General features: G+C 37.8%; 1 long non-coding RNA gene across 1 annotated transcript; it reads left to right on the forward strand.

Moving 5' to 3' along the window:
* The first annotated feature begins 18,582 nt into the window (after positions 1-18,582).
* Positions 18,583-131,309, forward strand: LOC109455350 (uncharacterized). Its single transcript, XR_012494376.2, has 4 exons — positions 18,583-18,780; positions 55,288-55,433; positions 127,818-127,909; positions 131,106-131,309. It is a non-coding gene; the product is annotated as an uncharacterized LOC109455350 (long non-coding RNA).
* Positions 131,310-288,358: the final 157,049 nt, after the last annotated feature.

Here is a 288,358-nt window from a genome sequence, read left to right on the forward strand (position 1 = left end):
TATGAGTATTTATAACAGAACCAATGTGGTAAGAGGAAAATTGTGAACGGAGGTACTAGAACTGGAAAGAGGGCAGCAAAAAACTATTATTCATGGATGAATTGGAAAATGTCCATGGAGCTATGGCCAGACAGTGCTTAAAATAGGAAGGGAGGCTATATTCTATTTCTTATTTCTGTGTCTGAAAGGATCCTGATGAGTTATGGGGTGATCCCCTTTCACCTTCCTTTTTCTTCCGGAGATATTCCTGACCTTCTTACTTTCCACAAAGGGGGAGTAAAGAGATAACTGTAACAAAAATTATTAAGTTTTAAAAAGTTAGTTGTATGTAGAATTCAGAAAAGCAAGTCAAAGTAGAGGTATTATAAGCTGTTAAAAAAGAGAGACAGAGCACCATTTGTCCTTGGGTTTTCTTTTTATTTATTTTTTTCTGTATAGTTGGTATATATCTTTTAATTAGCATTGCTCATACAGCAAATGACCTGCTTTCTTTTAAATTTATAAGCATGGTATTGCTTCATGGGAATCACACAGCCTTCCACTGGTATTTTTAATTGTTTGTTCCTAGGCCTAATTTATTCTCCAATACTATATACTGAAATGGCTAGCTATCTTTTCAAATAGCCACAACTACACCATAATTGGAAATAAAACAGCAAGTACTCCTTAGGGAGAGGGCTGAACAGAACCTGTAGACAATCACGGATAATGGTCATGACTGAAGTTTATATATATCAGTTTGAGTATAACTTATTTTGTCTTCCCAACTTTATGACAACATAATATCAATAAATAGTCTTCATTATAGTCAATCCAGAAGAACCTTGGTAAGTTTAGAGCAAATCTTCCTGGGAGTTATCATAGCTGCAAAGGAGGCTGGGAAAGAAAGCTCAAGGCATTTTTATTTAGTGTACTAGTAGTGTATTAGTCAGGGTTCTCCAGAGAAACAGAACCAACGAGATGGAAATGTGTGTGTGTGTGTGTGTGTGTGTGTGTGTGCGTGCGTGCACGTGTGTTACTAGAGTAGACAGCTTTAGGTAAAAACTCAGTGATGTATATTCAATCCTGCAAAAATGAAAATAAAGAGTCATTGACAAAGAGAAGATATGTTTGTTCCAGAGTCACATAATCCCTGACTATTATCCTCTACTAGGCAAAAAAAATTTTATTCCTCGTTGTTTATTTAATAGAGGATATATAAGGTTATTTAGAGTAGCTGTGTTCATGCTGGGCTCAATTTAACTACAGTCCGTAAAAAAAATAAAATAAATAAATATGCACATTATGCAGAAAGAGATCACCTGAAGTAATGATATTGTTCCCTTGCCCCAGCATAAAAATGGATAGCTCCAACTTACTGGACAGGAGGTTTTGTCATCTGACATAGCATCAGTGCTTTCCTCAAATGAGAGCCTAATGTACCATCCGAATCATTGCTTTGCTGCAAATAGAAAGTTAAAATTGTGCTGATATTTTACTCCCTCTGTACTTTCCATTTTGGCAGCTTGGCTTTCTGGCTGGTTACTTTAATCATTTTAAGTGCTTGAACTAAGAACCCATTTAACACTTTCCATTAATAAAGAAAAATGTGGTCCAGGAATACCCAACTTAGAATCGTGGAGGTCATATAGTTTAACCTCCATTCAATTCAGGGAACTCTGCATCACTTGTCTGACAGAGGTTATACAGGATTTGCTTAAAACCTTCCAGTCATGGAGAGTTCTGTAACTTCACAAGGCAAGAAAAACTCCAAATGTGGTTAAACTAGCAGAATCAGTTCTAACACCTCAGCGTTATACATCTGTATCTGTTAGGATAGGTTCATAGGCAGGTGACAGAACATCCAAATGAACAGTGGCCTAAACACACCAATACCTTTTTTATTTTATGCAAAAGAAAAGACAAAAATGTCTGGCAGTTGGAAGTGAAGGGCCATTATGGAAATTCCAGAAAGTCATCAGGGACTCAGGGACTTAGGCTCTTTCAAATCCAGGCTGCCAAACCTAGGCCTTTATTTGGCATGGATCCAGATGGTTTGAACTTCAGCTATCAGGTTTAATTTCCAAGGAGCATGAAGAGTGGAGGGGCTATTTTTTAAAGAAGATTTCAGAAAGCTGAAAAATCATACTTCTACAAATCTCACCAACCAGAATGTAGTCACATGAAATGCCTGATGCAAAGAACACCAAGAAACAGTCTTTAGTCTAGGCCCATATGCCCAGATAACAGTTGTAGGTCCTATTACTAAGGAAGATGGAGAGAATGTGAATTGAGTAGAATAGGGGTTGACAAAGTTTATCTGCAAAGGGCCAGAGTGTAAATCTTTTCATCTTTGTAGACTCTATGATCTCGAATGCAAATACTCAACTCTGCTGTTGTAGTGCAAAGCAGCCCTAACCAAAATGTAAGCAAATGAATGTAGCTGTGTTCCAATAAAACTTTATTTGCAAAAACAAGGAGTATACCAGATTTAGCCCAGTTGCTTACTTAGCTCTGGGATAAACAAATAGGAAGCTGATTAATGTAGCTGAAGACATTTATTTTGTTGATAACCGTTGTCTTCTTGTTTGGTCACATTCATATGTAGGCAACTAGATCCTTGCTTCCATTTTACATGAAATGCTGATTAAGCAGTGGTTTTATTTTATTTTTTTTTTAACTTTACATTTGGCTTTGATATCCTCCATCTTTTCTGCCATTGGTAAATTTGTTAAGGAGGTCTTCAACATCTTTCAAACTGCTAAGGAAAATGTTGAACAGGATGATAGCAATATGCATGTTCCAGAGATTTCTTTCACAGTTCAACAAATAACTATTTATTGAACCTCTATTATATGCCAGACACGAAATCATTATTAAAGCTATCAAAGCACCGAGGATGGAGCACGCGCCCAGCATTATGCAGTACAATTCAGGGGTTAAAACTTGCCAGCAAATCAGATTCATACAGGGAGCTTGATCAAAGTGTAGATTCCCAGAGAAAACCTGGGGTAACTTTAATTCATTTGACTAATGGTGGGTGAAGGGTCAAGACATCTTTATTTTTAGTAGAACACCCTGGTGATTCTGAAACAATCCATGATTTGGAACCTAATAGCTACAAAGTTTTGAGAAAGACTGTCATTAAGACCAATTCCTGTATCTCACCTACAATGATATCATGAGAAGCTTTATCAAACGCCTGGCTAGCCAAGATACACTCTATGTCTAGCCTCTGATTTTCAAGATTAGTATCCTATTTGTTACTGCTGTTGTTGTTGTTGTTTTACTATGAGATTAATGAGATTAATTGGTCTTCGCTTAATCTTAGTAAATATTGATTACCTTGTTTCCTTCTAAGTAATAACAAATAATAGTGTTACTAGTTACTAATGCTTACTCTGTATCTTGGCATGGTGCTAAACACTTTATACATATTGCCTTATATAAATCCCACAATAATGTTATGATATAGTATTATTATTAACCACATTTTACAAGTGAATAAACTGAAGCATAGAGAGATAAATAATTACCCAGGGTCAAAACTCTTACAAGTAGCAGAACAAACATATAAACCCAAGTTCATCCACTTTCAGACACATGTTTTAAACCATTCTTCCCTACCACGTCTCCAAATCAACTTTTCAACATTTCTTTCTGGATTTCACTAGATTTATATAAGATTTATTAATCCATGTGATCTGGACTCTACCCTTTCCTCCTTAAAAAGGCATCTCAAGCCAAACACAAGAATACATACTGAATGATTTCATTTAATATAAAGTAATAAACAAGTAAAACAAATCCATGCCAATTAATGTCCCAATAGCAGTTACTCTTGGAAGAAGGCAGGAGGGGTTTTCTAAGATGCTGGTGATGTGTTTCTGATCTGGCTGCTGTTATATGAGTGTGTTACATAAAAATGAACTCACAGTGGAACATGAATGCTAACTGCTAAATAAGAAGATCAGGTAATGAAGAGCATAAAATGTCAGAGGAAGGAGCAGTCTGTTCTTGTAGCACAATGCGATCTTTCTTAAATGCAAATTTCATAACGACCCTTATATGTTTAAAGTCCTTTACCTGCGTTCAGTCAGTTCTAGAGCGGTACACACACTCCTTGGTGAAGAACATGAGGCCCTTCTTTATCTCAAAGGTCTTTACTGCTCCAAGCCCACACCCGCCAGCCCCATCCAGTCCATCTGTTTCTTTTTCCAGGAAGCCATCTCTGATGGCATAACCCCCAATATACCTAGTTGGGGGCACTCATAAAATCTTGGGTATATTCCTCTCATGGCTCTTATAACACTGAATTAAGTTTTCCTTATTACTTATGCACTTCCCTTTCTGTCCAATTTTGTAAACTAAAATTCCTTCCAAAAGACACTTTTAGTAGACACGGTAGGCTGCCCACTCAATACCCATTAACCCAGTCTACCTTGTCAACACAAACTAGCTTTATCTAAGTATCCAGCTTCCAGGGAAAGTGACTGTCTTCTCAATCCAGAGTCAATCCTAGATTAGTATATTGATTTAATGCCAGTAATTGGTTTAGGGATGGAAAAGTGACATAATTCTGGCCAGCAAGACATGAAAGGATGTCAACTGGATGGTGAGAAACTCCTGGTAAGATTTCTTCACATTTAAAAAGTGACAGAGAAGAGCAGAATTCTTTCTTGGGACATTGTTATGTCTGGAAATTCCGTAGGAAAATGTGGCAGCAGAAATATATAAAGAAGCTGAGTTTTCTGGGTCTTCATTAAGTGAATAAATTAAAATCTAGAGCCACCCTGCCTTGGGGCTTTTTTTCATGTTATCTATTGCTAAAAATACCCTAAATGATACAAAATTGACTTTTTTATTTTTTGTATGCTCTTCTGTATAAACAAACTGAGAGCTCAAAACGGTTGATTCTCCACCTATTCACCAGGTCTGTGTTTTTCAAACAATAGTTTGTGAACATTCAGAGATCTAACATTATTCAGGGAGATATTAAAGTCAGCAATGCCATATGTTCTAATTTGTACATTTTTAAATCAAACAATGGAAAATATATATTTTTTATTTAAAATGGAATAGTTGGAGAACCTCTGAACACGTATGAGATGAAAATTCACAGCAGTTAGGAAAGCCTAAATGAAATGAAGTTTCTGATGACTTAGTTATTTAGTCGGTCTCTTACCCAATTAATGTTGATGCCATCATGATCATTTTCACAGTAATATGTTGGTTTTGTTTTTAATAATATTATTTAATTAATACCTATGATGAACAATTGTATAGATCAAAGAGAAATAAGGAATTCCAGTGCTGAAGTACAAGTTGATGAGAGGTATAAAAATTATAACTGCAAATTTGTCTCAAAGTGATCCACACAAGATCCAGCTCCATAAGTTACATTTATCAGTTCAAAATTCTGCTCAGCATCAAAAGATGCCTCTAGTACTTTGAAAATTAAAGTTAAACAGATAGAATCTGTGATGATTATATCTAATTTGGCTTTTCATTTATGGGGAATAAAAACTCTCCACACCCACAATCTGTTACTTGAAAAGAAGAGCTTATAAACTGCAGCTTAAAGCCTTCTCTTTTATCTCACCATTAAAAAAGAGGGGGAAATTATAGAAATAAGCCCGTTGATTTTTGAAGTGTAAAACAAAGAATTCGAAACAAGGTCACGAAAAGTTCTGTATGCTTTTATGTCATTGTATATTTTTAATGGAATATTTAGAATTGAAGTACTGCTTTTGTCATTTAAAAAATGTATAGAGATATCATTTTAGACTTACAGAAAATTTAAAAAGTAGCACGGAGAGTACCCAGTATGCCCTCTACCCATCTTACTCTTATCTAACCACAGAACAATTATCAAAGATAAAAAATTAACATTGGCACAATACGACAAATTAAACTAGAGACTTTAGTCAGTTTTCACCAATTTTCCACAAAAGCCCTTTTACTGCTCCAGGATTCAATCGAGGATCTCATATTGAATTTAGTTGTCAAGTCTCCTTGGTCTCCTCTAATCTGTGACAACTCACCAGTCTTTCCTTGTCTTTCATGACCTTTAATTTGGGTTTGCCTGATGTTTTCTAATTATTAGATTGAAGTTACACAGTACTGGGAAAGATAACACAGAGGTGCTGTCCACCTGTCTGGGGGTAGATGATATCAATATAATACCCGGTAATATTATCTTTGATCACTTAGATTAGGTAGTGTCTGTGAGATTTCTTCACTGTAAAATTACTATTTTTTCATTTGCAATTAATAAGTATTTGGGGCAATATGCTTTATAATTAAAAAATATTTGGGGGAAATAGTATTATCCTGTTTCTGCTTTCACTCACTAATTTTAGCAGCCATTTGGTAGAACTTGCTTGCAGCAATTATTACTGTGTTAGGGTCCCTTCTCCCCACTGGTTTATTTATTCGGTTTTCTGTTTATGTCAGTATGGACTCATGGGTACTTATTTTATTCCTTGGGTTATAATCCAATACTGTTATTATTTATTTTATTATTCAAGTTGTACCAATTTAGGCTATCTTGAGCTCATGCTGATACCTCCAACTCTAATCAAGAATCACCCAGTACATTCTGACCTTCCCTCCTTGCTTATTTGAAACTTCTTTCTCCAAGAACTTCACGATGCTCATTATCACAGCATATTTACTCATTTGTTCAAGTCTAGTATATGTATAGTTTCAGACCTGATAAACAACACTTCTGTGAGAAACACATTTACCAACTAGAATACAATGGTAATGAAAATTATATCTGTCTTTAACCTTACAGAATCTAGTCAAATCACTTTTTATCAAACTTACTTACCTGAACTCTCTTTATTCATTTGTAGTGTAGTTACTTTTATTTGTCACAATCTGTATTTCATCTTTACTCTCCCATCCTGGCTGTTGTTTTAAAGATACTATAATAAAATATACTCATTGCGGAGTATACTTTTATGGGTTTTAACAAACGCATGGAGTCATGGATGCACTACTATAGTTCCATATATAATATTTCCATCCCCTTAAAAATTCCCAGGTGTTACTCTTTGTTTGTCAGCTCCTTCCTCCATCTTCTAATTCCTGGAATCCATAATTCTGTCCTTGGTTCCTAAAGATATGTCTTTCCCAAAGTACCATATAAATAGATTCATACAATATGTGACCTTTGAGGTCTGCCTTCTTTCACTTAATAAGTTCATTTAAAATTTATCTATTTATCTGAACAAACATTTCTCCAAAAAGGACATATGGAGTCTGACAATTAAGTTAGCAAACTTATTGCAACAATGTTGCTAACCATTTTTGATATCAGAGGGATTATTCATTATGAATTTGTAACAACTTGACAAAGAGCTAACCAAATTTACTATTTGGAAGTGCTGAAAAGGCTGTGTGCAAAAGTTATACGACCTGAACTTTTTGCTAACAATTCATAGCTCTTCCATCAGGACAATGCACCCATTCACACAGCACTGCTTATGACAGAGTTTTTAGCCAGTAAACAAATAACTGTATTGGAACACTCTCCCTACTCACCTGATCTGGCCCCCAGTGACTTCTTTCTTTACCCGAAGATAAAGGAAATCTTGAAAGGAAGACATTTTGATGACATTCAGGACATCATGGGTAATACAACAACAGCTCCAATGGCCATTCCAGAAAGAGTTCCAAAATTGCTTTGAAGGGTGGACTAGGTACTGGCATTGGTGCATAGCTTCCCAAAGGGAGTACTTTGAAGGTGACTGTAGTGATATTCAGCAATGGGGTGTGTAGCACCTTTTCTAGGATGAGTTCGTGAACTTAATTGTCTCACCTTAATTGTACAGATGGCCAACAAACATATGAAAAGATGCTCCATATCACTAATCATCAGGGAAATGCAAATTAATACCACTATGAGATATCAATTCAAACCTGTCAGAATAGCTATCATCAATAAATCAACAAACAACACGTGTTGGAGAGGATGTGGAGAAAAGCGAACACTTGTGCACTGTTGGTGGGAGTGTAAATTGGTACAGTCACTATGGAAAACAGTATTGAGGTTCCTCAAAAAATTAAAAATAGAACTATGTTGTGACCCAGCAATTCTACTTCAGGGTACTCATCTGAAGAAATCGAAAACACTGATTCAAAAAGATATATGTATCGCGATATTCACTGCAGCATTGTTTACAATAGCCAAGATATGGAAGCAACCTAAGTGTCCATTGATAGACGAATGGATAAGGAAGATATGGGACATATATACAACGGAATATTACTCAACCATAAAAGCAAATGAAATCTTGCCATTTGGGACAACATGGATGGACCTAGAGAGTATTATGTTAAGTGAAATAAGTCAGAAAAAGAAAGGCAAATACCATATGATCTCACAATGTGGAATTTAAAGAACAAAATAAATGAACAAACAAAGCAGAAACAAAATTACCGACATGAAGTGAAAATTGATGATAGTCTGATTGGGAGTGGGGGATGTGTGAAAAAGGTAGAAGGGATTAAGAAGTACAAATTGCCAGTTATAAAAATAGTCATAGGGAATATAGTCAATAACATTGTAATAACTATGTATGTTGTCAGATGAGTACTAGACTTACCAAGGTGACCACTTTGTAAGGTATATAAATGTCTAATCACTATGTTGTACACCTGAAACTAATATAATATTGTATGTCAACTGTAATTGAAAAATGCATTAATTAAAAAAAGATTAATCTATATTGTTACGTAAAAAATATTTCATTCTTTTTGATTGCTGATCAATATACAATTTTATGGGTATAGCACAGCTTGTTTATATAGTCACCAGTTGAATGAAGGATATCTGAGTTGTTTCTATTTATTGGTGATTTTTAGTAAAATGACATTAAATGTTCACATAAATATTTTCATGTGAAAATAAGTTTTCATTGTGTTTGCTTTTAATGTTTAGGAGTAAGATTGCTGGGTCATATGGAAAGTGTATTTTTAAGTTTATAGAACACTGCCAAACTATTTTCTAAAATGGCAAAAACATCTTGCATTTCCACCTGCAGTGTATTAGAGTACCAGTTGCTCTGCATCCTCACCAACACTTGTTATTTCCTCCTAAAAATCATTTTAGCCATTTTAATAGGTGTGTAGTTGTATCCCTTTGCAGTTTTCATTTGCATTTAATTTGAGTTTCCCTAATGACACATATTTTCATGTCCTTATTTGCTATCTGTATATCTTCTTGGGTAAAGTGTTTGTTCAGATCTTTTGGCCATTTTTCAAATGGATTTTTGTTTGTTTGTTTGTTTTCTTATTCTTGAATTTTGACAATTCTTATATATTCTGGAAATAAGGACTTTGTCAGATATATAACTTATAAATATTATTTCCCAGTTGTGCTTTTGGTTTTTATTCTTTTAACTGTGTTTTTCATAGAGAAATAGCTTTTCATTTTGATAAATGAAAAGCTATTATCATAAAGGAGAGAATTCATCATCTTTTTCTTTTGAGGTCAGTCCTTTAGTGTTACATCTAAAAACTCTCTCTAACCCAAGATTTTCTTCTATATTTTCTTCTTAGAGTTGATAATTTTACATGTTAAATTTAACTATGTAATTTATTTTAAGTTAATTTTCTTATAGTTAATGTTCATATTTTTGCATATGGATGTCCAATTTTTCCAACCATAATTTTTTGAAGAGACTATCCTGTCTGTATTTAATTACATTTGCACTTTTGACAAAAATCAGCTGACTATATTTGTGTACATCTATTTTTGTTTCTTTGATCTATGGGCCTTTAAAAAAATCCTTTAATCAATGTATTTTATTTTTAATATATTTTGTTAGATTTATAGCTAATACTTTGGAAGGTGTAATTTATATGATTTAAAGCATTTTTTGAATTTGATTTATTGCTAGTATATAGAAATAAAATTGATATTTGTATGTTGATCTTGTATGCTACAATCTTGTTAACTCATTTTACGTAAGGACATTTTTATAAATTCTGTGGTATTTTCTATATATTATTGTTATTTGTGAATAAAGACAGTTTATTTCATTTTTTTCAATCTGTTTTTTTGTTTTGTTTTTTGTTTTTTGTTTTTTTAATTCACATAGGACAAAACAACAATATGAATGTCACACAACTTGTTAAGGCTGAAGCAACCCTCCGGAAAACAGACAGAAGGACCACATCAGAAGGGTTCGAGATGCACTTACACTCTGACCGCACTGCCCCTCACCCAGGAGAGCATACTACTGCACCAGGAGGGCTCCCCACCAACCCCTGACAGGCCTACAATTTCTCCAATGGGAAAAGAGAACCCAAAGTAGACAACCAGCTTTCCTAGTGTTACAGGATGCTTCTCAGGAGGTTCACTTGGGTCTAACCTCACAGGGATTACTGGGGAAACCTACTGAGTTTGACCACTGGGGATCAGATACTGACAGAGAAGGGAGGTGGGGCTTATAGCAAGCAGTGTTGGACCTGGGCTGACCACATTCCTGCTTGCAGTTGTGCCAAGCAGAAGTCCCAGCCAGAGAGCTACAGACCAAGTCAGTGGTCCCATCTGACTAAGGAGCTTGGTTGTCAGTTCTGCCTGAGTTAAATCCCTACCCAATGGGCCATATGAGCAATGGAGCCCATTCTAGGGCCTCATCGGAAGGTCCAGGGAGCCCTTCCAATGCTGAGCATAGCCTCTAGTCCTGCCCCACCAGGAAGCGTAGACATAAATGCCTGGAAGCATAGCCAGGAAGCATATCAGACAGCCTGCCTGAACAGGGAGCTAAGCCAGAAGCCCTGGCAACTGTTGAACATAACTATTGGCCCCGCATAAGCAAAGAGTCTGAACAGTGAACTTTAGCAGCACTGAAGCCCAGCCTACGGCATTGCCCAGCTGCAGAGCCTAGCCTACAACCGCACCCTGTGTCAGAGCACTTAGGGCCCTGCCTGAGAGCTGAACACAGCCTAAGCCTCACCCAGGCAGGAATCCAGCCAGTGACCCCACCCAACTACAGATCATAGCTTCTGGCCCCACCAGACCAAAGAGCCTGGACAGCAATCCAGCCCACTGTGAAGCAACGTCTCCAGTCCCACCAAACTATGGGGTACAACTAGAGGCCCTACATAACTAGGGAGCCTGGCCAGTGACTTGACCCAACAGTGAAACATAGCCAACAGCCAACAGCCGACCTGATCACACATCCCAGCCAGTGAACCCACTCAATGTTGAGTCACAGCCCACAGTCCTGCCTGATCACAGAGCACCCCCGGAAGTCTGGTCTGACCACAAAGCCTGGTCTACGGCCATATCTCAACACAGAATCCAGCCAGCAGCACCACCCCATTGGAAAGCCCATCCTGAGGCCTCACCCAACCAGGAGCAATCGTGGAGCATGACCTGGAGCCCTGCCCAATCACAGAATCCAAGCAGCGGCCCCACCTTGCCAGGGAACACAGCCTGCAATTAGTGGACCCACATGACCACAGAGCATAACCAGCGGCCCCCCTACTTAACTGCAGAGCCGAGCCCGTGGCAAATTCCCCTACCCTCTTCTGCCCAACTTCAGAGCAGGGGTGGTGGCCTTGCCCAACCAAAGACACCAATAACAAACCTGGCTCACCTGTGGATGCTACCAGCTGACCCATCTAGTAAATAAATAACACATACATATATTAAGAAATTAGGAAGATCTTAAATAAACAATCTAACTTTACATGTCAATGAATGAGTAAAAAGAAGCACAAATTAAGCTCAAAGTTAGCAAAAGGCAGGAAATAATAAAAGCTAGAACACAAATAAATAAAACAGAAAAACAATGACAAGAATTAAAACTTAAGAGTTGTTCCTTTAAAAAGATAAACAAAATAGGCAAACCTTTAGGTAGAGTAACCAAAAAAAGAGAGGGGACTCAAATAAGTAAAATTGTAACTGAAATAAGAGACATTATAACTGATACCACATAAATACTAAGAATCATAAGAGACTATTATGATTAATTATATGCCAACAAATTGGACAACCTAGAAGAAATCGACGAATTCCTAGAACATACAACCAACCAGGACTGAATCCTGGAAGTATAAAATATCTGAACAGACCAATAACAAGTAAGGAGATTGAATTAGTAATCAAAAACCTCCCAATAAAGAAAAGCTAAGAATCATATGATTTCACTGGCAAAGTCTACTAAACATTTAGAGAAGAATTAACAACAATCCATCTCAAATTCTTCCAAAAAATTGAAGAAGAAATGCTCCGAAGCTCATTTTACAAGGCCAGCATTACCCTGACACCAAAGTCAGATAAGGATACTACAAAAAAAGAAAACTACAGGCCAATATCCTTAATTAATAAACTTGTAACAATACTCAGCAAAACACTAATAAACCAAATTCAACAGCTCATTAACAGGATCAGACACCATGATCAAGTGGGATTCATCCCTGGGATGCAGGACGGTTTAACTTTTTGCGTATCAATAAATGTGATACACCACACTAATAGAATGAAGGATAAAAATTATATGGTCATCTCAGTAGATGCGGAAAAAAGCACCTGATAAATTCAACATCTTTTATGATAAATAGTCTCAACAAATTCAGTATAGAAGAAACATACCTCAATATAATAAAGACTGTATATGATAAACCCACAGCTAACATCATGTTTAATGGTGAAAAGTTGAAAGCTTTTCCTCTAAGATCAGGAACAAGACAAGGGTGCCCACTCTCAAGGGTACCACTAATTGTGGTAATTATTTCACAATATATACAAATATCAAATCACCACATTGTGCACTTTAAACCTACACAACATTGTATGTCAATTATATCTCAATAAAGATTGGAGGAAAAAGAATTTAATGTCATCAGTGTCCCTCTACTCACTGCTTCAGTTGCATCCCTCAAATTTAGAAATGTGGTATTTTAATTTTGTCAGTTCAGATATCTTAACATTTTCACTGATACTTCCTCGTTGACTCATGGTGCATTAGAAGTATGTGGTCTTCCAAACATTTAGGGGTTTTCCAGATATTTTTCTGTTATTTATATTTCTAGTTTAATTCTGTTATTATCCAAGAATATACTTCACATTTTTCTATTATTTTAAATTTGTTGACGTTTTATGGCCCAGAATGTGGTCTATCTTGGAGAACGCTCCAAATGCCCTCCTAGTAAAGAAAATTTATTTTACTGCTATTCAATGGATTGTTCTATAAGTGCTGATTAGGTCTAATTGTTAGATAATGTTCTTCAGATCTTCTGTATCTTTACTGATATTTTTTTCTATCATATTTTGTTGAAAGCCAAACATCGTATATAAACACTGGAGACTGAGATAAATCATTTTTAGGCCTGGAAATAAGCACACCTTTCTTTCTGATAGCACTTCAGTGTGGGGATTTGAATGTAGTATTATACTTAGGAGTTGGTCTGGGTTTAGGTCTCTTATTGTTATGGTTTCCCTCAGAGCACCACAGACATCAAATACCTGTAGTGATTTTGTTTGAGAGCCAGGGAGCTGGTTTGACAAAGCAGTATCTGCTTCACCCTTTAGGTCTTCCCTTTGAACTGTTCCTCAGAGAGGGTCTCTTGTAGGTCTCTCAGCAGTATTTGGCTGTTACTTGTCAGTGAAAGGGAAGCCACAGCATGAAGGGGAGAGCATGGGGAGTATTCTCTGTTATTCTGATTAATCCTGATGCTTAGGCAGACACCTGTCCCTGGGTCTTAAGGGAGTGCCATTTCAGTTCTCCCCCACCTGCCACTTGGCCCTGGGCCAGACCTGTATTCCTGCCCCTTCCCAGGGGGTAGACATTTTTTCTCCGTTGCTTTTCCCAGAGTCAATGAATTTTCACCTGGGCCGTATGGGTGAAAATGTTGACCTTCATTCCACAAATTAATGCTTTTGTTCATAGGGAAATTAAGGGGGAAAAAATGGTCTAGGTGGAGTCTTGTATCCCTCCTGTGTAAGCTGCTGCTCTCCCCAGGTCTTCACCATAACTAAGGATTTCTTAGGGCTTATTATTATTATTATTATTATTATTATTACTATTATTATTATTATTGTTTTCTGTGAAAGCATGATAGGTTCCAGGAGAAAGAACATGTAAGAGGGTGATGAGGGAATCTCAGTATCTGTCGCTCCCAGGTCTTCACATTCTCCTGCCAGCCCACATTTGCCCTTCACTAAATGTTGATCAATTTTAACTAAACTCTTCTTATTGGTCTCAGTGGCATCTACTCCAGGTAAGTGAATATTCACATCTCATCAATCTCTAAGGTACATGTGTCTCCTTGAATTTGGGGCCAGCTTATTGCCCTGTGTACCCTGGTCCCAGTGGTTTTGAAAAAAGTCATGAATTTGCAGTTTATCCAGATTTTTAACTATTTATTTATATTTATTTATTTATTTATTTATTTATTTATTTATTTATTTATTTATTTAAATTATGAGGGTGAGAGAGATGCTCTTTCCAGCTTTCTACATCCTTCAGTAAAAACCAGAAGCCACTTCGGAAGGGTTTAAGGGGCAACACGGTTGAAAGCAGGGGGCATGGATCTATATAGCATTTTATTTAAGATTAAGAAATCCTTTTTTCCAAATCAGAGAATAGGGGAGAAGGGGAAGCAGCTAATGGAAACTGAAAAGACAGCTGATGACCTATTCCCATCCTATACCACCACTTGGTCACTGTGACCAAAAGTCAAAGCTACCTAACTATCTCTCTGTCTCTCTGTCTCTCATCCCCCCTTCTGCAGTTTCTGTCTCAGTATCTTTTTCTCTGTCTTCCCCCACCCCACCCCTTAATAAAACGGCTAAAGCAGAGCCTCTTCTTTCAAATTTTATAGTAAACTTGCTAAACAATGGGAGCGAAAAGGGAATTCTATCCCTTTCGTGAGGGTATGGTTGATAGTCTTTTATCTGCAGCCTTTAGACTCCTTGTCTCCGTTTAGTAATCCACACAAGGGTGATAGCCCAGTTCCCCTTTTAGCCCTTCTCCATTGGAATCCTGCTGGATGGCACTGTACAACATTGATGGAATCACTTCAAAACTTTTCAGGAGGTTCACGACTATGTGTGTGTGTGTGTGTGTGTGTGTGTGTGTGTGTGTGTGTGTGTGTGTGTGTGTATATATATATATAAAACTGTGGAAAGATTTGTGAGTTACATAATAGTAGGCTTGCATAGGCTGTAGGCAGATGTGCATTGATTCTCTCCTAGTTTTGGCTCCTATTGGCTTATTCTGAACCTTTCTGCAGTAGTCTGACAACCCTACACCTGAACTTTAGCTGCACCACAAGCACTTCCCCACTGGTGTCTTTCATGTCTGTGTGCATGGTGTACTATTTTCCTTTTGCTCCATAATGATTTCTTATTTCCATGTCGTAGATTCATAGGTCACTCCTGCCCCTCTCCATAATTGCACAGGCCTCCAGAAACCTAGATCAAGTTCAGAGGTGTGGTTTCTTGTAGTCTGGGAAAAGAGTTTGGATATCACAGCCTGCCCCATAATACACACTCTGTAAGAGAATGGATGGATGAGTGAACAAAAGAACAAACTAACAAACTAGCTGGAGTCCTAGCCATGAAAGATTTTCAGAGAGAAGTAACTTCAACTAAGTTTTGAAAGATAGTTATATCTGAGATTGGTAGTGAGGTGAAGTAAATGCACTAAAAATGTATCTAAATTATCCCTGTTTGTCAACACTTGTTTTCTACTGGCCTTTCTAAAGTGCAGCAGAGGATGGTGATTATTGCACCCAAGTCATACACTGCTAGCGGCAATGTCACTGTCATTTTTCCTCATCTGATCTGTTCCTTAATTCTCAAGATATTTTAGTATTGTCTGTGTTGGTTCTTCAATACTGCAACTTCCTCTGTGTTTCCACTTGGCAACGTCACAATGCTCAGTTCTGATCCCACATCAGCAGCCCATCCACTGATGTATGCCTCAGACCTTTCATATCATTTTCATCTGTTATGATTCATTCTATCACATGCATGGTACTTGCTCTTGAATGCTGTGGAAACTTTATTTTTTTCAACCTTTCTCACTTCAGCCAAACCATCTGTTTCTCCCATGATTCCAGTTTGGGGTGCTTCAATGCTGAGTAACTGGCACCGTAGAATCATGAACTCCTCAGTAAACTGGCTACAGCAGGTTATCTCAGGAATACCCCATTCCTAAATCATTTCTGCCATCTTCTTTGCATCAGCACCCTGGCCAAGGAGGTGTAGCTAGAACACAAAGTGGTACGCAGCTCTGTTGACATAGTTCACCAAAGTAACAGTATATGTTTCTTACTCATCTACTTTACAGGAGACATTCTACCAATGAATTCATCTTCTTATAATTGGCTTTCTTGATGCCCCAGTATCCTTTTATTTATCTTTTATGTGTAGCAGTGGTTCCAATTTGGGAAATTAAACTGCATTGACCATAGATTCAAACATGTAACAGTGAATCCAGGGACTGAGGGCTGGGTCAGCCAAGAGTCTACATGTACAAACCGCTGAGCCGACTCCTGGGGGTAAAAAAAATCAAAATAGTCCACGGCACTCAGGCACACTGGCTTATTCTAAGGTCAAAGCTCTGGAGGCTGAGGAGGGGTGATTCTAATCATAACAGTACATCTGTCATTCAGATTATCTTCTCTCTTAGCCCCAGGGGCATAAGCCTAAATCAAGGAGGGAGAAATCTACAATAAGAGAGCCAGTAAATGCTCTAAATCACGAGGACACTACAGTCACGCAAGGCTTAGTGATGTGGATATATTCTGAGGAATGCTCTGGGTGAGTCAGTGAGTGAGCAGTGAGTGAATGTGAAGGCCGAGGACGTTCCTGCACACTGTAGACTTTCTAAACACTGTACACTTAGGCGCCACTAAATGTGTAAACCAACACAAGATCAAATCAAGCACAAGAGAAAATCATGCAATCAAGAGACAGTAAACAAGAGATATATGAGGCTGCTGCTGGTGTAACACAGCACACTGTTTTACAGAAAACAATATTTTTTATAAGTAGAAAGAGTACACTCTAATATAACAATAAAAGCATACGAGGTAAATACATAAACCAGTAACATACTCGTTTGTTATCAAGTAGTATGTGCTGCACATAATGGCATGTGCTGTACTTTTAGTTAACTGGCAGCACAGGAGGTGTGCTTACACCAGCGTCACCACAAACACATGAGTAATGTGTTGCGCTATGACAATATGATGGCTAAAATGTCACGAGGCAACAGGAAGTTTTCAGCTCCATTATAATCTTATGGGACCACTGTCATCTATGCATGTGGTCCATCGTTGACTGACTTGTCATTATGCAGCACATGACTAACTGCGAAGTGGCAGCAGGTCTGCCTACACAGAAGCTTCATAGACTACTTAGGGCATCACCATCAAGGCCTGTGACTTCATTTTATACATACAAGTGTAAGCCCCCTGCAGCACGGAGGAAACCTTCATAGAATTCTTTCACACTGTATATGTATATCAAAACACCACCTTGTATGCTTTAAATATATTACAATGATATTTGTCAATTATACCTCAATAAAGCTGAACGAAATTATATCTGATTTACATTTTCTGAAAAGCTTCCAAATATCTCTAGCAAGGCAAAAAGGTAGAATCTCCATGTTCAAATTTGTTGCAAATGTTTACAAAGACATTCATTTTTAACTTGAAGGATATACTTTAAAAAACTGAATTTGTAGTTCATAGTAACAAGCAATAATGATGCTTTGCCCACCACTCTTTGTTTGTTTGTATTTTGTTTTGATTGATTAATTATAGAAATGTAGGTCATTTGTTCTTTATTGATTACTCAAATGTATTTTTTAATTTGCATTATCAAGTAAAATTTATACACAGTGAAATGCACAGATCTTTTGAATACTGATATACATGTACACACACACACACACACACTCACACACACACCTGTGTAATCACCTCAACCAAAATATAAAATATTTTCATCACCTATCTCAGAAATTTCACTTCTGTCCTTTTCCAGTCAATCTTATAAAGACTGAAGTGTTCTTATTTCTATCACCACCGGTTGATTTTAATGATCCTGAGTGCCATACAAATAAAATCCTATAGTGTTTACATTTTTATGTCTTGCTTCTTTTGCTCAATGTAATGTTTCAGGGGTTGTCTAATGTACCAATTAAATCATCCTTTTTAACATTTTTGAGTTTTCCATTGTAATAATTTACTGGAATTTGTTTACCGGGTTCCTTAATGAAAAATGTCAAGAGTTGTTTCTAGTTACGTGCTATTCTGAAAAAAGATGTTCTAAACAATTTGCACAAGTGTACCATAACCATGTTTCCATTTCTTTTAGATAAATACCCATAGTAGGCAGAATAACGGCTTTTCAAAGATGTCCACATCTAATCCCCAGAACCAGTGAATAAGTTAGTTCCATCACAGCGGGCAATTCAAGTAGCAGCAGGAATTCATGCTGCTAAGGTTGACCTTAAAATAGGGAGAATGTTCTGGATAGCTAAGAGTGCCCAATGTAATCACATGTCCTTAAATGTGGAAGAGGGAGGCAGGAGAGTCAATGTCACAGTGATGAAATGAGAGAAGGACTCGCCTGGCCATTGCTGGCTTTGAAGATAGAACAGGGCTACAAGCCAAGAAATGTGGATGACCTCTAAAAGCTGGAAAAGGCAGAAACAAAACGCTGAATTTTCTCCTCAAGCCTCCAGAAAAGAATGGTGTCCTGCCATCACCTTGATTTTAGCCCAGTGAGACCCGTTTTGATTTCTGAATTCCAGAAAGGTAAGATAATAACTTTGTTTTAATGTAAGCTACTAAGTTTGTGATAATGTAGAGCAATAGTATCTGTATTGTTATTTATATGTGATACAACATCAATAAGTGGAAATGCTAAGTCATATGGTACACGTATAATTAACTTTATGAGGAGCTAGCAGATTTTTCTGAAGCACACCATTTTACATTCTCACCCATCAGCAATACACAAGAATGTAGTTGCTCCACAACCTTGTCAGTATTTAGCGTTGTTCATCTTTTTTATTTTGAACCATTTTTTTGGGGAGGGATAAAATATTATCACACTATAGTTTTAATTTGTCTGATGATTAATGAATTGAACACATTTTCATGTATTTACTGTCCATTTGTGTATCTCTGGGAAATATCTGCTCAAGATCTTTGCCTGTTTTTTAATTGTGTTGTTTCTCTTTTATTGTTTACTGTTAAGAGTATTTAGTATAGGCTGGATATATCTTTTGTCAAATATATGTATTATGAATACATTTCTCCCATTTGTGTCCTATCTTTCATTTTCTTTACAACATCTATTGTTGAGAAGACTTTTAAAAAATTTAATTGAGACAAACTTATTTTTTTAGTTTAATATTTAGAGCTCTTTGTGTTCTGGCTAAAATATCTTTGCCTAACCCTAGGTCATAATGTTCTATCTCTTATCCTAGAAGTTCTATAGTTTTAGCTTTTAATTTTTTTATGTAATGTAAGGTGGGGATCAAGATTTATTGTTTTCCTTACTTTATTTAGTTTTTGCAACACTATTTGTTGAAAAGACTTTCTTTTCCCCCATGAGTTACATTGGCATCATTGTACCACATACATAGGTATTTATTTCTGCATGTCCTATTGGTTTCCGTTGATCTATTTGTCTATTCTTATTCCAATGCTACACAGTATCTCAATTATTGTCACTTAATAGTAATTCTTAAAAATTAGTGTAATAACTCCAAAAATCTTCCCTTTGTTAAGGACTGCTTTGTCTATTATAGATCTTTCACCTTGTATATGTTTTAGAATCAGAGTGCCAATGTCTATGCTATGATTTTTTTTTTTTTAATAGCAATTGCCTTGAACCTATTGATTTGGAGAAAATGAGAATCTTAAAAACATTGAATTTGCAATTTATGAATATGATAGTCCTCTCTTTTATTTAGGTTGTATTTAAATTTTCTCTTAACAAAAGTTTGTCATTTTTAGTATGCAGGACTTAAAGTCCTAATTATTTTGTTTTGTAGTGTGATTAAATAGTATGGCTTACTAATGTTTTTCAATTATTTGCTAAGATATTAAAATCAATTGATTTTTCCTATATTGACCTAGTATCCTAGGATCTTTCTCATTCATTACCCATAATATCTTTTTTAGGTTTCATAGAATTTTCCATATACATGAACACGCAATCATGTCATCTATGAATAAAAACAAATTTATTTCTTTTGTTCAATCTTTACAGCATTTATTTCTCTTTCCTTGCTTTAGTGCACTGAGTGGGAGCTTTGGTACGATGTTGAACAGAAGTGATAAGAGTTCGTACCCTCACCTTGTTTTGATATTAGAGGGAAAAAGTGTTGTATATAACAATATTAACTGGAGGCTTTTCTACAGCTGCCATTTATAATTGAAATGATATTCTATTCTTAGTCTGAGAATTTGTCATGAATGAGTGCAAATGTCATTAAATGTTTTTTTGTTGTTTTTTTTTGCTTCAATTAAGATAATTATATGATTTTTACTCTTTATTTGTTAATGGGACTTAAAATTCTTGTCACAAGTTTAAAATCCTAGGATAAACTGCATTTGAGTATTATGTTATTCTTTTAATATAACATTAGATTCCATTTGACAATATTTGGTTAAGGATTTTTATAAGTATGTTCATAAGAAATATTGGTCTGTAACTTTATTTTTACTTTAATGTCCTCATTTATGCTGTTTTATGGTTATGCAGGCCACTTGAAAAGACATAGAAAATGTTGCCATATCTTATATTTTTTCTAAAATAGTTTATATAACATTGATATTAATCATCATTAAATATCTGATAAAATTCACTAGTGAAGTTATCTGAATCTGATGTTTTCTTTGTGGGAAAGTATTTACTTAGGAATTAGATGTCTTTAATAAGCAGAGAACTGTTCAGATTTTCTTTTTATTCCTATGTCAGTTTTAGAGAGTGTGTTTTTTCTAGGATTTTTATCCATTTCATCTAATTTGTCAGATTTATTGGTATAAAGTTGTACATAATATTTCTTTTTAACTGAGTGTGATATGCTTACAATGTTGTTTCTAGACTTCTCTTATTTGGGATTTATTGAACTTCTTGGATCTTTGTGGTATTGCTTTTTTAGCAAATGTGGGAATTTTCAGTTTCTGTTTACTCAATATTTTTTCTGATTCTTTCTTGATATCTTTCCACCCCCCACCCCCAACCCCATCCCCGTACTCTCTATGTTTTATCTTTGCTCAGTACTGCCTACAGGTCATTGAGATTTCGTTGATATTGTAAATATTTTTCTCCCCCTTCTTTAATTTGGATAATGTTATTAACCTTTTTTTCTTGCTCTTGTTTAAACCATCCAGAGTAATTTTGTTTTTTATTTCAGAAATTTTGTTTTTCAGTTCTATAATTTCAATTTGTTTCTTTTTATTGTTTCTATTTCTTTGCCAAAATTTGTCCATTTTTTCCTTTAAATTCTTGAATACATTTCTAATAGCTGTTTTAAAATCTCTGCTAAACTTTATATCTGTATTTTTGTTTGTTTGTTTTTGTCATCTGTTTGCATTGGATATTTTTTCCATGGTAATGGCCAACATTTTCCTGCTTCTCCTAATAACTTTTTATTGTATATGTTCCTTTGTAGAGAGTCTCATGTATGTTGTCCTCATTTTAGTCCTGTTAAGTTTTGTTTTATCAGACAATTAATTGGTATAGATTATCTTGATCCTTTTAGGCTGAGTTTTGTGCTTTGTAGGGTGGGTTGATTTCAGGGTTGGTGTTTTTTGTTGTTGTTGTTTGTTTGTCTGTCTGTTTTTAATTAGGACTAGGGTATTTTTTTTTTTTTTTCCTTTAAGACATGGGATCTTAACTGGATGCCAAAATTGCTCTATGAGATCTCTCGACTGAGCTGGCCCAGATTCTGACTTCTTTTAGCTGTGTGCAACCTCTAGCACTCAGGCACTGCTCTTAGCCTCCTAGGAGCCACTCTCTGTCGGCTCTGTGGACTCAGTGACCTATGCATGAGCACCTTAGCCATCAGCCAAGGACACAAGGTGAACACTCATGCAAACTTCTGGGGTGCCTTCCCTAGACAGCTACCTCATTTTCTGTACCCTACCACTCCAGGTCCAGCTGCCACAGCAGCTTCAAATTCTAATCTGTACCTCCTCAGCTCAGTAAGATTTCTGCTCTCTACTGGATCCAACTTCTTTCTGCAAAGTTACGGAAAGTCTCCCAGTCAGAAACCTGGGGATAATAAGAAGCTTACCTCATGGGTTTTCCTTTTCTCAAGGATGATAGGACTGTTCTCTTTGCTTCCAACGTGCCTGAAAGTCATTGTCTCATATATTTTGTCCAACTTTTGCAATTCTTTCCATAGGAACGTAAATTCAAAATAAGTTACTTATAGTTACAAGCAGCCAAAATCCTCCAGCACATTTTTGAGTATTACTATGTATAATCATTATGGAGCACAAATAAATAAGAAAACACATTCTCATCCATTGGAGAGAGATAAGAAAGGTGTATATATGACTAAAATATAACACACGTTGGCTCTTTTCGGTTCCTGGAATGCATCAAGGCCTTTCCCACCTCAGACTTTGCAAATGCAATTCCCTCTGTCTTGAAAATTCTTCTGTCTATTCCTGACCTGAATAAGTCTTATTCATCCATCAGTTCACAGGTAAGATGTTACTTCTTCAAGAAAGGCTTCTCTTACCTTCCTCTCCAAATTATTTTTGTTAACGTCATTTTTTCTCATGGCACCCTGTAGTTTTCCAACATAACTCTTACCAGAATTTCTCTTTATACATATCTGTGATGATTTAACTATATATTTCATAAGTGCAAGATTAAGTACATTTTGTTTACTCCCATGTCACTAGAACTCTCACAATATTTAAACAGTGGCATAAAAACTAAATATTTCTTGAATAAATAGTGTCACAATCAGCATAGAAAATATTCATGTTTTTTCTATATGATACTTTGTACTGGGTTGATTAGAGAAGCTCTTAAGAGATGGAATTTTAAGGGACAGAGATGGGACAAGGGGCTTTCTAGGCAAGGAAATGGCATGAGTTTAGAAGGTACAAGTTATATTTCAGGAGGCAGTGACTGGGCCTGTTTTGCAGGAGGATTCATTACGAAAGCAAAAATAAATAAGGCTTAGAAGGCAAATTAAGTTTAGATTCCTCATCTTACCAGCCTAATAATAACAACCAATTTGTAAAACGTAAGTCCCTAAATAATATTACAAATTAGTGCATATAATTCTTTTAAAGATGTCATTTATTTTTAAAAAGCTAGGTATCACATAAGAGTTTCCACCAATACCTTCATAAGAAGACACTTGGCTGAAAAAAACTGATACCCAAGATTTTCAGTCCCTACTATTTGAAGTTCAGCTTTGTTCAGAAGGCTGCCCGAAAACATATTTTATCAACTTCCCTGTGTGACCTGTGTGAGGCACAATAAAGAGTAAACTTTTCTTCCGATGTTTCATAGCCAAATTTGTATTAAATAAATCATATGACATTTGAAGCAACATGGAGATGGCATATTTATGAGTGTGGGCTAGAATAGAGTTCTTGAAAACCCACTGCGGCTCACTTCTTATTCCTGTAGGAGAATGTTTAGAACCATAAGTGAATGCTTACGAGGGTTCCATGAAAATAGGGAGAAGTGTAAGTCGGGTGGGTACTGGGAAAGGGAAGCTATGTGCCAGACCCATCTGAGACTCTTGGTATGTGCACGCTCCAGTTATTTTCTCCATTTGCAGTTAAGCGCAGAAATATAAATGTGTGGTCTACCCACTGCCTCATGCTGTTAATTCTCAGAATAGTTGCAGTTGAGGCTTTCTCCGAGGCAGTCAAAGCCACCTCCAGGAACCAATTAGTTTCTTCCTATTGCCCTAGTCCTGCTAGTGAAACCCACTTAGTCACAAGAGATCATAGTCAACTCCATTAACAGCACCCTCCCCAGTTCACTTAACAGACTATATACGATTTCCCTCAAGTCTGCTTTCTCAAAGTGGTGTCCTACCATTTGAAAAGCTGAGCGACATGATACTTGATTCATGCAGTGCGTGTGAGGAGTTCTCCACATATGCCTGTCAGTAACTAACCACACTACAAGACGATTTCATCTCTTCTGACACCACTACAGTGTGGAGAGGAGGAGGTGTTACCAATAAGAAGCTCACTGACCTGGTGCCATTAGGTGAATTTGCTGCAAACTTACCCTTAACTTAAAAAGTTACCATCATCTCAGTTCTCAAAAGCTGAGCTGACTTAGAAAGATTGGCTCTTCTTTCCAAGCAGCTAAGTGCTACTTGTCTTATCAAAGAGCCATTTCACTGGAAAGCCTCCCCTGTGTCCTCAACCCAGATCCAGTTTGCCTTCTTGCTGCTAGCCTAGCATCATCACAACAAAGGGTGGTAGTGTATCACAGTTAAGAGTGTGGCCTCCCTGGGAACCCAGCTGTGTGACTTTGGACCCCAGCTCTTCAAGTTATTAGCGTATGACTAGGCCAAGACGCTTTGTCTCAGTTGCTTGGTATTTAAAATAGAGACAGTAATGGAATCTATATCACATGGTTGTTTTAGGATAAGGTAGTGTTATTAAGTTTATATGTGAAGCCCTTAAAACAATGCCAGCAAATAGTGATTGATATTTATGTCAGCTATTATCACAATTCTTATACATTTATTTTTACTTGGCTCATTCATTATACAAGGTTGCATAATTAAGTTTGCAAACTCATCCTAGAAAAAGTGTTACATACCTCATTGCTGAATATCACTAAGGTCACCTTCAAAGTACTCCCCTTGGGAAGCTATGCACCAACACCAGTGCCTAGTCCATCCTTCAAAGCAATTTTGGAACTCTTTTTCTGGAATGCCCATCAGAGCTATCATCAAATTACCCTTGATGTCCTGAATGTCATCAAAATGTCTTCCTTTCAATATTTTCTTTATCTTTGGGTAAAGAAAGAAGTAATTGGGGGCCAGATCAGGTAAGTAAGGAGGGTGTTCCAATACAGTTATTTGTTTACTGGCTAAAAACTCCCTCACAGACAGTGCTGTGTGAGCTGGTGCATTGTCGTGATGCAAGAGCCATGAATTGTTGGTGAAAAGTTCAGGTTGTCTAACTTTTCATGCAGCTTTTTCAGCACTTCCAAATAGTAAACTTGGTTAACTGTCCAGTTGGTACAAATGCACAACAAATAATCTCTCTGATAGCAAGAAAGTTTAGCAACATTGTTGAAACAAGTTCGCGAACTTAATTGTCAGACCACATACACTCAAACTATTTATTGAATGCCTGCTATGTGCCAAGCTTGCTACAGGATATAACAGTGAACAAAATCTCTACCTTTAAAGGGATTACATTCTAGTGAGAAAGAAAGAAAATAAATAATACAAATAATAAGAAAATTACATAGTATCTTAGAAAGTGATTTAAAATATAGAAAAAAAATAGAGCAGAGTAAGGAGAATTGGGAGTATTCATAGATTGGATCATAATTGTAAATTATTATGATGGTCGCCAAAGGCATGACTGAGAAAATGATCTTTGAGCAAAACCTTGGAGCAGATTCCTGATGAAGATCATTCTTACCACAGAGGACTGTTGCAAAGGTCCTGAGGCATGAGTGTGTGTGGTCTGTGGAAGAGCAGACAAGCCAATGTAGCTGGAGTAGAGAGAGCAAGAGAATTTGCAGAGATGAGGGCCAGGACCCTTTGGGCTATTGCAAGGATTCAAGCTTTTGTTCTCAGCGAAATGGGAACCATTGCAGGATTTTTAGCAGAAAGATAACATGGCCTGATTTGCATTCTGAAAACATCCCTCTTGCTGCTCTGTTGAGAACGAATCTTGTGTGAAGGCAACAAGACTGAAAACAGGGAGATCTGTTATGAAATTGTTGCCCAAACCCACATGTGAGAGGAGAGTGTCTCAGACCAGGGTGGTAGCATGGGAGAGGTTAAGATGTAATCAGATTCTGGACACATCTTGAAAAAAGAGATAATGGATTTGCCTGATGGGATGTTGGCAGGGGCCATAAAGAGAGGATGATAACTATCTTCTTCACCCACTAGAAAGTCATGCATTAGAACATGACTATGGCTGTTGCTGCTTATTGTTCTATCTTTGACAAGCAGTAAAATACCTGACGCATAGTTGTCATTATTGTTCGATAAAAGAAGGAAAACAATATTCTAAGACATTGAAGTTTATACTAAAATATCAATTTATTTTTAATCAGAAATCTCTCTGTCTCTGTCTCTGTCTCTCTGTCTCTCTGTCTCTCTCTGTCTCTCTGTCTCTCTCTCTCTCTCTCATTCTTAAGCAGAGAACTTCTATCTCAACACTTTAAAACCTAGAAAGCCTGTTAGTAATCAGTAGGTTGAATGGTAGAGATGAAATTGGAATATAGGGAGGTAGAGTATTTTAATAGATAAAAAGACAAGTAACTCACCCTGCACAGTACACCTCCCTGGTGGCCTGAGTCACTGATGTTGTTTCCTGTGTCTTGTTTTATACACATGGATACTTACAGCAGTTCACATTCTGCACGAACCAACCTGCTTGTGCATTTATTGCACATACTCAAACTCTTCAGATGTGCAATACCATCAGCTTGGCTATCAGCAAGTTGAGCTCTTGAAGCCACTCCATTTAAAATGGCCTTTGCATGTACCTAATGTCACTAATTTTATATTGGTTTTCATTAGTAAGTCATTGGAATGGACGAGGAATTTACATCTAAGAAGGGATATTTGTTTAATTGTTTTGCCCCCTTTTAATCCTTGTACCCTGCAAATGTATCAGCAAGGTTCGGGAAGGTTCTTTCTACCAGCTAGAAATGCTCTCCTGCTTTTCCCATACTTTATACCTACTTAAAATGTATCATTTGAAAGTGCAAAATGTTGTCAGTTTTCAAATTTTATTTGTAAGGTGGTATGATGCCTGTTTGACAATAAGTAGAATATGTGCCTTTATGATTTTTCCAACAATAGAACGGACTTTCCTTCCCTTAGTCACACTGAGATATGGTTCTCCTGGTGACTCCAGCACACAGTTACGCAATTTGAAGCTTGGAGTGGAAGAAGGGAACCCAGGTTTAAGCAATAAATTTGGTCTCATTAGCTCAGTACTTCCTCACAGCTGATCAGAATATTTTTTAGTTAGCTAACACATGCCATAAATTTCACATATGCTACTATTTAATGAAAATCTTTATGTCCCATAGAATATTTTTTGAATGATTCATTATAAAAATAACTTTGAGGATTTCAAAATTCCAAACAAGTTGAAAATGTTGCTTGTGTGACTAAGCTAGCCAACTGATCACAGATTGTCATTAATGGTAACTGGTAAATAAGACCGATTTAAAACCTATTTGATTAATTTGAAACTAAATTGTAGCTATCTCACATAGGGGAATCTGGCATCTTGTAAGTGAGTAGCTCTTGGGAAAAAAAATAAATATGTTTAATAAATTCACAAAACTGTTACAGCTCCAAGGAACACTGGATAGCCTGTGTCTGAAGTGACTTGCCTCCTACACACATGCACGCACACACACATGCAATCCTAGACTGAAACAGAGGGACATAAAATAGCTGTATGCAGAACTACCCAAAGCCTTTTCAAGAAAGAAGGGTCATCCATGAAATTATATCAACTAGAAGCAAACACATCGATTAGGTAGAGTGTCATTTGGGGGGCTATGTATTTCCAACTTCTTAAATAACAAGAGAAAATGCAATGGCAAAACGCAAAACTTATCATTGATGGGGTAAGAGGGATATTGTGCCATAATGAAAGAAATTCTTGATTAAAGACAGCACTGCCATGCATCAATAGCATCATTAGCTGTTAGGCTTCAGGATTTTTAATAAGGAATCAAAGACCAAAATGAGAATGATTTAGAATCTATTATTCAGGAGGCAAGAAATTGGAATCATAATCATATCAAATGAGCCAAAAATAAAGGATTAAGAAAAGGTATTTAGAAGTGAGTAAGAATAAAATATACAAATTTAAGCCAAAGCAAGCTAATATTTCATTACAATGACTTGACATTTAAGGTAGGCACACAACAATTTCAAATCCAACCCTATAAAAAAATCATACTTTGATTATTAATGAAATCTACTAAATACTTTTTCTGGTTGTATATGAGTACATTAGAAATGACTGATTAACTATTTTGAGATCTAAATTTAAGCAACTTTCCCATAAACAGTTACTTTGCAAAGCAGCACAGTACAGACAGGTGAAAACATGATGACATTTTTCTACTAAAAGTCGTAAGGGATGACACATACCTACATATGTACCAATCTGTCTATTTTTCCACCTACCTAGTTATCTAGCCATTCAAATAACTTACATCTCTGTACAGTGATATATACCCACGCACCAAAAGAAATGCTCCCAAACTCTAAAAATCTCCTAACATTTTTGAGCATAGATGCATTGGCAGAAACCCTCTGTGGATCTGTGATGTGTGGGGCTTTTAATGCTTTGTTCCCATGCAGTACACAGGGAGTAAATCTAATATTTCCAGTACTGGACATTAATAATACCCCCCATTCTCAAAGGAGGACCCTCTCCTAATGGAAAGATTACTCTCCAAACCTCATCAGCAGTGCCAGCCTCAAGGTGACTCACTCTCCCACCTGAACCTGCAGCAATTTCTTCCTCCACTGCTCTTGCCAGACATTAGCTGTTGCCATCCTCCACAAAGGGACATTAATAGTCTTGAAGGCAATATGCTGTTTTTGTGCTTGCTTCCTTATCCCCTCCCTTGTTGCTCATTAACTTATATCTGCCCTCTAGGAATATAACTAATAATCATCTAAGGTGAGGGAGAAAGCTCTTGCAACTTCACAGATAAAGAATAGAGGGAAAAGATTTTTTTTTTTTTAAGTAAATTATTTAAACCAAGATAAGTCATTATTCATGAACCCGAGATCCGCTACTTCAAATGTCCTTAGTGTTGGTGATCGTCCAAGTCATGTATTAATACATTTTAATTCATTCTGGATTCAAAGTGCAATTTACAAACACCACTTCCTCACCTCTGAAAATGTATATTCTATTGACTGAAAACACACACAAGGTTAGCAGAGATGACAAGACATTTTGAGATAACACAGAAACAGCTTGTCCTCTGGAGAGTTCAACACGATGCCCTATAGAGCGTAAAGGGGAGAAAACCTCTCTGCTTCGTGAAGGAGATACTGGCTAAATTCAAGCGTATAATAAATTCAGGCAAATAAATACTTGTCTGGAATTGGAGATACTAGTCTTCAAGAAAACTAGCTTAAGCGCCTTTCAGGGTTACTTAAGGAGTTAAGACTAAGTTCTCAGAATCACAAAACAGGGAAAACGGTCTTGGGAGGGCATACTGGGGTATACAAGCCAGAGGCATTCCTTTGCAGTAAATTTCCTATGCCTTGAGGCGATATGTATGGTTCATGCTTGCAAAATACCATGTAGGACTTTTCATTTCCTCTGTCAACAAGTAAAGAATATTTGGACAAGTTAAGTAGAAAACTACTTTTCTAATTCCTGTGTTAGATACTGGGGTCAGTGTTCCCTTTTGAAAAACCCGCCTTTGACTGCCCCAGCCATGACACAATAGGTCGCAATTGAAACTCCACTTCACACACAGAAAAGAAGATAACCTGAGATGCTCCAATGTGTGTTGCCTGGGCTATAACAATGATGGTGATTCAGCTAAGGTTTGCAAGGGATATGGACATTCTTGGAAGAAGACCTTTGAAGTGCGCTGCACAGGTCTCCTCAGAAATTCAGATCCTTTCCTTGTGCAAAGTGACTCTCGGGTACTTCAGAGCTGTGGTCAAGTTATGCTTTGGAAGGCAAGGAAAGCGTTTTCTCTCACGCTCCGGGTGGCACAAGGAGCACGATTTCTTGATGACTCTGACAGGTTTTTCAGAGTTTCTAAATAGCGGGTCCACAGGAATTCTATCTGAAATTTTCCTGTTGGGAAAAATTAATAATGCCACCCCACCTCTTACACAGGCAACTACACCTAGTTTCAGGTTTCCCCCACAGTCCCATTTCTCTAATGAGCACAGAATTCCTTTCAAACTCAACAAAAATTAGGTGCAGACCAGAGTAATGATTGGGCAGGAGGGCTGATATTAATTTTGGGGTTAATTATATTGTGGAATATGCCTTTTATATAATTTATATAACGAAACCTTGCTACTCAAAGTTTGGTCTTCAGATCAACATCAGTAGCATGACCTTGGCCCCTCCCCACACCTACTGAATCAGACCTGCATTTTAACAAGCCCTCTAGGCAATGTGTGTGCCAGGTGACTGCTGGAAGCATCGGTAGTTCTCCAGGTCAGCAGGGTTTGGAGGATCTGGGCAGAGGTTGCCTTTCAAAACTAGAGCAAATGGCTAGATCATAAAAGATTCAAACTACATTAAAAAAATTTAAAGTTTTGGTGGCGATGACATTGACAAGTAGTACATTGCCACCCAGAAATTATATTCCCAAGGATTTATTTTTTTTAATTTCAGTTCTCTTCATCAATGCTACTCTAGTACTGTCAGGACGGAAAACATATACACTTTCGAAATACTTTTAAACATTACACTGCATGCCCCCTAGATAGTCTCCATGCCACTAAAAGTATTTCTCTTTTGAGTATGTTCTAAGGGTATGTTTTTCCTCAGTTTGAGAAATTGAAGAAAAATAAAATCTAATATCATTTTTAGTCATTCTTTAACCTTAAAAACTACAGTATTGTCACCTAGAACTAAGCTGCCACTGTGTGCTTTCTCCTTTAAGTCATGTGTCTTATCTCTGCACTGTAGCAACTTCTTCCTACTTTAGGACAAGTCCACAAGCACCTATACCACTTAGCATCTTATAACAAACAGCACCTGGAAGACCTCTCTCTCTCTCTCTCTCTCTTTCCCCCCCTCCTCTCTCATTCCCTCCCCTTACCCTCCCCTTGCCCTCCCTAAATCAGAGGTTTAGTGTGGGGACAGAGCCAGGAGTGCAGTTTCCAGGCCCTCGGCCTCACGTGGAAAGGTGCTGGCTCAGGTAGTAAATGGCCATCAGCTGTGGCTAGTTGGCCGTCAGCTGTAACCAGTGAGCCATTGGCCACTAATATAACTGCTGTGGCTATGCCAGCAGCAAAATGGGGGGGGCTAGCAAGAAGATGGTGGCTGGCAAGAGCGGATTGCAGTTAGCACGGTGGCTTGCAGTTAGTAACTGAGGTTGCTTGGCAGAGAAGCGGACGGCGGGTTGCTTATCATACGGCTCCTGCTTCCTGTGTCTCCAACCCAGCCACCAGCAAGACTATAGTGGGATGACTCCCCTACCTATGGCCCCTTGGGTGTTCCTTTTTGGCCTCACCATATATTATGTGGGGAGCGGGAGCAGAGACCCCACAGGCCACCCCGCACGACATTTAGTTTACATTGTCTTGGTCCTGAGATGTCTTTTGCTCTCAGATACTATTTTCCATTCTCTGGTTCCCTGTTTATCTCCACATCCCACACCTGCAAACAAACAAACAAACAAACAAAAAAACAGTTCTCCTCAAGCCTTGAGCCTAGCCCCGGCTCAGAAACCCATTCTCTTTGTTGGCTCCCACCTCAGATTCCTCACTTGCACAGTTTAGACCCTTATTCCAGCAGTTCTTCCTTACCCAGTCCCTGTGTCCATGCCCCAAAGGCCTGGCCTAACATACTCAAGGGTTTAGAGCCTCTTAGACTGCCAGCTGTAGTAGATTCATGCACAGCTAACTACAGTTTGTCCTCGGTTCCCCACACCACCCTCCTCAGCTTCCGGCAGCCCCCTTTGTCCGCAAACTACTGGTATTCTAGTAGACACCAATCCAAACGAGTACCTGGAACTGTCCTCAGTGCTTTCTGATACATGGAGCCTTACAGTTACTGTTTCCAATTCTGCTTCTAAAAATCATGTCTAAGAGTCGGGGAGTTTACCTCTTTCTTCCCTTTCAAATATGGATGTTCTAGGTTCCTAAGCTAATCAAGGGAAAAGCAGGAGATAGAAAGCATTTGGTATTCTGCCTTCAGAGTGTTATTCCAAGATCAATGGCTCTTTAATGCAGATCAACAAGATTCCATTTATCAAAAGCGAGGTTATAACCAAAACTTTCTTCCAAGAGGCACATGACAAAAATGTGTACTCATTTTGACCAAGGCTTATCTAAATAGCAGTTTTCATTTCCTCATTACCTTTCTAGGATAAAATTAGGTTGTGGGCTTGGCAGATGTTTGATTTCTTAGAACAAAGATCAGTGGGAAAATGTATGTGTCCATAATGAAGCTATTTCACAGTGGTTTCTTCTTATGGGAAATAGAGCTTTCTCTTTTTGTTTGTTCACTGAGCTGCTCATGGAGAGGTAAATGACCTGATAAAGGGCTTTGACATTAGCAAAAAAAAAAGTATACCTATTTGGGATTATAGATTTCAGTGAGATGTGGGAACAAGAAGATGATGGGAACTCTTTGCCACCATGATTAAGAATAAATGTCTTCCTACAATTAAAACATTGATATCACCACAAAGTTGGCAAATAAGGATTCTACTCCAGGTTAGGAACTGTGGTGCAAGGGACCCTGCTCACAGCGCCATTTGTCATGCAAGGCATCCGGCGGGTTTTCTGCTCCCGCTCCCCACATAAGAACGCAGGATGTGGTGAGGCCAAAAAGGAACACCCACGGAGCCATAGGTAGGGGAGCCCTACCGCTATTCTCTCACTGGCAGCTGGGTTGGAGACACAGGAGGCAGGAGCCACACTATCCACAACCACTTCTCTCTGCCAACCAACCTCACTTGCTAGCTGCAATCCACCTTGCTAACTGCAGTCCGCGCTTGCCAGCATATCACTATCTTCTTGCTAGCTCCCATTTTTCTGCTACCATAGCCAAAGCAGTTATATTAGTGGCCAATGGCTCACTGATTACAGCCGACGGCCAACTAGCCACAGCTGATGGCCATTTACTACCTGAGCCAGCACCTTTCAATGTGAGATCGAGAGCCGGGAAACTGCTTTCTGGGGCTCTGTCCCCACACTCCACCCCTACAGGGTCTCGCCTCACAATCTACATGACAAGAGTCTTCCCACAAGGGGCCCTGTGTGAGGAGCCTGGAGGTGAATGCAATATCCTGGACACAGCCAGGCTCTCTGGGCACAGCAGGTCACCACCAGTCCTTCCTGGGCTTCGTAGGGTACCACCAGTCTCCCCGGGCACAGCCAGAGCCTCTCAGGGCACTGCCACTCTCTCTAGGCACAGCCAGACTTCCTGGACACAGCCAGGGCCTCTCAGGTTACCGCCAGTCTTCCTGGGCACAGCCAGGATTTCTCACATATTCTCAACGGCGGCCGGTCGAGACACAAAAGCAAACATCCACCAGTTCCACTACATGGTGGTACGTTCCCAGGCAAAGAGTCAAGCAGTCCATCAAATCAGGGATGGAAGGCAATTCCCCATAGTCCACAGTCATTTGCTAGGGCTGCGTGCTGGCTTCACAACATGTGCATTCTCCACAGGGTGAGGGCTCCAAGTCCTCCCCAACCTGGGGGTGAAGGACGGCCTTGACCTCACCCGCATCTTCCAGGGAGGACTCAGCAAGGGTTTCCTCCTGGGACTACAAGTCGGGCATCAGGGCTGCCTCAGCAAGCACTCCCCAGCCCACATGGCCACAATGATCTTTGGTCTTCCTGAGGCTAAGTGTTCATTTCCACAAACTGCTCCACCACCCTTCAGAAAGCTTTCACCAGCACTGTACCCTGCACGCTGTGCTATGTGTCATGCAGGGTCTCTGCTCCCGCTCCCCGCACAAGAACGCAGGATATGGCAAGGCCAAAAAGGAACACACACAGAACCACAGATAGGGGAGTCATAGCACTATATTCTCACTGGCAGCTGGGTTGGAGACACAGGAAACAGAAGCCACATGATCTGCAGCCTGCCGTCCACTTCTCTGCAATCTGCAACCCGCCGTGCTAACTGCAATCCGCGCTTGCCAGCATATCACTATCTTCTTGCTAGCTCCCATTTGCTGCTAGCGTAGCCACGGCAGTTATATTAGTGGCCAATGGCTCACTGGTAACAGCTGATGGCCAAGTAGCCACAGCTGATGACCATCCAATCACAGTTGATGGCCATTTACTTCCTGAGCCAGCACCTTTCCATGGGAGGCCGAGAGCCTGGAAACTGCACTCCTGGCTCTGTCCCCACAGGGACCTAAGCAATACTAGTGACATAGAGGGCCTCGTCTTCTAGGAAATGTCTGGACTGTGGGTCTCCAACCAGAAGAAGTTGAGGATCACAGGCTAGCTAGGAGAGCAGTGACAAACAACATCCAGCTCTTCTAAACAATTTCCTTTGGAACAGTTCAGGTAGGTTGGTCTTTCAGACCACAGTCTTAGTGTCAGATAAGAAACTAACCTGCCACATTATATCTAGAAGAGGTCTTTCCAGGTCCAAGGACATGTGTATTTTTAAGGCTATTGATAAATATAGCCAAATTGCCCTTCAAAGATTTTATGCCAAATCTTTATGCCAAAGATTCTATGCTAAATATGAGAATGTCTGCTCCCCCATAACCTGGTCAAAGACCTTGGAGATTAACCTTTAGGAGACACTCAGAAAGGCCAAGGACTAGTCAGAGAAATAGCATAAAAAAAGAGATGCCATATGGAATTGGTTTCAATCTCATGAAGTCCCCCTGCCCATACTAGAAACTCAAAAGAATAAATGCTATCTGGAGCCTAGCAAAATGAGGCAAGTCTTGATTCCAAAGGTTTTTCCAAGAGTAGTTTTCTCTTTCCACGTGAGCCCTAGCTTTGGCATCTCTTGCCCCACCTAATCCAAAGAACATTCACCTTCTGTTCTACTTAGTGGCAGACTCCCAGGTATGCTGTATCCAGGTTCAGAATCGAGCCCTCATGGGAGACTTCAGGTTAGAAGACAAATTGTGAGAACTGCTGTCTGACTTGGACTGTGCCTGTTGTGGGGGCAGAGCCCCAGAAAGTAGTTTACAGGCTCTCGGCCTCACGTGGAAGGGTGCTGGCTCGGGTAGTAGATGGCCATCAGCTGAGGCTGGTTGGCCGTCAGCTGTAGCCATTGAGCCATTAGCCACTAATATAACTGCTGCGGCTACGAAGGAGAGCCGAGGAGAGGGGAGGAGAATGAAAGAGAGTCGTCGGTGGGTTGCAGACAAAAGGGACAGCAGGTCACACGTCCAGTGAACCCAGCCTCCAGTGAGACCGTAGTGGTATGACTCCCCTACCTATGGCTCCGTGGGTGTTCCTTTTTGGCCTCACCATATCCTGCGTTCTTGTATGGGGAGCGGGAGCAGAGACCCCGTCGGACGCCCTGCACGACAAATGGCGCAGCGAGCAGGGTCTCCCCCATGACACCTGTGCACATTCGGACCATCTTTGCAGCAAACCTGAGGATGCTGGTTTGAAACATCAGCCAGGGCTGAGAGGCAGTGGGATGTGTGTGTTTAAGGGTGTTTCTAAGCTTATAGGTGGGAGGGGTGTCTCTGAGTCTTGTTAATTCTACCCTTAAACTAGGCCTTGTATCTGTCTTCTGTTCTTCTTCTCCATTATCACAGCTTAAATCCAGATCCTCATCCATCAACTGGGGCCTGAAATGTTTCAACAGTGTCCTTAGAAGTTCATTTCCAATTCTATTCTACAATCTACCTTTCTGAGCTGATTATGTCCTACAGGGGATTAACAGTGTTTCACCTAACTGGCTCAAGTATAAACTATATTTCATTGTATTTTTATTCATTTGCAGTCTGGCTAGTTTAAAATAGAGGAAAAAATTTTAATGGCAAAACTCTGTACTTTTATTTTTTTCTAATATAGTCAAATGTAATGCCACAAAAGCTTACTGAATTACCATCCACATTGCTTTCTTCCCTAGAAGAAAGATTCAGAAGCTATAAAGCAAGGCAATTACAACTCTTGTAATTCACTATCGCTTTCTAATACATATACAACATCGGTAATACATAATTATTAACCTCATGTCACATTAAAACCAAGAAGAGCTGAAATGGCCCAGATGTGGGGGATAACCAGCTTCTATGTACTTTTTGTTAGTCTCTGATGCTCCTCTCCTGGTCCCTCCATGTCTACACAGAAGTTTTTCTTTATAATTTAGGTAAAAACATTTGTGAAATAAGGGGCATAGCTTCAAATGTTCTATATGAAGAGATGAGCAGTGTCAATATATGATTCCTTCATACTCAAACTGATACCCCTCTGGGACAGAGAGGTGTGCTGGCATCTGAGATGTTCTGGGTTGAAATCCTTACGCAGGAGACCACTTGAGGTGATATTCAACCTCACTCCATCTATTTTCTTTCCATTGCTATCTCACCCACATGACTATTCCATTTTTCTCTATTCTTCATCTTAGCTCAGGTATCACCTTGCATATTCAATCCACTCTCTTTGCTTTTTATGGTTCCTCTGCTTTGTTTAATATATTGTACCCAAATCACAAAAATATGACTTGATAGCAGTTTTCTTTCAAAAATACACACTTATTTAGGATATACTGGAGATGAAACAGGCCCTTATGTGTTTGCCTGGAAAATATTCCTGAGGGAAAACAAATTCAAAGATTCAATACCTAATTACAGATACAATGTTGCAATGCAAACCACATGTAAGTTCAAGCATGCTAAGTGATTTCTTTAAGGCCCTATTGCTCCTGCAAAGAAAATACCTCTGTTGGCATATCCCTTCACCAATTAGGTACATGTTCAGAGTTATATTAACCCTAACACTTTTTTCAGGGAATATTATTGCAAGAATTCTAATTGCATTCATAAATTCTTCATTTATTTAATAAGTGTCTAGCAAGCATCTGCCAATATGGCTGGCAGTAAAAAACAAATTAGCTCAGCCCTGTGTACATTTTCAAATCATGGTCCCCCCACCCCCTATAAAAGGGGGCAACATAACAAAATATCTGGAGTGGACAATAACTGAATACATAATTTGGAGATTCCAGGCAATTCTGATACACCCATCCATGCCCATTTGAGAAGCCCTGTTCTATACCCTTTCTGTTGGAAATCTTATTCATTCCCATGGCTTCAAGTAACTTTTACATGCAAATAACTTTTAGGTAACATAGTTTTCTTCCCTGAACTCCAAAATCTTCTGCTTCTGGATTGCTTCCTTAAAGTGGTTCCTCACATAAACGTCTTCAAACCCAAACTCAGGGTCATGTGCCCTACATATGGACTTTCCCTGGGGTTTGCTATCACATTAGTTATTGCGATGCACGTAGCCACTGATGCTGGAAAGTTAAAGTCATTCTTGTCTCTTCCCTCTCCTGTATCTTAGAACTTAACATTGTATCTGTCTCAGAGCCTAGTTAATTCCTTACTCAGATTATCTCTAATCTGCACCCTGTTCTCCACCTCCAGTATTACTCCCTACAGATGACACCTTTACCAACTGGTGTTTAAACATATTGCCAACTGTACTATTGCAATTCCATCCCTGGTACACTTCTTCAGTTACCATTCTAAAACAGAAATCAGATAATTTCACTCCCTTCCTTAAAAATGTCGAAGGTATCTTCATCACCTACCATATTAATTTAACCTATACTGAGGGATATAATACTCTGCAAAATTTAACTTTAGGTATTTCATAATCTTTCTCCCTTGAACTTGAAGCCCATAAAATTTCTTTAATTTTAAAAAACATTTCCCCTCCAGTACCTCCACATATTTGAAGCTGTTCCATTTAGGACAATTTGAACTTGAAATGCAGCTTAACTCTCTAACCTTAGATTCACAATGTATAAATTGAGAATAGCAATAGCTACCTTGTAGATTTGTTGGAAGATTATTAAATGAGGTGTTTATAAAGCCTTGAATACATATCCTAGTACAAAATTAATGTTCAATAAGTGGTAGCTCTTTAATACTGTTTGTTTGTATCTGACAGTTTTAATTTAGCATTATATTGTGAGTATTTCTCCATGCCATCAAATAGTCTTTGAAAATACGATTATAAACTGCTGCATAGTAATAAATCACATGAATATACCTTAATTTATTTTACCCAGTGCCTACTGGTGGACATTTATATTGTTTTCAACTCTTTACTCTTATAAATAACACTGTAATAAGCATCATAACACATAAATCTTTGTAAATACCTCCAAATATTTCCCCAGGATAAATTACGAGAAGAAAACATTTTAAGGCTCTAGAAACATGTTGCCAAATTACTCTCCAGAAAGGTACCAAGTGATGTTCCCACTAGCAGTGTATGAGAGTTCCTTTCCCCTGCATCCTTCCTAACGCACATATTCTCTTTTTCTCCCCTTCCTCTCTTTATCAGTGCAATGGTAATCATGTTCTTGTTACGCCTAACTCTCCTCCATATTTAACCAATTAGGTTCTTTTAGTAACAGAGAGGACAGAAGCCCTTTTTCCCTTGAAGAATCTTGGGAGGTTTTGTTGACCTCTCTTTGTCTCTTGGTCTCATGAGAGTAGACTCTGTACATTTCAAGCATCATCCAAGGGGGATACCTTATCTTTATTTAACTATGTCTTAAATAAATTAATAAATCACTCCCATGACCCTACTTATCCCCAATCACCACCAACAAAATATAGAAGCCAAACCGCCCACATTGGAGCACTTTATGATTCCCTGACATTCATCCCTCATGCTCTGCCCTTAAAACATAAAAATCCACATCCTACGATAAATGGCAGGGTAATTATTAGGAGTAATAGAAGAGATGAGACTACTTAACCTCAAAATTTTCCAGCTCAATCAAGGCTGTTTGAATCACTGGTATAAATGGTCCTTATCCCATATCAAGAGATCAGTTAAACACCAGAAATTACATAAATCCTACTTATCAACTGGCAAAAGAGGAGATAAAGGCAAAATTACTTTGTAAACTGTTTGCTAGCTAAGGAAGTGCAGGATGATGTAAGGCTATATCGTTCAATAGGATTATGTCTGATAGCTGTTGTCTTCCCCAAGGTCAAGCATATTGTAATCACTCAAAACAAAAAAAAAAGTTAAATAAAAGAATGAAAGAAAAAAAAGAAGACATATTAACCAGATTTGACTCTCAACTACTTTTACTTAAGCAGGAAGTCTTAGAATAGCTCTCAAAATTCTGATTAAACTTCCTCTCAACAGGTTTAATTTGCATTTATTGAACGATAGTAGACAAACATGATTCTTAATTTCACTATTAGCCATTTGTATTCTTTTGTGAAATATCATAACATGATATGCTATCCTTTGAGCCAGCAAGTCTGTCTGTGGTGATTTAACCTAAGGGACTAAACATAGATTTTCAGAAATTGAAAAATGTATGTTAAAATATTTATTCCAGTATGTATTCAGAAAGACAAAGGAAAAATAAATGATGCATATATTCAAACATATAGAATTAATTAAATGCACTATGGAACATCTACATATAAGGATACTATTCAGCCATTAAAACTAATGATATAAAAGAATATTTAAGCACATAGAAACGATTTATAATATGTAGTTAAGTGAAAATATTAGGTCACACAACTATGTATGGAATTATTTCCTAACTCCCTGTTCTCTGTTGAAACTATTCTCAATCCTTTCAACAAACCATATGAAGGTTCCTAACGACCTCTGTGTTAAAATCAAGTGCTCAGTTTTCAATCCTCTTCTTACTTGACCTATCAGTATCATCTGACCGTATGATTATACCCTCTTCCTTGAAATGGTTTCAGCAGTTGGCTTCAGGTAAATCATGTACTCTTGGTTCTCTTTCTTCACTGGTCTCTTAGTTTTCTTGGTTGGTTTCACCCCATACCCAAATCTCAAATTATGAGTTCAAGTCCTCAGTCCTTGATTCTTCCTACTCTGTCTTTACTCACCCCTAGATGATTTCATCCAGTCTTATAACATTAAATACCATCTACAGATACTGATGTCTCCCAGATTCTATCATCAGCCTGGATTTCTGCTCGGAACTACAGACTCTGCAGTTGGTTGCCTATTTGACATTACCATTTGGATATTGAATAAGCAGTTTTATTAAACACATAAAAAATGAACTCCTGGTGTTTCACCTTCAAATCTATTGCTCCCACAATCTTTACCATGTCAAACAATGGCTACCCTATTCTTTAAGTAACAATAATGGAGTGAGGTGCGATAGGGCCCTGGTAGATGGAGGAAGGGAGAGTTGAAAAGAGAAGAAATACTTTAAAATTCTGTTCTCTCAGTTTTTTTCTAAATTTGTTTGAATACTAGACAGGTCTTCACAAGCTTAATTTTAGGCCTCTGTTTCTACAACCTTAACAGTTAATATTTCTCAACAAATGTGATTCCTGAATTGACATAAAAATTATCTAGGTGAGTTACGAAATCCCAGTTTCAAAATACTGTGCTTATTTACAGTATAACTTCCACCAAATGGTGAAATGTTAGAATTCCCTTTCACTTCAAGAATAAGATGAGGATTTCCATGGTTGCCTCATCTACTCAACGTACTGGAACTACAGGATGGCATTGTAAGGCAAGAAAAAGCAATAAAGGTATAAGGATTAGAATGAAAGAAGCAGAATGACTTTTCACAGATGTTTTCCCTGTATTCAAACCCGAAATAGTATATGGACAAATTATTTGAATTAATAAGAGACACTGGCATATTTATTGAATGAAAGATCAATAAGTTAAGGGGAAAAAAAGTCAATTATGTTTCTATCCACTAGGATAAAGAGCTAGAAAATATAAAAATGTTTACATGGATAAGGAGAGTAAATATACTAAAGATGTTAGTTCTTTCAAATTTCATATAGATATTCAATGCAGTTGCAACATTAATCTCAACAAAAAATTTTAAATTTATGTGAAAGAGGCCAAGAAAAGTGATATTATTGAAGAGGATAAATGCAGTGGATTAATGACTTAATGTAAAAGGCAAAACTTAAAAATATGTTTAAATAATATTCTCTTTACACTTTTGAGAAGGGATGGATTTACTCAGTAAAAGTATAAGAGACAAAGGAAAAGATCAACAAAATTAACTATGTAAAATTAAGAACTTCTGGTTCACAAAAGAGACATTAAAAAAAAAGTGTTAAATGTACAACATAGGAGAAGGTATTTATTACACAACCTCAAGAAAGTTCATGGCCAGAACATACCAAAAAACCTCCTAAAAATTAATAAGAAAATGAAAAAAAAAAAAAAAAAAAGAAGAAGAAAAACTAATGCCTCCCAAATGGGCAAAATAAATTAAAAAGTTTTACATGGGAGCAAACAAGAAAGAAAAGATGCTCAAACTCATTAGCAATCACAGACCTGAAAACTGAAAAAACCACAATGGGATAACCTCTCACATACACCGAGATGACAAAACTTTGAAGAATGACATGGCTAAGAGTTGGTGAGGATGAGAAGCAATACAAACTCTTCAACACTGCTCTGGGGAGAGTAAATTGAGACAAAATTATGGAATTATCTAGTAGAGCTTAAAATACACATATCTTCTGACCCAGTATTACCAATGCTAGATAACATATCTTAGAGAAACATTTGCACATTTGTACCAAGAGACATAAATAAGAATATTCATAGCAACTTGATTTTCAACAGCAACAAACTATAAACAATACTTGTGTCTATCAAGGGAGGATGAATGGATAATATTGAAGTAATCATATTATAAAACATTCTATGACAGTGAAAATAAATGAACAATAGCTCCATGCAACAATATGGCTAAATCTCAGAAATAACTTTGCATACATTCTCTTGTATATACTACGTATTTCTTTTATATGATAACAGAACTTTTGGTCTCAAGTTTGTTATAACAAAACATGATAAACTTTGCTATAAATGGTCAGTCGTTGCTACATATATGTCCTACTGCCTTTATTCTCAGGCAAGGGGAGGCTTGGATACAGCTAGGGTGGCTCACTTACCTGTCGCCTCCTTCCAAATCCTTCGTCTTCTTCAAATGCTAAGTGAGATTGCGATACCTGGTACCTTGCAGTTACCCCTTCTCATACATCCTTCTATCTTCCCTCTGTTCCCTGTTACAGGAGGGTGACCTACATGGGACACATGAATGCATTTCCATCCCCTTTGACTTCTGGCTGGTTCAGTAAACCGAAAGCCCAAAAAGGTGATTGGATGGAGAGAGGACAGTGAGATCAGCATATTCATCCCCTTCATTCCTTCTTACCAAAATTGTATCCAGCTGGGTCTATGCCCCTGCATCAAATGCTTCTCTCAAGCCTATCAACATTACATGACTTCTCCTTCCAGGTTCTGATTAGCTCCTCGTCCTTTCAGACCTAGAGGGCCTAACAGTCAACCTCAGATTAAACCCTGTACGACTGCACCAAATATGCAGTTCCATAAAACGTATACATCTGTAAACAGTCCCTTCAGAAATAAATCCTCTTTGAAGTATTCTAATTTGAGTGTGCCATCTAATTCTTTTTGGGACATTGCCTGATATAAATGGAGAGGAATGGAAAGAAAATTAGGGGAGATGGCATATCAACGAGTTAAAAAAATAGCATGCAAAGGGAAAATCGTTTTTTCGTTTGTTTGTTTATAACCTGGCAACCATTTTAAACTGGAAAAAAAAGGTGGGGATGATAAGGGTCTTAATTGAGAGAGATTTAAGCTTATGAATGTGTTTCCTCATTCAACAAGGAAATGGCACGATGACCAAGTTAGAGGAAGATGGTTCTGGTAGTTTTATGTAGGATAAACTAGAGAGTGAGGTCCTGGAAATCAGAGGTCGATGACTTAGCAGGCCAGAGGGAACTCACTTGATCAAGTCTATCTTAGAGGGGACATCCCGGTGCGATCCCTGTACGTTCCTAGCCCCACATCACAACATCCAGATCCTGATCCTGTCTGGCATGTCTCATCCGTAAAGTCAATTCTCTCTGGATGGCAGGCGAAGGGATGACATGACATGAGAACCAAAAATGGGAATTGAGTCAAAAAGCTCTTTTTTGCTGCCAATAATATTTGAATTGGTATTCTTATCAGTGGTGATTGTTTTCTATCACCCTGTTCAAAGCCTTTAGCAGCATTTTATAATCCACTCTAGGTGGGTTTTGAGCCTTTATTGCACCAAAACAAATACTCATTAGTGTTTTGTTCTGCCTCCTTTTAAACCCAGTCTATTTATATTGTTACTTTCCCCCACAATGGACTCTGAAATGTCTCTGTTTAGCACCATCTGCAGATTTAATTAATGTGCTGTTTTGCTCATCTCCTAGATGATTAATAAAGATGTTGAATAAAATCAAGTTTAATACCATAACATGAGGCACCCTGTAGCCGCCTCTCTCTAAATGAACTCAGAAGCAGTTTGCTTTCGTATCTGTTCATGATCTTTTATGATATTCTCAATTCATGTGAAAAGTGTCCTTCTGGAATCATACCTGGGTTTGCAAATCTGAATTGGAAGTCTCCCTCAGAAGAAATACATCCTCCACGGATGGCAGTGCCTGCACCATCACCGACATAATTCAGTGCCGTGTGCAAGTCAGGTTGATGCAGATTTCTACGTGATATGACCTACCTTTTTCTAACACTACTGAGAATCTCAAAATGTCCTCACAGTTACTATGTAATTTGGCCTTTTCAGCAACCAGTGACTTAATCAAGCACATTCTATATTTCTCACGAGGAACCTGAGACTCGGAAATTAATTTACAGGAAGCTAATGACAGTTCCAGCTCCAGGATGCTGGAATTCATACTTGCTGATGCCTAATTTGGTGTTCTAACTAGTTGAAATATGCTGAGTTTAAAAATTAGAGGTTTTGAGGAAGAACCCTTGTTACCATAGTTTCAACTCAGAGTTTGGGAGCGAAAGTTAAAATGATTTTATACATTCCCAGCAACATGAATTTAAAGATTTCTCAACACTTTTGCTTGTGGTGGTTCTTACTGATGTTAATCCAGATATTAAAGGTAAATAAATGAGAAAATGAAAGATGGGTGTTGGAAATATCCTGACCTGATAGGCAGGGCATACTCATAGATGTGCTCATAGATAAATGCATATTATTGTTGGCGTAATAGAATGCACACAATAATTCAGAGTCAGCTAAACTGTTATTAATACTGATTTATTACTTATGAGTGGGTTGTTCTAGCAGACTTCCTGCTTCATAGGAGATGTTTTACTACCCTCCCTTAGGCTAGGCCCTCTCCGTTCCACTAGCCAATGATTGAACCCTTGAATTCCTCCCAAGGCCACAGGGACCTCTGACCTCTATTAGCCAGCACTCAGTTTCCTCTACAGAGAGAAATGCCAGGAGCTGACAGCATATTCTTCATTGCTCTTGCCTCTGGGATGATTGGTAGTGGAGGGTTTCTCAGCCTGGCTGTGCTGCTCATGTCCAACTCACTGCAGGGTTCCTTTGTGCAAGTGGGCTGTCAGGAGCTCCTGGGCATGTGCGCGTGAGGGACCTCTCCGTGCTTAGACCAAAAATAATGGTAAAGAGCTGGAGGTAGAATGAGAACCAAAACCAGCAAAGCTGAGCATTTCTTCATTATGTTTCCGTCTCTGGCTAATTCTTATGACACTATTAAAATCAGTTGTGTGATCCTTGGGCAAGTTACAGATCTTCAGTTTTTCTCATTTATAAGGATAATAATGAAAGTAGAAACTTCAACTGCCACAAAATATGTAATGTACCATAAAGTGAAATGTAGAAATGCTTATTTTTGCATGCTAGACCTCCTTTCCTCTGTCTCATAAACCATTGCAATTCTGTACTATAACTTATTCACCAAATTGTTACATATTGTGAAGGCACACACCTTCTTAAAAAAGAAATTACTGTAGCACAACATAAGGAAACAACAGCTATTTTAGGTGAAGTTTTCACATATATTTGAATAATAAGCAGAAAGTAAAGCATGTTGTTTTTTTTTTAGCTTTATGTTAATAAACTTTTAAATGAAAGTCATTATTAACTAAAGATAAAAATAGAAAGAAAATGCCTCAAACGAATTGTTCAAGGTACAAAGTAGGCTTTGGTGCATAAATCCTAACAATGTTTTCTCCCTCCATAGCCCAAATCCTGCTCAGAGGGTCTGAACAAGAGAACTGAATCAAATGAAACTCAGACTTCAGCTTGATTGACGACAAAGCTTGATTGGAGAATGTGTCAGGGACTTAAGGCCAAAATGAGATTTTCTTCTCCTTCAAGGAGGCCAGGCCCACAGATTTAGTCAACCTGACCCGGTTTTTTGGTTGTATTTATCACCTGGATACAGGTGAATCACTGTACCTGAGGAGAAGTGATTTCCTCCTTGGGGTAGGGTGAGTAAGAGTGGGCTGGGGAAAGGGAAGTCAGCAAAGGAGAGAGAAAGAAAGTGGTGGGAGTTTCTTCCGTCAGAACTTCTGAGAGCATCTGAGTGTTGGGTGGTCATTACTTTTCCATAGTCAGAGATATAAAGGTAGGTAAAAAAGGGTGCTCCTTATATTAGCACCTGCCACAGTTATAGATTTGACAAATTTCTTGAAAAAGTCGGTGTTGGAGCTCTTCTTGGACAAATTGAAGAATTTTCCCCAGCAAGAACATTAATAGAGAGCCCATCCTTTATTTAAAATTCTTTTAGATATTCAGTCTCAGGAGTTAATGAGAAAAAGTGAATACTTATTTAGCAGCAACTTTATACCAGGCAATTTACATCTATATTATCATATTTTCTTCCTATCCAAACCATAGATACTATTACAAATATTTTACTGATGAGGGAACTGACACTAAGGCAGTGACACAGGTCTTATAGATGGAAAGATGTAGAAGTAGGTTGAGATCCAGCTCTGACTGATCTCAAAGCTGGCATAGCATGCTGCATATGTCCAGTTGGTGAAAACAAAAACATGGAAAAACAGACATACTTGTGTGCTTATAATTTATACTCAAAACTGTGGAACTGGGAACTCTACTCACAGAAAGAATCCCATTTGTTTTTCAACAAATATTTATCTGGTGCATCTGCCATTCAGTGGCATCTCTTCATGCTCATTTCAAATTGTTATTTTTTAAACCAGATTTCACCATCTTTGCCAGATATGATCTGATGATACGGAATACCACTTATACCTTTCTAACCTCTCCCATAAAGAAGCTAAAAATCCAGGAAAGTATATTTCCAGACTCAGTACCAGCTAAGAACAGTTGTAACAGTGAAGGCAGGCCACTGCTATAGACAGTCAAGATTACCTGCTTACTTGGGGCTTCTGCCCTTGGGCATATTCTGAAAGTCTACAAAGCCCTCTCTTCTTTTCATTCCTTTCAGCTCTTCTAATGCTTGTGTAAGATTCTAATTTTTTGATTTATATTTGTTCCTGCTTGAAATACCTAGGACGGCAGCTTAAAAAAGAAAATTTGCCCCAGGGATTGGTAAACTGTAAGCCATGGGACAATTCTGGCTCATGGTCTGTTTTTGTAAATGCAGATTTATTAGGACACAGCTACTCCCTTTGATTTACATATTGCCTGTCCCCATTGTTCCTCTACAAAGTCAGAGTGGAGTAGTTGCAACAAGAGACCAAAGGACCCATATGATACACAGAATAATGGCCTCCAAATATGTCCCTGTCCTAATTCTAGAAACCTGTGAATATGTTAATTTACATGGTAAAAGACATTTTGCAGATGTAATTAAATTAAGGGTTTGAGATAGGAGAATTACCATGGGTTATCTAGGTGGGCCCAATGTCAGGGTCAGGAAAGGAGAAAGATTCAGAGATACTGTGCTGCTGGTTATGAAGATGGAGGAAAGGGCCACAATCCAAGGAATATAGGTGGTCTCGGAGCTGGAAAATGCAAGGAAACAAATTCTTCTCTAGAGCCTCCAGAGGGAGTGCAGGCCTACCAATATCTTGATTTTTGGACTTTAGTCCTCCAGAACTATAAAATGATAAATCTGTGTTGTTTTAAGCTACTAAGTTTGTAGTAGTTTATTACAGCAGCAAAAGGAAACTTAATGCAACAGTAAAGCATAAAAAATATTCACATTCTGGCCCTTACAAAGTAAGTTTGCTGACTCCTACTATTCCAAACATACCTTTTAGGGATGGCTCTGGTTAATTATAGAATCATTTTCTCTGGGGCAAAGAACAAACATGGTTCTAATTGGGCAAAATTTGCCATGTCTTTAATGTAAAGACTTGAATATTGTCACTAGTAACAAGTACCTAAATCTCTGGGAAATTGTGAAAGCATTCTGAAAAAACAGGTATCTGGTTATTTCTACTGAATGTTCACCATACATACTCCTAGTCCCTTTTACATCTGTGTAGTTACCACGTTTTCATCCTGGGCTTTCTCCACCACAACATTTTCCTTCCAATCTAATGAGTTCAGATCATCTTTCTTGCTCAGGACTTTGGTCAGGACCCTCCTACCATTTGCTCCCCTTTTCTCTTTGCATAAAATTCAGACACTTCATTGGCCACACAGTATTACTTTAAACCAGGGGTGTCCAAACTTTTTTCAATGGTTTTCACCAAGGGCCATATGCGGTAAAATACACAAACAGCCGGGTCACTCACTTGAGGTGAAGTACGTTTTGCCTCACCTGGTTTATTTAAGTAAACTAAATATATTTTTGGAATTTGCTGTGGACCAATTAACAATGGATTGCTGACCGCAGTTGGCCCGCGGGCTGCAGTTTGGACACCCCTGCTTTAAACTATATTCCTGTCCCTTACCTCCTTCCTGCACCTTTTGTTATGCATGATGCTGTATCCTGTTAACTTTTCTACTCACTCTTGCTCATTCTTCCAAACGCTTCACAACTTCCAGAAAGCCCATAGTACACAATTTAGAATAGTATGTACTTGTCCCCTCTCTGACCGTTCCTTTTCTGCTAACTTCTCTATTGGCCATAGAAAAGGAAGTGCTTGGGTGACACATCTTGGAATTGTACAGGACAGCTTGGCAGGTACCAAAATTTTTTTACGCATAGATTGATTGTCTCAGACAATTCTAAAAACACTTCTGTCCCCAGTGATTTAATTTGTTTGATAGTAAATCCATTGTAATCTACTCAGATAACAACTTGCTATTTATATCAAACTAGTATCCAATTCTGAGATGTTAAATATAGGATTCTCCACATTTCCTGACACTCATTTCTAATAAACCATGGCACACGCAAGAATGAACATTTAACTTTATAGAGAATCAGCTGCAAGGCAAAAGGGTTTAAAGCACCAGGTCAGATAAAGCCACAAGAAAGGCCTCTATTTCTAAACTAAATAGAGCGTTAAAAAAAATGTCAGAGCTAGAACAGTCCTTACAGATCATCCATTGCAATCCTTTTTATTTCAGAAGTGAGAGAACTGACACGACTTGAGAGCTCAGGTGGCTCATTGAAGGTAACACAGCCTGCCAGGGGGAGAGTTAAGCTAGAACCCAGGGCTATTAACTCCAGCCCACAAGTCAATGCTCATCCTGCAGCACTCTCCCTGATGCAGTACCCGACAGTTCATTCTGGACACCAAGAGTCCCACCCATTTTCTCAAAACAGATGGATTACATTTGGAAACTCATAAGAACATGTTGTACTGTATTCGTTAAGTGGACATCCCTTAAGGGCTCATCCGTTAAGGGCTCATACTGATGAGCCCTTTTGTGTGGGAAAGGGTGTCTGTGGGAGGGAGTGCCAAAATGGTCTTTGCCCCTAACTTGAGAACTGGACTTTGGAATGTGCAGAGAAAAAGTGTCTTTGTTTTATAAAGAGGAAGTTTATTCCAGCAAAATTTCAAAATCCAATATTATAGATGATTAGCCTAAGATGGGGATGTTACAAAGAAGAATGAATTAGCCCAGGGTCTCGTGGTTGTTGCTTGTCTATTTACCCCAAGAGTCTTTGCAAAGAGACATGTTTCCTCCTGAACAAGTGTCAGCAACGGGAATTAAGGGAAACTAGGGAAGCAAAAAGAAAACTGTATCATAAACTACCATTCACATGTCTCCATATACTATTCCACTTACTATGGTCAGCTACTGAATGTGAACACATACGCATAACAACAAGAATAGAAATCACAGTGTTAGAATAATTTCACATCACAAAATGCCATCTGAGTAATTTTATAACCTTACCAGTTACCTTTAGGTCTAAGAAATGTGGTTCATTAACTGTTATCAGTTATTAATTGAAAGATTCGTCCCATGTAAGGAAACGACATGCTAGGTACAAAACAATGTGATAGAAGCCACACGTCATTAAAATGATAGAATGTAATATTTTGTATTACATATTAACTCTCTAGTTATACTGTCATCTTAATAAAATTGGTGTTGAGACCCTACTCAGTATCTTTAAATTCCAGGGTCTGATATTATATAAGTTGTTTAACTATTTGTTGAAAAATACTGAGTGAGGGTTTGTTACATGCCTATCAATGTGCCACGCAATAGATGTGGTCCCTGCACTCAGGAGATCCAGCAAATCCTCTTTCTGCAGATTAAAATCATGATCTTTTTAAGGCTGAGTCCAGCGAGCAGAAGCCTCCACTGAAGGCATGATGGCAGGGAAGGGGTCTGGCCAAGAGGTACTGGAGTCGGTCTGCTGTTCGTGTCGATACATTACACTTTACAGAACAGGTAGATTCCATCCAAGTGAGCCAATAGCTCCGCTTTCCACAAAGTAGATCTTATTCTCATAATTCTACATTTCTCTATAAGTTAGAGCTTCTTTTCCTTCTTACCTTGTATACTTAGAAAGGGATCTCCTCATTAGAAAGAAAGAAAGAAAGAAAGAAAGAAAGAAAGAAAGAAAGAAAGAAAGAAAGAAAGGAAGGAAGGAAGGAAGGAAGGAAGGAAGGAAGGAAGGAAGGAAGGAAGGAAGGAAGGAAGGAAGGAAGGAAGGAAGGACTGAAATTTGGGTGCCTAATAGATTAATATGCACGCACTACAAAGTACACAGTGTGGGTAGAAAAATCACTGGCCAGGGAAAGGGAGACTTGGGGGCTAGTCAAAGTGACCATCTAATTTATAGTCCATACCAGGACACTGCAGAGAGTAAAGGGGTTTCTACGACTAAATATTTGAGGACAGTATGTGCTATGCAGGACTGTCCCTGGAAAATCTGGACACACATTCGTCCTAGTTCTACCCCTAGGTCTGCCATTTCTAAACTCTATTCACTGTTGAGTGGTCAGGTGAAGACACACACCTTCTTAAAATGCTCCACTGGCTTCCAATCATTCTTAGAATAAAATCTGAAGTCTTTGCTCAGGCCTGCATGCTCCTAGGGGATCAAACCCTGGCTAGCACTCTCCCTTTCACTTCCTGTCCTCCTTGGCGTCTTTAGCCTGCCGAATACGTTCAGGCTCAGAGTGGCTGAAGGTGCCTCAGCCTTGTACACTCTTCCTGGGGGGCTGCATGGCTCCATCCTTCGCTTCAAATGGGACCTTGCAGATGCACTTTCCCTGACAGCCTGTCTGAAATAGTAGCTTTTCTCATACAATTTTATTACTTCTGTTACCCTGTTTCATTTTTCTTCCTAACAATTTCACTGCTTGACTTATGCTACATATCTGTTTGTTTCTTTGTTTATTGTTTGTCTCTACCCTAGAATGTTAGATATGTATGAGGTCAAAGACTACGTCTTGTTTGCCATGATATCTCCAGGGCCTACAAGAGCATCTGGCATATTAGCAGCCTTGGTAAATATTTGTTAAATGTTGAATGGATGAAAGTATTCACAATGTCTCTGACCCTAAATCCTTATGCTATATCAAAAAGGAGTTCTAAATATGTGTTATTTAATTTTCAGCCTGTGACATTCTTACATTAAAATGTTGGCATTGAATTAGGCACAGTATTTATAGGACCCTTAAGAGTTTGTCTAGTATTACCTGCTTTCTGATTCTTTTCTCAGCTTTTTCATCTCCTTTCTCTGTATTCTCATAGCCTGACATGTACTTCAATCACACTCTTATCAAGCTGGCCATCACAAGTCAGAAAAAGGAGTATCAAGATCTGAGAGAACAAGGCGTACTTTGGGAACTAAATGGGAAGTGTGATATGGGCAGGATGGGGTCACCTGTCAGTGGAAATGCAGGCAGATGTCAAATTTTGGAGGCCAAGTTTTGTAAAACGAATTAAGCAATTTGTATTTTATCCTAAGGCAATGGGTAGTCATTAAAGAATTTTAACCTGAGAAATGACATGGTCCAAGTTGAATTTGTGAATGATAAATCTGGCTGGCTTACAAAGGATAAAGCACAGAGTAACAAGGCTGGCTGTGGGGGGTCCTCAAGCACTCATTGCAGTTGTTCCATCCAGAAATGACCAGGGACTGACTAAGGGTGACAGCTGTGGAGAAAAAGAACCCTGGATGGGTAAACCTCTCTGCATCGCTCAGATTTTTCATTTAATAATTTTATTGCCTCTCTAGGTTAGGATTCAGCTATATTCCTATAAAAGGGAACACAAAATACATTGCAGTTCTCTGCAGATATACCATAACATAGCCACTGCTCGATTGAGTAAATTAATCTAGACTCTTCCTTCCCCAATTGTCCAAAATTACCTTTTTCTTTTTCTTTTCACATTAAATTCTTAGTGAAAAATACAGATATATTTAAGGTAGAAGATAAAACAATGCTATTATAGCCCAAGGTAATCAGCTGACCTGTAATTTTAGTAGTTTGTGAACGTTCTGATGCCCATGGACCTATTACGGGGATCCAAAGAATGCTGTTTAATAACCTCTGCTCCAAGATAAAAGAAAGATAATGACTAAATCCTTAACTCCTAAGTAGATGTGTTTAACTTTAAAAAAAAAAAAAGTCATGATACGAATTATACAGGACATGTGGTTCAATTTTTTATCTCAGCAGGACTGATACCCTATGATGCCCAGTTAATAGCCGGTGGGTCCCAGCTTGTTCCTGTTCTCTCTCTCTCTCTCTCTCTCTCTCTCTCTCTCTCTCTCTCTCTGTCTCTCTCTCTCTGTCTCTCTCTCTCTGTCTCTGTCTCTCTCTCTCTCTCTCTCTCTCTCTTTCTCTCCCCCCCTTTACACACACACACACACACACACACACACACACACACACACACTGTGTGTGTATATATATTTACATGTATGTATGTGTATATATCCTATTTGGAGAGTGAGTTACTGTGTTATCTCTCCAGAACAGAAGGATGACACATGAAGTATGGAATGATTCAGGGAATGTGAGAGTTATTCTATTTCCTGAAAGCTCCTAGTATGTCTACCATTTTCAGAGTTTCTTTTCTTGTCAAGACAAAATGGTAGCAGTTAAAATGCAAATGATTCTGGAGGGCTAATCCACTAGCACTTTGGCTCAAGTAGTTATTATATTAATTCTGTCATCTCTGGGTAGGAGGGTTTTAAGGATAAGTGATGTACAGTAGGTAATTTTAAACAATATAATGATACATGTTCACTATAGAATACTTAACAAACTCAGGTAAATAAATAGAAGAAAATTTAAATCATTCATAATTCCATCACCCAGATATAAACACTTAATATTTTAATGTACTCTATTCCTATTTTATATTTTATATGTGGTCTTTAAAGATTATTCTAAATGGCAGCAGAATAGTCCTCTTTCTGGACATACCATAGGTAGGTAATAAATCCCCAAGTGTTAAAACTTTAAGTTGCTTTCAATTTTTAACTATCATAAATAATACAGCAATGATATTTCTGTAGTTAAATATAAATGTGGAATCACTGTATGAAAAAATTTATGCACTGCAAGATTTTTGATACATATTTCAGACTAGTATCTCTTTAGATCTCACCAGCAAGTGACCATTTCATCAAGTCTTTGTTATATTTGGGGATTTTTATTTTAAAAGGATGCTTGCCAAGGTGGTAGATGAAAATGGTGCTTCGCTTTTCTGTTTTTAATTTAGTTTCTCTCATGGCTAGTGAGTCTGAACATATTTATCATAACATGCTAAGATGGTGAAGTAGCAGAATAACTGCCTTCTTCCTTCAAGAGTAAGCTGAGGAAGATACCAAGAAATGTAACACAACTGCACGAAACGCATGGGTTGAAGACAGGGATGTTTAGAACTGGTGTTGAGGGATGCAGCTTTGACCTGAGACAAGGAGCAGCCAGGCAAAGATGAGGGGGGTTAATAAGAAAAGAATTGTTGGAATTCACCTCTTCCTTCTCCTTTATCTTTGCCTTAAGACAAAGAAGTGCTTGGTGACACACCTGTGTCTCCATGTTGGAGAGATTGTGGATCCACACAATCTCTTAGACATTCTCATTGACCTGTAAATTAGTGAAACCACTCTGGAAAACAGAGTGATGTTATATGTTGAAGTTGCACATTCATACACTGTAGAACCTAGCAATTCACCTCCTAGGTATACAGATCATGCCTTGTAGATGTACCACCGGAGATATGCGCAAGAATGTTCACAGCATCACTGTTTACAGTGGCAAGAACTTAGAAACAACACAAATGCATATCAGTAGAAGCCAAAAGAAAGAAATACTGCAACAAAACATGGCATCTTTTCCATAAAGTTAAAAATAACTAAAATATTATGTTTTTAGGAATATGTGTAAGTGCCATGAAATAAAACACTATGTAGAAGGGAAAGTAGGAAAATGATGAAGACAAGATTCAGGATGGCAGTTCCTTCAGGTGGTGGTGGGGAAGCAGGGGAATGGGATCGGAGGGAACAATATGTACGTTATTGTTAGGTCTTATTCTTCATTTTGTGTGCTGGGTTCATGAATGCTTTTACATTATTGGACATAGCTATCTTATCTAAATAAGAGAAAACATATCACATATGGGTCAATGATGAGGGTATGTCATAAACTTATGATTACAACAATTCACACACCTGAAATATGAAAGGAAAAATATAAATTTTTTTCATGATTTGAGTGCCAGAAAATGGTAAGGAAGCAAAAGGGCATGGAGAACTGGTAAGGTATCGAAAACAAACTTTTCATACGTCTGTCTAGTATTTACCCTACATAGAGCAGCCAGGACGTCAATGAACACAGCGGGGCTGAGAGTGCTACTGACTGACTATCAGTGAGAGAAGGAGTAGCTAGATCAGTCTCTCCTACCCTTACTCCTCATCTCAAATAGTACGTAAAGAAATATAATATGTGAAACATTTGGGAAGGCTGAATATCACAGACTTGAAAGGTGCTATAGATAATTATACACTCTTCCATTCACTAACATATCCAACAAACATATATTAAAGGAGAGCTCAGTATCCAGATATAGTTGAGGCACTGGTGGTACAAAGATGGACGGAGACAGCCCATGTTGTAGAGGGGCCTTATTATGCAAAGGAGACAAAATGGTGACCATCATGGTGGAACCGGAAACTCCTTTATTTTAACTGGGTTGAAGTATTTAAAATTGGAACTTTTCTAGAAAATTCAGATATATACATCATCAATGTAAGTTACACCAGAGGTAAACTATATTGGAACATAAAAGAAAGAGTGACTACTTAGGATAATCAGGGACTACTTCATGGAAGAAGCGACATGTTTCTTTGGAATTCACATTTTGGTTCATTGATAAGATACACTCTAAAGAATAAATGAGGTTGGTCAACCAAATAAGAGAAGAAACAATATGTATAAAACCATGGAGGTGTGACAGTATGTGGTGTATCCTGGGAAATTTAATACTCTCTTTGGTAAAGACTAGGTTTCATGGGGGGAAGTGAGTAGTGAAAGTTAAGTTAGTTATGTTGGCCCTTTGACAGTCTGGCCCAGCATATCATCTTGTTTCAAAATAGCTTTCCCATTAGTAACACGAAGATAGACAGTTTCGTATATCACAGGCTTACTCTCAGCTTGGCCCCTGCTGCTAAAATATTATTTTTCCCCAATTAAAGTATCATTGATCATCCAAATGCCTTCGGAACTATAATGCTGTGGATGAAGTGTCTTCCTCTTTTTCATATCAACTTCCCAAGCTTTTCCATATTTTTAGAAACATATCTTACCTATTTGGTAAATGAAAAATCATTTCTCATTACTGCTTTAAATTCAGCACTCAAGTTTAGTTTCATCCAGCAAAAGACTTGATGTAAAAACAACCTCTGATAGCCTCAAAACCAGCTCATATTTGAGAGCATACATGGGTGTAATCAAGTGGCGACTTCTAACAAACCTATTCCCCTCACCTATGCAGGAACAAACCAGTGGCTACTGAAATACGCTGCACAGGTCACGGACAGCTGTACATCATTCATTGCCATGCCCCTTGTGACTGGAGGCTGCTCATCCACTCCCAGAACTGACCTGAACTTGCCTAGCAACAGGACGTAGTTGCTAATGGTAACCATTCCATGGGGAAATATTTGTGCTGGGTGTCTGGGGTCTTTGTCTTTACAGAAACATAACAGTTAGATAGACTTTGTGAATGGCAATGTCCCAACCCATTCCATTCTTTTTCCTCCTGTGCATGTCCAAATATGGACATTTTCTCAATAGACGCCTAGTCTCCTTTTGAGAATTGACTTTACCCTTGATTCGAATATCTACACTATTTTTTTTTTTTTCATTTCATCAAAAATAGATATAAGTCTGACCAAGTCTTACTGGGAGTAGATATAGATTCATCCTCTCCTACGTGGGTCCCACCTGTGAGGTATGGCCAAACTAAGCTATGTGAAACCTGAACTCTAAACAAATTTTTTAAAAATCACTAATTTAGACAGCAGTAAAATTCATTTGAAAATGTGTTGTAAAGGTATTTATAAATATGTTGAATTGAGGTTGAAGGATATTCAGTTTGAACCAATTTGCTGTAGAACAAGGGTTTTCAAGCTCGGCACTTGGCATGTGGACTGGATAGCCCTTCATCGTGGACGACTGTCTTGGGCCCTGGAGGATGGTTAGCAGCATCCCCGGTCTCCACCCACTAGAAGCAAGTAGCAGCCCGATGCCCACTGGTGATAATGAAAAAATGGCTTCACATATTCAGACTCGTTGAAAACTACTAATTTAAAGTACTCAATTTAAGGTAAAGACAACATTCAAAAATGCATGATTCTTAGCCAAAAAGCAAAGCAGGCATCATTGATTAAAAGATGAATGAGAATCTTAAAAATTATAAGTCTGAGAAAATGGCCACAAACATCAAGACTCAATTAAATCTTCGATATTGCTTATAAAGTACTAAAAAATGGCCAATGTGTGGGAAGCTAGTGCTTAGAATCACATTGACAACTTTTTTTATATATATTTAGACCAATTTATTTTTTTATTAGTACATGTAGAATCAATTTTCATCCTTTGATTAAGTCTTGTTTGTAATTCCAGCTGTGACAAATTCTGATGATTCCTGTCACTGACTGGTCAGTAGTTTTCTGTATCCTGCTATAATTTAGGTTTCTGACAAGAAGTTTTATATAACTAATCATATGGGGAAACTGTGATACCCTCAGAGATTAAAATATAATGCTTCCGCAATTTCTTAGTACACATATCCATATTATGGTTATATAGGAGAATGCCTGGGATTGTAGGAAACACACTAAAGTATTAGTATGATGGGGTATCATGTGGGCAACGTACTCTCCAATTATTCAATTAAAAAATTATTTATATGATAATTGCAACTTCTCTGTAAGTTAAGTTTGAGATTATTTCAAATGTGAAAATTCCACTCTTTAAGTATGCAAAAAAAGGAGGAGGTACAAGAATGTAAATAGTGCAGGTGACTCCTTCCACTAAACAGTCTTAGCCTTTAACTGAGCCTGAGCTGAAATACATGATTATTCTCTCGGTAGGTTTCAATTCCTACATGCCTCTTATAGTGTGAACATCTGGACACATTTACATTTCATTAGCAATTTCAGTATTTATCAAGGGTAACTTCATAATATTAGGTTGTGCAAAAGTAATTGCAGGTTTTGCAATTATTTTTAAACTTTTAAACTGCAATTACTTTCACACCAACCTAATGCATGCAAGTTTTTCTTTATCGTTACTTTTAGAAGTTATCCCCATAAGGAGATGCAACCATGTAAGAAAGAAAACCAAAACTGAAAGATATTAATGGAAGCTAAAGGAGGACAGAGTTTTGAGAGGGATAAATGTGTATTAAATGCTAAAGGGTTAAAATGAAGACTGTGACCCATGTGGACCCAGCCTAATAGTAGGGCAGAGCTGGTCTGAAACCAGCTGGGCTGGTGACAGAATAAGCTGTTTAGGGGAAGCCATCTATCTAGGGAAGAGCCTTCCAGAGGCCTCAGGGTACATAGTCAGGTCTCCTTTTATTAGGGGTTGCTGACCACCTCCGTGGATGATGACGAAGATGATAAGGGTACCAGCAGAGCCATCAACATAAGGTTAGGACCTTTTACATTAGTCACTAAAAGGGTTAGGGCAATTCCAGCGGAGCTGTGGCAGTGGTTGGTTACAGAGGTAAGAATGTAGAGACCTTGCATGTAAACAATTCTTTCAAGACACCAGGTTGGGAGGGGGGGAAAATGTACATGGTAATACCTGTGGAAGGGCATAAGACGGACAGGAATTTATTTATTTATTTTTTTTTAAATGAGAGAAGCTTAAGTGAGTGAGGTGGGAAATAAATCCACAGAGAGTTAGTAGCTTTGGCCACAAGTAGTTTGGTAGAATAGCAAGAGTCAAAGGAATAGAGGTCTTGATGAGGCTGAGATCCACTCCCAGAAAGAAGCAAGGAGTGAACAGGCTAAAAGAGACATGCGCACTTCTAGTTTTGAGACTCAGGCACTTATGGGTGAAGAAATGACCCCATGGAATTCTATTTTAAGTCAAAAGAAAGGAGACGTGGTGATATGGCCAAGGAAGTGAGTGACTGAAAAGGGGCATGGAACTGAAAGTATAAGGTGTGGAGTGGGTCACCTACAAAGCCATTGATTGTAACTCCTAGGTGTGACTTCTATGGCTGAGGTGTGGTAAAGGAAAACTTGTGATCATAATTTAACTGTCCTGTGGGAATTTTATGTATAGAGTCTCTACCATATTCTATTCCCTTTGTGCAAAGTGTTGGCTACCATTTTGTTTGTTTCAGATATAATACTCTGCTATGTCAATTTTTCATGCTCAGGGCAGGTCTCTAATTTGATGTAGTAGACATTTATTAAGCTTATTCAGCTTAATAAATTGCAGGTTCCCACCATCACCACTAACATCTACAGACCAGCCTTGGGAAGTCACTTAGTTCTATAGGTTAACAGTTTGGGAAGCCATGTTTCAAGACATAATAGAATCTAGTTCCCACATTTCTGGGATGTAGTAAATATTTATAGTCAACCATTCTTATTTTATATCTTACATTTTTATTTCCTTACTAAATTCCCTTTCAATTTTGGTGGGTGGAGCCTCAGTTGAGTGGCTTGCAAAGCTAAGGGCATAACTTTCCAAACTGGTGATCCTTGAGAGGGGCTATTTTGAGGCAATTGCTTTTAAAATGGGATTTTTGTAATGCTGCTGACTCTAGTGTTTTAAAATCTGTACTTGTGCCCTTTGGCAAAAAGTATATAGGATGTCGTTTTATTGATCTAAATAATAAACACAAGGAGTCCTTTTGCTTTGCATTAAATAAATGTGCCATTTCTGCTTGAACATATATCTCAAATTCAAGTAAACAAATCAAACACTAAGGGAGATTCAACTAAAGACAAACAACAGTAAAAATGTCCAAAGTGGCTAATGATGAGCAATGAACACACTGCCTTTGAGTGCTTACAAGACTATAAAACACCCACACTCTTATCATTAGACTCCGTCCGCACACTCCTCAGTGAAGTTGGGTGTTGTGCCATTATCTAGGGAAGTCAAATTTGGTCTTGCTGGAATTAAATTTGTTCTTTGGGTCCTGACATTTATCAATACAGAATGTGTTCCCTAGAAAGCCGATGTCAGCACTTCATGGCCCGGCTGCATTGAACAGTTCCACTTTCCTATGAAGCACTTGTTCATTATGGCTGATGTACAAGGAGTGATAATGGAGCTCATGAACACAGCATGGGGGTGACTGATGGAGGGAGGAAGCGGAAGAGTCTGAAAAATCCAAGGACTCACGGAGAAGATAGAAATCGGTTACCACTACCTTCTGTAGGTGTGAACCAGTCACCTTCTCCCATTGGTTACTGTGTTGTCTTACTTAAATTCCTGACCCACTGGGTAGAGAGTGTAGCTTCTTAATATTCCATTCAGAGTCTGCTTCACAGTTGGCATTGAATAAATACTAAAGAACAAACAACAGAACACTATATAGAGACTCTACTTTCAAAAAATGAGGTAGAAATTGGCATGTTGAATCTCCATGCTAATGGCACTGGCTTTTGATGACTTTCCCCCCCTCCCAACACTGTCTCTTGCTGGTGACAGACACATTGCACAGTCCACAAAGCAGCTGCTATTAGCTAACCATCCTGATCTTCTGCCACAGGGTCAGGAGGTATAGGGCTCTTGGAGATGAGAAATCCGACACTTGCTGACACAAAGCCAACAACAAAGCCACTGCCCTCAAAAGAGAAGCTCTGATCCAGCCACCTGAGGTCAGCACATCATCACCTCTGGCACGTGCGTCACCCTCTTGAGCACAAAAGTGTGCTGGAGGGTGTGTGAAAAGAAAGATCATGGATATGTTTACAGCTCTTTCTGGTCACTAACAATGACCAGCGAGTTAGCCAAAAGTTTGTCTTCCAATCAGCATTTGCTTGAAATGGGTTTTTAATGCTTTTTTTCTTCTTTAAAGTAATCTTCATAAGATTTCTTCTTATTCCAAGTGCCACTTGGCAACTGAGAGAGAGCAATTTAGCTTCAAATTAAAATAGTTGCTGTCATTTAGAAATTAACTACAGGGCCAGTGGGCATTTTTTAATTGAAGATATTAACAGATTTTCTTTAACTAGATGTAAGAAAGGGAAATGCATATGTGGGAGGGAGGGAATGAAGGAGTCTGGGGAAGCAGAGGAAGATAGGAAAGAGTGGGATGTGACTTGGGTTCAGGGAGAAGTATAAGAGGGCAGGATGAGGGAAAGAACACCAAGGCTTTTTTTTTTTTTTTTTTTTTTTTTTTGGCTACTTCTTTGTCTATTTTACCAGCTGTGCTTAAATTGACTTGGTGTTTGGAAGAATATAATTCATCCCAGAAGGTTTTCTAAAGGGCAAAACAATACCTTTGTTTATGTTAAATGTGGTAGAGATAGATAAATGTTCTAATTTATATTTATAATTGACTCTTTACACTGGCAAATTTTAATTCCAGGAGCATGGGGTGACCATTTCAGCAGTGTGGGTACTCCAGCAGGCTTTGCCTTAATCAGAGGAGGGGGTCAGGAGGCGGGCATGGCTGAGTCTCAGGAAGGAAAACTAGCACTGTAGAATAATAATAAAATCACTGAGTGTTTACTCCATGCTAATTCCTGTTCTATCTAAATGCTTTACATAAAATGACTTAAATTCTCACAACAAATGAAAGAGAAGAGGGACTAATACTATTCCTATCTTACAGAGTAGGTAATTGAGACACAGAGACATTAAGTAACTTACCCAAGTTCACAGAATGGTACCAGAATTTTAACTCAAATCATTTTGATCAGAAGCTGTGTTCTCAACTAAGCAATCAACATTAAAAAAAAAAAAAAAAAAAAAAAAAATCAAACAGTTTACATGCTTAGATGTAATTATATTAGTTATACCGATTCCGGCAACATAATAGAACTAGAACCTCATGTGGCTGTTCATTAACCTGCAAGATAAACTCCTAATGTCTTACCAGGCACTCCACACTCTGCGCCTTGAAGGTCTTTCAAGGTTTAGCCACACCCTCCACTATTAGCGTCATCTTCAGTCACTCTTCACAACCAAGCCTCCAACCAAACTATTTTATACTTCTTGCTGTTGCCATCTTCCCTCATGCCTCCTCACCTTCTGCAAATACTCGTTCCTTGCCTATAATTCCCACATCCCTCACTTTCTCTCTTCCCTATTCATCTGATAGATTTGTCTTTTAAAAATTAGCTCAGACTTTGTCCACTCTGAGACGTCATCTCTGAATTCTCCAAGCAGGTTCAATAATTCCTTGCTCTGTAATCCCACAACACCTATATATTCATGCTTTGCAGCACTTACCACATCGCCTCATTAGTCCATTCCATATTTCACTCTGTCATTTGAATATAAAAATTCAAGACCAATACAATACCTTATTCATGCTTATATATCTGAGGTCTCTAAAAGCACTTGTAAGAGGAATTCAATAATTGTTTGTGAAGGAATGTTATTCTCAGGCTCCTTTTCACCCACCAGGTCTCAACCTGAATGTCAATTCCTCAGAGAGTATTTTTTCTGACCATTCCCTCCATTTACCCTCTGAAGTAAATTAAAGATTAAGTTAATTAAATTACTTATTATTCCTCTCATTAAGAGGTTGGTCTAAGCCTTTCCCTTGAACCTGAGTAGATTTGGGGCTCCTTAGCCAATATTACAGCATCAATGATGCTTTTCTAGTACCAGGTTCAGACTATCAGAAACCGACAGCTACTCCTTCCTGTCTATTGAAACATGTTCTCAGAGGTTCCAGCTGCCATGCTTGGCAGTGCTGCCAAGGCAGTACCATGAAAAGGCTCACGTGGAGAAGAATAGCCAACAGCCAGTACCAACTTGGCAAGCCATGTGGGTAGAGTGACCTCAGCTGACACCCTTTAGAGTAGGCATGAGCTGCCTCAGTTAAGCCCTGACCAAACTGCAATTAGTCAGCAAAATAAATAATTATTGTTGTTTTAACCCATTAAGTGTGGGTTGGCTTTTTTTTGCAGCAATGGAAAACTGGGACGTCATCTAACGCATCATGGAAATATAACATGTGTTATTTTACTTTATATAATATGTCTCAACCTGCGAGGGTCATATTTATCATCTTTTTTCCTACCAGTCACCTCCCTGCAGTAAATGTGAACTCCATGTCTGTTTATCCACTTCGACAACCGGTACGTGGTATAGAAGTAATGCTTAGTAAATACTTATTGAATTACTAAGTTCTCCATAGAACTTGTTAGGGAGTTGCCTCATTGATGAAACCAATGACCTTTGGATAATTCAATGAAGTAACCTGTCTTACATGGAAAATTATGGTATATTTTCTGTTTAAGATAACTGTATTTCAGGTTTCATGGTATAGGCAATGATAGTTATGATAATGGATTTACTTTATTTGGGGTAAAGTACATATTTTTTGTGCTACTAGATATTTCTTATCTTAAACCAGATCTGTTCTAGTAAGGAGGGGATGGGAGACGAGAGGGTGTGACATCATAGTGGAAGAGAATGGCTGTGTTTATAGGCAAAATAATTTACAAGAAAGCCTGAAGGGTTTAGATCTCATTTTTTCTTAGAAAACCATTCTAGAGAATTTAGTGTTAATATATAAGTTCTGTGAAATAGGGTTTTTTTAAAAAAATGAATGCCCTCAATAAGCTATGTTCTCTTAAAAATCCTGGCATGCTTTAATTTAGTTTTAAATAACTACACACAGTCCTTCAAAGTACAGATCATAAAACTTAAGAAAAACTCACTTTATAGAGGTCATTTAAATAAAAGAACAAAAAGATGTAGAAGTTTTAATGGTATCTTTCCCAGTAACTGGGCACTTTCTTATAAAGAGGGGAATTTTTGTCTTAGTACACTCAATCTCAGCTCCATAACAAGTGGGGCACTTTAAGTCCATGCAAGAAATAAAGTATCAAATGATCAGCAAGCAGCTGAACTTTAAATTTACAAGTGCACTTTCAATTCCTATGGAAATTGCACGTTTTTTCGAAATGTGCTTAGATTGTCATTGTCTAGTCAAATACAGTGAAAATGCAAGCTGAAGGAGCATAATGAAGGTTAAAAAAAAATACAAGGAGAATGGCTGTCTTTCATGAAGTCTAATCAGCACCTTGGAAGTATCTGCGGGCACAGAATGGTCAGACACATTCTCCTGAACCACTGGTCCTCAATTATCATCATCTATGTCTTGTTATGTAAGTATAGGCACTATTTCAGTATCTTTGCTTAGGTAATCTGGGTGCTTGTTTGAATAGAAATTTCCTTTGAGTAGTCTCCTTCAAATCCTATTTCCTAGTTCTATTTCTTTGATTTCATGCAGCTTGTCAAGGTATCAATAAAGTAGAAATACTTTCTTTTTTAGAGACAGAACTTTGGGCAACATAGTCAGTGAATCCTAATGTTGGGTTTAAAGAGGAATTTTAAAGATACCAAATATGCTGTTCTATTTCCTCTGCATCCACAGAAATAGGAATAATAGAAATGCCCCGATAAAATAATTAGTTTTGCATAGCTAAGACTCCAAATGTCAAGCCTCTCCTACAGAACAATGTGAAATATAATTAAACGTGAATCCACAAGTATTTATTATTTATTGAACATCTACTAGGCTCAAGGCAATGTCATCTGTTCTGTAAAGGACAAAGGGAAGTGAACCTACAGTCCTGACGAGCAAGTAGCTTTCGGTGTATGCTAATAGCCCACCACTTAAGAAAATAAACATCATTTTGTAAAAATGGATTCAAAGATTGCAAAAATGTGCCCAGAAATTGATGGGGGAGGTACACTTAGATCCTCAAATTCTATTTCCCTGTGGCCTTCTTATATTGGGACAAACAGAAGTGGTCTGGTAGCCATCGATTGAGAATTATCAAGTATAGGCCCATGAAAATAAGCTCAAAGACTCAGAAATTAGTTAATTTTATCCCTGACATTTTTCACTGGAATATTGTCAATGTCACGTGATAGCCAAGAATTTTAATATAATTTTAATAATGTAAAATGGTTACAAACTTCCAATGTACTGTCTGCCTATGTTGCTTAGAAGACACATGGCTGACTCACTTATTTTTTTACTTTAAGCTATTTCATGAATTGAAGAGGCAGGACACATCCCAGAGGAGGAGGTAATATTCAAAAGAAGATATTTTGGATTTCAAAATTCATCTAGGCCATAAAGAGGACGAGAGATGTCTCAATCCTATCTTCCTACCCCTCCCCACTATTTTTCTATTGCAGAAGTAAGTAACGGCCTATTTTATTTTATAAAAATGATTTGAAAGGTTTTTTTCTTTCTTATCTATAGAATCAAGTTCACAAAATTAAATTCCGTGCGATTGGTAGGTTTGCAGTCATTGAGCTCTTTCATGTCCTACTCCTAGAATATAAGTCTGATTATTTCAGATACTCATTGACCGTAGTATATAAAATGTCCTGTGCACTTTTCACATTTGTTTCAAGGGCAAATTTCCTTACAGATATACCTCAGTAAAATCCTGTTTCAGGTTATCACATTCAAATCCAAACACGTAGCGTTAGTGGCGCTGAACGTAAGATCGTAAGATGATAAAGAATCACGCAGGCCATGCTAGGAAGTTTGGATGTTTTGTTTAGGTAATGGGAACCCGCTGAAGAATTCTAAGCAGAGGAATGGTATGATAATATTTTTAGTTAAAATGGTAACAAGAAGCAGTATGGAGAATGAATCAAGAGGAAACAAGATTGGAGAACAAGATATCCTTTGCAATACTCTCTAAGAAATGAAAGGAGTCTGCACTGAGGTGTAGAAATAGAAATGAGAAGAGAAATAGAAATGAGACAGGTTCAAGAGACATACAAAGTAGAATCCATGGGACTTGGTAAGTATGAGAGGAAAGCAGAGGGCATAGTTAGAATTCTCGTGGCTTCTGGCTTTGAGAGATAGGTAAAGATTGATACCATCTAATAGAATAAAAGGGCAAAAATAAAGAAGTAGCAGTTTGGAGTTGAGAACGATGAGTCAGAGAATCTTGGAGGCATCCTCCCAAAAACAGGCTTGGAAGAGCTGTGTGAGATATCTAGGTCTGGCAATCAGGAGAAAAAGGTTGGATGGCTTTTTGTACTCATTTAGTTATACCCTCTTTGTTCCAAACTGGTGCAGGGAACTGTTAACTGGCGTATACATAAGACTTGTAAATCATTGGTATATAGGTGGGTAGTTGACAAGAATGCTCTGGAGGGTAGGAGGTAGAATGAGAAAAATAGAAAGTGGAGATTTAAACCTTTATTTAAAGAAGGGTAGGTAGAATAGAAATCTGCCTATCTGATGAAGGAACATGATGAAGGAACATGATGAGGGAACATGAAGGAAACAGAAGGACCAGGAAGGAAAGCTATCCTAGAAGCCAAACAAAGAAAATGTTTCAAGTATGACAACTATCAACAGTAGCAAATGTGACGTGAAAGTGCACGTGCTCAATCACATTACTGTATATACGATAATGAACAAAATCATTTTCCATGAAGAGAGTACTCTCTTCACCCCACTTGGTATCTAATACCCTGTGCAGGACCACCCCCAAGCACTGTGCTTGGGCTCTGACACCCCTCACCATGCTGCCTTCCGATGATGACATCCTTCTCACCTGGATCAGATTTCAGTACTGTACTAGGATCTACCACAACTCCTCCCTGCCCCGAGCAAAGAGGCTCCACGTGTCTTGCCCTATTTAATGTGTTTAGGAAAGAATTGTGCATGAAGGGAAGGGAAGAAAAAAGAAAGACCAAACTTCTATAATTTAAATGTGTCTATGATATGAATCCTCTGGCCTCAAGCTCCAGTATGTAACACCTGTTTCTTGTTTATAGGGAACCCTGGGACCATCCAGATGTGGCAAGTGTGATAAGCTATTTTGGCCACCCAAGAAATATCAAATGTTCATTAGATCTGTCAATAGGAGATTGTCACTGACCTTGGTTAGAACAATTGTATTCTTTCTTTGTCTGCATTTTATGTTTCCACTGTTGGCCTTTATTTCTTCTCCCTGATATATATTTTATGTATATCCTTCACAAACTGTGTTCTCTAAATTGATAGCTACAATTCCCCAATTATACTCTTCCATAATTCCCAGATTCCTATTTACAACTATTGTGTAATCTCCATTAAATGCATCATAGGTAATTAAACATGTCCAAAATGTAACTACTGTCTTCCCCCCAAGAAAACCACTAATCCTACTGTGTTTTCTTTTTCATGAATGGTATCTCTCTTCTACTGCTCATCCATGTTAAAAATCGAATGCCATTCTATAGTCTTTCCTTTCCCTGATTTCTCAAACCTAGTGTCTAAACCCTATTGTGTCTACTTCCTAAATAAATCACAAATACACCCCCTCTTTTTCATGTCCATTATGATTGCCTTACTTGGATGTTTTGGTTCACAGCTCAGATTCAAATTCAGGTTCAAGGGACTCATTCCCTCCATCTTCCAGGACGTTGCCTGATGATGGCTCACAGCTAAATCCCCTCCATCCAGGAATTTTCCTCAGTCAAAGAGAGCTGCCTTATTTAAGGTTATATTCCCTCCCCAGGGGCCACTCATATCTAATGACTAGTGGTTGGTGCAGGGGTACAAAGCCCTCGTTCCAGAAGCTGGGACAACTATGAACAACCATCCAGTGCCCAAGTCCCCCCATGGAATGAGCCCAGGATTAGTTACAATTCCATTGCAGTCCAACTTCTCCCAATGCTCATTCCTTTATTCCCTCACAAATGTTGTTGACAACCGCACTCCTGAATAAACTGCCATCTTATAGTTACTGTGTGTAACTCTCCGTCTTACTATTTGTTTGCTTAGGAATCTGACTGAAGACTGAAGACAGTCTGATGCCATATTTAGGCCAATAACAGGAACCTTCTTATCTTAAAAGCCATTTTGTCTTGCTTTGTACCTTGCACCTGGAGGCTTGTGTTTGCCTTCGGCCTGGAGAAGCTGCCTAGAATGTAGAAACCATCTTGTCCTGTCTTGTTTTATACTTTGTTTGTCTCCAGAGGCTTGTGATCAGTGGGCCTGCTGGACAGTCCAGAGGCCTGGGGGCCAGGGTGTGGAGCTGGAGGGCTTGGTCATGCCCCGAAACCCTTTGTTGCTAGAGACAATGCAACAAAAACCCCCTGAAGCACTGAAGGGGGAACAACCTCATTTATGCTCTCCTATCAAACTCCATACCCCGTTTTGCTCTGGGAGGTTATGGTCTTTTCTAGCCTGGCCTCCCGCAGCTCAAACATGCCAAATAAATTCTAATAGATCAATTTTGGTCTCCCGTGACTCATTCCTTCAGCCGTGCCTAACAGATGCCAAGAGTTGACCAAGGAAACAGAATTTTGAAACTGGAGTATCTACCAATCAAGTGGTAAGTCTGGCAAGACTTCTTACCATTGATACTAGTCTGATCACCTCTGATAAGTTGTACTGATTCAATTGTTAAAACGTTCCCTGGTGGTAAATTCAAATTGTACAGTTGTAGAAAGGAACACACTAGAAAATGCAATGGCTCAAGTGTTTAAGAGATTGAAAGTAAATAATCATAATAAAGAATGAGATTGGGTGGCTCTTGCTGGTGCCATTTATTCACTGAAGAAAACAAAATCTTCCACTGATCAATCATTAATTTAAGACAAAGTGTTAAAATCAGAGCATCTCCTTAGCAGCTGATAAGGGGACTCTTATCTCTTGTAGCTTAAGGGCAGATAGTCTTTGGATCAGCTTAGGATCAATGATAAAGATAATAGTTCTTCAGAGAAAGTTGAATTCCTAGCCATGGCAAGTCTGCTATGCCAACATCAGGGCACTGGCTGGGAAGCAGTGGGGCCCTGAGACTTAGGATAGTAACGTGTAGTTAATACACTCAAATATCTTGAAGCTCCAAGTTCCCCTAACCCTCTGAGGCTGCAGAAGTGGCCCATTCCTATCCCTTAGAGGCTAGCACTCTCCCTCTCTTCCTTGAAAATGATGCAGAGAGCTCTGTCTTTTAAGGAAAACATGCACACACACCCCAACCCAGGATCTATCTCCACCTCATCTCTTTGCCATTAAACCAATAACTAGTGTTAAGTCACAACAATACCTAACCAGGGAAGCTGGGTAAAGTAAGAAAGGGACTGCATCTGAAGCAGCTGGACCTAAACAACATGTATCAACATGAGCTAAGGAAGCATATAATGAGATTGTACCTGAGACCGGATAGATCAACTAGGGCAGAACATAAAGTTGGATAAGGGGGAGTTCATCAATAGAGAAGGGCTCTTCCATGATGAAGTATCTAATACCACCATGGAAGAGGCACTGAACAGCCAAGTAGTCAGAAGAATGGCTTGACCAGTTGATGTCAGCCAGCCTCTGCCAGCAGTTACTCCAGTACTGACAAATTGGATGCATGAATGGAGATGCCAGGAGTCAGACAGAACAGACTCCCACTCATCAAAGATGATTTAACTATTGCAACTGCCAAATGTTCAACCTGTCAACAACAGAATCTGTCACTGATCTTCCAGTATGCCACCATCCCTCAAGGAGACCAAGCAGTGGCTTCTTAGGAAGTTGGTTATATTACACCCCTTCTACTCTAGAAGAGGCAATGGATACATTTTGAATGGAATTGACACATATTTCAGGTATGAGTTTGCCTTTCCTGCCCACACGTCTTAGCTAACACACCACATCAGTAAAAAAAAAAAAAAAAAAAAAGTAAGTACAAACAGTTGTCCTCACAGAGATCACATTACAGCAGGGTGGAAAGGAAAGGGTTAGTAATAAGTTGATCTGTCATCCATGCTTCCTATTCTGAGGATAACATGGGGTGGGAGAAAGTTAAGAAAAGTAGGAGATGGCAGAGGAGGGAAAGGTGGAGGAGGGAGAAGAAAGAAGTGGCGTGGTCAAGTATCTTTACAAATATGCTAATCACATTTCCTGGTGGTATTTACTAATGGCAGACCCTTATCTATGGTATGCTGTAAGCAGCATGGTACCTGGCATGTCTAGGTTTGCTAATGGTAGGCCAGTCAGGAATTTATGGATTTATGAGGCATGTCCCTCTACAAAATATGGGGCCAGCTGTGTAACTACTGGAGCATAAAATGGAAAAGTGTAATGAACAAAACAGTCCTTTTGTGTACATCAGAGGTCAGCAAACTATAGGCCATGGGTCAAATTCTGCCACACCCATTCTCTTCCATATCATGTATGGCGGCTTTCACTCTGCTATTATAGAATAGAGTAGTGGCCATCGTGACCATGTAGCCTGCAAAACTAATACTTATTATCTGACCTTTTTACAAAAAAAGTTGATGGATCCCTGGTATAGATGATGCCCCAAAAGCGTCACTCAGAAAATGCATATCTTAAAGCTGTGCCATGGCTCATCCTAATATAGCAAACAGGGATAAAAGCCAAAATGGTATCGTTCCTGTAAACGAAAGGAAGACAGTATTTCTAGATGGAGAGAGCTTTGCTCATTCAAGTTTCTTTTTATTAACAGAGCTACAAATCAACCCCGCTATGATTTATTCCAGGTCAAAGTTCTCCTTAATTCCTCAATCAGAAAGTAATGGGGATCTGACAAATCAGGAGACCTGCTGTCTTTCCCCTTTATCGTTTCCTGACTTAAGTGGACAAGTGGTGCTCGCCTTACTGAAGCGGAGTAATACTGCAATATTTTAATATTGAACAATGTTGGACATGCACTGCAGAGTCCCTCAAGGTCTCCTACACCTCTTTGGGTAATGATTCATTCTCTACTTTCCTTGGTAGTTAAGCTGGTCATTCTTCAATGACGGTCTTCCAAATTCCTTTTAAAAGATACCTCATGTTTAGAATAGGTCTTCATAAAGTTAAAGTTTGAAAAACTCTAAATGAAAGAGAAGGTTAAGAAACAAATGTAACTTTACTAACAATCGTCACCCCAATAAAGTTTAATTTAAAAAAAATCTAAAAAAATAAATAAATAAAGAGAAAGAAAGAAAGAAAGAAAGAAAGGAAGGAAGGAAGGAAGGAAGGAAGGAAGGAAGGAAGGAAGGAAGGAAGGAAGGAAGGAAGAAAGAAAGAAAGAAAGAAAGAAAGAAAGAAAGAAAGAAAGAAAGAAAGAAAGAAAGAAAGAGAGGGTTAACGGTCTACAGCCCCATCCGGTCCTTCCCTGTGGTCCCTCCTACAGTGACCACAGAACTGAGTTTCTTGGAGTCCCTAGAGCTCAGCGGATCAGACTGAAATATCACTGAAACAGATAATAGTAAGGTACCTTTCAAGACCAATTTATTATGACTTTTAAGTCTCATATCTTGGGCTAAAGGGATTCTTTTACCTACTTTATCAACTCTCCTTTTCTTTGATAGAAATACGTCTCACAGATTCAAGTGTGCCAAATGTTTCATCATTTTCAAAATGGGTGCCCTGGTTTTCCACCATAGTTAACTCAGAAGGTACCTCTTTCCTCCACTTTTTCATCTTTGTCCATAAAGGAAGAAGCTTCTGCTAAAATGTGTGTCCCTTACAGGCTCCATCCCATAGCAGGAGTGACCAGTCTGATTGGTCAGAGTTCAGGGTATTCTCCGAACTCTATTTCATCAGCATTCATGGTCTCCCATTTTAAAGGCCAGTGGGACTTTGCCTGTTCTTTCACCTTCTGTGCCCAGGTACATACAACTACTTCCTGTCCTCCTGAGTTTGCATGCCCAGATAGCACCCAGGGTTTGCCTCCTGGAAATCTGTGGTCCATATTATTGTATATTTCAATGTTAAAGGGACACGTAAGTTCAAAATAATAACAAGACCCCATAATAACCTTAGCACGAAGCTTCTCAGTCCAACAAAATTTAATAGAAGTATTGCATTTAGGGAGTTATTAGACATTTACCTGCATCTTAATAAAAACATTATGCACTAATGATCACAACTCCAGAAGGGAGGAGAGATGAAAAGTACCCTCAAATCTTCCATCCTTACTAGCATTTATGAACTAAGTGACTTAAGGGAAGCAATGCCCCTAAGACCATTATGGTAGTAGGTATCTGCCGGTACTGAAATGGATTTAGTAGGCATGACTTGTGGTAGCTAGATATCTAGCCTTCTATGGCTGGGTCTCTGGGTACTGAGCCACAACAGGGCTTAGCGCAAAACAAAACAAAACAACAGTCATTTTAGGGATAGGAGACCAAGCTTATTTGCCAGAATCACAAGCAAAGATTAAGGTTTCTTGGGCAGTGATAAAAGATTTCTTTCCTGGGAACAGGAAATCAGAATAAAGATGAAGTTTCTCTTCTCTGGAATGTTCTGCAAACAGATGCTTTTCATAAAGAAAATACTTTTCATAAGACACAAGAACTAAAGCACGTTTCCCAACTCTGGGGCACATTAGAATCACACAGGGAGTTTTTAAAAATATATGTTTGATTCCTAAGTCCTACAACTGACTAATTAATAACAGAAGGGGTTCAAGCATCTGTCGCTTTAAAAGTGCCCCAGCTGACTCTAATGTACAGTCAGGTTTGGGAATCACTAGGCAGTGTAAATATTGCAGAACTATAGAAGGAAAGATTTTTGTTGCACTGAATGTTGTAAGGCAGAAATATAACAAGTTTTGCTATTTGTTTTTGTTCTCACTTGTTATATAGTTCAGCCAGGGCTGAGGGACCGCCAGAAGGAAAGGTCTTTGGTTGTACCAGGAAAACAGATAGAGAAAATGGGTTTTTGTGCTGACAGAGGGGTGACGGTTTAAATTTAAAAAGCTGAGGAAAGGCAAGGTTTTGGAGAGTCAGGCTCATAGGAAAGGTCTCATTTGGATTTTGAAGAAATGGAAGTTGTTTTGAAGGTTAAAATGACACGGGAGAGACTAACCAAGAATTTTGGTAACCTTCATATTTATTTAGATTACCCTTACATCTAGCATTTACTGTAGGTGTGCTAATGAAATAAAGAATATTCTGAAACCTTCCTACTTCCTTTTTCTGTTCACTTCACATGGTTAACAGTGCCACTAGGAAAACTCAATTTTTAAATTTCAGGTCCAGCCAAATCATTAAAATAGCTAGGGTGGCTTAGTGGCTTCATAAAAATTAAATCAGGCACACATTTCGAGTAAGCTCATTATGGAAATAAGAATCCACAGAGCCATTTTAAGGTTGATGCCTGATCCAAAATCTTGCTATTATCTTATATGTGTGTGTCTATATGTGCTGGAACGTCCACTATGTGGTTATATAAAAATGCCTGATGGCAGCCCCTCTGCTTTTGCCAATGGATATTTTGATTTATACTGCTTCCAGCTTTATCCTACTTTCACTGATTAGTTTGCATTTACATTTTCATAGCATCCAGCTGCTCAGCATTCATGATTTACATTCATCCAATGTAATTAAAGTATTTGTTGTGGGTTTATAAGCTTTTTAATGGTCTATATTTCTGCATTTTGTGTGTCTCCTTTTCCAAATTTATTTTATTCATCAAGCTGTGTCCTAAAAAGCAGTAGAAACAATTACCTCTGAAGTATGTTAGTATACAGCATGAATAACGCTCATGCTGGATTTAACACTACCCTCACTCAAATTACCAATTCAGTGCTGAAAATAAATGTCTCTCTCTCCAGAAATTAGAATCTAATTATGTACAATAAACCATGTTAAATAATATCAAGGGTCTAGCCTAAACCAACAAAGACTCAAACATTCCCATAGAAAGCTGGAATGTTCCTTCTCACATTTGCTCTTCAGGGCCAAGGCTATTTGGAGAGGTCTTTCACACTGTTGAGAGCCTGTCCAGGTTTGAACACCAGGGAGTTCAAAAGCACATTCAGGAAGAAGTAGCCTGTTTCTCTTGCCTCCTACTCTGCACAGTGAATTTGGTAAACACTTTTATTTCAGTCCCCTGTAATTAACAGGTAATTAGCTGTGGCTCTGGGAAGTCACAGCAAAGTGACAAACCATTTAGACTATTACTACAAATGCAATAGCTCAATGCAGTCAATACTTTCCTATGATTTCAGAAGCTGAAATAATCTCTAGGATTTAAATTCCCATTGACCTCAAAATCAACCCTCACAGATAAGTTTCTTTTGTCATTAATGCCACCCCGCATTTGCTTTCATCTTCGGATATATGCCTATAAAACCCTAGAATCAGCCAACCTTGTCTTCTCTGCTTAATTCTTTTAGCCACCTCTCATCCTTTTTTCAGGCCTATAAAAATTTCACCAATTTACCATCTTTTTAGATGCTAACAGGTCTTTCAAGTCATAGGTCAATGCTAACATTTTAAAGAAGCCCTGTCCAGTTATTACCAACAATTTACCCTCAACTTCTGAGTCATTACAGTTTTAACACATTGAAAGAATAATTTTAGCCTTGTGTCTGTTTCTCTCTTTAGTATTTATCTGTGTGGTTTTGACCATCTCATCTCCCATGTTTGGTTGAAGATAGAGGATTAGAGATTATTCCTTTTTGAATTGGGGCTGAAAAAAACATCTTTGAATGATTGTCAAAAAAAAAAAAAAAAAAAGAAAGTGGGTTTTGGTTGGGAGAAGAGGGAGGAGGGATTTGGTAATAACAAAATGGAACTTCATCCCAACTGATTTCTGTTTGAAAGAAATAGAAAATGTAAAAGGAGATAATTATAAATACCTTTGATATGGTAATTAGAATGTTAATATTCATTATCCATAATCTTTGGCATACTGGCTTTTAATTAAAATAAATTAAAAATAGTTATAAAACATGCTCAGTGCTACATGTCAATGTAGACTTTTATTGAGTAGCCTACTGAGATTCTGATAATTACCTTTTAGATTTTATGACTATCCTATGATTTTAACTAAAATCCCACTGCTGGACATTTATTGAGACCAAAACAACTAAAAAGTTGCTCTCATCTTAAGAAATATCTACCAGAACCTTTTTAAAAAGTTTACTTTAAAATAATTCCAGACATATAGAAAAGTTGCAAGAAAAATGCAGTGTATTAGTTTCCTACTGCTGTTGTAATAAATGACCACAAATCTCGTCTCACTACGCTAAACTCAAGGTGTAGGCAGGGCTGTGTTCCTTCTAGAGTCTCTAAAGGAGTGTCCAGTCCCTTGCCTTTTCCAGCTTCTAGAAGCCACCTGGATTAATTAGCTCCTGGCTTCCTCCTGCATCTTCCAAGCCAGCTGGGTAGCACCTTCAAATCTCTCTCTACCTCCAACGTTCTTGCCTCCCTCTTTGCACTTTTAAGGATGTTCGTGGTTATATTTAGCCTACCTGGATAACTCAGGATAATCTTCCCATCTCAAGACCCTTAACTTACTCACAAAGTCCCTTTTACTATGTTAGTCTACATATTTTCAAGTTAGGATTAGGATATGCACATGTTTTGGGGGTAGGGAGCATATTTCTGTAACCACAAATAGTATAAAGAATTCTTATATATTCTTCATCTATAGTCCCCAAATGTTAATATTTACCACATTTGCCCTATATGTTTCTCTTCTCTCTATCTCTCTTCTATATATATTATTTCTTACTGAATTTTTTGAGAATATATTGCAGACACGATGTGCTTTTATCCCTAAATTCTCAGTATATATTTCCTAAACAGTAGCTCATTCTCTTATATAATTACCAGAAAATTTATCCAAATCAGAAAATTAAGACTGGTTAATTTAAAATTTTTAAAAATATCATTAGCTAATCTACAGATCTGTTTTAGATTTTGCCAGTTGTCACAATAATGTCCTTTATTGCAAAAGAAAATCCCAGATTATATGCTGCATTTGCTAACTATCATGTCTCTTTAGGCTTTTATAATCTGAAACAGTTCCTTCTTGTTTCTTTAACGACAAGGATATATTTTAAGAGTACATCAGTTATTTTGGGAAAAGTCCCTCAATTTGTGTTTGTTTGATGTTTTCTCATGATTAGAGTCAGATTATGCATTTTTGGCAGAAATACCTTAGAGGTGAAATTGTGTTATTTTCAGTGCATCATATCAGGAGACACCAGACACTTTTGCTGGATCTGAATTTTAGTCTCTCTTTAATAATAGTAAGGCCCAACATTTATTTAATTCTTACTCTATGTGTGGGTCTGTGCTAAACACTCTACACATATTATCTAATTTAATTCATCATATTTGTTTTTACTACACCTGAACAAGAATTCAGACAATTGGTGTGATAAATATTCAGAATTTGAGCCCCTCATCTTTTAAACTCCAGATATCATGCTTTTTCCACTTTATTTATAATAAAGGGAGTTGTTAAGTTTTCATATTTAAAACTTACCAAGACAACCTTAATGCTCCCTTCCTTCAGCTTGACTAAACTTCACATACCAGCTTCCCTGAAAATAAGACCTATCTGGACAATCAGCTCTAATGCGTATTTTGGAAGAAAAATTAATATAAGACCTAGTATTATATATTATATTATACTATATTATATTATACCAGGTATGGTATTATATCATATTATATTATGTTATATTATATTATATTATATTATATTATATTATATTATATTATATTATATTATATTATATTATATTATATTATATTATGACCCAGTCTTATATTAATTTTTGCTCCAAAAGACGCATTAGAGCTGATTGTCCAAAAAGGTCTTATTTTCTGGGAAACACAGTAGGTTCTGCCTGACTATAGGCCCCTGCCCTGCATTTTCTTAAGAGCTTTTACTTTAGAAAGCTTGAAATTTTTTGTGAATTTTCTTTCTGACCCATTGAGATGTCCATCTTGTCCCAACCTCTTGCTAGGTTTATAATCCAGAAATGTCTTTCTCAAGGACCTGGGAGCCATCCCTTTGAAATGCAATCCTCAAGCAAAGCAGCTCCCCATCTCCCAGTCTCTGAGGGAAGGTAGGGGCTTAACTTCACTAAGTGCCAGTTAGCAAACACATTGACCAACCTCTCCACCAATGTCCTCCTGTACTTTTCCACTAACAAACTCACCCTAGCACTTAAGAACTTTCAATTTTTGTTTCAGGGCAGTTAAGTTCAATCTTTTTCTCCTGTTGCAATAGTCTTGCATAAAGTCTTTCTGTCCAGTGCTATATTTATTTTACAAGTTTATATAAAAAATAATTTGAATTTATTAAAGTACCCCCCAACAATTATAAAGTAATTAAGCATGACAACTATAGCAGTTTTAGTTATTTTTAATGACTCCTGAATCACATACTATTTGAAAGCTCTCAGTTTGACATAGCCATGATCTCGTTTTAAACAGAAAATTATACCTTCCTGTTTTGTCATTGAAATGAAAATTATACCCTCCTGTTTTGTCACCTAAGATTGCCTGCTACCCATTTTCTAGGAATAGCTAGCTAGCTTTTCACATGAGCTAATGGGAGATGCCAGGTTAGTAGCATGCAACATATTCTTGTTTAATCCCTAAAACATTCCCCCTCTCTGCTTAAGGAATTGGGTTGCTGTCCTTTTCAAAGAAAGGAGTTCTATTAATGTTCTCATCACCTAAAATGTATTTCTACTCCTGCCTTGGAATGTAAGACCTTTGGAGGTACATGTTAAAGTGTTTTGGCTCTCCCGAAACTTTAGAGCAGATGTTGTGATTTAGATTTCTGCGTCCTCACTTTTGGGGCTCTATGCATGGGGTTAGAAAGAAGGAAAGGGTATTCATTTTGTGTGTGCGTGTGTAAAAGACAGTGATTTTGTTATCCCAGTAGGAAGTATCAGCTGAATATATTTATTAGTAATCCTGAGATTCCAATTCAATAATTGCCTTGTCTTGTGTTTGATTTTTTTGTTTTGTTTTGTCTTCCATGTATCCAATTTCCACAGTTACTATTTTGCAAATGAAATAGCTTTTCTTATCATCCTGAGAACATTTATACTTTCTCTAAAGTTCTTTCTACTCCTTGCATTGGCTCTATTTCATCCAACTTTCTTTATTATGGTTGTCTCATACATTATAGAGTCTTTTTCCAACTAGCTGGTGAAAACTGGCTCCCCAGTGTAAATGAGAGGTACAAAAAAACTGTTTAGTGTGTGAAAATTGTTTAGGGTGTGGCCGTAGAGCTTCCCATCAACTGAACTTGCCCATTTCATTGAAGGGCTTCTAAGGAGCATTATCTTCAGTTTTATTTTATAAATGCAGGACCCTACAACTTCCTGCCTGTGGGGATAAGCCTGGGGGCAGAATTCTGGGTACTGAGGATAAGATTGCGCCTAGGGAGCTAGGAAACTCAGGATTCAATATATAGCTTGATTTGATCCCTGTTTTCAGTTTTCATTTCACCTGCCTACAGTATGTTTAATGCTGCTAAGTGCACATCTTCTCTGGTTCCATGTTTCCAGCATTCTATGGTTCTGTCTTGCCTTTGAGTGTGTGTGTGTGTGTGTGTGTGTGTGTGTGTGTGTGTGTGTGTGTGTGTCTGTGTGTGTGTGTGTCCTGGGGGGTGGGTAAAAGGGGAAAGGACTAGTTATATGTTATGCAAGAATTGGGGAGGAGAAAGAGGAGCCTCTAATGCTTTTTACACATACTTTTAGCTAGTTCTCTCTTCCCTAGTATCTCAATTTTGGAATTTTCCTGGAGTTCTGCAGCATAAGCTGGCCCATTCTTGTTGTTTCCCACTTATACAGACACCTTGTCTCTTCTTCCATTCCTCTTTGTCCTAGTTGGTGGATAATAATTCTAGAAATACTTTACATTCATTTTAATGGATTTTGGGAGGGTGCAGAAAAAAATGCAATATGTTTAACTGTTGGTACTATTCATTTTTAAATTTAGATTTCTCTGCTTTAATGCCTACATCTTTATAGCATCTCTTTTCTAGCTAGATTTAACCTCCTGGAGAGCAGGTATACTGTCATAAGTTCTTTGGAATATGGTATGTATGAGGTCAGACAATTAAGTTCGCAAACTTGTTGGAATGATGTTGCTAACCTTCTTTTGATATCAGAGGAATTATTCATTATGAATTTCTACCAACTGGATAAACAGTTAACCAAGTTTACTATTTGGAAGTGCTGAAAAGGCTTCATGAAAATGTTAGACGAAACAACCTGAATTTTTCGCCAACAATTCATGGTTCTTGCATCACGACAATGCACCAGCTCACACGACACTGTCTGTGAGGGAGTTTTTAGCCAGTAAACAAATAACTGTATCGGAACACCCTCCATAGCCACCTGATCTGGTGCCCAGTGACTTCTTTCTTTACCTGAAAATAAAGGAAATATTGAAAAGAAGACATTCTGATTACATTCAGGACATCAAGTGGAATATGACGACGGCTCTGATGGCCATTCCAGAAAGAGTTCCAAAACTGCTTTGAAGGGTGGACTAGGTCCTGGCATCAGTGCATAGCTTCCCAAGGGGAGTACTTCAAAGGTGACCATAGTGATATTCAGCTGCGAGGTATGTAGCACTTTTTCTAGGATGAGTTCGTGAACTTAATTGTCAGAAACCATATGTATGTTATCTATGTATATGTGTATGGTATTTGTTGAGAGTTTTGTAATTGTACTATTGGCAAACATTCATAGAGCACATATATTCGCCAGGGACTGAGATAAGCACGTCACATGGATTAACTCATTTATGCCTCATAACACTCCTGTGTCATAGACATTATTATTGTATCTGATACAGATAAGAAAACTGAGATGCTCACAGGTTAAGTAAATTGCCCAAGATCACATTGCTATAAAACTGTAGAGCTGTGATTCAAATGCAGGCAGTTTAGCTCAAATCTGTGCCCTTCTCCAGTATACCACATTGCCTCTCAGTTATGTTGCTTACATGTCTGTCTGTCTGTCTGTCTGTATGTATGTATCTAAACTCCCATTTATCTTATGTGTGCTATCTGTTATGCACAGAGGGAAAGGGTGCCAAATATAGATATAGATATAGATATAGATATAGATATAGATATAGATATAGATTTAAGAAATATATACATATATACATTTTAAGAAAGGAAAGAAACTATATTAAAATTGTAATACTCAATATATACTAATAAGAAAAGATGAATACAATTCATGTGCATACATTTTTTGGTGCATATTGTTGAGGAGGAAAATTTTCCTTCTTCTCTTATAGGTTCTTCGGCTGGTTTAATAACAAAATTGACATAAAACAGATTCATAGGAGAAAAACAAATTTTTAATTTTGTACATACAAGAGCCCCATAAAAAAGTCAGAGACTCAAGGGGAAGTCAGCAGTTGAGGTTAAGATGCCATCCTGAGCTAAGGAATGGGATAAGGGCTTGGGGCTTCCAAGGGGAGGAGGGTCATTCACAGGAGAATAAGAAGAACAGATGTTTGGTAATTGGATGTTTGTCCTGCCATACAGATAGGTCATTCAGATAAAAGTCATCTCTGGTAACAATCTCTTTTGGAACCAGGCCCCTCTCTCTAAATTATTTTAGGTAGTTAAGGTAGAGGTAAAAATTTTTCTTGAGTGTGTTGGGCTTCAATTGCCTGCAGCTCAAAACACTCCACATGCCAAAGCGGCATATTTTGAGGAGGCTCATCTGAACCCCTTCACTATGTTTTTTCCTTTTATTTGTATGGTTATTACAGTAACGAGGAATACTGTTTGCCTTAGAAGAGATGTTTACATCATTAGAGGACTGATGTCATTCATTGATCCCACCCTAGCAGCATGCTTTGTCCATAGAAAAATCTGAATGAACATGTATTATTTCACTTTATTCTGATACCCACACTCAGGTACTTTTATTGGTAATTTGGACTTTATAAAAGTTCTTCAATCTGCAAATATCCTTGCATCTAGAATTTAAGCTGTTTTTATTGGGGGGTAGGATAAATAGTTCTCATAGCACCATTATTTATGCAAGAGTTTTTTACTTTTAGATTGAAATGAAAAATCTATTATACAGCCCAATTGTTCTATTCCTGAAACCACTTTGCATTTAGATGTAGTCTATTTAGAGTGCACTGTACATGATTTAAGCCATTTAGTATTAGGTGGGCCCTGGACTGATCTGATAGAGAAAAAAGACAAATAAAACCCTTTTTAAAAGAGAGAGAGAGTTAAACTTCAGGATATGTTATGCAAATAAAAGTTGTTGTGGCTTTCTTTCCACAAAAGATAGAACCCTAAGTACTTGGCTTATAAAGGTGTTTATGTATGCACCCTCCCCTCTCCCCCAACCCCCCCCCCCACACACACACACACATACACACTCTTCTTTTCAGGTTTGAGGTCAGAGTCAAGGCTATTTTTCAGCTTATGGAATGATAACAATGGGGAATAAATTCTTTTTCATTATTGGGTCCTGTCATATGTTCCTGATCTACTTCTTCCTTCACCTTGCTAGGAAAAAGCCACTGTTTTAAATAAGAAAGCAGTGTGATTCTTATCTGTACATTGACAAAAGACTCAATTAGTATCAGATTTTTCACTGGCTAATGATTTGTATTCACTTCAAAATAGCCTCAAGCCACAAACTTCCTTCACAAAACATACCTGAGGACTTGCGGTAGGCAGGGTTTCTGTCATCGTTACTGAGCTTTCTATAATTCTAAATAGAAATTGTACTTTACATTCTATTCCAAATTCCTCTGCTCAAAAAACCCCAAAGTTTTCCTACAAATGATTTGGATTGTGGTATATATACACAATGGAATACTATTCTGCGGTAAGAAAAGATGATATAGGAACATTTGTGACAACATGGATGGATCTTGAGAGTATAATGCTGAGCGAAATAAGTCACAGACAGAAAAAGCAGAGAACCATGTGATTTCACTGATATGTGGTATATAAACCAAAAACAACAAAAGAACAAGACAAACAAATGAGAAACAGAAACTCATAGACTCAGACAATAGTTTAGTGGTTACCAGAGGGTAAGGGGGGTGGGGGGTGGGAGGTAAGGGTAAGGGGGATCAAATATATGGTGATGGAAGAACTGACTCTGGGTGGTGAATACACAATGGGATTTATAGATGATGTAATACAGAATTGTACACCTGAAATCTATGTAATTTTACTAACAATTGTCACCCCAATAAATTTAAAAAAAATGATTTGGAACTATCTATGTGCATTCTTATAAGAGAAGATTAGAAAAATTAGAACCAGTGACATTCTGGGTAAAGTGTCCAAACAGATTTAGTTTACTTTTTATCTGGACTTTGACGATAATGTTTGTATGTATGTGTTGGATGTGTGTTTTCCTTCACAGTCAGTTTGTTATAATTAGATGATATACAGTAAACATGTTTTTCAGTGTTCCAAGAAAACAAATAAAACAGGTCTTCCTTAAATTCAGTAAGTGATTTCCAATATTTTTCAGCAGTATTCAAAGTAAGTGGTCATAGGCATATTTAAATTTAGCTTCTGTTTTATTGTCTTTCTTGCTGTCTCTCAGCTATGTATGAAACTGTTATCCCTTTCCTATTTTCTCAGTACATTGGTTCTATCTCCCCTATGTCCCTCTTGGTTCTTTCTTTTACTGTGGTATATAATTAAATTTCATGAAATAAATATGGATTCATCCTGCTGAATGTTAATATGTTGAACTCTGCTATTAGCGCTGGCCATTTGGGGAATGTTGTAAAAGTCTTTTGGAATTTTCCCAGAGCTAATAGGATTCTGAAAAGAAAAATCCATCAGTTTACTTCCCAACTTTGTTCATTGTTGGTTTCTTGATGAAAGAACGTGACCTTTCCTTGATGAACTGGCCATTGATCAGACTGAGTTGAGGGGCCTGACTGGAAACTCAGGGGCCACATGACAAGCAGATGTGAAGCAAGAATCCAGTGTTCATTCTCAGAATCCACTACACACTATTCTTATTCTATAAGGTACAATTTCACTTTCTTATCCTCTCCTGTCATTTAGGAAGACGACTACCTAAACACATGTGAGATTTGGGGCATTAGAAGATACTGTACTTTTAATACAGAAATGTCATTTACATAATTTCCTTTTTCCTGCTTAAGAAGTTTTCTCTTCCCTCTCAGTGAAATTTGCATCTCAAAAACACTTACATCACCGTATTTCTAAAAACATAAAAGTTGTGATTTGACTTTCCCATTGCCTGTTTATCCATTGGATTAGTGATTTTCATTAACCTCGGGAATTTAAGGAGGTAAAGCTCCAGACTAAGAGTAGATTTTTATCATGAAATCAAATTATCAGATGAAACCTTAATTAGGATTTGCACTGCTGATCAAAGGAACAGCCAAGGGATTATGTAGCAAAAAAGAAAACTCAGAATCCCCCACTGCCAATGGATGGATTTTTTTCTGTGATGCTTTTATGCGTACTACAGCAAGTTTTTGGATATATGGCCCACTAATAAACTAGAAATATGAATCTGATATTTTTAAGTGAGCCTACTAAATTCATTATTTGAGAATTAACCTAATGAGAAACATGAAAGTTATCCAAATAAAATAAATCCTATAAGACCTGTAAACTTACTTAATTTTATCTGATAGCACCAACTCTTCCTTTATTTCAACCTATGAAATCCTTCAGTACAGACAGGGCTTGTAAAGGATAAGACAGCCAAGGGAAGGCAGTCCAAACAAGCTTGCAAAATTCAGCATGGACCAGGGCCCAAAGAAGGGGCAAGTCTCTGTGTTAGTTTTTTTCTGGGGCTAAGCACAAAGGAACCAAAGTCTAAAGTTAGGTCTGAGATATCAGCTTTTGTTCTGAAATCAGCTATGCCTGCCTGTGCAGCTTTGGCAGGCTACCAGGGCTGACATCTTCTAGTTACAGATTCAGTCTCTCTAAGGGCCACAGCCAGTGAGAACCAGGTCTCTCATTAGACTCATTATCTTCCCACCAACAGTGAGTTTGAAATGATCCCCCTGGAACTCATTTCACTTATTCAACTAATATTGGTTGATCACCTTTATGTGCCATCTGCTTTGAGAGGTTCTGGAAAAACAACAGTGTAAAACATACCGTTCCTTCTTTTAAAGAATTTACAGTTCACTTAATGGATCAAAATGTAAACAATTGTAATAAAATATGGTAAGTGCTTTGTTGGAGGTAATTATGATAGAGGATGCAATAAGAATACAAAGGATACCAGAGCCAGTTTTGTGGGGAGGGGTCAAGAAAGACCTTCACTGGAGCATAGAGGGTATGAATAAACTCTGTGGTGGGGGAGTAAGCTGTGAGGTTAGAAAGGTTGGCAGACGCCAAACCAGGAAGGTCGTTGTATTCCACACTAAAGAGGCTAGACTTCATCCTTAGAGCAACAGAGAATAAATAAAAGGTTTTAAAGCACAGGCATGATGACTAAATGCACATCTTAGAAATAACTCTTAGTTCACTGTGGAGCATGTTGTGGAGATGAGCAAGGCTGAAGGCAATCACTTCGTTCAGAGGTATCAAAAGTCTGAGCTCTGAGTGTAGCAGAGGGGATGGGACAATTTCAGGAGATGTTAAAGAGGAGAATTATAAGATTCAGAGATTGATTGGATAAGGGCAAGGGAAAGTTAATGAGATGTAGAAGGATAACACTCAAGTTTCTTTTCTTTTCCTTTTTTTTTTTTTTTTTTTTTTTTTTTTTTTTTTTTTTTTTTATTGGGGAAGGGGAACAGGACTTTTATTGGGGAACAGTGTGTACTTCCAGGCCTTTGTTGTCCTTTCAATCATAGTTGTGGAGGGCGCAGATCAGCTCCAGGTCCAGTTGCCATTTCTAGTTGCAGAGGGCTCTGCCCACCATCCCTTTCAGGACTCGAGGAATTGAACTGGCAACCCTGTGGTTGAGAGCCCGTGCTCCAACCAACTGAGCCATCCCGGAGCTCAGCGGCAACTCAGCTCAAGGACAGCTCAGCTCAAGGTGCTGTGTTCAATCTTAGTTGCAGGGGGTGCTGCCCACCATCCCTTGCGGGACTCGAGGAGTTGAACTGGGAACTTTGTGGTTGAGAGCCCACTGGCCCATGTGGGGATCGAACAGGCAGCCTTCGGAGTTAGGAGCACGGAGCTCTAATTTGCTCAGTTAGGAGCCTGAGCCACCAGGCCGGCCCAACACTCAAGTTTCTTGACTGAGCAAATGGGTGAATGGTGCTACATTTTACTAAAATAGAGATTACATGAAAAGTAGGTTTTATGAAAGCAGTTTATGGTAAGTTCAACTTTGTATATATTTAGTGTGAGGAGCCTACAGACATCCAAGTAGAGCTGTTCATCATCCAGTGGTTACAGGAGTCTGGATCTCATGTTGGAACTGTAGGCATTTGGGGGTTATCAGCAAAGAGATGGTGAGTACAGTCATGAGGCTTGAGAACACAGACAGGAGGAAACTGAAAGGATGTGCCGAGAGAGACGAGCCCTTCTCAAGAAAATGAGCTGCATCTTCCTCCACGCTCCTTCCCTGTGTGCCCTTGCTGTATGATTTGTCTCTTAGTTCCTGCTTCCCAGTCCAGTTCCCTGCTGAGATGAGAGCCCTGCTCAAATTTGTCTGGGTGATCACTTTATTGTCAACCAGAAAAATTTGTGAGACTTTCTTAGCAAGCCCGTTTTTAGAGACGACTAAACACTGTTCTTTACCACCAGCCAATGACCGGAGTCGTCCTACAATCTAGTCATTTTATCCTGGGATGTAGCAACTTCCAAACTGTTTCCCAAATCTCCTAGTGTTTGGTTCCTTCCATGTACCAGATAAGACTCACTGGATGTGAATACCATTCCAGATTAAACCCAAGGCGCCCACGTTTCCTTGGTCTACTGGGCACCTCCTTTTTGTATTAAGCTTATTTTAATTGTGGAGTTAGACAAATTCAGTTTAAAATCTGACTTTACCACTTACTAACTTTGTGATGTTTAACAAGTTGCATTTTCTGGGCTTCATTTTCTATATCTGTAAATGGGTTAATAATTCCTGCCTACCAGAGCTATTTTGAGGCCTGAATGAGAACACGCACATAAGTTCCTGGCACTTCTCTGTGAATTGATATGTTTTACTTCTTTCTATATGTTCCCCAGCATGATTGTAAGTAATGTGAGAGCAGTGTGACACAGTGGAAATAACATCTGCATGTAGTAAATGCTTAAATGTATATTTTTAGAGTCCTAAAATGGATTTCAAATTACTTTACTTCTGTGTAAGTGGTTTTATGCATGCCAGTTCTCTTTCTGAGCTTCAGTTTTCTCATTTGTAAAATGAGGATAATAATACCTGTTATTTACTTGACAGTTGTCATGAACCTCAAAGATAATGCAGGTTACAGCACTTTGAAAATTAGAAAGTTCTTTTAAAATGTAAAATATTATCTTAAGCACTATGTTTTACTCATAGGAGATATTAACAGACTTTTCTTTCTGAAATATCTAATGTGGACACATTAGATAGTTCAAACTTGTGACCAGAAAGTATTATTTTATTGCTATTTAATTATTGAATTGCCTACAAAATGCCTCACTTAGAAAGACTCAGAAGATTAAATTGTTTTATTGCTATGGGTCTTGATTAGTCTACAAACCTTTACTGAGCACTTACTCAGTGCAAGGTACTGTGTTTGATCCTAGGAATACAAGGAGGAAATATCCAATCACTGACTTTAAGAAGTTTGAATCCTAGAATGAAGGTAGTCAAATAAACAATTACTATACCAACTGATAAGGTTTGTAGATTTAGCAGATATGTACCCAGTCAAGGCTGAGGCGGTCAGGGAAATTGTCATAGAGGAGATGATGGCATGTTGGGTTTCAAAAGATGATTTGGAGAAGTTAGCCCGGTAACCGTTTATAAGTGGAGCTTTTTGAGGCTATACCAGGCAGAAGGAGCAGCAACAATAAAGACAAGGCATTGACACATTTGAGAAATCAACAGGATTTTAATATAATTGGTTTGCATTTGTTTGTAGATGAATTATGGTGGAGAGGGAAGCAAGAGTAGGTCCACAGAGTGAAAAATAGGTAGGGAATAGCCATATATGGAAAACATGCCATTGAAATGTGTTGATTACTGGCCTTCACATGATGAGGATAAAATTTGCCTTGGATATTCTTTGGAGTAGAGCAACACTGGGGGCAGGGAGAACAGTTGGGGTGGAGGGATTATCGAAATGATCCGGGTGAGAAATAATAAGGCCCTAATCTAAAGTAATGACAATGGAAAAGGAGAGAGTGTATAGAGTCAAGCTTTATTAGAGGGGAAGACTTGATCACTGATTGGACATAGCAAGAGGGGGGAAGAAAAAAACTAAGATTATATTATTCTTATTTGTACAAGAGAAGGAAGGTGTTAAGCTATTCAAAAAGATAGAGGCTTAAAAAAAATAAAAAATAAAAAAAGCAATACTACTGGCCAGGAGAAAAGATAAAGGGAAGAGCATGGAATATATTTAGTTTCACACCTCTGGAGTTGGTAGGTAGCAAACTCAGAGAACAATCTTTATCACGGGGCAAGTCCAAGGAGAAGAGGTTTACCTTTCCCTTAGATACACTATCATCCCTTCTCTCCCTCATCTCTCAACTCATGACCACAGCTTGATTAGCAAGAGAAAATCTGAAATTCCTTTTAAATATACTTCAGAAAATTTCCCTGACGGTATATTGACTCAAGTTAATTGTTTGGTATTTCAAGTCCTGGTAAAGGGAGGAAATTCAAGACTCTTAAAACAAAATGCATGACAATTCTTAACCTTAAAAGAATTTCTAAAAGGAAACTATTAATCCTTACCCTATTAGGATTAAGTTTCCCTCCTTCTTTTATAACCTTTCAGATGTTGGCCATGTTTTTTTTCATGCTGTTGTTATTATTTTGGAAGTCTTAGCATAGTCTGCCAAGGCCCCTTAAAATTATCCTAATCTGAAATCCCTGAATCACCGTCAGCAGCAGCAGCATTACCTCTTACCAATCATGTACTATGTGCCAGGTTTAGATGCTTTAAATATATAAATTCATTTAACGATCACATTACATGACAAATATTATTGGGACTCTATTTTATAAATAAAGAAAATTATTTGTATTTTATAAATATGAGAAAGTTAAATGACTTTCCCAATGTCATAGAGAGAATTAGTGGAAGAGCCAGGTTTCAAATCCAGGCAGTCTGGGAGAGAAGGCATACATTTAACCTACTCTGAAAGGTGTGAATTATAGGGGAAGGGACTTTGTGACATTGGGTGAAATGGCAACTCTGGGGCATGACGCTTGCCTGCTATAGGGTCAAGATCCAAGATTTACCTTATATATATAAATATATATGAAAAATATCATATGACATTCTGATATAAAATGTATAATCATATATAATATCATATGAGATATATTCATTCAATAATATATTAATATTGCATATATTAAAAATATAAAGGCAAAATTCTCAGCCGGGAATTTAAAAAATAAAATCCCACATCCCACAGCTTGGGTTCCTAGCCTAGCTTGGCTTAGGACCTGAAGTGCCTATTTTTGAATGCCTACAAGTTAAGTGACTATGGACCAGTTAATTTCTATGACATTACCCCTGTGAGATTCATTTACTAGGTTGTAAAGTAAATATAACATGACTTTTCTTACAGGGCTAAGGTAAGGATTCAATGAGAGAATGTACCTGAAACATTCAGCTCACTTTTATATTGCACTTACTGCGCCATCACTGTTCTCAGCACTTTACCTATATGAACTCATTTAAACCTCCCAACAAGCTTAGGAGGTAGGTACTATTTTTATCATCATTCCCATTTTACAGATGAGGAAACTGAAGGACACAGAGAGTAAATAATTTGTATAAAGTTATACATGTAATAACTGGACAGCTTAGGCTGGTCTGGCTCTCAAGTCCCTGCTCTCGTCCACCACCGGGCTATGCTGCCACTCTCAGCACAGAACACAGAATATGGGTATATTAAGACTGTTATCTTCCCGCCTAAGTGCGTGTGGTGCTTTTTGTGTGCAAAGCGATTTCACTTCCCTTTTCTGATATGATAGGAATAGCCCCTGAAACTCAATAGATAACAGATTCATGAGAAAAAAAATCAGTGAAATGGAAGAATAAAGGATTTAAAAGGGAAGCTATGAAAGGAAGGATCTCCCACCTCAACACTTGATTGGAAATCTCCCCTGTCCAAGAAAGCATACAGGTTGTCTTCATGATAGAGCTAAATGTGATGACCCAATCTACTACTGATCTTAGTGCAGTTATTATTTCAAAGAGCAATTAACCTGAAATAAACATGTTAGCGTCTAGCTCGAGTAACAAAACTCTTGATAAGAAAAAAATGTCAAACCTCGTTTTCTTTCAGTGTGGGGTTGAGTAGTATATTGATGTAAAACTGCTTAGGAATGATGTCTGACCACCACTTTCTGGCCATGTGATCTTGGCTACTCAGTCACTTGACCTCTCAGTTTATCCACTTCCCAGGACTGCTGTAAGGAGTAGAGATAACGTTCTTAAATCCCTAAAACCAGAATTAGCGCTCTGTAAATGGTGGCTATTGTCATTAGTATTTTAAAAAGCCACTAAACTTTCTTAGAAAAACCTGATCCCTAAGACTTCTTTTCCTGTCCATATTTATCATTGATCTTTCTATTTTAAAGCCAATGATCATATTCCATTTAGAAATCTAACAAATTCTAATCTCTCAGAATGTTCAAACAGTATTATCATTCACTGTGAATTTGAGCAGTCCTTCTTTATACTTTGCTGACATTTTGGTTTGAATTAATTTCATTACAGCTGCATAGCTTTCCTCTCTCAGCTGTTATCTACACAATTGAGAGTTATGGACCACACAGATCAGATCAATGAAAAGTTCGAATTGTGCTCCACTATCTTCCTTACACACCTTCCTTTATAATGCAGTAACTCCAAATGGGATCTGCAGTCTCCATCGAAGAACCGCTGGGTGACTCAGCCTACCCATGACCCCAGCCTCTCTTTAACTACTCAAATGGTTAAAAGGTGAACCTGCCCAGAATGTCCTTTGTCTCTAAAGAGAAGCTGTTTAAGGGCTTCCCTAAGTAAAAGCCCACAGTGCATTATGTAGAATGTATTTCCCGGAAAATAAAATGTTTAAATCCATGGACTGAAAATGATCTTCACATATAAAATGAAATCTGATCAGTTTACAGCCCGACATGAACAGAACTCTCAAATTAGGCACTTCCAAATTCAGCACAGCAAACACTGCCAGCTGCCAAAGGAATTGGAGAAATCAAAGCCCCTCTAAATCTTCCTTCCATGACACATAAAAGATTCAGCAGAGTAGAGGTCAAAGAATATGAGGGGGAAAAGGTATAAAAGAGAAGAAAAATAGCTGATTTCTTTTTTTTTTCTTTTCTTTTTTCTTTTTTTTTTTTTTTTTTTTTTGTAGTATGAAGGGATAGAACCTAATTATTCTTTTATGCAGAAAATCCCTTTGGCTGTACACATGAATAAGAGCACTCAAGGCAGCAACATTTTTCTTATAATTAGAAGAAATTATGATGTCTCTCTTGAAAGGCAGAATTTTCCTTATCATGAAAAACAGTGTTCTTTATCATCCTTACTTTTTATTAGAGCCTTCAAAATGAGGTTTTCTTGAGCCTCTTGAAATAAATCCATTCCACTTTGAACTGCCGGAACTAACTATTAAAATGTGGCCTGATTCATCCTGAGAAATGGCCACATGCCCACTTGCCTGGGATAATAATGACTGTTAGGTAAGTTATAAAGAACACTGAATTCCTTTATTCTACAACCTGCCTTCAGATGAAAAATATATTGATCACTCTTGTTAATAGTCTGGCATGTCTCATCTTTATAAGCATTTATTTATTTTTCAACAAGTATACATTAAGTGACATTATGAGCAAGGCATTGGGCAAGGGGCTGAATTTGCTGTGGCTGCTTTGAAAATTAAGCCAAACGAAATACTACACATAAAAGAAGATAATCATCAAAGAAATTAAGGGGATTTTTTTTTCCAGATAGAGCATTTGGAAGCTAACAATATTTTTTAATTTCATGTCAGCTTTTCACAGGACATAGATTGCACAACTCTAAGTTGTTATTGGCAACTGATAAAAATATTGGCACCGGGCATGCAGAATCCCAGTGCGGTAGCTTCTCTGCTCTCCTGTCCTTGCTGAGTTCTGAGGGAAGAGCTTCTTTCTAGGGCACATTCCACAGGAATCTAGAAGTTTACCTTTCTACTTGGGACTAGTTCACTCCCTCCTGCACACACTTAATGTGTGCTGGTCTCTCCAGGGTCATTTTCTCTGCCATCCTCCTTTTAATGTTTCCCTTATTGTTTTTCTTTTACTGTTTTTTTGTGTGTTTTTTTCACAATTCCTTCCCACTTCTGTTTCTCACAAGCCTGAAGCACCGTTAGAAGGTTTGGAAAGAAGAGGGAAATAAATTAAAAATATTTCCAACACATGTGCTTCTGTGATTTCCCATTAAAGACTGTTTATCCCCAGTATGTTAATGTTTACATTGAATTGAAAATGATCAGAGTTATCAGCCTGCCTCCTTCTGTCAGACAGCAAGTGCTTGGAGAGAAGAGGCTATATTTTATGTATTCATATAACTTTAACCATCTAATCACCATAGTGGGTGCTTGGAAATAATTTATAAATGCATAACTAATGTCTTCTTTGTCCCACCTTCCTTAGATCTATACACAGATTATATTCAATTTGTTTAAACTCACATCTTTATGAACTTTAGCCGTGTACAAGACTCTGCCACATGCTCCAAGAAAAGCAAAGATGAGCAAAACATTGTCTATCTTCAGAACGGTCTAAAGGGAAAATAAAATGAATGTGAACTAACTCTAATAAAGGCAAAAGTTTAGGTTTTAGGGGTAGCTAAACACACCGAGTTGGAAATGTCCATCAATAGGCATAAGAATTACATTATGAGCCCCTTCATTTTCCTGCGTAATTATAGACAAATAGATAAAAGACAACATTGACAGTCACCATAAAGAGAACAAATGCTGACCATGATTGCACCACAGGCATATGAGCTATAAATGTGTAACGAGAAGGTTTTAGAGCTCAAAGTGAGGGATGGAACCCATGTGGCTGCGAGAACAGGAATGGCTTTCTTAGGGAGATATTATTTTAAATGGGCCTGCAAGGATGGGTAGAATGTCATCAAGAAAATATAGGAGAATAATATCGCATGTGGGGAAAAAAGAAAAGCTACTACCACCAAAGTTTAGAGAGGAATATGGGGGAAGGGCTCAGTGCCTTGAATTGTTAGTTTGACCAGAAGGGTGGAGCAGAAGATTGGTAGGACTTTATCAAAGCTAGAGTCTCAGAGACTGAACCACCGTCGTTTCTCAGAAATGAATATCTCTGCCTAGATTTTGTATGGGAACACCTGCATGACACTGATAGGAATGGTTAAAGACCCAGTTGGGTCTCCTTATAAGAAAAGAGTTTGAGTCAGTCGTTTCATGTCTCTTGCATTCTTCATAAATGAGGAAATTTAAGTTACATACTAAGTGCTCACTAATTATTCATTGACAGACTACTGAACCTTAAAAAACACCCTGAACTTCAGCTACAAACTAAAAATAATAGTACATAGCATTCTCTGATATTTGCACATTAGCCCACAGAAACAGAGCTTTTTAACTCCCAACAACCATCTCGGAAACCTTATCAAAGTGTATGCAAATGGTTTTGGAAAAGTTTAATATTTTTTCCCTAAATTGTTCTTTGTGTAAAGATATCTAGAAATGTGTGATTTTACTGTGTAATTAAGAAAGCTGTACTACTTTAAGAATACATAGTATATTATCCCAGCTATTAATTAGCTATACTCTAATATTTATTTATATATTTATTCAAGACGTGTATACTGATGGGCAAATATGAGTCAGGCTCTAAACAAGGTTGCGGTGATTGTGGAAACAACTGAGGTAGGATTCTTGCTTATAAGGTTTCAGACTTTTGGATTCAACAAAGAAAAAGGACAGTAGAAGAGATTTTGCCACTAAAGAGACATCAATCCCTTCCCCAAATACTGACATGAATAACATTGAACATAAGTAATTATTTATTTTTAATAATAATAGAGTCTGATAGATCAAATTTTCTTTTAGACAAATTATGTATTTTTCCATTTAGTTTTTTATTAAAACATTTATTGATTTTGTAATAAGAAAAAGAGTAATATTTTAAATTACAATGTAATCATTGGGCCTAAATGATAAAAACAAACAATTTGGTTAAAATATCTAAAAAAAGATTTTAATAAAGCAATCAATGGAAATATGTGGAGAGACAAATGATTTTAAGAATCCTAGTTCCTTGTCTCTCAAAAATGTCATAGTAGAATACAAGAGTATGGTGTTAAATCATAGGAATAATTAAGAAAAAAGGCTAATTTATATTATATTTATTTTACCTCAATTTGAAATAAATCCAGCCTATAAATGATCTGGTAATTTACTTTCAAATCTAAGTCAGAGGATTTAAAGATCACTTTGATTGTCCATATCCCCATGATCGCCAAGAATGAAGATACCTTTAGAATCACTAAATGTTCATTTCATATATTCTCTTCCCACTTTTAATGGTTTGAGTTCTTTATATGGCCACACATATAAGGCACATATGTGCCCAATTTCTTTCAAACATTTTTCAAAATGCCTGTCATGTCCGATATGGAATGAATGGTATTTAATTACCCACAGGGTAAATTTTTTCCATCATAATTTCAGTGCAGGTGAGAAAAATGAGAATGCCATTGTTTCTTGCTATCGTTTCACATCCACAACTTAGAGATTTCAACAAAGGGTCTATATAGTTCACCCTTTTGGGCAAATGGCTGGATCATAAGGAGTTAACATAGTTTAAGACTTGGAAGAGAAAAATGTTCTTAGCAAAGAAGGCTTACAGCAAAATAATGAGTGCCAAGGTTGAAACTGCTCTTTCCTGCTTTAGTGCTAGAGCTGCATTAGTCACAACTGCCAATCAGCTAATCTGAAAAGAATTTGTTCTTTACTGCATTTCTCCTTTGTTGCTCCCACACCACTGGTCTGGTGTACATTGCCTCCAGCGAGGAGGGTTTAGAAATAGTTCCTAAACAGACAACAAATGCTGGGCTGTGAATGGAAGAGCCGTAGACACTGTGGAGAGAAAGGGCTTTTACTCACTCTCATTTCCTTTCCACATTTAGCCTTTGCTACTGCAGTCCTGACAAGCTCAGGCTACTGCAGAAGGACAAATGGCCTGTCAACTTCTGAAAATTCTACACTGAGTTTCTACTAAAGATTCGGGGTGCAGGGCTGGTTGCAGCTTCCTGAGATATTGGTGGGAAAACTAACAAACAAGTAAAAACAACTTTTTAACTCTACAGGAAATAAATTTTAACAAATTCTATGGTCACTGCCTAACCCAAGTACCATTACGTGTGAAGGGAGGAAATTAAACATCACGATTTACAAACAAAGAGCCCCACAGATGAAGATGAGATCCATGTTCTGTCAATTACCCCTACATTGACATTCGCAGTGTCCTTACAAATGCTTGCCATGCTATTACGACAAATGTGTGTGTGCGTGCATGAGCAATATTAGTAGACATATAAAAATAGATAACCGTATTTCTCCAAAAATAAGACATAGCCAGACAATCAGCTCTAACATGTCTTTTGGAGCAAAAATTAATATAAGACCAGGTATTTATATTATATTATATTATATTATATTATATTATATTATATTATATTATATTATATTAGGCCCGGTCTTATAGTAAAATAAGACTGGGTTTTATATCAATTTTTGCTCCAAAAGTCGCATTAGAGCTGATTGTCTGGCTAGGTCTTATTTTCGGGGAAACACAGTATATGTGTAAATAATTGGAGATGTATCTTTTAACTGAGCAAGGAGTAGTATCTTGGCAAATTCAATTAGTGCCCGAGGGTACTTTTTTCCCCTCGGTATGTTCATGAAGCATCAGTTAAGAATGTTGGAATTTATGTAGGTCTACTGGGGAGTAATTATCATTCAACACATTAGCAGTGAAAAATCAGAGATTGTTGCCAGCTTTCCACACTTCCAAAGCAAAGCTAAATATTCTCCCAGGTTGAGTCAAGTGGCCTTTGTTAATTTCTTGCACTAATTCACGAAGTAGCAATGAAGGAGTGACATTGGCTGCTGTTGCAGGTACTTCCATTAAGTGGAAAACATGGCTGTGAGAGGCTCTTCATTCCAAACCAGAAATTGTTGTGTGCTCCAGACCGGCACACACCCAGGGGAAGTTTAACTGGCAGGCTCACAGGTAGGTACAGGAGGTGTGTGTTAGGCCTGATCTGCTTCACTTGTGCTGCTGTTGATTCCTGAGCTGAAGTGCGGAGATCCACTCAGAGGATTGGCGCAAGTGGGGGGCAGATGGTCAGTATGGCTCACTGAGATGCATGTGCTATTATACATACTTCTAATCCCACATCAGTCCAGTTAGAAACTGGCGCTTGGAGCTTTACCTCCAGTCCCAGCATCGCTGTCAGTCCTGGTGACAGGCCCAGCACTCCATCTCTCAACGGACCCCACTGAACTGCCAACCCAGCTCCTCTTTCACTGCTTCCCTGGCACATTCACCCAGGCCTCTCTCATCTGCTTACTTCAAACCCACTGATCTGCTTCCTGCCACACTAATCCCAACCTCTCCATGTCATTTCAACCTCCTCAGGAGCAGTGGCAGCACAAGGCCACCAGGCAGTAAGTGGCATTGCAAACCACAGGTCATGGTGCAAAGAGTCAGATACAACTCAGCTTCAAGTCAACCAAGCCATGGAGTAACCCTGAGAAATGGGGCGAGAGTCTACATAGGTGCAGCGTCCAGTTGTCCTAACAAGGAACAGTAATTGAATCATTTAAGAGACCCAACGGCCCTAAAACAATGACATAAACGTTATGTCATGTTATTGTTTGGTCAGAGACAGTTCATGTGTTAAGACACCAGTGAGAATACAAGGGATACATCCTTTCAGCCTCCTGAAGGAATATGCCTCCCCCCATGGTGATGTATACATATTACCAATATAATCTGGTTTTGTTAGACATGAACTGTATCCCCGTGACTCAAGTGCACATGCATACAGGTCTGTCTCTAAATATTAAACCCAGCGAGGTAGAGAGGGAGAAGAGAGGGGTAAGGGTGGGGGGAGACAGCTCGAAAGCACAAGTGTGTGCACTGTACTGAAAGGGGAAGAGAAATCCAAAGGACTCACTGCCGTGCAGTTTTACATACAGGCCCTGTAGGAGCAACTGGAATGTTATTAGACCATAAAAGCACATCAGGCTGATTTATGGTTTCTGATCAAGGTTTCTGTGAAAATTACTCTGCATCACCGGCTCAAGGTGACTGCTACCATTAATGTGTGGAAAATAAATGAGATGGGGAGGCTGATAGCGGGGGAAGGGAAGGAAGCGCTGAGGCAGTTTATACAGCACAGGTTCCCCATTTTGTTTTACAGTGCAGAGAAGCCTGTCATCAAAATGATTGCTGTGGGGCAGGAAAGGCAATTCTTGGTAATTAGATCTTATGGCATGTAGCTGGTGCTTTCTTATAGCGAATATACCAGGATAGCTGGATGAATGCCTACTTTCTGCATCCTCTTTTCTGTTTTCTGCTCATGTTCAGATACTGTAGTTTGAATTTAGAAGAAAAAAAATCATAATACCGTTTTCCTGACTCTGTTTGTTTCTCATAGTTTTCATCTCCTCAAATAAATATCTTCCCAATTTGAGGCTTTCCAAGAGAATTGATGTCTAGAAATATTTTTCTGTTACCTGATTGCCACAAAAGATTTCCCCTGGCCTTTCCATTCCTGCCCTGTTTATAATTCATCACTGAAACATCTCGTAGATGGAATGCTCTGCTGCTTGCTACAATGTAAACACATACCATAGATCCCAAGATCTTCATATAAGATAGTTGCTGCAAAAGGTATAACGCTGTTTAATTGAAAAATGTCCTTCTCCTCCTCCTTTTCCCTTTGCTCTTTTAGTCCCTGTCAACTTTGGTTAGAGCATGTGCTTGTATTGGGTATCTCCATATTGACAGAGTTGGGAATTAGAATCTATTCCAGGATTTTGACTCTATACCCAGGTAAAGACCTCCACATTTGGGAATGCTTGACATGAAACTGAGTAGATTAAAAGATTTTCAAATCTTCTTACTGCATCCCTTTCCCTAGCTGTTAAAACTTGCCCTCTGGTGCATCTGTGTAGCATTCCACATCTGGAACAAAGCTGGTGTCTGCTCTCACAGCTGGCTTCTGCTGTGGTGATGGCCATTAACACACATGGCTTCAAGGAAACCCACAGGCCAGAGAACACTCAACCAATCTAGCCAAGAAAAGACAGAGACCTGTATTCCCCTCACTGTATTTCAAAGTGAGGTTTTCATTTTAGTGACATCCCCCTCTCAATGCCAATCTTTATATTATATCAAGGCTACACTGAGACTTTTATCCCTATACATGCACACACACACACACACACACACACACACACACACACACACCCTGGAATAATAACTGGGACAAACTTTCAACATTGGTACTTCTTACACATGTTGTCAAGGATTCTGTTTCAAAAGCTCAAACAGAGTCACCACCCTACCTCCAGAATACAGACTACAGAAAGGTTTAATTGAGGCAAGGGATTCTAATATCCATAGTTCATTTTAAATGCTTCAGAAAAAGCTTTCACTTCCATGATACCATTTGATCATAACAACAGTGCCAAGAGATCACTAAGATTGTCATTATGATTTCCATCTTACATGTGGAAATGCAGGCTCAGAGAAGCTAAGTGTTTTGCCTGAGTAGATTAATGATGGAGCCCGCTCTCATTTTCTTTACCTTTACCTAGACTGGCTACTTCATAATTAAAAAAATAATAATAATAATTGTCCTGGGAGAAAACAGACTGCTGTTCTTATAGCGAGTCTGCGACGAGCAAGAAGCATGACATGAGGCAAGTCTCCTAAATTCTTTTGCTTCTTTGGTTTGCTCAAGTTTATGTGGACCAGCAATTTTTTTATAGTACCTTCTAGAACTATTTATTTTCTTTTTTCAAAATCTTCCTTATGAAGCTCACTATTTAGGGATGAATAACGTTCAGTCACTATCAACATCTTAGAAACAAAGAAAGGGTCTCCCATCCCAGTTAGTGCCTCTCTCACCTGCAACACACGTATACACACATGTGTGCCCCCCCCACCATAAACACACACCCAGATAGCATTCTGTTTGAACGAGAACATTTTAGAACAAAAGAGAAGCCAGCAATTCTTACGAGTATATGGGTAACCTGAAATGCCTGTCCCATTTTAAGATTAAAATTTAGCTCTGAAAATAATTGTTAAACTCCATACAGAGGAGAGGGCACATCCAGAAGTTCCAGAGGGATGTGAGCCAAAGCAGAGCGTCATCTGAGATGTTGCCAGCTTGCTATTGCCTGATGGTGATGGCACAAGCTGAATAGATCTAATATATCTCCCCTCATATGGGGTCATCCCCCCATTATGCAGCTTCATTTATTTTGGCAGAAGCTACATTTTATCGCAAAAGATTCTACAATTTGCAAGTTTCTTTAGCTTCTAAAGGATTATTTCGTTGATCTTCAGGAAGGTCCATTTATAAACTCAAGGATAATGGCAGGGTATTTGGAATTCAGCCACCTATGAGGATATAGGGATGTTATGGGGGGAAAAGATAGTTTCTGACTTTAAAAAAGGAATGTTTGGCTTGAGAGATAGAGTTGATTGATCATGAATCTTGCACATTCCAAAAAAATATATATTTGAGAAATCTGTCTCCTTCATGACCTTAATATGGTTTATTGAATTTCTATGGCCTGTTTCAGCTATAAAATTTGACCAGTGTTTCAGTAACTGCACTAGATTCAGTGGAGACTTCTGAGTGCCAGACATGGTAAAATCCCTTCATCAAGTCTATCTTCCCCGATGAAGCCTCAACATGTCCAACTCCCTGTTTTCCTCCCTGCCTCCTAAAAGACGAAATATTTAAGAACCAAAAGAAAGCCAGAAACGTTACTGAGAAAAAGGACTGTAACTTTCAGTTGCACAGAAAATATTTGGGAAGGCCTCAGGGTGCGACCACACTGACTAACAGTCACAAGGGGGAGGGAAAAAACACAGAGCCCAGAGACCAGCTGCTCTGAAGTCAGCCAGTTACCCTCAGGATTGCTCTGGGTGGATTAGAATCAATTGCTTTTGCTAATAATCATGAACACTGCATATCTGACTTCCCTCAGAAGGTACTAAAACCCACTGCCTGGCTGAGAGAACCACGCAAGTGTCCTGGTGACACATATGTATGTGTGTTTTAGAGAAACTAGTGAGTTGAAGTGGGGGCAAAAGATGGGGACCACCTTTCTTTCCACCAAAACTTCAGGTATCTACTTTCCTTTGCCCCTAGACTAGAAGCAGAATAGCTAAACTGCTTAAATCATTATTTTTCATAATGCACAGAGCAGAAATTATCTCCCACAACAGAAATCTTGCCTTTTCTTTCAGATAACTGGCTAGAAATAAAAAGCTACACTTTTTCTCCTCCAAGGGAACACATGGTGGGTGTGTTTAAATTTAGGGCAGTGGATGGAAACAATTTGCCTCTCAGCCCTTAAAGCCCAAATCCCCAGGCCCATACATTTCCTCAGAGAATCAGTGCTTACACAGTGACTTCATGTTTTGGCAATTTTGCTGTAAAAATACCCAGCAATTTTTTTAAGTACTATAATTTTGAAAATTTCCATTTATTCCAGAAGATATCATCTAGTGCCCAATGAGACAAAAGAAGTAAGAAGAATGACAAAACCTTTAAATAAGCAGATCAGAATCTTTCCGAACTGTACATGATACACATGGAAGATTTCATTTCCCTTGTGTTCCTTACTCAGTTTAGTAAATCTTTACAGAAAACTTTTCTAGCTTTGTAGCTCTTGTGTGTATCTCAAAACGCACTCTCTTCCACAGAATATGAAGACAACTGACTGCTATTAAGCATTTTTTAGGACAACTTATTGTGACAGCTTATACATTTTCAAGGTTATTTTGATACGGAAATTAAACTTTACTTTTCTTCCTTTGTCTCAGAAGTTTAACTTTAAAATTAAGTGATCCTTGCTTTCAAGGAGAAGGAAATTTATTTTTTGGCTGATTAACTTTGGTTATAAAGACTCAACAAGATCTGTTGCAAAAGAACCTGAGGAATGATGATATATTATGGAAAAGGCAAAAGAGAAAGGACCTGTGTACTTACTAAATATACTGGATGAAAACAGAGAGGAAAGGAGCTTCCCTGTCAACCTGTCAAGAAAGAGATTCCGCCTGGTTCTGGAAAGGACAAGAAAGCCAGTGAGTTGTGGTATATCTAGGAAAATAGGCAACCTTGGTTGATGTCTGCTTCACCAGCATGACCTGTAGGGAGCACTGCATCTTCCTGAAAGACAATGCTTGAGCACTCAGAAGTTGTCTGGGAGCTAGATCAACCCAGCATATCACCCAACTATCACAGGCACCAGGTGTCAAGTTGGTGTCCTTTGTATTATTTCTGGAGAGGATTTCCCTTTACTTCTAAACAACTTGCCCAGAGGTGGCCTAGCTGGAGTGATACTTGGCCACTCCATGAATACACTGGATCACCACTAGACTTATCCTGTGAGAACCCTCACCATTCTCTACACATGCTACCAACCACCTACGGGCTCAAAGCAAGAAGCCTGGAGTCATGACATATAGGAAGATAGCAATGAATGGTACCAGGTAGAAACCCACTCGAGCTAAGGCAGTGTTTTCTTCTCTCAAGGAAGATACATTTTAGAATTCACAAGCAGTCCATCCCATTTGTCAAGGTAGAAGAACGGGTTGGGTTTGGAGAACCAAGAACATTTATTTATCTAGAGAGTCTGCTGTGCATATCTTCATTGGAAGCTCACCATCATATCAGGTTAAACCATATACAATTTCAAATGTTCAACCACTTTGGCCTATGGAAATGATCGCAGAATATTTGGGAACTTGGGAAGCCAGCCAATGATGGCTACAGAATTTCTATATAAGAAGGACTTGTTATTCTGGTGGAGGAGGGAGGAGACATATAAGGAACTTACAATGAAGCTGCATTTCTTAGCAAATACACTGATTTTACTTAGATTAAATATTTATTTGGAACGCTCCCTTCTCCTTGTTCTCCCATAGTCATCCTTGCAACCGTCACTGATCCCAAGCACCATTCTAGCTTATGCTATCACATACATGACTGAAAGCTATGTGTAGTTTTTACTTTTTTTTTTTTTTTTTTTATTTTGCCTTCAGACCCTTTTCCTTTCTGTATGCCTCCTTTTCTATCATAATGACTTTATCACACCAAGATCTGAGATTCCCAAATCAACATAATTGTCACCTGTCTTCCTCAAACACATTCCTTCAGGCTTTAAAGAAACAAAAAAAATTATCATTAAGCTCAACATGTCCCATTTTAAACTCTCTAGTTTCTCACTTTATTCAAGCAGAGTAGTTCAATCCAGCCTCATTACATGGTTCTCAAACTATTTTTTTTTTTTTTTTTTTTTTTTTTGTGAGCTAGGTATCTCTGAGTAGAGCTGTGTTCTGATTGCTCACATCACTCCTTTCTTAGTCACCCAAGTGTGGAACTTCAAGTCACTTGTGATTTCTCCCTCACCATGCCCTGCACCTTGTTACCAAGTCCTGAATGATTCTTCTTCCACAAAGCTCTCTCTTTTTAAATTAATTTAGCACTAGTAAGGGCTTTGTATGTGCCACTCTCATTCCTAGCTGTTCTTTCCATTCTTTCCTTTCCCTGGATGCTGCCACAAATGAGGGCCTTATTGCCTTTTACTTAGATTTCTGTATTGCCTTCCAAATTGTTTATCTTTAAGGCAAACCATCTCCTACACTGCTGCCAAATTAATATGTTTTTTTATCATTTTTACACTTTATGAATCTGACCCAAAGATGAATGATTGTTTAACAAATAAAATGGAAAAAAGAGGAAGAACAATGGAGCTGGTATGAGTCTGATCACCAAAAGCAAGACTGAATACCCCAGTTATTGAGAAAATCCTAATGTCCATAGTGTGCCAAGGTCATGGCAGGCTCAGTCAGGTTCCCAAACTGATGCATTAGAAATAAAAATGGGAATAATTGGGTAATTCCAGGGGTCATAAAGGGTGGCCAATGCTAATATCGCCACTGGATTCAGGGGTAGAGATGCTGAGTCTGTTGAAACATTCCCTGCTTTTTATTTAGTCTTGTATGAGAACTTGGGCAGGGTTGTGTTTTGAGGGAAGAATTTAAATAGGTCCAGTCTTGTAGAACAAGGAAAATAATGAGAGGTTGATAATCCCATTATTTCTCTGCTCAAAAATACTCACTGGCTCTTTATTGCCTTTAATTGTCAATGAAACCCTCCCCATGTCCCCCAACCTGCCTTTCTAGCCTTGCCTTAATCATTATATATACCTAGTAATCCATGCAACCTTCAAAATGCATATACTTTTCATGCCTTCATGGTTCTCTCTGTCTGAAATGTTCTTATTTCCTCATCTGTGCTATTCAAAATACTATCTACCACTCAAGTGCTGGTTCAGATCCCACGGTCTCCCAAAAGTATTATTTAATCAGATAGATAGATTGAATCAATTCCTCCTTGGGACTTTGCACTTCTCACATTGCATGCCTTGTTGAAACCAAATGCTAAGTGTCTAACTAAAAGCGTGCACATGGTATACAGAAAACGTACATTGATTTATTTTTGTACTCAACATTATACTATGGACATTTTGCTCTCATCTAGCTCCTTCTATAAAACTATAAGCAGCTTTTTATTTCTTTTTTCTCAGAGGCCATATACTAACTGATTAATCCTTTATGGTACCTATCATATTGACTTGTACAATATAGGCCTCAATCAAGATTTATCTAATTTATTAAATTATCTAATTATATGTTAAATTGTGTAGCTCAAGTATTGAACTTTCCCTAGACAGTGAATATAGATGTATTGACATTAATGTTCACATTCAAATATCAAAGCTCCCAGCTCCCACCTATTGAAGGAGGTGGGGGTCTTTTACAGAGTTTTCTTACACCAATATCTCTGAGAATCTCCAACAGTACTGTCATATGTCTATGAATCTGTCCTGATGGTCACTAAATGCAATTGCTTTCCAGTAAGGATCAGGCAGCCCAGGCACCACTGCCCTACTAGGGAGCCATTCAAGGCTGCATTTCTACTCTTCATTTTATTGCTGCCACTGCCATAACGGGGAGATCAGAAATCTTTCTCATTGCTTTTTGAAGTGAGAAAAAGAAATCTTTTCTGCATTAGGCTTAACTGATGTGAGTGGAGGTGGGGGTGGGAGTGAACCCTTTCATCGGGCCACAGAACTGCAAAGCTTTATAGCAGCTATCAATAACTTTCACTCACTGTCAGAGCTAGTAAAAACCACTGTGGTGCAGCCCAGACTTGGTTAGTCCCCCAGATATGCCACCCATATCTAGCTGTCTGTTCTTGCTGCTGCTTTTAGATGCCTGATTACCTTAAACCTTAGCACCACTGCTGCTGTCACCACTGCTGCCTCCAGCACTGTCCCCACCACTACCATCACAATAGTGGCTAGAGCTGGTAAGCCCATGATACCACCAACACTGCTACCACCTTTGCTGGGAAACTTACAGTCATTGAGTCCATTTGATATGAAAAAGTGCTACTTAATTAAGCTGCCTTATTGTACTACTGTAATGTAGCTCTCTATTGTTGACCTGGGCAAAGATGATATGGAAAGAAATCTTATGATTGTTCTCTTTTATATTCCCTTAGAATGTATTCTCAGCAAAGTTGCTTAAGCTCAATTTTGTTCTTTCAATTTGTACATGCATAAAGCTACATTCTCCCAGGTATTCCTGCCATCCTTGCTTCCCACTCCTCATCCCATATATGACGTGACTGGGATGGGATGAGTTCTGGTATCAGTCACCTGGCTATACTAGAATCAATACTCCCTACCTCCCTTAGGCCTACTTCGTCTGGCTCACTTTTTCAGTCTTATTCTTTTATCATGAAGTATCTCTCAAGGGTCCTATTCCTTTACAAAAAGGCCTCCATTAGAGTTACAGCAGTCCATTTAATATGTGAGTGTACCCTTGAACCTCATTGGTTGTCAGGTCCAAGTCTTGTATTTTATCCCATGAGGTCTTCTATCCCAATATAAATTAGTGAATGCAAGTGATATGTAGTAGAATAAGAGGCTTTTGAGTCCTTTATCCTGACCATCTGGGACCTCTGTAATCACTATATATCAGAAACTATTTTAAAAGTCTTCTAAATTCCCTGGAGAAGGCCAAGAAATTTTAAAATTTAACTATTACCATGCTTGGCTGTTCAGTAGAGTTTTTGTCTATACATGTGTATGTACATGTGTATGAGTTAACTACCTGAGGCTAGAGAAAGAACCACCCAAAAGTATTAGAGGGAACAGTGCAGGATACTCAGAAAAGACTGATAATAGTGTCTGTTCATATCAGCCAGACTGGAAACTCTCATTATTCAAAAGCCAATAGTGTAAAACTCAAAATGAATGCCTTCCTATAAAAAGATATGAGACATGCAAAGCAGCAGGAAAATACAACCCATAATAAAGGGAATTCTCAATTAAAAAACAGGCACAAAACTGGTACATATGTTAGAATTAACAGAGGACATTAAAATGGTTATTATAATTGCATTTCATATGTTCAAAAAGTTAAGTAGACATATGAAAGCTATAAAAAAGATTCAAACAAAATCTCTGTAGTTAAAACTATAATATCTGAGGTGAAAATTACACTGGATGGGATTAATGTAAGATTAGACATCGCAGAAGAGAAGACTGAAAGATTGATGACCTTGAACAAATAGCAACAGAATTTATTCAAAATGAAACACAGATAAAAGAAATTTAAGTGAACAATAAGCTGTGGGAGAACTTCAAGTGATCTAATATATGGATGACTAAAATTCACAAAAGGGAGAGAGAAAAAAACTATACATTGGAAGAAATAATGGCTGATTTTCTTTTTCCAAATTTGAGGGAAATTATAAACCCATAGATCCAAGAAGCTCACTGACCCTCAAGTACAAGAAACATGAAGAAAACTGCACCAAGAAATATCAAAATCAAATTGCTCTAGACGTGTACTTAATACAAAACATTAGCAATTTCAGTGGGCAGAGGCGGTGGGGAGAGGGAAATGATGTATTACATACAGAGAAACATAGATATGAATAAAAAAAGATTTCTTGTTGAAAACAATATTAGTAAGAACAAAGTGGAACAACATCTTCATAGTACTAAAATTAAAAAAATAATAATAATAACAATAACTGCCAACTAAGAATCCTATACCCAGCAAAAATAAGTTCAAATTGTAAGTAAAATAAAGAGTTTTTCAGCAATGCAAAAGTTGAAAGAATTTATCACAGCAGACTTTTACTATAGGAAATCTTAAAGAAAGTCTTCATGCAGAAATAAAATAATCCCAGATAGAAATATGGACCTACACATAGTAATAAAGTAACTGGAAATAGTAGCACAGGGGAAAATATATGAGATCTCCTTCTAACTATTTAAATACACTTAAAATATAATTCAATAATTATGCAAAAATATTAATATTGTGTGGTATGTATAACATGTATAAAAGTAAAATGGATGTAAGCATGGATGTGTGAAGAGGAGAAATGGAAATGCACTATTCTAAGGATCTTATACTGATGTAAAGTTGCATGACATCACTTGAAGGAAAGCAGTAATAAGTTAAAGATGTATACTATAAATCCTAAAAAAATAAATAAATAAAAAATAACTAGAATAACAAAGCAAAAAGTACTGTTATAGCTAATAACCCAAAAAAGAAAATAAGGTAGAATTTTAAAATATTTGTTTATTTTAAAAGAAGAAAATAATTGAGGAAAAAAAAAACAGATAAAATAAACAGAAAGCACATAACAAAACGTAGATTTAAACCTAGCTGTGTCAGCAATCATGTTAAATATAAATGGTCTAAACACCCTAATTAAAAGACAGAGATGATCAGGTTTGATTTTTTTTTGAAAGACCCAATTTTACACTGTCATAAAATGCTGTATGTAAAATATAAAGAGACAAATATGACTTAAGAAAATAAAGGAATATAAAATAACATGGCATAAAAACAGCATAAAAAGTTGAGAGTGGCTATATTAATAATAGACTAATTAAAATTCAAAACAAGGACCATTATAAAAGATTAAGAAAGATATATTTTAATGATGGAAGTATTGCTTCATCACACATAACAATACTAAATGTGTATGTAACTAATAACAGACCTGAAAAGATAAGCAAACAAACATTTATATTTATATATAAAGAGATTTCAATAATGTACTCACATGATTGTTGGGGCTGGCAAGTCTGAAACTTGTAGGGCAGGTCAACAGGCTGGAAACTTGATGTTGCAGTCTTGACTACGATGGTTCACAAGGGAATTTTTCAGGTTGATAGAATATTTTATATTGTGATTAGAATGAGATTCCATGGGTAAAAATATTCATTAAAGAGCACCAAACTCTTCATTTAAAGAGCACATTTTACCATATGTAAATTGAACTGTAATAAAATTAAAGTCCATTTAAAGAAATACATACTCATTGTAACAAATCAAATAGAAATGTATAAAATATTTAATAATCCACTGCACCCACAATCCACTTCCCTGGAGTAAGCAGTGGTAAAAAGACTCATCTCAGTTGAATTCCTTGATACTAATCTTTTCTTATTGTTTACCAGCAGCCCTCTCCATGTTCTTCACTGGCAATTCTGATTCTGCTAGACCCTAAATAGCAGTGCTTTTCAGAATTTTGTACTAAATTATTTCCTTTTATTTCTCTGTATATTCTCCTTACTTGATATTACACTTATCTACTACCTCTAAAAAGATTTCCAAATTGAGTATCATTGACACAGTTTCTTCCTGAATGCTAAAGAGCATCTCTTCCTAAATGTCCCGCAGGAATCTCAGTGAACATGTTATCATTCCCTAAATTTGTTGGTTGCCTGCGTTCACTTCCTTGTCGAAGGACACTATCATTAACTTAACTTCTTTGCCAGAAATGGGGAACTACATTTAGAATATAATAGACAAAGAGCAATAAACATTTGTATTCACAGCAAACCCTGCCTTCACTACATGCTTTACAGCCTCCTTCTGGTAAATGTTTCTTTGACTTGAGAGAAAATGATCTAGCTAATTTCAGCTGCAGCAACCTGGTATGTCACCCACACAGTCTATGGAGAGGAGGGTTATAAAGAAAATCATCATGCCCTTGAATGATCACTGTGGATTTCCATTAGCTGACAATCCAACAGTTCCCTCCAGCTCCATCATTTCTTACCAAGCTATTAAAATAGTTTCTTAACTGGCTTCCTGGCTCCAGTCTACAAATACTTGATTCACACACCATTCCCTATATTGCTGCTAAGTACACTTTCAAGAAGAAAAAAAAAAAAAAGTACCAATGCTTTGGAATTGTATGTGAGGCCCTGCTTTCTGATAGACACAGGATCTCTGCTAGATGCTCAAGTCATATGCCTCTGTCCTACATTATTCTCCAAATTTGATATGCTGGTTTGCTGTCCAGCTTTTGTTTCATTCACTTCTTCAGCCTACTTCACCCCATTCCTACATAATGAGAAAAATGCCCAATCATTTTTCAAATCTTAGACAAAGCATTATCTCTTCAATGAAAATTTTATGACATCTTTCCCCACTCCAAACGTAGTATAACTCATTTTATGTCCTCTGTATCCTAACCACTATTGCTTTATAACACCTATAACATGTTTTTACTTTATTTGAATAAATATTTTATGCTTTTACAACTCTTACACTCAAGACCCAGCATAGGATATCTCAATCTTGACACTCCTGACATTTTTTGATCAGATAATTCTTTGTAGGGGGATGCTCTCCTGGGTACCACCAGATGTTTAGTAGTATCCCTGGCCTCTGCTACTAAGTGCTCCTCCCACCTCAGTCATGACAATAAAAAATGCCTCCAGACATTGCCAAGGTCTTCCTGGAGAAAAATCACCCTGGTTGAGAATTACTGGCCCAACAGATTTCAGGGCATATAAAAGCATGTGGAATAAGAAAAATGTATACTGCTTTTTAGTGGTGACAAGCTACAGCAGGAAAAAGTAGAACTTAACATACCCCACACTTAGCTTTGAGAAGAGAGGTATGCTGTGGGTAGGGAGTGGGCCGCAGTAGAGACTACAATGTTGGAGCCTGTAGGAAAAAAAAAAAATAGGAGTCCATGTGGAATCAAAGCAGGACCAAAACATGAATGTGTCCTCTCGCCTGTTCTCTCTACAAGAGAAGTCCAAGCTAATAAGTAGTGGAACCAAATTTTGAACTGGTCCTTATCCTTAATCAACACCAGGTCTCTGGATTCTTGCACATCAAAATGATTGGAGCCGGCCAATCTGAAGGCATAAGCAAAATGGGGCAAGAATATGCTCCAATATTCTCACCTAAAATGCTAATAGATTTTACTGGTTCACAGAGGTGAACAATGGCGAGGTATTTCCCCAAAATCCCGTAGGCCTCCTGGAAACCTGAGAAAGCATGCTGAACACTCCACTTCAGTGGGATCAAAATGAGGTGGAAATCCCTCCCCTCCCCAATCTGGATTTAGTCACCAAGATTTGGAAAACACAGTCAGAAAGGACCATAGACGGATTCAGATTTAAATAAGCAGGGTTTTCAGGACAGGTCAAATATATTTTTGCACTGGAAATAAAGAACATGTGAGAGTCATCATAGAAATGCAGAAATCATAAATAGCAAACCCAACGCCAACACAGCAGCAGTGCAAGAGATCAGCAGCAGAGGCATGACTGAATGTTAAAAATAAAATAGGTCTGAACAGACATACTGAATTTTTTGTTTGGTTTTTTTAAAGCCAGTGTAACAAATGATGGTAATAGTAACTTTGACAGGCTGCTAAAAAGCAGGGTATCTCAAAAAATGATTCTTTCTTCCCTAGCAAAAATAATATTAAAATGAAACGGGGATATTTATTTCTCCTTTTAACACAGCAGGGATCACTTACAGCAAATAAGTCTAACAGTGCTCCACTGGAGAAGCACTACGGCTGTTAAAGACGGACCATTGTCATCATCCACACAATGCATTGCCTAACAAGTCTGCAACCTCTGCCTTCCTACCTTCCAAATGCCATTTCTTGTTCTCCTTAAATCTTAAACGAGGTTATTAAACAGTTATTAAAGGAAGTTCCTCAACTGTTGTCTCTCTCACCTCACCCTATGCTGACCGCCAATGCCAGAAAGAAAGTAGACCCAAAATTCAGCATAAAGATGAGGCTACTGATGTGGAAGGACTTACCAATTAGGCAATGATTTTTATTCAGCACCTCCACTGTGTCAAGAATTTGTATCAGGTTCTGTGAAAGTGAAAAAAAAGAGAGGTGAATAAACATTTTTTTTTTTTTTTTTTTTTTCTTGAGCTTGAGAATTGTTCAAAAGAACAACAGGCCCATGAAGTAACTGTATGTTTACAAAGCAGGCTGCTTACATCAGACAGCAGAGGCAAAGGAAGTCTGGGGATCTTCAAGGAGCCTCAATCAATGAAGACTTTCGGGAAGAATATTTAATTGTTAAAGGGTGCATGACAGACACTTAAAAGCAGAACAGACCCTTATCAACCTGAGAGAAAATTAGATTTAATAGTACTTGAAATCAAAGGGGTGAATTAAAGGGCATTAATATGGCTGCACTTGCAGCCTTGAGGAAGTGGTTCCATCTCTCTGAGTCTCATTTTTCTCACTTATAAAACGTTGCAGAACTAATTCTTTCTTCATAGGTTGGCTGTGAAGTTTAAGTGAGGTAAAATACATTGTATGTGCATAAGCAAAGTAACTGTTATTACTATTATTGCAATGACTTCCAGAACCATGAACTTATAATTATTGGGCAGGAGAAAAATGCATCAAATTGAACAAAGGCAATTGTCTCTTGATACTGAAATGAGAGGTGAACTGGTTTCTTTCTTTCTACTTTTCTGCTTTTTCTACATTTTCTATAATGAGCATATATTATTTTATAATCAGTAAAACATCAGCACTTAAAACAGATTTTAAATTTAAATTTATTGAATGAGTTATTTAGCAGGATAATGTTAATCCAACTCACATAGTCAAGTGGCTTTTGAATGTACAAATCCTTGATTATACTGAATACTTAAATTATGCCAAACATTACATACACAAATGGTAAAGCATGCTCCAGGTCCGCAGGGAGATCGGTCTTGTGAATAAATGTGTCCTTTCCTCTATCTCTCTACAAAAGCCATCCAAATAAGTTGCTGCTAGGTACATAGACCTGTGTGAAAAGGGAACCAAAGTCCAACTGTTAAAGGTTCAAGTCTGGGAATTACATGATGGGAGCTCAAACCCTGGTTAATATTTAGCAAATAGTAATTGTGCTGGACATTTTCTAGGCATAAGGAAAACAGCGGGAAACAAACAAGTGTATAGCCTTAGAGATGTTTTGTTTTTAATTTTTCTGTCCCCATTTTTTTACCCTTCCAACGAGAAGGAGTAAATGAGATAACACCGAGTGTCTAGTATAAAGCAAGCACACAGCACCCTTCTGTACTGAATCTGACTCATCAGAATTCAAGCATACTGGTAAATCTCTCATTTTCAAAATAATAATAATAAAATGTCTTTGATCCCACATCCACCTCTAGTTACCAACTCATTTTTCTCCTACTGTTTCTCCTACTGGCCACTCTGCTGGTAAGAGTTGTCCGTAAACACTGTCTCCGATTCCTCCCCTCCCGTTCTCTCTTGAACTCACTCTTAACAAGCATTGGCCCAGAAACTGCTTGTGTCAAGCTAATGTGCCTTTGTGCAAATTAGAAAATGGTGTCCCTCTGGGTGGATGAATTACAAATCGCTGTGCCCTCCATATGGACACAGCAGAATACAGGGAGTAAGTACTTCACTACTACTCACCCACTCGCATGGGCACCTTTGTACAAAGAGTAACCGGCACGGCCACAGTGGTCCTGCTCCTTATGACCACCGCTGGCTTCCAGGTAGTTAAAGCTACTGATCAATTCGCAGTCCTTAGTCTCCCTACAATATCAGTAACATATGCCACAGTTGATTACTCCCTCCTCTTTGAAGAACCTTCTTTACAACACTTTCCCATTTTCATTCTTTTTCTCCTTGCTGGCTCCTCTATTTTTACATTAGATCTTCTAAATTATTCATCTTAGAACTGGAAGTTTGTTACCTTTGACCAACATCTCCCCATTTCCCCCAACCCCCAGCCCCTGGGAGTAAAATATTGCATGGTCTCTCTTATATGTGGAATCTAAAAAAAAAAAAAAAAAAGTCAAACTTACAGAAACAGAGAGTAGAAAAGTGGTTGCCGGGGGCTGGAGGTTGTGGGAAATAGAAAGTTTGATAAAAAGGTACAAGCCTTCTGATATAAGATGAGTAAGGTCTGAGGATCTAATGTACGAGTCAAATGTGGTAACTATACTTGATAATGCTGTATTGTATAACTGAATGTTTTTAACAAGAAAGAAAGTGTTTGTCTCTGTCTGACTTATTTCACTTAGCATGATGCTTTCAAGGTCCATCTATCTTGTTGTAAATGGTAAGATTTTTTTTTTTTTTAATGGCTGAAGAGCCTACTATTGTGTGGTGTGTGTGTGTGTGTGTGTGTGTGTGTGTGTGTGTATACCACATTTCTTTTTTATCCACTCATCTATGGACACTAGTTTCTTAGCTATTGTGTCTTAGCTATTGTGAATAATGCTCAAATACCCATGGAAATGCAAATATCTCTCCAAGATACTGACTTCATTTCCTCTGAATATATATCTACAAGGGCAATTACTGGATCATATGGAAGTTCGATTTTTAATTTTTTGAGGAACATTCACGTTGTTTTCAGTAGTGGCTGTACCAATTCATATTCCTACCAACAGTGTACAAGGGCTCCCTTTTCTCTACATCCTCACCAACACTTATTTCTTATTTATTTTTTTATAATTGCCATTCTGACAGGTGTGAGATGATACCACATTGTGTCTTCGATTTGCATTTCCTGATGATAGGTGAGGTTGAGCGTCTTTTCATGTACCTGGTGACCATTTGTGTTGTCTTTGTCTATTCAGGTTCTCTGTCCATTTTTAATCAAATTTTGCTGTTGTTTTTGAGTTGTATGAATTCTTTATATATTTTGGAAATCAACCCTTATCAGACATATGATTTTTAAATATTTTATCTCATTCTGTAGGTGCCCTTTCATTTTGTTGATCCTTTTGCTATACAGAACTTTTTAGTTTGATGTAGTCTCACTTCTTTAATTTTGCTTTTGTTGCTTGTGCTTTGGTGTCATATGAAAAAAAAAAAATATTGCTGAGACCAATGTAAAGGAGGTTGTTCAGAAATATGTTGTTTAATTTGCACATATTTCTCAATTTTCCAGTTTTCCTCCTATTAATGATTTCTAGTTTCATATATCATTGCTGTCAGAAAAGATAATTGGCATGATTTTAATCTTCTTAATTTTGCTATGACTTGTTTTGTGACCTATCATATGATCTATTTTGGAAAATGTTCCATGCATGATTAAGGATATGTATTCTACTGCTGTTGGATGGAATGTTCTGTATATTTCTGCTAGGTCCATTTGGACTAAAGTATATATATTTCAAGTCCAATGTTTCCTAATTGATTTTATGGCTGGATGATCTACCCATTGTTGAATGTGAGATATTAAAGTCCCCTACTATTATTGTATTGCCATCTATTTTTCCTTTCAGAGCTATTAGCATTTGCTTTATATATTTAGGTGCTTTAATGTGGGTGTATGTAATCTTATGATTGCTATATCGTCTTAATAAATTAACCCCTTTATCATTATATAATAACCTTCTTTGGGTCTTGTAACAGTTTTTGACTTAAGGTCTATTGTGTCGGTCATAAGTATATCCACCCTGCACTCTTTTAGTTTGCATTTGCATGAAATATCTTTTTCCATCTTTTTACTTTGAGCCTATGTGTGTCCTTGAAGCTGAACTGAGTGTCTTGTAAGCAGTATATAATTAGCTCTTGTTTTTTGTCTATTCAGCCACTCTATGCCTTTTGATTGGATAATTTAATCTATTTACATTTAAAATATTACTGAAAGGTAAGGACATATTACTGCAGTCTTATTAATTGTTCTCCCTCCTTTCTTTCTTCCTCTCTTGCTGTCTACTTTTGTAAATTGATTCTATGCATGCTTTTGATTTTCTTCTCTTTATCTTTTGTGTATCTAATGCAGGATTTTGCTTTGTGGTTACAATGAGGTTTATATAAAACATCTTATAAATCTAATAGTCTATTTCACACTGATAACAATTAACTTGAATTTCATATAAAAAGTCTACTCTTTCACTAAACCCATTTTATTGTTTGATGTCACAATTTACTATTTTATATAGCATATAAATTATTAACAAATTGTTATAAAGCATTAGCAAATTACTGCAGTTATAGTTATTTTAACACTTTTGTCCTTTAACCTTTATACTAAAGTGGTTAATATACCACCATATTACACTATTAGAATATTCTGAATTTGACTATATATTTAGTTACCAGTGTGTTGCATATTTTCATATGATTTCATGTTTTACTATTTATCATCCATTCATTTCAGCTTGAACAACTCCTTTCAGCATTTCTGATAAGGTGCCCTCCCATGAATTCAAACTCCTGTATCCAACTGCTTCCCAGCCATTTCCACTTAGATGTCTAATGCGCATGTCAACATTAACAAGCCCAAGACTGTGTTTCCAACTCTCTCCCGTCATCTTCTCATCATTTTAATTATTCAGACCAAAAACCTTGGATTGCAGAATTCCTTCTCTCTCATATCCCACATCCATCTATAAGTACATTCATCAGCACAACCTCCATATATTGAAGGAATCCAACAATTTCTTCCACTACTTATTACTTGGTCTAAACCACTACCATCATTCATCTATTATTTCAATTGCTTCCTAACCGTTGAATTTGGTTCTGTTCTGGTCACTTTTCAATCTATTTCCCACATAAATCACAGTGATCTTGTTACTATTAAATAGATTATGTCACATCTCTGTTTAAAACCTTCCAGTGGGTTTCTATCTAACCCAGAGAAAAAGCCAGTAATCGCAATATCACATCAGCCTCCCCATAGCAGCTGGCTGCATTGCCTCTCTGATATTCTTTTCAATACCCCCTGTCCCTCAACATGCACTGTTCATTCCTCTCCTGCCATATATACTGATTTATTGTTCCTTGAGCACACCACGCACACACACACCTACCTCAAGGATCTTGTACTTGCTGTTCTTGTCTCCTCAAATGTATTTTTCCTCTGCTCCCCATTCACGCCCTACTTTCTTCAGATGTCAACTTCTTAGTGATGCCTCCATGACTACCATATTTAAACTGCAACATTCCATTTTCCTTCCCAGTTAATACCTAATAATATAAAATATATGTTATTTACATTTTGTTTATTTTTTGTCTCCTCCCAAAATTATAATACAAGGCCCACAAGGGTAGAAATCTTTCTTTGTATTACTATTTTATCCCTTGAACCTAATCCAGAGCATGAAAATTAGCATGTGCTCAATAAATATTTGTTGAATAAATATATTCAGATGTATGTATATACTAAATAATTGAAAGAATATACAGTAATTATAAATAGTGGCACAATCTTTTACTTGATTATTTCCAAATGGCAGCACTACAGAAGATTCAGAAAGAGGAGAAAGTGAGTCCAATGATTCTGAAAGTGACTCACCAAAAGCCTGCGATGACAAGTAAAGGCAGTAGCAATTCCCATTTGTGAAATTTACCAAGTTCATATTTCTTTTATTCTCAAAGAAACAAATCAAACTCAGGTGACTGTAAACGGAGTCCTAAAGAGATGAATGAAATAAATTACACAGGTCAGAGAGATTTAATGAGATTAAGTTGCAATTGTACAGTAACGAAAGATGCACGTGCAGACATGTTGAGGTTCATTGTTGTCGCCAGTATGCTATTTTCCTCTCCTTTCTTGTCAGATCCTTGCAGCTATATATGGTCATCTGATCAGCTCTGGCCAATGAAATGTGAACAGCATATCCACTTGCCCTTACCTGTACTTAGCAGTTTTCTTCGTATTTATCTTGTTTGGTGTTCTGTTCACTGTGAATGTTGAATCTGTGAGATGTCTTTTATCTATTTTTTAAAATTCTTAGCCATTATCTTTTCAAATATTATTTATGTCCCATTCTCTCTCGCATCTCTTCTTGATGCTCCAGTTATACTCATAGTAAACTATTCATCTGTATCCATTATGTCCTTTATGCTTTATTTGTTATTGTTCTTTTTAGATGTTTTCCCTCTATGTTTCCATTTGAGTATTTTATTCACCTACCATTGAGTTACGTAATCATGTATTTTGCCTTATTCATGCTGATGTTAAAATTCATTTAAAATCTTAAATATTTTAGTTCCAGAATATTTATTCTTTTTATAGGTTACAATTATTCAATAAAATCCTCTACCTTTTTATCCTCTTTGTCAATCTTTTCTATTTCCTTAACCTATTTATAGTAGTTATTTCATAGTCCTAGTCTGTCAATTCAGTATCTGAATATATGTGGGTGTGTGCTTCTACTGATGATTTTTTCCCCTAATTATTGGACACATTTTCTTGCCTCTTCACAAGTCTTTTACATTTTTATTGTGTACTATATATCATATGTAAAATAAAGAGTCTAAAATTGATCTAAGCTTCTCCAGGAAACGGTTTACTCTTTCCTGTGTGGAACAGATGAGTTGAGATGCTGATCCCAACAGTCCAATCAGGAATTACACTTAGTCAAAGCTGGGTTTTAGCTTTAATTAGAATTATTCCACCTCTAGTTTCAAGTGTCTCAGGGGGGAGATGACAAATCTCCTCCCTGAGACACTTGAAACTAGAGGTGGAATAATGTTGTAGGCCCCTCCCTCTAGTGGGACTCTTCCTTCAAAGCACCATGAGACTGTCGGGATTTTACTCTCTCTCTCTCTTTAGTACAGCCCCCAGCGGTCCCCATACTATTCTATCACTCAAATATCCTGTTGAGAAAACATGCCAGCAATTTGGGATCCCTCTAGATTACAATCTTTCACATTAGCTCATGTAGCCATCAAAAATTCTGTCGGTTTCTCTCCCCCAGTTGACGCCTTCTCCCTATGGCAAGCTCATCTTCAGCCCATCTCCAGGCTTGACAAATTCCCCAAAGAAGAAAATATCATGTGAACAAAATTCAAGAAGGAAAACCTCCAGCTCTAGAATTTTAGTTCACTTGTTTTTCTCTTCTAAAGCTCTCCTATGTTTGTGAAAATATAAATTTTCTGAACACTCTGATTTTTCTTTTCTTAGTTGTTTTAACAAGAATTATAGCTTGCCATGACCTGTTACTGTCATAATTACCAGTGGAAGTCAAATTCTGTATTTAGGTTTTTAATCAGATAAACCTGGACGTAGGACTTTATATTTATCACTATTAAGCTTTAAGTCCACTGATCAAACTTCAAAATGTTATGTTATTCAAAACATTAGAAATTATTGCCAATTCTATCTCATTTAATACTTTCATTAGCATATATCATCTATATCTTTAATCAATGAATTAGTAAAACTAAGTTAACTCTGACTAGGATTAACTACAAATCTTTCTAGTGAAATATTAGAAAACTTTGCGTGAATTGATAACTCCATCAATTAATACTCCTTAAGCAAATATTCAACTAGATGTTAGATCATTTTTAATTAATGCTCCAGGCATTTCTTCACCTATAAGAGAGATTGTCAATGGGAGTTAAGAGAGGAAACACACTCTAAAGTAAGCGTAGCAGGCTTGCTAAAACCGAAAGTAGCAACAGTTAGTTGAATTGACTATAAGTTAAAATTATAACTCTAAATAGTTGTAATAGCAGCTTAGAAGTGATTATTCAGAATATTTAAAATCCCTGAAAGCTGAATATATAAAGCATCCATCTTAAATTTGAAAGCATAAGTCACTGAAGGAAATACAGGTTTCAGATCTGAGACATAACAGAAATTCTAAAAAATCAGCACATAAAAGGAAGATGCTCTGGAAGTGGTATTCATGAGAAAATGGTAAGAAGTAGTTTTCATCTCTACAGACATAATTCCTTTAGTTGTGTTAAGTTATACACCAATTTTTAAATTTTTTATTTAGTTTTATTTCAAAATAAATACACTTTTACTATGCTTGTAACCCTACAGATGCAGGGTTTTCAACACTGATTGTATATTAGGATCACCCAGCTGTTTTTGTTTTAATGTCCACGTGGGGCCTAAGCATTAGTATATTTTAAAGTACTAATATCAGAATGCATGCAACATAATTTTTTTAAAGGAGCCTAGGCAATGTCATTTTTCACACTATTTTTTAGAACAGCTTTAAGTTTGCAATAAAATGGAGAGGAAGGTACAGAGATTTCCCATATATCTACAGCCCCCACATATACATAGCCTTCCCCATTATCAAGATTACTCTGCAGAATGGCACATTTTAAAAATCAAGAATGAACCTACATTAATATATTACCATCACCCAAACTCCATAGTTCATCTTAGGGTTCACTCCTAGTATTATACATTCCATGGGTTGGGACGAATGTATAGCGACATGTATCTATCATTACAATATCATACAGAGCATTTTGATTGCCCTAAAAAATCCTCTGTACTCTGCCTATTTATCTCTCCCCCATCCCACCCTGGGAAACCACTGATCCTTTTGTCTCCATAGTTTTGCTTTCTCCAGAATGTCACGTAGTTTATATTATATAGTATGTGGCCTTCTCAGATTGGTTTCGTTCACTTAGTAAAATTCATTTAAGTTTCCCTCACATCTTTTTGTGTCTTGATAGTTCTTTTTCAGTGCTAAATAATATTCCATTATCTGATTGTACCACAGTTTACCCATTCACCTACTGAAAGACATCATGTTTCCTTCCAAGTTTTGGCAATTATTAATAAAATGGCTAGAAATATCTGTGTCCAGGTTTCTGTGTGGACAGTTTTCAACTCCTTTGAGATAATACCCAGGAGAATGATTGCTGGATCATATGGTAATGGTATTTTTAGTTGTATAAGAAACTGCCAAGCTGTCTTCCAAAGTAGCTGTGCCACTTTACATTCCTACCAGCAATGGTTGAGAGTTCCTGTTGCTCCATATTCTTGTCAGCATTTGGTGTTGTCAGTTTCTGGATTTTGGCCATTCTAATAAGTGTATAGTGGTATCTCATTGTTTTAATTTGCATTTCCTTAATGGTATATGATGGGGAGGATTTTCTCATATGCTTATTTTACATCTTCAAATCTCTTTATTGAGGTATTTTCTAAGGTCTTCAGCCTATTTTTTAATTGGATTGTTTGTTTTCTTATTAAGTTTTATGAGTTCTTTGTATATTTTTTTTTTATAACAGTCCTTTCTCAGATGTGTTTTTTGCAAATATTTTCTTCCAATCTGTGGCTTGTCTTCTAATTGTCTTGCTGTTGTCTTTTGTAAAGAAGTTTTTAATTTAAATGAAGTTTAGCTTATGCATTAGTTCTTTCATGGATCATGTCTGTATCACTGATTTTTAGATAACAGATTGTTTCCTATTAGTAGACAGTGAAATCATTTATTACATCACAATCAGAATTTTCAAAACGAAAAAAAATATAAATATAGCAAATAATTTCTTGCAGAAATGGTATGGTTTGGGGGAACTTGTTTTTATTATATTGAGATACAGATATAGACACATACACACAGAGATGTGGTAGTCGTTAGAAAATATATTGCTTACTATGAGTTGCGGTCAAAATATTTATAAGTGTATGTCAGCATTCATAGGCAAAGCATAGCAATTTACTATCAGTAAGGCAGAATATGGTGCCTGGCATGGATCCACCTACCAAGGTGGTAGGCAGGTGTTGGTAGGCAGACCCAACATATAGCATCTAGTTGGATAAGCTAGTGAACATTTTGACAACTATGCATACACATCCATCCATGATCACTGAAACTGCTTAAGCTCTAAAAGAGTCCATATCACCTCATTTAGTTATTATCCCCATTAGTATATTATCTTGGCTTCCTTCTAGACTCTGACTTTATATCTCAATTTCATTCATTTTATCTGACCCCCTTGGATCTGACAGCCTGGATTTTTATTGCTTGTTCACAGTTGGCTTTCTTTCCTTTTTGGCCTATTCTGAATTTATTGATTATGTGTTGGTCAGTTTTCCAGCTTATACCCAAGTCTCTTAAGAATTCAGTATTGGTCAACCTCCTCCCATTGACCCATATAGACTATGGGTAGGAAAATTCTACCCTCACCCACTATTGACAGTTGCTGTTTTACAGAATTGCCTCCTCATATTGAGATGGTAGGTATGGTTTTCCAAGATTATGGCCAAATTCATTCACAGTTTCGGCAACTAGAATGGAGGTATAAGAAGAAACAGCATAACTTTTCTGACAAGTGTAGATATTTTAGAAACCTATAATCCAGCAGCTGGAGGAAACTAGCAAAGACAAAGCAATGCTGGTAAAGTGTGTGTATCAGGTAGTGAGAGAAGAGGTGAGATAGGCTGGCTTCTGGAACCTAATCAGAATGGGACCAGAGCAGAATGCTAGTATTGTGAGTTGGATCACACAGCCCTGTGATGGTATAGGTGGTGAAGGTGGTGGTACCTGGGTTCAGGAGTTCTAACATGGAGTCTTCTTATATGAATGGGTCCCTAAGGGAATGTTCTGTGACCCATAGAAAGTATAAAAATTATAGAAGGTGAATGGAACAAGAGCCTAGAAGTTATCACTTGAGTTAGAATTACAAATCAGACAAATAAAAAGCATGGTTCCATATCAAGGCTTAACAAACACTGGATCAGAATTCTTCACTACTTCCTGCCTCTGCCTAAAACCCAGATTATGCGAAGAATGAACAGTGATGTAAATGATAGATTATAAAATCAAAAGACCGAATTATATTAGAATTAAGCTGAGCGGGGTGGTGATGGTAAGTAGATAGATAGCATGGAACAGGTAAATAAGGCAGGGGCTGGTGACACAGACAGATGATGCTTTTTTCTGAAATGAATTGTCAAGAGGTTGGGTAGGTGGGAAAAAAGTTTGAGTGTTGCCTCAAAGCTGGGAGGTGGAAGACAAAGGAGGGTCGGAGATCAATGGTTGCTCTATGACCAAGAAGTGTTTATAAGAAGATGCTGAGTCCAATCTCCTTGTTTTATCATCTTGAGCAGACCACTTATCATCTTATTAGGCCATTGATCATGCAATGAATGCAAAAGGAACTTGGGAACGGAATAAGTTAAAAATCAGAATAGATAAGAGCCAGCCTGTGCAAACTGGAGGCTGATAACTTAAGAGAGCAGACAGAACAGATGCTGAAATCTTACAGAGCAATGACACCCAGTCTTAGAATTGAGGATCCCCAGAGAGTCCCTGAACTATCCTTAGGAATGTTTAGATCCACATACATTCCACGCATTTTCAAATGATAAAATAATGTGCTTACATATAGTCTTTTCAAATGCCTGTAGGTACTAAAAGATTAATCAAATATAAATTAACTCAAAATGTATTGTTTAATTGAATTCTTAGAAGTTTATTTTTATTATGTATGTTCTCAATAATTGCAAATACTAAAATATAATTATCAGATATTGGTCTGAGAAAATGTCTGATGTTAGAAGATAGTCCTCATAGTCACATAGACTGAGAACTACTGCTTTAGAAGACAAGACAGAGGCAATATCACCCCAAAGAGGACACAAATAGAATTCGTGGGGGTGAAGTAAATGCAATGCAGCAAAATAGAGAGAACTCAGCCTCTGTCATTAGTTCAGATCCCCTCTGCACCATTTCCTAGCTGTGGGATCTTGGGCAAATTATTTATCTTTCTATGGCTGTTTCATCAATGTTAAAATGGTTATAGTAATATCCAAATATAGACTGTTGTTGCAAGGATTAATGACAATGTGTGCAAAGAATATGGCACATAATAGCTACTCAATAAAGTATAACCATTATAGCTCAATAAAGTATAACCATTATAGCTATTTTAAAAGAAAAAGTAATTAATACTGAAAAACAAATGAGGTTCAAAATAAGGAAAAGTGAAAAATGCTAAAAAACTGGTCCAAGGAATGTAAACACAGAGTCAAGGTATAGAGAGGTAAGAACTTTACTCCTAGATCTGCCACTAGGGAGGTGAATGTAAATAAATGATTTAAGCTGTGGACTCCAGTTGCTTCCTCAGTAAAATGAAGTAGTTGAACGTGGCTTTAAAATCCTATGATTTTCTTATGGTTACTTTTAGGGAGAATAAGAATGTGAATTCCAGATACAGGAGTTGGTTGAACTGTTGAGTAATTACTGTACATTCTCTCCAGCTTCCTGTTCTCTGAGCCAGCACAACCCGCCTCCTCAAACACACTCTCCACCAAGGTCTCAAAGAACCTAGAAATAGGGACTAAGCCGGCAGCCAGCCAAGTTACAACCAAGAGTTCTCTCCAAGTCAGGTGTGTGGATTCACAATGAGTCTCCCACTCACTACTGGTGATTATTTCCCCATGTTACAATAAGCACCCAACCAAGACCTGTTGCATCTCCTAAATACTATGAACTCATTGTCTCCCAATCACAAACCCCATTCATTCCCACAGTGTTTGCTTGCTTACTTTTCCCCTCCATGTCCTTTCTTCTTCCACACCCACTTCTCGTTAGTTTACAATACATATAACTCTTCCTTACTAATTGCTGTATAAAATAATGCTGTACAATTGTACCATAAAAATAACATCATAAAAATATACCATGATTTGTTCAAGCTCCTACTCACTTATGTGCGTTTATCTGATTCCCAAGTTTTATTTCTATGAGTAATCCCTCCCCCTACGCAAAAAAAAAAAAAAAAAAAAAAAAAAAAATCAACTTACAGAGTCTTTATGCATGAATGCTTTTATTTCTATAGGATAGAGTACCACTGTATAGTATTTCTGATTGAAAAATGTGTTCTTAATTTTAATTGCTACTCAATTGATTTCCACAAGAGCCTGCAACAATGCATATTTCCACCATTCATATCTGAAAATGTTTTTCTATGATCCTCACCAGTAATAGGTGTTATTCTTTTTTTAATTTTTGCCAATATGATATGAGTGTAAAATAAGTTCTCAATATTACTTTACTTGGATTTCCCTGAAAATTGGGGATAGATGGGGGCTCAACTTATGTTCATATATGTATTTGTGATTTGTATTTGCTCTTCTCTGAAACACCTGTTTATAACTTTTGCTTGTTTTTCTACTGTTTTATTTCTTTGTTATGAATTTTAAGAACTTTTTCTATGTTATAGATGGTCATCATAAACTATGTATACTGGCCATATACTTTAAAAATATTTTCCCCAAATAATGTTTATCTACTGGATTTGCTTTTGCTACACACGAAACTATTTAAATTTTGCATAGTTAAATATGGCGATATTTTATTTTCAAGTTTCATTATTGCCTTTTTATTTTAAAAGTTTTATTTCAAATCCTCTAAATTTCTTGAAATAGTATAACCTTTATTTTTTACCATTTAAATTATAATGTTGCTAAAATTTCTTTGAATATAGTGTGAAATAGGGATTCAAATATGTTTCCTTTCAGATAGTCAGCCATTTGGTTGAATACCATTTATAAACTGAACCATTTTCTTCCCATCAAATTGATTGTCCAGTTTTGTAATATATTACATTTGCATGATTACTAGAAGGCTAAGCTAATACCATACTGTTTGGTTTTTGTAGTGACTGGAGGCAGTTAGGCTACTGTATTCAGTTCTTCACTCTCTCTTGCCATGCGACCCAGTGAACTGAATATATTTCCCACATCCCACTGATGTTAGGCCTGGCTATGTGGCTTGCTTTGGCCAGCAGAAGGTAGGCAGAAATGACAGTGTACTAGTTTCAAGCCAAGGCCTTTGTCTTCCTGTGAATCACAATGAGAAGAACATGCCCACATCCCACATGATCCAAGAAGAATGTGAAAACAGACCTGAAACAACCTGAAACCTGGATTCAAGCCCAGTCATCACAAAGCCTGAGGAAAAGCCATCCCAGCCAACCTGTAGATACAGTGAGAAGAAGAAACGCTTATTGCTATAAACCACTGAGTTTTATGCCGTTTGTTATACATGATTATAGCAGTAAAATATGATTGCTATAGTATGATTTAATATGTAGTAAGGGAACCCATACCTACTTGTTTTCATGTATTTTAGCTATATATGTATACATTTCCTTGCATAGGAAGTTTAATATCATATATAATCCAAAGGTTAAAGAAAAACAGAATTAAGTTGCTATTATAATTACATCATGTCTTCCCACTTTATTCAGAACTTTTTTTATATCTGTAATGTAATTTTACAATTTTCTTGAAGTGAATTATTTATCACATAGTTTGTCTCTATTAGAAATGGATTATTTCCCCAATTCTATTTCTACCTTGTTATTGCCAGTAAGGATAAAGCTAATAATTTCTGCATATTAACCTTATTTCTAGCTACATTATCAAATTCCTGTATTAAACCTGTTAGTTTTCTTTACTAGAGTATTGAATTTTTAAGGTACCCAATCATATCAGTAGACTAAAACATGATTATATCTCTTTTTCATAGTAATTATTGAAATTTAATTGTATTGTTTATTGTGGTCAATGTAATGCAAAGTCTTGGTAGACAGCATTATGGAAAGCAGCATAATTGCAGCTTGGATGAGGAGCTAAACATACAAATGGAAATGTTATGGAAAATAAAGATATATTAGAATTGAGTGTAAAAGGATTTAGCAGCACTGCAATGCTGGAGTTAAATTGTAGGTACCATTACAGACTAAAAATAAAACAAAACACAAATTTAAAAAAAGGAAAGTGATTTCATTGTCTATCACTAAGTGGTCTATGAGGGGTGTCGTGCGGGAGACCCTGCTCGCTGCGCCATTTGTCGTGCAGGGAGGCCTGCGGGGTCTCTGCTCCCGCTCCCCACACAAGAACGCAGGATATGGTGAGGCCAAAAAGGAACACCCACGGAGCCATAGGTAGGGGAGTCATACCACTATATTCTCTCTGGCGGCACTATACTCTCACTGGAGGCTGGATCCACACTGTCCGCAAACCGCCATCCACACTTGCCAGGCCAGCCGCCATCTTCTTACTAGCCCCCATTCTTTCTCTCTCCTCTCTCTTCTTCTCCCTCCTAGCGTAGCCACAGCAGTTATATTGTGGCCAATGGCTCACTGGTTACAGCTGACGGCCAACTAGCCACAGCTGATGGCCATGCAATCACAGTTGGCCATTTACTACCTGAGCCAGCACCTGTCTATGTGAGGCCGAGAGCCTGGAAACTACTTTCTGGGGCTCTGCCCCCACAAGGGGAGTCATAGTACCAAGCAAAATATCCATGTGGAGCAAGCTGCTTTGCTCCTCTAGCACTTAGATTTTGATCTTTGATAATACTTTTCATTATAAGCAACCTGTTCTTTGGGGCAGAAGAAATATCAAGATGGGCCTGGATAACGTTGTTGCTAGAAAACAAAGATGCTTTTTTAGAATGAACAAATATATTTTTTAAATCTTTATTCAATTTATTTAAACTGAAAAAATAAAATTCACCCATTTCTCGCACTCCCCACTTCTTGTCTCTTTCAACAACCAATCTGTTCTCTGTATCAATGAACTTGGGTTTTTTGTGTTTGGGTTTTTTTTTTGTTTTGTGATTTTTTTTTTTCAGAATTCACACATAAGAGAGATCACACAATATTTGTTTTTCTCTGTCTGATGTTCTTTAAATGCCTGGGGTAGTGCTGAAAACACAGAGGAATATCTATAGGGGTTTGCACTAGCCAACTATAACAACATGAGAATCAAAAGGAAAAAAATTCTGGTTGACTGAATCAGGTTGTGTTTGGAAAAGCCATTCATTTATAATGATACTCAAAAAATAAAAATAGAAAAATGTAAAAAAAAACAACTGATAAATTTGTATAATTTTAATGAGAGAGGAATAAAGATCTGTACAGGTCTTCTATTTATGCTATTAAGTATACATATTTATTTGTAGAGAATACATACGCAGTTTCTCTATTCATTCTATGTACACTGAATAGAGAAAACTGGAAATAGATTGAATAATATCAGAGAAATTTACCCCGCCAGACAAACAGGCATGATCTATATGAAGAAAATTTTACATCACTTCTGAGGTATAATATAAAAAATAAACAACTGAAAAAGCATGCCATATTTTTTTCTGGAAGACTCAACATCATAAAAATAATTGTACACCTGAAACCTATGTAACTTTACTAACAATTGCCACCCCAATGAACTTTAATTTTAAAAAATGTATCAATTTTCCCTAATTAGGTCTATAAATTTATTGTGACCTGAATAACAATTAAGGTTGCTTTGTTTGGTTGAAGAAAATTTCTTTAAAAAAATGAAAAAGAAGAATTTTGACAGTATATTACCTAACACATATTAAAACAAACAAAAAAATGTAAGTTCAAAAGTTTAGAAAGTGCTAGAAAAATATGCAAATCATAAAAATACTTCATAAATGATAAGAAGGAACTTCAACTTAGTGGGAAAAATTATTCATTGAACAGTATTGGAAAATGGGTAATAATTTGAAAATTTATAAAGTCTGATCCTAAATGTACTAATTACATTTAAATAAATGTAATAACATTTTTAAAAATTGAAACTGAAATTATAAAATTATTTAAGAACCTTATAAATACGCTGTTTTAAGTTAAAGAAATCCTTTCTCTGCCTGATTTTCTGGGTTTTTTGTTTTTTGGTGGATGCTAAATAATTTTCAGAGTTTTTGTTTTTATTTTGCTTGAGGTCAAAGTCTATTTTTCCACTTTAATATAAATGTGGTGAATGATATTTCTAGATTTTCTTTTCTAAACCTTCCTTCATTTCTGTGATAAATAAAACTTGATCATGGCTCACTAATATTTTAATATACTTTGTTAGTTGTGTCAGGGAAGAAGAAATTTTCCTTTACCCTTCTAGGTTTTTCTGGTCTAAGAATTAAATTGACATGTCACAGATAAACAAGAGAAAATCCAATATAATTTCATACATATGAGGGTTCTGCAAGAATGTGGAGGGGGGGCACAAGGACAAATCAGGCAGTTGAGGCTTATATGCTCTCTGGAGAAAGGAAAAGAGGGTAGTGTTTGGAACTCACAGGGGAGGAAGGCAGTTCACCCGGAGATGGAGAAGCACATGTCTGGTAAACAAATGTTTGCTGTGCCATGCAGACAATGTGACACAGAGTGGACTCTGATCTCTAGGCCCTGCCAGTCTCCCCCACCACTGGCCCATAGTCTTTGTAGATATCTTTGGTGATAATTCTATTCTGGAACAGGCCCTGTATCTACACTCATTTGGGCAATTAAGGGAGAGATAACAAGAAAAACTTTCTGAATCTTCTGTTTCTTAAAAATAAGAAGCCTAAATTAATCCTCATGCCAAAGAGACACATTTTGGGGTGGCAAATTTTGTTCCCTTACAATTGGTTTGCAAATATTTTCCTTGGAACTATTCTATCTATGGTCACAAGTGACATTGGTCTTTGACTTTTGTTTTTTCATACTACGTTTGGTTTACTATCAAAGTTATATTGGTCTAATAAAATAAGTAGCAAAATATCTCTTCTTTTTCTATTCTCTGTGAGAATTTGTATAAAATTGGAATAATTTGTCTACTATTTGGTAGAGGGCATCTGTACAACTATCTGGATTTCATTTGCTTTGAATGGAAAATTTTAACTTCTGATTTGATTTATTTAATAGCATTGGGACTCTTCTGGATTACCACTTTACTTTGAGTAAATTTCAGAAAATTGTATTTTTCTATGGGATTGTCAATTTCATCAAATTCTGTTCTCTTCCGTAACTTCTGTGTAACAAACGATCCCAAAACCTAGTGGATTAAAATAACACAATAATTTATTGTGCTCACTAATCTGCAGTTTGGGTAGGGTTTAGTTGGATGGCTTGTTCCTGCTTCTCAGGCATTGGCTGAAGGGCCTAACTGAAGCTGAATGGTCTACTTCCAAGATGGCTCACTCACATGGCTGGGAAGCTCTCTGCTTGGGACCTGAGCCGGGGCTGCTGGACTTCATGTGGGTATCTCCACAGAATTGCTTGGATTCAATAAAGCAAGATGGATTGGCTCCAGGCAAGAGTGTTCTAAGAGACAGGAAATGGAAGCTGCCAGTCATCTAAAGTCCAAGTCCAGTAAAGGAGTACACCATCATTCTCCACATTCTATTAGTCAAATTATCATAAAGCCCTTTCAGAATTAAGGACAACAGACATAGATTTCTTGATAGGAATGTCAAGGAATCTTTATTTCATCACAACAATTTACTCATATAAAATTATTCATATAGTTTTATTACTGTTTAAATATCCTGTCTGTAGTAACATTTCAATTTTTCATTTCTATGCTTCTCCTCTCCACTGCTTATTTAGAGTCTTTCCAGTTAATTTTTGTCTCTTTTCATGGAATCAAATTTTAGCGTAGTTGATTCTATTATAGTTTTGCTGTCTATTTCATTCATCATTTTCTTCATTTTTTCATTTCATGTTTTTTTTAAGGTTAATTCTGCCATTGTTGTAACTTTTTTTTTTCTTTTGGATGACCTTTCTTTTGATACAAGCAATTAAGGTGATGTATTTTTCCTTTAAGTAACTGCAGACAAGAGCTATCACAGCAGGCCTGACTTCTTTCCTTCAAAAGGCCTTCTTACAGGCTTGGGTCTTGCTAGGATCTAGCAACCTGGATTTGAGAGGGCTCCTGCCATTGATTGATAAAAGTGACTCACTATACATGGTTTATTCTGAACATCAGTTTCCATTATGGGAGTCTGGATTTTGGGTACTTATCCAGCAAGGGGTACCTATGTGACGAGTCCCCTATAAAAACTCTGGTCATTGGGTCACAGAGATTCCCTGATTGGCAACATTTCATATGTGCTGTCAAACCATCTTTGCAGGGTGAATTAAGCACATCCTGGTGTGATACCACTGAGAAGAGACTCTTGGAAACTTGTTCTTGTTTTCTGCCAAACCCCGCCGCCCCCATGCTTTTTCCATGGTTGGTTGTGTTTGGTATCCTTTTGCTGTAATAAGTAATAGCCATGAATACAACTATATGCTGAGTCCTGTGAGTCTTCCTAGGAAATTATTGAGCCAGAGCATTGTCTTGATGACCTCTAACACAGTAATATTTTAACTTCATCCTAAATATTTTAATATACAGTTTATTCATAATCACTCGTTATTTTCTAATTTCCATTATGTTTTGTTTTTTTTTTATTGGACCCATTATTTATTTGGAAAAACATTTTAAATAGTTATAATCTTTTTCAAATATTTTTATTATCACTTTCTAAACTAGCTGCATTGTGGTCAGAGAGCTGATATACAATATTAACTCTGATTTTTTTTTGAGACTTGCTTCCAGACCCTAGTACATGTTCAGTTTACATAAATGATGCAAGTGTGCTTGAAAAAGTATATATGGTCAAATCATTATTTGTAGTTATACATATATACATATATATGGGCAAATTATAAAACCTGGATTTCAGGGAAGATAAATTACTTAAAGTCTCTCTTGCTGGATCCATTAGAAAAAAATTGATATTTGCTCTTCTTGGTATTTTCTAGGACTTCCAAGCAGCAAGAATTCTGATACGGGGAAATGGGTACCACCAAAACAATTAGAAGACCTGACAGATCAAAGGTCAAAGAAACTCATTGTAAGTTTTTAAGAAATCGAGGCACTGTAAGAATGACAAAACTGTCCAGATGGTTTTAGCTTCCTGCAACCCTGAGATGGGTGATTCACAGAAGACCCAGGTGCCTGTTGTGATATTGTAACTTATAAGAAATACATATTTGGTCTTCACTCCACTTCCTGATACAGGGCTCCCAAAACATCTGGCATTTCCTAAATGAGTGATAAAGGTGTCTTTTGTTAATCACAACAAGCCCCTTCCAACCATACCTGAATTTATGTTAATGAGGTGACCTCATTATAAATTATAGCTCTAGGGATCATAAAATCTTATCTTTATCCTGTTTAGTCTTTTTATTCATAGATTTGACCCTGTTTAATATTCATACTGAACCCCTGTTCCTATGAGCTCCCTATGAGTTCTATCTTTTAGTAGTTGGCATCAAGTCCCTCACATTTAGTATATCCACTGATAGACTTTATTTCAATATTCTATCTTATTTCAGCTTAGTTTTATTTCTTTTCTTTATGTTTTTGATAGTTTTTTTTTTCAAATTATGATTCCTCTTTCCCCTTTATAATTTGTGAGTTCTGTATTTTTTTTCTTTTGACTAGTGTTTATCTTATTTCCAAATTATCATATTCAAACACATATTTTCTATTATTAATAATATACCAGCTATTCAACTATTTCTTCTCAACAAGATGTTCTATTTCCCCCCAGTTTCCCAAACTCATGCCTACAGAACACTGTTATTTTACCACCCACATCCTCCCATGTCCTCCGTTATGCTAAGATAGTTTCATATTTTTAATTTAAGTCTTCCCCCCTTGTAGTATCTGTGACTTAAATATCTCCCATCACTTATTATTCACTTAGAGAGAGGGAGGGAGGGAAGAAAGGTGGAAACGATGGAGGGAGGGAGGGAGGGAGGGAGGGAGGGAGAGGGGGGGAGAGGGAGAGAGGGAGAGAGAGAGAGAGAGAGGAGAGAGAGAGAGAGAGAGAGAAAGAGAGAGAGAGAGAGAAATACCCCATGTGTCTTTTTTCATCTTTTCCTATTCTTCATAACTTCTATACTTCATCTTTTCCAATCTTGAGGACTCTGATTTATGTGTTATTTAGTTAGAATATTTTCTTGAGTATTTTTTACCAGACTGTTTTTGTACATAGGTGATATATTCTCCATTCGCAAATACTTTCACCCTTGCAGCTGAGAATTATCTTGGTTGGGTATAGAATTCTCAAGGTTTATATTCATTGATCTAATGTGTTAGTATAATTTCACCTTTTGCTGAGTCCCACTGATGAGGATGAAAAAGTCCAAACCAGTTGAATACTATTTTGTCCTTTTTAACTCATACCTTCCATCATTAAGCTTATGCCTTTCTCTTTATTCTTAGAGTTAGGGATTTTACCAAGGTATATCTATGTGTATCTATATTCTTAATCATCTTGCCTGGAACTTGGCGAGCTATTTCAATCTACATATTCAATTATTATTATTTTTTTATCTCAGGGAAAATTTCTTCTAATAATTATGTAATTATCAACTTCCTTCCATCTGTTCCCCATTTTTTCCCTACCATTGGTATATTAATTATCTCTTTTCTAAGTATCTTATTTTTTCCTGCCAGATTTATATTTCTTTGGTCTTTTCTTCTGTTTTAAGTTATTACTTGATTTTTCAGACCACTAATTCAAGTTTCAACAATGACTTCCTCAACTAAATTCTCTAATAATACTTTTTATTATTTATTTATTTTTTAAATTTCCAGAGGGTTGGTACAGGAGCACATAACACTGTAGGATTTAAAATATATGGCAAACAGTTAGTACTGGAAAGTGTTTTCAGCTAATTCTAAGGTTTAATATTAAAGTTCTATTCCTTGAAAAACTGAAATACTAAGCAAATTAGTAAGGAATGAGCTTGTGCAAGGGGTATATGATAAGAAACCAATAATCAAAGTTGGAGTAAAAGTAAGGAAAGCATATTGAAAATTTGGCAGCAATTCTGTCATTAACATAGAGGTCGAAGTTCAAAATCAGATAATCAGGAAGCTCAACTTGTTGCTCTATCTAAAGGACGGACTAGTACTCCATAATGACCGCTCTATTTGCAGAATGAGCATTCGAAGACCCAGGTATAGCTGGAGTCCGAGAATTAAACTGACCCTGTCTGCTTCTGGAATAAAATTGCTCTCTCTGTCCCACAAACTAATAGATTTAGGGTTTGCAGGGCAGCTGAGCAAGGATGGCTCCCTGTTTATATGCGTCAGGCACAATGGTTGTTTGCAAGCGAGAGGATGGATATGATCCATATTAATAGTGAAGATTACCCTTGCCCAACGATTCCAGAGTCTTTCCTGCACATTGTATGTACAGGAAGTGCAGAGGCTGAAGTAGTCAGAGTGTACTATCTCCATGGATGTCTGGAATAAAATGATGGGTCTAGACTGGAAAGAGAAAGTAAAATGATTGTGCGGAAAGTATAGTTCACAGAACTTTTAATGCTGCAGCTACTATTTAATGTGATGGAAAGAAATAAACCACCTCAAGTTAGGAACAGAGCATGAACCTATCCAGAGCAAGAGAGAAATGGCTTGTGTGGGGAAAAAGTTGGTTGGAAAAGCATTTGATAGGTATCATCAATATTAACAGAATTGTCAAGGAGATTGAGTGTACTGAGAAAACCTGCGAAACAATTTGGAAAATAATCAATATCCTAGATATTTAAAGGAATTCTGAAGCTATGAATACCAAGCTAGCAAGCATGTTTTTGCTGAGACAAAACAGGTCAATGTACTCATGGCGTAAAGATGGATTTTTTTCACCCATCTGACAAGTATACGTTTCATGTTTTGTGACCTGTGGCTGCCTCTGGAGCTTTGATCAGTTATGAATGTTATTCCTTCATACACAAGACCTGTGAGGGGGAAAATCCTATATAAATCATTAGGATTACTGCAACGTGCACCTCACAGCTGCATCCAGTTTGTAAATAATTGAAGAAAATTGACTTGACACGGCCTACTTCCCAAGTGAATTCAATATAGGACACATTAAAATAAAATAAAAAGTTAGATCAATGTAGTTCCATCTGGGCTTGTTATCATGTGAAGGCCATCTTGTAATGAAGAATACTCAAGAATGACATATGAAACAATTGTTCCTCAGGTTGATGAGCTCAGTAATGAATCGCTCTGTTATTTCCTTCCAGGACTGATTAAAATAGCACTTGTGTTCCTGAAAATGTTGAAGTGCTTATAAATGAAGCAAGCAGATATCTGGTGAAAAACAAAACCAGGCATGTTCCTACTCCGGTCAGCGTCTTTATGGTAAAACCAAACCTCCTCAGCAAGCTCATGAAAATATTTCTTTTATATTGAAGAATTCTGATTTTGTGAGGGAGCCTCCTCTCCAAGTGGGTTGATTTAAGTTCTGTCTAATGTAACTGGATCAATCTTAAGAATCTGTTTATTTATTATTTATATTATTTGCATCCTCATGAATAGAGCCTGTCTGGGTGTATATCTTACCTAATCACTCATTCACTCAAGAATTACTTGATAAGAACCTACTGTGTGGAAGTTTCAGTCTCAGTGAGTAAAATAAAGTTGAATCTGATCTAGACTGAGAAGGAAGAGCACACAGACATTCAGGAAGATAATTAATAGATGTTACTCACCAAGAACATGGTATATGATGATGCAATTCGTAAGAAAAGTGTAAAGTACTGTAGAAGCTCATTTTTGTTTTCTTTTGTTAACCTGGAGCGAGATTAGAATAAGCTACTTTGAGGATGGGATAGTTGAACCAGACTTTAAAAAAATAAAAAATAAAAAGTTAAGATCTACTTATATAAAAACAGGTAATACAGGGAGAAAACCCAAAGATCAAAGGAATGGAAAAATTAATAATGGTAAAATTACAAAACTTGAAGATACCACAAAGGAACATTTGATTCCATGATGTATAAAATATCTTGAACCAAAATAATCTCCCATCTCTGAACTTTTGTAATATTTGATTAATACTTATGATATATTGCCATATATTTAAATACTTGTATGTCTTTGTGGACCCTTCAGAATAGGAATCATGTATATCTTTGTATTCCCACAGAAAGTGTTTAGGATGTGATTGGACAGCAAAAATGTTTGTCAGGTCAAAATAAATATATGGAAGAGAATGGTCTTAAAAAATAGAGTTTGTGAAACACCTTCTCTCATTACTTTTTGTTCTTTCTTTCACATCATATTAATAAGATTTGATTTTTGCATCTCTTCATTCTCCTTAGTTTCTTTTATTCATTTTATTACAGTCCTTTAAAATGCACATCTCATTACTTTCTTCAATTTTCATGTGACATGACATCATTTCCTTCATGCCCCTCATTATATTATTTAACGTGCTCATCTCATTACACCTTTCCCATCTTGCATCTCATTACACCCCTTAAACATGCACATCTCATTACACAGTCCTTACATATCTCATTACACGATTCCATTTCTGTATCTCATTGTCATTTCATTTCTGCATCTTATTACATTAAAACATAGTTCCCATTATCTTACATATTTTGAAAATTTATATACTCTCCCTTCCTTCTTTTATGCATCTAATTATACCGCCTCTCTTTTATGTGACCAGCTCATTACACTCTTCCTTTCACCCATCTCATTTCAGCCCTGAAGGATGCCCATCTTACAGGACACTTCCTGAGACAGCTCATTAAACCATCTCACGTATTCCACTTCATTACAACTTTTTAACATATATGTCTTATTACATAGAACTCTTCATGAATCTCATTAAAATCTTGGAAAGTACATATCTCACTGCCCTCTTCCATCTTATGCATCCTGTCACTACACCACAAACACACATCTCATTAAAATATTTCTGTTTACTATTTTATAACGTCCCTTTATTATAAACTTCCTACCTGCTAATATTTCATTACTTCACTACATTTTTGTTTTTTGTATGGACAACAAGAATGACCACATACCTTCCAAAAAAGGGATTTTCTTAAATAGTGTTTCATATGTCTTTAAATCATTATGTTACTATACTGAGGCTTCTCAAACTTGGTACCCTAGGGATGTTAATAGATAGGGAGTAATAATATGTTAAACTAACTTTGGGTTAAGAAGTTTCTAAGTGTACAAAAGTTAATAAAAATTAACTAATTAAATTAAAAATTTGCATTATTTCATGACTACTTGGAGATTTTTCCATGCTATTGAGAACTATACATATTCATGAAGGAGGTCTGGCCTGGCCTACACCATTTCTCAGATGAATCAGCCACATGTCCTAGCTTCAGACCATATATTAACTACTTCCAGAATTTGTGCTCCATAGAGCACAATTTAAGAAAGGCTGCACTGTAATATTTTATATACATACATACCTATATTCACATCAATATACAGTTCTACATTTACCATTCATTTTACTTGCAGCCCTGCACTGTTTCCCAGAACTAACGACACCGGCACAAGTGGTTCATTGATTAATAACTCATGACAGTGGTTCCTAAACTTTGGTGGGTAGCGGAGTCACCCAAGGAACTTGGTAAAACTACAAAGCCCCTGCACCCATCCTATTTCAGCAAGTCTGGGCATTTGTGTTCCTTATTAGCTATGCAGATGCTTCTCATTCACATCCAAGTTTAGGAACCGATGTCTGAGTGTTTACTATATCATGTTCTGCAAGAATACATAAAAATGATCGCACCAGATCATGAAACTGTAACCATCCAATGAAAATGGCTGCTTTCTTTCTCCTTAGTCTCTGGAACAAAGACATGAAGGTATAATACTTTCTTTCTCCCAGTGAGTGTACTTGCTTATCTAACTGCTAGCAGTACATTGCTCAGTGGTTGGAACACAAGCTATGGCATCAGACAGGCTGGGATGAGAATCTCCTTTCCACCAATATCTGATGAACTTGGGGAAGGACGTACTACTTCTCTGAGCATCAATTTCCTCGACTGTAAAATGGGGTAATAATACTTTCTCATCATTATTTTTAGACATAAATGAGCTTAGTACATAGAGAATTCTTATCACAATCAGTTGCACAGAGTGGCTCCTCAAAAAATAAAACTATTATTGATTATTTTGACCCTTATTCGTCACATTAAGTTTCCTGCCTTTTGAAACTACTATTGTTTATCAACTGATCTTCAGTTAACGAAAGTAAAGCATTAAATGAAAACACATCATTTCCCTACATACCATCAAAGGAGATTGCTTGCCTGTGTATTAGGAATGTTGACAGGCCTTGGCATATATGGTCAATCACTGACCTACTATACGATAAAAATCCATAAGTTTCATCCTCATACATGCATAAACAATGGTGTCACAGTGATCTAGAGGATACAAAACCTTAATGCATGTCTCCAAAGCTGAGTGAATTTTAGACAGTTGTGTCGCTTCTAACAGTCTTGATTTCATATCACCTGTGCAAATGACACTAATAATCCTGTGACTACCTCAGAAAACAACTGTAGTCATCACATAAGATCATCCATTCGTTTAGTAAATATACAAAATATTTAATACAACTCTAAAAACGGAATTTGTCATTATTTTCCAGCATTTTTCAGAAAAGTTAGCTCCCATATGAACCATGGTTAATTACAAGTATAATTACAGTGCAGTCTGTAGATCAGGGGTGTCCAAACTGCGGCCCACGGGCCAACTGCGGCCTGCAATCCATTGTTAATTAGCCCGCAGCAAATTCCAAACATATATTTAGTTTACTTAAATAAACCAGGTGAGACAATACGTACTTCACCTCGCGTGAGTGGCCCGGCTGTTTGTGTATTTTACCACATATGGCCCTTGGTAAAAAACGTTGAAAAAAGTTTGGACACTCCTGCTCTAGATAGTAAATCTGCTCTTTTAACTGTTCAAACAAATTTTTTGAGAAGCTCAGACACAGACCTAGAGATGTTGATTCATGAGATCTTAGATGAGGACAAGACAAGGAAAATTCGTAAAAGCAACCTCTCTCCACCCGCAAGATGATTCAACTCTGGAGGAGTGGTTCTCAAACTTGCCTGCAGATTGGAATCAACTGAGGAGCTTTAAAAACAACGGATGACTGGGTCCCACAAAAAGAGTCTACATTAATTGATTTGTGATGACGTCTGGGCAACAGGAGCTTTATAAGCCCCTCAGCTCATTCTAATGTGCAATAAAGCTGAAGAAGCACTGCCCTTTAAATTCAGAGGACCCACTGGCTCTACTATCTGTTCTTCACTTGAAACAGGGAGTTTTCTCTTTCTATATGATCAGTCTTTCTAAGAATTCCCAGCATGATGATCTCCTTTGGAAACAGTCTTTCTTCTTAATTACCTAGAGCTCTTTTAAAAACACTCACACCAGACACTGTTTTTTCTCAGAGGTATCTGCCCCGACGACTAGGTAACTTTAAGATTTGGAGTGAGGAACAACTTTCTTTCACTGGCCTCTCAGTTCCTACCCAACATAGAGCATCCTGCTGGCACACAGATCTCACTGAATACTTGGTGACTGACTGACTAAACCAGGCCATGAATATCACCAAGGTCAGATTTTTCATTAGGTATACTAATCAGAATTAGTATACTAATTCTACAAGAATAAGAAGCAAAGTAAAACTCCGGTTTACTTTCTTTACAAACATTCCAAACTTAAACTGAGAAAACTTTTTTACTGGGAGATGTACTCACTTTTGGAAGGCATCTCCATACTCAGTTCCAGGTATCACTCTAGATTAATTTTAAACGTGAAGATGTGTTTTCTTTAATGTGTTTTCTTTAACGTTTTGATTATAATAATGATTATATTATTATAGGAAAAACATTGGCAGGAAAAACATTACCTGGTTGTAGAGAACTACTTCCAAGCTTGTTTGTTTTATTTTCTATTTCTCTATATGATAGAAACTGCATTAATACATTGGCCTAACATAATATATTGTTTCTCACAAATTATCAAGGATGGTTCCCCAATGCTACAATCTTACCAGAATAAGACAAAAGTAACATAATAGTAAATATCCTAAATAAAATATGAGTAAATGCAATCCTGATGCAAAATATTCAATAGTCTAATCCTAAATAAAAGTAGAAACAAAAATAAAATAATATTTTATAAGGAATAAAAGTAAAAACAAGATTTAATAAAAAATAAAGTAATAGTGTACATCAAATCTATGGTCAAAATAAAGCAAATCAAATGCATTATAAAAACACCTGATAGAAAGTAGTACACAGCACTGATATTTTAATGAATTCAAAAATTAAGAAAAATAGAAAAAAATTTACAACACTCATTTTGGGGAAATGCTAGTGGCATTTCCATTAAAATCAAGAACAAAATAAACATGTTTTGTAGTTAATCCTCATTGAACAGAGTTTTGGAAATTCTGGCTAATGTAATGAAACAAAACTAGTACGTAAGTATACATATCAGAAAATAGGTTCTAAAAATTATTATTTGCAAATGATATGTTTTTCCATATTGAGCTAAAACTCAGAGATAAAACTTTATATCTCATGATTGTATATAAATATACAAAATGAATGTACAAAAATAAATATGCTCACCAACTATTAGCACTATCCAACCAAATAAATAATAAAAAAGAAATCTATTTTCTATGAAAGTTTAAAATATATAAAGAATTGGAAGTAATTTTAATAGGAAACACGACCACCTTTACATCTGCTGCTTATAAAGCTGCTAAGACATTGGGTTTCTCCTTTATCTGTTTATTCCTCTCATATCATATGAGTTTGTTTTTCTTCTCATGGGATTGCCAAAAACAAAAGAAATAACCCAAGGACCTGGAACTTAAACAAGAGTAACTACATTAATTTGATCCAAAATGTAAAGATTACAGCATAAAGAACGTATTATTTATGTAAACAAAGATGGTTCCCAGCTTGTGGTGACTTCAAAGGCTACCAGTGTCTCACTCTGAACCACCCCTCGGTGTTTGTTTCCAGCCACTGTTACATAATGGTATATGATCCAGCATCCATAACCCAAAGTGCAGGCAAGTAAAAGAACTGGTCTTCCAATCGTGTGGTGACTTTGAACCCATGATCCCCAATTCTAGTGACTCCATGAGTTTGTTAGAGTCTTGTGTAGTGAGTGAATCAGTGCATGCATAAATGCTTCTGTTAGTTCTTTGAGGCTAAAGGTAGGACTTTATTTCCCAACACATTTTAAGTTAGGTGACTCTCTTTGGCCAATAAAATATAAACAGAAGTAATCATGTGTCACCCCTGGATGAAAACTACAAGAGCCAGTGCACTCACACAGAAAAATGGAAGTATGTATTGAGAAGGAGATTCCATTAGCTTGAGTCCCTGAGTAACATAATGTCCAAAGCCCCCAGCTAAGCCACAGTGAGAAAGAAAGCAGTATGCATTGTGTTAATTAAAAAAAAAAAAAGATTCTAATTGTATTATGCCATTGAGATTTTGGAATTTTTTGTTACCACAGTATGACCAGAGAAAAAGTCCATTTTAGGGTTTTTACAGAACTAGAAGTAGCCATTGGCCATTAATTCATTAGTGAATCCAAACATGTGATAAGTCTGCTCCCCAATTGCTATCAAGCAAGAAAAAGTTGGTAAAGTCAGCTATTAGTTTAATTTTAAATAGCATGGAAAAAATCTAACTCTGACCATTGTATTGCCACATGTCATCAAAATCAAATGGGAAGTGAAATATTAAGATTAAAGTATTAATCAGTGATCTGAGACTTGTGGAATAATAATTGATTTTTCGTTATTCTTTTGCTGAGCTATTGCCTCTATATTTCTTTGGACTGAGAGCCAGCCAACTATTTGAAAAGATGTAGACTCTGCCCTCCCTGGAACAACTGGGTAAAATGCTTGTCTGACATAGATAGGCAATGGGAAGGAGACACTGGAGGGAGAAGGAAAAATGGGAATAGCAGAGACACACATATAAGGGAAATGTGTGCATACTATAACCTCCTGAATTTCTCCTAGAAGGAAAAAGAATGATTTAAATTTAATGAAGAAAGAGAAGATAGAGAAGTTGGGAGAAACCACGAGGCAAAAGACTGAAAAACAAGGGCAAGGAAAAAGACACAGGCATAAAGAGAGCATTAAGAAGAAAAAAGCTAAATAAAAGAGAAAATTAAAGAAATTGTTGAATGCCTACGTGATTTCCTAAGTACCTCAAAGACTTTTTTCTACTTAGATGAACACAACTAGTATAATGCTATTCATAAATAACCACATTACCTTCTGCAGCACAAATTGCGTTTTAGGCTGACTAGTTTATAATAAAGTGCATGCTTTTTGAGACTGGGTCATTTAGAAACTTCCATTCCATTAAAAGTAAGTTTTGTTTCCTTGACAAAGGCCACTAGCCAAAACGTCAATTGCCTGTCCTAATGGATGACACCTATAAGTAAAATAAACATATTTTTAATGGAATAGATGGTTAAAGTGACCTTATCTCAAGATAGCATGCACTTTGGTGAATATTTATTGCTGAATTAAAGAGATCCTAATATGAAAGGACAGTAGTTCCTCTTCATTGTCTTTCCTTGCTATATAAAGGCAGAACATTTTTAAATGCTCAAATTACCTTCAGAATTTACCAATCATTGAGTAAAACATAATATACATAATAAACACTATGAATAACTTGAAATAAATCTGCCATATCAAATTATAAATATTAATATGCTGCTACTGAAATTAATCATACATTCTTCCAATCAAAAGTTCTTATTCCAGTTATCACTGATATCTGTGTTACTCTACAACATTTATTTGGTTTGCAATATATTTTCAAACAATAACGACCAAATCCAAGGCTATCGCTGATGTGAAACTTAAAGGTCAACCTACAGATTTTTAAATTAAAAATAAATTTGGTAATATGCTATATTTTTAATTCTTAACTAAGGGAAAAAAATAAAGACCTACACTTACATTAGATCTGGGTGGAAGGTTTCAAATGATGACAGAGAAACAAATGACGTAAGGTAGCACATTCAAATTAGTGAAATTATACCAAATTCCCCTAGTAAAAAAAAATGCCAGAAATGTTCTAAGATTTTTTGGTGTGTGGAAGTAGGTTGACAAAAACTAGTGTTTTCAAATTATAAGGGATCCCTTGAAATCATGTAACCAAAGTATTTTATTTTCAATAAATTAAATCCCAGAAAGTTCAAAAGGCTTTGTAAAATTTATACCCCTGGATATTTGTGGAACTAGAACCACGTCTTGATTGTTTGGGGAGAAAACAACAAGGTCCTCTCTTCAAAGTTCCATGCTACTCTGCCTGAATCACAACCACTGTCAGTATTCCTGATTCACGTTCCAGGTTACACAAAAAGACTTCCGGTCTGACCTATATATAAATTACCTATTGCTACATTTTAAAATCACACCGAAATTTAAAATAACAATAATTATTTAATCTCTTTCAGAAATTTGGGAGAAGCTCAACTGAGAGGTTCTGGCTCATGGTATCTTGTGAGGTTCAGTCAGATGTTGGCTTGAGCTGCAGTTAACTGAAGGCTTATTCTGGATGATCTGCTTCCCAGTAGTACTTTGCTCTCAGAGTGGCAGGTCGCTGCTGGCTATTACCCAGAACTCAGTTCTTCTCCGCATAGGCCTATCCACAGGGTGGCTGGCTTCAACCAGAGTGAGAAACCCAAAAGACCAAAGCTGAAGCTTTCATTTCTTTTAGAGCCCAGTCTCAAAAGAAATATTGTCTCTTCCATCATATTCTATTGGTCACACAGCCTAACTGCATGTGAGGAGAGACTACACAAGTGCAGGAAGATCAACAGGCAAGAATTGCTGCAAGCAAATTTGGGGGCTGACTATCACAGTCTGTACATGATCTCAAAAGATTCATGTCACTCCAACATGCAAAATATACTCAGTCAATCCAAAGACCGACAAAAGTTTTATTCCATTATACCAAAACTATCTAGGTTCTTATTATATAAATAAGGTTCAAGTATAAATGAGGATCCTTGGCTATGTGTTCTCTACTCCTGAGTAGAGTGCTTCCCAATCTCATGACCTATAAACTAAAGAGACAAGATATCTGTACAAACAAACACACATACACACACACACACACACACACACACACACATACACACACACACACACATACAATAAAAGGAGAATACAAGAGGTACATACTGTGTTTTCCTGAAAATAAGACCTCGCCGGACAATCAGCTCTAATGCGTCCTTTGGAGCAAAAATTAATGTCAGACCTGGTATAATAATATAATATAATATAATATAATATAATATAATATAATATAATATAATATAATATAATATAATATAATATAATATAATATAATATATACCAGGTCTTATATTAATTTTTGCTCCAAAAGACGCATTAGAGCTGATTGTCCGGTGAGGTCTTATTTTCGGGAAAACACAGTAGGAATCTCTGGTTAAAAATTCTGAAATGCAGCCAGGTATGTCACGGCAGTTTCTTGATTAGGGTTGGGCCCTATCCTCTGGGAATGATCTTCATAGCTCTTGGCCTGGCCTTCTGGGCCCCTTATTCCACTCACTGAGTCACCCTTCTATTTCCAAGTTAAATGGCCCGTGTTTGCAAATGAATAGTTTTCTCAGTCTGCATCCTGCCTATACCAGTTCAGAGATCCAAAGGCCTCTTTTAATTTTGTATTCTCTGTCGCTTTTAATTCAAGGTGACAGTGTTTAACCACAATATAATTCTCTTAAAAACCTATGGGCTTCCTATGAAGCTATTGGCTTCATTCTACCAGACAAAATCCACACCCACAAATAAATCTTTCACCACCTTGCGGTTCTTAGAACGCTCCATAGGCCAATATGCTTAATATTTATAGGAGCCCTGTTGTTTAATGAGAGGATCTGTGAGGTATACCCTTGAGGTTCTTAAAGAAACTTTTTTTCTGTTTGAGGTACCACCTTCAATCTTCCTGAGGTTTTAATAAAGAATTTTTCAGTCATATTTTGTTTCATCATCAGACCAGGAGTTCTCAAAGTGTAGTCTGAGGACTTGCGGGGCTGGGGGAGGGGTGTCCTCAAGACACTGTTAGAAAGTCCACAAGGTCAAAACTATTTTCATAATAATACTAAGATATGACTTATCTTTTTCAGTCTTATCCCATGTAGTAGAATTTTACAGAAGCTGCATGAAATATCTTACAGCTTTCTTCTATCAAGTTAGGTATTAAAGAAATTTGCAAACACGCGAAACAATGACACTATTCTCACTCTTTATTGAAAAATGTGTCTTTTTAATAAAAATATATCGTTTTGTTAACATGTGGTATGTGCTATTGTTTTCAATTCTTAAATTTTAATTTCTAAAATAAACAGATATAAAACTCATACAAAAGTACGTTAGGGTCCTCAGTCATGATGAAGAACCCTAAGAACAAAAAGTTTGAGAAATACAACTTTAGGTTGTATTTTGTTCACAAAAGAGCATGTTTGTTCAACATATTGAGTACATTAACTATTATGATAGACTCTCTGAAAACAGTACAAACAGCAAAAATAAGAAATAATCTAAAACAAAATAAACAAAACAAAACCTATACTGCAAAGAATCACAGGACAGACCAGCTGAATTACAGATGAGAGGTATTGTCAAAGGTTTTTTAGTAAGATAATTGTCTAACATTTAAAACCATATTTTTTCTATAGAAACAACCTGTGAACCCAAAGACTCAGTGATGAATCTTTCTCACTGGACCCAACCCACAATAGTCTTTATCTATCAGATTTTCTCTTATTTGACTGAGAAAGTTACGTAGCTACAGGCAAGCTATTACTTGGTTACAACAAATATGGATAAATCCACATGCACAAGTCTAAGCCCAACTAACAAATCAGATAAAAGGAAAGAGCAGGTATAATACAGACATATGCATCATGTCTATACTGTAGGAAACGTTTTCCTAAGATAGTTGGAGTGATCTTAATATCTGAATCCCATCAATTCACTGTTTAGTCATCGCCAACCTAGCCAAAAGCCAACAAAAAAATTAAACAAACTGTTGTTATTAATATAGTATCATATGTTATTTTGCAGTGATTTCCAAAGAAAGGCCTGTTTTTTTTAGAGTTTAAAGTTTAAAATCAGATATTAAATGGAGTTGATTCTTAAATAAGATTTCAATACTGTTAGGCGAAACATTGAGTATCTTAGCTTTCAGATCATTTTGTGCATTCAAGAAATGTCTGTCACTTCACTTTAGTTTCATGCTCAATCATTTAGAACAAAACACAACACAACAAAAATCTCAATCCATTCTGCCAGCTCAACAAAAGGTTTTGTGTGGGTGTGTGTTAGAAAGTAATTATGAGGTTTTTATTTCACTAATTATTCTTCAGCCTTTGAAATGTCAGTGTAGGTCAAAGTAGCAGCCAATGTTTTGAACAAGATCTGAATTCAAATAAGGAGGACACTGCAGGAATAACAAGCAAAAGAACGGTAAAGTAATTTGACGTTAAGGAGTGATGGAAAATGAGACTCAAGGTCACAGAGACTTAAAGTTTCCATTCAGAGGACCTCAAAAACCCCAAAGTGTCATGAAAAATTTATTCTTAGCTATGACATGACTGACTATGCCTCTCTAGACACACTGCAAAGAAGTACAAATTGAGACTTAAGTAATGAGATTATTTTTTAATATTTTTTAAATTGCCAAAAAGGTAAAGATTTTCTTCCAAGTAGCAATTTGGAAGAATATATACTAATACCAAATACTGTATAATTACTCCAGACATTTTCCTTAATTCTCCTTTAGAAATTATTTTTGAGCTGACTTCATGAATTAATTTGAGGATTGATTGCATTATCTTATAACACATAATTTTCATTGTAATAAATATTAAATTGTGACACTTTCTAACTTCAACAGAAAGTAAGCACATCCTCTGAGAAGAGAACATGAGTAAGGCAGACAAATTGATTGTTCCTTATAATAACTAATATGCATGAATATGCTAATTTTTTCGCTAATAAATTATCTCAGGAAGGTTAGTAGACTTAGGTGTAGCACTGATTTTCCTGACCCCAAGCCCTCAGTATCAGCTAAGTTTACACAATGAAAGCAAACCAGATTGGAATAAAGTGATTCCATTCATTTCAGTCACGCTCATGACTGATACTCCGTGTCATGACCAAATTGATCACACAATGGTCTCCATCAATCTTTGCAACAGTAGAATTGAGCAGATTAGTTGTGCTGTGGCCTGTTCATTTCACCTTCTTATAGATACAGCTCAATCTGAGAGGAGAAAGAAGAGTAAGTTGAGGATAGAGGGTTCACTCTGACAGTTTATGACAATCACCTCACGTCTCCTTGCCGTTCCCAGATTTTGATATCTAGTGGGCCTAACGTGTTCTACGTAGCCTCTTGCTTCTTCATGCATGGTCCCTGGACCACGGCTTTGGCATCACTTCAGGCCCTTTCCCAGACATAAAAACTCAAACTCGTCTGCATTCAACAAGACCTCTTCTCACCATGATGATTTCCAGGTACATTAAATTTAAGAAGCACCGGACTGGCCATAGTTACTTTGGGGGTTGATAGAGTTCTCAATATTAAGCAAGTGTATTATTTAAGGAGATCTAAGAGAGTCTATATGGCTGGAGGCCAGGAGAGGTAATCTAGAAGGACGGAACAAGAGACAAAATGAGGGTTTCAGAAAAATCTCTCCAAACTGACTCTCCAAAGCATCATCTTCACTAAAATCTGAATTGTTTCTGGAACAGAAACTTTCTACAGGTTACCTTGGCTTGCCCAGCACTGTACAACAGAAATATAATGTAAGCCACAGATATAACGTTAAATTTTCTACTAGCCATATTAAAGGGGTAAAAATAAACAGATAAAATTAATAATACATTTTATTTAACCCAATATACCAAAATGCCATTCAACATTTAATATAAAAATATGAATGTGATAGTTTACATTTTTGTACTAAGTCTTCAAAATCTGGTATGTATTTTACACTTACAGAACATCTCAGTTAGAACTAGACACATTTCAAGTGCTCAGCAGACACATGCAGTGGTTACTATATTGGACAGCACAGTTCTAGCCCAAAGACCAGAATTGTAGCTAAGGCCATCTTCCCTAAATCCTATGTGTTCTATTTTGGGTCCCAGACTTTTTTTAATTACTTGTGTTCTGGTGTATAAATTACTTGTGTTCTGTTATGTCTTAGCATGTTGCTCGTGTGTGTGTGTGTGTGTGTGTGTGTGTGTGTGTGTGTTTTATTTTTCTCCAATTTGAAACATGCCCAAGTAATGTATCTATGGCTTTCCTAAGATGTTTGCTATCCCCAGTGAGTTCTGCTCTTTTCCAATTTACCTGTAATCTAGATTAGTAAATTAGGATAATAAGTACTTTCCCTTAGGATATTGTCCTCGCTTACCTCCAGACAATTTAGAATAAGAAAAACTCAACTTTCCAGGTACCCCATTGTGGACTTGATAACATGGAACCTGGTTTTCTCTAATTCTCAATTTCTTTATCTGTCAAAAGGGAAAATAAGTGTCTCTATTGCAAAGCTGTGAGGATCAGTCAAGGCAATCCAATGCCGCACAAAGTAAAGGCTCAATAAATGCTATTACGATGATGATTTTTAGTTTCTCTGTAACCTCAATAATAGCCAAGGGACTAACAATTATAACGTGACCCAAGAACGGGGCTGAGGCACGGAATAGATTATAAGAATGATAAACTCTCACGTCAAGGCCACCTACCTTCCAACACCTCATGCTTCAGGTGTTTGTTTTAGCCACCACTCTGTTTGGTACTAATTTATGCTGTGATTAAAAAATAAATCAATAAATAAAACTGAAATATCGGGGGTATAATACAACAAATATTTATTTTTAGTTCAAGTCAGTCTGGTGTGTGTCAGTGACTCTGGGGTGATCACCTTCCAAATGGTGACTCAGGGTCTAGTCTATTTCTATATTGTTTGACTGACATTTTACATACCTGGCCTCTGAGATTTCTGAAAAAGAGAGACATAAAGCATGGATAGCTGAGCAATGTTTATGAACAGGCCCAGAAACAGCATGCATTATTTCCGTCCATAGTCCATTGACCAAAACATAATCAAACAGCTACGAACTAACTGCAAATCTTCCTCTATGCCCAGAAAGGGGACTATGAAACAGAATTCGGATAACGCATAACACTGTTTGGGCACAAGTTGATATTTCGTGCATTTGGAGGACAGATTACAATATTTCTTAAGAAAAATTCCTCCCTGATGTCGTGATGAGTATGGTCGGTTAGGGAGTGTTTAGAAGGGGCTGAAGCAAAGACATATGGAAAGAGAAAATGGCAGTCTTGGCTTGTATGTGTGTGATAGTCAAATTCTGAAACCAAGAAAAAATTACAGATTTACCTTCATGTAATAATGTCTGATATTTATTTAGCACAGTACAGTTTTAAAAGTCATAATGTGCTTTCAAATTTCTATAAATTGTCATATTGCATCCACAGAGCTTTGTGGCATAGGTGGTAGCATTTCCATTTTACAAGTGAGTGTGAGCTGTGCACGGCAGGTTCGCTGACTATCACCCAAGGTGTCTACTGCCAAGGGCAGGACTAGGCTAGATGCCACAGGGTCCTAGAACCGGACTCCCATCTAGGCCAATGCTACTCCCAATGCAGCGGCAGGTGTTGCCCCAGACTCTGGGTAAACACCAGCGGAACAGGTTCACTGTGTTATAAGGCTTCTCTTCCACCCTCTGTCAGTGCCACCTACTCAGTTTAACTGACTTGGATTGTTCCTTATTCTGCTTTGGGGGCCACAAAAAAGGAGAGTCTTTCTTTTATATTATCACTCTTTTAATAGTTGGAGATAATTACACCTGTTCCCCAGCCTGAATTCTTTTAAAACATGTTTTTTTCCAAACATTCATCCATGATACTACCAGATTTTATTATCCCCATATCATTCTCCAGTTTGTCAACATCACTTTTAAAGTTAAATGCCCACAGTTAAGCACAGCATTTCATATGTGATCTGAGATGCCACCTCTCTTGAGCAAGAGTGAGTCACTGCATGTCACACCCCATCCCTTACCCCCTCACTCCCAGTGACTCTCCCTTAACTGCTGCAACTTGTTCCCCGGAATGACCCACCTCCCTAAGGGCTCCATATATTTTTGTGAACTGCCTGAAAATTTGAAATAGAAACCTGTAAATCCGTTTCTCTGTGGTAACCTTGAACCCTGAAAACAGGCAAAGGACACAATAGCCATAGATGTTTGTTTGAAAACATTTTACCAAATAGTCGATACTTTTATACTGCTCTATAAGTTATAGGAAAGCATGAATGGTAATATAAACCTTTATAGATTTTATTTTTCTTTTTTAAATTAAATTTTATTTTATTTTATACTTACTATGTGCCAGAGTCTGTCATGTAAAATGGATTAAAATGGCAAACAAAACAATCACTGTTTTTGCTTTCATGGTGTTGAGAGTCTAGTAGGAAAGATAGACGTTGTTCCAATAATCATGCAAGTAGATGTTAAGGCACAACACTGGTAAATGCTTTGAGGTAAAGCACCAAATACTTTGAGAGAGCAGAGAAGAGACCTGTTATAGGCCGGGAAGTAATCTCTGAGGAGGCAGACATTTGCGATCTGAGTGATGACTGAGAAGTTGAACCAGGATGGTTGGAACCCAAATCTCACACTCTAGCTGTTACACATTCTGCCTTGCTAAAGGAAAGGGAAAATATCTGTCCTGGGAAAGTTTTTCACATAATGAAATTTCCAGCACAAACATAATGATAAACGTGTAAAATAAGGGGCAAAATAATCCATGTATACCCTTTAGAGACAAAACAATCAGAGATTATTTTTAAAAGAAACCCTCATGCTGGGAAATCAGGGAAGTGGAAAGGAGAAGTAACATATCTTGAAACATAATTTGGAAAGGCTTCCAACAACCTCAGTAATTATTAGGATACTGAAGAAAACAAAGGTGGGGTTTGAGAAAGCGAAAGATAGATGATGGTCCAAATGGAATGGCAGCATGCACAGTGCCTCAGAGGATGAAGAGAGAAAGGATATGTCCTGACCCTCAGTTAAGGAACGGAATTACACACCCTAAGACAGTCTCTATATGCTTGTCAGGAACTGATTCACCTTCATTGTAAGAAACCAGCTGTACTGGACTTGGGAGTACCAACTGCAGTGTGGACGCCACCTCACATACATGAATTCTTCTGTGCTCCACAAATTAGACAGTTATATCACATTAGCTTTGTCTGAGCAAAGCAAGATCCTGAAATGTCACTTTAAAGGAAATGGTTTTCCAATGTACTATATATAATGTTTTCAAGAGAAACTGGATTTATGCATTGCAAAAAATACGTTGGTTTGCTGCTTCTGAAAGGTCTTCCCTTGATTTACCTTATGGCTTGGAGCATGTTAACATTCTAGAGACTTGAGAATGATAAACATAAACTGCTCTAATAAAAGTTTATACCCAATCTTTTTCTCAGCTGGCAACACTTTTTTTTTTTTTTTTTTTACAAAGCAAAATAATAAATTTCAAATCTGCTATTGCTTAACCATTCTGGCTTTTCTAAGAGCAGTGTTAACAGGTAAGTGCCTTAAATGAAACTGACAACATCAAGTAAGTCTCTTAAAGAATGGGAGAAACCTCAGAAAGCTGTCCAATAGAGTTCGACTATAAAATCAGGTTGCTATTTCCCCAACTTGAAATTCCAGCCATCCTCCATATTATTTTTCAAAGTCTGAGGGCAATCAACTTTACATGGCATTTTCAATGGGATTTAAAATGTGTCTCTTAATTAAAAATATTTTTGTATTATAAAATCATTATTTAGCTTTTCCATTTCTGTCCTTCGCTATGTGGATTTGTCTCTCTCTCAATTCCATGATTAGGCAGGATTTCTATGTTTTCTATCAAGGACATTTAAAAAGGATGTAGATTTCAGATTCATTTTGTCTATGGTTCTAAAAATGCAGAGTTATGTTTTAATGTATTAGATTTTCTTTAGAGTCAACATTCCTTCTTGCATGTAAATGTGATGATGTAAATCAGAATTGACATTATGAGCGCTGTCTGTAGCTTTTGCATGGTCCTGGTATTTAGGCACCTCCTCCACAGATTCCAGCACATTCTACATTGTTTAGCCAAATTACTATTCCACCAAGTGAATAAACATTGTTCCACTTTACATGTAAAGTAGCTTCTGCATAAAACAGATTCATGATGGTTCATGATAACACAGAACAAAACACACAACTCCAGACGTTCAGACACACCATATAATGGAGTTGTATGGCATGTTAAGTTCTATGCAGAAAATGAACACCCCTTCAACTGCACATAAAACACAGTTCACACATCATTTTAGGAGCCGGCAGTGTCTTCTGAGGTCCAACACAGTTCATCCTCCAGCTCTGGCACAGAACTACCATTTCTGTGATTAAACACTAAATGAAGTTATTGGCTTGAAGTTTGGGTCTGTGTTGTATGAAAAATATTTATCTTTAAATGTTAGACTTACACTAAGCACTATAAGAGGCTCCCACTCTGCAAGGAAGGCTTCCGGGAACAGCAGGTTTGCGTTTCCGGCTTATCTGCACTCTGAAGGGCACACTCTCTCCAGGGCATATGCTCACGGAGTGAAAGAGCAGTGGGATTCTCTGCCTTAGTTAATTCACCTTTTCATCCTCTTCCTCGTCCCTTCCACTGATCTCCTAACTCCCCTGTTCCTCCTCTTTACTTCCCTCTCCACCTTGCTATCCCTACCTTTTCCCTCTCTCTCTTTTGTAGAAAGCATCAAATTGAATGTGCGTACAGATACTATGTAATGCATTTCCATTGTGTTTCCAGGCGATATGCTTTGTCAGGCCAGTATTACTATGCAGCTCACAGAACCACAGACATTTTCTCAGCTAGAAGAGAATTAGAGATAACCCTGTGAAGTGGTTTCCAAATTATATTTTAGCAGTGGAATCTTTGGTTTAAAGAAAATTCTACATGGAATCACAATATATAAAACTGATGAAAGTGGAGCTTGTCTCTGAAACAAAGAAATAAGGAGGGCCCAGCGTCCCTCATCCTCATCGTCGTTCTTGCCTTCAAGAAACCCTGGTCTCCTCAGGAAACATATTAAAAATCTTGATCTCATGCTACCCCCCCCAAATGAGGACCAGAAATATCAAATATTGTAACCCAGGTAACATACCTTTTAAGATACAAGGATACAAGTACAACCCAGCTTTCTGTATCAGGGAATTGTAGGTGATTTTCTCTTATCTTAATAAAATGTAAATTAGCGCAGAGGAAAACACAGAATGACCTTGAGTGAGGGATAGAATAGTTATGTACATTCATAAACATTTATTTAGCATTTACATTGTGCTAGTTGGTGAACAGGTATAACAAATATAAAAGGAAAGATCCATTCCTTCAAGATGCTTTGAGCCCAGTAGGTGGAAAGATGCATAAAACAAAACAAAACAATAAGAATACCCCAGAGTTTGAGGAGCACGGAATACAGAAAAAACCTTCAATCTTCCCTGTGGCATCATGGAAATCTTGATAGACAAGGTAGATTTTGAGCCAGGACATGGAAGAACAGGAACTGGCCAGGAAGAGGCCACTCAGGTAAAGGATCCAACACATGCAAAGGCATGAGAAATGAAAGGGAACAGCGTCATCCAGAAACTGCAAGTATTGATGGAACATACAATGTGGGAAGAGGAATAGTGGCCAATGAGGTCAGAGAGGTAGAAAGGACCAAATAGCTATTTATCTTGTGAGAAACTGAGGAGAATTCAAGAATTTGGAGCAAGAAAATGACATGCAAGTATAAAAAATCATTTTACAATTAGGAGGATGCAAATTAGCGCTGTGACAATGAAATAACAAAACACAGAGCGCTTAGTTATACACTGGATATGATGAATGAGGGTAAGAGATAAGATAGGGCCAGGTTTCTAGCTTGAGCAATTGGCTAGATGGTTGTCAGTCCCTGTACAGGGAATATAGAAGGGAGATCAGATTTTAGGCGCATAGAAAAGAATGATTGTTTTGCTTTTGAATATAATGAGTTGGAGGAGAAGATTTGGGGTCCTGATGAAAAAGTCTAATGCTTTTAGTTAAAATGTTAAGAACAGAGTCAAAGATTTTTAAAAAAGGGGGCATAGGAGGTCAGAGGACAATGCCACCTTGTATGCAGTAACCAAAGCCTTGAATAAGATTCCTCTAAAAGACCAAAAGTGTTAAAAAGAGAGCAGAGGAGAGAGCCCTCAGGACTCTAACATCTAAATGACAGAGAATGAGCTGAGCTGAGTTGAGCTTAGCTGAGCTGCACCCTCCACAACTAAGATTGAAAGGACAAACAACTTGACTTGGAAAAGTCCCGGAAGTACACACTGTTCCCCAACAAAGTCCTGTTGCCCTTACCCAATAAAATAAACAAACAAACAAACAAACAAACAAACAAATAAATGACAGAGAATGAACATGCCACAAACAAGGCTGAGGAGGGGCCACCAGACGTAAGAAAGTGATCCTAGAGAGAGAAGTGTCATGAAAACCAATCCAATCAGGAAAAGAACCTCACAGCACAGGGAGTGGCTTCCTGGTCCAATTCTACAGAGAAGCCAGGTCAGATGTCAAGTGAGCATCGCCGATTACATCTGGCTACCAGAAGGTTGTCTGTGGTCTTTGTTGGGCAGTTTAGGGGAGTGGCAGACAGGGGCTGGCAGACAGCCTATCTCTGATTGAGGAATGAACATAAAGTGAGAAGTGGAAATAGTCACTGTAGATTCTTATTTCAAGAAACTCCTATGCAGGGAAGAAGAAATATAGGTTTTTAGCAAAAAGACAATGAGGGATAAAATTAAGATTTTTCTTTTATTAATAGTTATAAATACATTTGATAATAAGTGACATAAAATTCTGTTATCATGACTTAAACAAAGTTTTATTTGTTGCATGAAGCAGGAAGTTTAAAGTGGGAAATTCAGGACCGCCAGGATGGTTCAATGAAGCCACGAGGGACGTAAAGTTACTTCCAGCCTCAGCTTCTCCATTCTTGTTATGCATTTATTAACCTTTATATTTCCTGCCTTAGGGTTGAAGAGCAAAATTTTCACCTTATGTTGGCATTCCTGGGCAGCACTAGGTTTTGCCTTTTTATTTAAGGATGATATCTCATTGGCCATAACTGTGTCACAATTCTACCCCTGGCAGCAAGGTAGAGTGGGAAATTGAGTATTTCTAACTGTCTAGCCTTTATAGTAGAATAAGGCAAGGGTGAAAAGAATCACAAATGAGTTCTAGAGGCTCAATACAGCATGTGATTATACGGAAAACAGTTTAATTATATGGAAAAGAATATAATGAGAAAACCTTGAGAGATACCAATGGAGCTGGCAAGGCTGAAGATCCAGGAGAGAGAGAAATGGGAACACAACTCAAACGAGCTAAGAGAGTATTCCCAGTCCCTGGAGGCAGTAGTAGTCTTGAACAGGTGAAGACGGATGCAAACTGAGATGTTTCTAAATAGTGGAGTGAATCTGAGAGAGTTCTTCCCTTACAGCTAAATGCTGAAAGTGAGAGAGGCAACAGGACCAGGTTTGTGGACAGAAAAAAGTTCGGTAGAGTCCTTGAATGCAATGGCCAGGGACAGGAAATGTACTGATAAGGACACTTACATAAATTACCCATAAATGGTGAAGTATAACTGAGCTTAGAGACATGAGTTTCTGGTTCCAATCTAGTTCTAGGCAGATGTCCATTATTAATCCATTAATCCTAGCCCTAGGGGTTGGGAAACGTGACAAGGGTATTATGAGATACAGCAACATTATATCCAAGTGTCAAAGGGACATTGGAGGTGACAAGAAAGAAAGTGTGAGTTCTGAAAATTTTCAGTTATTAACAGGCTCCACTTCCTTCACGAAGATTTAATCATCTTCTCTAAATTCCATTCTGCCTTCCTATGCCCTCTGGGCAGAAATAAACCAAACTTCTCCTCTTCCTACCAACAGCATATTCCTCCTCCTACTTAGTGTTTACTTTCAAGTCCACTTTCCACTTTTCGGTGTTACTAGGACAAGCAACAGCAAAGGGTAATGCTTCTGTCTGCAGGATGATCGTGTCGTTTGGCAGTCCATCAGAGGGCAGGTATGTGATCTCCATTCAGGGAAGATTATACCACATGCATAATCACCAGCACTTCCCATCTCGATATGGTCAGTTAACAGCAATCTGTCTTTCCAAAGACTGCAAGGAATTCAGGAGCTGTTTCCTCACAGAGTGTTTTCACCACTAAAATTACTCTTAGAGGCAGTTGGGGAGAAAATCAAATGAAGTCATTTCCCTCCTACCCTTTTGCTACCTACTTGGAAATCATTAGTACAAATGATAGTTAGCCTAGCAATAGCGATGCCATCAAAACAACCACATCCATCTCAGTGAACCATGTCACTGGCTTGGGTATTCCCCTGGCTGCTAATTAACAGTGACACACATTAAAGGCCCCAGAAACAGGGTCAACGCAGCATTAGTAGCGCCATACTGCAGGCAGAAATGATATTAAAGTCTTCTCCAGCCCCAAGGAAGAAGGAGAGAAATGAAAGTCGCTTGACAGCAGATAACCCATGGAAACAGGTCTCTAATGCAGCGGGCTTCCCAAATCTTAGAGAAGGGAAACGTGCTGTAGGAAAATGAGTTCTTGCTTCTGAGTCTGTGGGTAATTTTATGTTCAATTTCATAGAATGTAAATTTAGTCTTGAACAAAGTGAAGGAGTTCATCGCCATGTGGAGTTTGGAGGAGGAAGGCCGGGTCAGGATGGGGCCAAGCCTTTATTCTAAAACCTTTCCTCCAGTCCCTACGTTGGTTTTCTCTGAAAGACAAAATTGACATTTAAATTTTAAAACTCACTCATGGCTTTGTACCACATCACAACTGTGGCCTGAGCTATGTGATAGTAGAATCATCAGCTATCCAGAAAGGGGCTTAAAGGTCTTCCTTAAAAGAAATCCCCCTAAACCTTCCAGAGAGTCCCAGATGGATTCATGAGGAGTCCCGGTGAAGAAGCAGTTGTGTTCCTCAGACAAGACTACCCAACAACCTCCATCTAGTGCCCTCGGGCTTTGTATTGTTCCACGCAGGCAGCAGGTGCTCATTACGTATTTGTCCACAACATGAAGAAGCCCACCCCCAATTGTTATCCATTTAGCCCTGATTAGGGTATCAGATTATAGTTTATGCCTATCCTTGAACAATGCCCAGGGAGGCGAAAAGACAAGTTAGTGATGGGGCTGGGGGTGAGAGGACATGGAGTGCAGGGAACAGCAGGAGAGGGAGGAGAAGAGGGTCGGGGAGATGAAGGGAAGCTTGAGGGTCTCGGGCATCTGTTAGGAGAAAAGATGAAATGATAAAGGGGTGATAGCAAAGACAAAGGTGTCTGCCTGGGAACCTCAGTAGGCAACCTGGGTGTGTGTGGGGGGGTCCTCTTTTCTTGGGAGGAATGAGAATTCCAGCCCTATACTTTCTCTTTTCTGTTGCCCCTCCCCCTGTCTCCAAGGGAAGCAGACTGTGTTTGTTTGTTAGGCACAGCACTGCAATACACAAACAGATTGACATAAATGTATGCCAGCCTTTCTTGTTTAAAAACATGAATTATTCAAGAAATATTACAATATTAATTAGAAATCATTAAAATACGAGTGTTGGGGGAGGGAGGAATGAGATGGCGCATTAGCAAAATCTCATTTAGCCCAAACAGAAAGTGTGCCAAAGCTGCTTAATCATTGTTTTGATAGTCAAAATACCATAACACCAGTTTCACAGAACAGGAGAGAGGAAGGCTCTTGGAAGCCTCTGCTTCCCATCATTATTGGTGAGATTAATTATTTATGGAGCTCCGGCAGTGTACTGGGTGCTCCAGAAGACACAAATAAGACGAGGTTGCTGCCCGAAGGGCATAGGCGCAAAATCAGAGCGGCATCGAGTTCTGACACACACACCCAGCCAGTGATTAATGATCGCGAGTGTGAGGGGCTTTTGCTTTGACTTTTCAGTTTGCTCAATGTTTTCCGTTTTCAGCCTTCAGAGGAATCACAAAGTGAATGTTGTTACTGAAGAATGCCACGGAAGAAATAAGTGATCAGGAGCCCTATAAATGAGACAAATATATAAATTGTGAACGTCAATGTCACATTTACAAACTGTGGAAGGCAGCAAGAAAGAACCAGGATACTGGAAGGTGTTCACTGTACCGGGTGATTTGGGTCTGGAGGATTCACCAGTGATGGTGATTATGTCCTGTTTTCTATGGGTCCACAAGCTATAATTATTACACAAAATGCACACATAGCATCACTTTCATAAATTTTAAAGGTTACAACACTTGGTAAATGTGTATATCATATATACAAATATGACACTGGCACTGATGTATGTTGATTATTTAAAAAAGGACCTCGGGGTGATTGATACAACAGTACCTATGAAAGAAAAGACCAGGAAACACAATGATCAGTTTATCTCAGTATGAAGAGGGGCCATTTCCACAGCTGCATTAACTATTTCATGGTGGGAGGGTGTCATTCTGAGGCTGCTGCAATGGAACACAAATACAATCCTCGTGCCCTTAATTAATTACACTAGCTTCCACTGGGTACCACAAGAAGATGTTGAATCGATGAGCGGGTGATTGTCACACAATGCAGGATATGGACAGGAAAGAGTGAAAACAGGGTTACAGAGAGCCAATATCAGAAATGAGTTCATCTTCTTGCTCCTTTTAGCTTAGTTCATGCCCAGCAATGAACCATGGTCACTTCCAAGGACTATCAGCGCTGACTTTAAGATGTGGCAGAAGGAGCCAATGGATCTGTCAGTCATCCCCAAATTAACATGACCTCAGAACAAGCTGAGGACACTAGGGCCATGCGGTTTCTCCCCCATTTATAATAGAATATGAGCCTATTCTGCTGCATGATAAAGAGCACCGAGTCTACCTGTACTTTACAGCAGGAACTTTATCTTACTCCCCCTTAATCCCAGGTCAAGTTCCACATATCAAGATGAAGATGGTAGGGTTTGAACTTAGTATGGCTGGAGCATAGACTCAGGAAATCAAATGGGTCTAAGTAGAAACCTGCAGTAGCTGAAGAAGGAGGAGTGAATCCAAAAAAAGAGGTGGATAAGCAAGGAAAGACAAACCCATAAAAGCCAGTCTCAAGTACAAGTGAAGAATTCAGACTACAGCAGATCAAAAGTCGTGGGAACAGTAAGAGTCACAAAGGAAAAGATGAGTGAATTCTCCAGGGTCTGCTCCAACTGGCTTTTTATTCTTTTTCACAATTCTCACGGGTCTTTCCTCTCAGAGTGCCTTTAGTTGCTGAGGGAGCCGTCTGACAGCCGGCATAGGCCCCAGGAAGCTCAATAAATATTTGTGGGGTGAATGACTCAATGATTTTCATTTCGGTTCAAGTCCATCTAGAGACCAGCAGATGTTCGGGGAATCTAAATTAATGTACTTCCCACTCGATTTATATAAATTGACCAATATTACTAACAGGAGTGGAGACAGGGGTTGGAACAAATGTGACTATTTATAAAAATCAAATCTAAGTGAGGCAGTTATAGAACCTTAGAAGTTGGGTAGTTTTCCAGACTCATTAGGCAGCCACCAAATAATTGGCTTGTAGTATTTGTATTGGTTCTTTGCATATGGCCTAGTGTTGCCATATATTCCTTCTAGTACTGACACTTTTTTTTCTTGTGCATCTGAAACCTCTTTCTCTTCATGCTGCTAAGACAAGAGAATCTGTCTTCAATCACTCTGAGCTCAGGCACAAATATGTATTAGCTAACACTCTCTCAAAGCACGCGTGCATGCACACGCACACATACACCCCACATTCACACAAATGAGGAAACTAGTATATTAACTTTTTCATTAGATCTACTTATTGTTTTAGGAACGTTGCTTTAGCTTTTGGTAGTGGAAATAGAAGTTATTTTTAAGGCTGTAATATAGGCTACAATCGTAGTCAGAAAAACAACCATCAGAATAAAATAAAAGTACAAATCCATTAGAAAGAAAACACAAGTGGAATGAAATACTTGACCCCACAAATATGACCTCAATAGCTGATCAAAAGCATTGTACTTTCCAAATAATCAGGATGCAATTTAATATAGTTGTAACTGCCCAGGTTATAAGATCAACTGTCACAGTCTGAATTTCCTTGAGTTCATGTTTACAAGCTCTGAATATATTTCTGCAGAATAAAAAGTTCAAAAAGGCACATCTCCACTTGAAGACAAGAATTTACCAAATGCTTCTGGATTGATTTACTAACCAATCAGACACCCAGGTTGAGTTCAAGTTCATTCTTCCAAGGCTCTGTTTCTGCTACCAAAGCGAAGTACAGGACAGAGGTGGTAACAATGATGGCAAAACTTGACTCCAGTGGGTACTCCCTAGTTAACATCATGGACTAAAACTCCTGTCCCATACCTCTATCCTCTGGTGGGTAATGTAGGCCAAAAAGAAGTGTGGTACCTCTCAAGTTCGAAATTTTAAGATGAGTAGAAATATGCATTCATACAGCGCACGTGCGCACGTACACATTCAGTGCTATGTTCTTCATGAATAGAAAATATTCTAAAACATTAGGTATTATTTAAAACTGTCTGGACTTGCTCCAGACTGATTCATTAGAAACTTCTGGGATCCAGTGGGATCTCCTGGGAAGAGGAATCAGACCCCAAAGTACCACAACTATCAGTTGAACCAGGAATCAGCCTACCCTGACTTGACAGCCCTCAAAATCTCCATTTGTGGTATGTCTGTAAAAATACAGACCCCGGCAGACCCCAGAGCAAAAGCAAGATGGAGGGCTGCTGTCTACTGACCAGAAGGCCGATCCTGGGCTGCATACCTCTTACTATTTTTATTAAAAATAAAATAAAACTCGGGCAATCTGCATCCTGCCTATTGCAAAGGTTCTCACGTGCAACACTCAGTTCAGACAATCCTGGCCTCAGTGAAAACTCACAGTGTCTTGTGTGTATCTGGAGAACAACACCATGAGGACTTCCCGTCACTCTCCCCTACACATTCTTTTTACTCTCCTACAACATTCTCAACAGGTGATTGCTAAATGTTAAGAGTCCAGCTGATGTTAATTAGAATTAGTGCACACTACAACATAAACTGACACAGTCAAAGGTGGACGATATCTGTACCCAAGTGCATCAAAATTGCAATAAGAGGTAGTGCTTTGCACTCTATCATCATATAAAAATATGCACCATAGTGACTCACCCACAGACATATCCAGATGTCTTTTTATCATAAATTCTTCCCTTTGGAAGACTGGTGTGATGGCAACTTCTCCAACCTTCTGAATAGAGATTGGGGTACTCTGTATGCTGCACTGGTACTACAACATAAGGTAGAATTTACTATAGCAGCAAGAATATAACGAGGGGTCTCAAAACAAAACCCTCTTTCTAGTACTCTTACTACTTATTATTAAAAGAAAAGAAAAGAAAAGAAAAGAAAAAAGCCTCCGGGAATCTGCATCTTGCCCATTGCAAAGGCTCACGTAGTATATGACAGCACTAATAATATTGGTACTGGGTTCGGGTGTCACCTGTAGGCAAAGGTACAAAGGCCACACAGACTCCTAACCCCTCCATATGGGAAAGCTACACCTCCCTAAAATTAAAGCCAAGAAACCAGAGCAGAGGAGACAAGTAAATATCCCCTTTCCCCGTGGCACCTCCCGCCTAATGGGAATCGTACTTAATGATCTGAATCGAAAGCGAAGCCTTGTTTTATGGAATGCTCACTCTTTGTTAAGCAAAGCTGTTTGGGCGAAGGACCATTCTATTGATTTAAAAATTGATTTCTTTTTTTCTCCCTTCATATAACTAAAACATGGCTCACAAATCACAGCTCTTTTATTCTTCTGGCTGCAACCTAGGCTGAATCTCTCCCAACCTACTCACCGAGGGATGTCTGATGGAGGAAGTGGGAACATTTGGACAGAGATTGTTCAAGATTCTATTAAAGGTTTCAAGTGGCTTCCTTTGAACATTTGGTAATTTATATTTCGAGTCCCTTGGTGTAATTATTGTAATTATCATTAATCATCAACTTCCAGACCCAATCGAAATACAGAACATTGGAAAGGTCAAAGCAATGGAGAATTCTACTATCCTTCACAGAAGATATGAGGCATTAACATTCTGATGCTCCACTTGTGTGACAAAGATTGTAATGAAAACAGAAAATTGCACAAGATTAATGTGTTCTCATGATAAGAATCATCAGAAGGAAAAGAGAAAGTAGAGCAAACTTAACCCACTCCTGTCACAGAGGCATGGTGATAGGATGGGTTGAGGCAAAGAAACAGGCTGTGGCAGCTTGGCCTGACCCTGCTGAAGATGATTGTGCCTTCCTTCTTTTGTGGTGGAACAAAAGATAAGAAACTAACTCAGGAGCCTGGCAAGTACCATTTTGGGTAATTCAGTGGATTCCTGGGTTTCTGTCTGGCTCCCTCCCTAGACACCCGTCTCCAGACCAGATCTCTCCCTTGATGTTGAAACGCATATCACAACTGCCTGCTAGAAATCCACCTGCATGTCCAAAACTGGATTCATGAACTCTTCCCTGAACTGAATCCATCTCTTATAGGTAAAATAGGATAATGCTTAAACAACAAATTCTGGAGGTGTCTACACCTGCATTCAAATCCCAGTTTGGCCGTTTACTGTGTGAGCCTGGGAAAGATGCTTGTATTTTCCATGCTTCCTTTGTGTGTGTGTGTGTGTGTGTGTGTGTGTGTGTGTGTGTGTGTGTGTGTGTGTGTAAAATGTGCTTAATAGTATCTATTCCAAAGTGTTATTTTTAAGATAAGTAAGACAATATATTTAAACTACTTAGCAGACAGACAGTGCTCGATATATGTCAGCCATTTTTTTACAACAGAATTCCTTTATTTTTATGAAGTCTATCCAGTTAGTTAAGCAGGAAAAGTTCTGGGAATTATTTTATATTTCTCCATCTCTGTCACATTCCTACACGCAGAGTGGGAACAAGTGCTGTCAGTTATATCCCCTTAAACTCCTTCCGATCTTTTCTTTATAGTTTCATTACTTCTGCCTTACGTCAGACTCTTCCCTATATAAATTTAATAGTCATCTCCCTGCCTCTAGATTTTGTCCCCTTCTAAACCATCAGCCATACTGGAGCAAAAATTCCCTTCAAACACATAAGTATCATAAGGCCCTTCTCCTGCTAAATTCCATCAGTAGCTTTCCGGCCCTTCAGTTATAGCTCAGATTCCTTAGGAGGGCATGTGAGACCCATGATCCATGCCAGCCTCTCCCCACCCTCATTCCTTTTCAGCACCTTCACGTGCCCCATTTCCTACAATTCCAGCCCAGTCCTCAGTCTTTCTCCTCCAATCCTTGCCCAGAGGGACCTTGTGGTCCCTCTGTTTAAAATCCTCCTACATCTGGTCAATCCCTCTAATCCTTAAATGACTCAGTATTATAAGCCTCATCACCACTTTTCCCTCAAGTAGCTTTAAGTGTTCTTCACATGTTTTCACAGCACTTAAAACACCCTTCTCTCCATATTTATGCTGTGTTTTATTGTATGTCGGTCCCCATCCTCACTAGGCCATGAACTACTGGGAAACGTTCTTTCATCTCTGCAAAGCCATTTCTTAGCCTAATGCCTGGTGTGTAGGAGATGCACAATAAATTTTCTTGAATAAATTCATTTATCCTTTCTATCTCTCTTGCTATCTATAGTCATGAATGAAAAGGTAAGTAAAATAAAATCCAAGTACTTCTTTTTTATTTCTTCTTAACGATTAAGACAGGAAATGACTAAAAAAAAAAAAAATCCTAAAGTTAAAGGGGAAAATAAAGATTGTGAACTATCTGTGCATTTCCAAGATTATTCAGCTTTTTTGCATTATCTGCTGATAAAAGACAAAGGAGGTAAAAATAATTGTGGTAAATTGCTTATACATACCCCCCTAAATGGACCGTGTATGAAAAGAGAAAGGAATGAGAGACATTATGAAGAAAATTTTTACAAGCTAACTTTTTATGGATGCAGGGGAATTGTACTATACATCTAGTTTTCTGGAAATCCATTAACAGAGTTAGCAGGGAAAACCATAAAGAACAATAATTCCGCTTGACAACACAGAGGCATGGAAGCCGCTAGTACTCTGCAGAAGATGTGCTGTTTGTCTACTTGCCTAAGACGAACGGCCACCTTGAGAGTGGTAAATGCTATAGCTGGTCCCTCCATTTGAAGAGTCCGTCTCTGCACTCCTTCAAATGAGAGAGGATGACCAATTTCTCAGTAGGAGAGAGGTGGCTGGGTTCCAGTCGGAGAACTCAAGAGTGTTCCCTGGAGCTTTGCCAGTGGACGGTCTCAGGTTGGGCAGACCAAATAGGCTGTTTACTTTTGGAGGCAGTGACATTGGAGAAAAAACTATATTGCAGTCAAGAAAAGAAGCAAAGTTTGTTGCTAGAAAGATAGTACTATGGACTGAGGAGGAAAACAAGGTCAGAAATGGGAAATAACAACAACATCAGAAGATGGGAGAGACAGCAAAATGGGTCAGGGCAAGTGATTGAGGATGAAGCCTGTGGGTGAAGCAAGGGGGCTGGAGGGCAGACTTTCATGCACTGTGCCCTGGGTAGAGTGGGCACAGTTTGAGTTCTTAAAGGAGCTGATCAGGATTAAGAAGCTGGAATTCTCTTAAGACAAGAAAATATTGAAGTTTACTTCAAGGGCCCATTTTGCATGACACCACAATAAGGAAATGGAAAGAAATCAGACCTAAGATTGGAGAGCAGAGCGACATGGCCTCAGAAAGGAAAGAGGAAAAGAGTCAGCACCCCAGCAATGACAGGATGAGCATCCCCCCTGAGTCAGCAGCTTGAACAGCAGCCATCCTGTCTTCATCTGAAGAGCCTGGAGGATCCTGGTGGAATGCCCTGTGGGGCTCAGACAATTCCTCCCACCTTCTGCTCTTCTCAGCTGTGATCTGGCTTTCCCCATTCTGTCTACCCCTCTCCGGCTGACAAATCTGTCTGATGGTCTCCCTTGCTTTTTAGTTCATCTCCTTAAGAGGCTGCCTCTCAACTCACCCCCTTTGGTCTACGTGCTCCCCATGCCTCATGCTTAATCAGAATTCCCAGTTGCTGCACCCCGACCAGGCCCAGGGCAGATAGGAGTGTCTCCCCAAGCCTGTGTTCATGTGTTAGAGAAGATGCTCAGAACAATAAGAATTCTCAAGTGGAACAAGACAAAACACTCACAGCTCTAGAAGGGAAGGACTCACGGTAGCTGTTACAAAGAAAATCAAGTTTCAAGGAACAAGATGGTTTGCTAAGTGCCTGCACATGCATGTGATATGTAACAAAGAATTTTCTGAAATACATCCCATTGTATATTTCCTACCAAATCCTAGATGGAAATGAATTAACACTTGCAGGGAAGATGTAGGATGAATTCCTAGGAATTTGGAAGTCCTGGGCATGAAAATGGAAGTCTTAGAAGAACAGGCGTTCCTTTCATCGCTAATTCCAAATGATGACCGAGATTTTGACTGAAAGAAGAACACACACATTAGAAATAACAGGTTTAGGACTAAAGAGGTTATATCTCATTAGAACAGGAATTCCCAGTTGAGTTAATTTAGACAACTTTAAAATAAGATATAGGAACACTCCCAGATTTAACTGTGTAGCCAGTTACTGTGGAAGGGATCATATTACCCCCAAAAAAGAACAACAGAGTTAAAAATATCCCATTATTTTAGATGAAAAAAAAAAAATAAAAAAATACTTGAAAAGGAGTTACAACCAATACTAAAATCTGAATAATAAATCAGACAAAATTGATATTAGAAGAAATATAAAAGAATAAACAATAACCACTAAGATTTGATGATCTGATACTCATGGTTAAAATACCAGTTGAAATGTATACTCTATTGACTATAAATGAGCCCACTAGAAGGAAGTGTTAGTAAGTTCCACTTAATATGATCCTCTTCCCCACACACACTCCACTTCCTCCAGTGACTACTAACTAGAGAGGATGACAGAGCAAACACTAGTAGCTACTGGGAACCATTCTGCCATCCCAGCAAACCCGGTGCTGGTCCCCGAGTTTTAACCAAACCAGAGAAATTGTGTCATCAGGCACTGAGTGCAGAAGAGATCGTAACTCTGAAGCCATGTGAGATTAGTCATATCCAGTATCAGCACTGAAATCCAACAAACCACATGATTTACATAAATTTTCAAAAGATACCGTGTGAGTAGAAAGAGAAACGGAGCAATCTGGGGTGAAGAGGAGAACTAAAGTCACAGTTATCCACACAGTAGTTAAGAACATGGACTCTTCAGCTAGATAGGGTTCAAATTCCAGCTCCACTGATTACTAGCTAGAAGATACTGAGCAACTTACATTACCTCTCTTTGTCTTGCAAGTTTATTTGTAAAACAGGGATAGCAATGGCACATATGTCCTAGGCTGTTTTGTGGATTAAATAAGTTAATGCATGGAAAGCACTTAGCAGAATATGAGGTATACAGCAAACTGTGTATTTGCTATCATTGGTATCCAATACAGATCACACAGCCTAGAAATCTAAACATGAAGTAAAGGCTAACGTGAAACTTGGGGGCTTGTTAACAGGTCATGGCAACGCTAACTGGGTAAAGAACCACTGAGAGCCTACGACATGTTGGGCACTTAGCTAGGGACTTGGGCTACCACAGTAAATGATGAGACTATATAAAGGAGCTAGAGAAATGATACAGCTCTGGGGGCACCTACCATCCTGAGGACAAAAGTGAACTAGAAGGCATTTGAAATTAAAGTTCTTCTTTGCTTTCACTTCTTTCCTGGAAAATTTAATCCAAAAGCCATTAGGTGGAACCATCCATGCTGGTAGTTGGGGGGACCCACAATTTCCCAGAGCTGGGTGTTAGAGCCCTTGAGAATGAGAAAAGGGAAGGGTCAAGAAGTCAGTCATCATGGGATGTCAGACTTGATTGGTGTGAGGAGGGCATCCTGGTGAGCGGTCGGGACCACAGCAGGATGTCACAAACTGAAAAGGGTGCGGAGAGCATTACACACAGAGGGATTGATCAAAGGAGTGAATATATTAAGGCCGATGAGAACCAAGTTTCTCACTAATGAAGAAGGAAGTTACAAATAAAGAGAGAACACTAGAATAAACCATGTAGTATTAGAATGAAATTGGATGCATCCAGGGGAACTCAGGTTTTCCATGCATACAGATAAATGTAGAAATAAATATAGATTGAGTCATTGCAACATGACACCCCATCACCCTGAATACGTTGACATATACTTCCTACAAGCAAGTATACATTCTGCATTCTCCTACATAATCCAATCCAGAAAGAAGGGTTTTAGGTGTCTGTATGGCTGCCACTGCCACCATCGTAATGCAGATCTGTGACTAGAGCTAGCCTTGGGGCACAGCCACAAGGCCACAAGAAAAAAGAGGAGGGGAAAAAAAAAAAAAAAAACAGATCTTCCTCACTCTCTCAGGCTAACAGGACAGGAACCTGGTTCCAGGCCTCTAGTCAGAAAGACTGGCTTCTCCCAGAGATTTAACTGCCTGCACAATTCCCTAATTTGTTCTACCCTTGGGTCAAAGCTGGAACATAACGGAGATGGTGGCGGCAGGCAACTCACTGCTACCTTACTAGTTGTTCTTCCTGTTTCACTTTCCTCTTTAATCCACTTGCTACTGTTCACATTTCTGTCCTCAGGTAGTTGGTATTTTCATTTTAACCAGTCTTTAGTTGTTGTCACTGAAATAGACAAACTTTACAGGCCCTACTCCGTCGCGTCCCATGCGACGAGAGTTGTGGGAAGCAAGGAGGGCGGTGCAGGGTTAAGAAAAGACAGCCAAGAATAGCATGCAAGCGGGGCCAAGGGACCCCAGTCTCAAGGACTGAGCCCCAAATCGGGCCTACACATAGGTTTTATTAGGTGGGGAAGTAAAGGAGATAAAGCTCATTAATCTCAAGATCTGTGAATCCCATACATCATAATAGGAAACTGATTCAAGCCAATCACCCTTGCCTGCAGGCAGCAGAACCTTAAGTCTCAGGATATATGTACTTCCTTCCCCAAGGGACAAAACCTTTATGCATATGACTAGATGGAGAGCACATCATTGAATCACTTCCCTTGCAGGTTGTGGGAAGGAATGCAGCCACAGAGGCAGAGGCTCTCCTTAGCCGGGGGGAAGATGGGGGGCTGTGCCCAGCTCCATGAACCCCATGGGTTCTCCTGTTGGTCCCTACCCGGCTCAGCCTGGCTTAGGTGTCCCCCCACCCCCGTGGGGAGTCGTACCCATCATTGGCTGACCAGCCATCTTTCTGGGGCCAAACAGAAAGACATAAGGTGCAAGCCAAAGGTGAAGCATAGTCCCTGAAAGGATCCATCTCACAGACTCTTCTTTCTTTAGGGTCAGGTACAAGGAGACAGACAGGTAGGCTGCTGCGTGGCAACACTACTCCATCTTGGCAGGCACCAGAAGCCCTGCTTCTTTTCTCTGTGACAGGGAAGACCAGCTTCATAAATGCACAATCTGTGTAGTCACATGGAGGCCAGTGCTTAGAAGGGCCCCGTCCTTGGGTTAATGCTCTGTTGCTGCCATCTTGACATTCTTAATGATTATATCTCTGAACTTGTATGAGTGAGGTTAAATGGGATAATGGAGCCTGTGAGTGAGCATAGTAGAGCCACACAATGTACATGTGCACTACGATTCCTTGCTGCCCACATTAGCATGTAGCATTCACGATGTCCCAGCAGATACATAATACACAGGAGTTCAGTGGGACTTAAAACAACTACAAGGTGTGTTATATCTGTAACTGAGTAAGCAGGGTTGCTGACATCCCCAAGCAACCACACTTTGTTAGAACCAGAACTTGCTTTGAACACAAAAAGAAGACAGTGGTGGTTTTGGTTTCTTGTTTGTTTGTTTGTTTGTTTGTTTGTTTGTTTGTTTTTTGACAGTGGTGTTTTAAGTAACACAAATGGCCAAAGAAACCAATCGTATCTTTCTAACTAGTGTTACTTCCCTATTTTAGCTTACAATTTATATCGAAAATGACTTAGAAGGAAAGGGAAAGACAATAGTTCTTTTATTAGTTTCTTTATAAAATAGTTCCTTTTCCTTTCAGCCCTTCCTTACTCGTGAATAGGGCAAACTAGAAAGCATGGGTAGAAAGTGAGCAAAAAAAGACATAATATAAAAACAGCAAAGTTAGTTTTGTGCAGCATTGCTGCTATTCTGGTAAGAACAAAATATACATGCATGCATGAATTTTGTGATTTCAATGATTCTGCGTTACAAGTTAAATGTTCTTATGTTTATGTTTAAAACTGGCATTGCACAGTATAAAGATAAATGGAAAAATTCACACTAATAATTTATTATTTTAATTTGTTTTAAACTTAGAACGACATTACAGCAAATAAAAAATTATATAACAAGTCAAGAGATTGACCACAGGAGAAAGGAAAAAAGCTTTGTATTTAGTTCTTTTAATGGTACCTTTCTGATTTTTGAACAAGGGGCCCTGAAAAGTACATATGTTAGCCATTCCTGTCTGTCATGTTTTGGCATGAATCCAAGTCCAATCTTGGATTTTTCTAGGGAGCTCTCAGTTTATTTGTGATAGGTTCCTCCCCACTTTAACCTAGAGAATAATCTATCTCCCCCACCCCAATCCAGGAATAGTGTTAGCCTGCAGGCTGAAATCCAGAACACTCTAGAGATGACCCTCTAAATATCCGTCAGGGGCAGCAGGCAGTTTGACTTGTTGACCGTTTTTGTTCGTTTGTTTTATATCTTTGCAAAAACATGGGCAGTCCTGTCTGCCTATGTATCGGGAACAGTAAGATGCCCAGATAATCATATCAATACTAAATTAAATCGACTTTCAATCTATGTCATAATTTGCCATCATTGATTCTGTGGAATGAGCAGCAGACTTGGAATCAGAAGAACTAGGCTTGGCGCACTGTTTAAGATTTCATATTTTCATGTGTAAAGCTGGAGTAGCAATATCAACTTCCAGGAATTGTTCTGGGGGTTATATAAATTGCATGTAGCAGCATATAGAAGTTGCTCAATAATGCATATATATATATGAACTTGGCTACTGGTCAATTTTGAATGATTGTCTAAATAACTTAAAGTGATTTATATTGCAGTTCTGTCACCTCCCTCAACTTAGAGACCATTTACAAAGTAATGCAGCCATTGTAAAATGCCTTGTGAAATAATGCATACTAGGATCTGAAACTACATATGTGGCTTATTAGAACGATCATATTCAAAAGAGCTCAAGATGTACATTGAATTAATAAGTTTCCTTGTCCTTCTCTTCTTGTCTTTATAGTTTTCCTCATACCTTCAATCTCAGCATTTTCCTTTGTTATTATGGAACCGTGGAAACTGATCAAATTCTGCCACTCTTTCCCAAACTCTTCTGTCAGTTCACTGTTATGCTATTTTTCCCCACCTGATCAAATCAACTTATGGAATGTCTTGACTTATAAAATTCATAGAAAGGAATGGACTCACCCTCTGATAAAATGATGAGAATCAAGAGATGATCATGATCAGAAAGAGCACTATTTTAATTTGAGCAAAGTGATCTTTCAGGGGCATAGAATTGAATGTTAAAATTATATTGGTTCCTAGTTTACCATCACATAAACTGAAAAAAAAAAAAAACAAAAAACCCCAAGCACCTTAGGCTTATCTTTTACCTATATACTTTTTATTTGGTTCTATTAGATGTAATTACGGAACAAAAATATAAACACATACAGATGTTCATAAGTTTGAACCACTTTCATTCACAACTTTGATAAGTGTATCTGTTTTAGTTTATGCTTTCTATAATTTTCTCTAGGACAGAAGAACGACACACTAACTAGTGATGTGAACTTAAACTAGAAAGGACAAGTCTGACCCAAGCAAGTGGATGATTTACATTTGCCATGTAAATGCAATTTTTTGCAGTTATGTCTCAATTATTTATGGTATTAAGGGACAGAGATAGCACAGATGAAAGAATCATAGCATCTCAGGTTTGGACGTGCTTAAAGGTCCTGTAGTTCAATCATTTATATGATGGTTAATTTAATTCCATAGCCTTCTTCCTATACCAAGTAGACTTCCAGCATGTGCTTGAATATCTTTAGTGATGGCAAAAGCCTAGCCCATTTCACCCTTGAATAATTCCATTAGATTTTGGTTCAATCTAAAGGACAAATCTTTCTATCCCTCTGTAACTTCTATACCTACTTTTGATACTGAAAGGGAAAAACCATGCTTTTCTATCATTGTATCTCTAGTGCTTATGATGGTGCCCAACTGACACATAGTAGGATTTCAATCAATGTTTATTGAATAGAACCGAAATACAGATCTGAAAATAGTGCCTTCCATCTTCTCTCCAGGCCTTCCAGAATTCCTCTTTAGTCATAACTTGGAACTTCTTTATCACTCTAGTGTCTTCTCACTGGATGAGTTTCATTTGTTATCTCTTGTTAATTATGTTGTCTCCAGCATAAAACAGAATACTGCAAGTTTGTTCTCACGGTACAGAATATAGTGTACTGGCTACTCCATCAACCTAGAGACTATCTTCAAATAACACCGCACATAATTAAAGTACCTCATGTTGGCAGCTAACTCCTATAAAAGGACATAGGTATAAAACCAAATCCTTTATCAGGGGCTATTGCTACAGAACTATGTTTTCCTGAATTACATTCATAAATGTTTCAAAAAATTTATTTATTTTTGACACAAGCACAATTTTTCAATGTAACCTTATTAAAGAATGGAAACATCTGGAGACAGGAGGCATCAGACCAGCTCAGGTTTGATCGTGACACTGCTCACTACCGGCTGTGTGATCTTAACAAAGACCTTTCACTTTTCTGAGACTCACTTCCCTTTGTTAACAGGGGATGAAATGTCTATTATTTAGGAGTTATCTTTTGAAGGAAAATGCGAAGGCTGGAGGAGAAATTTGATAATAAGCGGAGACTTGGCTTTCAGGTTCTATTTAAGATGCCTACTAGACAATGAAATGGTGATGTCAAGTAGGCAGTAGAAAACACATGCCAGGAGTTCAGGAGAAAGGTCTAGATTGGAGATATAAATTTGGAAGCTCAAAGCTATAGATGTGTATCAGTTATGGGACTTGGTAAGTTTCCTAGAAAATGAGAGCAAAGAAGAGTGCCCTTGGACCCTCCAATATTGGGAAGAAACAGCAATAGAAACCCCTCCCAAAAGAGAGAGAGGGGGAGAGAGAGAGACAGAGAGAGAGAGAGAGAGAGAGAGAGAGAGAGAGAGAGAGAGATCAATGAAGTAAGAATAGAACCATGAGAGGGTGGTATCCTGGAGGGGAAGAGAGAGTTTCAAGACAGAAAAATTGATTACCACTGAACTCTGTTGAATCCTGCTGAGAGGTTGGATTAATTTGAGGATTCACACATTAGCTCTAATCTCCAGCTCCTGGAACCCTATCAGATATATTGTAGGCCCTAATTAAGTATATGTTATTATTTTAGATCTAGATTCAGTCATATGAAATATTTGTTATAACTTCCAGCTTTAATAGTTTCACTCAATCACAGATTTAAAATAGAAGTCAAAGCAGATGCATAAGAAAGAGCTTTCCAGGACTGAAATTGATTGACTAACCAGCACTCCTTTGGTATGGTTGTCAAACCAGTTATGATATGTTTAATAGTGTTAATATTATCTCCAAATTTCTCCCTTTTGCTCAAAGGAATAACAGGGAAGATCTACCTAATGCCCTGCTGCTGAAAAATATGTTATTTGTAATCAGTTCTCCAATTTACAGCCTAATAAGTCTATCTAAAAAAGAAACTGGGTTTACCTTATATGATTTTTCCATAGTGAATTCATGCTGGTTCCTGATGATCCTTTTAACTCTGTACCTAACATCTTCAAAATAACACATTTTTAAAACTCATGTAAGACTGAAGACAAGTTCTTTGGTTGCTTCGTGTACTTTTTCCTACCCTTCTTTGTCTTTTAAAAATTGAAAATTATACTTTCTCATCTTTGGTATAACTTCAGATGTGCCAACTTTTAAAATTTAATATCAGGAATGCATTATCAATTTCCCTCCCTGATTAGGAAGCCTATAGGAGCTGTAAAGGTAATGTTTCCTAGTGAATCATATGAGAGTAAATTGCTGATACAACTTAAAGATTCAAGAATCTCAATGAACTCCAAACAGGATAAAGGCAAAGAAAATAACATCTAAATAGCATCCAAATATAAAGAAAAACTCCTGAAACTAGACACAGGAAAACAGTACATCATATACAGGGAAACAACAAAAATAACTGCAAATTTCTCATGAGAAATCATGGGGCTAGAAAACAGTAGAAACAACATCTTTTAACTGCAGGAAACAAGAAACAAACAACCAGACAAAAAAGAACCATCAATCTAGAATTTTATATCCAGTGAAAATATTCTTCAGAAATGAAGGTGAATAAAAAACATTCTCAGATGAAGAAAACCTAAGAGAATTTGTCACCATCAGACCTGCTATATAAGAAATGCTAGAGAACACTTATCAGGTTGAAAAGAAATGGGATCAGAGGAAAAATTTGGAACTTTAGAAATAAGAGCAACAGAAATGATAAATGTTTGGGTAAATACAGAGGGTGCCAAAAAAACGTATATACATTTTAAGAAAGGAAAAAACTGTATGAAAATTGCAATATTCAATATATATCAATAACAAAAAATGAATACAAGTCATGTGTATACATTTTTTTTGGCACCCCAGTATATGGACTATTTTTTTCCTATTATGTTATTTGTAATATGTGTGATTCTTGAAAGAAAAAAATTATAACATTACCTGGGGGTGGGGGGGTTAGTATGCAGATGTAACATGTAGAAAACTATAACATAATGAAAAGATAAATGGACATGTATGGTTGTAAGATTTCTTCTACATTTTACTTGAAGTGGTAAAATATGAATGATGACTAGAAAACTAGGTATGTATATTATAATCCCTAGAATAGCAACTAAAACTTAACCGAAAAGATATAGTCAAAATGTTAATAAGTGAATTAAATGGAATACTGAAAATATTCAATTAACCTAAAAAAAGGGGCAAAAAAAGAAAGAACAGAAAAACAAAAATATTCAGAGGGAACAAACAAAAAACTGATACAAAAGTAGCCTTAAATAACTGACATTTCAATAACCACTTTGAATGTTAAAGATCGAAAGGCATCAATGAAAAGAGATTATCAGACTGGATTTTAAAAATATGATCAAACTATATGCTATCTAAAAAACCCACTTTAATTATAATGATATAGTGAAACTAAAAGTATAGAGAAAGATACATTAAAAACACAGATCAAAAAAAGCTGCATTAGCTATATTAATATTAGAAAATGTCATTTTTAAAATGAAGAGAATTTCCAGGAATAAAAGAAGAAGATATAACAAATCTAAATGTGTATGCATCTACCAACAGAGAGCTCAGAATACATAAAGCAAAAACTGATAGAACTAAAGTAAATACAGAGAAGTCCACAATTATACTTAATGACCTAAAGACTACTATCACAATAACTGATACTGCAAGTAGGTCAATAGCCAACAAAGACATAGGAGATATGAGAAGCGTTATCAAACAACTTAATTTAATGATCTTTATGGAACACTCTACCCACAAACTGCAGAATATGCACTCCTTTCGGTTGTACTTGGCATATCGGTAAGATCGACCATATTCTGGGCAATACTTGGAAGTTAAACAAAACATTTATTTTTCCTTCTATCTCTTTGGTATGTTTCAAGTATACGATGTGTGACAGGGATGAACACGGTTGCTTAAAGAAGCTGCTCTGCTCAGGGTTGAGCGACTAATTTGAAACTTGAAACATTCAACCTCGCATTTGCCTCTGAACTGTCTAAAATACATAACATTGCCTAGTGTATCAATCTTACAGGCATAAATTAATATTAAAACAGATGGGCTAAAGCCAGAGTAAAAAGCAAAACCTTGGAGTTAAAGTACGTATCTCTTTTAAGCAGTATTACTGGTATTTAAAGATGAGTATTGCTTCCTGATTAAAGATGCCCATTCTACTGTTGATCACAGTGCAAGTTACTTCGGGAAACACAGCAATCCTGGTGTTTAGAAAGCATCCCTTAGTCTATGTGGCTTCAAATGAGAGAACTGTATTCTAGTCACGCAGACCACGATTATTCCTCTCTCTGACCATCTTGATCCTCTAGTATATACTCTCTTGCACTGATTCTTTATCATTCAATACCTCAGGCCATCATTAACACAGTACCCCCTCTTGATTAATAAGAAAAGGAGCTTAGCATGTGTTTTATCATCTTCAGCTTCCTGGTGTTTGTCAAATACTCTTGTTTTACAAGAAGTAGTTTTCTTGTAGGGCTGTGAGTGTGTCTGCATAATTTTTCATCAAGGCAATAATGTAGGCTCCTAAATCACAAGCATTCTTTGCAAGTCCCTTAAGTGTAGTGTAATTTGGAACCGGCAATCCATTTCAAATTCGGTAAATTAAAGGGGAAATAGCCAAGCATGAGTTGGAGGAGCAGGCCTGACTCCCACACCTGCAATTTCAACCAAATGACATAAAATGCCAAGCCATTATTCTTCCAATTTAGCTTCCTCAGCTTTCATGTTCAAAACCAAATTCGTTCTAAAAGTAATCAAATCAGATAAGGACGGGGGTGGGGGGGGATGCTAATGATGCAGCCGGAGGAAATGGTTAGAATGTTCTGGTGTTTTAACATTCAGGTTATTTTATGGAGCATATTTTAAAATGATTTTTCCAGGTTACTTTAATTGGAGTATCAGAAATCCTTTCATCTGTGTTGACAAAAGAAATGATGATGTGCAGCCTGCTCTGTGTTTATACTGTTAGAGTTAGGAACATCCATATTGATGCTCTGGCTACTGAGAATTTAAAAGGACAGAAGCAGCTAAAGGCCGATTAGCCATGGAGAACATTAGCTTCGATAGTTCTCATACAGAGCCAAACATTACGTCAAGCATGACAAGCCACTCTAGCATAAAAGTATTATCAGCCTCCAAGTCTCAGGCTTACCCTTACGTTGTTGCATTAAAATACAAAATCACATTGACCTAATTTTTTGACAGGTTCCGAAGAGAGCATAGATTTCCTCTCTTACTGTACCTACCCTTTCTCCCTCTTCATCCTGCCATAACTCTGGGGAGTGTGCCAGTTTCAAGTCGTTGCAGAGCACCAATCCCTTTCATTTTAATCATGGTAGAAGCTCCGGCTTTAAATGTTTTCTTCCTTCATCTCCAAACATGTATGCTGAGAGTCTTCATTGGTATGAGAACTTCTTTCAATAGCAGTAACTCATAATGTCCTTGGGGGGAAGAGAGCTACTCAGCATTCAGTGGAGAAGCCGGAACCGCCTGGATCGGTCTCATTATGTAGGCCATATGCAATAAGCCACGGTACCTAACAGCTGCTGGTGGTAGGATTAAGGGGGAAATATTTAATTTGATGCAGGAGCACGTGCACGTGATTTCAGCTGTCGCTCTTACCTGCTCCCTGGGGTGTGTGTTAGATATATGGTATAATGCAGAAATCATTTAATTGTGTCAACACAATGTTAGGATGTTTGTTTAAAGTAAAAATTAGTTTTTGCAGCATAAATTGATTAGTTGACAGGCTATTCGACCGTCGCAGAGGCTACTGGATACAAAGGAAAAATTGGCTTGGTTAATCTGAGCAAAGGGGAACAAGTCCTTTGAGATCCAGGGAAATACAAGCAATGTAAATTCGGATTAGTCTTTGTGTTCTGTAAATCAATAAAACAACAGGGAAGTGTGAAGAATAGGCCACATCATCTATCAAACTGGTTTTTATTGTGTTTCTATTTCTATCCCTAGTAAACATGTGCCTTCAGTTTCCCATGAATAAAAGCATTTGACAAAGGAATTTATAAAAAGGGACTGGAGTTGGCTGTAGATGCAGTGCCAGTGACAAAGGGGGTGGGGGTATGGGGGGCAAGTAAAGATGAGAATCAAAAAGGCTGCTTCCTGAAATCTCAAAGTTAGATCATTCTAAAATTCTCAGGTGACAGGTGGTGAAAGTGAAGATAGATTTTTATATATCTACTGCAATGAAGAGTGTACCTTATGCAGAATACTAATCAGGATTTTTTTTTTTTAAGGCATCTGCATTGTCTTAACAGTTTTTAAAAGAAATACAGGTGTACACATGCACACACACACACACAAATGAAATCAGTTAAGAAGGCTTATGCTGCAACCAAGATTTTTCCCCACCAATCACTTTCAATCACAGGAGAAATAACTAACGTGTTAAAACAAGAAAACACTAATTTTGTGGCCCAGTGAAGAAGTCCTGCTCTTTTAAAACAGTCCTCTTGTTCTGTAGGCCCTTTTTAAAGGCAAGTATTTTCACCTGATTGCTTTAATTGAGGGAATCCTTTTATCTGTGCGGACAGTTTGCATTGTCATTATGTTTTACCTTTCGGAGCACACAGAATCTCATTCTAACACCGCCTGCCCCAAGCCACACAGTGCACCCAGATACTGCGGAGACTGAGGAAGCGAGAAAAAAAAAAACAATGCAGGTTTTCAGAACTCAGGAACAGCACGTTATATTGCAGTAGTCCAGGCGATCGAGGCAGAGCGGTACAAATCTTCCCTTTCAAGTGTTTGAAAGATGGGGACGTCTTTGTGGCATTATCTTCCCAGGTGCCCCAGATGGCACAGTGTACTTCTAATGGAAAACCATTCATCTGGCCCTGGGACTGTACGTGTTGTACATCACGATGGTTCATGGAGGAAACGAGCGCAGACAGCTTAAGCAGAAGGCGCAGAGCATGTGGTTGAGAAGGCATAATGGAAGAGAGGCACAAAAGGGCAGGCAAATGAGTCAGAGGCTGAGGAAGGGAAGAAGAAGGCTGCTATTTCTGTGCAATTCCCCAGGATCCACTCCAGCTTGGGTTGGCGGTGAGAAAAAAAAACCAATTCAATTTGAAGGTGGTTCAGGGTAAATGAACCAGGGAATTGAGCTGCTGGAATCTAATTAGGGACCCCCCAAATTACTACTACCTGCCCAGCAGAAAAGTCAAATGGCTACGCCAGCCAAAAGAGTTAAGGGAAGTTGGCAGAACAAGCAACCCAGAAGGAGAGGGTTTGCACACCTTCCAGATTCTATCTCTAAAACTCTTAGAAGTGATTTTTTTTTTTTTTTTTTTAATGTTAATGCCACAGGCATAGATGATTGCAAAGCAGAAAATATGGCCAAAGGAAAAGATAGATGCAGGATCCTGAGATTTGAAAGGTCAGCAGCCTCTCCATGCTCTCTGGGGTAAGGTAAGACTCCTGGTGTCCCTGTCTTTCCAAGGATCCATCTCCCTACTGCAGCCCCATGGAGAGAGAGAAAGAGAGAGAGAGATGGTAAATGCTGTTAGATATTGTGACAAGAGTAAAGGAAGGATGGGGACTGTGCTGGAAGACTGACTGGTCCCCTAAGCTTTCCCCTTGTTATCTGGCAGCACACGGTTCATTTCAACCTACTGATAACTGCTTATTCATAGGCAACCCACTTTGGGGCCTTATGCATTTCTCTTTGAGGAGAAGTACGCAGGGTATATGAATATAGTCTAGGAAAAACAGGACTGCACTTGGAGCCAAGACATTCAATGTAGTCCTGACACTCTCACTATATAATTTTTGGAAACTATTTTGAGCGTCATTTTAAGCTCATTTGTAGAATGACTTGGATTGGAAAATCTTTAAGTTCTATTATAGCTTCTAAATCTGAGGATCCCCCCACTCCAAAAAGGCATATTTTTGTAATGTTTTCTCAATTAACTATAGACCCACTTTGATAAAAAAACAGGGAATTAATCCCCAGAACAATAAAAGACCCAGCAGCTGCTGTCACCTTTGAAAATGATTTCCATCCTGGCTCTTACTTCAAATCTTTATTCACATACAACAAATCAAAATCTACATAAAAGGCAAATTGTACTTTTATTTACTGTATGATTATCGCCATTGCAACTGCAGATTTCTCCCCAAAGCCTTGTAATAACTACAGTTGCATAGATTTCATACATATCCCTAAGGGCAGAAGAGAGCCAATAAATCCAAAGGAAATAAGTAAAACGGAATATGTTGCCCTTTTCTGCTTTAGCCAGGAAAGTAAAATTTATGTTTCAAGATGTCAATTAAATGAGCAGCTATAGTTTACCCCTATTGAATAAAGAAGATTCTCACACTGAACATTGTACAGAAAAGACAATAGCAAATAAAACATATTAGCAGAAAAAAATTATATAGTAGCTAATTGTGGCATAGTTGAATAGAAAAAACATAAGCCATTGTCTATTCCTTGATATGGGATTGCCATATTATGCTGACCCAGGCTGGTTCCCCTGTCACCTAGTAGCATATTTCAGATTGTTTTCTGTCACCATCAGTGGGGGTGAACTCAGGGAATTCAAGTTTATTACCAGTCTAAGCCAAACATATTTAAGCAGAAAAACTTTTATCAGGAAAAGATATGATTCACTCCCCAAACAAATAAAAACGTTTGAAGTTTCCATTCTTTGGATGAAAAATTGAGAGTTTGTCATATAAAATATTATGTGCTGACACTTTGAGAAGTGACAAAGGGACTTCACTTTTATAAGGTGTTTTTCTCACTTTAATTTAAAGTAACCAGTGGGGGGTGAGGGGGAGTCACTAATGCTTTAATAAAACTTGAATGATCTGGAAGTTGGTAACTGACACAGACCATTAATTGCCCTCTTATTAACTAATAAGTTAGTCTCCTCTTCTGTGTAACTTAGCAGTTAATAAAATGACTCATTTAGTTGGTACCAGAACAATGTAAGCAAAAATACTAGATTTAGAGAACAGGGTAGCAGCAAGTGCAAGACTTGGGAGCACAACCCATATCGTGCCTACCCTTCCGAGAGCCAAGAGCTGATCAAAGCTGCTCCCTGGGTGTTCCTTCTGATTTGTAGGTGTACCTTGTTATCAATGCAAACACACACACACACACACACACACACACACATACACACACACACGTCAAAAACTTCTCTTATACTCATTCCAGCACCAGGCTAGCAATTACCCAGGACCAGGGCAAAGCTTCTAGTTTTTCTGTCAATATTCCCTTCTTTTCCATCCCTACCCTATGCCCTAAGCTCCCTTAAAAAAAAAAAAAAAAAAAAAGTAAATAAATCTAGAACTGTGTCTATACAAATCCCAAAATACAGTTTGTCTTATTTTGAAGTGACAGGATGCTGCAATTATTTGTATGTACACGTAACTGACTGCATCAGCTATTCAAAGATTGTTGGTGAGAAAAGGATTGCTCTCTTAAAAAGTGGTCATCCAATCCAATTAGCTTACTCATTTGCCCTTAACCAGCACGACTCAGCTATTTGAATCATGAAGCAGCATGATTGGATCGAGCATTTGCAAATTGATCTTCTTCTCTGTGATTAACTTTAATGATGACATAAATAACAAATGTGATGCAAAAATAGATAAACTGGTGACTTGCTGCAGAATTCTTGTTTTTCAGGATGACCAAAGATTACTTTGAGTAATAAATCCAATTGAAATATTTATTGAAGCATTTCTAAGTTCAAGATGCTGTATTTATTAGACACCGAATGAGCACCAAGATGACTCAGACCTAGTTCCTGGCCCTCAAGTTGTCGATATTCAGCCAAAGACAACTACGTAAACAGGAACTCACACTGCAAAGAACAACATACGGTGCTAAATAAAATTGCAATATATAATTATGACAGCAATTATTTTTGAGAGGAAAAAAGTCAGAAAAACCTTGTGCTGGGCCTTGTGGGGTAAGGAAAACAATTAAGGGTGGCAAAAAAAAAAAAAAAAAAAAAAAGCCTTCAGGGCCAGCCAGGTAATATAAATATGAGAAGCATACAGGAGTGAGAGCCTGAGGCAAATGGTACCATCAATGCCCCATGGAAAGGATTTCAAAGTCAATTTCTAAACTTTTTCTTGGCAAACCAAAATGCAGCTGTGGGTTGACTTTGGCCTTCCTTGGTCATATGGACTTCATTTAGTTACAAACAGAATGATCAAGAAAGCACTGCACAATACAGAAGCAGAGCAAGGCGAATGCCAGAGACCCATCTGCCCCCTGACTGCCATCCTGCCTTTCAGCCCTCCTCTCATCTTAATTCTGTAACCTCTGGGTTTTATATCAAAGGTGTTGAGAAGAATTGAGCCTCCCACACTGGGACTCACCATTCAAATTCTGTTCCTATTAGTTCTGGCTTTGCTTCTCTCTTGGGATGATAACAGAACTTCACCCTGAATCTATTCTCCCTCAACGTACCCCAGAATTCTAATGTATTCTTAGTGCTCAGATCCCTAGGTTTGGAATAAGCTGGTCATTTAGTCCAATCCACCCAGTTATACAGACCCTTCAGAATTAGCATTCTGCCATCTCCTTTTCTGGCCTCCACCTGGTGCCTGAGGGGCTGCCCAGGCCCAGCCTGATGAAGTGAATGCTGCCACCTGCTGGCAGATGTCCCTGGTGTGACTGCCTGTAAATCTCCCCCTCCTGTGAACACTGCTGTGATGCTTCTTCACCAGATATCAGGAGACCCATATCCTCAGGACTTCTGGGGCCGCATGACAGGACTACCCCCAGTTGTTTCTTGGCATAGACTCGGGTGATAGAATCCTGTCCATCAGACTCAACGTCCTCAGCGTCTTCGGCAAGTCCATCCCAGCAGAGCTAGATCAACCTCGCTGGGGACTTCCGGCTCAAGGATGTCATGCTTTTCTTTTCAGACCCATCCTTCTCTTGTTCACAGAGCCATGCTGTGGTGTTGTCTAGGTCTGATGAAACTTGATCTTGTTAGCATACCAAGCAGATAATTCATTCGACAAATATGCATTATACTTTACCATGTGCCAGACCGTTCTGGGCCTTGGGGATACAACCATGAACAAAACAGACACAAACCCCTGCCTTTATGGAGCTGACACTTCTGTGGGAGAGACAGACAACAAATAAGAGTAATAGGCACAATATAGAGTGTATTAGATAGTGGTACGCGATAAGGAGAAAACAAATAAGCAGAAGGAAGACACAGAGGGCCATGGGGATGGGGTGATGAAATTTTAGACAGGCAGCCAGGAAAACCTCTCTGAGAGGGTAATGTTTGAGTAAAGAGCTGAAAGACATGAGGGGAACTTACCAGGGGGGCTTCCTTGGGAAAATCATTGTAGGCAAGAAACAGCAAGCCAAAGGGCCCACGGTTGGTCTGTCTCTAGGGTGTTTCGTGACCTTTCTTAAGGCCAGGGTATTGGAGCAGAGGGAACTAAGGGGTCATGTAGGCAGAACTTATAGGCCATAAAAGGACTGGGGTTTTACTCTGAGTGAGATAGGAAATCAGAGCCATGTACAGGAGTGACAGGGTCTGAATTAATTTCTGAACACAGCAGGAGGCCAGTTAGGAGGCGACTGGTCCAAGACATGGGCGGCTTAGACCAGGTGGGCATTAGATTGATGCAGTTACTGTGAAGGATGCCTGGAGAGAACTAGGAAGAGAGGTCATGGAAAGATCCAGATGAAGGAGGCATGGAATGATATGCTAACAGTTTAAACTTCATTTTCTGAAGAGTAGAAAGAAGCTAGAGTTTCAATTGTTTAGAAAAACTTTTTTTCTGCAGAGTTTAAATATTCTTGTAAAATAACTAGCATAAATAGTGAAGGTAATTTGAAGAGAAGAAGAAAAAGAGACATCAGGAGGCTCTTGTATTGGACAAGGCAAAAGACAACTCAGAGCTGAACTAGAAGAGACGCAGTGTAAGAGAAAGACTTTAAAGATATTAGACAGTGAGATCCTTGAGGACAAGCGAGTAGGTTTTAATAAACTTCCTATCCCCAGTGTCCACCACAGTGTCTAGAACACAGACATTCATAAATGCATTTATTCATTCTTTCAAAAAAGATTGATTAAACAGCTTTAAAAATCACAATAGATTGTTTTATTAGTTTCTTATGGTTAACATGACAAATTACCACAAACTTGGTGGCTTAAAACAACAGAAATGTATTCTCTCACAGATCTGATGGCCAGACATCTGAAATCACGGTGTTAGCAGAGCCAGGCTCCCTCCAAAGACTCTAGGGGAGACTCTTTCCTTGCTTTTCCAGTTTCTGGTAGCTTCTGGCATTCCTTAGCTCATGGCAGCATGACTCCAATCTTTGCCTCCAGCTTCACATCTCTCTTCCTTCTATCTCTCAATATCTTAGTTGCTGTCTCATATAAGGACATCCATCACTAGGTTTATGTCCCACTGTAATCCAGGATGGTAACTGTAATCCAGGATGGTCTCAGATCCTTACATTAATTATATCTGTAAAGACCCTATTTCCAAATAAGGTACCAGGGGTTAGGACTTGGACATATCTTTTTGGGTCCATTAGTTAGTGCACTACATTTAGATTTAATAAATGTATGATTCTAGAGTTAAATTGCCCAATTTAAGCCCTCCTTCTGCCACTTCATATCAGTGTTTCCTTGAGTAAGTTAGTTATCTCCTCTGGGCCTCAGTTTATCCATCTGTAAAATGAGGTTAATTATAATATTTCATAGAACTATGATGAGGCTTACATAAACTAACCTATGTAAAGTACCTGGCCCATAGAAAATACTCACAAATCTTTACTATCATCATCATCATCATCATCAAAATATTAATATGCACAGCCAAGGTTCTACAGGTATAGAGACACAGCCCATATATTGTTTTGACAATGAACTCATAGTCTAGTGAGGAAGGAACATTAGTAAAAGTGTTACCTTATGTAGGATAGCAGGTGCCATGTTGGAGTCAGAAAAAAGGAGTTGAGGCACATCTTGAGGAATATGTCAAAGATAATCAGATACAGAAGGACACTGGAGGTGTGACAGAGAAAGGTGTGATAAGATGTGACTTCCAGGCTGAGGTAGCGACATGTGCAAAAATGTGGAGACAGTAGATAAAAGAGAGTGTTGTCCATTTAGGGAACCACTAATAGTTTAGTGTATCCAGAAGGAAGGATACAGCAAGAATATAACCAGAGACAACAATGAAGAAAATAAGCAAAAGTCAGACCATGAAAGTCCCTGTGTGTCATGCTAAGGAGTTGGCATCTATCCTGGAAGCATTGGGGCACCACAAAGAATCAGAAGTAAAGAGTGACATGGAGAAAATGTGCTTACATTTCAGAGCAGTTTCTCCACCTACTGAAGATCAGGGGTCTCCAAAATGTTTTCTTCCTATTATGTACCACATTAGTGAAAACTGGGAATATCCCAATGCTTGCACATAAATTTACTTATTGGTATATTTATTTTGTCTATGAATGACTTTACTAATAACATACCAAAGTAAAACACATAAAAAAGCTTTTAAAATAATGACATACAGTTAACTTAATCATATTTTAAAAATTATTTCATTATCAGTTCAAAAAATTTGTTGCAGCCACTTAAAATTTATCATTAATAACAGTATCTTTAGTAAAAATATGTAATTCAATATTTTATTAATTTGAAAATATTAGTGTAACATTTTGGGAGACAGTAATTCAAAGGTCTGATTCAAAATTCACTTTATTTGGATTCTTAGTTACTCTTATGATGGTTCTGTTAGCTGAAAAAGACACCTTACAAAGACACATGGGTGGTGAACACACAATGTGATATATAGATGATGTATTACAGAATTGTACACTTGAAACCTATGTGACTTTACTAACAATTGTAACCCCAAAATAACTTAAAAAAAAAAAAAAAAGGACACATGGAGCCAAGACAGAAGCCACCTTTGGCTGTGATTACTGAATCATGATACTAACTTTACAATCCCAACCACCAATTTCATACTTACAAAATTCAGCTTATAAGCTTTCATCTTCCCTGATATCACTCAGTTGCACTGGAAAACTAATTGGAGGATATAGCGTTTATGTATTTTTAACAAAGGCATTCAGACACATACATACAAATCTATTTCTTTGGAAGATTTTCAGAACCTGTCAGAAAATTCCATTTCTAAAATAGTTAAGTGAACAGATATAAGAATTGTTAATATATGGCACATATGTATATATATATATATATATATATATATATATATATATATATATAGTATTATATATTTAAATATATATGTATTAAATATATATAAGTATTAAATATATATAAGTATTAAATATATATTATATATTTGAGTATTAAATATTTAAGTATTAATATATAGTATAATATAATATGTATATTATATATACATATTATATATGTATAATATATACATACTATATATTATATATTTGTATTTTATATATAAATATAAAATATGAATTAAAACATAAGCAATTCATATTTAGAGTATTCTTTCCACAGTATAAGTTTTTTCAAAAGTTCTTTCCTTTCTTACTAAATGCTACCATGTCACCTTTAACATGAAATGACATATTAAGTCTGTTTATTTTTTCAAAACTATCTGCAGGGTAATATATTACTGACAGATATTTTCATAGACTATTACCAACGCATTTGTCTCTTTGTACTAGAAACTGCCTAACATATTTAAGTTAGAGAGCACTAACTATTTGCTATAAGAGTAAACTTGGGCACAAAATATTTTCATGGTCATACCCCATCTCATCAAGAAAGAATTATAGTTAACTTATTAAGATAGTATCCATTAATCCAAGAAGGAAAATGCTAACTGTGTAAGATAATGCTAAATGCAAAATCTTCTTTGTTGTAATGTTCTTGTCCCAAAGACTAAGAACAATAGAGCGTATACCAAATATCCTCCCATTCTAAATCGAGGTGCTAGCTCACCTATAAGGCACATGCTAAGAGCTTTGAAACTATGTAACCATTAGTTCGTTGCCTACAATTGGACCATATCATAGAAGATAAAAAGTTTTAGAGGGAGGCTAAAAGGCTGGTAGAAGAGATGTCTGTGGAAGACTTGTCAATGTTTCATGAGGCCCTGTCCCCTCCATGGGGCAAGATAAAGTGGGCACTCTTAAGCCAAATGAAGGATATTTCAAGAGAACTACTCAGAGCACTTTTCATGGGTCCTCTGGTCTTTAAGGAACACAGGAACTCGTAGTCACACATCCAAGATGGTCTGACGTTAGAACAAAGAGAGGTGGCTGCTTTGGGAAGGCCTTCTCATCCTGAGTTGCCAAGGCAAGAGATGGTGAATTTCCCATGGGTCAGACAGGATAATCTTGAGAAAATACTGAGGCACCTGCCTCAGAGGATCATAGGAAGTGGAAGAGCAGGCGAGGTGAGAAAAATAGTGAAGAGAGCTAAGGGAAGGGAGATACTTTATACTGCATGACAGCTTAGAGATTGAGTATTAGACTGAATTGCACATTTTGTTACCTGAGAGTGAACAAAGAAGCTAAGGGACCTGCCCAAGATTTTCTCCCAGAGTAAGGAAAAACAAGCCACAGCAGGCTTGCGCGGACAGTCACGTCGAAGAAGTCTATTCACCCCAAATAGGTGAATAGGGAATGTCAGAATCAATGCCCTGTGACAATCAGCTTGGTAAAATGTGTGTTTCTTGAAATTAAAAATCCTAAGCATTTATTGAGTGGTGACTCAATAAATGCTTATTATTTGATGGAGGATTGTAAATACTTTAATGATCTTTCTTTGTTCATTCAGTGTGTAGCTAGCAGAATCTACAACTCCAACTTTTATTGAATACACTGGATCACAGAGCGTCTGTCCTTTATGGCTTATTTTCCATTGGAGAAAACTTGTTTTCCTCAGCACAGACCAAATAATGAGGACCATAAAGCTTGCTCTTTTTAAAGCATTTAGAGTAAAATAATTTAGTTCCCTGAGTTTGTACATTTCCCCCTACAGAACCAAGTTTTCTTTGGTAGGTTGTTCAACTAAATAATGTCGTAATGAATAATGAATAACAGCAATCTACTGCATACAAGTAGATTTTCCCAGACAGTTGCATATGGTAGAAAAGCGTTTTCAGAAAGAGTAGGCCTGGGGAATATTCAAACTGTTCAATAATGCAAGAGCAGAAAGATTGAAACTTTCTTTGATTCAATATTGTTCGGAGGCTGGTGTGGCTGGACAGAGAATGAATATGAACTTTTAAAGAACTGGAAATTGTAGTTAGATGGAACAATCTACAAGTATAAACCATAACTTAATCTTTTATCTATAGTAAATGCAAAAAATTCTCATTTAAATTCCAGTCTTCCTCCAGGACCCAGGGTAAACCCCTCTTCCTCTCAGAGGTTTTCCATGGCCTTACTGTCCCCTAGTCACAGTGCAGTGGCCCTCCTCTGAGCAGCTCCCACCCACATCTTATCTATACCACACAGCTGGCACGGTGTAGTTTTGTCTTGCATTGCTGGTTTCTGTTTGTCTGCTAAGGGTGCTGTTTCTCCAACTTCTTCTGTTTCTTTGCGTACATTTTAATAGTAAAAGACTACACATATACCGGGGGTGCCAAACAAATGTGTACATATTCTAAGAGATGTTAACACTTTGGTTAACGTTGCTCAAGCAGTAGTTTGCCGTAATCAGAAGTGTCCGGATGCTGATGGTAACCACTTTGAGCACCTCTTGTAATTGCAGAAGTCAAACGTGACTTGTATCCATCTTTTGTTATCAGTATATATTAATACAGGTTTTTTTTTTCCTTTCTTAAACTGTGTATACATTTTTTTTGGCACCCTCTGTATTTCCTTGTGGTCCCTATGGTACCTAATACTCTATTATTCGAATAAGCCTAGGGTTGGTTATTGATTAGATTTTCCTCTAAATCTTTCTGTTAGTTGTTGTCTTTGGAGGGGCATTTTGGATTGGCATAGTCACAATGATAAAGGTACTGAAAAGCAGGAGGGAGAGGACTGTATGTGTCTATGTATAAATAAGGTCGCTGAAAGCCTGAAGTATGAATAAATATGGCTCCACTAGTCAATAGCCAATGGAATCTTCCAGCAATTTTCTAAATGTGCTACCGACTTAAAAAAAAATTAGAGAAGCTAATTAATGCTTTACTAAACATCACAACAGGGTTGCAGATAAAAAAAGGGTAATTTACAGAGAAAACATTATGAAACAAAAATAAAATACGTAAAAACATTCAATATTTAACTTCATCCTCAGTTTATCTGAACTATTGTAAATTAAATATCCTCTCATTTACACTCTATATATCAGCCAAAGTTCAAAGAGAACAACAATTTTCCAATTATTAGATTAATGTAGTTTAAGAAATTACATATCATGGTGATGCAATTGTTATATTTTTCCCAAAATTTATTTGTCCTCCATTCACAGTTGATATAATGGCTATATAATACCCTATGCAACTCAATAATAAATAACATGTCTACATACAGACATACATACATATGCATACCTGTTGTACTTAAATCAGCCAATTTAATTTCATGTCAAGATGGTTGCTTTGCAAAGAAAAAGTATAAGAGATACTGTAAAGGTTTTGCATTTCAAATAGTTAAGTATAATATAAACAGCTTTAGACTGTAAACCTTCCAGGACAGGTCCATATTTCATGTGTAGATCTATAAAGACCAAGTTGAGCGCTCATCACACAAAAGGCTCTTTCTAATTGTTGCATCCTGAATAAAGAGCAGGACAATAATAGATGGGGAGGAAACGTGTCGTTATTTTGAATTACTTTATGAAGCCTCTCTGGGTATACTCCTTCAGTATCTTACCTTGTGAAATCAACAGGGGAAAAAGAAAAAAAAGAGGTTTCTATTCTTAAAGCAAACAAAGAAACAGATGTGTTCAGCCTTTATACATTTTTTTTTAATCTTTTTTCCATCCTGAGCTGGATAACAATTCTTTCTTCAGTATAAAAAAGAAACAGTTCATTTAAGTAATTAACCATCTTCTGGTTCTTTTTTTTCCTCAGATACTGTCCAAGTCACATATGTTGTTATTATGGACAAATCACTAGAATCTAAACCAACAAAGAATAAAAGAATAAAGTGAAAATAAACTAATATTCCTTGATCTCATCTACTGGAAGCATATTGTTTTTTGAAATGATTGCTGTACAAACAGAAAATCATTACTGGTTGAGAAACTGAGAATATGCTTTAGAGGTAAAGGTTATGGACATTTGGGAAATCATGAAAATATCTCTATAACGTACCATGCCATAAGTGGCTACATCCCTACCATTTGTATATGTAAATCTTTTTGAAAAAATGAAGATGCTCTTTAATGAAAGCAGTTCCTAAACAACTCTAGCTAAAATTATGGTCTTACTCTTCCCCTGAGAATTATTTCATGTTCTATAAAAATACACACATTTCTAGGTTGTGATTTTCTAAGTGTTTATTATTCTCTTTGAGATGAGGAGAGTGGTTTTGTTTCAGTCAAGGCTACGAATCAAATCTCTTATGACAACCCACTATGGGTAGATGCAAACCACTATGTTCCTGGGTTCATTCATATTTGCTGGCCATCACAGGGCAGGGATGAAGCACGGTGGATGAGGAAGTGTGCTCTGGAGCTCTACTGCCTGGGAAATATTCTAAACTCTGCCACTTACTAGTATGTGCCCTTGGGCAAGATACTCACTCCCTCTGACCGAGGATTTCTCATCTGACAAGGCCAAAATAATACTGCTCATCCCATACAAGTCTTGCCAGGGTCAAATTAATAAATGCATAAAGTGCTTAGAAAAGTACCAAATATGTAGTAAGCCCTCACAACCTATTAGTAATTATCACTGAGGCTGTGTCCGCTAACAACCCAGCTTTCCTAGGCACACACTAAGCAACATTTGCCTCTGCTACTCCTAACCCAAACAGAGTTTTCTTGAGATTTCTAGAACCCTACTTGGCCTCCTGTCCACTTATCTAACTTAAAGTGCAGTCTTGGGGCTATTCAGGCAATCCTTGGCTCCCTGAAGAGTCAAAAACATGGCACAGAAGAATAAAGCATTTGTTGGCCACAGAGCTCTAGAGCCAGACTGCCTAAATTCAAATCCCAGTTTTGCTTTGTTAGCCATATGTCTTTGAGAAAGGTGTATGAATTTTCTGGAGCCCGGTTTCCTTATCTGTAAAATGGGTATCATCATAGCTGCCTCTCAGGATTGCTGTGAAAAGAACACTGGTTAGTTATCTAATCCTTCTAGCCCAGTACCTCGCACAATATACATGGTCAAAAATCTTAGATGGGGACAAAAAAGCAAATGAAAAATGCAAACATTGATGTGCAACCCAGTGAACTCTCAGACTAGCCCACGCCCTGGGAGTCCCTCTTCCCCAAAACTGGAATAAACCACAAAGACAAAATTTCTTGTCACTTCCAGGTCATGAACTCTTGCTCTGTCATAGTGGTGAGACTGTGAAACCACACAAGGAGAGGACTTGTGGCAACATGAAGTACAGAGAGAACACCGTGCAAAGTTTCCAGGCACCCAGACCCCACAGGGGCCCCTCAGAATCCTGTGCTGCAGAAGATCTGAACCCGTAGGAGGAGGAGGAGCCTGCCCTCAGTCAGAAATTTTCATGGAAATTCTTTCGGTCAATTACCCATTTATTCTACACTATGTTGGATGCTGTGGGGGAAATGCCAAAAAGTCAAAACTCCAATTCAGATCCTTAAAGAAAATACCTAAGGGGAAAACAAAAACAAAACTGACAACAGTCCCAGTAGGAGCACAGTGAAAGCTTGGTTTGGAATCTCCCACTTCTCCCTGGACATCATCCCGAGAAACAGATAATGAAGAAAACCACAAATTTTCAGTAAAGCTCGGTTTGAGATAAATACCCATAATCTCCAGGTTGTAAGTTGGCATGGCTCAAGTTTTATCTGACTAACAAGCCTGTCTGAGAAGCCATGAGTGTGCTCCAGGAAAAACAGGAGGGTGCCTAGTAATAGTAGAGTTCAGAAAGTTCCAGCAAATGACATCTCTCAAAAGGAGAGGGTCTCCCCTGAGAAGGGTCTGCTGTAAGCAGAACTGAGGTTTCACAGAGCACTATGCATGAGGGAAAGAGAGAGAGAAGGTCCAGAAAATGTCCAGGGGGACTCACTGGGGGCAAATCTCTGACAGAATCTTCAAAAATACCTTCTAAAAGTATGTGCTTTCTTTGGTGAGCAAGTTCTGAATCCTGTGATGATGTGAAGAAGGAAGCCCGGGGTTCTCCTGAACCAGACAGAGGTGCTGTGGTTAGTGAGAGCAAATGGCGGGCAAGTGGAAATTGCGGGGCTCATTCACATTTGCTCACCATTGCAGAACAAGAGCAAACACTATGTACCAGACACTGTTCCAAGCACTTACATATATTAGCTCATTTAATCTCAACAATCCTAAGATACAGATTCTCTTCTTATCCCCATTGTACTGATGAGGAGATTAAGGTACACATTTGTTCAAGAGGATCAACTAATAAGGGACAGGGAAAATATTCAACCCAGCAAGTCTGACTCCAGACTCTGTGCTCTGATCCCCTATCCTGTACAGCTTCCAAATGGTGGGGAGGGAGGCCAGGGGAGTGTTTGTGCATGTATTAAGGAGAGCCCTTCCCTTTCCTCTGGAGCAATGGAGGAGGCATCCTGGAGGTATAAACCTTCAAAGTAACTGGATACTCTCAACACCGCTTGTCTTGGTAACCCAGGAAAACAATGTATATTAAGAAAAGAATATATTCCATATAAATAAAAACATATAAAAGATCAACACACTATTCCTACAGATGAAAACTGACTACAAAAGTGATGCCAGAGAAGATGAAAGTAGTGAATACGAATTAAGAAAAATCTTAAGGAAGTCACTGAAATTGTGAAGAGATCAGGAAATAAACCTCCTGCTGACAGGAGGAAATGAAATAAACAAGCAGACCACATGATAGAAACAGAAACCAAAAAAAAAAAGCTAAGAAATTAAAAGTTAATTATAAGGAATACAAAGAATATCTGTTAAATGTGTCTTAAAATCCAGAAATCATAAAAGAAAAAATTCATAAATTCGAACACATGGAAACTAAAACCTTCTGCTTGGCAAAACAAACCAACAACAACAACAAAATCACTGGTTTAAGCAACGAAAAACATCAAATGATAAATGTAGAAAAATGTTAACAATTCGTTAACAAAGGGGTACTATTCCCAATATTTAAAGGGATCCTAGAAATCAATAAGAAAAGGACCAGCAACCCAATAAAAATATGGGCAAAAACCATGAACAGAAAGTTAACAAAAAAATGACAATAAAACAGAACCTTACATATATGAAAAGATGTCCAACCTCATTCATAGTAAGAGATACAAACTTAAATACCTTGGCACATCATTTTTACCTGTCAATTTCGCAAAACTAACATTTTGACAAGATACTCCATTGACAAGGCTGTAGGGAAAAGGGCACTTTTCATGCACTGCTATTGGGAGGGCTCTACAGAGGACAATTTTTCAGCTTATTTAACAAAACAATAAATGTATTTAGCATTTGACCTAGCAATTCTAATTCTAGGAAGTTATCCTACAGATACAATAGCACAGATGATAAATAATGTATACGCAAACTTATTCACTGCAAGACTGGTTGTAATCACAAATGTTTGGAAATTGACCAAGTGTTTTTCAGTATGGAGCTAGTTAAATTAACAATAGTACATACACAGGAACAATTACAAGCTATTGATTATCTCTAGGGCATGTGAGGCTGGAAAATGTCATGGAAGGGACACAGATGAGAGTAATGCTTCTCAGGACATCTCATTATATTATTTTTAGTTTTTCTCTTTCTTTCTTTCTTTTTTTTTTTTTTTTTTTTTTGTATTGTGTACTTGGATTTTTACTTTTGTTTTTGTTTGAGAGTTTGGAGACTTCGCAGATTTTTTTTTTCTCCTAACCTTGACTGTTTGAAGAGTCCAGGCCAGTTTCTGTTTTAAACTATGCAAATGCATTTCTTTTTCAAAACTAAAAATTAAATTTAAAGAGTAAAGTACATAACATGAAATATCTAAAAACCAACTCAAAAGCATAAACAAATATTTACCTAGGGGTATTTCAGATTATACTTAAAAATGAAAAGATTCAGAAATGCTGTTGTGGAAAGAGAGAGAAAGAGAGCATATAGTTTTAAAAATCTGACTCTTGGGAAACTGGAAAAAATTTTGGACAGTTAGTGCAATACCACTAGTTAAAATGGCAGCAAGTTGACAAGAAACCTCAGATTTATTAGCAAAGACAGAGACCGTGGCCTGTAATCAGCACGTGTTTCCTCCCTGCAGTCACCAACGTCTCACACTCAAGCCTCTCTCGCTGTCTCTATCTAGTCTCTAACCAGCTGTGTGGAGCTGAGGTACAAAAACTTACTCAGCCCCTCACAACAACTCCCTTCAGGTTTATTCACTCCCATGCCTCCAGGAGTAGTTATTCATTCTCCTTTTCTCTGATAACTACACATGAAGATTCAGTCTTTACAGCCCAGGATTGCAGAGTGCCCCCCTTCCATTTTGAAAGGAGTCCTCAGCTTTATATGGAATCACAAATAGCCAAAGCAATTCAAAGAAAAAAGAACAAGGATGGAGGTATCATATTCCCTGACTTCAATTTATACTACAAAGTGGAAATAATCAAAACAGCATGCTATTGGCAGAAAAATGATCACACAGACCAATGGAATACAATGGAGAAACCAGAAATAAACCCACATATATATGGGCAGGTAATTTTCAACAAAGTAGAACAAAAACATACAATAGAGAAAAGACAGCCTCTTCAATAAATGGTCCTTGGAAAATTAGAAAGCCGTGTGCAAAATAATGAAAGTAAACTGCAATCTGTCACAATACACCAAAATTAACTCAAAATGGATAAAAGACCTAAACATAAGACCTGAAACAATAAATTTCATGGAAGAAAGCAGAGGTACAAAACTTATGGACCTTGGGTTCAGAGAGGATTTTATGAATTTGACCTCAAAGGCAAGGGAAGTAAAAGCAAAAATAAATGAATGGGACTGTATCAAACTAAAAAGTTTCTGCACAGCAAAAGAAACCATCAACAAGACAAAGAGGCAACCACCTCAATGGGAGAAGATATTTGCAAACAACACATCAGATAAGGGGCTAATATCCAAAATATATAAAGAACTCATACAACTCAACAGCAAAACATCAAAGAATCCAATTAAAAATGGGTGGAGGACCTGAACAGATACTGCTCCCAAGAAGACAAACAGCCAATAGATATATAAAAAAATGTAACTTCACTAGCTATTAGGGAAATGCAAACCAAAACCCCAATGAGATACCACCTCACACCAGTTAGAATGCCTATCATCAAGACAAATAATTACAAGTGATGGGGAGGATGTGGAGAAAAGGCTACCCTGATACACTGCTGGTGGAAATGTAAATTGGTACAGCCACCATGCAAAACAGTATGCAGATTCCTCAAAAAAATAAGAATAGAATTACTATAAGACCCAGTAATCCCTCCTCTGGTCTACCTCCAAAAATTGAAAATATTTATCCATAAAGATTTATGTACCCCTATGTTCATTGCAGCATTATTCACGGTGATCATGACATGGAAATAGACAAAGTGTCCTTCAAAAGATGACTGGATAAAGATGTGGTACATATACAGTATACAATAGAATATTATTCAGCCCTAAGAAAAGATGAAATACTGCCATTTGTAACAACATTTTGAGATTATCATGCTATTGTGTTTCCCCCAAAATAAGACCTAGCTGGACAATCAGCTCTAATGCATCTTTTGGAGCAAAAATTAATATAAGACCCAGTATTTATTATATTATGTTGTATTATATTATATTATATTATATTATATTATATTATATTATATTATATTATATTATGTTATATTATATTATACCAGGTCTTATAGTAAAATAAGACTGAGTCTTATATTAATTTTTGCTCCAAAAGGCGCATTAGAGCTAATTGTCCAGCGAGGTCTTATTTTCAAGGAAACATGGTAAGTGAAATAAGTCAGACAAAAAAAGTCGAGAACCATAGGATTTCACTCATGTGTGGGAGATAAAACTGAAAGCAACAAAGGAACAAGTAAAACAAACAAAAAAATCATAGACATAGACAACAGTTTAGTGGTTACCAGAGGGTAAGGTGGGAGATGGTAGAAGAGGGTAAAGGGAGGAGATGGAAGGAAAACTGACTCTGGGTGGTGAGCACACAATGTGATATATAGATGATGTATTATACAAATGCACACTTGAAACCTATATAATTTTAGTAATTAATGTCACCCCAATAAATTTAATAAAAATTAATTTTAAAAAAAGAAGAAAGAAAGACGTCCTGATCAGCTTCAGGCTGGGCCTCCACAGTCTGTCACTCCCAGCCTAAAGAATATAAGCTTTCCTCTGTGAACACCACCCTAAGAATGCAACGGGAAAGACAATTAATATGAAAATAAATGCATTATGCATTTAGAAATTAGAGATTTTGGAATATGAGCTTCAATAAATTCTCATTATTTACAGATGAAGCGGTTTGAATTACCTTGTAAATTTTTTTGTTGTTGTTGTTGTTTTTTTTTTCAGAATTTTTTGTTTCTTCCATTATTCTACATGTCATGGTTTTGTCATTTTAAGTGCCCAAATTTATAACACACATTTCATTATTTTAATAATATATAGCAAACTGTGTGTCTCGTGTAAGGAAGAAGCATTTGTTTTACAAAACCCTTCCTGAATTGTCCAAGAGAAATCTTAGAATCTAAAAGTCTAGTTGGTAAATAATGCCAAGGCCATTAGAAAATAAAAAGGATATGTAGAATTCGGTCATTCTTTTATAGTTCCCATTAACAGTCAATGTGGTAACAAAATATAATGCTGTAAATCCTTCTGAGTTAAGCAAATAAAAAGGCCATAATAAAGGTCAATTTTACTGCCATCAATTTGCAATGAAGGGACATTTGGTTGCCAAAGGAAGCAACAAATGCAACTCTAAATTACAGCATCTCTGGAAAAAAAAAAAAAAGAAAAAAATGCCACTACTACGTCAAGAAGTGCTTTGAGGAGATTTACACTGAAACCCACACTCAGCTCTGCTCCAAAATAATAATGTGAATTATTTATAAATGGTTCTAACCCTGAGCAGGGCAGTGCAAAAGACAAACGTATTGATTGTCATGCCGCCACAAAACATAATCTTCACCATACAGAAGATGGAGAAGTTATCATGGGTATTTGAAATATATGCAAAAATAAAGGGAAGAAATGGTAGTTTTGTGAACAATTAATGCTATCCGTAATTACAATGTGCACACAGAGAAACCATCAGGGACAACTGCACAATAATGGGACTTAGGGGTACTAATCCTTCTCTGAAATGGCAAGAATAAAATGTTTTTAGAAACAACAGTCAAAACAATAGCACGAAATGGAAAGGTGGAGAGGGCTGCTATTCATTTTAGGATTTTTTTCCATTCGAAAATTAAAACATGATAGAAGCGTTGATGACTGAGTGATGCTATGAACCGTAATCTCCCTCTCTTCTCTGCCTTCACTCGTTGTATCTTCCAGTTTAAACTGCGCTCTTAGGCAAGATATCTGCATGTTCTATTCTAATTTATGTTCATCAAGAACCATTTGTAAACTAGAAGGAATTCACAGTGCATACTCATTTGTACAACTGGCTTCTAGGCCAGTCGTGACAGCCACCATACCAAAATACTAGCTGGTCAAGAAAAGAAAAATGGCACATGGGATTAAAAATGACCACAAAGTAAAAGCATGGAGCAAACTTTCTGTCCAGACAGGCAGTGGAAATTGTTAAATGGCTTGCATTTCTATTTATAATTATTTTTTTTTCTAGATTACAAAATGCATGCTCAGTGTAGAAATTCAGAAAATAAAGAAATTTTCTGTAACACTACCACCAAGAAATAAATACTGAAATATTTTAGGGTAATTATATCTTTCTAGAGTCTTTTTCTGTCCATATATGCATATATGGACATATTTGGAACCATACTGCAAATACTATTTTATAACCTGCAGTCACCACTTAATATTATATTACAAATATTTCCCACATGGTTCCAAATACCTGTAAAGTTTTCTATTAAACAGCCAAGCCATAATTTATGCAATGAATCCCTTGTGTATTCGTTCAACAAACATGTATTGAGCATCTACCATGTGACACAGTATTGTAGGTGCTGATCTGGCAAAGATGATTAAGCAATATGCCATGATTTCAAGGAGTAAAGTGACCACTATGTCACCTTAATAATTTTCAACACACTGTAAGTAATTAGTTGCTGGTCCCAGAGGAGAATGACTACCACTCTCTGGAGAATTCAGGAAAGGCTTCATAGAGGAAGTAACAATTGGTATCAGTTTTGTAGAATGAATAGAAATTAACAGGGCAATCAAACAAGGATGAGAATTTTAGACAGAGAGAAAAGTATGTATAAAGGTATGGAGACAGGAAGTCTGATGGTGGTGCTACCCAAGAAAGATTAAGTGCCCTCCAACTTTTAAAAAGTGTTCATTGTAATGCTCACAGACACCTGCAAAAGCGGTATGACCACGCTTTCTCTGTTCAGTGCACCTCTCCCTTTCTTCATCACATCTGACTTTATAAACACTCGTTTTATTTATACGTAATCCTTCTGAGGGTGGCCTTGCCATCTGGTGAGGGAGGAGAGATTACGATGTCAAAAAGAAGAAAAAATCATCAGAAACAGGCAGATTTTAAACATTTCAAGCAAATAGTTTCTATCAAGTGGGAAGGGAGATATAATTTAGCAAACTAACTTTTATTCTAAACTACACTGTTTCTAATTATTAAAAAGAGAGAAAGATGATCGTAAAAACATACCACTATGTAGAAGTACGACAGATCCCAAATACACAGTGTGTTCAAGGTTATCCAAAGAGCATTATCAACTCTTGAAATCCAGACTAGAGCATTATAAAGAGTAATGAATCTAGAAGGGTTGTTTGGGGTTAGGTCTGAAGAACTCTTCTGAGACTCCTGAACCTTCAGCTCAAAGCCAGATATAACATCTCTGTTCTCCATGTCACCTTGGAGCTATTTGGATTTATCCTTTGGTTACCGACTTAGAGACAGCTCATCTAACTTTGGAGTTATTATTTTACCAACAGTAATTTTGGTAATTTTGGTCAAGTGACACCTTGACTTCTAGGGTTTCCTCTCAACCACACAGTATTGTTTGATTCCCCAGACAACCGGAGATCGGCCTGCTGTTCCATAAACACTTGATCTTTAACTGGATCCCTCTGAAAAGTCCTGATGATATATTTAGTATAAAGTGGAGCCACAGACCAGAGTAGAGCATTTCTGAGTGACATGACAAGCAAAATATTTACCTCGCAAGAAGTAAATATGAAGGCCTCACAAATGACACTGGTGATGGAGAAGCACAGTCTGTACTCGCACACTACTGTTCTGAGACCTGCGTCCATCCATCTTTCAGTCTTAAAGGACGCTGTACTGGCTACACTCTACTAGATATGCTTCCCCATACTTCAGGCCATGAAGCGTGTGTCCCAGCTGATAAGGCGCTGTGCCCCTGTATTCCTGGGAATGCACTCATAAAGCAAAGCCGAGCAATTCCGACAATGAAACGACAAGCAAAGATGATGCTCTCCTCTGATAAGAGGAAACTACTCCTGCATTTGTCAATTTAATATGAATCATTTTAAGCTTTTAGGGCCTGATAAGGGAATTAAATTTTGCTTAGTTATTTCCATAGAAACTAAAGAGTCTGCAGAGATGTTTGGCATTTGACTTCTTAATCACATCTTCCTAAATGTTACTTTCAAAAAACAGCATTGGTTTTCAAAGAATGGGTACTGGAAGCAGGAAGAGATTGATGGTAAGAAATGAGTTACTGTAAACTGCTATAGTATATTAATAAGCTCATATTTTAAAAATTAAATTAATGTGGTTATTATGAACCAGGTTCAAAAAACAAAGAAATGTGCCAATATGTATGTATACATAAACAGCCTCCAGATTCCCACTTGTGGTAAACATGCCTAAATATTTTTCAAGCTATAAAAGGAAACCCAAATAAATACCAGCTGTGCAGGTTTATCTAGGAAGAAAAAAAAATACAGAAAGAAGAGAAAGAATGCACTGCTACATCATTAGTGTAAAATGAATCCAAAAAATTATAAAGTAGGGGCAATGGGTGTTGGGGTTCAGAAGACATGGAAATAAACAACTCCTTGGTTCCAAACTGGAATCTTACCCTGGTCATCATACAGAGAGTTAGTGACAGAGTCACATAGGGTCTGTATCAGTGAAAAGGCAACTTCTACTTTTCAACTCTCTCTCTTTCTCTCCTTTTTCTTTCTCTGTCTCTATTGCTGTCTCTCTGTGCTCAGTGGGCATGTGTGTGTCTGCATCTCTTTCTGTTGTGTGTGTGTGTGTGTGTGTGTGTGTGTGTGTGTGTGTGTGTATCTGTCTATCTCTGTCTCTTGCTCTTTCTTTCCTTCTCTTTTTCTGTCTTAGCAATGTTCTACCTCTATCTCTCCCTTCTCTATCTTCTCTGTCCCTACTTCTGACTGAATTTTCTGCTTTCAAATGTATAAAAACAAACAAGAAAGCCATAGCCCTTATTTACATTACTTCCCAGAGAACAAAGGGTAATTAAATTGAGTCCAGATCTTACACTTACAAGAGATAGAATCTGTGGCTCCAGACTGAATCAGGTACAACATTTAGTTCAAACAGCTGAGGTCAGAGAGGCACACGGACTCTCCTCCTGCAAACATGGCCCCACACACTGGGTGGGGCGGGGCAGAGGCCGTTCTCAGACAAGGGGGCATTGGAAAGAAACATCCCTCAATGCCAGTGGCACCTCCTTCAAGAAGATTTTCACAGCTAAGCTAGTTAAAAAGGATGCTCCACTTAGCACTTAAGTATATGCCACTTACTTTGACACTTATTAGTTATATGACCTTGAGAAAGTTATTTTTCCCTCTGATCTTTAGTAATATAAACCATCTCACTGAACTTAAGATTGAATGAGTGAATACAGGTGACAGTGTTTATAATTGAGCTTGGCACAGAGACATTCCTGCCCTTACTTACAATAGTGAATGTTGCCCTCTTGGAATTCTGATCTTGTCATCTGTGCCTGGTCTCCTAAAGGATTTTATACCAGCTCAGTGGCCCTCACAGTCATTGGTACAGTGCCAGACAAGAGCAGGTACTCAGAAAATTCCTGCTGACTAATCAGTATTAATATGTTAATACCCTTAGGGACCTAAAAACTAAAACCCAAATGAGTGAGTTGTATTTCTCATTCTATGCTGTAGAAGGGATTCTTGATGAAAGGAAGGAACCTTTGATCATACATCAAATGGGTAAGTAAGTAAAGGGAGATGGGCCCAAGAGACTAGAAATTAGTTTGGGATTTCTCTTTTGCTCCTAGGATGACGGATTTCTAGGATGATTGTAAAGGAATAACTGCTGGGGCAGAAAGTATTATTCACATATATTCATGCCATAAGTCTGTGACCCTGTGCTGACGCTAGTTGTCTCAAGACTTTTGAAACCTGATTTGCAAATGTTTAGAGCAAGACCATAACCCCATCATCAAATCCTCCCAACATCTACAACCACATACACAAAACACAAATTTCCTAAGAACAGAGTACTTCTCTGTTTTGGTCCCTACTATATCCATAGCACTGATCACAAAGCTATAACATAATAGATGCCAAATATATGTTAGCAAAATGAGTGAATTAATGAAATAGATGAACAAATCCTACCCCCATCCCTGGTAGGACCCACGTCCTGGGCTTCTGACCTATGCAGATATGCAGAGCTCAAAACAGAAAGACTCCATGCTTAATTTAATACTCTGTGGTCATCATCTTGAAATTCTTCATCATTTTTGACAAAAAGGGCTCACACTTTCATTTTGCAGTGGGCCCATCAATTATTTAACCAGTCTTGCTTCTCCCAGTAAGTGAGTATAATACTGGGTAACTATCAGCCACTCACTCTATACAACAGTGTCTTAGTGCATTCGGGCTGCTGTCACAATATACCACAGACTGAGCAGCTTAAAACACAAACATTTATTTTTCTCTGGAGCCTAGAAGACCGACATCAGGATTCCATCATGGTCCGGTGAGGACCCTCTTCCAGATCACAGACTTATCACTGCATCCTCACATGGTCGAAGGGGTGAGGGGTCTCTGTGGGGTCTCCTTTATAAGGTCATGAATCTTATTCATGAGGGTTCCATCCTCATGAACTAAGTACCTCCTGTAGGCCCCACCTTCAAACACCATCACATTGGGCATTCAGATTTCAACATATAAATTCTAGGGAGTCACAAATATTTAGACCATCCCTTCAAGGAAACAGCCTCAGGAATGGGGATGCTTACACTGAAACAACTGTAAAGCTCCCGTGGAGATGCTGAACCACACAGCCACAGATGTTCCAGCCCTGCTACCAACCATCTCCTGAAGTTTCCTGGAAAGCTTCTGCTTCACTTCCCACCTGGCTCTGGCTCTACCTCTCAAAGTGGATGCCAACATTATGGACCAATGCCTCCTGGGTTCCAAATGCTTTGTATTTGTTTACTCGTTTACAGAGGCTAGTCGTGTCTCTTCTCCACCCACCTTTTATGCAGTAGCTCAAGATTATGGTTATTACTTGTGTATTTTAATTATGGCTTGTAGTTTGGGTTATTTTTTTAATAAGAAATCAATAAGCTTCAATCACAGTCTTCAAATCAAAGCAAGCCAAATTACCTATAATTCCAAGACAGGTCTCCTAACAAGCTATGACACATGTTTCAGGAGTAAACATTGACATATTAAATCCCCAGTAGCATGAAGAGTTAATAGAAAAAAAAAATTTTAAATGAATCTATATTTAATAGCATGGCTCCACTTGACATGTTTTTCTTTTCAAATATCATTTTCATTATTTTTTATTTTAATAGAGTGGTGATCTTCAATTCAAGCTCCCGTCTCTGATCATAATATATGTTCTCACTTTCAATGAAAATTTGTTCTTGTCACATAGAAATCCACTGTTATTAGATTCTATTGCAATAATTTATTAATATCAAGTCCATTAAATGACACACTAGGCATAGAAAAATATTCTACACTGAAGAAATAATTTTGCTTCAGAATTTTTTAGTTCTTTAAAGATTACTTGGAAGCATTAATAATTATTTTAAAAGGTTTGTCACAAAAAAAGAATACAGTAAACATTTGAGACTAACAAAGACCATCAGTATATCTATGTTAAGAATTCTGAAGCTACTTATTAGTTTCAATCTTCTGCTAGCCCATCACATTCTAAATACCCTTATTAAAATTATATGAAGACTTTAAGGTATTAAAAAATCAAGTTAATGAATAAGAACGGGATTTATCACCATCCACTGAATTATGCAAAACAGTTCTCCTTCAACCTCTACCCCCTTATTGTTAACTCTTTTAAGTCTTTTTTTTTTAGTCCTTCTTGGTCTAACATAGTATCACTGATCAATTCCCAACTTTTAAATGCTTCCTAGTTTTCTTGGCCCAGCATAACATTTCTGGAGAAGACAAATGAACCTATTAATTATTTTGGACACTTACTGACCACACATCTCTGTTCTGCCCAGCTCTCCTGTCATGACTTGCTCACCTCTCCTTTCTTTTGTTCTTATAATTCATCTGTCTCACACAGAAAATTCACAGCCTTTGGTGGGAACGCAGATTGGTACAGCCACTATGGAACTCAGTGTGGAGGTTCCTCAAAAAATTAAGAACAGAATTACCATATGACCCAACAAACCCTCTCCTGGGTATCTACCCAAAAAATCTGAAAACATTTATCCGTAAAGATATATGTGCTCCAATGTTCACTGCAGCTTTATTTACGGTGGCCAAGACATGGAAACAACCAAAGTTCCTTTGATAGATGATTGAATAAAGAAGTTGTGGTATATATACACAATGGAATACTGTTCTGCCATAAGAAAAGATGAAATAGTACCATTTGTGACAACATGGATGGATCTCCAGATTATAATGCTAAAAGAAATACGTCAGACAGAAAAAGTCAAGAACCATATGATTTCACTGATATATGCTAGATATACTGAAGGTGCCAGCTACTACACTTTTGTCTCTCAGCTCCAAACCCACCCATCTATTTACTCAGCGTTGTGATGCTGAGAGTGGGATTTGCAATAGCATTTCTGCATTGCCGGAGTCTTCCTGTTAAATTCGGCTATTCTGGGACTACAGATGGAGGCTGCAAGACTAGAGAAGAAAGGAAGGATTTACTCTTTCTTGTTTGTTTCCAATGTGCTTCCTACTCGCTTCCTGTTTGTTTCCTGTTACTGTGAACATCACCCAAGCAATGCTTCTTTGCCCCAGAAGCAGAAGTTTCTCCCCATAAAAGCAGCTGAATTCTGTTTACGATTTTTCTACCAGCCTCATAGTGGGTCCCTCAGAGATCCACGTACCAGCCACTCAGCTACCCCTCCTCAGAGGTCTGAGCCCGACCCCCACAGGGCGGCTTCTCAAAACTTCCCATTATGCCTCTAGCTTTGAATCCTGCAATTACTATACTTCTGTAATAAGTTAATGTTTTGGGTTATTTTTTTGTTTGTTGTTTGTTCTGTTTCATTTGCCTTTTTGTTACCGAGCTAATAACTTCATACCTGGTTAAAATTCTTTACATTAAGACTCATATACTGAACTAGTAGCCACGTTTAATCTCATTTGATACTTTGGTGCTTTGTACACTCTCCTAAAATACTCTCATTTTTTCTCTGGAGACGTATGCTTAAATATTCAATATCCATCTTAAATATCATTTCTTCTGTGATTCTTTTCTTGATCTCTTTAAACAGAATCACCTCCTTAAGATTAGTACAATTTCAGTTTGCACATCCTGCTATATGCCAGTTAACGCTATAATTATTTACATATCTTCATGCTCTACTAAACGGTGAGCTCCACGGAAGCAAGGCCTAACTCCTTATTATCTCTGTATTCATAGTATTCAACACATTGTCTGGCACATAGCAGGAATATCATAAATGCTCATTTAATTGATTTGTTTTGTATTAATAAACTACAAAGTTATGTGGGCAGATTTAGAAATAGTCATTAGTGCCAGCATAGAAGGCTCTTGCTCATGTTCTATGATAGAAGAGGTATGTAGAAAGGTGCTAATTCAAGGAAAATCCCCACTATCCAGTCAACTTTATCTCAGATTCCATCCTTAAAAAGTATGTATCACAGTACCTAGTATTTAATAAGCATGAAATAAATGTTAGCTTTTTTTTATTATTTATCCTTAATAACAACAATGGCTCTCTATTTGCCACTGACTTAAGCACAAATTTCTCACCAGGATATTCAAGACACTTAACAATCTGGCCCAGATTATTTTATCTCCCACTGACACATATTTTGAGCCTCTAAAAACTAGGCATTGGTCAACTACAGTTCACTCCCCACGACAAATCCAGACTACCATCATTTTTATAAATAAAGTTTTATTGGAACACAGCCAAATTAATTCATTTATGTATTGTTAGCTCCCTACACACACTTCTATACTATAGCCTATGTCTACTGTGTACTGCTAATATGTACAACCTTGTCTATATGTATGATCTAAAGCTGCTTTCATGCTACACATGCAGAATAGCTATGTCAGAGATCATATGCCCCACAATTCCCAAAATATTTATTATCTAACCCTTTTATAGATAATGTTTGCTGACCCCTGCTTGAGACTATTGCCAAAGCAGAATTACAATCTGCTCCCCACACATAATCCACAACACTTTTGCTATTGCTATTGTTATTCCATCATTGTGCCTGTCATATTCCAATAGTCCCTGAATATTTTCTGACCAGTCCAACTAAAAGGCATCATTCCCTTCTTTGAACATGTTTCATTTTGTGTCACTCTTACAGCATTTATATTTTCACTTTGAATTACCATACACACACGTGTGCACGCATAACATCCTCTCAAACTGATTATAGATTCTTAAAAGATAGGTACTAGAATTTACATCTCTTTTCATCGCCTACAGCCCTGGAAACCAGTAGAAAGTTACACTAAATATTTGCCAAGTTGAGTCAAATAGAACTAAACTATTCACCAGTAGGTTGACTATGCTCTTCTCTCAACAGCCTGAGATCTGGATGATAACATACCCCATCGTGGACCAGTTAGTGGGTCAATGCAATGGGTTATGACTAGTTTCTTTCTTTGATTTTATAATACTGCTCAATCAAAACAGGTAATTCTTGATTTGGCTATGGTTAATAAACTATCTAAAATAATGAACCAAATCATATTTAAGACTGCATTTCAGGATTTATGGGAAACTGACTGCTTTTAAGATTAGTGGATAAGGTACTGAAACTTTAAAATCTGAATGTGGGATAGCTTTTGCCAGTGATTTGAGCTAAGGAAGGCTATTAAGTGATTCACCTTGAATTTCCCCTAAAGTCCTTAGCCACAGAACTATTTTGCAGAATTTGTCTGTTGTTGATTGTAAAGCAAATAGGAGATTTGAAATCAGGGTAAACTCAGTTTTCTTTTATAATTAAACACTACCTTTGTCTCTATCTGTAACTAATGTACTCTAATTGTTTTTATCTCTGAAATAAATTTGTGAAACTATAAAGGTATGCAATTCAATAAACTTGTTCAATTATATAAATACAATGGAATTATATGTGCTGGAGAGAGGAATACAGAGGTGATGCATTATTTTGTCTTAATAAAATGAGAACTGATTCTATTTACCCTGCTCACGTTATCTTCATTACTTAATAATCTTTTTTTTTTTTTTCATTCTAAAACAGTAGACCCCTTTAGAAATGCTTCCCATTTAACAAAAGACCTCCATTTAAGAAACAAGATTTCTAGTTATATTAGCTTCACTGGCTCCAGTAACATTTCGTCCAAAGTTGTGTGTTATTCAGTAATGGTCAAGTCATCTTGACCAGTCTAGTAAAAGATTCTCCTCTAATAAAAGAAGCCCAAGGTTCAAAATGTAATCCTCTAAAAGGAATACATGTGAAAAGTTTAACTTAAGTCAGCATGCTTCTTTCTCTTTGTTTTATGATGTCCTAATACCTTGGGTGATATTAATCATATCATAGTCCATCAATATCACTTGCACTGTTATTTCAACTTGGCAGATTATCTCATCCAACAGCAATGATCGAGCATCTACATGAAAAATGAGAAGGTTTCAAAAATCCTTGGCTTCCTTCTATTCCTCAAACATGGAGTGCCACTTAGCTATGAAAATTTGTTACTACTGCTCAGGAGGAGATACACCTAACTATCAAATTCACATGATACAGAATATTGCAACCAGACCAACAAAACACGGGATATGACCCTCAGAGCAAAGCAATGCTTTAGACAGCTCATTTACATGGTAAAAGGAAAATGAAAACTTGGAATAGCAACAATACTTTTGTCTGACTCCAATAGTAGTACTGAATGGGTAAATGCACAGATTTATATTCTGAAAGATAATAGATGCAAGGAAGGCCACTCAACAATTAAGTTTATGAGAATGTCAGTGCCGCTAATTCACTATAATTTTGATGTTTGAATACCTTATAGAAGTATACTATGTACTCACTGAGCGATAACACTGGAGAAACTTAAGATATCAAGTAGACTAGGGGTCCCCATTTTATAGATGACGAAAATAAAAGTCAAAGAGTTATAGTGCCTGGTGAAAAAAATTAATAGCTAATTAGTAGTAGTATAATCTACTGACATCTTCATAGACTCTACCGACTATTCCTCTAAGTTGGGTTGCTTATTTGAGGATACAAACATCACATATCTAATATGCATGTACTGTGTTTATGTTAAAGGAAAACTATCACCTTCAAACAAAGAGATATAATAAGCAAACAGAATAAGAAAAAAGATAAAATTGGCCAGAGAGATGAAATAAGCAAGAGCAATCCTATTAATCAGTAGCCTCTAAGCTTCTCCATCCAGGAGTTGAGGCTGAAATCCCCATTACAGCTGACTGACCCCTGAAGCTATTATAGATTTGCCCATTTGAAGCAAGCCAACTTTTGGTCTTTTCCCCAAGAATAAATAAATAGGTATATGTTTATACACTCTTCTACAGTTTATCTAGTAATGAGATGAAACATAAATTCTCAGGATCTCATCATCAAATGTTTGAAGATTTTCATCACAACTTGCACAGCTCTCATTGTTGGTGGCCAAGAGAATGACAAAAGGAAAGAGAAATACAAGGAAATATTTGACTTAAATAAGAGGTATTGGGGACCATTTTGGCAAATATATCAATGTAAACTTTCAAAATATATTTCATGTTTTTACTTTGTTTTTATCATACTGAATTTTAATCCTAATAGCACTGTCATTTACCTACTTTGTGGTGTTTTTTTTTCTTTCATTTGCCTTTTCCTAATATGCTCCTCATTACTGCCCGTATTTTTCAAAACATACATATGAGAGATAATGTCATTGGACTGGAACACTGTCACAAGATAATAGTTCCCTGTTGCTAGATAAATGCCAAGGTAAAGCTAGACATTTACTGAAAGTAAATGTCGAGGCAAATTGAGAAACATTGATTGTAAGAAAATGTTCTAATACAGTAGCTTCATTTCTGTTCTGCCAAATGATGCGTGTTGATGAAATCATTTTCTTTAATAGATCTTAGTGTAGTCAAGTTAAAGTAGCTTACAATACAATGGAGCAAGTACATTCTTATTGCTGAGAACCAAAGTTGGCATAATATGCAGCCAATCCAATAGCCGTTCACAGATATTGAGCCCAGTTTCTGCTCCACTAAGTCATGTGTACCAATGATTTCTTACTAACAGAGACTAGTGGTATTCCAACTGGAAATAAAGATTGGCTATGGCACAATCTGGTTTGACATTTTTCCTTCTAAAGAGTTTATACACTGCATTTCAGAAATATATACATAAATACAAAATTTAATGAGAGAGATGGCTAAACACTTTGCCTACCCTTACAGATAACTAAACATGCCAGAGCAAGTGAGTAGAAACAAAAACCTAGTCCAGATTTTGAAAATGTAATGTTTTGACCTTTCAAAAATTGGCTCCCATAATTCACATTTGCTATTTTGAAAACACATCAAATTTTTGGAAAGATGACAGCTCACTGAGCAAATTCTGTTCCAGGAGGTCCAACGTAATATGGTGGGCCATCCCTAAGTAATTCCACAAGGGAGATCCAAAACCAAGAGCCTTCCTTAGAAGTGAGAAAAAGTATGATTCAATAAAAGGAATTCCTCGGTGCATTGGAACTATGGGGAAAACAGAGCAAGGTCATTTCACTGGAGACCAATTTTGTTTAAAGAAAAAAAGAGGATACCAAACCAAATTAATTGCCTAAACTTTTTCAGTGTTCATAAGTCTAGAAATAGAATGAGGTTTTATAGCATACATTTAAAGCTACTTTTCTCTAAGTTCTAAGTTCTGAAAAACAAAGACGGTAAAAGGAACAGAATTCTCATGAAGAAAAAAATACACTGTGTTGTCAGAGAGAACAAAGATAATGGAGAAGTTGAAAATGTATAAAAATGCAATTTCAGTTAACTTTTCTGGTCACAGGAAGGGAAGCAATAAACTAAAAGACCTAAGTAGAGGAATTTTGTACATGTGAGTGTTGTGGATATATATCACGTTCACTGCCAAAAAACAGGTTAAAGAAGTTACAATATCAGAGCTTTCTCAGATTTGAAACATAGTTGGATTTTAAACACTGTATAGTGATTTAAAATAATACAGATTCAGGTATCCAATACACTCATCAGCCAGATGAGCTGTTAAATAACCTTGGGAAAGTTATTTGATCTCCTTAATTATTCATTTCTATATCTCCAAAAGATGGATAATTACCTATTTTGTAGGCCTGCTATAAGAATTAAATAAGATAATGCATGAAAAAGTAACTAGCACAGTCCCAGTTCAGGGCATACAATAATCACTCTGTTAATTTCTATTTCCACTGATATGCATTGATATATTGAACAAGTCAGAAATGAGCAATAGTTGGGAAGGAGCAGCAGTCCTGGCACACTACTTGTTTATGAGACTGAAGTGGCAGAAGAATAAATATGTTAGACACTGAGGCTCCAAGAAGACACTGAGCAATGGATGTTAGTCTACCTCCATTTGCTTGGAGGTAAAAGGTCAAGTGTCTTGCCAGCCTGGCCACTGGTCCCAGGGTCAGGGAGCTGCCATGTGGTTAACACAATTAACCACATAACTCTGCACAATGACAATAAAGCCCCTACTTACCCATTTTCCCTTCTTTTCCTTCTCATGTAGGTGGAAACAGAAAGGAGAATCTTTTAAAGTAAGCTTTTTAAAAGAAAACAAAACAAAGAAGGGCAAACTTTTCCTGTAGCTTTGTTGTTCTTTTGTCTTAGCATGCTAAGAAAGCTTTGCTATTTTTGAGATTTTTCCCTTCATGTTTCTTTAGGAGTGTTGAGGAATAACAAGGGAGACCTTGAACTACCTTCAGGCCTACCAGACTAGTCTACAAGCCTACAAATCATAATTTATGATTTTACTTACGCCTTGAGAGGGCATTGTCAGAGAGAAAACCTTCCTAAATTCTTCCTAAGAATTCATAAGTTGCTAGAGACAAAGGATATATGCTTAGATATCTCTAAGTATAGGTCTCCAGGAACCTAAGCATCTGGATAAAAAGTAAAATGACCAACTGTCTATACACAAAGATAACTGATTTGATTTTTAACTTTTAATCTAGATGATCAAGCAACATTATGTATTTACAGAGTAAAATAAAGGCAAGGGACACATGAGTAGGCTTGAATCTTGAATCAAATTAATATGGTATCCCACGTGTGCTTCTCAACTTTAGCTAAACATTAGAATCACCAGGAACAATATTTTTGTTAAATACTGATGCCTGGGCCCACCTCATCAGAGATTCAGATTTAATTCACTTTGGGTAAGGCACAGATATGAGTATTTTAAAAGATTCCCTGGTGATTCTAATGTACTACCAATTTTGAAAACAATGACCAAAGGGTCATCAAAGAATTTGTCTTCGTTTCAGATGTCCCGCAATTATAGCAAAAAAGTGGACGTTCACTCATATACCTACCAGGCTCCAGCAGCTTGCATATGAAAAATTGCAGTCTAATAATAAGAACAAAGACTTGCTAAAGAAGTCATGGCTGTTTTGTTTTTTTGCTTCTGTGTTGGAATTTGGATAGTTTTATTTTGAGAACGGAGGGGGAATGGATACAATAATGAACTCCATTCACAGGCAAACAGGACTAACACCCGCCATACAGGCTAACCCTATTTGTTATTAGGATAACATTATTTATCATGATTAGTACTCCAGGACTGTGATGTAAATCTCTGTGTTATACAAAGCTTGATGCAACAGGATTCTAAAAATTTCTTCAGGAAGGACCTCATTGTTGTTAACATAAGAACATCCAAACCTGTAGAGAGTTTTTATATGAGTTTATTTGAGCCAAACTGATAATTGCCAGGAATCAAAATCGCAAATGCTCCAGAGCTTGACAGTCTGCAGTTTATGCATTTGGAGTTAAGGAGAGAAGCATAAGGAAGATTTTTAAAAAGTAGAAGAAAGCAAGGTAAGGATTGGATTACAGGATAGTTAACAAGATTATGTACTCCCTTGAGGGTGGTCTGAAAAAGGATTACTCCGGCATTTCAAAGGTGTGTTAACCTAGATGCACAAGAACAATGAACAGGGCTTGCTTAAGGCAAAGATAAACCTTTTATTAAAAACGTATAGGCCTGGGGCATGACCACCCACCATAACCTGCCCAGTTAGAAGTTTATGATCAGATCACCCTGTGAGGTTATTTTCCTCACTGGACTTGTCGGTTTTATTACAGAACCACTTTTCATCCACATTGTAAATATTCTAGTTTAATGGTTTTGTTTTCGGTTTGTCCAAGTCACAAAACATAGCCACTATTACGACTACAACGTTATTGATCATGTAGATTCTTATCTTCAATGCACAATACTTTGGTTTCATTGGAATTCTGAGCTAGCCTATGGATGTTATGAAATACATTTAAGGACAAATGTGGCTCTAGTTCAGTAATTGAGGTGATCAATGTCAGAAACAAGTTAAGTTTTACTATTGTTTTCCTTTAGACTGCTCATCTTTATTTCTTAAGTATCCCACATGCTCTGGTAACAATGGGCAGGCTTTAAATCTCAAACTAAGTTAGACCTCTCACAAGTTTGGCACCAATAGATTTTTACAATTTGATTCTCTCTATTACCTGTGTAAGGGCACATGGGTTGTGATAGAGTCATCACAAAATGGCCCTGATTCTTCTTCCATCAAGAGATGGAGTCTACAAAGAGACAGAGAACAAACTGATGGTTGACAGATGGGAGGGGCTTGGGGGGCTGGGTGAAAAAGGTGACCGGATTAAGAATTACAAATTGGCAGTTGCAAAATAGTCATGGGGATGGATGTAAAGTACAGCATAGTAAATGCACTCAATGATATTTAATAACTAAGTATGGTGCCAGGTGAGTACTAGACTTATCATGGACATCACTTTGTAAGTTATGTAAATGTCTAACCACTAGGCTGTACATCTGAAACTAATATAATATTGAATGGCAACTATAATTAAAAAATAAATTTAAAAAGAGAAAACATAATTTAAAACAAAAGAAAAAAAGAGGTAGAGTCTATTTCCCCACCCCTTGAACCTAGGCTGGCCTGTGACTCGCTGCGGTGAATAGAATGTGGCAAAAGAAATGGTATGGAAGCTCTGAACCTACGCGTCAAGGGGCCTAGCATGCTTCTGCTCTGTCCCTATGTAGGAACCCAGCTCCTACCATGAGAACAAGCCTGCACTAGCCTGCTGGAGGATATGAGGCCCATGGAGGAGAACTCAGCTCTCTCATTGGAGAACAGCCCACAGCCAGCAGATATGCATCTAACTAAAGACACATGAAGGAGCCAAGATAAGTGAAGTCAAACTTAGCTGAGACCAGAAGGCCCACCCAGCATACCTGCATATTTGTGAGATAAATAAATGCTTAATGTTTAAGCCCCAGGTTTTGTTATTTGTTACAAGGCGTTGACATGACAATAGACAACAGATACATAGGCCATCTGATGTGTAAACTTCAAAATGTAAGACACAACCTTTTCCAAATGCCTACTAAAGTACAATTTCCACACATTTCCTGAATCACCAGACAACAGCAAAGAGAATTTTTATTCTGGTCATTCCCAATCATAGACTCCCACAATTATATAAACAAAATTAAATTACACGTGAATTATAGTGCCCCACAGGGATGCAGCAGCAACAGCTAATGCTAGACCCCAAAAAAAAAAAAAAAAAGACAAATGACTTTGACCATATAATAGTCCCCAGCACAATGCAGGCTAGATATGTGTTATGTCACAGATTTCACTGTTCGTGTTTCCTCTACCTAACCGGTAAAACCCAAGCACCTTCAAAGAATAAAGTAGATTGCTTAGGTCCTAACAGTACTACTAGAACACTCTATGTTGCTACTGGAACTCTCTGACCCTGACATTCTAAACCGTTGTATAGCCTACCAAGTACAACTGTCAGCCAAAATGGTTTGGGGATGGGGCAAGGAGATTGATTAAATAATGAGTCTGAATAGATACTGTTGAACTCATTTTGCCTTTTGTCCAGAGCATGTGATTACTAAACCTAACCACTGAGCTGTGGCATGCAGTTAATTAAAACCTAATAATATGAGAGTTATGGAAGGAAAAAGAAATGGTTATTTCAGGTTTATGGATGGGACAGGGTTTTCTCAAATGGCTTTTTCTCCCTTAGTGCTGTTTGTTCAACTCATCATTTTAGAGTGTATACAAAGGATCTATCTTGCAAAATGATGAATGCTGGAAGACATTTTTAAAGGAAACTTATCAGTAGTCCATTTCAGAGAAAATTCTAACTGCAATCAGGCTCACTGCATTTTCATCTAACAACTGCAAAGTTCTTCTGTGTGATTTTGGCAGGTTTAGAGCACCACTATGTGGTCTGTTGGTGAGTATGTGAATATGTCTAAGTAGTTTCCATATATATATATATATATATATATATATATATATATATATATATATACACACACACACACACACACTCACACACACTCACATATATATAACAGATATATATTACATATATATGACAAAACAACAAAACTGACTGTGATGTTTCTCTTATAAAAACAAAATCATTTGTTCACAAGAGTATAAAATGCAAATAACCTTTAAGAAGAGTAAATGAATACTTTTCATTTAATTGTGCAAAAACAAAAATAATTTGGTAGCTAATTTTAACAAATGGAAAAACACCCAGACCATTTTTTCCAAGGGATTCTATCTTAATGCATTTTGCTATTGTGTTTCATCTGCATGTGGTACATTACATTTAATGGAAATCACACAGTCCAATTATCTCTCCTAGGGGAAGAGGAGAGAGAAAAGAGGAGGTAGGAGAATCTATTGAAAGCACAGGGACATGCCTTCAGCAACTAAACAAAAGAAAAAACAGGCCCTGCTTTTCAGCCATCCATATAAGTCCCTCACCCTTGGTGACTCTCAAGATGCAAACCCCCGGAAGGGGCACAACTTGGCATCACCAGAAGTGAAACCAAGAACCTACTTGCTCCTGGAGTGGGTTCTGGAGAGTGTGCTATTTTGCTGTTAGTAAAAGTGCTAAACATGGCTCTTTTTCCAGCAGCTATATAAACAGGGGGACACAATTGAGCCCATTCTCTCTGGACACCCAATCCAGAAGGCTAACTAGAGAGCTCATTTCTGCTGCAAGATGCTCCTAGTTGGCTAAAAGTATAATTCAGCTTTTAGATGTTTGCATCTTAAAATGAATGGCAAATGTTGTTACAGTGGCTTCAGTTAGGATTAGGAGAACATTCTGGATTCTTCATGCAAAAAATTAAGGGCTTTGGCTGCACTGGCCAATACAGTAGCCACTAGTCACACGTAACTATTTCAATTTTAATTAGTTAAAATTAAACTAAAGCATGGCTCCAGAGTTGCACTGGCCATATTTCAAGTGCTCAACAGCCACTTGTGGCTATTGCATTAGACAACACAGAGAGCAATTTCCTTGGCGGCAGAGTTCTGTTGGTCAGTACCAGCTGACAGTACCACCTGAGCTCCCGCCTGCATTCCATACGTATTAAACCAAGATACTGGGTGATAGACTGAGTTCTAGCATTGTCATTTAATGCTTTTTCCTACTAGTTATGTGGAATATGTGTAATTCTGGTTATTTGTACCTACTGACTCTAAATCTGGGAGTAGTGCCGTGTTCCAGAATAGGAGATAAAGACATATCTTGAGTGTTTATGACAGATGGCAGGAAGTCATAAAGAAGATGGAGATAACTTCCAGGACAAAGGGCGAAGATTGCAGTAGTGAGATAATACATCTCACATCCCACCTCTACCCATCATGCACTTCCCCTGTAGCCATAAAAATGGGTGCTTATGCTATGTTTAGAGAGGAATGAAACTGCAAGGAAATTGTAAGCACTATGCTGAGGATAGCAGAGTCCTCAGTCTACTTAAGTCTTGGTTTAAAATGCATCTTTGAGACATAAACATTACCTTTCAAAAGGGACCTAATACCTAGTTTTAAATTGCAATTTTCCCCTGACCTCTTCCCCTGACAATTTCAAGTCTGCACTTGTTGTATATCTCTCCTCCTGTTAGAATGTAAGGTCCAGGAGACAGAGATTTTTGTCTTTGTGGTCCTCTGATTCATCCAAGAACTTAGAAAAGTGTCTGCATGTTCCAAGCTCTTAATAAATATCTGTTGAATGAATAAATGCATTGCTCATCTCCAGTGCAGCTCTCTGTCTGCCCAAGGATAAGATCTCCCTCGTGACTTACAGCCAGGCTAAGGTTTGCTGGCTTCTAAACTACCCCAAGCTCCCAAAAGAACACAGCTATTCACCTTGACTCTCTGATTCCAGTATCACACTATGTACTAAGAGAATCTTATGCAACATCTTTTGTTCTCCTCCAATTTATCTCAGTTCTTCTTGATCTTACCTATACTTTGAAAGTCTGTGTCTTTCTCTCTGAACTCTGCAGTAGGTCCCAAGAGGTCTCCCAGAACCCATTCAATCACCGCACCAATTCAGCCTTCATAATGCTTCAACAGTTATCAAATTTCCATGAAACTATTCCACAGGTCCTGTCTATGGCAGGCATACAAAGGCCTCCATGATCTGTACCACCAACTACCTCTCAAGCCATGTAAGCTTCTTGATAATAGGTGCTATATTAATTAGGACTCTCTTGGTTGCAAAAAACAGGCTACTTTTGGCTAGCAGTCAAAAGGGAATTCATTGGCCGAGAGTTTCTAAGAATGGGCTGAACAATCCACCTGTATAAGGCTCAGAAGTGTAGCCGAGCCTCAGAAACAACAGCAGTAAGGAATTTAGAAAGTTCTAAGACTCTGTCTCACCTTTGCTCCTCTCTGAGTATGGGGGTTAGTCTCGGTCACCGCAGACAGCTTTGCTCCACGTGGTGGAAACCTTACTACTACTGACTCCCAAAACTCTCTCTTGCACCTTCGTCCCTGGAAGGAGGAGAAAGAACACAGACTCTGGTATCTTAAGGTTTAAATTCCGAGGTGGCAGACTCCTTGCCTGGCCTGGGACAGATGCTCCCAGGAGGCAGGGGCAGGCTAACCTAATGTGCAGGCTTCCTTGTTAAAGGAGGGATTTCCAAAGACAGCTGCTGGCAAACTGTCACAGGTATCCACTACAGGAATCAGTCTTTTTCAGTTGTTTAAATCTCTGTAGTACAGCGTCTTATATCTTAGAGGCTCAATAAGTATTTGTTTAATTGTGACAAAAAGACATTATTTTGACAGCTGAAGTAAATAGAAAACTCAAGGAACTCTGTATCATTATTTCACTAATAAAGTATTTTTGCTGAGCCTGTTAGTACCGAAAAGCCAGGCATGAAAATTATTTTCTGTTTCTAGAACTCAACAGTCTCATCAATATCCCAAAATAAAAATTAAAAAAAAACTATCTTGGAAACAATAATAAAAAAATTGTTCTTTGCTCTGCGAAGAGCTTCACACACATTGTAACATAGTGGATAACGTCAGACTATAATGTGAATCCCAGTGCTACCATTTTGAACTGTGTGACTTTGACAAATTATCTAACCTTTCTTTACCTCAGTTACCACATCTATAAAATGGGGACTAAAATAGTACCTATTGATTGGATACAATATATAAGGCACTGAGAATAGTGCCTGGGATACACTACAGCAGTGTTTCTCAATTTGTGTGACTTTGCAACTCCAGGGGTCGTTTGGCAATGTTGAAGACATCTTTGGTTGTCACAACTGGATGTGATGGAGGGCTACTGACATCTAATGGGTAGAAGCCAGGATACTACTAAATAACCTACCATCCACATGACAGTCCCCCACAGTAGGGAATTATCCATCTCAAAATGTCATTAGTGCCAAGGCTGAGAAACCCCATATTAATGAATCATTAAATGTTAGCTACTATTAGTTACTATAACAATCAGAATAGCAAATTCTTATACAACACTTACAATGCACCCACTACTATTCTAATCACTTTAAATATATTAACCAAATTTAATCCATACCCAAAACAAAACAAAACAAAAACAGAAAACTATGTGATAGATACTAGACACTATTTGCAGCTCTCTCGTGCAAACATGGGGCATATAATGACAAGAAGTCTGATTTTACTTCTGGAGGGAATCAAGTTGGTGATTAAACAGGCCAATCCTAGTCTTGACTCAAGAACAAGAAAAAAGAATCTATGACTGCTTAGAGAGAGCACTTCTAAGTATTCCCTCAAAAGGGCCCACTTCGTTCCACAGTTCAGAGTAGGAACCCATCAGTTAGGTTACAGTGAATCTTTGTGAAAAATTGTTCTTATTGGGAGACATTATTTTATTTTAAAAGACTGTGTAGATTTTGAACAATCTTCCCTTCTCCCTCTACCTACTCTCACTCTCCAATTCATATTTTAAGAATGTTGGAATTCTCATATGTGTTTGTTTTTAATCAGATATTCAAATCCGGTAGTTTCCCTTCCTCCTCATTTCCCAGCCCCTCCCCTCACTATTAGAGGTTGCTTTGCAAGGATTAGAGCAAATCACTAATATGAAAAGATAAGAGATTTGGGTATTTATTCTAAAGCTTAAGTTGGCTTTCTTGCACTTTGATGTATAAGCCTCTTTCTGAATTTTCTCCAAATATATTGAACAATACAATAAAAGTATCTTCCAAGGCAAAGGCCTGCAAATGGTGGCAGCCTCTGTCCTTTGGGGACATTATGGATGAAAAAGCTTCTTTCTTGGAATAATGCAGTTGTTTGAAAACTGATTAGTTATTGAGCTTTTAGCTCATTTTTTAAAAATCTCATGTTACTTAGAAACAATGCTCTGCAGGCTTTATATTTGTGTGTGTGTGTGTGTGTGTGTGTGTGTGTGTGTGTGTGTGTGTGTTAACCAAAGCTGACAGAAACTGAATTAAATGTAATAAAATGGCTGTTCTTTGGACCTAGCACAGTGAAAAATGGAGGCATTCAGCCAAATCCTTAATCTTCCATACAAAAATACCTCCTACTTCTTAGGCAGTACAGGTAACCTTAAGAAAATGAAAAGATGTCCATTTATCACCACGATTCCAAAGGCCACACATTTTCAATATCTACTGACCTTTATTCACTCCCAATGACCTAGTATTTCAATGATAAAATGTAACACTTTACAAAAGCATCTGAACATGGCTCATCAACATGGCACAGGACTTAAAATGTAATCCAATTGAATTAAGTATATAAGAGGTGTGGGCTGCCATAGATTTAGGAAAAGGGACTCAGGCCGTCCTGAGACAATATTCTGTAAGTGTCCAATGCTAGATTTTATGAAACAATTATGTATAATTTACCTATTTCACAATATCTCCTCTGATATGTACAGTACACTGCAATTGGGAAGTCAGAAATCTCAAAATACAAAAAAAAAAAAAAAAAAAAAAAAAAATCAAGACTCCTGAACTCCAAGGAAACTAAAAAGCAGGACTTTACCACGATCAATTGGGGCAAGCAGGCACTTAGCAGGAAGACCTCCTATCCCCCACCAAGGAGGGGCCCTGCATCCTCAGTTGTCCTCTGGCTTCAAGGTTGTAACTTCCCTCATCACAGGACCTCTTCTCCCAGGCCCCCAACTGTCATCTCTACCAAGTCTACTATGAGACTCGCTCTCCTATGAAGTTTCTGTAAGAAAATGAGATACCAAATGTGGGATTAAGAAAATGATGTTATAACAGTGCTCTGATAAATGTGCACTGCTTCATGTATAAATGACGGCTGCCATTTATAAATGAGGGTCACATATAAATGACCCTCAAGGGGGTCATTGGCTGTATTACTTTGTGTTGAATTTGGTGGTTGGTTGAAGACGTGTCCAGGGGTGAGCAGAATTGCAGAAGAAATAAACATATCTTCACTTTGGACCAACTACTCCTGAAAACGGCTGTGTTTTACAGAATGTCTTCTAATAAGGCTTTTAGTTTAGTTAATAGATATAGAATTATTTTGAAATATTTAAACCAGCAATAAAACTGTCAGCTATGTCTGAGCCCAGACCGAATGAAACATAAAATTATATCTTTAGAGATGCCCCTAAAGTTCCATTCCTACTCTGAACTATGGAACAAAGTGGGCCCTTTTGATGGAATACTTAGAAGTGCTCTCTCTAAGCAGTAATAGATTATTTTTTTCTATCTTAATCTTGAATCAAGACTAGGATTGGTCTGTTTAATTACCAACTTGCAAGGAGAATATGTGAGTAGGGAAACACCCATTTATTCATGGGTGGGAAGACTAGGCCTGCTCATACCAGGTCACAGAATGATAAAGCTGGGAAGTCCCTTCAGAGATCCTGTATTCCATTCCTCCTTTCACATTGTAGTTCAAGGTCATGGAGACAGAAGCTCAAGGACAGAGCTCAGGTCTCCACTCCTAAAACAATGCTCCAGCTACTGCACTGCATCATCACTGTTTATTTTACCCTCTTGGAACATATCCACTCAGATTAGTCAAACAAAAATGCACAGGACCAGCATCCCAGGATTTCAAACAAGATGAGATGGATGGAGTGACAATCAGGCAGTAGACCTGGACACTACTTTCATCTCTTTTCCTTGTGTTTTTTCGAACATCTGTCTTTGTATGACTATTAGGTATATTTGCTGCTGTAAAAGCTTGTGTTCCTTACCTTAAAGGGAGATTAGATTTAAGGGAGAAGACGCAGTAGTAAAGTTGGATGAAATAAGGCAGATTTGAGAGCCTATAGAGAAGATTTTAGGCCTAATGGGCTTTGGAAAGTATTTGCAAAACTGAACTAGACATTGGCCTGGTTGTCATGGAAACCAGTAGTGCTGAGAGGTAGAGATGAGTTTTCCGGTGAGGAAGGTTCTCCCTGAAGTTCTGGGGGATCATATAAGCTCCCCACCCACCTTTGGGGTTAAAATCAGCCTATTCTGCTACATAGCAAATCTACAATATGGTGCTGAAAACATCTCTGGACTTAAAAGTGTTCTGTAGCTTCCTTTGTTGTGCTAGCTAAAAAAAAAAAAAAAAAAAAAAATCTATATATTGTGTTTTGGGCTCCTCCTATCTCTTATCTACTACATAACAGGAGCAAAGGAGAGAAAGACCGGGCATCAGCAAAGAACGCATTTGGCAACATCCTATCGATTTCCACTTCCTGCTTCATCAAATTACAGGAAAAAAAAAAAAAAGTTTTTCACAAATGTTGCTCACAGGGTATCAATTGTCAAAATGTGTTTGCTGAAAAACTCCTTTCACAAAAAAACCCTATTTTGCCCAAGAAGTAATTTTTGGCATGTGAATACGGCTTGCTACTTTTTCACCTTTTAAGTACTAAGAATTCAGGTTATGGGATTTTCTTTGTTGTACTTTGTCTCAATTTAAAACTATTTCTCTTTGTGTGTGTATGTATGTGTCTGCACACATGTGCTGATATATGTATGCATGTGTACGCATGTGCATCTATATCTGCATGTATGGATTCTTTCATTATCTCCTGTGTTTTCCTTTCAATGCTTACTATTGTTTTGCAGTTTGCACAAATTATTTTCTCTGCTTTGAATATTTTTATATAATTATGCTTCTTAAAGGTGCTTAGTATTCTATTTTTATTGATAAAGGAGTAGTTAATATGGGTTATCACTGACTCAGCTCTACATATAAACCTGTCCTTAGTATCTTCTCCCAATACACTCAAAACACAGCTGTATCGCTTTTACACGATTACACAGACCTCAGTGGAGTATGCTTAAGAGTTTACATCCTAAAGAAAGCACTACAATAAGTAGAAGATGGGTATGGCTACAGGTACCAACTTATTCTAGCCAATAGGGAAGTCAGAAGTTCAGAGGGTTGAGTAGGATCTGGTACTTGGTGTCCAGATTGCTTTTGCTCTCTGCCTTTCTCTTTCCTTCTTCCAACAAAACAGGCCTGTGTCCCTCTACCTGCAGCCTCAGCCCTGCCCATACATTAGGTAAGTTGAGGTTCTGGACAAGGAGGGCACTCGAGCCCACATTCCAATAGTGCTGGCTTTGGTCAATTTCCACCTCTGTCACTAGGCCTACATATCTTTTACCCTCCCCCTTGCTTGCATTGCGACAACTTTTGGCTGTAATCTTTACTTAGGTTCACAACTGTCTGCTGCCCCATTTCCCAAAGCTAATTTTTCATCACTCTTGACTGAATCCCTCACCTCTGGATCACTGGTAACCATTCTACTTTATATCTTTAGCTGATGAACAACCTAAACTCAATCCCTGGTCTGCCTGAATCTTCCATCTTCCTTTCCGTGTATTTGTTAATTATCTTCTGGAATTCCTTCAGCGTATCTTCCTACACTGCAGAGGCAGACTAGCTAAAAACCACATTTCCCAGTCCCCCATGCAACCAAGATGCTGGATATGAATTGGATTCTACATATTCACATGCATTTCGAAGAGATCTGAAAGACAGAAACAAGTGAGGCAACAAGGCCATGGAAATTTTGGACCATACTGTTCCAGTGTCCACTCTCCAGCTTCCTGGGTGTGAGGGGGCAGTAGCCAGAATCCACCCCCAGATTGTGGAGGGGCCATTCACCAATGGCAGGGGTGGCTGCAATGGAAGCTGCTTCACCCACGAATTGTAATCTTGCCAATGTCTTGTGTTTTAGTGGAGGTGTCACAGGCAATGTAGAAGCTCTTCCCCCAGGCCTCCCAATGATTTTGGAAACATCTAAGTCCTTGCATTTAATCAATGTGGCTGAAAATACGGAGAGTGGTTTCTGTTTTCGAAACTGAATTCTGACTGATACATTAACCAAGAGGTCTGACTCTGAGGGAAGATAGGGAGGGCAAGACATGACAAAGTCAAAGAACTTAGCATATGAAAACTTGACCCCACATAAGACAGAAAAATCAGAAGGAACAAAAGTTCCACTGGTCTAAGCAGGCAATGCCCAGTCTGAGCTTTCAGAATCACAAACCCAAAGGATGAGCTCTGATCCAAAGAATAAGATCCTTCTCTAAAGATCTTTCCTGTTTGCCTTTTATTGTAGGTGGGTTTATGCCACCCTGACTCCATAAGTAGTGTTAATAGGCCAAATGAAAAACTATTCCCAGGCCTTTCTAAATGGATTAAGCCAGGTAGATCACGGATTTGTATATTCCACCTGCATTAGTCAGGGTTCTCCAGAGAAACAGAACCAATAGGAGATGAGAGATAGATGATAGATAGATAGATAGATAGATAGATAGATAGATAGATAGATAGATAGACAGACAGACAGACAGACAAATCATGAGGAATTGGCTCAAACGATTATAGAGGCTGAGAAGTCTCACAATCTACCGACTGCAATTGGAGGCCCAGGAAAGCCAGTGGTGTAGTTCCAGTGAAGGCCTGTGGCCCAGAGGAGTCAATGGGGTAAGACCCATTCTGAGTCCAAAAGCAGGTGGGCAGGGTCGATGGTGTAAATTCCAGTCCAAGTCTAAAGGTCCAAGAACTAGGAGCACCATTGTCCAAGGGCAGGAGAAGGTGAGTGTCCCAGCTCAAGCAGAGAGAATGGATTTGTGTTTCTTCCACCTTTTTGTTCCATTTAAACCCTCAGTGGATTGGATAATGTCTACCTGCATTGGTGAGGGTGATCTTCTTATTCAGTCTAACAATTCAAATACTAATATGTTCCAGAAATACTCTCACAGACACTCCTAGAAATAACGTGTTACCAACTATCTGGACATCCCTTAGCCTAGTCAAGCTGATACATAAAGTTCACCATCAGGCCACCTATGAATACATGCCCCTGAACTATATTTTTGAGATGAAGTTACTTAAAGGTTATTATGCCACAGAGAGGGATGAGTTGGAAAGGGAAAGAGTCACATGCTCTCTCACAAGCACTGGAACAGATTTAGAGAACAGTAAGCCATCACTAGCTGGAGCTATTATTCCCAAGTCAAAACTGTTGCCTGACTCCCACAGCATCTGCCTGGGCTTTTACAGGCCCCTGCTCCCTGCTAAGAGCTCCTTTGGGTCCTAAAAAGTTAAAATAAATTATTGACATTAATGAGCACTATAAAATTCCAAGTTCTGTGTACATTATTTTATTTAATCTATAACAAACTATAAGGTAGATAGTATTAGGTACTACCTCACCGTATTTACTATGAGACAGATATCATTATACTATAAGGTAGATATCTATCAGGTAGATACTATCACCCTCTTAAAGATTATCACTTAGAAAGGTTAAGAAACATGCTCAAGATGACACAGCTGAGAGGCACAGCCTGGATTTGAACCCAGGCCATTACAAACAAAAACCTCTGCCTTAACCTCTGTGGAATCTGCCTCCCCATAGGTTCTCCTTCTCTATAGGCTCTGACTGTATTGGACAACTCTCAAACAGTAATGGATGTTTGTTTTTTGTTGTTTTTGTTTTGTTTTTCAATTTATTATTTCCATTGTATTCTCTGAGATAAGCACAAAACATTTCCAAGCAAAATCTATTCCGTGATACTCTTAACCTTTCCTGGATCAGGGCAGTGGCATGAGGATTCTAAATGTCCTCTTCACAGTATCTGCTCTGCCAAGGGAAGGTGGTTTTCCTTCACTTTAGGGCCTCAGAGCGTTAAAATTGGCCCTGGAACAAGAGCTGCTCAGTAATCTCCGAGACAGCCCCTTCCATCCGGCATGCCACGGAGGTCTGTCCCCCTGGCTATCTATCATTCACTGTTATCTGTCTTCTGGTTTTATATTACTGTTTGAGAGGGGAGAGCTATTCTGCCAGAGAAGATGCTGCCCAGATGATTTTTAAGGAAGAGAATGGAACACAAAATAACTCTTAATTGTGTGTGGGAGAGCACATTTGAAGGTAATAGGGAAAATCTAGAATAATGAGAAAAAGTTGTAGGTATAATGAAATGTCCCCATTGCTGCTACTTACACATACCTCTTATATGGGTGTTTGGCTTGTTCTGCTGTATTCTGTTATTCTCCTGCTGAGGCCACCCTCCCCTCTAATCCAATGCTCACAACAGTCCCAGGAAACGGGTATTATATGCATCTCTATTCCTTACCTGAAGCGAGTGAAATGCAAAAGGGTAAAGTAACCTGCCCAGAGTCAGACCATTAAAAATTGACACACAGTGACTTGACCCAGAGTCTGTCCAATGTAAGAAACACTCTTAATAACCACTTGCCTATTGCACAAGAGAAAAACCATCCCTTATCTGTTGGCTTCGTCCCAGCTCTGTTATGCAATAATATGGAATCAGGTACCTACATGTGGCCATAGTGTTACAGAGGTAACAGTGTATGGAAGGTGTCCATGGAGGTGCCAAGCCTAAGTAACCTGAGAGCCCCAGGAGTCGGGTGAAATTCAGCAGACAAGAATTAGAGCCTCAGAGAGCTTTCCCATTTCCTTCTATTACTAGCCACTAAGAGTCTAGGTTTTGTTAATAACAAGATGTTATTTTCCTCTATGAGGCACTGTGGCGAAGTATTATGGCTTTGGGTACAGAATAGACTTCCATTAGAAATTGATATTTCATATGGGGTTAGCACACACCTGGACTTTGTAATCCTGTTTGGTACTTTTTATTTGCTGGAAGTAAATGACTGGGGTCATATGCTAGTCTCCTCCCCAGCCAGTGATGGAGAAAAACAGCATGTGTAAGTCAGAGAGCTTCAAGGCAATGGGGAACTTGACTGAACTATAGATATTAGTCACAATACTTATAGGAAGAAACCTGGCTATTGCATGGGTTATATTTTCCAGAAGTCACCCATGAAAAGAGAAGGGCAAGGATCCTATTCAGGTTGCCTTTCATACTAAACATCCAAGAGTTTTACAAGGGACCCAAGGTGATTCATTGATTAAATTATTCACTCAACAAATACCAAGTGAATGTATTCCCTGGGCCAGGCATTGTGCTAGGCACCGAGTAGGGCAGTGAAAGTACCTGGACTTACATGACTTACAGATCATTGGAGCTCTCCGACTCAAACATGCTATTTCCATCCATCATGAGCTGAGAATATACCTATGCACGGTGCCAACAGAATCAAATCAGCAAATCACAAAGGCCAAGTATGATTACAAAAGCCAGGACAATTGTTCATCCAGATGGAGCCCAATTTTCCATAAATAGAGTTTGGCGATTCATCAAGCATCCAGCTCTAATCTTGATATGAACTTCCATTTACCCAACTGTGGCTGCAAGCAGCAAGAGGGTGAGAAAATGATAATGGGTTGGTCTTACAATTGTTAATCAGTGGCAAAGAGGAAGTTTTTCAAAGCTTGAACACCCTCTCTGGTAAGTTGCAAGAGAGTACATGCACACACACGCCTACATGAACATAAACCTCACTGGCACCTGACCTCCATCCAGACTTTGCTATAAACCTTCAATTCATTCTCATAAATACATTTTTGATTGATGTGCTTTTTGCCATTACATTATCTTTCCAGGTCCATGCTTAGAGGCCTTTTTTCAATGTTAACTTTGTACTCTTCTGTTAGCTTCCTTTCAATTAGCTTATTTGAAGAATTCTTTGAAGATGAAAAGTCCTATGTTCCATCTGAAACATTAACTCTGCTTACTCTGCAAACAAATAATGTGAAGGTTATGAAAAGCTAGAGTATTGAAACAGAAGCAAACAGGAAAAAGGCAATTTCTAAAAGAAGATAAAATTGAATAACAATAATACTAATAATACGTGAAATGGTTTAGGATCTCCTTTTCATGTGCAGTTTTAGAACTATTGACTCATTTATCATTATAAAGTACCACAAAGCTAAGTTTCTAAGAAATAGCTACAGTCTGGTACAAGAAAGCGAGAAAATTTAAATGCTTGCCCCAAAATCTCAGAACAGAGTGAATAAGAGAGAACCCAGCACTTCTTAATTGATTTGCATATTTCCTAGACTGCCTTTCCTGAAGATGTAGTCTTAGAGTAAGACAAGTAAGTGGCAAAATATCCATTGGCTAGCCAGCAGAGGAGCAGACGTTGAGCTAAGTTTGAAAAGCCTTGAGTGCCCCTCTCTGCCCTTTTCTCTGCTCATTCTAATCAGTGGAGATTTAGAAGTATTTTAGAGGCAATTCCCAGATTACCTCATCTGCATTCAGAAAGCGGTCTCTATGCAGCATACACCTGTCTTACCATGATATTTCAAGAACAGAAGGAGTACTGGTCAACAATTCATATGCCCCTTTCTAGGTATCTGCTAATTCTCTTCTTCTAATGAGGAACTTGGTAGATGCCTCTGGGATGATAGCTCATTCCAGGAACTGAAGGAAGTGATCACGCAGATGGAGAGGCTGAGCAGGAGCTCACTACATAATTCACCACGGGGCTGCTTAGGAGAGACCAGCAATTCACAGAGCCTGGCACGAGGAGATGCTTCCATCTATGTGATTCTGGGAATAGGGGCTTCATTCACTTAAATATTAAGAGATATAGAGAAGGATAATGAAATTATCCTTCGACAAAAGAAATTATACTTCAGACCAAAAGAGATCTGAAAAGCTTTCAAGAGATGGGTACATTTCATAAACAATTGCTTGAAATATCCTGGATAAATCTCTTAACCCATCACTTTTCTGCCTTGGGGCATTTCCCCTGTTGGCCCAAACTGTGTTTGGAGCCACGTGCAGTGGCACGAGGAATAAGATCCTAACCCTTTAAGTCATCCATCCTGTAAAAATCTCCACTCACAAGAAATTCCAATTAAACTAAACGTACTAACCATTGTGTTCAGGTTAGAAATGTCAAATATCTCGAAATTCTCGAATTTGCTTCATAATAGAAAATTAATATATTTGCATCATTCATTCTAATTGGTTAACTAAAGCAAAAATATCCATTGTTTGGTTTGCCTTCAGTACTTTCACCTATAAATAGACATGCTAGGATTGTTCTTCTCTAATTTGAACTTGAATCAGAATCACCTGGAGGGTTTGTTAATGTAGATTTTTAAGCTCTATGCCTAGAGTTTCTTATTCATTAGGTCAGAGGTAGAGCCCTCAAATTTGCATTTCTAACCAGTTCCCAGGTAATTCTGCTGCTGCTGCTGCTGCTCAGGGCCCACACTTTGAGAACCCCTGGACTAGAAGACCTTTAAGTTATATTTCAACTTTAAGTATCCATTTTTTATGGTTACCATTTGATGGGGGAAGAGGTAAGCTTCAATCAGTACTGAAAACCTTTATGAACCTGGACGTATACAATCATCCAGCTAATGACAAAGGTAATACTACTGCAGTGGGGAAGAGACGACTTTTCAAAAACTGGGACTGGATCAACTGAATATCCACAGAGGGGTGAAAAACATATATACATATGGATCCATACCTCACACCATACACATACACACACATACACACACACACACACACACACACACACACACATATGCAATGTACATCTAAGTGTTCAAAGAAAATTTAAAAATCCTTTAGAGGAAAATATATGAGAAAAAATTTTGTGACCTTGAGGTAGACAGTTTTTAATAAGACATTTAAAAATTAACCATAAAGGGAAAAGAAAAACTTGACTATATTAATAATAATTACTTCTGTTTATCACATGCCACAATTAAAAGAGAATGAAAAAGTAACATATAGAGTGAAGAAAAGAACATTCACAACACACATATCTGGTAAAGCACTGATAGAATATATAAAGTACTCTTATAATCCAGTAAGATAGAAAATCCAAAAAAAAAAAAAAAAAAAAAAAAAGATCCACAAGCTTGAAATGACACAGAAGAAAATACCCAAGTGGCAATAAAACATATTAAAATGTGTTCAAATTGATTAGTCATCAGAGAAATGCAAAACTTTTGAGATACCATTTATGCAATCAAAATTGTTAAAATGAAAAAGACCAACAATATCAGGTGTTGTCAACGCTTTGGAACAACCTCAACTCTCATATACTGCTAAAGCAAGTGTACGTTGCTACAACCACTTTGGAATATTTTTGATTTTGTGGTAACTTTGCACAGTGACATAATGTGGTGATCACATTATAAGTTATAAAAACGTCAAATCACTATGCTATACACTTGAAACTAGTATTATAGGCTAACTATGCTTTAATTTAAAAAAAAAATTGAAGAAAAGAAAATATTTGGCAGTATCTACCAAGGTTGAACTTTGGCAGGCACCGTGATTGAGCAATGCCATTGTAAGTTATGCACCCAGCAGAAATATATACATATGTTCACCAAGGATGTATACTAGAACGGTCATGATAGTATTATTCATATCAGCTCCAAACTGGAAACTAGTCAAATGCCCATCAACAGTAGAATGGGTAAATAAATTAGAGTACGTCACAAACCTGATGTTGAATGAAAATAGATACAAAATAGTATATACCGCATGATTCCATTCATGTAAAGTTTTAAAAAAGGGAAAATTAATCTAGGCTATTAGAAGTCACTTGTCTAATAGTAAGGAGCATGCATGGGTTTCTGTGGTACTGGTATTATTGCTTCTTCATCTGAATGCCAGTTACATAGATATTTCCATTTTGTAAAAATGCAATGAGTTATACAAATATAATATATGCAGTTAGCTGTATATTTATATGTAGTTTTAAAAAATCATGATGAAGTTTGTTCCAGTTTCCTTTCAAATGCTCAGTTTGGTTCATGTGTCTGTTTAGCTTCAATAAATCCCTACTGCTTCAGATGAAGTCCATTTTCTTATCTTGCTATTCTGTATAATAGAAGCATTAAGCCACTTCTCAGACTCCTCTTTTTTAAGCTAATAGATTGTTTATTTGCCCGTCTTTGGGATTTTTTTTTTATAACACTTTAACTGAAGAACTATTTGCATCTTATCTGATGGGTTTTCATAAACTGACAATTCCCAAGTCTGATCTTTATTGTGGACTCCAAATAAAAGTACACATTTCTCCCAAATTTGCTTCCCCTATAATATTACCCATCTCAGTAAACGGCTCCACCTTATTTAGCCACTCAAGCTGAAAACCTAGAAGCCATCCTTGACCTTGCTCTTTCTCTTCCATTTGCTATCCAAATTCGTCAAGTCCTATTCATTCTTTGACTAATCCTTTCTAGTAGAGATATACTCATGTGTTTCACCATCACCTCTTACTTGAAAAACATCTGGCCTTTTAGCCAGTGTACGTGCTTCCAGTCTTAGCCCCGACATGAAATCAGATAGTACCATCCTCTTGCTTAAAATCCTCCAATGGCTTGTCATAACTGTTAAGGACACGATCTGAACTCTTCACCATGGCCTACAAGGCTTCAATGATCTTGCCAACCTCTCCACCTCATTTCAGTTCATCTATGTCCTTGTGCACTTTTTAGGACCCTACCCTTCTTGGGACCTTTACACAGTTCATGTACCTGGACTATTCTTTCCCTCAAATCTTTGCCTGACTAGTCTTTCTTGTTATGTGGGTCTCTACTCTACTAAAGATGCCTTTTCGAGCCACCAAATTTATAACTGCTTCTCAACCCCTGGTCCCTCATTACTCTCTATTGTATGGTCTTGTTTAAATTTTCCTCACAGCATTTTCTATTGTATCAAATGTTCTTGCTGTGCTCCAGCACCTTGCACATATTAAGTACACAGTAAATATGTGTTGAATGAATTAATGCGCTGTAGACCTCAACAGGATAAGAAACAATCCTACCCCCATTCCTGTCTTCTAGGGAGAAATGCATTAACTCTCTTCTTCATTATTTTCATAGGGAAGTATTCCTGAATGTCTTCATGCTAAGCACAGATCATCTGATAGCGGAACAATGTTCAATGGCTGCATCTCTGGGTGTAACACTGAGACATAAGAGGCACCAGGTTGTGATCTCAAGGAAAGGAGGGGAAAGGCAGAAGCACTGGTCAAACTTCCACTGCCAATGCAGGATCAAGATCTAAGACTAAGAAGGGAGTTTGGGTAGCTGTGATCCGTGGATACCTGAGAGGTCCTCAGGAAGAGGGCCTTGATGTTGGGCCAACATCTGCTAATGCCAGAGAAGTTTGGTATCCTTTTTGTATCTCTTTTCAGGGCGGGAAACAATCTCCACGCTGAGGTAACCTAGGAGCTAGGTATAATATTATGTGAGAACAAATGGATAGATTAGGAAGCAACAGGGCAAATAGGAGAGTTCTTGCTTACAAAGCAAAGTCTAAGCCCCCTAAATGATGGCCACATACCACAGAGCAAAATCTTGGCAAACATGTTTCATTGAGAGAAATGGACCTTCAAAATGGTTCATTGAACTTAGGATGTATTTTATAGCTAGTGTTTTCTACCCAGCCCATTTATTCTTTTATTTATTTATTTATTTAACTTGAAGAGCAGGAAGTCTTCTAAAGTAGGTCAAAATAAAAAAGGGAGGGGGGGAGATTTAACTCACCACATCCAGTTTTCACTGTCTCATTAGGCCCAATCGAGTAGTTGGTTGCCATTCCCTTAAAAGATGCAGCACAACTCAGCCCTGCAGCTGCTGTTACACAATTTACCTCCTTCCCCATTCCACTGCTGTGGGTCCCTGACAGGCTGCACGGAGTTAAGGTAACAAAAAGCCATCCACACTCCAGAGCAGTTGATGCAAATAAACCCGAGGTCAGTGTGATGTTATTGGGACATAAACCAACAAATAGATGCTATATTCATACCCTTCTAGAACTGTAAACGTGCCCTAATTAAAGCAGACAAAACAGCTCTGCAGTCACAGCCAGACAGCAAATGCAGGAGCTGCCTGATTCCTCAGCTTCCAGGTTATGGCGATGCTACTTGAATTACATAAAGTTATTTGTAATTCAGTATTCTCCACTTTAAATGCTTGGGCTCTTGCCTATTTAGCCTATCTAGCTTGTAAAACGTTTACATAAAATGAATATAAAAAGTTAAAGGACATTCCATCCGGGGCAGGAATTCTTTATAGCATTTCTTGTATCATGTAGCCTATATACAAGGTGTGCTGACCAAACACTGAACCAAGTCTGGGATCACAGAAGGTCAATCCCAGAAATCCACGAAGGGACAGCAGATTCAGTCTGTCATCCTGGAGACTTACGCACCAGCAACCAAGGTCAACTTTAGAAGTCTGGCTTAGAAAATTAAAATGGAGCCCAGGAACAATGTGACATATTTGCACCATCTCTCCTAGCTCATTTAGAGTTTGGAAATAAATGAACACATAGTGAAGTTAGAGTGTGATTATGTGTTTGATACTCAACAAATCTAAAGATAGTAACTCAGTGTAAAATTGAAATAAAATATTCTCCAAATTGTTTGCTTAAAATGTCTTGTAAACAGACAGAGATCATATGTCCCCCTCTGGCAAACTCTGTCCCCCAAGTATATCTGCACTGGAACAAAGCAGAGTAGAGTCACAGAGATGAGAAGCCATGAAACATGAACCATGAAGATGAGGCAGGGTAACAGAAAACATTTGTCAACAGATGGGGCGGTTTTAAAAAATGGTCTCAAATATTTTCACACTCCCTCCAATAAGAGGTGGAGTATATTTCCCTTCTTGAATCTGGGTAGGCTTGTGACTGTTTCAACCAATAGAGTATAATAGAAGTGGCATTATATGACTTCCAAGGACACATTGGAAAAGACCATTCATTCCCTTATGCTACCTGCTCTGAGAGAAACCAAGTACCATTTAAGAAGTCTGACTACCCTGAGACCACCATGCTTGAGAGTTCAATTCAACAGTCCTCACTGATTCCCAGCTCCCAGCCAGCATCCACTGCCAGCCGTGCAATTGAACCATCTGGAACATCCAGCTCAGTAGAGCTTTCAGATGATGCACCTCAGCCAGCAATTAACTGCCACCTCCCGAGAGATCCCAAGCCAAATTTAACCCCAATTCCTGATCCACAAAATCATGAGTAAAATAACATCGTTGTTTGAAACCATTTTGAAACCAAAATGGTATCCTGAAACCGAGTTTTAGGATAATAAATAGTAACTAGAACAATGAGGTTTAAATTGTTTAACTGACAAATATTGTTGTCATGATAATGGGGTACCTGCCCATTAACTCTAATCACACAGCATCCTAAGAAGGGCATCTCTCTGAGGAAAGCCATGCACAGCCTCTGAGAAGACTTAGGCTGCAAGGTCAGGATAATGACTTCCAGACAGGATTGTTTTCCCTACCTTGAGCTGAGCTCTTTCTCTGTGTAACTTTCACCCATCTGTCCTAGTTCTGCTTTCTGATGCCATAACAAGTCCTCTCTCTTCTTCTATGTGACATCAGAAAAGATTATGCAAATATAATAGGTCAATAGGAAAGGAAAACTTTTTTTGCTCACAGTTCCTTTGAAGCATTAAGACATTAAAACAGTATTCTCTCCTGAGACAGCCTAGGGGTCAGAACATTTACACATTCTTTGCATATGTACTTTTTACATGCAAAAATAGAGGAAATTATTGTATGCAAAATCTCTGTTTTTATTACAGTTTTTTTTCTTTAAATGTATTTAAAATGCCCAGATCGTAAAAATCGAGAAGAAATTTACACACCAAAAAATTCAGGTTGGGTTAAAGAGAGTTAAATAAATGCAAACAGCTCAATTTGTTTATTAAAAAAAGAAAAAATACAGATGAGTATTTATATTTTGCAAATAAAGGAAGGTCTTTCTTAGTATAACTTCAAAGACTACGAAGAAAAATAGAATTAATTACATACAAACTTACAAACTCAGAACTTTTGCATAATAAAAACATTCACAAATAAAATTAAAAAGCTGATTACAAACTGGAAAAAATATTTTTGGCATGCAATAAAACAAAAGATTAAGAATCTTAATATACGTAATTTTTTTTTAATTCCAGTTAGTTAGAAACTGAACATTCAAACAGGAAAAAAATATATACAAGTAAAAAATAAAAATGAACAATTCACTATTTAAAAAGTACAAATGTCCTATAAATGTATAAAAACTTTTGACCTCTCTTTTGTTACCAATGAAATGAAAATTAAATAACTTTATGTCATTGTTTTACTTCTTATGAATACTTTCTTTTTAAATTGTCAATAACCATGGTTGGCAAAGGTACAGGAAAGAAATCCTCTCATACATTTCTCATCCGTTCTTTTTTTCTTTTTTTTTAAAGTTTATTGGGGGTGACAATTATTAGTAAAGTTACATAGATATCAGATGTATGCTCATCAGCACTTTACTGGCCCAACCTTTCTGCGGGATACTTTGGAAAATTATGGGTGATTTTTATTTTCTTCTTTGTACTCCTTTATACTTTCTGAATTTTCTACAATAACTAATTTTAATCTTGAGATAGAAATATAGGTATATGATTTAACATTTTGTGAAGTCTACTAACTACTCAGATTGTATGTCAACAAAGATTTTTTTAAAAGCCATTTAATGATGGTCTACTTGATAAGAAAAGGGACAGAAAGGAGGCAAATTAAACTTAAAAGAACAGTGCTGAATCACAGGTGTCAGAAATGTGTCTTTTTTGGAAGGAGACTGAGTAATGGCATAGAAAGAGCTCTAAACTGGGATTCAGAAAGTTCGGGGTTTAGACTCAGTTCTGACACTCATTTATACCATGACCCAAGAACAAGATACTTTCTACCCTCATCTAAAAATAAACATGTTACATTAAAGTATAAGGATGATTTTTTTTCCTGTGGGCACGACTAGGAGCTCCATCCCCCTCCTCGTCCGATAACTTATTATTGGACCTGTCTCTTGTGGTCACCACAGTTAGAGGTCTCCCTGTCAAAACAATGTTGAGTGACCACAGCTGCTAGGGACAGACCTCCCCGGTACCCGGGCCAGATTTCACCCCCAACCCGGAGGCCTAACCCTATAAAACAAAGCGCCTGACCCCAGTTAGTGCTCAGTCTTTGGGAACAAACCTGCTGAGCCTGCCGGCGTAATAAACCTGTGTTCTCCCTGATCTCTGCATGCCACTTGAGTCTCTCGGTCCTCACCATTTTTCCACAACAAAAGAATCTCACATTTCCACCCAACCTTAAAAGACCAGTCTTTCTGATGAATTAAGACATGATTTGTGTTTCAACAGATTTTTCTTTAAGCAGGTAATAGCAAACAAAACTAGAGCTGCCAATCAAAATAAAGGTCACCCAGTTAGATTTGAATTTTAGGTTAACAGTGAGTAATTTTTTAGTATAAGTATATCCCATGCAATGTTTGGGACATACTAATGCTAAATATTATTCTTTTTTTATTTATTATTCTTTTTCTTCACCCAATACAAGACCTCCCTCCAACAGACAACCAACTCCGGCACTCCCATTTGAGAAATGCGTATGCTAAGAAATACACATATACTAAAAGATTTGTTGTTAATAAGCAATCGAAATTTAACTGGGTGTCTTATGTTTGCATTTGCTAAATCTGGCAACCCTAGCAATAATCCCAATTTATGCAACTGAACATCACATAATGTTCAAATCAAATTATATCTTGCCATCCTCAAATTATCTTATCTTGATATCTTTTTTCATTTCCTGTTCACCTCCTATGTCCAGTCCAATGCTAAATTGTAAGTAAAGCTGTTACTAAATTGTAAGTAAAGTTGTTACTTACAATTTAGGATAATCCATTTGACACCTGTCATGTTCAGACAGTGGCTGAGTCTACTGTAGGGGAGAGAAAAAATGTTTTCCCTCTATCCGTTTTAGGTTCTCTAACTGGGGCCCTATAAATTAGACTGGCAAAAGACAGATTAACAAGAGAAAAGAAAAAATAAGTTTCTTAACAGTCATGTCACACATGCACACATGGGAGCACCCCATGATGAGTAACTCAAAGAGGTACTTTGTACTTGGGCTTGCACACCATCTTATGCTAAACAAAGAAAAAGGGCATTTGGGTTTCTGGTCAAGGTAGACAAGTTATAGAAAGGTGACTAAGAAAAGTACGGTAAACGAGGGCTGTTTCACAAGGTTTTTATGGACATTTGAGTTGGTACCTTCTCCATTGGTAACAGTTGCTAAAAGTCTCCCTCTTCCTGGTACTAAACAGGAGACATACCGATCGCAAATGGAAATTTCCTTTACAAAAGGAAAACTTGTACCCTGCCTTAGAGCTTTTCTTACATCTGCTGGTTCTCAATAGCCTTTAGCTCAAAATAATCCATATGCCAAAGAAGCATATTTTGGGGTGGATTATTCTGGGACCCATCACTGCCTCAGCCTAAACGTTGAGGCAGACCCTGAAGGAGTCACAGTGGAAACTGCCCCTTGAGAAGGCGAGTTTTCTTTTGAAGGGAGATCTGAGTGTTGCATCTCCCTGGCTCCCATAGCCCCTCAGTTGGTGGGAAACATATACCCAGGGTCCACAAGGCTTTTCTCTCCTCTAGAAAATCTGCCCTTCCCTGAGGAAATTAACCATTCATTATAATTTAAATCAGGGGTCAGCCAACTTCTTCTTAAAGGGCCAGATAGTAAGTATGTTAGGTTTTTGTGAGCCAAATATGGTCTCTGTTACACATTCTTTAAATAAAAAAAATAAAAAAATAAACAATCTTTTACAACTATAAAAACCATTCTTAGCTCTTATTGAGGCAGGATAGGTAGCCTAGGAAACTGACAAGCCTCTCCAGAGTGCAACATGTCCCTCACTGGTTACACAAGTAACAAAATGACGGATCCAGTACCTGCAGCTGGCGAAAAGCAAGAACCAGTTTCTTCCATCTTTGTTGATCCCTATGATGGGGACCTGACCTTTAGCTAATTGTAATGTAATTTGCATTGAGGTTACTAAGACTCCCATCATGCATCTGATGCCATGACAGTTGCGGAGGAACCAAATAAGAAAAAGCTGGAAACAAAGGGTCCCAGCCAGAGGCATGAGACCACATCAATGGGATGTCACCAATGCCACCCTGGGAGGGATAAATACCCGGATCGTGACTTCCTCCGCACTACTTGTTCTCTAACTTCCTCGGTGTTTCCCTCTCAAGTGTGTACTTTCATTTTCAATAAATCATTTTTATCTTCCTTCATCCATCTCGCTCTTAAATTCTTTCATGCACGGAGCTAAGAACCCGGTCACCACTGCTCTGGGTTGAGTCCTTTCTTGGACATCATGAGCTTCAGGCGACGTCTCAGCGTATACAAAGACAGGTCACAGTCCAGATTTTGTCCATGGGTCATTGTCTGCCAATCTCTGATTTAAAGGGTTACTGGTCTCAGAGTGTACTTATGACATAATAGAGTCCAAAGTTCTCAGCTAAAGGAATGAAGCTCTCACAGTGGAATTTTGGGAACGAGTAATTAGAAGAATAACGAGACGTTACCATCAAAGAATATAGGAAATGCAAGAAATACACAAGTAAAGCCCTGGCCTAACCTGATCTTTATTGATTTTATTGTCAGAAGTGAGTATAGAAGAGATACTTACTAATGCATCATATAATTAGCTAGGCTTACCAAATGTATAGCTTTCATAAGAAAAGGCATTTTATTTTAGAGGTTTGAGATTTGGATCATGAAAACTTTAGGATTACCTATATGTGTTTTTACAGGCACATTGCTCAATTCAGTCTTCAATGCAATCCTTTAGTTGCTTTTCTGGCCCTCCCTGGGGGCAAAGTACTTTCCTCTGTTTCCTCACAGCACCCATAGTCAGATGGACAAAACTTGATGTCCTGGCTGAATCCTATTAGCTATATGATTCTGGCCAAGTTATTTAACATTTTTGAGACTCAAATGCTCCTACTGAAAATGGGTATAAAGTTACCTACCTCATTTTGTTGTTCAAAGGCTTAAAAATCGTAACTTACGAAAAGCTCTAGCACTGTGCCTAACATGTAATGTATGTTCACTAAAGGAGATCTATTATAGTTATATTCCCATCACTTTGAACACATTTTCTTAATATGTCTCCTCTTATTAGACTGTTAGCTCTCTCAGGTCTGGGATGTATATATCCCACCTCTGTATCCCCAAGATCTGGTCCGTAACAAGCCTCAGTCAAGATTTGCTAAACTAAATAAAACCATCACACAGGCCTACCTACATCCATTAATAAAGCCCCTAATAGCTTTAATGACACATTCCCTAAATCAATACTTGAAGAAACAAGACTGTAGACAAATTGATATGGAATTGTCCTCAAAAATTCTGAGTCGCTGCCCTTATACCAAGAAAAAGAAGAAAAGTTGCAAATAACTATAGGGCACCTGAAATTGGGTCACTGCCTGAAGAATGCTTTATTATTGGTGGATTAAAGATGAAGCAGCCCCCTAATTGCAGCTTTAACTTCCATATGTCGGTGTCAGCACTGCTCAGGGATAAACTTCTAAAATGATAATACTTTGATTTAGTATTAGACTTTTACCATTCAATGCACTTTGCCACCTATTATTTTCTTTTATCCTCACAAGGAGCCCAAGAGGGAAGGCAATTTTACAGATGAGCAAATAGCAGCACAGCAGGTTAAGTGACAGACTGAGGGTCACAGAGTGATTTGAATAGCAGAGCTGGGCTCCCAGACAGGCTTCAGCTGCCCAGTGCTGCACTTACTTCTTAGGAACAGGGCCTGCCCTTTTCCCACTCACAGGACAGGGTTCCTCTATAACGGATGGCAGCACGGTGCTGCTCAAGGCCCACTAGGCATTTAATAAATGTCTAGGGAGCGAAAGAAGGAAGAAAGGAAGGCAGACAGGGAGGGAATGAGGGAGAGAGAAAGTAAGGGAGGAAGAGAGGGAGAGAGGGGAAAACTAGACTGCAAGAAAATTTACAGTGTAGTAACCTTCTGTGTCGCAAGAATTACACTGAGAGATGTTCGGATATGTTAGTGGTAGTTATCCCGGCGGCCTCCAGAACTTCACAGTTGGGTCTAGATTAGAGCAATATCAGGATTGTTGAACTATATATGCTGGACATGTGAAGCCATGTTTACCAACTTTATTAATCAGCTATGGATACACAAAGCTTATTGATTCACTGTTGGGTTTAAAGACCAAAGTCACAATTTCTTACTGAACAGTCCCTGTCCCCATACACAACAAGGTCACTGAGGATAATTTAAGCAGCCCAGTAGATGGTACTTTTATGTAAATGGTGATTTATAGTTTACACTGTGCCTCTACCAAAAGATCTTCATCTCTTTTGGGTGAGGGAAAGTAGTTTGCCACCCCAAACATGCCTTTTGGGATACTGATTATTTTAAGCTGGTTATTTTTAAGAAAAGAAAAACTGAAGGCATGGGTGGGGGGGACTTTGACATTTCTCCCAACTGCCTACAAGGAATTTAGAAAGAGGACCTGCTCCAGGAAGGGAGTTATCATCATAGATAACTATAGTTTAATATGAACCATTGTGTGATAGACAGGGAGGAACCTAGCAAGGCCCATTTGATCAAAGTCCTCTCTGTGTCCCATTGTTAAACATGGCCCAGCAAACATTTGTTTACCAAACATTTGCTTTTCATCTCCATGTTCACGGCCTTCCCACCCTTTGAAGTCCCACACCGCATCCCACCCTCTTCTCTTTTCTTCCAGAATAGTATATAAGCCTCAACTGCTCAATGTGTCTTTGGATATCATATTCTTATGGCACCCCAACATGTACATACATATAAAATTTGGTCATTGTCTCCTGTTAATCTGTCTCATGTCAATTTGATTATTAGCCCAGCCAGAAGAACTTAGAAAGGTGGGAGGAAAATGATTTGTTGTATCCCCACATGAATCAACTTAAGGTGATCAAAACTGGAGTATGGACTCTATTTCCAGAAAAAAAGAGAGAGAGAATTATGCACAGACTCAATTTTGCATACAGTTCAAGGAACATACATCTTTTAGCAGGATTTCATGGGAAACAATTAAAATCCTATCATTTATAAATTGTGTAATTTCAAATGGACAACAGCTGTGTGAGGTACGTAAGCAGGTATTATTGATCCTATTTTATACATGAGGAGATTAAATAACTCAGAAACTTAAGTGACCCATCTGAGGGGAAAACTTAATTGGGCAGAAGTAACATCAGATCCCCTAAATCCTGGCCTGGAGCTCTCCCCCTGTATCAAGGCATCCAAGTTACAGGTGAATATATAAAAATTGTCCCAAGTAATTATTTGACCTCTCAGGATACAAATCAGTTCAAGACCAGAACAGCTTCTTCTTCCCTGTCACAGATGTTATTTAAATTATTGCTCTGCAAGCCTCCAGAGCATTTCAACAATTGCCAAAAATCTACCTTGCCCCCAAGGCTTAATTGAGATGCTGATGATGGATGTACAATTCAGCCTTGAATTCATAACCACTTAATTCTATATGAATGATGGAAGCACTTCCAAAGGTTAAATTAAAGTGTCAAAGCAGGTAAGTTTCATAACAGGAGTAGGTAGGAGGTGGCTGTGGGAGTACAGAGGAGTCAGTTGGGCAAGAATCCAGATGAAGGGGAGCAGAACTTGCCACTCCAGAATGTCTCTTTCATAAGGATCATTTCATGCTTATTATTTTTTAAGAAACAGCATACATAGGAACAGCTCTGAAAACTGAATAGAAATTACCCGTTTATAAGAGACATTTATATTTATAAGGGAAATCTCCATTTGTAAGGGTGTCTCCCTCTCTGTGCCAGGAAGAGGAGGGTGACTCTAAATCTCCAGAAGGCAAAGACCTAACTCTGCATAAAAACCTTAGCCTTCCTTGTTTACTGTGCTTCTCCTGATAACCTGCCACAACTGGCCTTCCTTCCATCCCACCCCACAACCTCTCAAACACCCAACATTTTCTTCTGTCTTTAGTTGGAGGTGATATTTAAGAGATGGCTTGGGCCATTTCTGAGAGTTACTCAGTTTTTCTGGTTCTTCCCATGTATACAGGAAGTATACATGTTATTAAACTTCTGTTTCGCTCCTGTTAATCTGCCTTTTATTAAAGGGGGATCTCAACCAAGAGGGAAAATTATTTTTCCTCCCCATACAGGCAAAAGGTGTGGTGGCCTGGGCCATGTGGTAGAAGTACAGACAGGAGTCACAGTCAGATACTGCTTACACTTTAAATGTAGAGCCAGACATTTGTTGATGAACGATTGCAGGTGTGAACAAAAGGGAACAGTCAAGGACGTCTCCAAAGTTTTGGCCTGTACAACTGGAAGGTTGGAGTTGGCATTAAGTAAGATAAGACAAAAGGGCATCTGGAGTTCACTTTTGGACATGTTACATTTTATATATCTATTAGACAGCCAAGTGGAAATGTCTAAGAGGTGGTTGATGTAGAAATAAGTCTAGAGTTTCAAGAAGAGGTCTGGGCCAGACATAACCATCTGGCAGGGGGGGTGTATAAATAGTATTTAAAGCCATGAGACTAGGTGAGGTCATAAGGTGAGTGAGTACAGATACAGAAGAGGTCCAAAGATTGAGCTCTGAGCACTTCAATTTTAAGCAGTTAGCCACTTCTAACGCAAGCACTTGGGGCTACATGCTTATTCATGAACAGTTGCCTGGGAAATGCTGTGTTCCAATGATGGAGATCTGACATATCTGAAGCAAGCACTACAGCAATAATGACGGGATTATGTTCAGACTAATCAGGGGCCTCCCCTGAAGTTGGGAACGACGTGATTCTACACAGAGAAATGGGACAGATGTTGGGAGGGCACCACAATGCCCACCACACTACCCATCCACCTTTGAGCTTTTTGTGGTTGCTGTGAGAGTTTATACTTTAATAGTAAACAAACCTGCATCTAAATGTGGGCCCTCTCACCAATGGTATGACCTTAGGCAAGTTACTGAACTTTTTAAGCCTGTTTCTTTATTTACAAAGTGAGAATAATAATTCCTCTTACCTTAAGAGATACCTGAAAAGAATTGACTCAGCTATTACATATAGAGTGCTCGAAGTAATGCGTGATACATACATAGTAAATGTTCAAAAATATGAAATACTATTATTTTTCTTAGCTTGCAGTCCTTTGAAAGTGTAGCTGGAAGCAAAGGCAGATGTACATATAAATTATTTGGGAAGTGAGCCCAGGAAGTAGGAATACAGGAAGGATGGAAAGTCAATAGCAGGATTGGTTTCCATCACCAAATGACAAGATGGATTGCACAGAACCTCCTGGAGAACCCCATGAAGTGTGCCTCAGAATTCTGTTCCCGAATGACAACAGGGGGATGCATTTATCCATCAACTCCTGTTTCTTACTGATCAAAGATGTCCCACCCCCGACTCTGACTCCCCACATTTCCAGGTTATTTATAAAAGCACAAGTCAGGGTTTCCCACAGTGTTCTATGCCACTGCTTTGTATAAGACCCAGGGGAACAGCAAAAGCCACAGGCCATGGTGAAGCATTGTGAAATTGCTCTTGTACAAAGCAGGCTGATGGCAGTACAGAACTAGTCCCTACACACTGGCTGGGAAGAAGAAGACATAAGAGGACCGCAAAAGGTGTGTGATAATTACTGGATTGCCATAATTATTTTTATGCATCCTTACTAAATCCTTATGTTGGAGACTCTCATCTATGGTTCTTGCTCCATTAGATCTGCTCCCAAAATGCACGGTTCATGTCTTCTTTTCATACCTGTAACTGAGTGTTTTGCAAATAGAACATGGTCAACATTTGTTAAATTAAAATGAATTAATAATATGACATAAAAAATCAAAATACATTATATATGAAGATTTATAACTTGAAACACGTGTTTTGGGTCTGTGCATGCGGGCTTTTCCATCTGTATTTCCTGTATACTGTACACTGTATTTCCTCCTCTAGCAATCTGAACACAGAAATTGTATGTTAAAGTCTTGGACTGCTTTATTTCCTTTGGTTATGTGCTGGGAAAAAAAAAAAACAACGGAAGCAACAAAACCCTGATTTTGTACAAAAGGCAGTAAGACTCTGAAAAAAATTTTTTTCTTCACTAATTGTTTCCCCAGCTACCTTTTCTAGATTCGTAAGAATTAGTGGTGGGAGAGGCACAGCTCAATTGGTTGTGTAGAACTGAGCTCCTCGGAGCTTCATTACGGGCTGAGTAAGAAGAGGGCTGCTGGCAAAAATGCCTGTCTATCCCCATTGATGCTTCGGGAGCCTCTCACATACAGATGGAGGATCAGCCTACTTCCATCCCCACAGTGTTGACTGAGCCACTCACATGCTTTCAGTTTTCACCCTGGGTAAGTAGAATCTCATCAGCCAGATAAGTAAGGCTGGAATTCATTTTACCTTAACTCGAACTGTTCCGTATTTTCCCCTGTGTGAATATATCTACATACATATGTGTGTGTGTGTGTGTGTGTGTGTGTGTGTGTGTATTTTTACCCTTTTCAGTACCCATATGAACTACACTCAAAGATAATGTAAAGATAATGGGCAAGGTCAGCCTTACGCATAGACAAACTAAGCCACTACCCAAGCGGGATTTTTAGAGGGCAAATTCTCCCCCCAATTAAGGCTTGAAAGTCCTTTATTAGTCCCTCATTCCTCTCTGCTACAGTGTCCTTCCCAGTGCATCTTCTTTGAGAAAGATTCCCTGGTTTGAGGAGAAAGAGATTTAGCACACTCAGTCTCGGTAGCTAGATTGGCTTGGTCAGGTACTGGTCCAGACAGGCATTCTAACTTTGGAGGCAGAGAGAGACGGAGGAAGGCTGGAGGTCAAAGGCTATGAGGGTGGGCTCAGAAGCCTGGAGGGGATGGAAGACACTGCAAACCTGTAACCCAACAATTTGACTAGCCAGCCCTGCAAGGGACAGAATCCAGGCCTCTTCAAATTCCTAAAACTACAGTGCAGGCCCTTTGCTTTTTGTGCTCCCAAATGGCAAATAGATATTGTCTTTAACCACAGAAAACAGGTAGAAGCAACTGACCAAGCCAAAGGAGCACTGCCGAGGGCACACAAATGTCCTCGCGTCTGCCTTCAATAATCCTCCCTGGGTTTTGTTCTCCCGATGAAAAATTACATTACACTTATCTCTTCTTATCACCTTTCTCTAAAACAGCATTAACTCTTTGCCAGGTTTACAGCCTTTTATAAAAACAAAGCACTTCCCAATTTTAAACACAATTTACAAATGAAATGTTCCCCCACTAATTCTAAAGGCCTCTATCAGATTGTTCTTCAGAGAAGGAAATTGAGTACATAGGTGACCTTCTCTTCCTTGGCTTGTCCTTAGCCTCCCTTTTCTGTGGAATTTCCCTACACTGCTGTCATCCTTTCGAGTAGGTCTCCCTCTTTCTTTCTGCCTTTCTGCTTAAAGTTCTTAGGAGAAGGGTATTTGGTGTTTATTGTTGTTTTTTTCTATTTAATCTGCCCACCAACATGCCAACACCACCTCAATTATTCTATCATGGGGATTTACATTCCTAGCCTCATTTCTCAATTTGGAATAAGAGGCTTCCACGACTGCTAAAAGTGTTTCAGAAATTCTCACCAGTTAATCATTAAATCAACAAATACTTCTTGATCACCAAGATAGTGCCCTTTTCAGGGCTACAGAGAGGAAAATACAAGATTCTGTCCAGAAGGAGCCCACAATCCAGGGGAAAGTGTGAAATTAATTATACCAGGAGGCCATTAGACTAAGGTGGTTCTAATGCCAAGACAGCTATGGGGGAGTAGAAAATGTCCCCTTTCCCCTCTCAGTTCTTCTGGCTGGTCTGATAATTAAGATGACAAAAGACAGAGTAACCAAAGAGAAAATAACCACATTTAATCATATATGTACATACAGGGGTTCCATAAGAGTATGGGGGCTGCAGACAAATTAGACTGTTAAGGTTTATATGCCATTTTGATCTAAGGAGAAAGGGGGATTGTGGTTTGGGACTTCAAAGGGCAAGAAAGCACTTAACATCGAGATGGAGAATTAAATGTTTAGTAAACAAATGTTTACTGGACTATCTTTTACAATGGGGCATGATAGGACTTTGATCAAATGGTCCTTGCTAGGTTCCTCTCTGCCTATCACACACTAGTTCTTATTAAACTATAGTTATCTATGATGATAGCTCCCTTCCTGGAGCAGGTCCTCTATCTAAATTCTTTTAGGCAGTTAGGGGGCAGGTCAAAGGCTCTTCCTGAGTCTTTTGTTTCTTAAAAATAACCAGTTTAAAATAATCAATATCCCAAAGAGGCATACTTTAGGGTGGCAAATTCTGATCCCTTTCACAGCCTACATAAGCAAACCAAAAGCTAAGCCTGTAAATCCCTCAAGGTTACAAAATTAAAACCTAAGAATAACCAATCACAGACAGCCAACTAGGCTTTAAGCTATAGCCAATCAATAGTTTCCTTACTTTGCTTCTGCCTTTTCTCTATAAAAGTCTCTCCCCAAGCTCCTGCATGTGGAGCACTCCTATGACATCTGGTTTGGCGCTGCCCAATTAGAATCAATTGTTGCTCAAATAAACTCAAAAATTTTTATTCCTCAGTTTATCTTTTAACAAAACTGTAAACATTATAATGAATACACAATTTAATAAACATTTCCATAAAGTTGTGAGTTGAGTCTCCTTGTCAAGAGTACTGATTGAGGCAGATGGACCCTACCTGAGAGACATGGAGATACTTTTTCAGGAAAGAAATATTTGGCCAATATCTCAGGAGATTAGCAGGACCTTCATATATAGAGCAACTCATGAAGAAGCACATTCCTCCAGGCTTGAGGATGCCCAAAGAGCATGCCCAAAACACAGGAAAACTTAAAAGTGTTCAGTATGTGAAAAAGAGTGGAAACTGTGGTGGCTACAGGCAGATGCAGCAAGGATGGTCGAGGATGAGATTAGAAAAGTTTGTTGGTCAGAAGAGTCTTACAGGCCATACTGGTGCAATCAGAGGCAACAAAACCTAGTCAACTTGGGAATGACATGACTGTACCTATTTGCAAGAGGATTGCCATGGAGGAAATGAGGAGGGGGAAGCAGCAAAAATCAGCGAAAGGGGGTGAGAGCTTGAACTGTACTTTTGAACAAAGGTGACAAGATGAAAAGGTGTCCTCACATGGTTCAGTGTGTGTGTGTGTGTGTGTGTGTGTGTGTGTGTGTGCGTGTGTGTGTGTATGTGTGTGTGTGTATGTGTGTGTGTTTGTGTGTGTGCGTGTCCAGTTACTTTCAAATCTAAACCAGTGTTTGAGACTTGAACTTTGTCTTAATTTGCCTCACACTTGAGTATTTTAAGTTTTATTCCACTTTATCTATTTAGCAAATACTTGCTCCCAGCATCTCAAAAATCAGCTGGCTGTATTTTACCAGAAAACATTTTTCTTACCTACCAGTGACTGATTTTTTAGGGCTGCCATTACTAACAACAGATGTTGAAAAATTTCCACTTACTTTTTATTTCTTTTATCTCAAGATTTTAAAATGAGTTTCAAAAACATTTTCTATGTTTTTTTTTTAGTTTCAATATGTTTTTCCTAACTCCTTTTCTCCCAACGTATAATAAAAAAAATTAACAGTTCCTATTTCCCATCTGTTGGAGATGATATAAAATTTCAAATGTGCTTATAAAATACCTACCAAACATGCCAAATATAATCTATATTATACTAAACATTATGTTCATTGTATATATTTTAGGTACGACTTCTAGCTAAATTGTGCATTATTACAGCACAAGTCTTCCTGTTTAACCTACTATAATTTTACCAGACTCAACAGTGACACTGAAACTGAATTGAGATATTACATGTTTATTTAGTACAAAGTATTTGAACTTTTTTCTATACTTATATAGCAAACTATATTCTATCTTTCTTAACATCAAAACAGTGGTTGATAAGTATGTTATATTCCCATGTAAATTATGAAGTTTAAAAAACTCAGCATATGAAATAGCAAAGCTTCTATATGAAGTAACTATATGAAAGATATTATATATATATATAAAATATATAAATAAAATATATATATAAATTATTTGCTATATGAAATAGCAAAGATTTATTTAAATGTTTTTTCTTGACGTAGTACAATTCTTGGTTATTTGAAACAGTAGGTAAGAGAATAAATAATTGCTGCCTTAAATCTCTCTGTACACTGCCTAGATATAAAGCAAATGTTGGTAAATGTTCCCTTCACTCTACTGCATCATCCTCACCACACCATCCATGTTGACTAAAAAGAAGCTTCCAGAAGGTTAAGGAGAGCAGTCTATTCATTTTCTTGCACAAAGACTGGCACCTAAATGATACTTGTTGGAATAGATCTACTTTACTATTAGTAAATTTCAGATATTCCTTAAATTCAATTTCAAGTACACACTGTTCAATAAGAACGGAAATACTAAACTTCTACATATCCCCTAATACAAGTAGATGTTGTATACACAGTATATTTTTCAGGCATTCTGAAACATTTATGAGCAATGAGTGTACACACACACACACACTCCTATTTTTTGTCATGGAAACTCACCTATCCTCTTTGTCATTATCTAATGTCATCTCTGCTTCCACTGATGCAGCAAAAGGTATTTTTCAACTGTCAAAGTTAATAACGATAAACTAATCAAAATTAAGTTTCTTCATATTTTGCAGTTGTGCTACATTATTGTGTATCTTACTCTTTGAGGTTCCTGGCATAGTTTCATGTAAATGAATTCACTTTGATTTATTCTTAGTTTGATAAACCAGTACCCCAAAATTGTTACCAAGATGAAAGATAAAGATTTACAGTATGAGTATTCTGGACTAATTATGCACTTCCATCCAACTATCAACGAGCCCAGATGGTTTTCAAAGTGTGATCTGATGACCACTGGCAATCCCAAGACCCTTTCAGGGAACCTGTGATACAAAAATTACTATTTTTATAATACTAAGAAATGATAATACTAAAATATTATTTTTATAATACTAAGAAATTATTTATAGTACTAAGAAATTATTTTTATAATACTAAGATGTTATAATACTAAAAATTATAAGAATACTTAATATTAAGTGTTACTTATACTAAGAAATTAATAATTAATTAATACTAAGAAATGGTAAGAAAATAGTATTTTATAACACTAAGAAATTATTTACCTCACAATTTTATAGGGGCATTTTCCACAGGCTACCTGGCATATAATATATGATATTACAACAGATTGAATGCAGAAGTAGATATGAGAATCTAGTTGTCTTGTATTAAGCCAGGCATGAAATAGATTGTAATAATTTAGACAAATGCCTCTCTTCTCACTAAAGTTTTTCTCTTGGAAATGTGGTTACTTTTCATTAAAATATGTCAACATGCAACTGTTATTTTAAAATAAATTACATAAGCATTTTAACAATTTCTATTTTAATTTCTAATACATTAAGCATTGATTGGTAAACCCATATACAGTTCTTTGGGGGTTTCAATATTTGTTAGAGTTTAAAGGGGATCTGGGGCAAAAAGTTTACAAACCACTGATCTAACTTCCAATTAATTTTTGCATGTTAAACTCATAAAGCAGAGAGAGGAGGAGAAAAAAGGTCAAGACCGTAGGGTTCCTGATACTGGCTCCTTCAAATACCCAGGAATTACTCATATAGCAAGCATTAATTTAAGTCTCCATTCATTTGGTTTCCAATTTACACTCAATTAAAGTTAATTTTTTTTTCCTGTTAATATAACCAGACTGAACAAGAAATTAATGAATTCTCCATAGTTAATTATAATGGCGTCCTAGAAGGATGAAGTACGAAAGAGAATGAACATTATTTAGGTCCCTACTATATGTCAGGTACTTTACAAATAGCAGGTGGTTAAGAGCAAAGGCTCTGGATTTTGATTGGCTCAAATCTGTCTCCACCATTTACTAGTTATATGAGCTTGGGCAAGTTATTTATACTCTCTCTACCTCCATTTCTTCATCTGTAAGATATCATGTCTCATCAGGTTGTTGTGAGAAGTAAAGGAGTTATTCAGTACATGTAAAGCCCTTTGAATAGTGCTTGATAAATAGTAAGTATTAAAGAAATGTTAACTTTATCTACCTATATAATCTTCACAACAGTGGCAGGATGGAGGAGTCATCACCTCTTACTAATAAGAAAACTAAGGCTCCAGGAGGTCAGGTAATCTATGCAAAGTATGGAGATTGCAAGTGATAGAGGTGCTGTTTAAGTCCAGGTCTACATGATACAAAATCTCTTGCACTAGGTCAGCAGTTCTCAAACTTGAGCTCATACTGGAAATCCTCTGAGCTCACAGTTTCTGATTCAGTAGTTCTGAGGTGGGACCAAGAATTGGCATTTTGAACAATGTCCCTGGAATTGCTGATGCTGCTGGCCCAAGAGCTACAATTTGAGAACCTCTGTCCTAGAAACCAGGCTTGGTCCCCAAGAACATTTATACCCATAAACAACATCCTTAAATACTCTCGGATACTCTCACTTTGCTGTATTATTTTTGTAGCTCTCCTTTTCTGGACCTTACTTATATATATATATATATATCCCACTATGTTATCGGGAAAATCAATATTTATAATTACTTCTATAAGTTTACAACTCAAAAAATGATCTTACCAAGTAACTGCTCAAACATACCTTCTAGAAGTGCGGAAAGAAGAAGACGCAGTTAATTGATATTAAGCAAGAGGTTTTATTCCCCAAAGCTTAAATTTTTTCTATCATTCACTTTATATGATTCCTACCTACTTACTCGAAAATAAAACCTTAAAATAGCAAATGAAGGATCTCACCAAGACTCCCTACTTTCATTCCTCCTTTCAAATGTGATCTAGACAAAGATATTTAGTTCAGACATAAGGGAGAAGAAAAGTTGGCTTTCTCATGGGAACCCAAATTTGGGGTGAGCAAATACTATTTCTCAATTGCTAGAGATCATCATGGCAAGAAGGCGCAAAAGAGTAAAAAATTAATTTTCTGAATTCAATTGAAGAGTCACCTTTGCCAACTGAGATTCATGCTCTAATGAGAAATCAGTAAAGTGATTGGAAACTGGCAAGGTAACATGTGGAGATAAGCCAACGGGTCAAGATGTTATGGTGCAGTGATGTAGAAGTGCACTCCGAGTGTACTCTGTCTTATTTTAGATTATTTAGGTAAGATGTGCAGAACTCAGCATTGGTCAAGATGAAAGCAATGACAATGATGGGATTTGAGGAAGGAACTGATATTCTGTTGCATCTGAAACAGAGACTAGACACCTAGGACAATCACCCTTCTTAACAAGAATCAGAGGGCCGGATAAGAGAGCAGAGACAAAAGTACCACATGCTGAGTATGTTAGGAGTTCTATTTCTAATTATACCCCCTTCTGCTTTTTGATTGCTGTTATGGCTCTCCAAGAAATTAGAGAGACAAGTGAGAAGGATTTTAGATACTCGTTTATTTTCCAGTAAAGGAATTTTACAAGCGCTATATTTAAAGGAAAAAAAATTTCCACTAAGGGGAGAAAAGAAGAAAGAAGAACATTGATCTGTTATTGGCAGATTTGGATTAGGTATTTGGAATACTTATCAAACTGTTAGAAATATTTACGGCTACTGAGGCTAGCCATGCAGACAAGTTTTTCAGACTAAAATAGACAACTTCATCTGTGTTTACGTAGGAATACTCATACCCAAACAGAGAGGGTCCGGTAGTCTTCTAACCCTATGATATTATGAAAATATAAACTAAACACTGAGTCAAAGTGCCTCCTTTTAGTGTGATTTTCCCCAGACCTTGCTCAGTTCAGCAATTGGTGTTTGAGAACTTCCCATATCACCATGCTAGGTACCAGTGAAAGAAAAAGGAATAAAACCACTGCCACCAAGTTGCTTTGGGTCAGTCTAGTGATTCTGCCCAGAGGTTCTGTTTCCCCTTAGAGGTTTACCACCTAGCTAAGCAGATTTATCTCATATGAAACCTCTTCAGGTCTCTGCCTTCCTCAGATATAAGAAAAGTACAACTAGAATATATCCCAGTAGAAATGAGCTTCTCTTTTCATCCCTAACTCTTCTCAGCTGTACCCTGGATGTTCTGAAAAGGGCACTAGATACCATAAATTCATAAACCCATCTCTAAGGGCAGGGCTAGGCAGCAGAGCTGCCATTCAATTAATATAATAAACCTCCAGGAACAAGCTTCAGTGCCCAACTGTTAGAGTCGTCAGCAAAACTCACTGATTTAATTATACCCAAGTAATTGCAGAAAAGATCATCCATTATTCTAACTACTCTGAAAGAGAAGAGCCCATACCCTGAAATGACTTTGTAGCAGCATAAATGGAGATCTATTCATTAGAGCCATGAAATAAAATGGAAATCTGTTTTCTTTTCAGAGCAATGTGATTACCACCACCAGTAATGATATTATAGCGGAAAAAAACATATTGTCTGTTAGGACACACGTTTTCCTTTTTGCCCCGGCTGTCTTTCTTCCTTTGAAGTGGTCATAGTAAGTAAGACTCGCATAACTTGTGCTCATCACAAACATTCCACCCTGAGGCCAGATTCGGTACTTCTTAACCAAAATATTCAGAGTCCTCAAAATACAGTCACGTCTCTCCACCAATTCTAAAAGCTTTTTGATTTTTAAAAACCTTTTGGTTATATTCGCCGTAGGTAGATTCAAAGATGAGTGCAGCATTATTCTTAAAGAACGACTGATTTAAATTAGAAATGGAACTAGTTATTGAGCAGTTACAGAGGCTAAAAAACGAGAAATAGGTCTTAGCAGGAGAAGGCGTAGGTATTTGATTTTTTTAAATATAAAAGCAGGATTTGGAGCAAGGATTATAGAGCAGAAGAGGGGAAAAAGAAAGAATAAGGTGACATATGGCAAACCCAAAAGATGCTTGTATTTTACTTCAATTAGGGATTAAATAGATTATGCAGGATGGAACTGCAGAAAATAGGAGCTATGATTTCAAATTTTAAAAGTTTTCCTAATAGAAATGTGAGCACTGATTGGGGATAAAGAGGAAGACCTGAGCAATTAAAAGAAGGACTTTAGAGCTCTTGGCTGAAACTCAAGGAAAAATCAAGTAAAGGAGACTTGGGGATGAAAAGAATGAGAGAGGCCATGCAGTTAGGACAGAGTGAGCCCACAGGAAAGCACTGCTTGTACCAGGCACTGGAAGGGCGCCAGGACAGAGAACACATCACTGGCCTAGGCCACAGATACAGCTTCTTTTGGTTTTTTTCTCTGCAGTTGAAGTGTGCATATTTACAAAATCCATAACTTCAAGAAAGATGTTGAGCATTCATTCTCTCATTACATCCCAATAACATTCTTCTGAATCAACTAGGAGAAATAAATACCCCAAGTCTCATTTTATAGGTAGGAAAGCTGAGGCGTACAGATGAGACTCCAGACCACATTTAAATCATTAGGAGTAAATTGCAAGTCCACTAATTTAAAGTCCAACTGTCTTACTACTATGCTTTCCCCATTCGAGTCGCATGCCCTCCCCACCTTTTTTCTGGACCCAGGAAGAGGGAAGAGATCTTTGGTCCACATTGAAATAATCAACTTTTTTAAAAAATTAGACCATTACCTTTAAAATCTAAGGAGCTACCAGGTAAAGGAAACACTAAACTTACTGTATCTTCACATAAAAGACGGAACCAAGAGAAGAAGGTGAGAGCTACATGGAGGCAAAATTCCATTCATTGAAAAAAAAAAAAAAAAAGAACTTTTAATACTTAAAACTTTCTAACAATAAAGTAGTCCCTTTACTAATAATGAGTTATCTGTTATATGAGATCCTCAGGTAAAGACTACATAGCCATCAGTCAGGGATCTCATAGAGGCAGTTATGACCTTGTTTGAAAATTGGACTTGGTCACACTTAAGGATTATTACAAAGATTATAAGGCTCTTTGGTTTTGTTCTTCATAGTCTCATTCTATCTTCCTCCTCATACCCACTAGAACAGAGCAATCATCTGCTAAATCAGGGGAAAACAAGTAGAGCGATAGATTAGATAGATAGATAGATAGATAGATAGATAGATAGATAGATAGATAGATAGATAGATAGATAGATAGATAGATAGAGAGGTAGAGAGGTAGAGAGGTAGAGAGGTAGAGAGGTAGAGAGGTAGAGAGGTAGAGAGGTAGAGAGGTAGAGAGGTAGAGAGGTAGAGAGGTAGAGAGGTAGAGAGGTAGAGAGGTAGAGAGGTAAAGAGAGAGAGAGAGAGAGAAAGAGAGAGAGAGAGAGAGAGAGAGAGAGAGAGAGAGAGAGATCTGGAGGTAGAGGTAATCCCCTCCACTCCCTTTGAAATGTAGACCAATAATAAGAATTTTTCTCTGGCTAACAGAAAACATTCTCTCTTATTTATTCCTAGAAATTCTTTGACAAACTTCCCATGTGTCAGATAGATGTCATCTGTCTGCTCTCTCAATGAATGGGTACCTCCACAGTACATAAAAGTTCTGATCGAGATGTTCATATTTCTGGCTGTTTGAGATACTGCTTTTCAATATCCAGAAAATTCGTGGAAACTTCATTGGACTTATTTAAAAATGGTAGCACTATCAGCTTTCTATGTGCTTAATTTTCTCATGAATCAAAGCATATAAAATAGAAAATTTCAGTAGTTTGTTGAAAAATACTTAAAACCCCAAAACTTTAGAAAATATTTGACCCATAATGAATAATCTTTTTGAGTCTTTACTACATTTCACTCTCCATAACGTTTCACTGCAGTTAGAGCTTCCGGACTCAATTTAGGTTCATCATCAACAAGTTATGACCAACAGATCGAATTTCTTTACTTTAAAAGGATTATTGGACAGCCTTAGCATGCAGGAAGCCCAGCAGATATGAACATGGTTTGCCCGGATTTTAGCAGGAGATTTAATGGGGTCAGTCACCATGATTTTCACAGCCTAGAGTACTGGAATAGAAACAAAAACATTTTCGGTGGAAGATTACAATTTTTAAATATCCAGACCCAAATAGCACTAAGCAATGGATACAGATAAGTAAGAAGGCCTTCTTCCCTTTCGTTCTGGCATTACTTCTTAAGTTTTCAAAGTCTTAGAAGGTAACTTATCACATTTTCAGATAACACAAAGCTCAAGACGGATAATGTGATTTATAATAAGAAATACATATTTCATTTGATTTTCTTCCCCAATTCCTGGTACAGAAGTCCTGAAGCCCTTGTAAATTCCTACGTGATAAGAGCACTAGGAGCATCATTTTTTCTGATAAGGTGATGCTGGGTGAGCTTCATCATGGCGCCTGGATGAGGACTAGTTACCAGAAAGACTAAGCCATGATTGGAAGCTTGGAATTTTTAGCCCTACTCTCCATTCTCCAGAGAGGGGAGAGGGGCTGGAAATGGAATTAATGATCAATCATGCCTACGTGATAAAGTCTCCATAAAATCCCAAAATACAGGATTTGAGGAGCTTCCAGGTTGGTGAACACATCTATGTACTGGGAGGGTGATGTACGACAACTCCACAGGGACAGAAGCTCCTTGGCTCTGGACCCTCCCAGACTGCTCTATGTATCTCTTCAACTGGATGGTCATCTGTCTCCTTTATGATATTCCTTAATAATCTGATAATGTAGATAAGTATTTCCCTGAGTTCTATGAGCTGCTCTAGCAAATAATCAAATCCAAGGTGGAAGGAGGTCATGGGAATCTCCAATTTGTAGCCAAGTCAGAAATAAATTGTGGGTAACCTACTATTTGTGATTGGCATCTGAAGTGCGGGGCAGTTTCACGGGACTGAGCCCTTAACCTGTGGGATCTGACACTATCTCCAAGTAGATAGTGTCAGAATTGAGTTAAATTTAAGGACATCTAGCTTGTGTCACAGAATTGCTTGGTATAGGAGAAAAAAACCTCACACATCTGGTGTCAGAAGTGCTGTGAGTGTATAGTAGTGTGAAAGTAAAGGAGAAACACAGGAGGAGAATGGAGTTTTTAAAATCAAAGTGATATTCACAGAAGCACACAATCTAGAATAAAGAAATTGATAAGCCTACACTCCCATGTTCAGACAATTCCTAGAGAGTTGAATTTTTGTTTTGGACATCACGTTTAAAAAAAAAAAAAAAATGAAACAGATTTTAGTTAAAAGGAACTCACTTAGGAAGATAAAACAGTAAAAATAAGCCTTGAGTCCAAATTGACTGAGGAAACACTGAAGGGCATACGACATTTTAATGCAAAGAGAGTATGATTACCATCTTCAAATATTCCAATGGCTTGGATGTGACACAGATGTTAAATTTGTTTCATATGGCTCCAAGGAGTAGAACTATTGAAAGGAAGATGGAACAGAGATTTTAGTTAATCTAAAGGTGAATTTCTAATAATCAAAAATATGCAAAGATTGAATGGGTTGCTCCACTGTAGGTTTCAATCACTGACCAGATGCCCAAGTGAGAATATTGTAAAATCCATGCATTCAATGACACCTGGACTGCGTAAACAAAAACAACAAAGCAACAAATAAACAACAATCTTCCCATGCTAGAAGTTTACTATTCTAGGATAGATAAATGAATGCCAGGAGACTAAATCTCAATTCCCTACCTTTCCAATTTGCCGAAATCATTTATTCTCTCTCTACCTCTATTTTCTTGCCTGTGAAATGAAGGTAATTCTTTTTTGCCATCTCAGGCCAGATGGAGAAGTCAGTAATGAGTTTGGAGCCTAGAGTATTCTTCACTATAAATTCTCCATGTGTTTCTGTTACTGTTTTTTTTAGAAGGAAATTCAAAGTTTTCTGCTTGAATAAGAATTAAGTTCAAAGTTTGAGAGTGTACTCTCAAATTATTTCTTTTTCTCTCCTAAAAATAAAAATAGAATGTGATTTGGGCCAATTAGTTTCCTTGATGGTGCAAAGAGTAATACAGCCACTGGATGTTCCCAAGGCTTTACATGAATTGTGTTCTGCTAACCCAGGAACTCCCAGGTTTTACTTAAACACATTGGCCTGGTACCAGCTCATCCATCATGCCAGCCTCTAAACAAACAAAGGCCAACCTGCTGAAGCAGAGCTGAATAGGAGGCAACAACTAGGGGATTAAGACCAACTCCAAATTGTACTTTCAATACATTTCAAATATTAGCTCAGTTTTTAACAATATTTTCTTGGATGTAATATTTCTTTTCTCAGACCCTTTCATTTCTCAGACCTATTTGCCCAAAAGAAGAACAAATCAATTATTGAGGGGGTGGGGGTAGCTGTGGAAGGGAATACGTGATAACACAGGGAATTCTTCCAGGACTCAAACATGAGAAGGAAGGGAATACAACAGAAAATATGAAGGTAAATATGACCTACTGAGGTCAAAAATATACTGCAATTTTCCATTTCAAAATACTTAACTTCTAAATTAAATTCCCTCAAGTGTTGCCATAATGGTTATGAGTATCAGAAAGCTTTTAGTTTTGACATCCTGCTTATTTTTGTAGACAAGTTTTTTTTCCCATTTTCCTTTTCCTTTTTTTGTTTGTTTGTTTAAATCAAAAGAAAATCAAAACAAAACAAAACACTTAATTCTGCCCAGATAGAAAAAACATGCAAAGACTATAAGGTTATTTGTTTGGTTAGGTCCACTGATTGAAAATATTCAATTTTTACTAAATAGTGATGGAGAATAAACTGCATTAATTTTATAAAATGTGATAAGAGTTCTGAAAAGGAAAATAATCATAATGCATAATCACATGGGCAGATTGTCAAAATACAATGAAAATAAATACCATATTTTCGCAAATATATTCAAATTATGCACCTGAGTGAACGTTCTTAAATAGCTCTTAATGCTTCTGGCAAGAGAGATAACTCATAGCAGACATTTGTTGTTGACTACAGATTTATAATTTTAGTTGAATGATATCATTGATTGGGGGTATAAGTATCACCTATTTTTTTCAGTATTTGATTTACATACTCTTCCCCTCATATTCCTCATACTTATTTTAATTTAGCTTAGAGGCATAACTGATCTTCTCAGTACCTAATCTCTAATAAAACATAGGAAGGGTCTCCTAGTTTTAGCTATGGTTTATGTTGGTTTAGATATGGCATAGTCCACGCATAAGACTAAAGTAACTGAGGCCTGAACAGGTGTCAAGAATGTTATAAGGTAATGACTCTTATGCATGAGAGGAGAGAAAAGACCTTTAAGTTCACTTTTAATGATAAAGAACATCATTATTGGACCTTCAAATTTTACAAAAAGGAATCATCAACTCATGGCATTCAAGAGCCACTTGCACACCAGCATCCAGAAATAGAAATAAAAAGTCCAATCATCAAAAATGTGGGGCTATTCAGTATTATGTTGATCAAATATTTGTTTTTTTTTAATTAATTTTCTTTTGCTTTGTTACAGTTAGTTTCAGTTGTAGACTACAGGGACAATGCATAAAACCCCAAATGGATAACTGGCAACCTTCTCAGTCTGTTACAGCAAAAATCATTGACTGGGTGACTTATAAACGATAGAAATTTATCTCACAGTTCCAGAGGCTGGGAAGTCCAATATCAAGGCACTGGCAGATTCTGAGCAAGCACTGTCTGATGAGGGCACGCTTCCTGGTTCACTGACAGCTGTCTTTGTGCTGTGTTTTCACAGGGTCTCAGCAGGTGCAAGGGACATTCTGCCGTCTTTTATAAGGGAACTAATCCTTTTAGAAGGGCAGAGCCCTCATGATCTAATCACTTTCTAAAGGCTCCACCTCTTAAACACCACTGCATTCAGGGTTAGATTTTTAACATGATTTGGAGGGTGAGGGGGCCACAGACTTTCACTCTATAGCAGCAACTGTTTGATCTATATATTTGATCAGTGTACATTAATAAAAATGGGATGGAATCAGAGGTTGGCCAGCTTCTTCTGTAAAGAGGCAGAGAATAAATATTTCAGTGTTTGTGAACCACATGGTCTCTGGGTCTCTGTAGCAACTACTCAACTCTGCCACCGGAAGCAGCCACAGACAATAGGCAAAGGAGACTGGCTCTGCTCTGATATAACTAAATCTGCACAAATGGGTGGTGGTCCAAATTTAGCCTACTGGCTATACTTTGGTGAGCCCCAATGTAGATAATTAGAGCAGCCGAATCAAATATTTTGAACTAAATGGAACCAAAGTTAGTCATATGGTTCAGGTAGTTATAGAGATATAATCTCCACTTTTGTACATAATACAACAGAGTTTCAAAGTGATTAAAGGATTTTCCCACAGCCATACAGAATAGCTTTCCTATTTGATTGAACAATGACAAACTTTTCTAAGGGCATAAAATTGAATATCCTGATCACCAAAAAACATCCCCACACAGCAATCTAAAAATAGATCAAGACAAAGCGGATTTAGTCTTAATAACAGGTTTGAGTTAGTCCAACTAAGGCCAAAGATTACCATTAACAAGCTGCAAATTTTGAATAGGCCTATTGCAATCCAATTCCTTGTGAACTATTCAAATAAATTTTTCATTATGGAAACTCATTTTACAGACTTATCTCTATCAATATGGTTTGCAATTCCTGGTAGAAAAAAGAAAGAGAGGAGAGAGAAATGGTAAAAATCAATCAAAAAGCATTTGTTGAGTGATGAACCTGTACCCAGTACAGCAAATGCGAAGAGTCATGGAAGCTGTGATCCCTGAAAAAGTTTACTTTCTACTGGGGACAGACTGTAGTTCATTTCAACACACATTTATTAAGCAGTTATTATATACCAGGCAAAAACACAAGTACATAAGTTATTGTCCACCTTTGAGAAGCTGATAGACCAGCGAGACTGTGAAGTAGAGCCTGTCGATATCCGCACCTCTTTTCCCTACATGTTTCCTTTCTAGTTTCTAGCAGAAAACATGCTTCATTGCCATGCTGAGTTTTCGGTCATGCTTTTCTTTTGCTGTCGAGCAGTTTCTCCCACTCATGCTCCATTATACATAAGTGTACAGAGAAGGAGCACTTGGAATTTTTCGATAAGATTCTTAGAGAACTGGAAGAACAAGTTGAGATTATTCAGGTAAAGATGGGACACACGCATTTGGGAGACCACCTCAGGGATGATGTAGATGCCTGATCTCTGCACTGTACACCTGAAGCTGAACAATAAAGAATGCCAATTATAATTATATATATATATATATATATATATATATATATATATATACATATATGTGTGTATGTGTGTATATATATATATATATATATATATATATATATGTATGTCTATGGTTACAGGAAGCATAGTACAGCATTAGGAATAGAGACAGTGGAAATGGAGTGGCTGTGTGCGATGTCAGAGGGGTAGTGGATGGGGGGAGGGGAGTTCACACAGTGTGAGGGATTTAAATGATAAACGTCTAAATATTGCTTTGTCTTGTGCACCTGAAACTAATAATTTTTTTTTAAAAATGAGGTTACTTAAAGTGGGTCCTAATCCAATGTGACTGGTGTCCTTATGAAAAAGGAGAAAGTCGGAGACGCACATAGAGGGAAGATGATGTGAAGAGACATAGGGAGAAGATGGCCACCTATATATAAGCCAAGAAGAGAGACCTGAAACATATCCTTCCCTCACAGCCCACCGAAAGAACCAACACTGCCAATACCTCAATTTTGGATTTCCAGCCTGCAGAACCATGACGTAAATTTCTGTTGGTTAAGCCACTCAGTTTGTGATAGTTAGTTACAGCAGCCCTAACAAACTAATACATTAAACAAGTTTAACTTTGTTGAAAAGAGGTGAAAAAATGTCTTGGGTACGTAACCTATTGTTATCTGCATCATACTTTGAAAACAAATAATATTATTCTCACTCTAAAAAAAAAAAAAAAAAAGATGGGACACACGGCACTACTGAAAAAAGAAAGCACACGAGTGATGAAATAATGTCTCAGTATGTGAGACATGAATAGTGAGACATCCTGTGAAGCACTATAAACTAACAGTATAACGGGCAAGGAAGGAGCCTACAAACGTTGGGACTAAAGAGTTGGGGCCCCGGTCACAGGGGGTCTTGTATACTCATGCATGATTATCAAGTGGCCGTTTGTAAACAGTTTAAGCTTTTAAATATGTGCCCATTTGCTATACAACTTATGTCCACCAGCCACCAATGCCAACACCATTATATACCTAAATGAAGATTCTGGTGTGTTCCCTCTGCTTGGAGGTTGCAGAAGGGAGATTTGATAGAAATAAGCATAAAAAAGCTAAAGATTTTTAATCAAGTTGTTAGTGATTTGGTGTTTGATGTAAAGCCCCAGTCCTCTCTCTCCCAAAAAAATCTTTAATAAAATTTATATTACTGCTAATGTTTTCTGAAGATTTCGTGAATGCAGAGTTTGTTCTCAAGGCTGATTCCAGCTGAAGAGCAGAAGTGCTCCATGGAGACCCAGTCATATGCTGGTTATATTAAGTATTTCCCATTTGTCAGAAACTGTGCTCTCAGTTCTATAGATAGAAAGATGAATTATACCTAGGAAGACAAACATGAACAAATAATCACAGCACTGTGATAAGTTAGAAAAAAAAGAGTCATATATACCGGTGATATGGAAGCACCGAGGACGGAATGATTATTTTTTACCTAGGGAGGTCCCAGGAAGGCTTTCCAAAGGAGATGATATTTGAGTCTGCCTTTGAAACATAATTGAAAGTTCACCAAAAAGAGAAGAGAGTTAGGAAAGTCACTTAAGAGAAAGGGGGGGGGGGGGGGGGAATACCTAAAGAAAACACTGGGCTGGCCTGGTGGTTGGAGCGCCATGTTCCTAATGCTGAGGTCTCTGGTTCGAATCTCACATGGGCCAGTGAGTTGCTCCCTCTACAGCTAAGACTGTGAACAACGGCTCTCCCTGGATCTGGGCTGCAGAGAGCAGCCAGAACTGGGCATGAGCTGCCCTCTGCTGCCTCTGGCTGCTGCAGGCAGCTGAGTGCTGCCATGAGTGGCCCATGGACGGTATGAGTGGCCGGCAGCCAGAATGAGTGGCCAGCAGCCGGTGAGAGCTGCTGGGAGCTGCTGTGAGCGGCAGAAAAAGAAAACACTGTGTTTTAGAACACTGTATGTAGATTGGCACAGGTAAAGCACAGGTTGTGTGAGGTTGATGAGGCAGGAGCCAAATCATGAAGTTATAGAGAGGAGGTATGTGAGCAAACATTGTTGGATTGAAGTCCTGGAAGGAATATGATCAATGGGATCAATACATATGACTTGAACTAAGCCCTGAGAATGGGTAAGATTGATTACCGTAAACAGATCAATCAAGAGAGTCCCAATCATGTCGCTTATCATTTCTATATCCCTTTCAATACTGAATAAGTGCTGAGAATAAGATGGGTATACACAAGCAACTTGATTTATTGATTGACTAATTGCCACAAATATCACCAGAAACCTATCTTGGATCTTCAGATGCCCCTCCAACTACCTAACCACAAGAGTTGTAGGAGAAAATATATTCCAAATAGCCATCAGTATGAAAGAATGCTGATGAATGATTCAAATATTTGGAAGGAACTTATGATATATGTATAGATGGATAGATAGATAGATAGATAGATAGATAGATAGATAGATAGATAGATAGATATAAATATGTCAGATTTTAGAAACAGGCTTTCTAGAATATTGGAGGTCACATATCCCATCCCCTTGCTTGCTTATATTTTAAGGTATAACAATGACTAAATCATACCTCCCACTGAAGGTATATATGTCCTGTCTTTCACAGCCATTAAAAACTCATTTAAAAAATATTTATTGGGGCAGCCGGATGGCTCAGTTGGTTAGAATGCGAGCTTTTAACAACAAGGTCGCCAGTTTGATTCCCATATGGACCAGTGAGAAGCAACGGCTTGGCTTGGAGCTGAGCCGCCGGTGGACGGCCTGTTGGCTCAGTGGTTGGAGTGCGGTGCTCATAATACCAAGGTCATCGGTTTGAGTCCCACATGGGCCAGTGAGCTGTGCCCTCCACAACTAGATTGAAAACGACTTGACTTGGAGCTGAGCTGCACCCCCCACAACTAGATTGAAAAACAACGACTTGATATCCTGGAAAAAAAACAACACGCACACACACTGTTCCCCAATATCCCCCAATTAAAAAAAAAATATATATATATATATATATATATATATATATATATATATATATATAACCAGCTCCCCTTTAAAAAACAGTATATATATATATATATATATATATATATATATATTTTTTTTTTTTTTTTTTTTTTTTTTTTTATTGAATGGAGTATCTACCATATAACAAACAAAGATGGTGTAGTACTCTGTTTACTGGTACACGAAGATTGCATAAAATAATGATAAAAATTAGATTTTAAACAGCATGTAAAATATGATGTTATTTCCATTAAATTATTTATATATGTATATCATGTAGGTGTATGTGTTCACACACACAGGTTAAGCCAAACTTTGGTTTCATTCAGGAAATTTTTCCTTGTGTCTACGCTGGTTTTCATGCTATGTAGATCAAAATCATTTCTTAAAATCAACAGGAAAATAAAACATGATTGGGCAAAATTCGTTTTCTTTATATGCTCTCCAAATACCAGAAATAAAATAGTGCATTAAATCACAAAACCTCAGCAACATAAGCAAAACATTTTTAATGTGAAATGTCCCTGCACTCAAGGCCCGTAGGACAGGTTTTCTGTAAAACAATAAACATGCCAAAAACCCCCAGGTAATAAAATTGGCCCACTTTTTCTAAGAGTTTCAGGCCAGACTTCCATGCTCCATATCGAAATGGTAGAAGTTTGTCTTCAAGAGGAAATAAGTCTCCATCCTGCTAGTTGCTGTTATCCCAGCTTCAAATCCCATTTCCGTTTATCCATTTTAATCGAAACATTTATGTTGTTTATCTTTGCCAAGAAGGTTTGTAATCCCCCTCATTAAGATTTTTAATAGATACTGCAAGTCTTAGAGCAAGAAGCCACTAAGAAGCAATTTAAAATAACAACCATGTCAGCCTTATAGGTTGTGTTGGACTGGAGGAAGGAGATAAGAGCATATTATTAATAAACAAGAAAATTTCAACTCCTAACTGCTTTGCCATTATTTTAATTTAAGTGTTTAAAATCTTTTTGTTTGAAAACTGTATTAATGATCTTCAATATACTACAAGGTTAGAAGATATTGAATAATGTTAAAGAAAATATAAAAGGTATTTTAAATGTTTATAGTTTTATGCACATTGCAGTTCAGATTGACGTAATACTCGTGTAAACAAATTCCCAATACTATTAGCATCAAGCTTGCGATTTTTGCCCACAACAGTGTAATGAAACTCTGGAATTAGAGGGCCAGAATCAGTAAAAATGATGGAGAAGTATAATCTGCAGGAAAGTAACAAGGTATCACAGGTAGGTAAACTCCTTTCAAACGAGAAAAAGTTAGAAATTTCTGGAAGATTTTGGAAGACTCTGAAGAATCTTTTAAATCAGTACAAAGTCATTTAATTCAGTAAGGTGCCTTAACAGTAAATTTCATGACAGTATATGAATTAATCTGTAATTGACCTGAAAGGGTTAATGTTACCTGAAATGGTACTGATAGTTTGGAGATATAAGGCTAAAAATAATATTTTACCCTTTAAACTTATATTGTTTTACCTTCTTCTTATGTATAAATAGATTTCAACTCCTGTTTGCCACTATTTTAACCCATGCTATACCTGTCTTATCTATGGATGGTTTGACCAATCAATCTTTAGATAGATAATGGTTTTGTGAGATTAATTACATATATTACATAGGACCCAATATAAATATTCCTCTTGCAACATTTTCACTTACTCCTACCATCAGGCTCTAGCCACAAACTTGTCATTTATTTGTGGAGTGTTTTATCCACACTTAGCTTTTCTCAACTTCATAAAATTCACAAACGTAAGTCAAGCTCTTTTTAAAAAGATTAGATGTCTTGTTCATTTAAAAGGTGGAGCACTGGGAGATTGACATCTTCTGACGTCAAGGAGAGCAGTGAGCCTTGGAGACTGAGTGTCGTTGCCACCTCAGGAAGGAAGCACCTGGATGTAAACAGTATGTCCTTTAATGTGATGATGTCACCAACAAACTCTTGGTGATTGGGACTTGCTGATTGATACACACCTTCTTATTCGAGTAGTGACCCACCTTTACTAGTCAGTTAGCCTGACCCAAATAAAGGTTTGGTACATTTTCCACCACTGCATTCACTGAGATTCGTGAAGCAAGCCAGTTTTCCAAGAGCGGGAATTTTCTCTTGAGTTTAAGCCTGTCCTTTAAGTGTTCTGTCACTAGTGGGGGTGGTTTCTCTCCTGCGTTACTAACAATCACAACAACAAAACTGATAACAGAAATACAATTGTAGAGTTTTGAAAGGAAAGTTTAAATTATCTAACCCAATGGTTTCCTAACATTATTTTTCTGTGTAGCTGCAGCAGCCTTTCAATAAAGTTCATTCAGAAGACTAGTTAACTCAGATAAAGCTGGAGCTACTCTGGTGAACCAAGGGACCGGTGTCTTCCCCCATGATAGCCCCAGACCAGTGTAAATCTCACAGCTGGCATTGCTCCTGCCTGCCGCAAAATCCAAGTGCACTGAATGGCTGACATGTTTTCTCTTAGTATTTAATAGACGAAGGAACTAAGGTCCTTGGAAGGGAAGCAACTTTCCTAAAACCACAGAGGTAGTGTCACAACTGTGAATCTATTTTTTAAATGCACTTTTTGGAACTACAAAAATTATGTTTTATAGTAATTTCTAATTTCCTGAGCACTTCTAAATTGATTTGACTTTATTTTATTTCACAATAACTTTGTTGTAAGCCAGACAAGGTAAATTTTTTCTTATCCCAGGTTTATACTGAGGCTCAGAAAGGTAAAGAATTTGTCCCAAGTGAATTTCCTTCTAAGGGACAGAGGTGGTGTTAGAACGCTTATCCTCTGGCACATTGCTCAATGTTTTATCCACTGTGAAATATCCTCTTGATTCATATAGAAAAATTTTCCATACATATCAAATAACTAAAGTCAAAAAGGCTACCACATGCTTTTCAACTAACTTAAGCCTTTAAAATAAAAACAGGGGTAATTCATATTAACAATTGAGCATTAATATTAAAGAGTACTAGGGTTAAATAATATATAACAATACAAAGAGGGAAATTGGTTGCCTCAGCAATCTTAATCAATTATGGCTAATTCAAAATAAACAGGTTTGAAATTTATCTTGAATTTTTTTAGCTTGTATGGATTTATCCAAAGACACTGAAAAACTTTCTTCAGTGTCAAACTCCCAGTTTTTCATTGCTCCTGATTTAAAAACTGAATTAGAATTAACCTTAGCTGTCACCAGTCCTCACTCCTAGAAAAAGCCCGGCCAATAGTATTGGCAATAGGAGAAACCCCAGTTTCCCTGCAGCCTGCTCCATCCTCTCTCTTCTCTACTTCTGCAACTCTGCTCTCACATGACTTAATATGGAACTTTGAACATGGCTCCCTGTGCTCTTGGAGTTGAAGCCAAAACAGCTCTCTTCTCAATGGTGAATCTAATCCACTTCAGTCTCTCCATCCTTCGGAGTCTGAAATTATTCTCCCAGGGGTACGGCTCATCTTTCAGAGATTTAAACTTTTTCTTTCACACAGCTTGACAGAAACCACAAGAGAGAAAAGATTACAGCCACACCATATGTCTCTTTCTCCATGACTCTGTGTGTGTGTGTGTGTGTGTGTGTGTGTGTGTGTGTGTGTGTGTGTGTGTGCATTCCCAATGAGAGGGGAGTATATATTTTCTCTTTTCAAGGAGAAAGGTTCTCCCCTCCCTATAGGTTTCTAGCTGCTGCATGCTTGCTGATTAATCTAAATCTACACACAACTGGTTCCCTTATTAATGATTCTGCCAGGTTTCCAGAACATAGCAGGATTAACCTGCTCTGAATACAGACCATTCTTTTTTAAAGGGACCATTGCCTTTCAATGGGAACATAAGAAGATACATAGCATGCCAATACTATTGTTTGTTCATGGGAAATACCGTGTGTTGTCTCCAAAAACTTTTAAATATAGTTGCCCACTGAAAAGTTTAAGGTAGCAAGATCCCCATACCATGGTAATGATCGGCCATGTATGGGAACAGATTCAGAAATTTCCTAAGTGTGCGGCAGTGAATCAGTAATGTCCACAACTCCCAACTAAGGCACTTAGGAAGACTCTCAAGAGAGTGAAGTGAGGTTGAAATGAGATTGTAACTTAGTTAAGCACAAAATCTAAGTGATTCCATTAAACCAGCTTTGAAGAAAGATCATGTGAACAGCAGGAGGCTGTTAAGTCTAACAGAAATTAAAAGGAGAGCAACAGGGACAAACACTGGTAGCGCTCATCCAGCCACTGACTGAGAGAGATAAAGAGTTTGGCCAGACCCACTTCACACTAGAGAGGACCCAAAGCCTCCTTAACATTGTGACATCAAACTCATTCATTCTGGATCCAATTCCACAATCAAACCACACCACAGCTTCCCACATCGCCTGCTTTAAGAAAGGCGATAAGTGGGTCAGGCTGAAACAAATGAGCATTGCACTTGATGACACTGTACGCATTTGTGCACATGTGTGTGGGTGTCCCCAATTCTAGTTCATGTGAGTCAGCTTCAGACCCCCTTTCAGAGGATTCCTTGTTTAAAATGTTGAGGCCTGCAGATTGGAGGAGCAGAGCCTGAACCCCACGAATTCTTTAATGTAAATGGCACTCCATCCATGGGCATCTGACTGACAGGCTAGTTGTTCTTTGATAGGCAAGACAGATTTGCTTTTCTATATTATATGCCTTCCATAAGCCACTATGAAGGTAAAAACTCTTAAAACATACTAACCTCACAGAATTGTGGTAAGAATTAAATAGAAACAGTGTCTGGCTCATAGCAAGTGCTCAATAATTCTTGGTTATTATCTTACACAAGGTCTCCTCTGTTACACCTTATGTGGCATGAGAACCTCAAAAAGCATTTTATTTAATTGATATCCTAGTTTCTGAGACTTCAAAGAAATGGTATTTGGATGATACACATATTATGACAAGAAAAACTGTTCTGGCTTTTCTAAAGTTACCTGACAGCCACAAATCCACAAGACTCCACAGAGACACAATCCAAGCGACCATCTCCAAACGTTATACAAGGTGAGCTAGTTCTCTCTCAACGATGAAAGGAGACTATTTCCAGTTTCAAGGAGTTTACAGTATACAGCAGTGAAACAGATACATAAACAACCAATAAGTACTTGCCCCCTATAATTTCTAAGGGATGAGTTGGGTTGTGATGGGTATTGCAAAAGGGTTGTGAATTAAATTTTTTAAAGGGATAGTAAATACAATCAGTTTTTATAGCAGGCATGGGTATGTAGTCTAATGCAATAAGTATACTTTCCAGGTATTGAAAGACAAAGGCAAGGCAAGGCAAGGCAATTTAATAGTTTTTTGCTTTGTTTTGTTTTTCTTAAGGAAGGGAAAAGATGAGGGATTAAATATTTCCCCTTGGTTGCTAGGTGTTCTCTCGGTTGCTATTCTGGAACTGAAAACACCAACCAGAGAAAATGTAGACTATAAAACGCTACATGGATAGCAGCTTTGGGAGCTGTCCAGCTCTCTCTGTTCCCACCAAATACCATACAGTCCCGAGAGCTGAGATTTCCTCTAAATCCAGGATTTAGTCATATGTCTCCATGGCAAGCCTGAGGTTCAATTCCAGGAATCAGGTTTGGCCTTCTTCCTAGAGCATTAACACGACGCTAGTAAGAACTATAGCCTGTCAGCAAGACAAACTCAAAGAAAGGCCAGCATGATACAGTGTCTTCCAGAAAAGCAAACTTGTCCAGGAAAGGATATTTGGGACTTTGTAAGAAGTTAAATATTTAATAAAATATGAGGAGAGTGAGGAAAAAACAAAGGTCAGAAATTCAAAATAATTTTTAAAAACCCTATATTTTCACTAAGCACATATTTAAATAACATGAAAAAAAAACCGGAATGCAGGAATGCATGGTTCTAACATGTTTCAGTGTCCAATTTTTCTAATGCCAAGCTTTTGTGTGACCTCTGATAATATGAATGCTGTAAAAATTTAAGCCAAATGACAGATTCTGCTTAATCTTTGTCTTTTGAGCAAAGCAACCGACCCCCTTTGAAAGTACCTTTCCAAATAAGAGAATTGTTTAACTTTCCAGGACTCTGCGTATCTTAGAAATACTACTGGACTCTTTGCTTCCCTCTTTCTTGGATATCTTAAGAAAATTAAACGTGTTTCCACCAGAGGGTAGTAAATAAAAAAAACAAACAAACAAAAACAACCTGTTCACTGAACACAACTGCTCCTAAAATTGGACATCAACAAATTTTATTTCCCCATTAACTGCATTATAGTCTCAGAGATTTTCAATGCTGAAAATGTTTATTTGATCACTCCTCCTGGACTTTTCTTTAACATTCTCATTCTCTGTCATTAACAACACAACCCAGAATGAAACAGGGGAAGCTGCTTTTATAGAATGGAAAACCTCCCTTTGCCTTAAAAAGTGCCTGTTCTGTCAGATCACCCAGGGCTTTCCTGGGTCTGAAATCCCACCCCTGCTGGTACATGGGATTGGTGGGCACCGCGGCTGTATTTCCTTGTTCTAAGGACAGACACTGGCAAGAGGCCGCTGAGCACTCTAACAAGAGCTGTGAACACCATGCAGAAATCCTGCAAGAAAAGGAAGGACAGGGATGCCATCCAGTGGTCAGCCAGGGGCCTTGCTACCTGTGTGAATCTCAGCATTGTCTCCACCAAAAATGCTAGAATACAGTTTGCAGGCTCTGTGTCTGGAAGGTAACTGGGGACAAAAGAAATCATTATGCCAATCTGAGCAAATCCCAACCACACAGTCTATTTTTCTAAATTGCAAAATGAGAATATAGGTAGTGCAGTTGAGCGACGACATGGGGCCTAACTTGAAAAGCCCCCAGGGCTGAGGGGTTCCCAAATGCAGCTGCTTCTCACAACCACCTTGCAGCTTTTTCAAACACTGATTCCTGGAACTGCCAAGACCCTTCTTAAGCCTTCAGGGATAAGGCAAATGGTATTTCTAAAAAGATTTCTGGGTGATTCTGATGCAGAGTCTCACCGAGGGCAAAGACTAGCTTGTGGGAACCCACTGATTTAATCTGTTCTTCTATCTTTCGGCAGGGTTGTGTTTTAACTCTTCCAGCTCTACAAGTCTTTTCTGACTGTTAAAGCTTTGAACATCTACTCTAGTCACTCATTCTAATGTTCAAAATCCCAAACCATCAGGGAATTCTCCTTTCTGGTCTGAGTCCCAGATCTGCTGCTTATTAGCTGCATAACCTAGCTTTCAAACACCTCAGTTTCACATGAATACATGCGGTGAAAACAGGACTTATCTCATAGATTTGTTGGGGAAAGTAAAGCGCTTAGAGCAATAGCTGCCACTTGGTAAGTACTAAAACACTTGTTATTTGTATCATTTATTATTGCTTTCTTCTGGCTGCTCTTAGCTTACTTATTTTCGTTGCTTGGTCCCAAAGGATAGAGTGAGCATGCAGACCCAAGGGTTTGATATCTAACTAACTGTCCTACCTGCCTGCCCAAACTTTCCCCAGGCCTGTACAGCCCTGGTTGTTACTGATACATTTATCTGCAGGCTCAGTCTACCCATTTTCTATGCTAATAATGACCACAACGAGTGCGTCAGTACCCCACTGACAGTCATGCAGAATTGACAGAAATATTTCTTGAGGACCTACTAGGACACCTAGTACTAAATAAGCCACATTATGTACCGTTTCCCTGAAAATCAGACCTAGCCAGACAATCAACTCTAATGCGTCTTTTGGAGCAAAAATTAATATAAGACCAGGTATTATATTATATTACATTACATTACATTATGTCATATTATATTATATAGTACATTATACCAAGGCTTATATTATAGTAAAATAAGACCAGGTCTTATATTAATTTTTGCTTCAAAAGATGCATTAGAGCTAATTGTCCAGCTAGGTGCTATTTTCAGGGAAACACGGTACATTATCTCATTCAATTATCCCAACAACACTCCAAGGTAGTCATTAAGTTCCTTCATTTACAGAGGAGGAAACTGAGGCTTTAAAAAGTAAAGATGTAAGCGGCACACAGTCCTGGGTGCCTCCAAACACTAGGAAATGAATTGCTCCCTGGGATAAACTCTGGGCTCACATAGCCAATCTCTGACTCTCACTGCTGCTGCTGGCCCAGTGTGTGTGTCCAGGGGTCATGTCCAGCACCCATAGGTGACTGGACTGCTTACCTGGAATGCCTTGTCTAATACCTCAAGCCCCTCCCTAGGAAACTGAATCCTGTTTCCTACCTCTCTTGATCTTGGCATATGCACTGCTCTGATACACGGGGGCCCCCGTCCATGACAGGGCGGCTTGCTGCCCCTCTGGAGAAACACCTCCCTCAAATGTGCAATTGCTGGTAGAAGCAAGTACACATTTGCCAAGGCTCATAGACACCTACACACAATGACTAGCTGCTCTTCCCATAATGACCAAGCCTTTAATTGCCTCAGTTTCCCCAGCAACTTGATCTTTCCTGGTTCCAATTTCTCTTATTTCCCACCATCAGAAGTGCTGAGGTCCCGGCATTCCTCTTACCTGAGCCTGCTCTAGTCATGGCATTACCGGTATGCTGTGTGAAGAAATGCACCCACTGACATACCTACAAGCCCACCAACATACAGAATGGAGGAATATGAGTCAGGATGCGGGCAAATGCAAAGTAGTAAATCCTGTCACTATACTCTTACAAGGTATTCATCAGATATTTATAAACATGTCTATAAAGATAGTAAACAAGTTATTAGGTTAGATGTCACAGAGGATATAAAGACCAAGAGGTATTCCTTGCTTTTGAAGGAATATATTTTGAGCTAAAAACAAACACATGGCAGTATCTATTAAGGACCACATGAATAACAAGCAGTATGTGCTATAGGATTTAACAGAAGACTTTCCCACAGTCTGTGGGGGTTATAGGCAGCTGCCCAGAAAAACAAAAAGAAAAACAAACAAACAAACAAACAAAAAACAGCCCTTCTGTTGGGCAATGCATGATAGGCAGAAATTATTTAAGTGCAGAAACTCTGGAATGGGCCCCCAAGATTTATAAAATGACCAGAATGTATCTATTGGAGTTGGAGGCCACTGAGAGCATCTGAGCACCAAGCTTGCATGTGGAAGGCTGGAGCTGAACCGTGGACAAAGCTGAGTGTGGGGTTGACGAGTCCAGAGTTACTTCTATAGACAACAAGATCCCCGTGTGACTTTAAAGAAGGGAATGAATGATATGGCAAAAGTGTGTTTGGAGAAAATTCATGTGGCAACAGTTAATAAGAGGATTGGAAGATGTCGAGAGGTGAAGGTGGTCTAGTCCAGCATTTTCCAGCATATAGCATATAGTTCAGCATTTCCCAGCATATACCTTCCCAGTATGTAGAAGGTACACAAATCAAAGATGTTTCAAAGTCAAATAAAGGAAGACTATAATAAATAAAACAAAGTAAAATGGGTACTTTTTTACAGATCTTCTCAGAGCCTTTGTGCTAAGCCTCTAAAGGAGATATAAGATGTAGCATTTCCCAAACTTAGTTGCCTACTGAATCGCTTTCCACAGAGAAGCTTATGGGACCAGCACTCTGAGATACAAACTTTGGATGACGGAGGGTGGCCCGAAGCAAGTGACAGATGTTGTCATTTTAAAGAAGACATCTACAGAACTCTGTTCTACGCTGTGGGAATTAAGTGAGAAGGCAGAAATGGAGAGACAACTACAGCCTTCCAGTCCCTTATTTCTGATGTGTTGGTGTCATCTTTCATACCTGTCTCATATTACACATCCAATCCATAAGCAACACCTCTTGAATCTACCTTCAAAGTTATATCAAGAATCTGACCACTTCTCCTCACCTTCTCAGCTACTTTTCTGCAGAAAACCACTGTCATACTTCCAACTGGTCTCTTCCTTCCACCTTTGTACCCCAATGGTTTGTTCTTTAAAAAGAAGTCAGAGTGATTATTTAAAAAATTCATCGTATCCTGTCACTTCTCTGTTTAAAGCGCTGCAGGGGGTGGCCGGATGGCTCAGTTGGTTAGAGTGCGAGCTCTCAACAACAAGGTTGCCAGTTCAATTCCCGCATGAGATGGTGGGCTGTGCCCCCCACCCCCGCAACTAAAGATTGAAAATGGCGACTGGACTTGGAGCTGAGCTGCGCCCTCCACAACTAGACTGAAGGACAACATGGGCCCTGGAGAAACACACTGTTTCCCAATATTCCCCAACAAAATTTAAAAAAAAAAAAAAAAAGAAAAACCTCTGTAATAGCTCTCCTCTCACTCAAGAGTAAAAGCCAAAGTCTTGACAATGGCCTCAAGACCCCGTATGTCTTCTCCCTACCCTTAGCTCCACTCTAGGCACTCTGGCCCCCTTTTTGATCTTTCAACACTCCAGGCATACCCCTAATTCAGAGATTTGGGCTGAATCTTCCTTCCACCTGGAATTCTTTTTTTTTTTTTTTTTTTACACTTTTATTGTCTGTCCACTGCCAATAGGAATATACACCCCAATAGGACAGGGATCTTTCCCCCCCACCCATTTTGTTTCATCCCTATTGCCTAGTATACAGGAGGCACTGTATGTGTTGAACTAGTTAATTAAACTCCAACAGCAATATCGTGAATAGGTTTAAAAAGGCATTATGTATATTTCATAGATAAAGAAATTGAGAGTCAAAGATGACTTGTGATTTATTCAAGAGTGCAAGTTAGTGGTTAATTTGCCATTTTCTAGTTTTTAGATTAGAATCTAGGTCTGTTGATTTTTCAACTATACAGTAATATCGTGGGGCTGTGGAAACAGAGAAATAGCTTTAAGCAAATCGAAATGGCTAAATTCACAGAATACAGTCTGCTTCCTCTTTTTGGGGAAAAAAAAGAATTTGGGCTAAATATAATCCATTTCCTTTTGCGCTTTAGGGCTGTTCGGTATAAAAATTTCACGTATATTCTCTATAGTATATCAAGCAAAAAAGTGAAATGGGGATAAATACACAGAGAAATATAGACATGTCTTAGCAAAAATTCATTCTACAGAAATTCATCACAACTGTGCACTAGCCTAGAAGACCCCTGCTTACATTATAGACAACTTAAGGAACATTTTCTGACCCAGGAAAGAGAATACTATCTATGCTGGTAAAAATTACCTATGACGGAAAAAATTTTAAATGTTATGAAAACAAAAAGGCAACAGTTTTTATGTCATGTCTATGAAAAACAACAGCCAAGTAGTCCAGCATCCCAACGCAATCATCAGGGCGCAAGGTGTGAGCAAGTGCTGGGAGAGAAAAGGAACTGTGGTCTTTTCCACTAGAGGCACAAAAATTCTTCTCTAAACTGGACTTGTTCCCTTCCCACTACCCTGAGGCATCTCTACAGAAACTCTGTACTTGTGACGCTAGGAATAACTGGAGTTACTTTTCAGTTTATTTGAAGTGCCCTGCTACATTATCCTGGTACCCAGAGATATTGCAGAAACTGATTTTACCGAAGAAGAAATGGGGTGGGGAGATGGGAGGAAGAATTGTGGAAACAGAAACATTCAAATTAGAAAACTAGAGATGTAGGGAGCCTGTTTGTTGCAGAGAAGACAGCTGTCCTAGACCAATGGTTCTCGGGATTCAGTATACGGTATATCAGAAGCACCAGAGGGCTTGCGAAAAACACAAGTTGTTGGGCTCCACCCTAGAATTCTGATGCAGTAGGTCTAAGAGTTAGCATTTCTAACGAGTTCCCAAATAACGCTGATGTTGCTGGCAGGGAATTACTTTATGGCAATCACTGTTCTGGATGTACCAGTTACAAGATAGGACTCCATCTTGGGGGAGATGTAATAAGAAATCGCAATACACCACTAGAACGAAATCACATAAAGTCTTAAAATGTTAGAACTTGAAAGGCCCTTCATCTTATGGAGGGGAAACAGAGGCCAGAGAGGTTGTTTAATGTGCCCAAAGTCATGTATTTCAAACTGAAGATTGAAACCCATTCATGGATTATAAAATCTGTTTGGGATAGACTGACCAAGAAAAAAAGAAAGAAGACTCAAATTACAAAAATGAGGAATGAGAGAGTGGTATCACCATTGATCTTTTAGAAATAAAAATGATTAAAAAAGAAATACTATGAATAATTGTATGCCAACAAATTAGACAACCTAGATAAAATTGAAAAATCCTTAGAAAGATACAAACTACCGAATGTGACTCAAGAAGAAATAGCAAATCTAAATAGACTATTACAAGTAATTAGATTGAATTAACAATCAAGAACCTTCCCCAAAAGAAAAACCAGGCCCAAATTGTTTTACTAGTGAACTCTACCAAATGTTTAAAGAAATCATACCAATGCTACACAAACTCTTCCAAAAAATAAAAGAGGGCACATTTCTCAACTGATTCTATGAGGCTAATATTACTGTGATACCAAAACCTGACAAAGACATCACAAGAAAAGTAAACTGCAATATCCCTTATAAATAAAGACACAAAAATCCTCAGCAAAATACTAGCAAAATCAAATCTAGCAACATATAAAAAAGTCTGTGATCAAATGGGATTTATTCCAGGACTGTAAGGTTGGATTAACAGATGAAAACCAATCAATTCAATACACCATTATAATGGAATACAGGCCAAAAAAAAATGCATGATCATCTTAACAGACTCAGAAAAAAAGCATACCAAAATGTACTTTTTAGTTTTATCATCTCATGATTAAAACACTCAAAAAAAGTAGTAATAGGAAGGAATGTCCTCACCCTGATAAAGGGCCTCTATAAAAATCCCACAGCTAACATTATACTTACTGGTGAAAGACTGGACTCTTTCTTCCTAAACTCAGGACGAAGACAAGGATGCCCCCCTCTTATACTCAACATTATACTGGAGGGTTTCGCTAGGGAAATGAGGCAAGAAAAAGAAATAAAAGGCATTCACATTAGAAATAAAGGATTACAACTATCACTATTAATAGATGACTTGGTCTTATATATAGCAAATCACAAGGAATCCACACACAAAAAATTAAGACTACTAGAGTTCAAAAAGGTTACAAGATAAAAGAAAAACAATATACAAATATCAATTGTAATTCTACACAGTAGCAATGAACAACCTAGAAATGAAATTAAGGAAGCAATTTCATTTACAATAGCATCTAAAAATAAATACTTATGTATAACATTAACAAAAGAAGTGAAAAACTTGTACACTGAAAACAGCAAAACATTGCTGAAAGAAATTTTTAAAAATCTAAATAAATAGACATTCAATGTTCATGGACTGAAAAACTTAGCATTGTTAAGATGACAATATCCCCCAAGTGGATCTACAGATTCAGTGCAATCCTTGTTAAAATCCCAGCTGGCTCTTTTTTTTTTTTTTTTTCAGAAATTGACAAAGTGATTCTAAAATTCAAGTTAAAAATTCAAGTTGGAATCTAGGGAAAGACAAAAATTCTATCACCAGAATTTCTTCCCATCAAGCCCATGAATTTACTACAACAGTGTGTATAGGCTGAAATTCACAGTGCATCTTCCTAAAAATCTAGGCATAGGGCAGATTTCAGATATATTTTCCTCAATGTTAGGAAACACAGAATTAGGATAACAATGGAGTTTTGGTACCATGATGACAGAATGTAGCACGATAGAAATATGAATCGAAAAAGGTTTACTCATAAAACTGTACAGAATGAAGCTAACTCTCTTCCCATTTGCTATGATTTTCTTTATCTCTAAAATGGAAATAATACCTGTAGACTGTGCTAGTTAAAGTGCAATCTTTCTCCTTGCTCCTCAAAGTAAACTGCAAGGTGGGAAACATTACCCTAGACTTTTTTTTTTAAATAAAAAACTAATCAGATGCATTTATCACCTGAAGATTGATATACCTTCTTATTTATAAGAGTGCTTTGAGAGATTGCTGTGAGAAGTCAGAGCAAATTCCTCTGCCATTTTGGGTTTCTTCTTCATTTTAAGGGAAGGAAAGAATAGTATAAAGCATGTAAATAGTAAGAGAGATGCATTCCTATATCCTGGGCTGACTGTCCCATTCTTCTCTTTTCTGAAAGCCTTTCCCATCTCCACCTCTAAACTTGAAATGAATAAGGAAGCCAATGGCACAAGCTGTGGCAGTACCTACCTCTACTCATTGCACACACCTTTTTAATGCTCTTTGGACAAAACTGACACCAAGAAATTTACCCCCGAGTTCCAATTATTTGAAATTCTGTATTTCCAAAATGTCTAATGTTTTGTTTCCTGCTTTTTCTTTCTCCATCCCCCATGAATTATGTCATTATAGTTCTTCTCATTATAATGACCAGTAAGCAAAGAAATTCATTAACTTATTTAATGGATTGGAAATGTCAACAGCTCTGTGCAGAGCACTGTAAAACCCCGAAAGTTTCTGCCTTCTCCCTGCAATAGCCAAAGTGACAGAAGAATTTTAACTTATATTTGGGCTCTCATTTCAGCCTCCTAAACTTTTCGTAATAACATACTTTGAAAAGGAAACCATTATTTGGCAGGAAAGCTTTTCCTTTTCACTGGGGACAAAAGAAGGGGAAATAAACCCCAATCAGGCAATTACACTCTGCCTAGTTGAAGATGACTTAAATACATAAAACTTCTTTATTTTCTGATTAACAGCCACAGAGCTGGTCTCGGGAAACATTGCATAAGTAGTCCATAAAAGGGAAAAGGTCCAACATAACCATGCAAAGATGGTAATTAAAAACAGGAGGGAGAAAGGCCTATTATAAATTACACTATACTTGAGGCTATAAAAAATCTTTTTAATTAACTGAAAGAATGAGGCAAACAAACTCTGAGGTTTTACAACTGGCTGCTAAAGTCTGGAGACAAACGACACAATGATTTTTTTATGTGTTGCTTATAAGCTGAATACCACTAATCACCATCTCAAGGGGTATAGCTTATCCTGAACAAATTCTACAATTATTACCATTAGAGATTTTGAAGTTTGCCCTGCTTCTAGGTAGGTCGCCTATTTTAGCAGAATCCAGAAACATCTACTGTAAGACCAGGCTTTTTCTAAAGAACAAAGGAATTTGTCCAAACTTCTTATGCGAAAGTCACAATAGAAAAATCTAACACCATAGACATTAAACTCAAATACGTGTATGCCTGTTTTTCTCTGTTGCAGGAGAGGCAGTTTATTTTATAAGTAGAATAGTTTCTTAGTCAGAGACTCTAGGCTCCAAGGTCTGTTGCCAACTTTATCTGTTTCTTTGGGGGTGACTTTCACCTTGGTCACTATCTTTGGTGTCCTCACCCATCACATTGCCACTGTGATGGTGAAACCATTACCAATGTGTCATCTGGTTTTCTAAGAAAATCCCGTCACATAACTGTAGTGTCATAATGATGACATGTTGTATCCATGGCAAACCTCTTTTTGAGCTCATCAAAATCTGTGGCTGATTTTGGGCTTACAGACTCGGGAATGAACATCCACGCAAAGTTGGGAAATACTTTGTTTGATACTATTGAATAGTATGACTCAATGTGGGGGAAAGAAATGAAGCTTCAGCAACACGGACTATAAATTAATACAATTAGCTAGGTCAAGCAAAATTAGAAATGGTTTTGGACCTCCCACATTGTTCTTTATTTTCTACAATGTCTCCCCTGAGGGCTTTTTTTTTTAAATGACACCTCAACAATTTACTTTTCCTAACACAAAAGAAGAAATATAATTTCTAAGCATTTTAATTCTGTTAGGGAAAAAAGAAACTTAAAAGTCTAAAGCCTAGCAGCAAACCATCAGAGTATAAAAGCTCTCAACTGACAAGAAGCGTCGCTGGAAAGACAGATAAAGGGCATTATTTAGGAATTAATAAGGTCTGGGCCCTCACTCTGTGTCAACACACTTTAATCCTCATAATACCTGACTCTGTTACCATATGGCTGTGCCTACTGCTCCCGTTCCTTTTTATCAATCATGAACACCACAATTACAGAGTAATGTCGCTCAAGGTCGCATTGAAGGAAGCTTCCTGAGACTGAAGTGGAGTTCTAAACAGCGCCTCTAGATGGCACTCTTTCTTATCTGTAGTCAACGTGAACAGGTTTCTTTCCTATCTTCACAACAATCCTATGACTAAACTTAGTCCTCTTGTCTTACATTTTGATACAACTGCCCTAATACTGGACGCTTGCATAATACATCAGTCAAAGTTTACCAAAGCCAATTTGTGCTCTCAACTTAAGAAAAAATCAAATCTCACCAGAGTGCTTCGGTTCTTGCTGCTGTTCTGATTGAACCCTGCATAGCCAGTCTTCCACCAGGTGGAAGCGTTCATTGCAGATCTATATCGTACCTACATCCCACTGTGGACCCTACTTCCAAAGTCACTAAGGTAACAAAAGAAAAGCGAGCATCTCCAGTCCCCATGAAGGGGAGCCCCTTGCATTCCTTATCACTCCACTGGAGCTGTGTGGATGTGGGGGTCATGGGACGTGTGGTGAGAAACAGAAGAAGCTGGAGACAGGTGAAAGGGAGCTGGGCTTCCCACCAACCCAGGATTGTCTCTGTAACTGAAGGGTTGGTGGCCTTGGAAATAGCCCTTGTCTTCTGTGTCACTAAGGGCATTAGGGGTGTTCTATGAAGCTCACAACTAACCTTAAAGTCATTGCTGCTCCCTCTCCCCAATATTCCCTGAAGGAACAGGCAATGTCCCCCAAATACTACTCCTCCCTCCTCACCTACCTCATTATATAAATAGAGTTCTCAGAAAACCAAGTGCCTTATTCATGCTTTGCAGGGGGATACATTTCAATTCTATTAGCCTGGGCACAATCAGGATGTGATTCTGGTAAACAAGAAATGTAGAAGTTTTGAGGGTCGGCTATAGAGTAGAAAATTAAAGAAAGTTGACGGAATCCCTTTCTTTCATGCTTTGAATCTTTAGTGGACACATTTTTTAACGCCTGGGGATTCTCAAGAATTCATTGCTCTGTGTAACTATAGGTATTTCAGAGAGTGGCAAAGAGTGAAAAGCAGTACTCCATTTACATTCATTTTCCTTCATTCTATCTTATTTGAACTCTTAACTCCCTGGTCCTGACTCTGAACTTTTATATTTTCCAAAGCTGGACCTGAGCATGGGATTGTAGACTGACCCCTATGTGACTAGGTGGCTCTGACAAATACAACACAGGTTAACTTTTAATACCCTTAAGAAAACACAAAACAGTGTCTCATTAAACCTTTTCCTCAAAGTGAAGACCCTTGTGCTTCCTTGCAATTAAAAATTCTTATAAACATTCACTCCTCATTGAGTTATTTTTCTAATAGCTTACCTTGCTAAGACATAATGCAATGAAGGTCATAGGTACCATACATAAAAATTAGTGATATAAGCTGTATTAAATAATTTAAATGGTCTGGATTTTTTCCGCAAAGCCAAAGGTCTTCCTTTGGTTGTTTAGTTCACCTCTCCTTCCATTTTTACTCAAAAGACTCTTCCTTAGGAGTCAGGTGTGTGAGAAAACAACTATAGCAATAGGTTTACCCAGAAACACCTTAAGCCTGCCATCTTCCTGAATATTGCTTAAATATATATAGTTTCATAAAATTCAAGCTACATTGGGTGAATTCCGCTAAGCTCCACCAAATGTAGTTTTCTAGGAAGAAAGCTGCCAACTTTTGAAGACATAAGATTAAACCTCCAGACAACCCTTTTCTGAAGGGTAAGTACTAACCGGGTTTCCATGTCCTTGTTTGACTTTCTAGTCCATCCTGAGCAGCACTTTCGAGAGCAGTCTGGGAAATCAAATTTCACACAAAGGCCCAATACATAAAACAGTTAGACCATGTGGTGTTAATTTATAAAAACTTGGGGCCTCCTAAGTGTTAACCCATTTACTTCCAAACCAGATTCTCCTGTTTGACCAAATGGCTAAAAATCGACCTCTAGAAGATTACTTCTTTGGGCTCTTAAAGACATATTTTTCTAGCTCCCTAACCAAATCCAACTCTCCTTGGAAAAGGTACAATCTCCAAGGTTTATTAGCAACCCCTGCATCTCCTTAAGTGCCTTGGATGAAATGTCAAGGAAGGAAGAAGCAGTTCAGAGAAGTTATGAGGCTTTCCTAGGGTTGCATAACTTGTAAGTGGCTACATCCATGCAGTGCTCAGGAGTGAGACTTTGGAAGAACCAGACCAGCTCTGTCTCCATTCTCTCTTCTCTGGGCTGTGGGCAGGCAGGCAGGCACACAGCTCAGAGACATACTAGTATTTTCCGGGAGCAGCAGCTCCAGGGAAGAAAGACATCTCTCTTCTATGGTTAGGAAAGTGAGAGTGACTTGGGTTTTGTGTCAGGAATGCTCAGTTCCAATCCATGGGGGTAGGAGGGGAGCATCTAAGGTCAAATCAATTTGGAAAATGCTTCTTAATGGATCCCTTTTGGAAATTTTGATGAATATTAGCATATTAGAACAGTCTTGAATACCATTATAACTTTTTTTTTTTTTTTTTAACCTCACTATTTCCCAAACTACTTGACCATGGAATTTTTCATATATTAACGTCGTTTTGGAACAGTTTGGAAATTCTGCTTTAGAGGAAGTTGTGATCATTTTCTGTCTCCTCATGATGCCCTTCTGCCATGCAGCCCAAAACAGAACTCTCCAAAACCCCTATTCCTGGCAGAAGTTTAGTATATGTCTTTTCTGCCAGAAGGCACAATCTGAAAAGGCCCTGAAGGGTCTCAGCTGCTTATCACTTAGAACTCCTTTGCATTAAAGCCTCTAACAAATATAGAAAAAATATCTGTTAAAGATTAAATAGAAGTAAAACTCCACACCGTTTTCTCTCTTTTCCACCTATACCCTTATCCTTGCTTTAAGACCCTCATCAAGTACACTCTTTCCTAGGGAGCTTTCCTCCCCATATAGTTAATTCTGCATTCTCTTCTGTCCCACAGCCAAAGTTCTTATTTGTATTACAGTACTTGATATTTTTGTATTATAGTATCTGCTTACAAGCCTGATTCTCTCAATACCCTAAGGGCAGTTCAATGTCAGCGAAAATGAAGTACAAGGTCAGACAATTAAGTTCATAAACTCATCCTAGAAAAAGTGCTACATGCCTCACTGCTGAATATCACTATGCTCACCTTCGAAGTACTCCCCTTGGGAAGTTATGCACTGATGCCAGTGCCTAGTCCACCCTTCAAAGCAATTCTGGAACTTTTTCTGCACTGGCCATCAGAGCTGTCATCGTATTACCCTTGATGTCCTGAATGTCATCAAAGTGTCTTTCTTTCAGGATTTCCTTTCTCTTTGGATAAAGAAAGAAGTCATTGGGGCCTGATCAGGTGAGCAAGAAGGGTGTTCCAATACAGTTATTTGTTTACTGGCTAAAAACTCCCTCACAGACAGTGCCGTGTGAGCTGGTGCATTGTTGTGATGCAAGAGCCATGAATTGTTGGCAAAAAGTTCAAGTCGTTTTCGTCTTTTTCACACAGCCTTTTCAGCACTTCCAAATAGTAAACTTGGTTAACTGTCCAGTTGGTACAAATTTATAACTAATAATCCCTCTAATATCAAAAAAGGTTAGCAACATCATTGCAACCAGTTCGTGAACTTAATTGTCAGATTTAAACGTATCGTCTTAGCTCCTCCACCTGCAGGCCCTGGGATGTGGTCATTGCTCATAAAGTTCTGTGATAGGCATAAAGGAATGAGTCAACAAATTCAAGAAGCCAAAAATAAGAGCCACATATATAAAGTAACTGATTTTCAATTTTAAAGTATGAAAAATCATGCCCCATTAAATAAATAATTGATACCTAAATAAATTTGATTGTGGCTATTTAATTTTTCTAGTAGAGAAAGGTAAAGAGTAAGGAAAAATAAATGAGAGAGAATCAAGAGAGGAAATATATAAAAAACAAAAAAACAAAAATAAGAATAAAGGTAGTAAGGAAAAAAGAAAAAAATCCTATAAAAATACAGGTCAAGTTAGAGGTAGAGAGACAGAAGTAAAGCAAAAGAATAGCCAGAGTGGGGGAAAAAAGTGTGCAAAAAAGCAACAAAAGAAGGAAGAATATCCAACAGTTTTAAAGTATTAGTACAAGAGTCTATAGGTAAGTTACTGTTATTGCTTAGCACAGACAAACCCTAACTAAATTAACCATTAATCACAGCTCTACAACTTTTTTTTAATCCTTTGGCCTTCTCACTGTGAAGGCCAATTGATTGATCCATAACTACTACTCTATGGAAGAGAATTCACAGGTCTGAGTTTTTGTTCCCTTGAATCTACTGAGTAAAATTGGCCTATTCCACTCAAGTGTCATGATTTAGCAATCTTGACCACTTCACTGTACACCTGAAGCTGAAGCTGAATAACATTGAATGTCAACTATAATTTAATATATATACATAATCACGGGAGGTGGAATACAACATAGGGAGTAGAGTCAATGGTATTATAATAGCTATATACGATGTCAGAGGGTAGTAGATTCGGGAAGGGGGGTAGTAGATTCGGGTTTGTGAGGGGTGTAAATGTCTAATTAGTACATTGTTTTGTACACCTGAAACTAATAAAAAAAATTTTAATAGTATAAATTTAAAAATGCAAAAAAAACCCTTCAAATAGAAATTTACTAATAAGTTATTTGAATTGAAATAAATGGAACTGCAATAAATGTTTGAATTTCAAAGATATTTGTTTTAATTGTTTTGATTGATTTCTAAGCATAGGCTTTAAAAATATCAGAGTATTTTCTTTCTTTCTTTTTTTCTAGATTTGCTTTTCTGTGAGATTTTCCTTTCCATCCAGTCTTATCTTCCTAAAATGCCTTCAGGTTTCATAAAAATTACCCACTTTACTACTAGGCCTTATCTATTTTTATTACTTAGCAATAGCAGTTTCCCTCAAGCAGTGTTGTGGTAATTAACTGGAATAACAAGGAATGACTCAGATCCTTGATCCAAATTTTTCTTCCAGCTCCAAGTTCCAAAAATAGCCCTCCATTAGTCAAAAGGCTCATTTCAGTAATATACATTGTTTAGAGGGTCTGTGAGTACATTCTTTACACTCAGGGGCTTCTAAGAAGTTTTGTGTTTTGGCTTCTCAGCAGGAGATTTCCCTGGGCTAATGTAAAATATCAAGTCTTAAAATCCTTTTCAAGCTTTCAAGCCCAAAATATCATGAATCTCTAACTAGCTCCAGGACGTGGGGAAAGTAACAAGTTCTTTGGCCTTCAATTTCATGACCCATAAAATAAACTCCTGCACAAGTGAAGCTTCTTAGCTCTAAAATATTGTATTTCTAAAGGGGCTTGCACTCGAATTTAAGGCAGCAATTCTGTGCAGAAGTTGAAAAAAAAAGATTTCTTGCAAGAGTTAAGTTACTTTCCTACATCAGTCAACCAACCAATATCTACTGAGTAAGGATTATATGCAAACATCCACAGCTGAAATTCAAAGGAAGAAGTCCTTGCCCTATCAAAGAGCTTGCAGCTGTCTATTTTGATAGGACACACAATAAGTGACAATAATACAGATACTATGTGTGTCGCAAATGAATGGTAAACAATAAAAATTCCTATCAGGTAAACCTCAGATAATCTAAGGAGGTCTTGAAAAACTTCAGTGGAAATTCAGCTAAGCCTACAGTAAGAATAATGCATATTTCAAGTGGGGATGAAAGTGGAAATGAGCATAGGGGTGGGGTGACATTAGTAAAAAAGTCATGCTTCATTTGCTGCCCATGAGTGTCCTTTAAGTCTCCCTCTCCTGGCATCCCTCCTTCTGTCCCTCCACCTGGAATGCCCTTCATCCATTCAAATCCAAGCTCCCCAGCCCCTTCAAATCTAAGCACAAAGACACGTTCTCCATGAAGCAATCTTTGATCCTCTAGCTGAAAGTTACCTTTTTCTCTGCTGACCTTCCACAGAACTTTATTTTTCCTTCCATTACAGTATCTGACATTTATTCCCCTCTATTACTCTTTTGTGGGTTCTCCTATGTCTACTGCTAGATTTCAAGATCTTTAGGGGAAGGGGCTATCAAACTTACCTTTGTGTATCCATGGTACTTATATTAGAGCCTCATAGTATTCATTCATTGATGTGTTGGTTCTCCTTTTTTATTTTTTATCTATTCATTTGACACAAATGTATTGAATAATTTACTAGGTACCAGTAACATTCTAAGTGCTATACAGTCATTTCCCTTAGAGCTTGTATTCTGGTGTGGGGAAATAACTGATCAATAAATACACAATATGCCCAGTGCTTAGAAATCCTATGTGAAAAAAAAAGACTGAACAGTAGATGGAGATAGTTTAGATTCAGTGGCCAGCATTTACTGTATTGAATAAGTGATATGTCATTCTAACGTAGAAACCTATGAACAAAGAGAATAGTTGAGGCACTGGATAAAATAAGTTAGGCAGTAATGAGGTTCTTAAATTATCCTGCAAGTAGGAATAATAAGGACAATTGATACTAAGATTCATGATGATTAGTATTGCTATGTGTAATAAAAATAGCTAACATTTATTACAAATCTACTGTCTGCTAGGCAATGTAGCAGGTAATCCCTCCAACTACAATAGGTCTACTATTGTTCTGATGTAACAAATGAAGAAACTGAGGCTCAGGTGGGTTAAGTAACATGCTTCAGACCACTGGGTAGTAAGTGGATGAGCTATGAATGGAATCTGGAACTATCACGCACAAATCTGTTAATTCTGCTGAACACTTGCCCTTTCCTATGCATGGATGGAACAATGTTTTTCTTCTGCCTGCTTCCTGGAGTCTCTCCTCAGTAAAACAGCCCAGTAGCTCTTTTCAGCTTTGTTCCTGGCTGCACATCTCTTAGAAAAGCAACCATCCAAGCGTGGACCAGAGGTTTCCCAACCCAGAGCTCAGAAGGGAAGTGGGAAGAAAGCATGCATATTATAGTTTCCTGCAAAGGAATTTGTCCCTGGCTTCTGTAGAAGGTCTTCTGAAGTTGCAGGGGCCACAGCCCAAGGTGGTTGCTTTTCAGAGAAGAAAAGTGAATTCCACATGCTGCACCCCGTGAGCAGCAAGAAGGCCAGCTCTAATAAAATTCCAAACTTCAAGGTCAAAAAGCACAAGTTTTGGGCTGAGATTTGATAAAGAGGTATTGATTCTCTGTGCTTCCAATTTCTATGATGTAAAGAATGACTGCCCCAAAGAAGTTCAAATCGGGTTTATAAGGTCTACAGAAATGCAGTGCAAGAGGAAGGTTTAGTGTAGAGAGAGGGCATTGCTATCTATTTTCCACAGGTACTTCCCTCCTCTGGGTTGCTGGCCTCTCACTCCATCAGGCTGTCTGTCACAAGCCCACCTCAATCCGGTGTCAACAGCCCCAACAGCCCCAAAGGAAGAATAGAGCCTCAGCCCTCCACCCTATGAAGGGCATGCTTAGGCAGCTGAAGAGAAAAATGTAATTAAAACTTACTTGCATCATGATATTAAAATATATTAAATAGGCAAGGCAAGAGGAGGGAAATCCCTTATTACTTCTGTAATCAAACCACTGAAGTATTGGAAGGAAGGAACCACACACAGGCGTGTTTGTTCCCAGGATCAACTTAGGCCGCTGTAGAAATGAGCAGAAAGTCTCCCAGCAGCCTCTCCCAGGATTGAATCAGTAGATGATCAGAACAAAGGCTCAACAAAGAGGAGGGGAGGGTTCCGAAAAGAATGTTGACTCTCCTTCTCAGTAACCATTTCCTTCTTGAGTCAACAAGCCACTCCTGTTAATGTCTAAATGCTGAACCTGGATACACGGAAACATCAGAGAAAGTTCTAAAATGCTCTGAGGATCTGCCACAGTCACAACTGCTTCTGAAAGGACAACACAGTGTCTGACAGGCAGTAATTGCTCAATATCACTTCTGTGAATGAATGTATCTGCGGTTTCTTCAGCATAGCCCTTGCTCTGTAATAGCTGCCTCACTGCCCTGAACACAGACCGTGGTACCATGGATGTATGCCTGACCCACAGGCAGATGCTTCTAGGCAGACATGAGGTATATGAGGGGGTCTGGCTGAATGACTCTGCCCAGCATTCAGTACTAGAGAGTGAAGGGGAGAGTCAGCAGGAGAATATGAGGAAAGGAAGGAAACAGCAGAAGCAAATGAGGCGAACATAGGAAGCCACGTGGAAGAGAAGAAATACCTAAGTAGGAAGAAGCCACTTGATTTAAAGGTAAAGTGAATGCATAGTGGCCTCAACAGAGAGTAGCTACTGAGTGGCCACAAGATAATTGGCACAGAGAGCTCAGACGCCTGTTTATAGGTGCCACCACTCTCGCTGTTTTGTGTCCAGGATGGTGTTGTCTTATAGTTACCCAGGAGGCTTGATCGTGCAGGGATGATTGAGCTCCAAAGCACAACCCCTTCCTGGGTAGGGCAAGGATATGAGACTTACTTTCCCTCGGTTTCTTGAAACAAACCCACCTGAACAGATTCTGAAACTATATCAGAAAACATGAGAGACTTGGGAAAGGGAAGGAATCATAACTAAGACCACAGAGATCCCAAAACCCTGTAGTATCGCGCATAGCAGAACTGCCTAGAGAATTTGATTACAAAGAATCCAAAATTCTGTATGTTTATCAAGTGTCCAGTTTGTCAGCCCAGTTGGGATTCCTCTTTCAAACTGTCCTTGGAGGTACGCCTGATGAGGTAACGCGTTGGTCCTTCTAACAATGCCTGCATTCTTTTGTTAATGTTCTTGTTAAAACTGTCACTTTTCTGTATGAAAATGATCCATGTTTATTATAAAGATTTTAGAGCATTCAGACCAGCAAAAATACTTTAAAAAGCATCTGCAGTTTTATTTCACAGTGATATAGCTAAATATTTGGGTATTTTCCCAATATTTGCTTAATACAGGCACTGTAGCACTGCTTTGCACCTGCTTTTCTCACTTGATGGTAAATCTTATATACTTTCAAATGTCACTAAGCATCTAGCTGTATCATCTCTAATAGTTGTATTTTATTATAAAGAGAATTGATATCAAAAATTAATTTAACCAATCCTACACTGCCAAACTTTTGTCTCCAATGAACCTGTCACAGAAACATTCTGAAGAATAACGCTATATAAAATTCTGGTCCATATACCTGATTATTTCTTTAGCATAGACCCCATAAGTGGAATTATTGGGGTGGGGTGGGGGAAGTATTTAAATTTTAAAGTGCTTGAAATTTATTATCAAATGGCTTTCCAGGAAGTTCACAGTGATTTAAATTCTCAACAGTGGTATGTAAGGGTATCTATTCCCTATGCCCTTGTCAACACTGGATATTGTCATTTTTTTAAATCTCAGTGTTTTCTTGATGGCCTTGTAATAGTAGTCCTCAGTGTTGCTTTCTCATTAAAATCACTTGTGGAGCTTTGAGAAGTACCAAAGCCTAGGCACCATCCAGTGAAATAATTCAAAATTTCAGGAATGGGGCGTAGACATTTACCTAAGACAGACTACAGACTTAAAACAACATCATAATAAAACAGTTCAGATTTCAGAGTGAAGTGTTACCCTAAGTAGGCAGAATGCACACAGAAGGTTCTAGGTAAGATTCTCTTGCTAAAGCCATAGTCCCCTGTGAAATGACCACTATCATGAGGAATATCTGAGAATTGTATTCATCAATTAAAATATGCATGAAGCATCTACTCTTTACCCTCCCTCTTTGCCTCATTCCCTGCAGCCCTTTCTCCAGACCTCAGCTGCAGCATCACTTTCTCAGGAAGCCTCTCCTGACCCCCTGACCACATTGCATCCACTCTCATGCCCCTAACACATCAAGTAACTCTCTTTGGGGGTACTTAATACAGTTGTGATCTGTTTTTCATTGACATTCTGAGATGAAAGTATTCCCTGTAAGCCAATTTAGGGAGGGTTGGTGAACAATGAGATTTGATTTTGGAAATGGGTAGGATTTGGACAGACAGAAGTATAGCGGGGTATGCAAGCCAGAGTCATTAACCTTTATGGGTTTATAGACACATCTGAAAACGTGCTGAAAGCTATAAACTCGCCAGAAATATTAAAACATGCCCATACATTAAAATCCTGTGTGTCATCTCAGGGAACTCACAGAACGCTAAGCACATCCGTGGATCCTTAATCACAAGTGGACCACATTCAGATCTGTAGGACGAGTCAGCATAACGATCACTTTTGTCTCTTGCAGCCCAACAACATGAGCTCAGCACGCCCCAAAAGTCAGTCATCACTGTCTTATATAAATGACCGAAATGCTAAATACCTCTGTGGCAAAATTAATGGTCCCATACATGATTTATCTGACCTTAGTAAATGAGGTAGGTTGGGGTCAGAGAAAGGAAAGAAAAGGACAAGTGGGGCCATGTATTAGAGTGCACAATTATGTAGCCAACAGTGCAGGTAATTTTTATCTATTTTATGCAGGTATCACTGAGTACCTATCCCAAGACAAGAGAAGTCAAGAAATTCAGAGTTGAAGGTTAAATTCTCTCCTTGTATCACTACATTCCCTGTCAAGTTTTCTAACTTTAATGAGCACAGAGCAAGCTGGTGTTTGTTCTCTTCCCTGTTGGCCCCCTCCAGGGCATCGGCACCTCAGGGTAAGAACTTCAGCCTTTGGCGTAATGCCATCTGTTGCATCACTCTGAAGAGCTGTATAAAAAAACCACTACACCTTAGCTGACCTCACTATGTCTAGACAACTTCATTACCATGCAGGACGTGACAGACAGGCAGACTCAAGGGCCCCAGAGCCAGCCTCCACTAGAACACCATCACCCAGCTGGACACACCATCCTAGCCCCCGTATTCTGTTTTCCTTGGCACTGGAGAAATGTTTAGAACCCCACTAGGAATTCACCAGAATACCATGTACAGGGACAGAACACTTTTTTCTTTTAATTCTAAAGCTCCTTGACAGAGACCTTCTTGGAAGGTGTCAAATGGCACGTGTGGTGTCAATCATTTTCCACAAGATTGTATGCTGACGTTAGCTTTACTACTCCATTTACACACTACGGTGCGTATGATTTCACTACCCCAAATTTTAAAGCAAAAATAATTTCCCTTGAAAAGGACAAAAGTGGCATTGCAAGTGGTTGTTAGTCATTTAATACAGCTATAATTGGAGGTTTATAGCTTACCCTCTAGAAAAAGATCTAATGTGCTTTTTCAGGCAGGTTCCCAATAGGGAAGAGCCCTGCTCAGAGCCCAGTTAATCCCTGACAGTTTATCAACCTTCACTTTCTGCCCTCCTCCTTCTCCTTCTCCAACCTCCATGCACTCACTCATTACAGGTTTGCAAGACAATGTTAATAAAACAGGCTTCTGAGAATAAGCACGAGGAGGGTCACAAGTTACAGTGAGACTATTCATGTTGCATTCATTCCTTTGTGTTATTGCAGTGCCTTATGGATTTTCCTATCTGTAATTGTGAAAAGCAAAAGGACAGAACTTCACCTTCAGGACTTCTTTTCCCTTAAAACAAAATTTCCAGCATGTTTACTGATTTGGGAAAGAAAAGCCCCTAATCTTGAGTTGAGCATCAGGTAATTTGACTGTTGCTCAATTTTATTGCCTAACTCAGCTGGCTATTTTTCCCCTTAACTATCCTTCATCCTAATTCTTAGTCCTTGGAAAATATCATCACGCAAAAATGTGCAGTATGGAGTTAATTTTGGAAAGAAAGGGCTGATAAAAGGAAGTCCTATTGAATGGACAAAAGAAAATGCATTGGAGAGGACATGAGGTCTGCACAGAAGACATAAAAATGGATAAGCTATAAGAGGGACTTTTTAAAACACTGTGAATATTCACAGTCAGATATATCAACCAGGAGACAGAATAATAATAATAACTCTGACTTTTAAGCACTTACTATGTTCCCCATATCCTTTATGAGCATAATTATATTGAATGGTCACAACAAACCTGTAAGGATAATATTATTATTCCCCAGTTGCAGAAGAAATGAAGGCACAGAGAAATTAAGTAATTCTCCCCCAAGTCATTCAGCAAGAAAATAACTCCACTGTGATTCAAACAAAGATCTCACTGGCTCCGAAACCTGGGCTTTTAATCACTATGCTAGCCCACTTCCCAAGTCATATAGAAGTCAATATTAATTTTAAAAGTTACAGACATATAGAGGCACTTATGTCTATATTATGATTGAAAAATCTATGTGTTCTTACATAATATCTAACCCTTACAACTACCCTGAAGAACTAGGCACCTCAAATAGCAATCTACCCACTTTGCAAATTTGGAAAACTATATGCATTCATTAATTCATTTAACAAATATTTATAGAACATGCTTTTCGCCAAGCAATACTCTAGGATTCAATGGTACACAAGTTGAAAAATATGCCTGCTTTCTTGGAGTTCATATTCTAATAGGAGAAACAGATAATAAACAACACATAAAAAATGATAAGATCAATGTGTAAATAAAATGGCGTAAAGTGGTTGAAAGTGTGGTGATTTGCCTAATTACATTGGCACTTGAATGTTTTGTAAGTATGCCCCAAACTGAACTTCTGACTTCCCTTCACGCATCTTCCCCAACTCAGCTACTGGCAAAAAAAAAAAAAAAAAGCTTGGAGTCAACCTTCACATCTCTTTTCTCTTCACATTCTATGTGCACATCTAGTCCATTGGTACATCCTGTTGATCCTACAATCCAAATATTTCCAGAATCCAGTCCTTTCTCAACATCTTCTCTGCCAAGATCATTTCCATAGTTCCTAGTTTATTTTTTCAGTCTTGTTTCCTACAATCCATTCTCAATAGCAGCCAGAATGATTCTGTTAAAACATAGCGTCTTTGCCTGGCTGTTCCCTTATCACTCACTCTCTCCCTTTCTTCAAATCTTTGCTCAAACGTCACCTTCTTAATGAAGCCTGACTTGCTCCAGTCACCCTGCTCTGTTTTTTCCATAGTACTTAACACCTTTGAAAATACTACGAGTACATAGTATACTTATATGTTTTTGTTTCTAGTCTGTCTCCCTCCACAAGAATATAAATTTCACAAGGGTAGGACTTTTGCTCTGTCTTCTTCACTAATGCAGCCCCGATGCATAGAATAGTGCCTACCATGTAGTGTTCCCCAGCATTTGCTCAACCAAAAAATGTTCAGAAAAAAAGTTTTATTTTCATCAAATTGGATACTATTGAAGAAAAGGTTAGATTGAAGCAAACAGAGAAAAGGGATTGAAAATTATAGAAAAAAGAGTACAAGACTTAAGGGGCATAATGAAACGTAGTATGTGGACATAACTGGAGTCCCAGGAGGCACAGATACCAGAAAAGGGGCAAAAGCAATATTTGAGGAGACACTAACTGAGAGTTTTTCAAAAAGGAGGAAAAACTTCAAGGCACAGATTCAGAAAGTGTCATAAAACTCAAGCATGGTAAATACAACAAAAACCACACTTAGGCACATCATGGTAAAAGTGCTATGAAACAAAATCAGAAAAAAAGAGTTATTTAATCATTCTAAGGACTGCATTGCTGCCTTGAAAGAGAAGTTGCTAGGTATTATGTTACCTCCCACTCAGTTTTGCAGCCCTTTGTTTTGCGTTCTCTTTGTTTGCAGAAACCTATGTGCCTGAGACACACAAGTATAAGGGTAGAACTGTAGAGTCCCTCATTGGATAAAATCAGATTCCCAAAGTATTAGGGACTTTTGAGCATCATTTATCACACTATTAACAAAAAACGGAGGTAAGCATTTTATTAAATGAAGAAATGTCATTCATTTATGAAAGATTCACTGGTCTATATAAGATGATAATATTCCATAAATCCTATTCCTCTTCCTCTATGAAATTCTACAAAGGTAGTGGTGCCATCACAGCCTAACTTTTCGTTAGTAGATTACACTGAGCCATATAACAAAGACAAGTGCAGGGTACCCAGAGGACCAGGTTCCTTCTCCATAGCATCAATGCAATAATGGAGAAAACAGTTGAAAAGAAAAATTCCAAAAAGCTTGGTCTATTTTGCAGCTACTAATCTTAAGTGTGTCTTTTAAATACTCAAGTAAAATTTTAAATGCACATTTCTATCAGCTAAAATTGAAGGGGAACCATACCTTAGAGGCATTTCCTCAGAGGTTTAAGAAAAAGACAAACCATTACATCCATTAATCATCAGACACTTTTTTTTTAATATAAAAATGAGCTACTCTGCCATACCACTGAACTAAATATAGGGTGGTCCAGTTTAATATCAACAGATTTTTAAGCTTGATTGTCTGGAGATAAGAAACTACTATAATCTCTGCCTCCAAAGTGTGTGTTTAAAGAAGCTGGATAGTGAACATCTTTAAAGAAAAAATTCAAAATGCTAATTTTGGGGGTTTTGATAGCCTTACAAAATCAGCAATGCTCTAGTGAAAGTGGTTACATTCTCTTTTTAATGCCTGTCATCCTGTCCTTGTAGATTACAAACAACATGGTGGCAGGAATGCAACTGTCATTTGACAGTTGTCAGAAGTCATTTTGAAGACTTTCATCTGGCTCTGGGAAAGCCATCCTGAAATGGAACTAAAGAGAGCATTCAGGATTTAGTGACAAAAGCACTTTGTGCTTTAGAAAGAGCATTATGAAACCATGTAAAATTTTTCTCCAAATGACAAAGCTGTCATCTTAATCAAATCAATGTGGCATCCTGTTAGATAGTGAAACAGAATGCAAAAAAGAAGGGCGGAAAAGTTATCCGAGGTCATTTTAGTATCAAGGCTGAGAAAGGATGTACACGGATTACAGCCCAGAGGGTCAGGGGCTGGGGGTGTACAGACTCATTCAGGAGTTTGGATCCATGTGGAGATTATAGTCCTGAGATAAGAAACCAGTCCCCAGACTCAACCTGAGCCAACTCCAGGTGTTACCTCAGGCTGAAATTTGTAGAAAAATATGTTAGCACTTTAGTGTCCACCTAGCCACCAAGATATAATAATCCTGGAATACCAAAGTGGTGCCAGCCCAAAACGCAGAATTTACAAAGAAATATTCAACAACAGTATCTACCACTTTGGGATACTTCAGCTAGATCAAGAATCTAAAAAGTGGTTGGACTGTGAAGAAGAATGTGTAAGAGGAGATCACTGGAGAAATCTAAGCTATGAAATGAAACCCCTGAAATAAGGTAGGTGGGGACTGCCCACCCTCTTGTTTGAAGACTAGTGAGGACAGAGCTTTAACTAAGCCATTCTGAGAACCTGATATAGGTTCCCTGTAGTTGAAGGACTCAAGGACTGAAGATAGGGCTACGCTTGCTAAACAATTACCACCCACATTGAAGTCATTTGTGTATGGGTCTTTTCCAAGGACCAAATGTGGG

The sequence above is a fragment of the Rhinolophus sinicus genome, chromosome 3, assembly GCF_057876585.1.
Source record: "Rhinolophus sinicus isolate RSI-liver-muscle chromosome 3, RSI-T2T, whole genome shotgun sequence".
NCBI lineage: Eukaryota > Metazoa > Chordata > Mammalia > Chiroptera > Rhinolophidae > Rhinolophus > Rhinolophus sinicus.